The 288,358-nt window shown below is 45.2% G+C and overlaps 1 protein-coding gene across 2 annotated transcripts; it reads right to left on the reverse strand.

Annotated features, from left to right (window-relative positions):
* Positions 1–83,398: 83,398 nt before the first annotated feature.
* On the reverse strand, positions 83,399–197,195 carry CYSTM1 (cysteine rich transmembrane module containing 1). Of its 2 annotated transcripts, none has more exons than XM_077266035.1 (3): positions 197,017–197,195; positions 127,286–127,532; positions 83,399–84,242 (listed from the first exon to the last, which is right to left on the reverse strand). In XM_077266035.1, exons 2-3 carry the CDS (start codon positions 127,524–127,526, stop codon positions 84,136–84,138), a joined length of 348 nt encoding a protein of 115 aa, XP_077122150.1. In that variant the 5' UTR covers positions 127,527–127,532; positions 197,017–197,195; the 3' UTR covers positions 83,399–84,135. The 2 variants fall into 2 exon arrangements, with proteins under 2 accessions (XP_077122150.1, XP_077122151.1); XM_077266036.1 differs by lacking the exon at positions 197,017–197,195 and adding an exon at positions 196,800–196,948.
* Between the last annotated feature and the right edge of the window lie 91,163 nt (positions 197,196–288,358).

The following is a 288,358-nucleotide window of genomic DNA, read 5'->3' on the forward strand; positions in this document are numbered from 1 at the left end:
TAGTTGTTATCTATAAAAGTTTGAAGATTACACCTTCCGTTCTGCCTGTCACAAAAGAGTTACATTTGTCCGCGTTCAGTTTGGCCTGCAGCATCAGGCTTTATCCAGGGGCACCACGAGGAGGAACGGACTCTCCCCCATACACTGCTTTGTCTTCTTCTGCTTAGAATTTAGATAATATCTTTTGCTCTGATATTTAGTGTTATGCTTAATGTTCTTCTGCTCTTTGTTCTGCAGCCTCTTGTTCTTCTGCTTCTCGGTCTCCCATGTCGTCGTCGTCTCCAGGGTCGTCGTCATCTCAGTGGTTGTCGTCTCTGGTGTCGTCGTCATCTTAGGGGTGGTCTTCCGGGGCATCGTCTTTAGGGTTTTGAACTGGAAATGTAGCAGAAGGTACAAGAAGGCTGAGAAAATGCCGAGAAACAGCTGATGGAACTGGAACTCGGATGGCTACCCGAAGGTCCAAGAGCCAATGGAACTACCGAGGACCAGCTGACGTTACTGGAACCCGGTTACTAAACAGGAGGTACCCGTACCTGAAAGCACTACCAAGGACCACCTGACGTTGGTGGAATTCGGATACCCAGAGGGAGGCACCTAAGCCAAAGGCTCTGCCCGGAACCAGCTGATGGTACTGGAACCAGGATGGGGAGCAGAAGGTACAAGAGCAAAAGACACTGCCGAGAACCAGCTGATGGTACTGGAACCCGGATGAGTAGCCAAAGGTCCAAGAGCCAATGGAACTACCGAGGGCCAGCTGACGTTACTGGAACCCGGTTACTAAGCAGGAGGTACCCGTGCCTGAAAGCACTACCAAGGACCACCTGACGTTGGTGGAACTCGGATACCCAGAGGGAGGCACCTAAGCCAAAGGCTCTGCCCGGAACCAGCTGATGGTACTGGAACCAGGATGGGGAGCAGAAGGTACAAGAGCAATAGACACTGCCGAGAACCAGCTGACGGCACTGGAACCCGGATGGGTAGCCGAAGGTCCAAGAGCCAATGGAACTACCGAGGACTAGCTGACGTTACTGGAACCCGGTTACTAAGCAGGAGGTACCCGTGCCTGAAAGCACTACCAAGGACCACCTGACGTTGGTGGAACTCGGATACCCAGAGGGAGGCACCTAAGCCAAAGGCTCTGCCCGGAACCAGCTGACGGTACTGGAACCAGGATGGGGACCTATTCAAGCTTGTCTTCTTAGAGCCCCAACTAGTGGGGTTGGAGCAAAGGGTCAGCAGGGGGAGCAGAGTGTAGGCCGAAGCCTGCACTGGAGGCATTTGGAGGTCTGTTGTGTCTGTGTGGCATTTGCAGGACACGATGCCGGCTACACAGCAGGGGAACAGCTGGCGTTGCTGAACCCCACTGACACATTGGCGGGTGTTTTTCTCTGTGCAGCTAGCACTTCCGGGCGCCAACTGGCGGTGTTAGAGCCCAGGGTCAGCAGGAGGAGAGGGAGCAGAGTGTAGGCCGAAGCCTGCACTGGCGGCAGCTTTGTGTCTGCGTGGCGTTTGCAGGACACGTTGCCGGCTACACAGCAGGGGAACAGCTGGCGTTGCTGACCCCCACTGACACATTGGCGGGTGTTTTTCTCTGTGCAGCTAGCACTTCCGGGCGCCAACTGGCGGTGTTAGAGCCCAGGGACAGCAGGAGGAGAGGGAGCAGAGTGTAGGCCGAAGCCTAATTGAACCAATTTTAAAGGTAACCTTTAACCCCCCCCCTCAGGTGTTACAAACTAGAAGAGCCACACCTTCTGCAGCTGTAATGCTGCACAAGTCAAATGTTGCTCTTTAAGTTTTGAATCTTGCAGACACTGAATGAAACACGTATAACATTTAGCCCCTTATACAGTCAAACTGTCTTGGAGGCGTGACTTTCCTTCTTAATGAGACGCAGCACAGCTGTCAAAAATCCCACCTTGGTGCTGGGCGCAGCCTCCTGAGCGTCGTTATTAGCTGTACAGGAGTCTGCGCTGTCGTGTTATCCCTTGGCCATGCGCTGTTAGCGCTGCCCGTCTTCTGACATCATTTCATGTCGGCCGGTGCGGTTCGCGTTGACCATGAATCCCAGCCCTGCAGTGTCTTTTCCTTAATTCACACTGTGGGGCTGGGATTCATGGCCTTGCGCAGTAAATATGTTCACCTCTCACTCGTGTCCTTACACCTGCTACAGACTGTGCGGCGTCAGCTGATCCCTTATCGCATGCCACGGCCATGAAGCCGTACAGTCTGAAGAAGGCGGAAGGAGATGAGTGACAGGTGAAGATATGCACTGCTCATGCCCGTCAATAACACCCTCGCAGTCAAAATAAATAAGACACTGAGGGGCGTTGTGTCGGGCAGGGCGGCCGCAGAGGCGCAGCCAGCCAAACAATGATGTCAGAAGACGGGCAGCGCTACCAATGGGGTTGCAGTGTGTCATTACAAAGGAAAGTCACACCTCAAAGACGGTTTAATGGTCTTAGTGGACACATTTTAGACGTGTTGCGTTCGGCGTGTGCAAGGAGAGTAACTTAATGAGCCACCTTGTACAAATGCAGCATTACTGCAGTACAAGGTGGCTGTTATACATGCCAATGCCTGTGGGGGGACAGGTTCCCTTCAATTTCAGTTCTTGTGTCTGCGTGGCGTTTGCAGGACACGATGCCGGCTACACAGCAGGGGAACAGCTGGCGTTGCTGTACCCCACTGACACATTGGCTGGTGTTTTTCTCTGTGCAGCTAGCACTTCCGGGCGCCAACTGGCGGTGTTAGAGCCCAGGGACAGCAGGAGGAGAGGGAGCAGAGTGTAGGCCGAAGCCTGCACTGGCGGCAGCTTTGTGTCTGCGTGGCGTTTGCAGGACACGTTGCCGGCTACACAGCAGGGGAACAGCTGGCGTTGCTGAACCCCACTGACACATTGGCGGGTGTTTTTCTCTGTGCAGCTAGCACTTCCGGGCGCCAACTGGCGGTGTTAGAGCCCAGGGACAGCAGGAGGAGAGGGAGCAGAGTGTAGGCCGAAGCCTAATTGAACCAATTTTAAAGGTAACCTTTAACCCCCCCTCAGGTGTTACAAACTAGAAGAGCCACACCTTGTGCAGCTGTAATGCTGCACAAGTCAAATGTTGCTCTTTAAGTTTTGAATCTTGCAGACGCTGAATGAAACACGTATAGCATTTAGCCCCTTATACAGTCAAACTGTCTTGGAGGCGTGACTTTCCTTCTTAATGAGACGCAGCACAGCTGTCAAAAATCCCACCTTGGTGCTGGGCGCAGCCTCCTGAGCGTCGTTATTAGCTGTACAGGAGTCTGCGCTGTCGTGTTATCCCTTGGCCATGCGCTGTTAGCGCTGCCCGTCTTCTGACATCATTTCATGTCGGCCGGTGCGGTTCGCGTTGACCATGAATCCCAGCCCTGCAGTGTCTTTTCCTTAATTCACACTGTGGGGCTGGGATTCATGGCCTTGCGCAGTAAATATGTTCGCCTCTCACTCGTGTTCTTACACCTGCTACAGACTGTGCGGCATCAGCTGATCCCTTATCGCATGCCACGGCCATGAAGCCGTACAGTCTGAAGAAGGCGGAAGGAGATGAGTGACAGGCGAAGATATGCACTGCTCATGCCCGTCAATCACACCCTCGCAGTCAAAATAAATAAGACACCGAGGGGCGTTGTGTCGGGCAGGGCGGTCGCAGAGGCGCAGCCAGCCAAACAATGATGTCAGAAGACGGGCAGCGTTTCCAAGGGGGTTGCAGCGTGTCATTACAAAGGACACATTTTAGACGTGTTGCGTTCGGCGTGTGCAAGGAGAGTAACTTAATGAGCCACCTTGTACAAATGCAGCATTACTGCAGTACAAGGTGGCTGTTATACATGCCAACGCCTGGGGAAGGGGGGACAGGTTCCCTTCAATTTCAGTTCTTGTGTCTGCGTGGCGTTTGCAGGACACGATGCCGGCTACACAGCAGGGGAACAGCTGGCGTTGCTGAACCCCACTGACACATTGGCTGGTGTTTTTCTCTGTGCAGCTAGCACTTCCGGGCGCCAACTGGTGGTGTTAGAGCCCAGGGACAGCAGGAGGAGAGGGAGCAGAGTGTAGGCCGAAGCCTGCACTGGCAGCAGCTTTGTGTCTGCGTGGCGTTTGCAGGACACGTTGCCGGCTACACAGCAGGGGAACAGCTGGCGTTGCTGAACCCCACTGACACATTGGCGAGGTGTTTGGCTCTGTGCAGCCAGCACTTCCGGGCGCCAACTGGCGGTGTTAGAGCCCGGGGTCAGCAGGAGGAGCAGAGTGTAGGCCGAAGCCTGCACTGGAGCAAGTTGAAAGGGAACCTTTAACCCCCACCCCAGGCGTTTGTTGCTGAAAGAGCCATCTTGTACAGCACTAATGATGCAAAAGGAAAAGGTGACTCTTTTAATTATGCTCCTTTCAAAGGCTGAACTAGACACGTATGAAATGTGTCCCCTCACACCGTTAAACCGTCCCGGAGGTGGGACTTTCCTTTGTAATGTGACGCAACACAGCCGTCATTCCTACCCCCTTGGCGCCGTGCGCCGCCTCCTCAGCGTTGTTTGATTCTGTCCCGAAGCCTGAGCTGTTATGTCATCCCTTGGCCAGGCACACTTAGCGCTGCCCGTCTTCTGACATCATTTGGTGTCAGGCTGGCTGCGCCTGTGCGGCCGCGCTGGCCGAGATCCCGCCTCACTGTGTCGTCTAATGTAATCCCACCGCGGGCCTGGGATCCGTGGCCATGCACAGTGCATATCCTCGCCTCTCACTCCCCTCCCTCCGGCTTCTTCAGACTGTGCGGTGTCACGGCCGTGGCATGCTATTAGGGATCAGCTGATGGCGCACAGTCTGAAGAAGGTGGAGGGAGATGAGTGACAGCCTGAGGTGAAGATATGCACTGCGTATGCCCATGAATCCCAGGCCCGCAGTGTGATTAAATCAGAAGACACTGCGAGGCAGGATGTCGGCCAGCGCGGCTGCACAGGCGCAGCCAGCCTGACACCAAATGATGTCAGAAGATGGGCAGCGCTAAGTGTGCCTGGCCAAGGGATAACATAACAGCGCAGGCTCTGGGACAGAATCAAACAACGCTGAGGAGGCGGCGCACGGCGCCAAGGGGGTAGGAATGACGGCTGTGCTGCGTCACATTACAAAGGAAAGTCCCACCTCCGGGACGGTTAAACGGTGTGAGGAGACACAATTCATAAGTGTGTAGTTCAGCCTTTGAAAGGAGCATAATTAAAAGAGCCACCTTTTCCTTCTGCAGCATTACTGCTGCACAAGGTGGCTCTTTCAGTAACAAACGCCTGGGGGGGTGGGGGTGGGTAGGTTCCCTTAAGTTTTAGTTGTGACAGCGTGGCGGTCGCATGACACGTTGCCGGATACACAGCAGGGGAGCAGCAGGCGTTACTGAACCCCACTAACACATTGGCGAGGTGTTTGGCTCTGTGCAAACAGCACTTCCGGGCAGCAACCAGCATTGTTGGAGCCCAGGGACAGCAGGAGGAGCAGATAGGAGGTATTGCAGCACACACAGCAGGGGAGCAGCTGACGTTACTGAACCCCAATAACAGAGGAGCGACTGTTGACTGTGCGGACAGCACTTCCAGGCACCAACTAGCGGGTTGGAGCCCAGGGACAGCAGGAGAAGCAGATAGGAGGTATTGCAGCACACACAGCAGGGGAGCAGCTGACGTTACTGAACCCCAATAACAGAGGAGCGACTGTTGACTGTGCAGACAGCACTTCCAGGCACCAACTAGCGGGTTGGAGCCCAGGGACAGCAGGAGGAGCAGATAGGAGGTATTGCAGCACACACAGCAGGGGAGCAGCTGACGTTACTGAACCCCAATAACAGAGGAGCGACTGTTGACTGTGCAGACAGCACGTCCAGGCACCAACTAGCGGTGTTGGAGCCCAGGGACAGCAGGAGGAGCAGATAGGAGGTATTGCAGCACACACAGCAGGGGAGCAGCTGACGTTACTGAACCCCAATAACAGAGGAGCGACTGTTGACTGTGCGGACAGCACTTCCAGGCACCAACTAGCGGGTTGGAGCCCAGGGACAGCAGGAGGAGCAGATAGGAGGTATTGCAGCACACACAGCAGGGGAGCAGCTGACGTTACTGAACCCCAATAACAGAGGAGCGACTGTTGACTGTGCGGACAGCACTTCCAGGCACCAACTAGCGGTGATGGAGCCCAGGGACAGCAGGAGGAGCAGATAGGAGGTATTGCAGCACACACAGCAGGGGAGCAGCTGACGTTACTGAACCCCAATAACAGAGGAGCGACTGTTGACTGTGCGGACAGCACTTCCAGGCACCAACTAGCAGTGTTGGAGCCCAGGGACAGCAGGAGGAGCAGATAGGAGGTATTGCAGCACACACAGCAGGGGAGCAGCTGACGTTACTGAACCCCAATAACAGAGGAGCGACTGTTGACTGTGCGGACAGCACTTCCAGGCACCAACTAGCGGTGTTGGAGCCCAGGGACAGCAGGAGGAGCAGATAGGAGGTATTGCAGCACACACAGGGGAGCAGCTGATGTTACTGAACCCCAATAACAGAGGAGCGACTGTTGACTGTGCGGACAGCACTTCCAGGCACCAACTAGCGGTGTTGGAGCCCAGGGACAGCAGGAGGAGCAGATAGGAGGTATTGCAGCACACACAGCAGGGGAGCAGCTGACGTTACTGAACCCCAATAACAGAGGAGCGACTGTTGACTGTGCGGACAGCACTTCCAGGCACCAACTAGCGGTGTTGGAGCCCAGGGACAGCAGGAGGAGCAGATAGGAGGTATTGCAGCACACACAGCAGGGGAGCAGCTGACGTTACTGAACCCCAATAACAGAGGAGCGACTGTTGACTGTGCGGACAGCACTTCCAGGCACCAACTAGCGGTGTTGGAGCCCAGGGACAGCAGGAGGAGCAGATAGGAGGTATTGCAGCACACACAGCAGGGGAGCAGCTGACGTTACTGAACCCCAATAACAGAGGAGCGACTGTTGACTGTGCGGACAGCACTTCCAGGCACCAATTAGCGGTGTTGGAGCCCAGGGACAGCAGGAGGAGCAGATAGGAGGTATTGCAGCACACACAGCAGGGGAGCAGCTGACGCTACTGAACCCCAATAACACGGCAGCAAGTGTTAACTGTGCATCCAGCACTTCCAGGCACCAAATAGCGGTGTTGGAGCCCAGGGACAGCAGGAAGAGCAGAGGAACACCGTCTAGGCCGAAGCCTGATTGGAGCAAGTCGAAAGGGAACCTTTAACCTCCCCCAAAAGGCATTTGTAGCTGAAAGAGCCAGCTTTTGCATCACAAAGGATGCCAAAGGAAAAGGTGGCTCTTTTCATTATGCTCCTTGCAAACACAGAACTAAACACTTATAAAATGTGTCCCCTGATACCGTAAGACCGTCCCGGAGGTGGGACTTTCCTTTGTAATGTGAGGCAGCACAGCCGTCATTCCTACCCCCTTGGTGCCATGCGCCGCCTCCTCAGCGTTGTTTGATTCCGTCCCGGAGCCAGTGCTGTTATGTTATCCCTTGGCCAGGCGCACTTAGCGCTGCCCGTCTTCTGACATCATTTGGTGTCAGGCTGGCTGCGCCTGTGCGGCCGCACTGGCCGTGATCCCGCCTCGCAGTGTCGTCTAATGTAATCCCACCGTGGGCCTGGGATCCGTGGCCATGCGCAGTGCATATCCTCGCCTCTCACTCCCCTCCCTCCGGCTTCTTCAGACTGTGCGGTGTCACGGACGTGGCATGCTATTAGGGATCAGCTGACGGCGCACAGTCTGAAGAAGGTGGAGGGAGATGAGTGACAGCCTGAAGTGAAGATATGCACTGCGCATGCCCATGGATCCCAGGCCCGCAGTGTGATTAAATCAGAAGACACTGCGAGGCGGGATCTCGGCCAGCGCGGCCGCACAGGCGCAGCCAGCCTGACACCAAATGATGTCAGAAGATGGGCACCGCAAAGTGTGCCTGGCCAAGGGACAACATAACAGCGCTGGCTCCGGGACAGAATTAAACAATGCGGAGGAGGCGGCGCACGGCGCTAAGGGGGTAGGAATGACGGGTGTGCTGAGTCACATTACAAAGGAAAGTCCCACCTCCGGGATGGTTTTACGGTATCAGTGGACACACTTTAAAAGTGTTAAGTTCTGCGTGTACAAGGAGCTAAACAAAAATAGTTACCTTTTCCTTGTGCAGCATTACTGCTGCACAAGGTGGCTATTTCAGTAACAAATGCCTGGGGGGGACAGGTTCCCTTACATTTCAGTTGTTGTGTCAGCGTGGCGGTCGCAGGACACATTGCCGGCTACACAGCTGGGGATCAGCTGACGTTACTGACACCCAATAACACTGGGTCGTATGTTTTGACTGTGCAGACGGCACTTCTGAGCCTCAACTGGCGGTGTTGGAGCCCAGGAATTACAGTTCAGGTGGTAGAAAGCTGAACACAACAGGAGACCTGGATACTGTAGACAGTCACCCAATTATTTAATCGGGAAGAGGAGTGGCAAATTCCTGCGAGATCCAGGCCTGGTTCATTTTCAGGAAAGTAAGCCGGTCAACGTTATCGGAGGATAGTTGCATGCGACGGTCTGTTAGTACACCACCTGCAGCACTAAAGACACGTTCCGATAATACACTAGCCGCAGGGCAAGCCAGCACCTCCAATGCATACTGGCTTAGCTCTGGCCATGTATCCAGGTTAGAGACCCAAAACTTGAAAGGGGAAGAGCCGTCTGGGAGTACAGCAAGAGGGCAAGACATGTAGTCTGTCACCATCTGACGGAACCGTTGCCTCCTGCTGACTAGAGCCGTCTGTGATGGTGTAGACATTTGTGGCGGGCACACAAAACTGTGCCACAGTTGGGCCATACTGGTCTTGCCTTGGGCAGAGGCACTGCTTCTGCTCCCTCTTTGTGCAGAGCCTCCTCCACTGCCTGGACTGTTGTGAATTCTGCTCTTGGGCTCCCTCCGGTGGTTATAAGTGGTAGTGCTGCTGTCTCTGGATCGCACCATTCATCAGGTGTGTTCACTTTTTGTAATTCGGACTGGGCTATTTAGTCTTGCTTGACCCTTTAGTCAGTGCCAGTTGCCCATTGTTCTTGGAGGATTCACATCCCTGCCTGGTCTCTTCTGCTTTGCTGTTCATTTCAACAAAGATAAGTTCTGGCCTTGATTTTTTGCTGTCCACATGCTGTGGGCCTTATTGTTCAGTTCTTTTCCATGTTTTTGTCTAGTCCAGCTTGGTCTGTATAAGGATGTGTTTAGCCAAGCTGGTATCTTTAGAGATGCAGATATACCCTCCATATCTTTAGTTAGATGTGGAGATTTTGTATTTTCTGTGGTGGATATTTTCTAGTGTTTTAATACTGACCGCATAGTACTCTGTCCTATCCTTTCTATCTAGCTAGAAGTGGCCTCCTTTGCTAAATTCTAATTTCAGTCTGTGTATGTTTTTTCCCTCTCCTCTCACAGTCAATATTTGTGGGGGGCTGTTTATCTTTTGGGGATTTTCTCTGAGGCAAGATAGTTTTCCGTTTCTATCTCTAGGGGTAATTAGTCCTCCGGCTGTGTCGAGATGTCTAGGGAGTGAAAGGTACATTCCACGGCTACTTCTAGTTGCGGTGTTAAGTTCAGGGTCTGCGGTCAGTAAAGGGACCACCTTCTCCAGAGTACGTCCCATGCTGCTCTTAGGCCACTAGTTCATAACAGTACAACTGGCCAAAAATGAGTTAACCGCATCTCAGAAGAAGGGAAAGAAAGTGCTGAGCCATTTTTTTTTCTGTAGTCTGTTGTGTTTTTTTTTTCCTTCCCTCTTTACCTCTGGGTGGCTCAGGAGTTTGGCTCTGGCATGGATGTTCAGGGATTGGCTTCTCGTGTGGATCAACTTGCTGCTAGAGTACAGGGTATTTCCGATTATATCATTCAGACTCCGGTTTTAGAGCCTAAAATTCCAACTCCTGATTTGTTTTTTGGGGACAGGTCAAAATTTTTGAGCTTTAAAAAAAACCTGTAAACTGTTTTTTGCTCTGAAACCCCGTTCCTCTGGTGATTCCATCCAGCAGGTTAAAATTGTTATATCTCTGCTGCGTGGTGACCCCCAGGATTGGGCATTTGCCCTGGAACCTGGGAATCCGGCTTTGCTTAATATAGACACCTTTTTTCAGGCGCTTGGGTTACTGTATGATGAGCCTAATTCAGTGGATCATGCTGAGAAGACCTTGTTGGCCCTGTGTCAGGGTCAAGAAGCGGCAGATACATATTGCCAGAAATTTAGAAAATGGTCTGTGCTGACTAAATGGAATGAGGATGCCTTGGCGGCAATTTTCAGAAAGGATCTTTCTGAATCCGTTAAGGATGTTATGGTGGGGTTTCCCATGCCTGCTGGTCTGAGTGATTCTATGTCTCTTGCCATTCAGATTGATCGGCGCTTGCGTGAGCGCAGAGTTGTGCACACTATGGCATTGTCTTCCGAGCGGAGTCCTGAGCCTATGCAGTGTGATAGGATTGTGTCTAGAGCTGAACGACAAGGATTCAGACGTCAGAATAGGTTGTGTTTTTACTGCGGCGATTCTGCTCATGTTATTTCTGATTGCCCTAAGCGTACCAAGAGAATCGCTAATTCTGTTACCATCAGTACTGTACAACCTAAATTTCTGTTATCTGTGACCCTGATCTGCTCATTATCGTCATTTTCTGTCATGGCATTTGTGGATTCAGGCGCCGCTCTGAACTTAATGGACTTAGAATTTGCCAGACGTTGTGGTTTTCCCTTGCAGCCTTTACAGAGTCCTATTCCTTTGAGGGGCATTGATGCTACACCGTTGGCTAAAAATAAACCTCAGTTTTGGACACAGCTGACCATGTGCATGGCGCCAGACCATCAGGAAGATTATTGTTTTCTGGTGTTGCATAATTTGCATGATGCTATTGTGCTGGGTTTCCCATGGTTACAGATGCATAATCCGGTATTGGGTTGGAAATCTATGTCTGTGACTAGTTGGGGTTGTCAGGGGGTTCATGGTGACGTTCCTTTGATGTCAATTGCCTCCTCCCCCTCTTCTGAAATTCCTGAGTTTTTGTCAGATTTCCAGGATGTATTCAATGAGCCCAAGTCCAGTTCCCTTCCACCGCATAGGGACTGTGATTGTGCTATTGACTTGATTCCAGGCTGTAAGTTTCCCAAGGGCCGACTTTTCAACCTGTCTGTGCCAGAACATACCGCCATGCGGAGCTATGTAAAGGAGTCTTTAGAGAAGGGGCATATTCGGCCATCTTCTTCACCATTGGGAGCAGGTTTTTTTTTGCTGCCAAGAAGGATGGCTCCTTGAGACCCTGTATTGATTATCGCCTCTTGAATAAAATCACGGTCAAATTCCAATACCCTTTGCCTTTGCTTTCTGATCTGTTTGCTAGGATTAAGGGGGCTAGTTGGTTTACTAAGATTGATCTTCGAGGGGCATATAATCTTGTTCGTATTAAGCAGGGTGACGAATGGAAAACTGCGTTTAATACGCCCGAAGGCCATTTTGAATACCTTGTGATGCTATTCGGACTCTCTAATGCTCCATCTGTGTTTCAGTCCTTCATGCATGATATATTTCGGAATTATCTTGATAAATTCATGATTGTATATTTGGATGATATTTTGATTTTTTCAGATGATTGGGAGTCTCATGTGAAACAAGTCAGGATGGTATTTCAGATCCTTCGTGATAATGCCTTGTTTGTGAAGGGGTCTAAGTTCCTCTTTGGAGTACAGAAGATTTCTTTTTTGGGCTTAATTTTTTCTCCCTCATCTATAGAAATGGATCCGGTTAAGGTTCAGGCCATTCATGATTGGATCCAGCCCACATCCGTGAAGAGCCTTCAGAATTTTTTGGGCTTTGCTAAATTTTATCGCCGTTTCATTGCCAACTTCTCCAGTGTGGTTAAACCCCTGACCGATTTGACGAAGAAAGGCGCTGATGTGACGAATTGGTCCTCTGCGGCTGTTTCTGCCTTTCAGGAGCTTAAACGCCGATTTACTTCTGCCCCTGTGTTGCGTCAGCCGGATGTCTCCCTTCCATTTCAGGTTGAGGTTGACGCTTCTGAGATTGGGGCAGGGGCCGTTTTGTCTCAGAGGAATTCTGATGGTTCCTTGATGAAACCGTGTGCCTTCTTTTCTCGAAAATTTTCGCCTGCGGAAAGCAATTATGATGTCGGCAATCGTGAATTGTTGGCTATGAAGTGGGCATTTGAGGAGTGGCGACATTGGCTTGAGGGGGCCAAGCATCGTATTGTGGTCTTAAACGATCATAAGAATCTGATTTACCTCGAGTCCGCCAAACGGCTGAATCCTAGACAGGCCCGATGGTCCCTGTTTTTCTCCCGTTTTGATTTTGTGGTTTCATATCTTCCGGGTTCTAAGAATGTTAAGGCTGATGCCCTCTCTAGGAGCTTTTTGCCTGATTCTCCTGAGGTCCTTGAACCGGTCGGCATTCTGAAAGAGGGGGTGGTCCTTTCTGCCATTTTCCCTGATTTACGACGGGTTCTTCAGGAATTTCAGGCTGACAAACCTGACCGCTGTCCAGTGGGGAAACTGTTTGTTCCTGATAGATGGACTAGTAGAGTGATTTCTGAGGTTCATTGTTCTGTGTTGGCTGGCCATCCTGGTATTTTTGGTACCAGAGATTTGGTTGGTAGGTCCTTTTGGTGGCCTTCTTTGTCGTGTGATGTGCGTTCTTTTGTGCAGTCCTGTGGGACTTGTGCGCGGGCCAAGCCTTGTTGTTCCCGTGTTAGTGGGTTGCTTTTGCCTTTGCCGGTCCCTGAAAGGCCCTGGACGCATATTTCTATGGATTTTATTTCAGATCTTCCGGTTTCCCAGAGGATGTCGGTTATCTGGGTGGTTTGTGACAGGTTCTCTAAGATGGTTCATTTGGTGCCTTTGCCTAAATTGCCTTCCTCTTCTGATTTGGTTCCGTTGTTTTTTCAGCATGTGGTTCATTTGCATGGTATTCCGGAGAATATTGTGTCCGACAGAGGTTCACAGTTTGTTTCTAGGTTTTGGCGGGCCTTTTGTGCTAGGCTGGGCATTGATTTGTCTTTTTCTTCCGCATTTCATCCTCAGACAAATGGCCAGACCGAGCGAACTAATCAGACTTTGGAAACTTATTTGAGATGCTTTGTGTCTGCTGATCAGGATGATTGGGTGGCTTTCTTGCCATTGGCCGAGTTTGCCCTTAATAATCGGGCTAGTTCGGCTACCTTGGTTTCGCCCTTCTTTTGTAATTTTGGTTTTCATCCTCATTTTTCTTCGGGGCAGGTTGAGCCTTCTGATTGTCCTGGTGTGGATTCTGCGGTTGACATGTTCCAGCAGATTTGGGCTCATGTGGTGGACAATTTGGTGTTGTCTCAGGAGGAGGCTCAGCATTTTGCTAACCGTCGTCGGTGTGTTGGTTCCCGGCTTCGGGTTGGGGATTTGGTCTGGTTGTCTTCCCGTCATGTTCCTATGAAGGTTTCTTCCCCTAAGTTTAAGCCTCGGTTTATTGGTCCTTATAGGATTTCTGAGATTATTAATCCGGTGTCTTTTCATTTGGCCCTTCCGGCCTCTTTTGCCATCCATAATGTCTTCCATAGATCTTTATTGCGGAAATATGTGGTGCCCGTTGTTCCCTCTGTTGATCCTCCGGCCCCTGTGTTGGTTGATGGGGAGTTGAAGTATGTGGTTGAGAAGATTTTGGATTCTCGCTTTTCGAGGCGGAGGCTTCAGTACCTTGTCAAATGGAATGGTTATGGCCAGGAGGATTATTCTTGGGTTTTTGCCTCTGATGTCCATGCTGCTGATTTGGTCCATGCCTTTCATCTGGCTCGTCCTGATCGGCCTGGGGGCTCTGGTGAGGGTTCGGTGACCCCTCTTCAAGGGGGGGGTACTGTTGTGAATTCTGCTCTTGGGTTCCCTCCGGTGGTTGTTGGTGGTAGTGCAGTTGTCTCTGGGTTGTAATCCACGGCAGGTGTTTCTGCTGATTGCAGCTCTACTGAGCTATTTAGGTGTGCAGGATCCATTAGTCCTTGCCAGTTGTCCATTGTTCTTGGAGGGTTTGCATCTCTGTCTGGTTCCTCCTGCCCTGCTGTCAATTCAGCTAAGATAAGTGTCTGGTTTTTGTCTCTGCAGCACACATGCTGTGTGCTTTACAATTCAGTGCAATTCATTGTGTTTTTTGTCCAGCTTAGACTGTGTTTGGATTTTTCAGTCATGCTGGATTCTCAGGAGATGCAGATATACATTCTATGTCTTTATTTAGATGTAGAATATTTGTATTATCTGCTGTGGATATTTTTAGGGTTTTAATACTGACTGCTTAGAATTCTGTCCTATCCTTTTCTATTTAGCTAGAAGTGCCTCTTTTGCTAAATCCTGTTTTCTGCCTGCGTGTGTCTTTCCTCTTATACTCACAGTCAATATTTGTGGGGGGCTGCCTATCCTTTGGGGTTCTGCTCTGAGGCAAGATAGAATTCCCATTTCCATCTATAGGGGTATTTAGTCCTCCAGCTGTGTCGAGGTGTCTAGGTCATGTTAGGTACACCCCACGGCTACTTCTAGTTGCGGTGTTAGTTTAGGGTTTGCGGTCAGTACAGGTTCCACCTACTCCAGAGAAAGTCTCATGCGGCTCCAAGGTCACCGGATCATAACAGTAGTCCCCTGAAAGTGCAGACCACCTAATTTTCATCAAAATGAACTAGTCATGGATCTCTAATGACTTTTGCACCCCAGTCGCAGACTGAGCATAATAGGCGATGGTGTCGTTATTAGTGTCATTCATTGATCTCGTGTTATTGCAGTCTGTGACATCTTTGTCATGGCTTCTATGCATGCTGTTGCTATTGCTGCTGTTACAAACAAGTTTTTTAAATGTGGAGAGCCAAAGTTTGGTCTACATCTGGCGGGTTTCAACTCTGTGGAAATTGATGCCACTTTAGTGGTGCGTGACAATAATTCTTTGAAATATGGAGACTCCAAGTTGGGTCTGCATCTTGTGGGTTACCTTTAGTTGAAGGTGAGTCAAAGGTCTATTATACCGTCTCTACTCTGTGAAAATTGATGCCACTTTAGTGATGTCTGACAATAATTTTTTGAAATGTGAGGAATCCAAGTTGGGCCTCCTTCATGTGTGTTGCCTGTAGAAGTAGGGTTCCCAGACAGGTAGGCCTGCACTTATTTTCACTCAACTGCCTGTCTTACTATCCTTACATATTTCTAACAATAGTACTTTATGAAACTGGTATTTGTGCCATCTTAGTGTGGCTGAGAAAAAAAGTGTTGCATGAGGTTTCAGAGCTCCCAGTAAAGAAGAAATAAGGCTTACACTGCTCCCTTAACTTCAGTTCAAAGCTCTAAATGCTGGCCCAGACCCTGATACCACATGCATGGCCCATGGCTGACTACTTCTGTGCCTTTATAAAATGTTCTACTGTGGGTAAATTGATCAGTCAACTGTCTGTATTACTTTCCTTACATTTTTCTACCAATAGTACTCTATGAACCTGATGTTTGTACTATCTGAGTGTGGCTGAGAAGAAAAAAAAAGAATTTGAGCTGTTCCATGAGGTATCAGGGCTCCATACAAAGAATTCTAACACTGCTCCCTTAACCACCAGGTCTTAATTGAAACTTCAATTCAAAGCTCTAAATTCTGGCCCAGACCCTGATATTTCATACATGGCCCATGGCTGACTGCTGCTGTGTCATTAGCAAATTTCTATTGTGGGTCAATTGGTGCCACTTTTTATGGTGTCTGCCCCTAATTTTAGCTGTTTGGGAAAGTTTTTTTCATCCCTTAAGGTGTCGTGTATAAGTTTGGTTTGGCCTACCATTGAATTTAATGGGGTTTGGGAACATTCGTCGAACTGTTCAGCAAACATGTCCGGCAAACTTCAGGACGTTTGGTATAATCAATATTCATACTGCTGTTACCAGCACTTAGGAATATAGTGTGCCGAAGGAATAGTGTAGGAAAGAATAGGGTGAATTGCATGTGCTGTATGCTGCAGCCTGCAACTGATACCAAAACTCCTTCTCAGGGCTCATGATGTTCTTTTTGCTCGTAACCCTGCAAATTGTTCTGAGCAGGGAAATAGTATACACCATTTTTACTCTGGCAGTTGTGTATCAAAAGCATACAGCCAGACATGGTTGGATTTCAACAGCATTGTGATATTGATACTGCAGTCTTATACGTCCATCTGAGGTGTGCAAAGTTGCCTGGCATTGTAATATTGCATTTTTTATGAGCTGAGAAATGTCATATGGCTTTTATCGTGCTAAATTTGGGCCTCAACCCTCCCAAAAAAATTGTTAAAAAAAAATCGCATTGCTTTATTGATATTGCATTCTCATACGTCCATCTGAAGTGGGCTCATTTTGCTAGCATTGTTATGCTGCAATTTTTTTGAATAGTGACATTTATCGTGCTACAGTTGGGCCTCAAAACCCCCTGTAATGCAGCGGTAGGACTATACACAGTGAAACGGCAGTGACCCAAGCAAGTTCAAACAAAACGTTTCTTTATTGTGTTACTTCACACAGTCTATTAGCAATATACATTAAATGGGGGGGCGTTGCTATGTAGCACAAGAGAGAGGACGCATACCGGGAGAGCTCCTAAATCCTGTTATCATCCTGCACTTGGACCCCCCTGATATCGTGACACACTCACTACCGCTGGACCTCCCTGGGCTTCAGGCGACTTTACCGGCTCCTGCGACGTGGCTCAGTGGGGTCAGGAGATGCCAGGGCTGTGGAGAACTAGACTGGCAGCGGGATCCTGGTGAGGAAGCGGCCATTTTCAGGAGGGCCGGCTCTGCTGCTGAGAGACGGCACAACGCTGATTCCCGCTGGAGACTGGACTCCTCGTCCTGTGACGGGTGCTGTGGATCTGCGGTGCACCAGGACCAGGGGAGACTCGAGCCGGGCGGTGCCTGTGTGGAGCGCGGCCATCTCCAGAGCGCGCGCTCTAACAGGTGGAGACGCGACGCCATTAATCAGCCTGCAGCACCACATGGGTGAGTGAACACCCATTCTGAACACGCTGAGGGGACACGCGGAGTGTGCCCTGGAAAATTGGGCCCTGCGCTCCCCTTCCTTCTCCTTAGACACTTGACCGGTCAGTGTTATTACTTTGGAGGGTGCTTCTACACCCCTCCTTCCTGCTGCTGCCACTGCAGGCACAGTTGGTCCTCCCTGGTGCATAATAGTGTGGTGGAGACTCGGGATTGGTGCGCTTGTAGTTCTCGGCACCCCACAGATAAAAACGCTCTGCAGCAGCCCTGCTGGGTCAGTAAGACCTGTAATTACAACTCTGATCTTCTTGCTCACCATGCATCGTCCCAAAGGATCGGATGCGGTGGAGAAATTGAAGGAGTTTGCCAGAGTTGATCCCTCTGATGGCACATGATCTCTTAGAAATAACTCCTCACAAGTACAAAGGAAGAATCGTCTCTCTGATAGTAGTGAGGGGAGTGAACAGGAAGAACTGACCCTTAAACAAGCGTCTGAACAATTAATGCAGGCTATATCTCTAACCAGAACATCCCTTACTGAAAAGATAGAGGATGTACATACTGAGGTGGGACGCCTTCGACAGGATATGCAGGCTATGAAAGGGCGCATTACAGAGGTGGAGACGAGGGTCTCCCATGTAGAGGATACCATCACCCCCATGGAGGCTAAGTTGACAAAAGTGGCTGGTTCTATAAATGCCTGGAAACAAAAAGCAGATGACCTAGAAAATAGACTATGTCGGAATAATATCCGAATTATTGGTCTGCCAGAGCGCTCAGAGGGTCAACAACCTGAGGTGTTCTTGGAGGGGTGGCTTAAATCTTCTCTGGGAGATGAATTTTCTTCAAAATTTGCTGTGGAGAGGGCTCACTGAGTTCCCACGAAATCTCCTCCTCCCGGGGCCCCGCATAGACCTTTCCTGGCACGCATCCTTAATTGCAAAGACAGGGATGCTATCTTACGGCTGGCACGGCAAAAAGGCCCCATTAAATTTAACAACGCTACGATCTCGATTTTTCCGGATTTCTCCATTGAACTTCAGAAGCAACGAGCTAGGTTTATGGAGGTCAAGAAGCAACTCAGAGACAAGAACATTATCTACTCAATGATCTATCCAGTCCGACTCCGAGTTGTTCATAAGGGCTCTTCTGTGTTCTTCACGGATCCAGCGGAGGCAGCCGAATGGTTGCGGTCTCGTGGGGCGTCTAGTGTAAAGGAATCCTAAAATTCATCTAGTCAAGTAGAATTCTACCAATAACTTAATAAGCAGAGCTCTCTCTGGAGATCTCTAGATTACTAACAATACCAGACGCTGAATCAAGCGAGGGTATCCCCTTACTTCTTTGACAATAGGAGCACAGGACGTTGCTCCTATAATATTTGGTTCTTGTTATATTTTTTCTTTTTATTGGGTTTATCTGTTGTTTATGTAGAAGCTTCCTCCAACAGCAATTTCTTCTCTTGTAGACCAACTTTGTTCTTTGCCCGAGTAACAATGCACACCATATTTTGACGAGTAAACATGGGTTCTGAAATAGTATGTATGACCTGGAATGTCCGAGGTATTAAATCCCCATGGAAGAAAATTAAGGTGTTTTCCCAAATTAGACATTATCATCCCCATGTAGTGGCTTTGGTGGAGACGCACCTAACCAGGGATACGGCCCGATGTGTACAGAAACCATGGGTACAATGGTGCATCCACGCGTTCCATACGAGCTACTCGAGGGGGGTGTCCTTATTAATACATAGAGATGTTAGATGGGAGGCCAAGGAGGCCCGTAGGGATTCGGAGGGTCGTTTTGTTTTTGTACATGCGTTGATTAACTCTCGTGAATATGTAATTATATGTGTCTACAATCCTCCCCTGGCTAATACGTCGATCCTCCGGATGGCAATGAGTTTTGTTTTAAACTATCCAGATGCACAAGTCATTTGTATGGGTGACCTTAATTTAGTCATGGATAATAATCTTGATAGATTGAGATTGGATGGTGGGAGATCTGGGGAGCCCCCTCTGCAACTCCGACCCAGCTGGCACTGTTTATGGAGGGTAGTGGATGGTTAGACTTGTGGCAGATCCGTCACCCGGGAATGAGGGGATATACCTGTCATTCATCTACTAAACAGTCGTCCCGCATAGACTATATATTTGGTTCCGGTGGTCTGGCAATGTCGGTGGATAGTGTGGAGCAGGGTAACAGGGGGGTGTCGGATCATAGCCCGATTATACTTAAACTTAAATATGGGCATCCAAATAATAGTGGGGTCTGGAAGTTGAACCCCTTTTGGCTGAAACTAATGGTTTCTAATGACAGAACAGTGGATCAATTAAACTGCTTCATTCTGTCCCACCCTGAACCTCAGAATGTCAATTTACTTTAGGACACCCTCAAAGCATACATAAGGGGATGTTTATCTTCCACAATTTCATATATAAAGAGGGTAACCATGAAAGAGGACGATGAGGTTTAGCGGAGGCTGAAAGATGCAGAGGCCGCATATATATCTAACCAAACTAGTGGCAATAGAACCGAGTGGCTGACCTCCCAAAGGTTATACACTCAGTATATAGACACCAAGTCTAATCGCAAACTATTTTTTACACGTCAGTCGTATTTTGAACTGGGAAACCAAGCAAGTAAATTTTTGGCCTTTCTGGTGCGCCAGCATCATACGTCCAACACAATATTGCAGATTCGTGCACCAGATGGTTTATTGGTATCCACGACTGAAGAAATACTCCACTGTTTTTATGATTATTATGAATTGTTGTATAGGTCCAAAAGCGGCCTCTGTGTCTCGGAATGTATGGATTATCTATCAGATATAATATTTCCCACATTGAGTCGTCCCACTCAGAGAGCCTCTATGGATGCTGAGTTTACATTAGAGGAGGTAGAGCATGCCATAATGGAAATGGCTTCTGGAAAGGCTCCCAGGCCGAATGGGTTTCCCATTGAGTTCTATAAGAAACATCGGGATATACTAGCGCCACTCTTATTGAAGGTATTTCGGGGTATATGGGAGGGAGGATGTATGCCTGAAACTTTCTATGAGGCAAATATCATTATACTGAAAAAGGAAGGGAAGGACCCGCTGGACTGCGGATCCTATCAGCCTATATCTTTAGTGAATGTGGACAACAAAATCTTTACTAAAATTCTTGCCATTAGATTGAATTCCATTATTCTAGACCTTGTTCACCCGGATCAAACTGGCTTCATGCCCGGTAAGAGCACCTCTATTAATATCAGACGAGTCCAGTCGATAATTCAATATAGCTCTTTGATATCAGACAATAACTGGGCATTAGCGTCACTGGGCGCGGCTAAGGCCTTTGATTCCCTTGAGTGGCCCTTCCTGTCAGCATGCTTACAAAGGTATGGTTTTGGGGATACATTTTTAAAATGGATCAATATACTATATATGAAACCTAAAGCCCGTATAATTATAAACAGCTCCATCTCCGAGTCCCTCTCATTATTTAGGGGGACCCGTCAAGGGTGCCCCCTCTCTCCAGCTCTCTTCGCTCTTGCGATAGAGGCATTGGCAATACGTATGAGATCCTCCCCTAACATTAAGGGTATAGAAATAGCAGGTCGGGTGGACACCATCGGCTTATATGCTGATGATATGGTGATATTTATGGATAGGACGGAAGAAACATTACCACAGGTGATTGTCACCATAGACACCTTTAGTAAATACTCCGGTTTGTATATAAATTGGGAAAAATCTGCTTTGATGCATCTTTCTCATACCCCAATGCCGGGCCTTGAGGCCTTGTCTTCGTTGCCTATTGTATCCAGTTTCAAATATCAGGGTGTCTACATGTCCCAACGCAGTAACTTTGACCTCCAACTGTTTATCCACTGTTAGAACTAGTCAAATCCAAATTCGCATCTTGGAGCAAATTCCCGCTGTCTGTTGCTGGCCGTATTAACCTCATTAAAATGATACTGCTCCCTAAACTTAGTTATTGCCTTCAGCATTGCGCAGTACCAATACCCAAATCCTTCTTTAAGAATTTAAACTCTCAAATCGCTTCTTTCGTATGGGGGAAATCTAGACCCAAACTTAGATTGTCTGCTTTGCAGAGACCCAAACAAGAGGGTGGAGCGGCATTGCCGGATTTCTTTTTATATTACCTAGCCGGACGGGCTAAAGCATTAGGCACATGGATGCCCGGTGGTTGTCTCCCCAACTCTGAACATGATCTGCTTCATTCTGCTCGAGTTGAATGTCCATTGAGCCTCTTAGAATTAGAAAAAACAAATGGCACGATCAGTATGGAGACAAATTAAAAAAGTTGTTGGATTTAAAGATGTTATAGCTGAAATGCCCCTATGGAGGAACAATTACTTTCCAGGGCTGCTGGGCCACCCGTCCACTGAATTTTGGACTTTACATGGTGTTCTCTCGGTGGGTGATTTATATGACCAGGTGACCTTTGTATCCTTTGAACAACTACAGAGTAGACATGATATTCCGAGATCCCAGTTTTTTCGCTTCCTACAGCTCAGATCAGCTTTCCAGTCATATATGAGAGGCGTGGGTGTGGGCCGATCTATTTAATCTTTACCTTTGATAGGAATCCTTAAATCGCAGGGACCCCAGGGCCTTATCTCTTCTTTATATACGTATATGCTATCAGTAGGGATTGGACCCGCTATAAGATCCATCAGGGAGAAGTGGGAGGGTCTTGTCCCTGACATACACACAGAAGATTGGGAGGAAATTTTAGAATTTCCACTCAGGGTGTCCCCATCGATTAATAATAGAATGACCCAGTTATATATAATACACCAATCATATTTGACTCCAACACGTCTTTTCAGGATGGGTCGACTTCAATCTTCAGAATGTTTACGTTGTCATTCACCTGATACAGATTTCGTCCATTTGATGTGGAGCTGTCCTATTATCCTTCAGTACTGGAAAGAGGTGACATCACTGTTAACATCCCTATTATTAGTTCCTGTTCACCTCGAGCCACTAATTTGTTTTGTTTGGGGTGTGGGATGAGGAAACCTGGGACCATTATGCTGGGATCTTTTTACTGGAAGCACTTTTTATGGCACGGAAGGTGATAGCAATGCGGTGGATGGGGGGTTCACACCCTTCCCTCGGAGCTTGGGTTGAATTGGTGAATTCAGTCATCCCATATGAACGTACGTTATACCAAAATAGAGGATGTCCAGGTAAATTTGAGAAAATTTGGAATAAGTGGAATTCCTCTCATCTTACTTTATGAACCCATAGTTAATTGATATCAGGGCAAAGAGTTAGATTTCTCAAAACATCACATAGAGGAAGATATATTGCTTACTATCAAGGGGCGGATGGGTAGTTTCTATAGATATAGTTGTAGTTGTAGTTTAAGAACTGTAGATTCTTATTGTTCTGTGTTTCCATTTACATGATTCATATGGTATAAATACTATGTTATACACAAGTGATATCCTTTGGGAAACACATAGATCATAAATACTGTTTTGGACATAGTTTTACTTGATGTTCAATAATACATATAATGTATATGATCCATATTGTATGTAACAATAATGAATACAAATATGTATGTTATATGCCTTTCTTTTACCATTAATAAACGAATTTAAAAAATATATATATATTATATATATATATCTATATATACATTAAATGGCTTCTTAATCCAGGCCAAAGGAAAATGTACAGTACACGGCTTCTTCACACAGTCCATGAGAAATACACAGTAACCGGCTTTACTTTGCAGTCCCTACACTGTGTGCAGAACTATTAGGCAAGTTGTATTTTAGAGGATTATTTTTATTATTGATCAACAACTACCGTATATACTCGAGTATAAGCCGAGATTTTCAGCCCAAATGTTTGGGCTGAAAGTGCCCCTCTCGGCTTATACTCGAGTCACGGTCGGCGAGTGAGGGGGAGAGGGGTCGGCGAGTGAGGGGGAGAGGGCGCTAAGGCATACTTACCTGCTTCCGGGGCTCCTGGCGCTGTCCCTGCAGTCCCACGGTCTCCGGGTGCCGCAGCTCTTCCCCTGTTCAGCGGTCACGTGGGACCGCTCATTAGAGAAATGAATATGGACTCCACCATAGAGGTGGAGCCGCATATTCATTTCTCTAATCAGCGGTAACGGTGACCGCTGATAGAGGAAGAGGCTGCGGCACCGAAGACCAGCTGTCCGGGGGAAGGAGCAGGACGCCGGGAGCAGGTATCTCATAGTCACCTGTCCGCGTTCCACATGCCGGGCGCCGCTCCATCTTCCCGGCGTCTCTCCGCCCTGACTGTGCAGGTCAGAGGGCGCGATGACGCATATAGTGTGTGCGCCGCCCTCTGCCGGATCAGTCAGTGCAGAGAGACGCCGAGACGGGACGCTGAGGAGCTGCAAGCAAGAGAGGTGAGTATGTCATTTTTTTTTTATTGCAGCAGCAGCAGCAGCAATGGCACAGCTTTCTATGGCACAGCTATGGGGCAATAATGAACGGTGCAGAGCACTATATGGCACAGCTATGGGGCAATACTGAACGGTGCAGAGCACTATATGGCACAGCTATGGGGCAATAATGAACGGTGCAGAGCACTATATGGCACAGCAATGGGGCAATAATGAACGGTGCAGAGCACTATATGGCACAGCTATGGGGCAATTATGAACGGTGCAGAGCACTATATGGCACAGCAATGGGGCAATAATGAACGGTGCAGAGCACTATATGGCACAGCTATGGGGCAATAATGAACGGTGCAGAGCACTATATGGCACAGCTATGGGGCAATAATGAACGGTGCAGAGCACTATATGGCACAGCAATGGGGCAATAATGAACGGTGCAGAGCACTACATGGCACAGCAATGGGGCAATAATGAACGGTACAGAGCACTATATGGCACAGCAATGGGGCAATAATGAACGGTGCAGAGCACTATATGGCACAGCTATGGGGCAATAATGAACGGTGCAGAGCACTATATGGCACAGCAATGGGGCAATAATGAACGGTGCAGAGCACTATATGGCACAGCTATGGGGCAATAATGAACGGTGCAGAGCACTATATGGCACAGCAATGGGGCAATAATGAACGGTGCAGAGCACTATATGGCACAGCTATGGGGCAATAATGAACGGTGCAGAGCACTATATGGCACAGCTATGGGGCAATAATGAACGGTGCAGAGCACTATATGGTACAGCAATGGGACAATAATGAACGGTGCAGAGCACTATATGGCACAGCAATGGGGCAATAATGAACGGTGCAGAGCACTATATGGCACAGCTATGGGGCAATAATGAACGGTGCAGAGCACTATATGGCACAGCAATGGGGCAATAATGAACGGTGCAGAGCACTATATGGCACAGCTATGGGGCAATAATGAACGGTGCAGAGCACTATATGGCACAGCTATGGGGCAATAATGAACGGTGCAGTGCACTATATGGTACAGCAATGGGGCAATAATGAACGGTGCAGAGCACTATATGGCACAGCTTTCTATGGTACAGCTATGGGGCAATAATGAACGGTGCAGAGCACTATATGGCACAGCTTTCTATGGTACAGCTATGGGGCAATAATGAACGGTGCAGAGCACTATATGGCACAGCTTTCTATGGTACAGCTATGGGGCAATAATGAACGGTGCAGAGCACTATATGGCACAGCTATGGGGCCATAATGAACGGTATGGAGCATCTATTTTTATTTTTGAAATTCACCGGTAGCTGCTGCATTTTCCACCCTAGGCTTATACTCGAGTCAATACGTTTTCCCAGTTTTTTGTGGCAAAATTAGGGGGGTCGGCTTGTACTCGGGTCGGCTTATACTCGAGTATATACGGTATGTTCTCAATCAACCCAAAAGACTCATAAATATCAAAGCTTAATATTTTTGGAAGTTGGAGTGTGGTTTTTTTAGATTTGTCTTTCTTAAGAGGATATCTGTTTGTGCAGGTAACTACTACTGTGTAGAATTATTAGGCAAATTAATAAAAAACAAATATATTCCCATCTCACTTGTTTATTTTCACCAGGTAAACCAATAAAACTGCACAAAATGTAGAAATAAAAATTTCTGACATGCAAAAACAAAACTCCAAAAAATTACTGACCATTATGATGACACTCAACAGCCTTCCATCCATAGATTCTGTCAGTTGCTTGATCTATTTACGATCAATATTGCATGCAGCAGCCACCACAGCCTCCCAGACACTGTTCCGAGAGGTGTACTGTTTTCCCTCCCTGTAGATCTCACATTTTATGAGGGACCACAGGTTCTCTATGGTGTTCAGATCAGGTGAACAAGGGGGCCATGTCATTATTTTTTCTTCTTTGAGACCTTTACTGGCCAGCCACGCTGTGGAGGCATGTGATGGAGCATTGTCCTGCATGAAAATCATGTTTTTCTTGAACAATACCGACTTCTTCCTGTACCACTGCTTGAAGTTGTCTTCCAGAAACTGGCAGTAGGTCTGGGAGTTGAGCTTCACTCCATCCTCAACACAAAAAGGTCCCACAAGTTCATCTTTGATGATTCCAGCCCATACCAGTACCCCACCTCCACCTTGCTGGCGTCTGAGTCAGAGTGGAGCTCTCTGCCCTTTACTGATCCAGCCTCTGGCCCATCCATCTGGCCCATCAAGAGTCACTCTCATTTCATCAGTCCATAAAACCTTTGAAAAGTCAATCTTAAGATATTTCTTGTCCCAGTCTTGATGTTTTATCTTATCTTATCTGTTTCTTGTTCAAAGGTGGTCGTTTTTCAGCCTTCCTTACCTTGGCCATGTCCCTGAGTATTGCACACCTTGTGCTTTTTGTTACTCCAGTAACGTTGCAGCTCTGAAATATGACAAAACTGGTGGCAAATGGCATCTTGGCAGCTTCATGCTTGGCAATTCAATTCATGGGCAGTTATTTTGCGCCTTTTTTGCCTAACATGCTTCTTGCAACCCTGTTGGCTATTTGCCATGAAACGCTTGATTGTTTGGTGATCATGCTTCAAAAGTTTGGCAATTTCAAGACTGCTGCATCCCTCTGCAAGCCATGTCACAATTTTGGACTTTTCAGAGCCTGTCAAATCTTTCTTCTGAACCATTTTGCCAAAGGAAAGCAAGTTGCCTAATAATTATGCACACCTTATATAGGGTTTTGATGTAATTAGACCCCACCCCTCCTCATTACAGAGATGCACATCACCTGATTTACTTAATTGGTAGTTGGCTCTCAATCCTGAACAGCTTGGAGTAGGACAACATGTATAAAAAGTATCATGTGATCAAAATACAACTTGCCTAATAATTCTGCACACGTGTACACAGGCCAGACTTCCCTTTGTCCAGTTTCCCTGTGGCGATCGCCCGCCGATACCAAGTCTCTTTACTCACACCGTGCACCAAATGCCATCCTCTGGATTGCAGCCTGGCAAACAAGACAGCCTGGGACATAGTGTCAGTTCCTTTTGCCCCTATGTTGCTCCACACACAAAGAGCTCTGCAGACAACTTCTCTGTATGCTTCCAAAACAAAACTGACACACCTCCCCCTCTACTACAGGGCTTTTAATCAGTCCCTGCTTCACTATTCTAATTACAGCCACACCTGTGTCTGCAGCACGCCCTCATGGCCTCACTACGCTTCCATGCACATTGTGGAGAGCACATACAGTGCCCCCTAGCTGTAACAGGGGTCACTGCCTCACACCCCCTCCAAAAAATTGTTTGTTAAAAAAATTTGCATTGCTATATTGATACTGCAGTCTGAAGTGGGCACATTTTGCTAATACTGCAATACTGCAATTTTGTTTGAGCAGTGACATTTTATATGGCATTTATTGTGCCACAGTTGGACCTCAAAACCCCCTAAAAATAGTTTAAAAAAAAATTTCCTTTGCTATATTGATACTGCAGTCTCATACATCCATATGAACATTAGAGAAAAGAAAAGAGTAGACTAGAAATAGTATGCACAACCCTCAAAAAATATATATAGACAATTTATTAATTTCAATAAGCAAAAGCACTTTTATTCAACACCTCAAAAGACACATTTAAAAACATTTAAAAGCAAATATACAAATACCTATACCCACCATATCCCATAATGAATAACAATCCCATAAATGGGGAAACAGTAATATCCTACCCTGGGTCCACCTGATAACATGTGCTATCCTAGTAACGACGTGCCTATACAGGCCACAAAGAGCCAAGCCACCCTATGCCAATATAGGCTGCTGTTTACCATAAGATGATGACAAAGGAACATGTGGGCAATACATGATCCTGTGCAGCGTGACCGCTGTAAATACAACCTGTCCTGCGTTAGTTCAGATCTGTGGAAATGCAGCGATATCCCAGGGCACAGGGCACCACAGGGATTAAGTACACATGAAGCCAAAAGGCAGGGTAGCCTCAAAGATGGCACCCAGGTAGGAAAGGGGGATAAGGTGGGAGCACACCCCACGCGTATCGCTGCCTCTGCAGCTTCGTCAGGGGAAGTGATGCCAAAAAGTGCTATAATCCATGCTTAAATAATGCATCAAATAAAGAAAATTACATACCGGTGTGGAAGAGCGGGAGGAGGGGAGGTGAAAGCCGGAAGCGCAAGCCGCGCCATGATGCCGAAGGCCCGGTGAGGATGGACGGTAATCAAAGAGCGTCTCAACAGGTAACATGCGCATGCGCAAGCCGCGGTATCCGATAGGACCACGTTGCGCACGCGCCGTACCAGCCGGCTGAGGAGACACATAATAGGGCATAAAGCCCTGGATGAAATGAAGGTGGAACGCCGGGCTGAAGCGGCAGAGCCCGCCGAATAAGTACACAAAGGGGCACAGAATGAGAGAAGGACACAGAAAACAAAAATAAATACCAAGTATAAATAAAGATAATACAAATTAATTAATGGGAAAAATAATAATAAAGAAAAATATATAAGGAAAATAAGTGAATAGACCTGAAAAGAAAAGGGATGAATTAAATTTAGAACATTATGGCAGGAAATGGCGGCACAAAGTTACTACCCATAAAATAACGGAAGGTATCATAAACATAAAGACATGTATTAATGATTAGAGGCAGACACATCAGAGGATGTAAGTAGGCCAGGCATATAAGGCCTCTTGGTACACCTAGGATACGTAATATTGTGGTAACCAAGTACTACTGTGTAGAATTATTAGGCAAATTAATAAAAAACAAATATATTCCCATCTCACTTGTTTATTTTCACCAGGTAAACCAATAAAACTGCACAAAATGTAGAAATAAAAATTTCTGACATGCAAAAACAAAACTCCAAAAAATTACTGACCATTATGATGACACTCAACAGCCTTCCATCCATAGATTCTGTCAGTTGCTTGATCTGTTTACGATCAATATTGCATGCAGCAGCCACCACAGCCTCCCAGACACTGTTCCGAGAGGTGTACTGTTTTCCCTCCCTGTAGATCTCACATTTTATGAGGGACCACAGGTTCTCTATGGTGTTCAGATCAGGTGAACAAGGGGGCCATGTCATTATTTTTTCTTCTTTGACACCTTTACTGGCCAGCCACGCTGTGGAGGCATGTGATGGAGCATTGTCCTGCATGAAAATCATGTTTTTCTTGAACAATACCGACTTCTTCCTGTACCACTGCTTGAAGTTGTCTTCCAGAAACTGGCAGTAGGTCTGGGAGTTGAGCTTCACTCCATCCTCAACACAAAAAGGTCCCACAAGTTCATCTTTGATGATTCCAGCCCATACCAGTACCCCACCTCCACCTTGCTGGCGTCTGAGTCAGAGTGGAGCTCTCTGCCCTTTACTGATCCAGCCTCTGGCCCATCCATCTGGCCCATCAAGAGTCACTCTCATTTCATCAGTCCATAAAACCTTTGAAAAGTCAATCTTAAGATATTTCTTGTCCCAGTCTTGATGTTTTATCTTATCTTATCTGTTTCTTGTTCAAAGGTGGTCGTTTTTCAGCCTTCCTTACCTTGGCCATGTCCCTGAGTATTGCACACCTTGTGCTTTTTGTTACTCCAGTAACGTTGCAGCTCTGAAATATGACAAAACTGGTGGCAAATGGCATCTTGGCAGCTTCATGCTTGGCAATTCAATTCATGGGCAGTTATTTTGCGCCTTTTTTGCCTAACATGCTTCTTGCAACCCTGTTGGCTATTTGCCATGAAACGCTTGATTGTTTGGTGATCATGCTTCAAAAGTTTGGCAATTTCAAGACTGCTGCATCCCTCTGCAAGCCATGTCACAATTTTGGACTTTTCAGAGCCTGTCAAATCTTTCTTCTGAACCATTTTGCCAAAGGAAAGCAAGTTGCCTAATAATTATGCACACCTTATATAGGGTTTTGATGTAATTAGACCCCACCCCTCCTCATTACAGAGATGCACATCACCTGATTTACTTAATTGGTAGTTGGCTCTCAATCCTGAACAGCTTTGAGTAGGACAACATGTATAAAAAGTATCATGTGATCAAAATACAACTTGCCTAATAATTCTGCACACGTGTACACAGGCCAGACTTCCCTTTGTCCAGTTTCCCTGGGGCGATCGCCCGCCGATACCAAGTCTCTTTACTCACACCGTGCACCAAATGCCATCCTCTGGATTGCAGCCTGGCAAACAAGACAGCCTGGGACATAGTGTCAGTTCCTTTTGCCCCTATGTTGCTCCACACACAAAGAGCTCTGCAGACAACTTCTCTGTATGCTTCCAAAACAAAACTGACACACCTCCCCCTCTACTACAGGGCTTTTAATCAGTCCCTGCTTCACTATTCTAATTACAGCCACACCTGTGTCTGCAGCACGCCCTCATGGCCTCACTACGCTTCCATGCACATTGTGGAGAGCACATACAGTGCCCCCTAGCTGTAACAGGGGTCACTGCCTCACACCCCCTCCAAAAAATTGTTTGTTAAAAAAATTTGCATTGCTATATTGATACTGCAGTCTGAAGTGGGCACATTTTGCTAATACTGCAATTTTGTTTGAGCAGTGACATTTTATATGGCATTTATTGTGCCACAGGGACCTCAAAACCCCCTAAAAATAGTTTAAAAAAAAATTTCCTTTGCTATATTGATACTGCAGTCTCATACATCCATATGAAGTGGGCGCATTTTGCTGGCATTGTAATACTGCGATTTTTTGGAGCAGTGAAATTTTATATGCCATTTATGGTGCTACAGTTGAGCCTCTACATAATACATTGTGGAGGCACAGAGGTGGCACTATTATTGTGTGGATGCACTGAGGAAGGCACTATTTTTATGCAGAGTGGACATAATTACTTTGCAGTCCTCCATGTAAAATGTTCCTTTATTTCATTTTGTAAAAAAATTGCAGCGAGAGAATGATAGGACATTTCATGGGGCATCGGCCATTTTACCCTGTCTGCACTTCAACAGGTCCTGTGCTTCTTTCTCTTTCTGGACATTTAATTAAAAGCTTTTTACAGTGCGCGACCGAACTCCTTTTTTCGACTGGTGTCTTCATGCAAGGTAATTGCAGTGACAGAAAATAGGGGATTTGGTTGCAGTATTTTCTTTTGTCTTGCAGTAATTACTTTGTGGAACCACAGAGAGGAAACTGTTATTATGTAAAGACATAAAGCAGAATAGATGGCAGGTTCTAAATCCTGAGATTAGAACCTGCCAAAAACAGCGGGTGTTTAAGCTGTATATTGTTAGGCAGAATGGGCAAAAAAAAAAAAAAAGATTTAACTGACTGAAAATGAGATGGCTCTTTCCCCACCTGACCTAAACCTTATTGAAAACTTGTGGGTTATTCTAAATTAGAAGGAAAATAGTAAACCTCTCTAACTAGTATCTGAGAAATTGCCAAAAAGTTGTCAGTCAACAGATTAAGAAACTGACAGACTCAGTCGATGCAAGTGTTATGACTTTTATTGAAAGGGACAAGACCAAACAATTCAAATATTCACAGCAATTGCTTTATTTAGTAACAGATAACATTAAAACAACGAATAGACAAGGACATATTAACTCCGCCCCAAAGCCTGTTTTCACCTTCCTGACCAGGCCAATTTTTACAATTCTGACCACTGTCAATTTATGAGGTCATAACTCTGGAACGCTTGCTTGAATGGATCCCACTGATTCTGAGATTGTTTTCTTGTGACAGATTGTACTTCACGATAGTGGTAAAATTTCTTTGAAATGACTTGCTTTTATTTGTGAAAAAAATGGAAATTTGGCGAAAATTTTGAAAACCATTTTTTTAGGGACCATTTGAAGTGACTTTGAGGGGTCTATATGACAGAAAATACCCAAAAGTGACACCATTCTAAAAACTGCACCCCTCAAGGTGCTCAAAACCACATTCATGAAGTTTATTACCCCTTCAGGTGCTTCACAGGAACTTTTGGAATGTGGAAGGAAAAAATAAACATTTACTTTTCTTTCACAAAAATTTTCCATTAGACCTATTTTTTTTTACTTTCGCAAGGGTAACAGGAGAAAATGGACCATACAACATGTTGTGCAATTTCTCCTGAGCATGCCGATATCACAAATGTGGGGAAATCTACTATTTGGTCACACGGCAGGACTCAGAAGGGAAGGAGCGCCATTTCACTTTTTGAATGTAAAATTTGCTGGCATAATTCGCCATGTCATGTTATGTTTGGAGAGTCCCTGATGTGCCTAAACAATGGAAACCCCGAACAAGTGACACCATTTTGGAAACTAGACCCCTTAGGGAACTTATCTAAATGTGTATTGGAGCACCTTGAACCTCCAGGTGCTTCACAGAAGCACATAAAGAACATTAAGCCGTGAAAATAAAAAAATAAATTAAAAAAAAATAAAAATTTTCCCAAGATAAATCTGTTTTAGCTCCAAACTTTGCTCCATACAATTTGTTGTGCAATTTTTCCTGAGATTGCAGATACCCAATATGTGGAGGAAAAAACTGTTTTGGCGCATGGCAGGACTTGGAATGTAAGGAGCTCAATTTGACTTTTTGAATGTAAAATTTGTTGGAATAATTAGCGGATGCCCCTGATGTGCCTAAACGACGGAAACCCCTCACAAGTGACATCATTTTAGAAACTAGACCCTTTGGGAACTTATGTAGATGTGTATTGAGCACCTTGAACCCCCAGATGCTTCACAGAAGTTTAAAATGATAAGCCGTGAAAATTTTTTAAAAAATCCCGCCAAAATTTTTTTTGTTCCAAATTATGTATTTTCACAAGGGTAAAAGGATAAAATGGACCCCAAAATTTGTTGTGCAATTTCTCCTGAGTTCACCGATAGCCCATATGTTGTCGAAAACTACTTTTGAGGCACAGTGCAAAACTCAGAAGGGAAGAAACCCCATATTACAGTGCAGATTTTGCTGCACTTATTTGAGGATGCCATGTTACATTGGCAGAGCCCCTGAGGTGCCACAATAGCAGAACCCAACATAAGTGACCCCATTTTACAAATTAAACCTCTCAATGAATTCACCTAGGGGTGCAGTGATTATATTGACACCACACGTGTGTCACAGACTTTTATACCATTGAGCAGTGAATATATAATTTACATTTTTACCACCAAGATTGTGTGTTAGCCCCAAATTTAACATTTTCATACGTGGAAATGGGTAAAAATGGCACCAAAATTTGTCTCACAATTTCTACTGAACATGGCAATACCCCGTATGTAAACCTATAAGAACACACTAAGTTGTAGGATAAGGTAAAGATGAGAAAATACAAAACCCATCGAAACTATAAATGTATCCTAAAATCCACAACCAAGCGGTAGAGGTATCAAAAACAATTTTATTAAGTGTCAAATACAAAAAATAGCAATAAATACACGTAGACAAAAGATGATTTAGAAAAAGCAGGGAGAACCACACCAGCATATGAGATGTTAAACTAACTGCTGGATAAAGACACAGGAAATCCAAGCATCCTAGCTACACCAGCACACCGGAATATGCTCATAAATAAGAAATATGAAAAGAATCACAAAAGGGGCCACCCTACAAAAGGGCATCAGGATACAAAGTAATGGTGAATACCATGCCCAGAGAGGTAGCCCAACGGAGTAAAAATATCTCCAAAGAGATGTATAGCTGTATTCAAATCCAGAGCATAAGGATGTAACTGGCACCAGCAAACCCAAGTCCTAGGAGAAATGTATGCATGCTAAAACACCACGCCGGCGTACTGACACCAGCATGTCTCAAGGTAATATTTTAACATCAGTTTTAGCATGCATACATTTCTCCTAGGACTTGGGTTTGCTGGTGCCAGTTACATCCTTATGCTCTGGATTTGAATACAGCTATACATCTCTTTGGAGATATTTTTACTCCGTTGGGCTACCTCTCTGGACATGGTATTCACCATTACTTTGTATCCTGATGCCCTTTTGTAGGGTGGCCCCTTTTGTGATTCTTTTCATATTTCTTATTTATGAGCATATTCCGGTGTGCTGGTGTAGCTAGGATGCTTGGATTTCCTGTGTCTTTATCCAGCAGTTAGTTTAACATCTCATATGCTGGTGTGGTTCTCCCTGCTTTTTCTAAATCATCTTTTGTCTACGTGTATTTATTGTTATTTTTTGTATTTGACACAAATTGTTTTTGATACCTCTACCGCTTGGTTGTGGATTTTAGGATACTCCCGTTGTAGTGACCAGTACGCTGTAGTGACCAGTACGTTATGCCCAGCTCATGCTTCTGGAGACATGCACCCGTAAGTTAGACGCGCTCTCATCACTACAGATATACCAAACACGTGGAAGCTAAATGTGGTTTAGGCACAATGGGGCTCAGAAGGGAGGGGGACATTTGGATTTGGGAGCAGAAAATTTGCTGAATTTCTTTTGGGGGGTCCAGGAGCCATTTCACTTTTCCAGAGCCTTTGTGCTACCAGTAACATGGAAACCCCTATATTTCCGTTAACAGATGACAGACCTGAGTGAGGGCTTGCTTTTTTGTGGATTGAGTTGAAGCTTTTATTGGGAAAATTTTGCATAACATTTATGATCACATTTATTCGACACTGTACGCTGACCACTTACATTGGAGGTTTCATCTAAATCTCAGAGTGACGTGACAGATGAAACCCCCAGTGGATCTATTCACTATAATGAGGCAGCAGAGTTACTCTGGACTCCATCTGGTCTCTGTTCAGCAGTGTCCATCTTTTTAGAAGTGCACAAAACTGTGACCGATGGCACTTATATGCAATCCTAAAAAGACGGACACCGCCGGACCACAGATCCTATGACGTCCACACTGCCCCCATCTGCCTCATTATAGGGAATCTTCCTCCGGGGGTTCCATCTGAATTGCATATTTCAGAGATTTACAAGGAAACTCAGTGTAGAGCGCAGGATAAATGTGCGCTGAGCCTTACTGCGATCTTTGGGAGCTAGAATGAAAAAATCAACAGCATCTAAAGATTGCCAATCCACAGTTGGATTATACTTCACCAACCAAGGCAAACCCAGAACCATTGGAGTGTGGAGACCCTTCAGGACAGAACTAAAGTGACCGTGTCTGCCCTATCGTCCCTATATAGGTTCTGCACCTATTGCGGAGCAGGATACCTAATCAATGCCTGACCCTGGCAATAAACCCTGCACCAGGAAGACTGTTGAGGAGAGCCATAAGATCAAATACTTAATTAACCTCAACGCATAAGACATAAGGTAATTGAGCGAAGCAACCCATAACATGTATTGTTTAACCTTACATAAGTTCTCAGATCAAAGTGGGACATTAAAGATGGCTGCCATTTCCTGTATCAGCACACCATGTGCTGGTATCCAAGATGACGCCCACCCTGATAACCTCATGGATCCACCCACAGTGACGCCCACCCTGATGACCTCATGGACCAACCCACCCTGATGACCTCATGGATCCGCCCATGGACTTGCTCATTGCCCAACCCACTAACCAATGGAATACATCCGATCACTCCCATTTTAGAGCTAACCGAGCCCCCTTACAGGAAATATATAAGCTTGTGTTTTAAGCCAAATAAAGTCCTTCTTGGAGCTGAGCCACAGATTGATCAAAGAAAGTTTACATCCAACTGTGTGGTGTATTTCTTTTGGTGCGCACCTGATCAGAACCCATTAGGCCAGGAGTAGGCAACTAGAGAATTGAACATTTTATTAATTGTTCAACCCAACAAGGACAGGATGTGCGCTAGTCAATCCCCACTACCAGTAAAGACAGACGGGATACACAAACAAGGGGGAACACTTAGCATAAGTAGAGAAAAACACCAGAAAGGAAGATAGCCTTCTGCTTTAGCTCCAAGCCACAACAGGGATCTGGAAATAGAAATATCAACTGCACCTTCCAGCAGCAAGCTGGGAGTTGTATACACCCCGGTCCAGGCGTGTCAACTAGACCCGGGGGAGAATGCCACTGGGTCCTAAAGTCAGAAAGCCCAGTAAGAAGTCTGCAAAGCAAACTGCTGAGACCTTCTGCAGTCAAATGCAGAGCGACAGTCTGCAGCCTCTGACACACCCATGACAGATCTATCCATGAAAATCAGATTCCACTCTAAGGGCTCATTTCCACTTGCGAGAAACACGTCCGTGTCTTGCATGTGGAAACCAAGCTGTGGCGCCGGCACTTTGGAGTGGAGCGTGCAACTCCATGTGTTCCTATGCGGCCGCATGCTCCGCTCCGGAGTGCCGGCGCCACAGCTTGGTTTCCACATGCGAGACACGGACGTGTTTCTCGCATGTGGAAATGAGCCCTAATGGTCTATGTGGGATCCGATTTTTCTCTTGCACCCATAGACTTGAATGCGTGAGTCTCAGCCAAGATTCAGATGAAAATAGTGCATGTAGCATTTTTTTATCTCATGGACATTTGGACAGAGAGAATAATTATTCACCTTGACAGCCCTATTGAATAACAGGGGTCAGTATGTTGCCCGATTAAAAATCAGATAGCACAAGTCCAATTTATACTCTTGTCTGCATGGGTCCGAAAGAAAACTAGCTGTTAGACACTGTTTTTTTTTTTAATGTCAGAAATGTATTTTTTGTACATTTTGGAGTTTATTTGTTACTATTCTTACTGTAACAGATAAAGTTAAACAATTTTGATGGGAAAATTTAGACTTTTAATTTAGTTGCATAATAATTCTGCACACTAATAGTTCTCCAATAATTCTGCACACAGATATTCTCGTAAGAAAGAAAAAACTTCACTTTTACTTTCTTAAATATTCAGGCTTATTAACCTTTTGGATTGACTGACAGCACTGTAGTTGTTCAATAATAAAATGAAAGATCAAAAATACAATCATTGTGCATGCAATCAATTGCTTACATTGGAAAAATGTTTCCTGACACTTCAATAAACCTTCAATTCAATTATACTTGCAATTTTTTGAGTGCTAGGGTTTTTTCTACATTGTAGAGGGTGTGTTGGCGACCATGAAGAAAGAAGGCACACGGAGAAAAGGGACCCATCGTTGTCAGCACTACATTCAGCTGGATGTGTATCCCAAGCCATATATTCAGCTATATAAACCACAGGCAAGCAGCTGACGTCAGCGTGCCCATTACAGGCAGCACATGACGTCAATGCACCACCTCTCACTGGCACCAATTATGTAGGTGAAGAGCAACTGGACAGACATTAATATATGCTAATGGCCAGGATGGGCATTATTACAAGAAGGGGACCAAAATACTTTCTTTCAAGATGGGGTCCAATACAGGGGACATTTTAGTATTGGAGCCAGAATGTGGTCATTATTACTGTATGTGGGCAGATTGGGGATCATTAATTATTCATGGAGGCAATTTGGGGACATAATTACTGTAGGAAGCCAATTGGAGGACATTATTACTGCATGTGGGCCAGAATTCAGGACATTAAAGGGAACCTTACAATATTAGAGATAAACTTGGCACACACGTCGTGAGATGCAGTGAAGATTTAATATAAACAAAGTACATACAGTAGACGTTTCGGTCACTTTCGGACCTTCATCAATGTACTAAACAAAGAAAATAAATACAAATAAATAAAGTATATACAATAGATATTAGATAGTGGGTCGAACAGTAATGTGGTAACTAGTGGTTATAAAAACGGTCTGAATATAGTACATTTGAATAACAAATAATAGCGCACAGTTTTAACCGTATATTCAGACTGTTTTTATAACCATCAGTTACCACATTACTGTTCGACTCACTAATATCTATTGTATATACTTTATTTATTTGTATTTATTTTCTTTGTTTAGTACATTGATGAAGGTCCGAAAGTGACCGAAACGTCTACTGTATGTACTTTGTTTATATTAAATCTTCACTGCATCTCACGACGTGTGTGCCAAGTTTATCTCTAATATTGTACGGTTTGGGCACCTACTTGAGCACCACGACCATAGTAGTGCCTACGGACTTCTAAAATTAAAGGGAACCTGACACCTCAAATTGGCTTGATATTAAAATGATTTGTTACCGGTCCGATGGGCGTCGTATCCTCTTCATTTCTCGACCCCGTCCGTCCCTGTTTTCCGCAATATTCTAGGAAATAAGAGTATGCGTGCGCCATAGTTGGCACGTGCGCCATGCAGTCTTCGGTGGCGTACGCGCAGTATGCTTTGCCCTACTGCGGGCAAAGCCTGAAAGCATTACTGCGCATTCGCCCGCGCACTATGTCCCAGAAGAATTTTGCTTTGTTCCGGGACATAGTGCGCGGGCGCATGCGCAGTAATGCTTTTTGGCTTTGCCCAAGGGCAAAGCATATTGCACGTGCGCCACCGAAGACTGCATGGCGCACGCATACGCTTATTCCATAAAATATTGCAGAAAACAGGGACGGACGGGGTGGAGAAATGAAGAGGATACGCCGCCCATCGGACCGGTAACAAATCATGTTAATATCCCACCAATTTGAGGTGACAGGTTCCCTTTAACCCCTTTACTCTCCAAGGTGGTTTGCACGTTAATGGCCAGTCCAATTTCTACAACTCTGACCCTGGCACTTTATGAGGTCATGACTCTGGAATGCTTCAATGGATCCCACTGATTCTGAAATTGTTTTTTCGTGACATATTGTACTTCATGATAGTGGTAAAATTTCTTAGATAAGACTTTGTGTTTATTTGTGAAAAAAAATGGAAACTTTGTGATTTAGAATTCAAAGTTTGAAAATTGCAACATTTTCCAAGTTTTCACCGAGATATGTCACACAAAATGGTTAATAAATAACATTTCCCACATGTCTACTTTATATCATCACAATTTTTGCACCAACATTTTTTTCTGTTAGGAAGTTATAAGGGTTAAAAGTTGACCAGCGATTTCTCATTTTTACAACAAAATTTACAAAACCATTGCAGACACAATAGCGTGTTAGATCGCAGCATTTTGGGGGTTATAGTGTCAGGAGCGATGTGGGACCACTCCTGGCATTGAGTTCTGGGTGTCAGCTGTCAGAATCAGCTGACATCCAGCGGCGTTTGTCTGCCGTCCCAGGCCACAGGGATGTATGGATGCTTCAAAGTTGTTAAAGGGGTAAGAATATCCATTGAGGTCCAAACATTATTAATTTATGTAACACAATTTAGGATGTTCCAAGTGTATAAAGACACAAAACGTGGATGCTTTCACTATATGGAGGCACAAATTATGTACGTTACTATTGTATTGTTCCCACTGTGTAGGAGACATTAGTGTTGTATTTGGGCACAAAGATGGACATTACTACTGAATGGAGGCCCAAGGGGAATTTTAGTAATGTACAGGGGACACAGAAGCGAACATATGCATTAACATTGTATGGGGGCCACAGACGTGGACATTTCTACTGGAAGGATCTCAAAGAAAGACATCACTATTGTAATACATTTTATTTTTGTGGATACTTTTAAAGCAGGGAGAACAAAAGAGAGGTACTGTCACTGTGCAGGGCACAAGAATAGCACAAGTCCACTTTTATATTTAATTTAGTGCAGTGTATGGGTGGGGGAAAAAAGTGGCGAGGGTTCTCTAGAATCAATCAGTGATAGATTTGTGTGTGCTACTTCCTGTAGAGAGGAATCCTGGCTGGAAGAAGTTACAACAGTCTGCGCCAGATGAATGAGAAAAGCAAAAATAAATTACTTCAATTGGAGGCATTACCGTTAAGTCACAGGATTTACCATAACTATATGCACTTATACGATCTGGACAACTCCTGTATAAAACTGTCACTGGTGGTAACATAAGTGTCAGTACTATTGTTTTCTATAATGATCAGTATGGTAGTATTATTTGGTTTCTATACAGTAGCAATATATGGTATAGTGTGGCAGTACTTGCCCCTTGTATGTGGTTCATTCTTGGTACAATAGTTTTGGCATAGTGGATTTTTTTCAGTAACAACCTTCCCGACCTGTGACACAGCGTATGCATAATGAAAGTCGGTGCCAATCCGACCTGTGACGCATATGCTGTGTCACAAAATGATCGCGTCCCTGCAGATCGGGTGAAAGGGTTAACTCCAATTTCACCCGACCTATAGGGACAAGGGGAGTGGTACTTCAGCCCAGGGGGGGTGGCTTTGCCCCCCCCCCCCCGTGGCTACGATCGCTCTGATTGGCTGTTGAAAGTGAAACAGCCAATCAGAGCAATTTGTAATATTTCACCTATGAAAAGTGGTGAAATATTACAATCCAGCCATGGCTGATGCTGCAATATCATCGGCCATGGCTGGAAACCCTGATCTGCCCCCCGCCACCACCACAGATCTCCTCCCCAGTCCTCTGTTCTGTCCCGTGTTCCCCTCCGTCCTTCTGTCCGCTCCCCTGTCCTCCTGCCTGCTCCCCCGTGCTCCGATGCACCCCCCGTGCTCCGATCCACCCCCCCTCATACTTACCAAGACTCCCGGTGTCCGTCCGTCTTCTCCATGGGCTCCGCCAACTTCCAATTAAGTTCTCCACTAGGGTTAGGGCTAGGGCTAGGGTTAGGGCTAGGGCTAGGGTTAGAATTAGGCTATGTGCACACGGTGCGGATTTGGCTGCGGATCCGCAACGGATTGGCTGCTGTGGATTCGTAGCAATTTTCCATCAGGTATACAGTACCATGTAAACCTATGGAAAACCAAATCCGCTGTGCCCATGGTGCGGAAAATACAGTGCAGAAATGCTGTGTTGTATTTTCCACAGCATGTCAATTCTTTGTGCAGATTCCGCAGCGTTTTACACCTGTTCAATAGGAATCCGCAGCTGAAATCTGCAAAAAAACAATGGAAATCCATGGTAAATCCGCAGGTAAAAGCAGTGCCTTTTACCTGCGGATTTTTCAAAAATGGTGCGGAAAAATCTCACACGAATCCGCAACGTGAGCACATAGCCTTAGGGTTAAGGTTGGAATTAGAGTTAGGGTTGGAATTAGGGCTAGGGTTGGAAATAGGGTTAAGATTAGGCTTGTGGTTAGGGTTATGGTTAGGGTTAGTGGTGTGTTGGGGTTAGGGTTGTGGTTAGGGTTGGGATTAGAGTTGGGATTAGGGATGGTTGGGGTTAGGGTTGTGGTTAGGGGTGTGTTGGGGTTAGGGTTGTGATTACGGTTATGGCTAGAGTTGGGATTAGGGTTAGGGGTGTGTTGGGGTTAGTGTTGGAGTTAGAATTGAGGGGTTTCCACTTTCTAGGCACATCAAGGGTCTCCAAACGCAACATGGCGCCACCATTGATTCCAGCCAATCTTGCATTCAAAAAGTCAAATGGTGCTCCCTCCCTTCCGAGCCCTGACGTACGCCCAAACAGTGGTTTACCCCCACATATGGCACACCAGCATACTCAAGACAAACTGGGCAACAATTATTGGGGTCCAATTTCTCCTGTTACCCTTGCAAAAATAAAAAAATTGCTTGCTAAAACATAATTTTTGGGGAAAGAAAAATTATTTTTTATTTTCACGGCTCTGCGTTATAAACTTCTGTGGAGCACTTGGGGGTTCAAAGTGCTCACCACACATCTAGGTAAGTTTCTTGGGGGGTCTACTTTCCAAAATGGGGTCACTTGTGGGGAGTTTCTACTGTTTAGGCACATCAGGGGCTCTGCAAACGCAACGTGATGCCCGCAGACCATTCCATCAAAGTCTGCATTTCAAAAGTCACTACTTCCCTTCCGAGCCCCGACGTGTGCCCAAAAAGTGGTTCCCCCCCACATATGGGGTATCAGCGTACTCAGGACAAACTGGACAACAACTTTTGGGGTCCAATTTCTCCTGCTACCCTTGTGAAACTAAAAAATTGCTTGCTAAAACATCATTTTTGAGGAAAGAAAAATGATTTCTTATTTTCACGGCTCTGCGTTGTAAACTTCTGTGAAGCACTTGGGGGTTCAAAGTGCTCACCACATATCTAGATAAGTTCCTTGGGGGGTCTAGTTTCCAAAATGGGGTCACTTGTGGGGGGTTTCTACTGTTTAGGCACATCAGGGGCTCTGCAAACGCAATGTGTCGCCCGCAGACCATTCCATCAAAGTCTGCATTTCAAAAGTCACTACTTCCTTTCCGAGTCCCGACGTGTGCCCAAACAATGGTTTACCCCCACATATGGGGTAGTCGTGTACTCAGGACAAACTGTACAAAAACTTTTGGGGTCCAATTTCTCCTGTTTCTCCTGTTAAGAAAAATGATTTTTTATTTTCACAGCTCTGCGTTATAAACTTCTGTGAAGCACTTTGGGGTTTAAAGTGGTCACCGCACATCTAGATTAGTTCCATGGGAGGTCTAGTTTCCAAAATGGGGTCACATGTGGGGGAGCTCCAATGTTTAGGCACACAGGGGCTCTCCAAATGCGACATGGTGTCTGCTAACGATTGGAGCTAATTTTTCATTCAAAAAGTCAAATGGCGCTCCTTCCCTTCCGAGCCCTGCCGTGTGCCCAAACAGTGGTTTACCCCCACATGTGAGGTATCAGTGTACTCAGGAGAAATTGCCCAATAAATTTTAGGATCCATTTTATCCTGTTGCCTATGTGGAAATGAACAAATTGAGGCTAAAATAATTTTTTTTGTGAAAAAAAAAGTACTTTTTAATTTTTACGGATCAATTTGTGAAGCACCTGGGGGTTCAAAGTGCTCACTATGCATCTAGATAAGCTCCTTGGGGGATCTAGTTTCCAAAATAGGGTCACATGTGGGGGAGCTCCAATGTTTAGGCACACAGGGGCTCTCCAAACTCGACATGGTGTTCGCTAACGATTGGAGCTAATTTTTCATTCAAAAGTCAAATGGCGCTCCTTCCCTTCCGAGCCCTGCAGTGTGCACAAAGTGGTTTACCCCCACATGTGAGGTATCGGTGTACTCAGTAGCAATTGCCCAACACATTTAAGATCCATTTTATCCTGTTGCCCATGTGAAAATGAAAAAATTGAGGATAAAAGAATTTTTTTGTGAAAAAAAGTACTTTTTCATTTTTACGGATCAATTTGTGAAGCACCTGGGGGTTCATAGTGCTCACTATGCATCTAGATAAGCTCCTTTGGGGGTCTAGTTTCCAAAACGGGGTCACTTGTGGGGAGCTACAATGTTTAGGCACACATTGGCTCTCCACACGCGACATGGTGTCCGCTAAAGATTGGAGCCAATTTTTCATTGAAAAAGTCAAATGGCGCTCCTTCCCTTCCGAGCCCTGCCGTGCGCCCAAACAGTGGTCCCCCCACATATGGGGTATCGGCATACTCAGGACAAATTGTACAATAACCTTTGGGGTCCAGTTTCTCTTTTTACCCTTGGGAAAATAAAAAAATTGTTGCTAAAAGTTCATTTTTGTGACTAAAAAGTTAAATGTTCATTTTTTCCTTCCATGTTGCTTCTGCTGCTGTGAAGCACCTGAAGGGTTAATAAACTTCTTGAATGTGGTTATGAGTACCGTGAGGGGTGCAGTTTTTATAATGGTGTCACTTTTGGGTATTTTCAGCCACATAGACCTCTCAAATTGACTTCAAATGTGAGGTGGTCACTAAAAAAATGGTTTTGTAAATTTCGTTGTAAAAATGAGAAATCGCTGGTCAAATTTTAACCCTTATAACTTCCTACCCCAAAATTTTTTTTTTCAAAAATTGTGCTGATGTAAAGTAGATATGTGGGTAATGTTATTTATTAACTATTTTGTTGGCAGCCTTCAGCTCCTCTGCATTGTTGGGTCTGGTGTCTCCCATATTCCTCTTGACAATACCCCATTGATTCTCTATGGGGTTAAGGTCAGGCGAGTTTTCTGGCCAATCAAGCACAGTGATACTGTTGTTTTTATACCCAGTATTGATACTTTTGTCAGTGTGGACAGGTGCCAAGTCCTGCTGGAGAATGAAATTTCCATCTCCAAAAAGCTTGTTGGCAGAGGGAAGCATGAAGTGCTGTAAAATTTCCAGGTAGACGGCAGCGCTGAATTTGGTCTTGATAAAACACAGTGGACCTACACCGGCAGATGACATGGCTCCCCAAACGATCACTGATTGTGGAAACTTCACGCTAGACCTCACACAGCTTGGATTGTGTGCCTCTCCACTTTTCCTCCAGACTCTGGGACATTGATTTCCAAATGAAAAGCTAAATTTACTTTCATCTGAAAACAACACCTTAGATCACTGAGCAACAGTCCAGTTCTTTTTCTGCTTGGCCCAGGTAAGACGCTTCTGTCATTGTCTATTGGTCATGAGTGGCTTGACACAAGGAATGCAACACTTTTAGCCCATGTCCTGGAGATGTCTGTGTGGTGACTCTTGAAGCAATGACTCCAGAAGCAGCCCACTCCTTGTGAATCTCCCCTACATTTTTTAATGGCTTTTTCTTAATCCTTTCAAGGCTGCATTTATCCTGATTGCTGGTGACCAGTAGAAGCAACACTGCAGTGCGAAACGGCTGTAGTCCATTCCACTGCTGCACCCATCCTCCCGACACTGATGTTTTAAAGTATTGGAATAAAGAAGTTTTTTTAACCAGTGAGTGCCATCCGTTCCTTTCAATTTTTGTATCCCTTCTGGCTATTTTCTTTGGAGTGGCACCCCAGCTCACGGAGCACTTACTGCTGTATATACGCTAGCAGCATCAGTTCATTCAATTACCTGTGCACTGAGTGGACTTCCCTGCTGTGCGGATTAATACTTTGTTGGACCCGATTGCTTGTGCACCTTTTTCTACCACACTTTCTCCTTCCACTCAACTTTCCATTAATATGCTTGGATACAGCAATCTGTGAGCAGCCAGCGTCTTCAGCAATGACATTTTGCAGCCTACCCTCCTTGTGGAGTGTGTCAATGACTGCCTTCTGGACATCTGTCAAGTCAGCAGTCTTCCCCATGATTGTGGAGCTGACAAACAGACCAAGGGACCTTTTTAAGCACTTAGGAAGCCTTTACAGGTGTTTTTGTTAATGATTCTAATTTACTGACATAATGACTTTTGGGTTCTCATTGGCTGTAAGCCATAAACATCAACATTAACAGAAGTAAACACTTGAAATAGATCACTCTGGCTGTAATAACTCTATATAATATATGAGCAGGGGCGTAACAACCGCGGTCGCAGCTGCGACCGGGCCCGGAGTGCTTAGGGGCCCGCCCAGTAGTGTATCCAGGGGTTTTCAGGGCCAGGGAGCGGGGGCTGTCTAATTATACTCACCTACTCCTGGCGCGGTCCCTGCAGGTCCCTGGCTGCCCGGCGCCCCAGCTTCTTCCTGTACTGAGCGGTCACATGGTACCGCTCATTACAGTAATGAATATGTGGCTCCACCTCCCATAGGGGTGGAGCCGCATATTCATTACTGTAATGAACGGTGACCACTCAGTACAGGAAGCAGCAGCGCCGGGAAACCAGGGACTGCACCGCGCCAGGAGCAGGTGAGTATAATGGTGAGGGGGAGCGCTGCGCGATATTTACCTCTCCTCGTTCCAGCCGCTGCTCTTCTGCAATGACGCTGAGGTCAGAGGGTAAGGTGACGTAGTTAGTGTGCGCCTCTGCCTGAACGTCACTGCGGAGGAGGCGGAAGATGGAGTGGTGGCTGGAATGAGGAGCAGCCTGCAGGTGAATATTGAGGGCCTGAGCGACAGAGGGGTGAGTATGTGTTTTTTTTTTATCGCAGCAACAGCAAATGGGGCAAATATCTGTGTGGAGCATCTTATGGGGCCATAACATTTGTGCAGCATTATATGGGGCAAGTGTCTGTATGGAGCATCTATGGGGCCATAACATTTGTGCAGCACTATATGGGGCAAGTGTCTGTATGGAGCATCTATGGGGCCATAACATTTGTGCAGCATTATATGGGGCAAGTGTCTGTATGGGACATCTATGGGGCCTAACATCTGTGCAGCATTACACTATGTTCCAAATTATTATGCAAATTACATTTTTATCAGATTTTCCTAAATGGTCGGTGCAAATGACAGTCAGTCTAATAAAATTCATCACCCGTTAGATTATACATCGAATTTTATTGAAGAAATCTCCCAATTATAACAGTATAATCTCCAAAATGAATAAAAACTCAAAATGCACTGTTCCAAATTATTATGCACAGTAGAATTTCTAAACATTTGATATGTTTTAAAGAACTGAAAATGCTCATTTGTGGAATTTGCAGCATTAGGAGGTCACATTCACTGAACAAAAAAGCTATTTAACGCCAAAACATCCCAACAGGCCAAGTTACATGTTAACCCCTTCCCGACCTTTGACGCCACATAGGCGTCATGAAAACCCGTGCCAATCCGACCCATGACGCCTATGTGGCGTCATGGAATGATCGCGTCGCTGCAGAGCGGGTGAAAGGGTTAACTCCGATTTCACCCATTCTGCAGGGACAGGGGGAGTGGTAATTCAGCCCAGGGGGGGTGGCTTCACCCCCCGTGGCTACGATCGCTCTGATTGGCTGTTGAAAGTGAAACTGCCAATCAGAGCGATTTGTAATATTTCACCTAAAAAACTGGTGAAATATTACAATCCAGCCATGGCCGATGCTGCAATATCATCGGCCATGGCTGGAAATACTGAAGTGACCCCACCCCACCCCACCGATCGCCCCCCCAAGCCACCGATCTGTCCCGTAGTCCCCTCCGTCCTGTGCTCCGCTCCCCCGTCCTCCTGTCCGCTCCCCCCGTGCTCCTATGTCACCCCCCCGTGCTCTGACGCCCCCCCCCCGTGCCCCGATCTCCCCCCCCTTATACTTACCGAGGCTCCCGGTGCCCGTCCGCCTCCTCCATGGGCGCCGCCATCTTCCAAAATGGCGGGCGCATGCTCAGTGCGCCCGCCGAATCTGCCGGCCGGCAGATTCATTACAAAGTACATTTTGATCGCTGTGGTAGGTTCTATCACAGCGATCAAAATAAAAAAAATGATAAATAAACCCCCCCCTTTATCACGCCCATAGGTAGGGACAATAATAAAATAAAGAAAATATATTTTTTTCTTTTTCCACTAGGGTTAGGGTTAGAACTAGGGTTAGAACTAGGGGTAGGGGTAGGGTTAGGGGTAGGGTTACGGGTAGGGTTAGGGTTAGGGTTATGGCATGTGCACACAGTGCGGATTTGGCCGCGGATCCGCAGCGGATTGGCCGCGGATCCGCAGCGGATTGGCCGCTGCGAATTCGTACCAGTTTTCCATCAGGTTTACAGTACCATGTACACCTATGGAAAACCAAATCCGCTGTGCCCATGGTGCGGAAAATTCCGTGCAGAAACACTGCGTTGTATTTTCCGCAGCATGTCAATTCTTTGTGCGGATTCCGCAGCGTTTTACACCTGTTCCTCAATAGGAATCCGCAGGTGAAATCCGCACAAAAAAACACTGGAAATCTGCTGTAAATCCGCAGGTAAAACGCAGTGCCTTTTACCTGCAGATTTTTCAAAAATCGTGCGGAAAAATCTCACACGAATCCGCAACGTGGGCACATAGCCTTAGGGTTAGTGTTGGAATTAGAGTTAGGATTGGAATTAAAGCTAGGGTTGGAAATAGGGTTAAGATTAGGCTTGTGGTTAGGGTTACGGATAGGGTTAGGGGTGCGTTGGGGTTACAGTTGTGGTTAGGGTTGGGATTAGGGTTAGGGTTGGGATTAGGGTTAGGATTAGGGTTGGAATTAGGGTTACGGGTGTGTTGCGGTTAGGGTTGTGGTTAGGGGTGTGTTGGGGTTAGGGTTGTCATTAGGGTTATGGCTACAGTTGGGATTAGGATTAGGGGTGTGTTGGGGTTAGTGTTGAAGTTAGAATTGAGGGGTTTCCACTGTTTAGGCACATCAGAGGTCTCCAAACGCAACATGGCGCCACCATTGATTCCAGCCAATCTTGCGTTCAAAAAGTCAAATGGTGCTCCCTCCCTTCCAAGCCCCGACGTGCGCCCAAACAGTGGTTTACCCCCACATTTGGGGTACCAGCATACTCAGGACAAACTGGGCAACAACTGTTGGGGTCCAATTTCTCCTGTTACCCTTGCAAAAATAAAAAATTACTTGCTAAAACATAATTTTTGAGGAAAGAACAATTATTTTTTATTTTCACGGCTCTGCGTTATAAACTTCTGTGAAGCACTTGGGAGTTGAAAGTGCTCACCACACATCTAGATAAGTTCCTTGGGGGGTCTAGTTTCCAAAATTGGGTCACTTGTGGGGGGTTTCTACTGTTTAGGCATATCAGGGGCTCTGCAAACGTAACATGATGCCCGCAGACCATTCCATCAAAGTCTGCATTCCAAAACGTCACTACTTCCCTTCTGAGCCCCGGCATGTGCCCAAACAGTGGTTTACCCCCATATATGGGGTATCAGCGTACTCAGGAGAAACTGGACAACAACTTTTGGGTCCAATTTCTCCTGTTACTCTTGCAAAAATAAAAAATTCTGGGCTAAAAAAAATATTTTTGAGGAAAGGAAACACATTTATTATTTTCACGGCTCTGCGTTATAAACTTCTGTGAAGCACTTGGGGGTTCAAAGTGCTCACCACACATCTAGATAAGTTCCCTTGGGGGTCTAGTTTCCAAAATGGAGTCACTTGTGGGGAGTTCCTACTGTTTAGGCACATCAGGGGCTCTGCAAAAGCAACCTGACGCCCGCAGAGCATTCCATCAAAGTCTGCATTTCAAAACGTCACTACTTCCCTTCCGAACCCCGACGTGTGCCAAAACAGTGGTTTACCCCCACATATGGGGTATCATCGTACTCAGGACAAACTGGACAACAACATTTGGGGTCCAATTTCTCCTATTACCCTTGGGAAAATAAAAAATTCTGGGCTAAAAATCATTTTTGGGGAAAGAAAAATTATTTTTTATTTTCACGGCTCTGCGTTATAAACTTCTGTGAAGCACCTGGGGGTTATAAGTGCTCACTATGCATCTAGATAAGTTCCTTGGGGGGTCTAGTTTCCAAAATGGGGTCACTTGTAGGGGATCTCCAATGTTTAGGCACACAGGGGCTCTCCAAACGCGACATGGTGTCCGCTAACGATTGGAGCTAATTTCCATTCAAAAAGTCAAATGGCACGCCTCCCCTTCCGAGCCTTGCCGTGCACCCAAACAGTGGTTTACCCCCACATATGAGGTATCGGCGTACTCAGGAGAAATTGCCCAACAAATTTTAGGATCCATTTTATCCTGTTGCCCATGTGAAAATGAAAGAATTGAGGCTAAAAGAAATTTTGTGTGAAAAAAAAGTACTTTTTCATTTTTGCGGATCAATTTTTGAAGCACCTGGGGGTTTAAAGTGCTCACTATGCCTCTAGATAAGTTCCTTGGGGGGTCTAGTTTCCAAAATGGGGTCACTTGTGGAGGAGCTCCAATGTTTAGGCACACAGGGGCATTCCAAAAGCGACATGGTGTCCGCTAACGATGGAGATAATTTTTCATTCAAAAAGTCAAATGGCGCTCCTTCCCTTCCGAGCCTTACCATGTGCCCAAACAGTGGTTTACCCCCACGTGTGAGGTATCGTTGTACTCAGGAGAAATTGCCCAACAAAATTTAGGATCCATTTTATCCTGTTGCCCATGTGAAAATGAAAAAATTGAGGCTAAAATAATTTTTTGGGGAAAAAAAAGTACTTTTTCATTTTTACGGATCAATTTGTGAAGCACCTGGGGGTTTAAAGTGCTCACTATGCTTCTAGATAAGTTCCTTGGGGGGGTCTAGTTTCCAAAATGGGGTCACTTGTGGGGGAGCTCCAATGTTTAGGCACACGGGGGCTCTCCAAACGCGACATGGTGTCCGCTAAAGATTGGAGCCAATTTTTCATTCAAAAAGTCAAATGGCGCTCCTTCCCTTCCGAGCCCTGCCGTGCGCCCAAACAGTGGTTTACCCCCACATATGAGGTATCACCGTACTCAGGACAAATTGGACAACAACGTCCGTGGTCCAGTTTCTCCTTTTACCCTTGGGAAAATAAAAAAATTGTTGCTAAAAGATCATTTTTGTGACTAAAAAGTTAAATGTTCATTTTTTCCTTCCATGTTGCTTCTGCTGCTGTGAAACACCTGAAGGGTTAATAAACTTCTTGAATGTGGTTTTGAGCACCTTGAGGGGTGCAGTTTTTAGAATGGTGTCACTTTTGGGTATTTTCAGCCATATAGAACCCTCAAAATGACTTCAAATGTGAGGTGGTCCCTAAAAAAAATGGTTTTGTAAATTTTGTTGTAAAAATGAGAAATCACTGGTCAAATTTTAACCCTTATAACTTCCTAGCAAAAAAAAAATTTGTTTCCAAAATTGTGCTGATGTAAAGTAGACATGTGGGAAACGTTATTTATTAACTATTTTGTGTCACATAACTCTCTGGTTTAACAGAATAAAAATTCAAAATGTGAAAATTGCGAAATTTTCAAAATTTTAGCCAAATTTCCATTTTTTTCACAAATAAACTCAGAAATTATCGACCTAAATTTACCACTAACATGAAGCCCAATATGTCACGAAAAAACAATCTCAGAATCGCTAGGATCCGTTGAAGCGTTCCTAAGTTATTACCTCATAAAGGGACACTGGTCAGAATTGCAAAAAACGGCAAGGTCATTAAGGCCAAAATAGGCTGGGTCATGAAGGGGTTAACATAGGACCCTTCTTTGATGTCACCTTCACAATTCTTGCATCCATTGAACTTGTGAGTTTTTGGAGAGTTTCTGCTTGAATTTCTTTGCATGAAGTCAGAATAGCCTCCCAGAGCTGCTGTTTGGATGTGAACTGCCTCCCACACTCAGAAATCTTTTGCTTGATGACCCTCTAAAGGTTCTCTATAGGGTTGAGGTCAGGGGAAGATGGTGGCCACGCCATGAGTTTATCTCCTTTTATGCCCATAGCAGCCAATGACTCAGAGGAATTCTTTGCAGCATGAGATGGTGCATTGTCATGCATGAAGATGGTTTTGCTCCTGAAGGCACGTTTCTCCTTTTTAGACCATAGAAGAAAGTTGTCAGTCAGAAACTCTATGTACTTTGCAGAGGTCATTTTCACACCTTCAGGAACCTTAAAGGGCCTTACCAGCTGTTTCCCATGATTCTGGCCCAAAACATGACTCCTCCACCTCCTCGCTGACGTTGCAGCCTTGTTGGGACATGGTGGCCATCCACTACTCCATCCATCTGGACCATCCAGTGTTGCTCAACACTTATCAGTAAACAAGACTGTTTGGAAATTAGTCTTCATGTATGTGTGGGCCCAATGCAACAGTTTCTGCTTGTGAACACTGTTTAGGAGTGGCCAAATAGTAGGTTTATGCACCACAGCAAGCCTTTGAAGGAGCCTACACCTTGAGGTTCGAGGGACTCCAGAGGCACCAGCAGCTTCAAATATCTGTTTGCTGGTTTGTAATGGCTTTTTAGCAGCTGCTCTCTTAATCCGATGAACTTGCCTGGCAGAAATCTTCCTCATTATGCCTTTATCAGCCAAACACATTTGTGCTCAGATACAGTCACAAATCTCTTAACAGTACGATGATCACGCTTATGTTTTTGGAAAACTTCTAATGTTTTCATCCCTTCACCAAGGCATTGCACTATTTGATGCTTTTCAGCAGCAGAGATATCCTTTTTCTTTCCCATGTTACTTGAAACCTGTGGACTGCTTAATAATGTGGAACATCATTTTTAAGTAGTTTTCCTTTAATTAGAATCACCTGGAAAACCAATTATCACATGTGTTTAAGATTGATTTCAGAGATCCATTGAGCCCTGAGACACAATACCATCCACGAGTTTATTTGAGAAACAAAACAATTAAATATTTATGACACTTAAATCCAATTTGCATAATAATTTGGAACACAGTGTATATGGGGCAAGTGCCTGTATGGAGCATCTATGGGGCCATAACGTTTGTGCAGCATTATATGGGGCAAGTGCCTGTATGGAGCATCTATGGGGCCATAACATTTGTGCAGCATTATATGGGGCAAGTGTCTGTATAGAGCATCTTATGGGGCCATAATTGTTTGTGCAGCACTATATGGCGCAAATATCTTTATGGAGCATCTTATGGGGCCATAATCAACGTTTCTGCAGCACTATATTGGGCAAATGTGTCTACGGAGCATCTTATGGGGCCATTATTAACCTTTATGCAGGATTATATGGGGCTCCCGATTCAATATGGATATTCAAAAACACTTAACTACTGATGTCTCAATTAATTGTATGCAGGACTCTGCTGTGCTGATTGTCATGGTGCTGAATGAGGGGAAGTTTATGTGTGTGGTCAGGAGGGGTTTATAGTGTGGATGTAGCAGAGCCGTGTGTGTACAAGGTGTACAGAGCGGAGCCGTGTATGTGTGTAGTGGAGCAATGTGTACGAGGTGTACGGAGCGGAGTCAGGTGTGTACGAGGTGTATAAAGCTGAGCCGAGTGTGAAAGAGATGAGCGAAGTCATGCACGTATGGGGTGTATGGAGAGGTGCTGCGTGTTTACGAGGTGTATGGAGCGGAGCCGTGTGTGTATGGAGTGTACGAAGCTGAGCGGCGTGTGTACGGAGCGGAGCCGTGTGTGTGAGTTGTACGGAGTGGATCTGCGTGTGTATGAGGTGTACGGAGCAGATCCGCGGGTGTACGGAGCGGAGCCGCGTGTGTACAAGGTGAGCGGAGCAGAGCCGTGTGTGTACGGGGTTCACGGAGCGAAGCCGCGTGTGTACGGGCTGTAAATTTCCGAGTCGGGATGAATGGTACACAGCTGTGGGCAGAGCCCAGCATGTGCACTGTGGGGGAGTATTGGGTGTACTCGCCAGCGTCAGAATGTGCAGTGCGTATGCTCCGGAGCCGAACAGTAAACCCAATACACCCCCACACTGCACAAGTCCAGAAATGACGCACTGCAGCATCATACCAGGAAGAAACAGCACACAGATTTCAAACGCCGGGAGTGCGCTTGGAATTAGAGCAAGGAAGGACATGAACGCCCAGAGTCTGCACTTCCGAAGACATCACCATAATTAGTATAGGGACTTGTTAGTTATAAAATCTTTTTTCTCAGCGATGACAGGGCAGTATTAGGTCAGACTATACAACAAAGCAACAAAACTATAGTGTGCAAAATGAATAGGGAAAATGTGAATTTCGGTGGGAAATATTTTGGCGCGGGGGGGCCCCATTTGAAAGTTCGCATCGGGGCCCCTCACTTTGTAGTTACGCCACTGCATATGAGTTTCACTTTTCGTATTGAAGAACTGAAATAAATTAACTTTTTGATGATATACTAATTTTGTGAGAATCACCTGTATGTAAATCTCACAGAAAACACAGAAATTCTATAATTTTTTATGTTAATTATACATAGATTTTTTTTAATGAAGGGAGTGAACACATATGTCTTTTAAGACCTGAAATGCTACAGGGGCTCCTACACTTGGATCTGGGGGCTCGAGGCTACACTTCTATTACTATATATTGAGAACACCACCAAAAAAGCCCCACGTGCCAATCATTCCTACCACACATTTTAAGGCCGGCGTCACACTGGCGAGTTTTACGGATGTAAGAGCGCAGAAACTACGTCCGTAAAACTCGCATTACATACGGCACAATTATTCTCAATGGGGCTGCTCCTATCAGCCGTATATTACGGTTCAGTATTATACGGCTTTCTACGGCCGTACAAAATCGCAGCATGCTGCGTTTGTCAGCGTATTGCGCAAATAATACGCCAATGAAAGTCTATGGGGGCGAGAAAAATACGGATTCCACACGGACCAGCAGTGTGACCTGCAAGAAATACGCAGCGGTGTTAGTGAAAAGTCGGTAATTCAATTGCCGGCTTTTTCCTTCTCCTTCACAAACCCGACAGGATATGAGACATGGTTTACATACAGTAAACCATCTCATATCCCCATTTTTTTTGCATATTCCACACTACTAATGTTAGTAGTGTGTATGTGCAAAATTTGTGCGCTGTAGCTGCTAAAATAAAGGGTTAAATGGCGGAAAAAATTGGCGTGGGCTCCCGCGCAATTTTCTCCGCCAGAGTGGTAAAGCCAGTGACTGAGGGCAGATATTAATAGCCTAGAGAGGGTCCATGGTTATTGACCCCCCCGTGGCTAAAAACATCTGCCCCCAGCCACCCCAGAAAAGGCACATCTGGAAGATGCGCCTATTCTGGCACTTGGCCACTCTCTTCCCACTCCCTGTAGCGGTGGTGTCACGATTCACTTCGTGACTGTCAAGATCCCTTAGCCGCTGCCCACAATATGTCACGGATTGGGGTGACTTTAGACCAGCAGACTGCTATCACATGTGCAGGGGGCTTATCCTAGTTATCCCTCCACTGCCACAATGTGATGAGAAGAACACACACAAGTTTATTTACCTCTTAGGTTACAGCAGGGGCTTATTTTAGGTATCCCACTGCTCTCCAATATACCATGAACTGCAGGGATTTGTGTATCCCGCTTACAGTTCCCCTTAACACTTGCAGCTCTCTGGCGCCCCCCTTACTCTCAGGTCAGATTAGGTACTGCACCTAGGGTAATTAGTCGCCAGAATGGCTGCCTGCTATGTACTGGCTATTGGGCAGACTGCAGTGACGCGATAACTACTCCCGCTCAGGCAGGAACAATAATTATCAAGCCGCAGTCGCTATAATCACCCAAGAGTCTGCACACGGTATCGCCGCCACCAGCTCCGATTAAACGGTCCGGAGCAACCCAAAACAGTAGCGTAATTCCCTTCAAAGACAGGGTACGTTTTTAGAGCATGGAAACGAACTAGTAATAAATATTATACCCCATAAATGATTTTTAGGCAGTGTTTATAAAATATTTTACAAAGATGTTACAAATGAGACAATTGCAAATATGTACAAGGTAATTATGAAAATAAAAGGATTAAAGGAAGAAAAGATAACACTCACATGTTCTTAGATCATTGCATTGCAGGCAACCACACGTCCCAGCTCATTGGGCGTGCTCAGGTCTCTCCAGGAAAAACTCCAAATCTGCCTCCTGAAAGTCTCCCAGCAACTTAAAACCTGCAGGCTGTGACCTCACAGAAAGGGCTTGGTTTTCCAACTCCTCCTACCTCTTCGGTTTCACTAACTGGGCATTAAATATATCTGATGCCCGTAACTTCGCTCCAGAACCTGTCATAGTCATATCAAACCCAGCATTCATCTCAGATTACCGTGAGCTTTCTAAGGAGATCAAATATGTCCTATTTGGGATGTATATTCACCGAGTAATCCCTATTTCTTTACCTGATGGAGTTAAGAGCTGAGGCTTAGAGTGATGGGTAGGTCTACCGAGTGAGATTCCAAATATGTATTTTCGTGTCCATAACTTAAACGGTTTGCATAATATCTTACCAAAATGGAACAAAGGACTTCCAGGGGTTCTAGAAGTTTCTCTATCAGTTCCTGCTAACACAAATTCCCTTGCAGCTATGCCAGTCGTAAATACCTTCCGTCAATAAAACTCCCCCACAAGGCAAGCTCTGCTACACAGACAGTTAGAACCACAGGGAAGGAAAGAGAACCAGAGAGAGGGGGGGGGTTTAGCCCCCGCATGCTAGCAAGAAAACTAACTTATGATATTTCATACCATATCATGACACCTCCCCCTTTTGGCGTGCGCTACGGTGGCAGAACCTCTCGGTATGCCTCCATGCGCACCTCCGTGGGTTCACCCTGGCGGGAGAGTCCATCTGCATTCCCATGCTCTCTGCCCGCTTTGTGTTTAATGGTGAAGTCAAATTGCTGAAGGGCAAGGCTCCAGCGCAGCAACCTGCCATTGGTTCCACACATGGTGCTTAGCCAGCGCAGAGGGTTGTGGTCGGTCACCACGGTGAAGGTGCGACCGTACAAGTAGGGCTGCAAGCGCTGCAGGGCCCAGACTATGGCCAGGCACTCCTTCTCAATGGTGGAGTAGGCCACTTCCCTCGGCAAAAGTTTCCGGCTCAGGTACAACACGGGGTGCTCTTGGTCCTCCGAGTCCACCTGGCTGAGCACAGCACCAAGGCCAAACTCGCTGGCGTCGGTCTGTACCAAGAATGGTCGACTGCTGTCGACTGCTTTCAACACAGGGGCATTGCACAGTGCGGTTTTCAACGCCTGGAAGGCCCCCTCACAGCCATCTGTCCAGTTGACGATGTGGGGTAGCTTCTTCCTGGTGAGGTCCGTCAAAGGTTTTGCCAGGCTACTATAGTGCTGCACGAAGCGCCTATAGTACCCTGCAGTGCCCAGGAAGGACATCACCTGTTTCTTGTTCCTGGGAGTGGGCCAGTTCACGATCACGCCCACTTTGTCAGGCTCTGGCTTTAGGGTGTTTCCACCTACCCGGTGCCCCAGGTAGTGAACCTCCCTCATGCCCATCTGGCACTTTCCCGGCTTGATAGTCAGTCCTGCTCGGTGAATTCGCCCGAGCACCTCCTCGAGATGCTGCAGGTGTTCATCCCAGGAGGGACTGAGGATGGCAATGTCATCTAAGTACGCCATAGCGTACTTCTCCAGTCCCTGAAGCAGGAGATTGACCATCCGCTGGAAAGTGGCAGGGGCATTCTTCATGCCGAAGGGCATGACCGTGGACTCGTACAGTCCAAAAGGTGTGATAAAGGCGGACTTCTCCTGCGCCTCGGGGCTCAGGGGAATCTGCCAGTATCCGCGACTCAGATCCATTATTGTCAGGTATTCTGCGCCAGCTAACTTCTCAAGCAGCTCCTCGATGCGCGGCATTGGGTGCGCGTCAGAGGCTGTAATGGCGTTGAGCCCCCTGTAGTCCACGCAGAACCGGGTGGTCCGGTCCTTCTTTGGCACGAGAACTACAGGTGAGGCCCACGCGCTCTTTGACCGTCGAATCACCCCCAGCTGTAACATCTCATCAATCTCCTGGCGCATAATCTGCTGCACCTGGTCAGAGATTCGATAGGGTGTTCGCCGTAGTGGGGCGTGATTCCCGGTGTCCACCTCGTGGACCGCTAACTCAGTCCTTCCAGGCCGGTTGGAGAACACGACCCGGAAGGGTTCCAGTGTGGTTTGCAACTGCAACCGCTGTGGTTCATCTAGCAAGGCGCTTACCTCCACATCCTCAATGGACCCACGGGCCTTGGCTTGGGCCAGCATGTCCAGGAGGGTGTCTTCCTCCCCTTCTTCGGGTGCGCTGCAGACCGGTAGGACGAAAGGTTCACGTTCGTGATGAGCCTTCATCATGTTGACGTGAAAGGCCTTTCGCCTACCCCGAATGTGGTCAAGCGTGACCACGTAGGTGACTGGGTTGAGCTGTTGGTGGACGACGTACGGGCCCTCCCAGGCTGCCTGAAGCTTATCCGTTGGTACAGGAACCAGCACCCACACCTTTTGACCCACGTGGTAGGTCCGCTCCCGGGCGTTCTGGTCGTACCAGTGCTTCTGATCAGCCTGAGCCTGCGTCATGTTGTCATGCACCAACTGCGTCAAGGTCTGCATCTTGTCACGGAAGCGCATGACATACTCCACTAGGGACACTTCAGAAGGGTTCGGCTCCTCTTCCCAGGATTCTCTTACCAACCCAAGGGGTCCCCGGACTCGCCTGCCGTACAGGAGCTCGAAGGGGGAGAACCCCGTCGAGGCCTGCGGAACCTCTCTGTAAGCGAATAGCAGGTGTGGGAGGTACCGCTCCCAGTCGGGCCCTTGTGTCTCAACCAGCATGCGTAGCATCTGTTTGAGGGTACCATTGAAACGTTCACACAAGCCATTGGTCTGTGGGTGATACGCACTCGATACCAGGTGCTTCACCTGCATTTTCTTACAGAGAGCCTCCATTAGGTGAGACATAAATTGGGTCCCTCAATCAGTAAGCATTTCCCTGGGAAATCCTACCCGTGAAAAGATGGCCAACAGGGCATCCGCCACCTTATCTGCCCTAGTTGACGACAGAGCTACTGCCTCTGGGTACCGGGTAGCGTAGTCTACCACAGTAAGAATAAATCGCTTTCCAGAGCTGCTGGAGACGGCCAGCGGGCCCACAATGTCCACCGCAATCCTCTGGAAAGGCTCCTCTATCACTGGCAAAGGGATCAGGGGAGCCTTAAGAGCAGGCCCCGCCTTCCCCACTCTTTGACAGGTGACACAGGAGCGGCAGTAGTTTGACACATCTGTCCCCATCTTAGGCCAATAGAAGTGTTGAGACAGCCGGGCCTTAGCTTTGCTGATACCCAAGTGTCCAGCTAGCGGGATCTCATGGGCAATCTGCAACAACTCACCCCGGAATTGCTGTGGGACGACCAGCTGTCTTTCCCTCAACCACTCCTTTTGTGATTCTCCGGGTACTGTCTCCCGGTACAACCTTCCTCCTTCCCAGAACACCTTCTCCTTATCAGTCTCGGAGAAGCGCGTCCCGGCGAGTTGTCTCAAACTCTCTAGGCTCGCATCTGTGTGCAGAGCGGCCTGAAACTCCTGGCTAGGGGAAGCCAAAAGCGACGTCAGGGTCCCTTCCCCACGGGAACCCTCTTGGACCTGCTCTGGGTCCACCTCTGGTTCAGTCACACTGATGACTGAGGAGGGTCCGGAAGGCAGACAGTTATCTGCGTTCCGGGCACTCTGACTGCGGGTGACAGCAGCTACGTAGGCTGTCTCCCCGGGGATTTCTACAGACCCAACAGCCGTCGCTGCTATGGGCTCTACCTCCCCATCCACCCCCATTACCTCAGGAGCATTGCTACTTATGGGCCAGTTACCTTCCTCGGTGGCCCTGGTCAATTGCATGGCATCACCTTGCTCACGGTTCCCATGTATCTCCCCATTTCTTGTAGCACCAACACTTGCCCCTGCTAGGGGTTCCTCAGCCGTCTCACTCCGCAGAGCGACGTGGCTGAGCACTCCTGTACCTATGGACACATCAACTTTCACAGAAACATCATTATCAGATACAGTTGGCACAGGTACAACATTTTCACCATCAATCCTAGGGAAAAAATGGTTAGCAGATGCATCACTACAAGATAAAGCATGGTCAGGTAACACATGCGATTTCCCATCATCATCATCATCATCACCAGGGTTAACTTTACCCTCATTAGTAGATTGGGGAGGAGGGTCATCCACGAAGTATGCAACCAACCTCCCCAAATCAGTCCCCAACAAAACATCAGTGGGCAAATTATCAGACAGCCCCACTTCCTTCACCCTGCTCCCGGCACCCCAATCAATAAAAACCCGGGCCATCGGTAAGGGACAGCTGATGCCCCCAATCCCAGTGACAGTTAGGGTTTTCCCCAGAATGATTTCTTCAGGGGCCGCCAGTTCGGGTCGGATGAGGGTTCGTTCAGCCCCGGTGTCCTTGAGGCCTGTAGCAACACGACCTCCCACAGTGACGGGCTGTACGTTGTCACACACCCTCCCAACCACACCACCCACCAAAAGAACAGCTGCATTAGGCCCTGGGACCTGGGATGAGGGGTTCTTCTGCTTGGCTGGACATTGGTGACTGAGGTGTCCAGTCTGCCTGCAGTGGTAACACTGGCGAAGTTCGGTGGTAGGTCTGGTGCTGTTGGCCACGGGGACAGGACCTCTGGTGTGTTGGCTGGCAGGGGTACTGGCGTTGGCTGCAGGCTTACCCCCTCTCCAGCTGGTGGTGACTGGCTTCCGCACTTCCGATCTACGGTTGGCCTCATAGGCATCGGCAATCTGCGCTGCTTTCGTCACGTCTTTGGGTTCTCTGTCCATCACGAACTGTCGCACCTCAGTTGGGCAAAGACGGAAGAACTGGTCTTTGATCATCAGGTCTCGCAGCTGTGCAAAGGTGGTCACTGACAGTCCTTGGGTCCACTGGTCAAAGTGGGTCCCCAGTCCATGCACCACATCACTGTAACTGTCGTGTGGGCCACGTTGGAGGGTCCGAAACTTTTTGCGGTACACCTCGGGTGTAAGCTGGTACTTAGCTATGAGAGCCTGCTTGATGGCCTCATAGTCACCATCTTGTTCTTGAGGGAGTGCAGCAAACGCCTCCAGAGCTTTTCCTCTCAGCCCTGGTGTCAGGTACCGTGCCCATTCTTGTGTAGGCAGCTGGTACTGTCTGCAGGCTTTCTCAAAGGCCCGCAGAAAAGTGTCCAAGTCCCCATCCTTTTCCATAACAGGAAAGTGGTCGGGCCGGGGCTTTGGTGTCTGAGCGCTGCTGGGCTCACGGCTGGACTGGGACGACCCCTGCATTTGCAGTTGGGCCATCTGCAGCTGGTACTCCCGCTGCGCTTGGGCCTCTCGCTCGGCTCGGGCCTCGGCTCGCTCCTGGTATTGCTGGATCAGCTGCAGACGTCTCTCCAGGTCATCTGCGGAGCATTGTTGCAGAGCCAGCTGCAGGAGGGGGTCTGCACCCCCCTGGTTGCCAGTAGGGCCCGTATTCTGTGGTTGGACCTCGGCTGCAGCACCATGCTCGCTTGTGCCGGCTTCTGCGGCCTCTGGGCTCTGTGGCCTGGCTTGGTCTGCTTCAAATTGCACCAGTTCAGCGACCATTTGAGCCTTGGACTTGTCCTGGGGTTTCAGGCCATGGTACATGCATATCACAGCAAGAGTGTCCCTCTTCTGCTGGGTGTACCAGGCTTCTCCTTTCGTTGCCATGGTTGCCAAATAAAAGATAGGATAGAAAAACGAAGAAAAAGGGAAGGGATAATTACCAGTACACAATTGTCTCACAACTAATAAACACTGAGTTCGTTCTCCAAACTTATTTGCGCAGAGTTCTCGCAAGAACTTTCTGCAAGTTTTTAGTGAGAGGAATGATTGCTCAAACCAAATCACTAATGCTCTAATATCCCACCGCCTTGCCACCAATATGTCACGATTCACTTCGTGACTGTCAAGATCCCTTAGCCGCTGCCCACAATATGTCACGGATTGGGGTGACTTTAGACCAGCAGACTGCTATCACATGTGCAGGGGGCTTATCCTAGTTATTAGTGTTGAGCGATACCGTCCGATACTTGAAAGTATCAGTATCGGAAAGTATCGGCCGATACCGGCAAAGTATCGGATCCAATCCGATACCGATACCCGATACCAATACAAGTCAATGGGACTCAAGTATCGGACGGTATTCCTGATGGTTCCCAGGGTCTGAAGGAGAGGAAACTCTCCTTCAGGCCCTGGGATCCATATAAATGTGTAAAAGAAAGAATTAAAATAAAAAATATCGCTATACTCACCTCTCCGACGCAGCCTGGACCTCAGCGAGGGAACCGGCAGCGTTGTTTGTTTAAAATTCGCGCTTTTACTTGGTTACGTGAAGTCCCGGCTTGTGATTGGTCAGGGCGGCCATGTTGCCGGGACGCGGACCAATCACAGCAAGCCGTGACGAAATTACGTCACGGCTTGCTGTGATTGGTCCGCGTCCCGGCAACATGGCCGCCATTAACCAATCACAAGCCGTGACGTCACGGGAGGCTGGACACGCGCGCTTTTTAAAATGGGCGCGTGTCCAGCCTCCCGTGACGTCCCGGCTTGTGATTGGTTGCGCCGCGGTCAACCAATCACAAGCCGGGAGGCTGGACACGCGCCCATTTTAAAATTTTAAAATGCGCGCGTGTCCAGCCTCCCGGCTTGTGATTGGTTGACCGCGGCGCAACCAATCACAAGCCGGGACGTCACGGGAGGCTGGACACGCGCCCATTTTAAAAAGCGCGCGTGTCCAGCCTCCCGTGACGTCACGGCTTGTGATTGGTTAATGGCGGCCATGTTGCCGGGACGCGGACCAATCACAAAGCCGGGACGTAATTTTAAAATCCTTAAGGACCTGAAATTACGTCACGGCTTGCTTGGTTGCGTCTCCCATGTGACTGCGACGCAACCAATCACAACGCCGGAACGTAATTTTAAAATCCTGAAGGACCTGAAATTACGTCACGGCTTACTGTGATTGGTTGCGTCCCGGTCACATGGGCGGCACGCAACCAATCACAAGCCGGGACTCACGTAAAGGAAAGAAAAGCGCGAATTTTAAACAAAGAACGCTGCCGCTTCCCTCGGTAAGGTGCAGGCTGCGTCGGAGAGGTGAGTATAGCAATATTTTTTATTTTAATTCTCTCTTTTACACATTTTTACATTAATGTTGTTTCGATACCGATACCCGATATCACAAAAATATCGGATCTCGGTATCGGAATTCCGATACTTGCAGTATCGGAATGCTCAACACTACTAGTTATCCCTCCACTGCCACAATGTGATGAGAAGAACACACACAAGTTTATTTACCTCTTAGGTTACAGCAGGGGCTTATTTTAGGTATCCCACTGCTCTCCAATATACCATGAACTGCAGGGATTTGTGTATCCCGCTTACAGTTCCCCTTAACACTTGCAGCTCTCTGGCACCCCCCTTACTCTCAGGTCAGATTAGGTACTGCACCTAGGGTAATTAGTCGCCAGAATGGCTGCCTGCTATGTACTGGCTATTGGGCAGACTGCAGTGACGCGATAACTACTCCCGCTCAGGCAGGAACAATAATTATCAAGCCGCAGTCGCTACAATCACCCAAGAGTCTGCACACGGTATCGCCGCCACCAGCTCCGATTAAACGGTCCGGAGCAACCCAAAACAGTAGCGTAATTCCCTTCAAAGACAGGGTACGTTTTTAGAGCATGGAAACGAACTAGTAATAAATATTATACCCCATAAATGATTTTTAGGCAGTGTTTATAAAATATTTTACAAAGATGTTACAAATGAGACAATTGCAAATATGTACAAGGTAATTATGAAAATAAAAGGATTAAAGGAAGAAAAGATAACACTCACATGTTCTTAGATCATTGCATTGCAGGCAACCACACGTCCCAGCTCATTGGGCGTGCTCAGGTCTGTCCAGGAAAAACTCCAAATCTGCCTCCTGAAAGTCTCCCAGCAACTTAAAACCTGCAGGCTGTGACCTCACAGAAAGGGCTTGGTTTTCCAACTCCTCCTACCTCTTCGGTTTCACTAACTGGGCATTAAATATATCTGATGCCCGTAACTTCGCTCCAGAACCTGTCATAGTCATATCAAACCCAGCATTCATCTCAGATTACCGTGAGCTTTCTAAGGAGATCAAATATGTCCTATTTGGGATGTATATTCACCGAGTAATCCCTATTTCTTTACCTGATGGAGTTAAGAGCTGAGGCTTAGAGTGATGGGTAGGTCTACCGAGTGAGATTCCAAATATGTATTTTCGTGTCCATAACTTAAACGGTTTGCATAATATCTTACCAAAATGGAACAAAGGACTTCCAGGGGTTCTAGAAGTTTCTCTATCAGTTCCTGCTAACACAAATTCCCTTGCAGCTATGCCAGTCGTAAATACCTTCCGTCAATAAAACTCCCCCACAAGGCAAGCTCTGCTACACAGACAGTTAGAACCACAGGGAAGGAAAGAGAACCAGAGAGAGGGGGGGGTTTAGCCCCCGCATGCTAGCAAGAAAACTAACTTATGATATTTCATACCATATCATGACAGGTGGGATATGGGGTAATGAAGGGTTAATGCCACCTTGCTATTGGAAGGTGACATTAAGCCAGATTAATAATGGAGAGGCGTCAATTATGACACCTATCCATTATTAATCCAATTGTAGGAAAGGGTTAAAAAACACAAACACACATGATTAAAAAGGATTTTAATGAAATAAACACAGCGGTTGTTGTAATAATTTATTGTTCTCGCAATCCATCAGGAACACCCTCGCTTGGCAAAATAATAAACGCACAAGATACATACCTTCTGATGTCAGATCACGTCCAAGGAGGTAATCCATCTGAAGGGGTTAACTAATATTACAGGCACGAGCTGCGATAAACCACTCGCTGGTGCCTGTAATCCCCGGGTGCTGAAAGGAAAGCAGGATCTGTACTTACATTGAGTCGCGGTGAGGCGCCCTCTGGTGGATGTTCTCATGAACTGCAGCCTGGGAACTTTTTCCCACGCTCCAGGTCATATGAGGACATCCACCAGGGGGCGCATCACCGCGACTGAAGGAAATGTAGGTCATTGACCTACATTTCATTCATTCGCCGGGGATTACAGGCACGGAGCACAGCTGCATTTAGCAGGGCTCCTGCCTGTAATATTAGTTAACCCCTTCAGATGGATTACCTCGTGGGACGAGACGGTTCACCAGAAGGTATGTATCTTGTGCGTTTATTATTTTTCCAAGCGAGGGTGTTCCTGATGGATTGAGAGAACAATAAATTATTACAACAACCGCTGTGTTTATTTCATTAAACTACTTTTAAATCATGTGTGTGTGTTTTTTTTTTAACCCTTTCCAACAATTGGATTAATAATGGATAGGTGACATAATTGACGCCTCTCCATTATTAATCTGGCTTAATGTCACCTTCCAATAGCAAGGTGGCATTAACCCTTCATTACCCCATATCCCACCGCTACAAGGAGTGGGAAGAGAGTGGCCAAGTGCCAGAATAGGCGCATCTTCCAGATGTGCCTTTTCTGGGGTGGCTGGGGGCAGATGTTTTTAGCCACGGGGGGCCAATAACCATGGACCCTCTCCTGGCTATTAATATCTGCCCTCAGTCACTGGCTTTACCACTCTGGCGGAGAAAATTGCGCGGGAGCCCACGCCAATTTTTTCCGCAATTTAACCCTTTATTTCAGCAGCTACAGCGCTGAAATTTTGCACATACACACTACTAACATTAGTAGTGTGGAATATGCAAAAAAAAGGGGATATGAGATGGTTTACTGTATGTAAACCATGTCTCATATCATGTCGGGTTTGTGCAGGAGAAATGAGAAGCCGGCAATTGAATTACCGGCTTTTAACACATATCGCGCTGAATGAAATCTAAATACAGAATATATATATATATGTGTCTCAATGACATATATATATATATATATACTGTATATATGTTTTCCCGAACATTTGAGCACATAAATCCATTAGATGTCAGTTTTGCAAGCCTGCGCGAAAATCTCGCAGTACGGATGCCATACGGATTACATACGGAGGATGCCATGCGCAAAATACGCTGACACATCCTGACTACGGATCACTATTTTGGGAACATTTCACCGTATTTCGGCCGTAAAATACGGACCGTATTGTCTTACGCCGAGTGTGATGCCGGCCTTACTGTGTCATTTTTTTATGTGGGCTCTTAGAGTAAGAATTGCCACATCTCAGTTGGATCGCACTCAGAAATCCATTTTCCGCATTCAAGTGCCATCTGTGGTTTTTAACCCCTTCATGACCTTGGAATTTTCCTTTTTTCCGTGTTCGTTTTTTGCTCCCCTTCTTCCCAGAGCCATAACTTTTTTATTTTTCCGTCAATATGGCCATGTGAGGGCTTGTTTTTTGCAAAACAAGATGTACTTTTGAACGACATCATTGGTTTTATCAAAAAATAGTAGTAAGGCCGCACCCTAAAATAACAACGTCTCTATGGACATCAGGGCGCACGTCCTCACCAGGGGATCCATCCCAGTGTACGAATCCAAATACAAATAAAGAGAAGGACAGCACCACAGCAAATGTGAAGAAACAGCTCACGTGTTTATTCTGCCTCCTGCAGGACGCAGAATAAACACGTGAGCTGTCCTTCTCTTTATTATCATTGGTTTTATGTTGTGTACTAGAAAACTGGAAAAAAATTCTAAGTGCGGTGAAATTGCAAAAAAAAGTGCAATGCCACACTTGTTTTTTGATTGGCTTTTTTTAATAGGTTCACTAAATGCTAAAACTGACCTGCCATTATGATTCTCCAGGTCAGTACGAGTTCATAGACACCAAACATGTCTTTTTATCTAAGTAGTGAAAAAAAATTCCAAACTTTGCTAAAAAAAAAAAAAAAAAATTGTGCCTTTTTCCGATACCCGTAGCGTCTCCATTTTTCATTGTCTGAGGTCGGTTGGGGACTTATTTTTTGCGTACTGAGCTGGCGTTTTTAATAATAGCATTTTGGTGCAGATACGTTATTTTGATCGCCCGTTATTGCATTTTATTGCAATGTCGCAGCGACCAAAAAAAACGTAATTCTGGCGTTTCTAATTTTTTTCTCGCTATGCCGTTTAGCGATCAGGTTAATCCTTTTTTTTATTGATAGATCGGGCGATTCTGAAAGCGGCGATACCAAATAGGTGTAGGTTTGATTTTTTTTTTTTAATTGACTTATTTTGAATGGGGCGAAAAGGGGGTGATTTAAACTTTTATATATATATATATATTTTTTTTTTTTACTTTTGCCATGCTTCAATAGCCTCCATGGGAGGCTAGAAGCTGGCACCACTCGATCAGCTCTGCTACATAGCAGCGATCATCAGATCGCTGCTATGCAGCAGAAATGCAGGCTTGCTATGAGCGCCGACCACAGGGGGGTGCTCACCGCAGGCCGGCATCAGTAACCATAGAGGTCTCAAGGACCTCTATGGTTACCAATCTGATGCATCGCTGACCCCCGATCATGTGACGGGGGTCGGCGATGCGCTCATTTCCGGCCGCGCAGCTGGAAGCGCTGGTTAAATGCCGCTGTCAGCGTTTGACAGCGGCATTTAACTAGTTAATAGCGGCGGGTGAATTGCAATTTCACCCTCCGCTATTGCGAGCACATGTCAACTGTTCAAAACAGCTGACATGTCCCCGCTTTGATGCGGGCTCACCGCGGAGCCCTGCATCAAAGCGGGGTATCTGACCTCGGACATCGTGGATAGGGTTGAGCGAAACGGATCGTTCATTTTCATAAGTCGCCGACTTTTGGCAAAGTCGGCGTCTCATGAAACCCGACCCCTGTGTGGGGTCGGCCATGCGGTACGCGATCTTGGCGCCAAAGTCGCGTTTCGTATGACGCGTTTAGCGCCATTTTTTCAGCCAATGAAGGAGTGGGGGCAGAGCGATGACATAGGGGTTAGGGGCGCGCACGGCTATCATCATTTTATCGCTTGTGCGCAGTAGGGATTTGCAATGTGTAACACGAGATTTTCTGTGCTGGGTCGGAGGGGGGGGGGGGGAGGGGGAGAGAGAGAGAGAGCGAGAGAGAGAAAAAAAAAATATATATTTTAATCCCCATTGATGTGCATAGGGTTTCGTGTTCCGGCCGATCCTCGACTTTTCCCAGTAATTGGCCGATTTCGCCCGACTCGACTTTTCAAAAAGTCGGGTTTCACGAAACATGACTCGACCCTAAAAAGGTCAAAGTCGCTCAACCCTAATCGTGGAGGCAAGTCCAATTTTGCTCAGAGGGGGTCATATTAAAATCTGCAATGAAAATCTATGGGTCTGTAAAAAAAATAATTTAGACTGCATTTTGATGACATCCAAGTGCAGTCTGATTTTCATAGACTGTCAGAAAGGAGAAAGTGGAGAAACTTTTTTCCTCCACATACATAAAAAAAACTGATAACATTTGGATGGCACTCTGATTAAACTAACTGGTTCGTTTTTGTGATAAGTAAGAAAAACTGAAGTCTGAATAACACCTTAGGGTGGGAAGTGTAGCTAATCAGTCGACACAGGCATTGTATTTGACATATTATGCAGGTATGAATTAGAACTGCCTACATTTATGAATGAAACATTTATGTTCATGAAAGGTATAAAATAAGTGAACACACTGATGTGCCCCTGGAGATTGTTGGAAATCACATGCCCAAGTGTTTCTTCTGTTCTGCCTCAAATTGAATTCCCTGAAACTCTTAGTTAAAGTAGTTTTTACTGTGGAGGCACGATTACTATTTAGAAGCAGGGGGTCACTAATACTATGTGGAGGCACAGAGGGAGCACTATTACAATATGTAGTCCAACGGGGGGGTGGCACATTTCGCATGTGTAAGCTAGAGGGGCCCCATTACTATGTGGAGATGCAAATGAAAAACCATTAAGGCCGGTTTCACACGTCAGTGGCTCCGGTACGTGAGGTGACAGTTTCCTCACGTACCGGAGACACTGACACACGTAGACCCATAAAAATCAATGCATCTGTGCAGATGTCATTGATTTTTTGCGGACCGTGTCTCCGTGTGCCAAACACGGAGACATGTCAGTGTTCGTGGGAGCGCACGTTTTACACGGACCCAATAGAGTCAATGGGTCCGCGTAAAACACGGACCTCACACGGACATTCTCCGTCTGGGGTCCGTGTGCGTGCCGGAGACAGCGCTACAGTAAGCGCTGTCCCCCCCACATGGTGCTGAAGCCGGTATTCATATCTTCCCTGTAGCAGCGTTTGCTATAGAGAAAATATGAAGAATAGTGTTAAAAATAAAGATCCATGTGTCCGCCGCCCCCCCACCCCCTGTGCGCCCCCCCGCTGGTCAGAAAATACTTACCCGCTCCCTCGCTCCTTCCTGGTCTGGCCGCGCCTCCTACTGTATGCGGTCACGTGGGGCCGATCATTTACAATCATGAATAGTCGGCTCCGCCCCTATGGGAGGTGGAGCCACATATTCATGACTGTAAATGATCGGGCCCACGTGACCGCATGCAGGAGAAGCCGCGGCCAGACCAGGAAGGAGCGACAGCCGACGGGGGACCCGGGTAAGTATTTTCTGACCAGCGGGGGGGCGCACAGGGGGTGGGGGGGCGGCGGACACCTAAATCTTTATTTTTAACACTATTCTTCATATTTTCTCTGCAGCAAACGCTACTGCAGAGAGGATATGAATCGCAGCTTCAGCAGCTTCAGCACCATGCAGAGTGGGTACCACACGCTCCGTGTGGTACCCACTCGCCATACGGGCGGCACACGTGTGCCGCACGTATGGCCTCCGTGAGTTCCCAGGCACACGGACACGGATAACTCCGGTACCGATTTATTCCGGTACCGGAATTATCTGGACGTGTGGGACAGCCCCAAGATGTTCAGGTTTCCCTGTTGAGTGCCTCTAACAATTTCCTTTTGGATTCACAGGTTGGACACCTTTATGTTTTAAAGGTTACTGGGCAGGGGCTCTATTAGTATGTTGAGGTACAATGGGAAGGGGGTTTATTATGCAAAAGGGTAACTATTACAATATGGTGCACAGACACGGTACTATTACCATGTGGAGGCAGGGAGACTATATGTATGCAGATATAGAGAGGGGGCATTATGACAAAGTGGAAGCAACGCGAAAGCACCATTCACTTATGGAGATACAATGGAGGGACCATTGTGTTGAGGCACAGATGACTACTATTGCAATGTATAGGTACATAGAGGTGCTATTGCTATATTGACACACAAATATGTCGGCACAGATGGGGCACGTTTATTATGCAAGTATGCCTGGCTCTGAGCCTCTACATAATAGGTTGTGGAGGCATGAGGTGGCACTATTTTTATCAGGATGCAGAGAGAAATGTACTATTTCTATGCAGAGGTGACAATTACTTTGTGGAAGCACATGGGAGGCACTGATATTATCCAAAGGCACAAAGGCACTAGCACAATATTTAGGTGCAGAGGGGCAAATTTGTACAGGGGCGGACAAAAATTAATCGGAATTGCGGGCCGTAAACAGCCGCGGGCCTGAGGTTCCCCATGCCTGGTGTAAATAAACCAGTCAGAAATTTTGTAGCAGGGAACTGCATACGTTCAATTATTCATTAAGCCACTCCTGATGATGGTCATGACAGTGGCTAACAAGTTGTAATGGACATGTATGGTAACAAAGGTCCACAAACTGATAGCTTTCTCTGGGCTTTTGGCAAACTGCGGTGAGTAAAGCAATAGTTTATTTAGGACTTGTGCACTAGGTCAAGCCCTAGAGCAGGGGTCCCCCACCTGTAGCTCGGGAGCCACATGTGGCTCGCGGTCCCATGAATTGTGGCTCGCGGCTGTCTGCCAGCTTGGTGCATTAGCTGCAGGTCTAGCAAATAGATATGAGGAGAAAATCTAAAAATGGTGAACTTTGTGTATAGCCCTGCTCAGAAGAGCAGATCTGATGCACATATACTGGTCTTAGGGGTTTCGAGATAATTACTACCTGTTGGAGAAGGTGTCTGAAGCTGGATGTGACAGTGTGTTGAGAGTGCTGGATGGGGGAATACTGAATAGGAGTATTGTGGGGGCCGCTGAATCTTGTTATACTGCTTTGGGGGGATTTCTGTGGAAAAGCTATGGTTATCATTATACCCGTAATGGGGGCTCTAGTTGCCACTACTGTGAGGGGGAGGGAGCTAGTTGTGGCTCGTAACACTCTAACAGAGCGGAATGTGGCTCTCTAGGTCAAAAAGGTTGAGGACCACTGCCCTAGAGAGTCAGGATTTTGCTTGTTTAGATAGTGGCAGTCGGCCTAGGATTTATTTTGTATGCTTTGTATTTTTTTGTTCTCACTTTCTGACTGTGTGAATGGTGCCTTAGAGTGCCTGAAGCGCCTATCTAGCCCAGGAGACAAAAATCCCGAGAGCTAATTACATAATCCTGTCACAAGGCACAAAAGATGCACTATTGTATATGGAGGCACAGGGGGAGCCACTATTACTGTGTAGAAGCGCAGATGGGGTGCTAATGAGGCATCAAGGAGGTACCATTTCCGTAAAGGCACAGTGAAAGCAATATTACAGTGTAAAAGTACTGAAGGGGCACTATAACTATGTGAAGGCACAGACTGTATATTATTACTGTATGAAGTCACAGAGGGAGGAAGTATTTCTGTATGGAGGTAGAGGGAGGGCACTACTATGTGGAGGCTGCACATAGGGGACATTATTTCTGACTTAAGGCAAAGAGCTATACTATTATTGTGGAGACATCAAAGGGACAAAATTACTTGGTGGAGGCTTAGAGGGGTCATTATTACTATATGGAAGTACAGATGGGACAGTACTACTATGTGGAGACAGTGCAGGAATTAGTAATAGCCTATTTGTGCCTCTAAATATTATGCATAAGTGCAGAGGGTCCCATATTACTTTGTGGAGGTGCGCTTTTACTACATGGATGCACAGATGAGACACTATTACTATGTGGAGGAACAATGAGGCATCCATACCATGGCACAGAGGGAGCATAATTTCTGAACCGAGAAAGAGATAAGGCATTCTTAGTATGTGGAGGCACAGAGGTGTCACTTACTGTCAGGATGTAGTGATGGGGCATTATTTTTATGTGAAGGCAGAAAAAAAGACACCATTACTGCAAGGACATAATAATATTACTGTATGGAGGCAAAAAGAAGTGACCCAATTCTTTGTGGGACACAAAAGGGGATTTGATTACTGTGCGGTGGCACCAGGGCCATTACTGTTTAGGACACTAGGCATGATGATAGAACTAAAAGCACAGTAGAGGTGCTCATTACTTTCAGGCTATGTGCACACGATGCGGATTCGGATGCGGATTTTTCCGCAGCAAATTTGCAAAATCCGCAGTGCAAAACCGCTGCGGTTTTCACTGCGGATTTTTGTGCGGTTTCTTCTGCGGATTCCTCTGCGGGTTTTCAACTGCACTTTCCTATTGGTGCAAGTTGAAATCCGCAGCGGAATCCGCAGAAAGAAGTGACATGCTCCTTTTTTTCCGCAGAGAATCCGCGCAGATTTTTCTGCATCGTGTGCACTGCGGATTTTGTTTTCCATAGGGTTACATTGTACTGTACACCGTATGGAAAACTGCTGCGGATCCGCAGCGTCAAATCCGCTGCGGATCTGCAGCAAAATCTGCAGCGTGTGCACATACCCTAAGGCCATGTTCACACAGTGCGTTTTTTACCGCGGAACCGCAGCGGTTTTGCCGCTGCGGTTCCGCAGCTTTTTTCCATGCAGGGTACAGTACAATGTACCCTATGGAAAACGGGAACCACTGTGCACACGATCCTGAATTTCCAAAAAAAAGCCGCGCTGAATAGCTGCGGGAAAAAAGGAGCATGTCACTTCTTTGTCCGAAACAGCAGCGGTTCTGCACCCATAGACCTCCATTGTGAGGTCAAACCCGCAGTAAAACCCGCAGATCAAAAATATATCTGCGGGTTTTATTGCGGTTTGTGGTGCAGAACCGCTGCAGCAGGAAGTGCGGGGAAGCGGCCGGAAGTGCGTGGGCGGAAGTGCTTGGGCGGAGAGACATGGAGGCGTACCGTCGCATGGGGATCGTGTCGGCCGTTTGATTGATTTGGTATGTGTGTGTGTGTGTGTGTGTGTGTGTGTGTATATATATATATATATATATATATATATATATATATATATATATATATATATATATATATGTGTGTGTGTGTGTGTGTGTGTGTGTGTGTGTGTGTGTGTGTGTGTGTGTGTGTGTGTGTGTGTGTGTGTGTGTGTGTCCCCATGCGACGCTAGTGCCACCATTGTGCTAAGTCGCCGTATGGGACTACTACTCCCATCCGGTATTAGGATGGGAGAGTTGTCCCTGTGTCCGGCGACTTAGCACAGTTGTAAAGTTACACAAAACACCTACACACAATACACATACATGACACAGTACAGTACATACAACACATAACAGAGTATATACTCACCAACAGCACACTTGTAGGCGAAGCCCTCGATCCCCTAGATAAAATCCCAAAATAAATCAAATTCATACTCCCTGTCCGCAGAATCCATAAAACGAGTGTCCCACGCCGATCGGCTGCTCTCCGGCGATACACTGCCAGGAGCGAAGCTCCTAGCAGTGTATCGCGTACTGTTCCGGAGTTCAATGGCTCCGGCGTCTCGGTTAACGGCAGTACAGCTGCGTTGAACTTTCCCACGCAGCACTGCCGTTAAGCGAGAGTGCCGGGGTCAATGACCGCCGGTAAACTCGCTCGCGCATGCGCAGTGACACACCGACAGGAACTATGGCTCCTGTCAGTGTGTTATACGTTATATATATGTGTGATACGTGGCACTGAAATACGTGATACGTGGCACTTAAATACGTGATACGTGGCACTGAAATACGCGATACGTGGCACTGAAATACGTGGCACTGAAATACGTGGCACTGAAATACGTGATACGTGGCACTTAAATACGTGGCAGTTAAATACGTGGCACTGAAATACGTGGCACTTAAATACGTGATACGTGGCACTTAAATACGTGGCACTGAAATACGTGATACGTGGCACTTAAATACGTGGCACTTAGGCTATGTTCACACTTGCGTTGTGCGCCGCAGCGTCGGCGCCGCAACACACAACGCAAACAAAAACGCAGCAAAACGCATTCACAACGCTGCGTTTTGCGCCGCATGCGTCCTTTTTTTTATTGCTTTTGGACGCAACAAAAATGCAACTTGCTGCGTCCTCTGCGCCCGGATGCGTGCGCTGCAGTGACGCATGCGGCGCAAAACGCAAGTGCGACGCATGTCCATGCGCCCCCATGTTAAATATAGGGGCGCATGACGCATGCGGCGATGCTGCGGTGCCCGACGCTGCGGCGCAGACCGCAAATGTGAACGTAGACTTAAATAGCTGGATAGAGCTGGATCCGCGGGCTGTGATCTGGCCTACGCTCAGCACTCTGCGGAGCGCTGTCATTCAAAACACGTCCAACTCATTTTGGTGTTTAGTCCCAAAATGGAGGATGGAAGAAGAAAAGGGTTGGACAAGGAAATGACATCATTTCTTTTTTTTTTTCCCCCCACTGCAGTTAAAGCTTTATTTGTGTCAAACACAGACAATCTGCAGAGAAAACTGCATAAAAAAACGCATCAAAAAACGCATCAAAAACGCACCTGCGTTTTCTGCCAAGAGCTGCGGTTTTAGTCCTCAAAAAAAAAAAAAGGATTGAAATCAGGAACGTGTGAACATACCCTAAGGGTATGTGTCCACGTTCAGGTTTGCATCAGGATTTGGTCAGGATTTTCCATCAGTATTTGTAAGCCAAAACCAGGAGTGGAACAATTAGAGGAAAAGTATAATAGAAACATATGCACCACTTCTGCATTTATCACCCACTCCTGGTTTTGGCTTACAAATTCTGATGAAAAATCCTGACCAAATCCTGATGCAATCCTGAACGTGGACACATACCCTAAAAGTGATGAGCCAAAAATGTCTGTGGATTACATTCTGCAGAGATGATTTGTGGATGGAAAAAGTCGTTATGATGGTGTGAGCCAAATGACCAAATGGAAGCTCGGAAGAAAAGATAAAGTGAATGACTACAGACAGACATCACCTGTAAGTCACTGGATTTTTCTGTACAGCATACATTTATTTTGCCTGCAAAGGTCCTGTGCAGATCTGGTAATTTACCCCTGCATGGTGGTAATATTGGTCTGAGTACAGTAGTTTTCAATATTTTGATATTATTCAGTCATTTTGTAAGGGTAATGTGTGGTCATGGTGAGATGGAATTATTTGTCTCTTGTATAGCAATGGTCTTGGTATACTAGATTTTATTCAGTAAAAGTTTGGTGATAATAGAACAATACGCTATACAGTCAATAAATAATACATTTGTGCCAGTAAATCATTATTTACATTGTATTATCATGCACAAAACTAATCTAAGTTGTCAATGATACATATTTTTAAGCGGTAATTTTATTAAATCAAATTCATTTAAAAACCATACTGCCAATTTTAAGGAAGTGGAACAACCGACATATCACACACCATCACTAGTGTTGATGCACAGCGCCAGATGACAAACAGCTTACTCCCATATTGGGTATTAGTGGGGAGAGTTATTAATCACAATAAATAGGTAAAATGTACACATATTCTAACCCTATATACCACCACTACTTGTCAGTCACATTAGACCATCTCTCCATCTCATAACCCCCATACAGACCACATTAGGCCATAAAAAGTGGGATGGTATAATTACCTTTAATGGATTAAGTCTAAGCTGCTATTGCCACCGGGCTGCGTGCGTCCGCCCCGACGCGCGTTTCGGACTCCTTTCTCAAGGGGCCTACTGTATGCTCAAGTCCCCGTCATTATATATAGCTCCGGGATGCAGCGTGGTACGCCGCAAACCGGATGTACTGTATCCTCCCCCGGATGTGACGCGCACTGTTGCCCGGTCACCAGCGACGCCGGCAGGCGTAGGCCTCATAGCGTGGGCGGAGCCGGGGCGGGCCCCCACCACGTCACCGGATGCCGAGAGCCAGCAAGCGTGGCCAGGAGCGAGCAACATGCACGTGCAGGGGAAGAAACATTGGGACCCAGCATACATATAACAAAACACACTCAAACAACATTTAGATCGCCGTAACTCATATTACTAGATGTCCATCGCCGGGCACCGCTGACATTATAATACACAAACACATATGATACAGATTAAAGATAAAGGTACCAAATAACCTGCTAAATCATTATTACAAACATAACAAACAGATTGACACACAATTATACAGCTGTCAATCTCCAATTAGAATCCATTTCTTGCTTTTTCAATCATTTTTCTTTCATTTTTTCAGATTCATTTTCTGCCACGGCAATTTTCATCAAGTTGACAATCGATGTGAAAAACATAATATCATATGTAAACAATACTCTAAAAGAGAAAATGTAAAAACAATTAAAAACACACAGATGGTGAGAGATACATCTCTAGTAGTGTTGAGCGATACCTTCCGATACTCAAAGGTATCGGATGGTATCGGCCGATATCCGAAAAATATCGGATATCGCCGATACCGATACCCGATACCAATGCAAGTCAATGGGACACAAGTATCGGAAGGTATCCTGGATGGTTCCCAGGGTCTGAAGGAGAGGAAACTCTCCTTCAGGCCCTGGGATCCATATTCATGTAAAAAATAAAGAATTAAAATAAAAAATATGGATATACTCACCCCTCCGGTGGCCCCTGGACCTTACCGATGTAACCGGCAGCCTCCGTTCCTAAGAATGAGGAGTTAAGGACCTTCGATGACGTTGCGGCTTGTGATTGGTCGCGTGACCGCTCATGTGACCGCTCACGCGACCAATCACAAGCCGCGACGTCATCGCAGGTCCTAAACTCACTGCATTCTTAGGAACGGAGGCTGCCGGTTACATCGGTAAGGTCCAGGGGCCGCCGGACGGGTGAGTATATCCATATTTTTTATTTTAATTCTTTATTTTTTACATGAATATGGATCCCAGGGCCTGAAGGAGAGTCTCATCTCCTCCAGACCCTGGGAACCATACACTGGGAACTTCTGATTCCGATATCACAAAAATATCGGAACTCGGTATCGGAATTCCGATACAGCAAATATCGGCCGATACCGATACTTGCGGTATCGGAATGCTCAACACTAATCTCTAGCAATCGATAAGAAATGGGATGGGACTACTAAAATGAAACATAACTAATATTTTCATTGAGTCCAGATGGATATATGGTACCCAAGGTCCATATCCACCTGGACTCAAGTTGGGACAACCTTTTGTTTAAATCACCTCCTCGAATACCAGATCAAGAATATCAATGCCTCGGACTCTAAATAGAGCCCCATCGCAATTGTGATACTGCCTAAAGTGGCGGGGAATCTTTTTAGTGATTGCACATCATCAGCGGTCCCTGCAGCCGCTATGCCTAACACGTGTTCTCTGACACGCACTTAAGTTGCCTACTGGTCATACCAATATAGATCTTACGGCATGGGCAGACACCGTAATAGATCACATCTGCTTATGCAAGTTATCCATTTTTTTTTTATTTTTTTTTATCTTAAACGTCCGAGAGCCATCCTGACTCTCAAAATTATCGCTCCTATCGATATTTGCACAAGCAACCCAGCGACCGCATGAAGAACATCCCTGTCGTGTTGCCATACGATCCAAAAATGTACTCTGGGGCTCACCAGAATAATGGCTGTAAACCAAGTGATCGCGTAGATTTTTTGATCTCCTGGCTGCTATTGCAGCCTTTGCTGGTAAGAATTTAGCAATCACTGGATCAGCCTTCAAAATATGCCACGATTTATCCATGATGTTCCTCATTTGGGTAAACTGTGAGTGGTAATCCGTCACAAATCTAACCATACTCTGGTTTTTGTTGAATTGTTTGGGGCCATATAATAGTGTATTCCTTGACGCATGTTTAGCCCTATTAAAAGCTTTTTTAATCATATGGTTACTATATCCCCGTTCCCGCAGTCGTAATTTTAAGTCTTCCGCCTGAATGAAAAAATCCTCATCTACCGAGCACAATCTACAAAGACGTAGGAATTGCCCGGTAGGGACTGATTGGATCATATGTCCCGGATGGGATGAGGTCGCATGCAGCAGCATGTTAGTGGAGGTTGCTTTGCGAAAAATATTCGTTTGTACTTCTCCCTTTTCGTCCTTCCGTAATAATACATCCAAGAACTCGATGGTCCTCGGATTGTACTTATCCTTGAATAATAATGATTTAAATATAAACATTACGTATGTCATAAAAGCCTCTAGGTCATCCTGCGATCCCTGCCAGATCAACAATATGTCGTCGATGTACCACGTCCATGAAAGGACACAGCACATCGGCGACGATTGATCCGGCAGAGAGGTCTCTCTCCCACAGCCCCAGGAACAGGTTAGAATAAGCAGGGGCAAAAGAAGCCCCCATAGCTGTTCCCTGGAGCCGTAGGAAGAAAGACCCCTTAAAGACAAAAAAGTTATGGGTTAATGTAAACCTGAGTAGTTCAATAATTAATTCCTGGATGTCCATAGGTAAGCTTGACATACTTAGAAATGTCTTAGTGGCTCAGATGCCATCCTCATGCCTAATGCTCGTGTAGAGGGACTTGACATCCCCTGTCACGAGCATCATGTCCTCATCTAGTTGTAAGCCATCCACCCGCTTCAGTAGATCTCCAGTGTCCTTTAAAAATGATGGCAACCCTTCAACTAGTGGCTGTAATTTGGAGTCGATCCACCGATTTACGTGTTCTAGATAATTCCCCCTTCCAGAGATAATCGGGCGTCCAGGGGGAGTCTGCGCGTCCTTATGAATTTTTGGCAACAAATAAAAAGTCGCAATAGTGGGCTCAGATACAATTAGAGCTGTTGCCAACTCCTTGGTTATCACTCCTACCTCCATAGCCTGATTAATAATCAGGTGGAGTTGTGTGGTAAAGGAGGATAATGGGTTGAATGTACGGTAAGTTTCTTGTAACAGATGTTATTGTTGAGTTGTCGAAAAGCCTCTTTCTCATATTTTTTAGGCCAGACAACCACATTACCCCCCTTATCAGCCGGTTTATACACTACATCGGTCAAATTCTGTAGGACGCGCAGACGCCCCCTTTCCTCCCTTGTGAGATTATCTATATCTATATATATATATATACACAACGTGGAATCTCCCTAAATTCTTTAGATACAATCTGCACAAACAGATCTACGTTGGTACACGTTGATAATGGGGGGAATTTTCTAGATTTCTGACGTACTGAAGGTGGAACTTTACCTCCTTCCGGAGTACTTTGCTCGATGGACAATTCCTCCAAGGCGTGCAAGGCTACTTGTTCTTCCTCTGTTGGAAAAAGTTCAGAGAGGTTGCCATCAAAAAAGTGCTTTTTGAAGATCAAAGAGCGGGCAAACAAATGCAAATCCTTGATGGCCAAAAATGCATCGAACGGTGCTGCAGGAGAAACCGACAGGCCCTTCTCAAGAATAGCCAAATCTGTATTAGTGAAGACATGTTTACTTAAATTAATTACCTTATTGGCATACTTAGTGGAGACTGGAGACTGATTTTTACGTCTATACAGATGGTACGAATATTCGCTCTGATCTCGTCTCCCCAATCCGGATCTAGTAATCATAGATGACCCTGAGGCCTCCGATATGTCACTCACAGATGAAATCGATGTTTCAGAAGGGACCCGTCCCAATTGGCGATTCTGAAAATTTGGTTTTAAGCCAAAGATACACTGTCTCATTCTCATAATCGTGTCGATCACGATTCAATTTATTCAGCTGTGTGGACTGAATTTTCTTTACTACCATCTCCAATGCTTTATCAAGCTGACCATGGAACGCATCCAGCCTTTCCGCTGTACCAATAGTTTTCAACTCCTCCATTTTTCTGATGCTCCCATCCAATTGTAGGATTATACTGTTATGCTCACTCAAGATCTGCATCAGTGTCTGCGAACAGCTGCTGCAAGCGTCCTCCCATCGGGACACAAATCCACTATCTTCCACCGGGAACGTGGGGATGACCCTCAGCCCCCTTGGTATCATTTTTCTACTCATATATTTTTCAAGAAATGTGCGGTTCCACCACAGTTTAGTCCGCTTAATAACCATCTGTTGCAAAGTTGAGGTCTAACCTTCCCATCTCCCATCACTCGCCGACTGCACATTTGATCCATCACCCCCAAAAACTTGGTCAATATGCGACAGCCAGTTTTTCTCCCTGGCTTGAAAATCCATGTCAAATACAAAGCCTGTGCAAAACACAGCAAAGATTATCAACCATGGTATAATGTAAATAAGTCCCAATGTTTCTGGTGACGTGGTGGGAGCCCGCCCCGGCTCCGCCCACGCTATGATGCTGACGCCTGCCGGCGTCGCTGGTGACCGGGCAAGTGTGTGTCACATCCGGTTTGTGGCGTACCACGCTGCATCCCGGAGCTATATATAATGACAAGGACTTGAGCATACAGTAGGCCCCTTGAGAAAGGAGTCCGAAACACGCGTCGGGGCGGACACGCAGTCCGGTGGCAATAGCAGCTTAGATGTAATCCATTAAAGGTGATTATACCATCCCACTTTTTATGGCCTAATGTGGTCTGTATGGGGGTTATGAGATGGAGAGATGGTCTAATGTGACTGACAAGTAGTGGTGGTATATAGGGTTAGAATATGTGTACATTTTACCTATTTATTGTGATTAATAACTCTCCTCACTAATACCCAATTTGGGAGTAAGCTGTTTGTCACGTGGCGCTGTGCGTCAACACTAGTGATGGTGTGTGATATGTCGGTTGTTACACTTCCCTAAAATTGGCAGTATGGTTTTTAAATGAATTTGATTTAATAAAATTATGGTTTTTATATAAATATTATTGCTTTTGATCATTGTTTATTTGTGGTTTTATGTAGTAGCTGGTGATGGACTATAGCAATCCTATTGAGAGCATGGTTACAAATTATGACTTATTTACATTATACCATGGTTGACTGTCATATACAGTCATGGCCAAAAGTATTCACACCCCTGCAATTCTGTCAGATAATACTCAGTTTCTTCTTGAAAATGATTGCAAACACAAATTCTTTGGTATTATTATCTTCATTTAATTTGTCTTAAATGAAAAAACACAAAAGAGAATGAAGCAAAAAGCAAAACATTTGATCATTTCACACAAAACTCCAAAAATGGGCCAGACAAAAGTATTGGCACCCTCGGCCTAATACTTGGTTGCACAACCTTTAGCCAAAATAACTGCGACCAACCGCTTCTGGTAACCATCAATGAGTTTCTTACAATGCTCTGCTGGAATTTTAGACCATTCTTCTTTGGCAAACTGCTCCAGGTCCCTGATATTTGAAGGGTGCCTTCTCCAAACTGCCATTTTTAGATCTCTCCACAGGTGTTCTATGGGATTCAGGTGTGGACTCATTGCTGGCCACCTTAGAAGTCTCCCATGCTTTCTCTCAAACCATTTTCTAGTGCTTTTTGAAGTGTGGTTTGGGTCATCGTCCAGCTGGAAGACCCATGACCTCTGAGGGAGACCCAGCTTTCTCACACTGGGCCCTACATTATGCTGCAAAATTTGTTGGTAGTCTTCAGACTTCATAATGCCATGCACACGGTCAAGCAGTCCAGTGCCAGAGGCAGCAAAGCAACCCCAAAACATCAGGGAACCTCCGCCATGTTTGACTGTAGGGACAGTGTTCTTTTCTTTGAATTCCTCTTTTTTTCTCCTGTAAACTCTATGTTGATGCCTTTGCCCAAAAAGCTCTACTTTTGTCTCATCTGACCAGAGAACATTCTTCCAAAACGTTTTAGGCTTTTTCAGGTAAGTTTTGGCAAACTCCAGCCTGGCTTTTTTATGTCGGGGTAAGAAGTGGGGACTTCCTGGGTCTCCTACCATACAGTCCCTTTTCATTCAGACGCCGATGGATAGTAAGGGTTGACACTGTTGTACCCTCGAACTGCAGGGCATCTTGAACTTGTTTGGATGTTAGTCGAGGTTCTTTATCCAACATCCGCACAGTCTTGTGTTAAAATGTCTTGTAAATTTTTCTTTTCCGTCCACATCTAGGGAGGTTAGCCACAGTGCCATGGGCTTTAAACTTCTTCATGACACTGCGCACGGTAGACACAGGAACATTCAGGTCTTTGGAGATGGACTTGTAGCCTTGAGATTGCTCCACACAATTTGGTTTCTCAAGTCCTCAGACAGTTCTTTGGTCTTCTTTCTTTTCTCCATGCTCAATGTGGTGCACACAAGGACAAAGGACAGAGGTTGAGTCAACTTTAATCCATGTCAACTGGCTGCAAGTGTGATTTAGGTATTGCCAACACCTGTTAGGTGCCACAGGTAAGTTACAGATGCTGTTAATTACACAAATTAGAGAAGCATCACATGATTTTTCGAACAGTGCCAATACTTTTGTCCACCCCCTTTAGGTTTGGTGTAGAATTATATCCAATTTGGCCTTAGAAGAATTCTTTTTGTGTTTTTTCATTTAAGACAAATTAAATGAAGATAATAATACCAAAGAATTTGTGTTTGCAATCATTTTCAGGAAGAAACTGAGTATTATCTGACAGAATTGCAGGGGTGTGAATACTTTTGGCCATGACTGTATATGTATTGATATTTTTAAGCGGGTAAGAACACATCTTTTAGACTTTAGGAACATCCAAGACGCTGATGTCAGTGTTGGGGCCAAGGCTCCTAAACTCCCTAGGACACCAATTACTGGACGTCCCTGGTATTCTCCTTATAGGGCATCTGTCAGTAAGAGTAACACTCCTAAGCAGAGTTTCTGGGCATGTAGGCCACAGAAAGATGAATAAAATCATACTTTCAGATCTGCAACCAGATGTCTTATTCCCAAGAAATTGATGTTTCTCTTCATATGTAAATGATCTGTTAAGATATATGGGTCAGACACTGCCTCATTTTAAAGGAAAAGGGGCATTACCAGTGTGAGACATGTAATGATTGCCATTCTGCTCTCCTTTTATATAAAATAAGCTCTGTCTTTGGAAAAAGATATCAGATTGTCGATATCAAGATATTATTTTAGTCAACTTTCTTTGATCTACATGCAGAGGCTGAGGAGGGTTGGTCCTATTGACCAGGGCTGGACTGGGACTAAAATTCAGCCCTGGCATTTGAAGTTACACAGGCCCACTTGTCACATGGTGACTGTATAATATCTTTGTACACTTGTAGGCAGGGCTTGTTTTAGGCAAAGTGGGGCCCTAGGCAAAGTTTAAAATACTTTAACATATTGCAGATCACACAGAAGCATTTCGGTTGTATTTACATGCGCTGAGTTCAGGCCGCTAAATGAGTTTGATCGACAGTACTGAAGTTGTTCAACACTTGTTTCCCATCCTCTTTCCACCAGCTGAGGAATAATGATGGGACAGAACGATCACTAACAGATCACCATACAGTATCATGTTATCAGCAGCACATCTACAGTTTACGCTGGCGATGTGCTGCTGCGAACAATGATTTTTGTTCCAGCAAAAACAATCTGAATATGCAGCATTTTACTTGATTAGTAAAATACACCCCATAGTCCTCTATATATTATAATGTGTACCACAGTCCTCCACATAGTATAATACACTCCATAAAGCCCTCCATATATTAACATACACTGCTCAGTCCTCCATATAGCATAATACACTCCTCATAGTCCTCCATATAGCATAATACACTCAATAATACACTCCTCATAGTGCTCCATATAGTATAATGCACCGCCATAGTCATCCATGTAGTACAATTCACTTTCCATAGTATAATGCACCCCATAGTTCTTCAAATAGTATAACGTAATCCCCATAGTCCTCAATACAGTATAATAGCATAATGCAGCCTCCACCCTACAGAATATAATGCAGCCACTCCATAGAATATAATACAACCCACCTCCCCATAATATATAATGTAGCCCATAGAATATAATGCAGCCCCCATAGTATATAACACAGCCTCCCCATAGAATATAATATACCCCAACAATAGCATATAACAGCCACATAGTATATAACACGGTCTCCCCCATAGAACATAATATACCCCCCATAGTATACAGCACAACCCGCATAGCAGATAACACAGCCCATGTAGCAATATACAGCACAGCCCATGTAGCAGTATACAGCACAGCCCACTTTGCAGTATACAGCACTGCCTACACAGTAGTATACAGCACAGCCCACAAAGTAGTATACTGCACAGCCCACACAGTAGTATACAGCACTCTCCACACAGTAGTATACAGCAGAGACCACATAGTAGTATACAGCACTGCCTACATAGTAGTATACAGCACTGCCTACATAGTAGTATACAGCACTGCCCACATAGTAGTATACAGCAGAGCCCACATCTCTCCTCCCCCCCTAATGGCCCCACAGTCCAGTAAAAAACAAACAAACAAAAAAAAAAACACAAGCTCCTCACCTTTCCTCGTGTCCGCGCTGCCTCCTGCTCCTGTGTCGGCAGCTGCCGCTGCACTGCCTGGGACACAGTGAGTGTGCGCGCACCCGCAGTGTCAGAGGCAGAGCGGGGAATGATGGGAGAGGGAGCGTCAGGTGACGCTCTCTCCTCCATCATTGCATTCAACTGTACTGGCGTCCTAGACGCCGGTATAGTTGAATGCGGCGGCGCTGGGGGAGGAAAGGGTGAGTTGGCGTGCAGCGGCCCACTACTGGCACCGGCCCTTCTGGCATTTGCCAGAACTGCCCGATGGCCAGTCTGACCCTGCTATTGACAGATTACTTTTAAACTGCACAGCTTCTACACCCAATTCAGTCCCGACCTTAACCATTACACTGCACTGATTAATTAGCCCATGAAGTTTGTCGTTTAAGCAAGGCTTCTGGGTATGGAGAAGAAAAAAAAAAAAAAAAAGACACCTAGGATGTATTTTGGAATAAACCTGAATATTTTTATTTTTTCCAACATTAGGCAGGGACATATTTGTAAATGTAAATAGATCATCTTTTGGTACAGTTGTTTTGAATTTCATACAAGAAAAAAAACTGGATTTTCCGTGCAATCATTCTTTAATAGTTGCATAGTAACAATATTGTTTGCCTGAGACACAGGATTTAACACATTTCTACTAAAATTATCTGCATGTGTTAAAAGAATGGAAGAACCCAAGAGGTAAAACTGCATAACAAATATTCATTCTTTGGTGTTCCTTCAATTCTTGTTTCAAGTACCATCCCTCTTGGGCACAACAAGGGGTGTTACAAATGTTTCTTTCATTCACCAGCAATAACATATAAAATGCAAAGCATACATGCAGTAGTATCAAGCCTCTGATCCATCCTTTACTGGTTTACGATGCTGATGTTTGATTCACATACCTTGGTCATTTTGAATAGTAGGCAATACAAGAAACGGATACAGAATCATGAGCTGAAAAAATCCCCAAGACATAACCCCACAGAAAGTGCAATGTTTAATCATCAAGGATCATCATATTGCCCAGGAGATGTGGCAGTTGTGTGCACTTAAAGTCATTATTAATAGTAATAGCAAAATAAATTAGATTTATATAATGCATGTAATTTCTTAACGGATGTATTGGAAAAAAAAGTCAAGATGTAAAACAAAGCATACGATTCTGCGTTCTGGCCTATTCTTTTTTTTATGTTAACATGTCACAAAGGCAGCAACAACAAAGGGCAGTCCAGCAAGCAGTTAAGCAGGCGCCTTCTCCAGAATCGTCCCTTCTTCTCTCTTCAACAACATATACTAAGAAAAGAAAATGAAGCAACAGTTAGTTCAGTTTCTAAAAGCCAGGAAGTTTTAATGTGCCGTATTTAATTTCATTGAGCTGAAGTGTTTCAATTATTTGTAATGACAAGAAAACAAAATCATAATTATAATAATTGCCAAAATAAAATGTAAATTTTCAACAAAAAATTAGCATTATACAAAATGTATATCAAGCACATACATATGCATCCCATCATTTATAATGCATTCCGCAATTTTTGTGCACATGATGCTTTTTTGTCCACGAAAAAAAACGCATCGTGGTAAAAAACGCAGCATGTTCATTAATGTCTAAGGCTAGGTTCGCACTTGCGTACCGGGGCTTTGCGGACGGCTGCGTACTTCCTCCCTCAAGCTCCACCCACTTCAGCACTTCTGCCATTTAGGTCCGCCTACTTCTGCATGCGTCCTGCGTACCAATCTTTAACATTGGGTACGCAGGACATGCGGATGCGTCGTTTTAACACACCCGCCGACTGCACGGGAATGCAACAAAGGAATTATTGTTGGTAAGAGACAGGTTTGCAAGCTCCTATTTTATTATACACTATGTGCAAAGTGCAGTAAAAAAAAATAAAAAAGGTAATATAAAATGTTTTATACGTAAAAGTATATATGTGCCTTCAGTCAGACTGATGATTTACTGTAACCTAACAAAAATAAAACCTAAACAAAACAAATTGGCCAAACACTATATTGTCTCCTAAAGTTAGTACCTATTGCAAGCAAAAGAAAAGAAATATGAGATACAGATGACACTACACATTAGTAAACAATGAGTCTAATTCATCAAGAATTCTGGAGTGGAAATGCTACAAAATATGTTTCCAACTCTAAGTTGCGCAAACATTTTGCAACCTATGACATTTTGACGCGAGTCCTGACCAGCTCTACTATCTTTTAGAAAATTGGGCGCAGCTCAGGTGTATCTAGGTATTGCAAGGCACACCCAACAAATTCATGATCGTAAATTCCACAAAATGGCAGAACTGCTGTTTAACCTGACCAGTAATACGACTTAAAAACAGACCTACGATATAAGAGAACAGCATCTACCAGTGGGTGATAATCCCGGAGTTATCAGCTGTACACTATAGCTGACAACTCACTGCATCAGCCAAAATCAGGGTTGGCACCGACCATGGCCGTTTAACCCCTTAAAGGGAACCTGTCAGCAGGATTGTGCTCAGTAACCTACAGACAGTGTCAGGTCAGTGCTGTTATACTGATGATATCTTGGTTGATAAAATCCGTCTTGTGGTTGTTGCTTAATCTCTATTTTCAGCTTTGAGTTAATGATATACTCGTGCTCCGGGGCGGCCTGTGGGGGTCTTCATGTGGTGCTCTGATTAGTTATTTATACTAAAGCCTGCTGACAGGTCACTGATCACCAAGTGTCCTGCCCCCTATTTTAGAAAATTAATATTATATATACACATATTGAAAAATAAAAAAAACCCTTCTGCAGGAGGGCTCCAGTTGTGGCACCTGCGCTGCAGCATAACCTATGTACTGTGTATAATCGCCAATAGCTGCTATTGCGCAGGCGCCAGCCTGCTAGAGAAGAAAAAAAATCCTCCTCCAAGATGGCGCCGTCATCATATGCCATCAGTAGGAATACCTAGTCAGAGCACCACATGAAGATTCCCCCCCACAGGCCGCCCCGAAGCACGAGCATATCATTAACTCAAAACTGAAAATAAAGATTAAACAGCAACCACAAGATGGATTTCATCACCCAGGTGTCATTTTAATCAGTATAACGGCGCCGACCTGACACTGTCTGTAGGTTACTATGCACAATCCTGGTGACAGGAAATACTGCTGGAAATAGTGACTACAGCATCTAGATCAGTGTTTCCCAAACTCCCGTCCTCATGGACCCCACATGTCATGTTTTCAGGATTTCCATAGTGTTGCACAGGTGAGACAATTCCTGATGCCTTGATGATACTTCCTCTACTTGAGCAATACTAAGGAAATCCTGAAAACATGACTCGTGGGGTCCGAGAGAACTGGAGTTTGGGAAACACTGATCTAGATGGTTAACAGAGTGTGTGGGCTCTCACTTTAACCCCATCAGCACCCTGAGATCTTGATCGTGTGGTCTTGATGTTTGCGATGGCAATTCATGGTCAAATAACGGCCTTAAAAGTCTTCCAGCTACAGTGGCCTATTCAGAAGTTAGAAACATTTAGGTGGAATAAATACATTTTTCATTCCTGTCATGTCACTTTGCACTAATTCCTGAAAAGCACCTGAAGGGTTAATAAACTACCTGAAAGAAATTTTGAATACTTTGAGAGGTGCTGTGTTTAAAATGGTATCACTTTTGCCACTTTTTCCAATACATAGAACCCCCAAAGTCATTTCAAAAACTGAATTGGTCCCTAAAAAAATAAGTTTTGCAAATTTCCTTGTAAAAAATGAAAAATTATTGATACATTTTTAAACATTTTAAAATGTTAAAATAAAACAACATTTTTAAAATAGTGTTGATGTAAAGTAGACATGAGGGAAATGTTATGTATTAATGTTTTTGTGTGGTATGACTATCTGAATTAAAGGGACAATAATTCAAAGTTTGAAAATTGCCACTTACAAACAGCTCATCCTGCAAAAGACAACTCACACGGTTATGGTGGAAGATTAGTAAGAGCCATGTCTCTTGGAATAGAACAATAAAAAAATGCTTTGTTACACTGTTGAGGGTGTTAATGTGATCAGCAAACATGCACATTACACAAGAAAAAAAAAAGAATGAAACACCAAACAAACATGACATCAGTGACCGTTTACATATAGCACAAAGTACTGCATTGACTGCATCTAGTATCCTCCTAACCCCCTGCCTTATACCTGCCTAGTCTTGTTTTGCAACATTCCAACTTTGTATCTAAACTGCTTCCTGCAGTGTTGGGACTTCTGTTTACTGTACCATAAGGCTGCAGGTCATGATAATTGCAGAGAGTTTGTGATTCAGCACCAGATGAATAAAATACATAGGATGCACTACACGCACTTTAAAGAAGAAAATGTCTGAACATACATCATTTCCACATTCCACACAAACCAACTGATCATCCTTGGGTCTATCGAAGCATTTTTTGGAGGATTATCAGGGTAGCTATACCTTCCTCAAGGTAAAAGGCATAGATGAGTTTTTGTCACGATCTTCACTGCTTTGAAGATCCAGTGGAAAAGCCAAACTTCACCTGCCAGAAATGCAAGCTTGTGTCCCTGTTGGAAGGATGATGATGAAATACATCAAGATAAGACTTTGCCCACAAAGAACAATCTTTTAAGCAATAAAGAGTCCTCTTAGATGGAGAAAGAAAAATGTTGTGAAGATTAAACAAAGAGTGGGGGTCATGGGTGATTCTCTATTGAGATGAAGAGAGGCAGCTATCTGCAGACCGAATAGAACCTCAGAGAAAAATGCTATCTTCCAGGTGCAAAAATCAAAGATATGTGACAGGATATCAGGAATCCTCAGGCCTACAGATCATTACCCTAATACATGTTGGGACAAAGGACACTGCAAGAAAGGACCTGGAAACCATCTGAAGTGGCTCTGAAGACTTCGGCAAGGAAGTGAAAGAACTGGGAGCGCAGGTGGTCTTTCTCATCCATTCTCCCAGGATATAGTAATGGAACAAGGAGGTGGAACAAAAAATTCTATAGGTAATAAACTGGCTAAGTCGATGGTGTAGTCAGCAAGGATTTGGATTTCTGTATCGCGGAGCGAATTTCCTATACGATTGACTACTTGCTAGAGATAAGCAGAACCTTACAAATATGGGAAAACACATATTTGAATGTCACTTTGCTACACTCATCAGGAGAGCTTTAAACTAGAACATTGTGGGAAGTGAAGAAAAAGGCCAAGTAATACAGTGAACAAATACTATTGAGAACTATGCTATTAGAAGTGGAAATAAAGAACAACGTAAAAAAAAAAAATCAGAATAATAAGAATATTGGAGAAACTGATCACAAACTAAAGTGTTTTTATACAAATGCACAGAACACGGGCAACAAATAAGGAGAATTGGAACTATTAACACAGGAAAATAAATACAGTTATATGAAAAAGTTTGGGCACCCCTATTAATCTTAAGCTTAATGTTTTATAAAAATTGTTATTTCAGTTTCATATATCTAATAACTATTGGACACAGTGATGTTTCTGCCTTGAAATGAGGTTTATTGTACTAACAGAAAATGTGCAATCTGCATTCAAACAAAATTTGACAGGTGCATAAGTATGGGCACCCTTATCATTTTCTTGTTTTAAATACTCCTACCTACTTTTTACTGACTTAGGCCTGGGTCACACTAGACCGTAATACGGACGAGTGCTATGCGATAAAAAAATCGCATAGCTCTCGGCCCAATGTTAATCTATGGTCCAGCTCCCATCATCCGATATTTTCTCCACCGTATTTCGGATCCGAGGGAACTCGCAGCATGCTGCGATTGTCAGCGTATCTCGGCCGAGACTCGCCAATGCAAGTCTATGGGTGCGAGAAAAAATCGGATTACACACGGAGCATGCGTGTGCATTGCGAGAAATACGCAGCGGTGTTCTATAGAAAAGCCGGTAATTCAATTGCCGGCTTCTCATTTCTCCTTCACAAACCCGACAGGATATGAGACATGGTTTACATACAGTAAACCATCTCATATCCCCCTTTTTTTTGCATATTCCACACTACTAATGTTAGTAGTGTGTATGTGCAAAATTTGGCCGCTGTAGCTGCTCAAATAAAGGGTTAAATGGCGGAAAAAATTGGCGTGGGCTCCCGCGCAATTTTCCCCGTCAGAGTAGTAAAGCCAGTGACTGACGGCAGATATTAATAGCCAGGAGAGGGTCCATGGTTATTGTCCCCCCCGTGGCTACAAACATCTGCCCCCAGCCACCCCAGAAAAGGCACATCTGGAAGATGCGCCTATTCTGGCACTTGGCCACTCTTCCCACTCCCTGTAGCGCTGGGATATGAAGTAATGAAGGGTTAATGCCACCTTGCTATTGTAAGGTGACATTAAGCCAGATTAATAATGGAGAGGCGTCAATTATGACACCTATCCATTATTAATCCAATTGTCTGAAAGGGTTAAAAAAAACACACACATTCAAAATGATTTTAATGAAATAAACACACAGGTTGTTTTATTATTTAATTGTTCTATCAATCCATCAGAACACCCTCGCTTGGCAAAATAATTAACCCACAAGATACATACCTTCCGATGATCTTTCACGTCCGAGGTAATCCATCTGAAGGGGTTAATTATTTTACAGCCATGAGCTGCGCTAAACATTGCTCGTGGTTGTAATCCCCGGGTAATGAAAGGAAATCTGAGTGATCTGTACTTACTTTGAGTTGCGGTGAGGCGCCCTCTGGTGGATGAACTCATATGAACTCGAGCGTGGGAACTTTTCCAAGGCTCCAGTTCATGAGAACATCCACCAGAGGGCGCCTCACCGCAACTCAATGTAAGTACAGATCACTCAGATTTCCTTTCATTACCCGGGGATTACAACCACGAGCAATGTTTAGCGCAGCTCATGGCTGTAAAATAATTAACCCCTTCAGATGGATTACCTCGGACGTGAAAGATCATCGGAAGGTATGTATCTTGTGGGTTAATTATTTTGCCAAGCGAGGGTGTTCTGATGGATTGAGAGAACAATAAAATAATAAAACAACCTGTGTGTTTATTTCATTAAAATCATTTTGAATAATGTGTGTGTGTGTTTTTTAACCCTTTCAGACAATTGGATTAAGAATGGATAGGTGTCATAATTGACGCCTCTCCATTATTAATCTGGCTTAATGTCACCTTACAATAGCAAGGTGGCATTAACCCTTCATTACCCCATATCCCACCTCTACAGGGAGTGGGAAGAGAGTGGCCAAGTGCCAGAATAGGCGCATCTTCCAGATGTGCCTTTTCTGGGGTGGCTGGGGGCAGATGTTTTTAGCCACGGGGGGGCCAATAACCATGGACCCTCTCTAGGCTATTAATATCTGCCCTCAGTCACTGGCTTTACCACTCTGGCGGAGAAAATTGCGCGGGAGCCCACGCCAATTTTTTCCGCCATTTAACCCTTTATTTGAGCAGCTACAGTGGCCAAATTTTGCACATACACACTACTAACATTAGTAGTGTGGAATATGCAAAAAAAAGGGGGATATGAGATGGTTTACTGTATGTAAACCATGTCTCATATCCTGTCGGGTTTAGGCAGGAGAAATGAGGCAATTGAATTACCGGCTTTTCACAGATATCGCGCTGAATGACATATATATATATATATATATATATATATATATATATATATATATATATATATATATATATATATATATATATACACACACACACACACACACACTGTATATATGTTTTCCCGAACATTTGAGCACATAAATCCATTAGATGTCGGTTTTGCAAGCCTGCGAGAAAATATCGGAATACGGATGCCATACGGATGTCACATGGATGTCAAAGGGATCATTTGATGCGAGGAAATCGCATCCTCGCACTGCACACGGATCACTGTTTTGGAAACATTTGTGCGATTCTCGTCCGTGAAAAACGGACCGTTTATTTTTTATACGTTGTGTGTGTCCCCGGCCTTACTAAAGCACTTTTTTTGAGTTTGTAACCTCATTGAGCTTTGAACTTCATAGCCAGGTGTATGCAATCATGAGAAAAGCTACTTAAAGTGGCCACTTGCAAGTTGTTCTCCTGTTTGAATCTCCTCTGAAGAGTGGCATCATGGGCTCCTCAAAACAACTGTCAAATGATCTGAAAACAAAGATTATTCAACATAGTTGTTCAGGGGAGGGATACAAAAAGCGGTCTCAGATTTAACTCAAACTGAAATAGCTGTTGCAAAAAAAACAATTTTTATAAAACATTAAGCTTAAGATTAATAGGGGTGCCCAAACTTTTTCATATAACTATGATTTTATTGGCATCACAAACTTGGTGAGACGATACACATGATTGGAATACAAGGATAGAAGGATACAAATTATTTGAAACAGAAACTTAATAAAAGGGGAGGAGGTGTCGTACTGTATGTTTGAAGCTTAAATCTCTGTGGAGATACCGCTTTTCTGAGACTGGGAGTTGTGTGGAAACGGTTTGGGTAAGAATACAAATAGAATAATGGAAAGGACATCATTGTAGGTGTTTACTACAGGCTACCTGGGCAAGCTGAAGAAATGAATGATCTCTTTATGTATCAGATTGCCAAGTTCTCAAAAAATATGACCGTGATCATGGGAGAAAAATAACAGGTCCAGCAAATTCTTATCCTCTTGTTGACAACTTTATCTTCCTAATGGTAGAGGAGAAAACAAGGGCATCTGCTAATCCTTATTAACAGGGTGGAAATGGTTGAGGTGGTATGGGTGGCTCGGACCCTAAAGCCCCCGTCTCACTAAGCGAGATCGCTGCTGAGTCACAAGTTTTGTGACGCAACAGCGACCTCAGTAGCGATCTCGCTATGTGTGACACGTAGCAGCGACCAGGCCCCTGCTGTGAGATCGCTGGTCGTGTCGGAATGGCCTGGACCTTTTTTTGATCGTTGAGGTCCCGCTGGGTAGCACACATCGCTGTGTTTGACACCTTACCAACGACCTCGTTGACGACTCAGACACTGAATCGTCATAATAGCTCCCATGTGACATCGTTGTACAGGTCGCTGGTGAGATGTCAAACAGTGAGATCGCAGCTGCGATCGTTGGAAGATCTCACTGTTTGACATCTCACCAGCGACCACATAGCGACGCAGCAACGATCCCTGACAGGTCGTATTGTTGTCGGGATCGCTTTAGCGTCGCTAAGTGAGACGGGGCCTTTAGAGGCAGCAGGTGGGAGACCTGTGAAAACTCAGACCTCAAGGTTGGATTTTAGAAAGACAGATTTTAAAAGGGATTTAGAAAGAGCATAGGAGGGATCCCATGGCTGCATGTCCTTTAAGGACAGAAATGTCAAGGAAGGATGGGAAATTTTGAAAAAAAGATTCTCAAAGCACACTCCTTAATCCCTAAAAAACAGAAAAATAGAAAGCATTTAAAGGAAATCAGGATGGATGAACACAATTTAAACACATGCTAAAAAGGAAGAAACATGTTTATCAAATGGAAAGAGGCAGGAATATCTAATTAAGAATATAATGCTGTCTACAGAACCTGCAGGGAACGCATCAGATTATCTAACTCTGATAATCAATTAAGGCTTTCGTGACAAGTCAAAAGCAATAAAAAAGGATTTTGGGTGTATGTCAAAAGAAATGTCAAAGATGCTATAGGATTTTTACAGTATGAAAAGGTTGAAGTGGTAAAAAATGATGTTGAGTAGGCCGAACTCTTAAATTCCTATTTAGCATCTGTTTTCTCTCAGAAAGTAAATGTAACAACTGATCTTCACTGTACTACTGAACGAATAGATGAATCCATGCTATCTATAAACAGAGAGATAGTGAGGGAATACTTAGCTAACATAAATGAATTCCATTCTTTAGGTCCAGATGGATTGCATCCTAAGGTACTGAAGGAGATAGAGAAAATTATTGAACCACTCTCCAAAATCATTGAAATTTTTGGAGAAAAAGAGAAGTCCCAGAAGACTGAAGAAGAGCAAAATGTTGTCCCCATCTTCAAAAAGGTGAAGAAGGTGGACCCAGAGAACAATAGGCCTGCAAGCCTGACTTCTATACCAGGAAAGATTTTTGTACAAATTATTAAACAACATGTATGAAAGTATCTGGATGAGAATTAAGTGATTAACCAGAGCCAGCATGGGTTCGTAACTAATAAGTCATGTCAGACTAACTTAATTTCCTTCTATGACAGAATCACTGACTGGGTGGATCAGGGAAACACAGCACATATAGTATATCTTGACTTCAGGAAAGCATTTGACAAAGTATCTCATACTATCCTTATCGAAAAAATGACCAAGTATGGAATGGACAAGGCAACTGTTAGGTGAATTCATAACTGGCTTAGGCTAGGTTCACATTGCGATAACAGCAGCCCGTTCAACACATGCGTTAGCGGGCTGCTGTTAACGCAAGTGCCGACTGTTCATACCGCTAGTGCAGATAGAGCTAGCAGATGCTCTATCTGCGCTAGCAGTGACGGACCCGGAAACGCTGCATCCCGCGTCCTAGGGCCCATTATGGCCGAGCGCTAGTGATGCGTCCGCCATAGGGCTTAATGGCGGCGTTAACGGACTGCGTTACACCGCATTATGCCGCGGTGTAACGTAGTCTGTCTAACGGACCGCTAAAATGCAGTGTTAACCTGGCCTTAGTCATCGGACCCAAAGAGTGGTCATAAATGGCTGCAAAGCCAGTTGGAAGAATGTGTCATGTGGGGTACCAAAGGGCTCTGTCCTGGCCGCCGTGTTGCTGAACATCGTTAACAATAATTTAGATGAAGGAATTAAGGGTAAACGGATTAAATCTGCTGATGGCACAAAGTGATATAGATGCTTTTGCGCATGCGCCGCCGCCATTTTGCTGTAGATAGATTTTTATTTTCAAAGCCAACACTATAAACTGCAATATTTAAAATAGTAGGCAGGTCACTGAATGATCAGTGACTTCTCAGATAAGCCACAATAACGAAGATGAGGCCAGAGAGCACCAAATAAAGCTCGCCCACAGATCCACGCAGAAGCACTAGAATCTCATTAACTGAAAAGAAAGGCTACACAACCACCACAAGACAGATTTCTTCAACTCTGGTATCATTTTAATCAGTGTAACAGTGACAACCTGACAGTGTCTGTAGATGGCAAAATCATGACGACAGGTTCGCTTTAATAGCAGACCAATATCTCAAGGGTTGTCACACTGTAGATGGATCAGCTTTATTCTTATTTGTACAAGGAAAGACTAGAAGTAATGGGATGAAACATTCTATGATTCTAGGACCCGCTATCGGAGGGGCCTATGAAAGGAGTTGTTCACTGGAGAAGCATATTGGATTCTACAGCTAGCGGCTCGCTTTCTTATGTGGGTGTAAATTACCGGAATGAGTTAATGTATTTTTCTAAGAACAATGTTAAATGTCTTCTTGTATAATCATGTTTATGAGGTTTACATTATTCTTTGTAGAATTCTTCTAAGCCCGGTGTCACACTTGCGTGTGCAATGCGAGAAACTCGCACGAGTCTCTCACATCAATACCCAGCACTGTTGCCGGGTATAGAAATACATGCAGCCGCACACTCCGTTCCTGAGTGCCGGTGGCAGTGCCGGGTATTGAGGCAAGTTTTTCGCATTGCACACGCAAGTGTGACACCGACCTAAGGCTGTGTTCACACGTTGCATTTTGCTACTTTTGTAATGCAAATTAAAAGCTGTTTTTTACAGTACCTTCAAAAGCTTTGAGATGTCAGAAATCTTATACACACATTTTGTTTTTGTCTTTCTGACTGAACTGGAAAACTGCTGCTCTTTTTGAAAACTGCAGCATGTACTTTTCAGCGTTATTGCAGCGTTTTTTCACCAATAAAAAGCAATAAGTGCAAAAAAAGCAGCAAACACGAAGCAAAAACATTGCCATCAGTTACTGTTGCGTTTTTAGTGAAAAGAAGCAGGTACAGCAGGATGTGAAACACATTAATTTTTGTGATTTTCTCAAGTTTAAACCAAAATGTCTTGGTGTCCTCACATGAAAAAGGCAGTTAGAATTAGTACCAGGGGCAGACATACCCCATGTACAGCTGGGCCCCGAAGGTGGAGGGGGGTCCCTGCAGGGAGGCTAAGTCTGAGGGCAATCTGGCTTGTTTACCCTTCCCCGAGGCTCCGGGGGGCCCCTGGCCAGATTGCCCGGCGGGCAGGGAGCAATCGTACAACTCTGCCACCTACAGGAAAAAATGTCAGCGGAGCGGAGCTGCAGGTATCCATCCTCCTTCCTGTCTGATATAGTAGCACAGCTGGATGACATGAGCATTCAGCGCGCTTCTGTGTCAGAAGAAAGCTGCCGGCAACGATGATGCTGTGGGGAACGTGCGGTCAGCGGTGTCGTGTTCGTGTGTGTGTGTGTGTGTGTGTGTGTGTGTGTGTGTGTGTGTGTGTGTGTGTGTGTGTGTGTGTGTGTGTGTGTGTGTGTGTGTGTGTGGTTAACGTGCAGAGAGGTGAGTGGTGTGTGTGTAGGTGGTGGAGAGGGCAATGATGGGGGTGGTGGGGAGGAGGCAATGATGTAGGTGGTGGAATGGGCAATGATGGGGTGGTGGGGAAGAAAGCAATGATAGAGGTGGTGGAAAGGGCAATAATGGAGGTGGTGGGGGAGGAGGCAATAATTGATGTGGAAAGGGCAATGATGGGGTGGAGGGGGAGAACAATGATGGAGGTGGAGGAGGGTAATGATTGCGGTGGTGGAGAGGGCAATGATCGGGGTGGTGGAGAGGGCAATGATCGGGGTAGTGAAGTAGGCAATGAGAGGTGATTGAGAGGGGAATGGCGGAGGAAAGGACAATGGTGAGATGCACAGGGAGGTGGACAATGAAGGATATGCAGGATTGGAATGGGAGGAAGGGGGACGTATAATGGACTTTTGAACAGTAGGAGGACGACATTACATATGTTTGTAAAATGAATTGGATGGTGGAGGAGAGTGCTAAGCTCCTGATAGCATGACCATGAATTGTGAGATGGGGAGGACGCTATTGGGGACTTAAAATTTATTGGGGAGTGAGAGAGGAGGCGATAAGGTGCATAGGACACTTTATAATGAACTGAATGTGGGAGAAGACGCTGTCAGGGACTTGTAATGATTTGGGAGGTGGCGGAGGATGTTCAGTACCTGATAATGTTTTCTCTCATTTCCAAATTCATTATGATGCCATCAAGGACTTATAGTGAATCATGGAGACAGAGGGAAGGGACTAAAGGTTATGTGCACACGTTCAGGATTTGCAGAAGAAATTCTGCTGCATGTCCAAATGTGTTGGCAGGAAGAATGCCAAGTAAAATATTTATTTTTTTTCCACATTTTTGCCATGCTTTTGTCACTTATTTTTCCCCATTAGTATGGGTGAAATATGGTTCAGGAATTGAAATTATACAGATTTTAGCTGCAAATTTGCAAGAAAAAAAAAAAAAGCGGCGTGTGCATGAGACTTCAGGGATCTCATTCACTTCGCTTGTACTGTAAAACCTTGCATATTTTCCGTGTGCACATAGCCTTACAGGTAATTGGAGAGAGTCACAGACGGAATAATATATATTATTGGGCGGCAGAGAATAAAGTTAATGATGGACACAGTGCTGCTTATTACTTTATGTTTTTAATGGTGGGGTACATATCTGTATTCAGGGGGAAACACATAGCAGAGCTTGGAAGAGAAGGAGCACCGTTTGACTTTTTCAATGCAGAATTGAGATCAGACGCCATGTTTGCATTTGGAGAGCCCCTGATGTGCATAACCAGTGGAAACCCCCCACAAGTGACACCATTTTGGAAACTAGACCCCTTAAAGAACTTATCTAGATGTGTGGTGAGCACTTTTAACCCCCAAGTGCTTCACAGAAGTTTATAACAGAGCCGTGAAAAAACAAAATCGTATTTTTTCCACAAAAATGATTTTTGCCCCAAAATTTTTATTTTCATAAGGGTAACAGGAGAAATAAGACCACCAAAGTTGTTACCCAATATGTCTCCGGTACACCGATACCCCAATTGTAGGGGGGAGGGGATCACTATTTGGGCACACATTGGGGCTCAGAAGGGAAGTAGTGACGTTTTAAAATGCAGACTTTTAATGGAATGGTCTGCGGGCGTAAAGTGGCATTTGCAGAGCCCCTGATGTACCTAAACAGTAGAAACCCCCCACAAGTGACCCCATTTTGGAAACTGGACCCCCAAGGAGCTTATCTAGATGTATGTTGAGCACTATGAACCCCCAACTGCTTCACAGAAGTTTATAACGTAGAGGCGTGAAAATAAAAAATCATATTTTTTCCACAAAAATGATTTTCACCCCCAAATTTTTACTTTCAGAAGGGTAACAGGAAAGATTGGACCATGAAAGTTGTTGTGCAATTTGTCCCGAGTACGCCGATACCCCATATGTGGGGGTAAAACACTGTTTGGGTGCATGGCAGAGCTCGGAAGGGAAAGGGCGCCGATTTGGAATGGGGTCACTTGTGTTTTGTTTTTTTTTATACAAAATTCCATTTTGGAAACTAGACCTCTCAAGGAACTTATCTAGATGTGTTGTGTGAACTTTGAACCCCCAAGTGCTTGACAGAAGTTTACAACGCAGAGCCGTGAAAATAAAAAATAATTTTTGCTTTCCACTAAAATGATTTTTTCAGCCCGCAATTTTTTATTTTCACAAGGGTAACAGGAGAAATTGGACGCCAAAAGTTGTTGTCCAATTTGTCCCGAGTATGCTGAAACCTCATATATGGGGGGACCACTGTTTGGGCACACGTCGGGGCTCAGAAGGGAAGTAGTGATGTTTTGGAATGCAGACTTTGATGGAATGGTCTGCGGGCGTCCTGTTGCGTTTGCAGAGCCCTTGATGTGCCTAAACAGTAGAACCCCCCCCCCCCCACAAGTGACCCCACTTTGGAAACTAGACCCCCCCCAAAGGAGCTTATCTAGATGTGTGGTGATCACTTTGAAAGCCCAAGTGCTTCACAGAAGCTTATAACGCAGAGCCGTGAAAATAAAAAATCTTTTATTTTTATTTTTTTCACAAAAATTATTTTTAGCCCTTAATTTTTCTTTTATCTTCCCAAGGGTAACAGGAGAAACTGGACCACAAAAGTTGTTGTCTAATTTGTTCTGAGTACGCTGAAGCCCCATATGTGGGGGTAAACCACTGTTTGGGCGCACGGCAGAGCTCACAAGGGAGGGAGCACCATTTGACTTATTGAACGCAAATATGGCTGGAATCAATAGTGGAGCCATGTCGCGTTTGGAGACCACCTGATGTACCTAAACAGTGGAAAACCCCAATTCTAAGTACAACACACTAACCCTAACCACAACCCTAAACCCGACACACCCCTAACCCTAATCCCAACACACCCCTAACCCCAACCCTAACCATGAGCCTAATCCCAACACACCCCTAACCCTAATCCCAACTCTAACCATAACCCTAATCCCAAACCTAAGGCGCTCTATTCAACATCATCTGATAAGTATCATGTTTCTTAATCTTTGCTGTCATGCTTTGCATATGCATGTAATTTCCAGCTCATTACCAGCACTAATCATTGCCGTTGTCTATGGCCCTATAGTAGAATCCTGATATGGCAATGATTTATGTGATTTATTAAAGTTGACACCTAAGTATCAGTAGGGTCAATTTAGGGTCAGCCGTCGCCGAGTGGGGGCGCCATATCCGCTGACAAGTAGGGTGCCAACCCCCACAGCCAGGCAGGCGAATATCAGCAAGGGACAGCAAGAGTTGTGTCACATTGAGTTTTTTCACTTGCACATTTTTGTTTTGCACCATTGTCTCTGTCCGTGTACTGCACCCTTACAAGCCTGTTCAATAAGGTTTAAATTCTTTACTATATAATTTCCTGTCATGTATAGATGCTGGCCTACATGAGACACTAAAAGTAGGGCTGATTAAAGGAGCTACAGGGCTAGCCGACGGTGAGTGGGGTCGCCATTCTCGTACCTATGTGTAGGGTGCCAACCTCCACTGATAGGTAGGAAGTGATATAGTATTATCAGATACAGGGGTAGCTTTAGAGTGCACGGTTGTGTGTTATTTTTGTGTATAACTGTTTGTGGTTGTTTCATGGTTTTAAGAGTTATATAAATAAACATTGTACTTTATCTTAATTACTAAAAAAACATTGAAGGTCATTTTTGGATTTTCTAATCCCAAACCTAACCCTAATCCCAAAGCTAACCCTAATCCCAAAGCTAACCCTAATCCCAACAATAACCCTAATTTTGGCCCCAACCCTAACCCTAACTTTAGCCCAACTCTAACCCTAATGGGAAAATGGAAATAAATACATTTTCTTTATATTATTATTTTTCCATAACTAAGGGGGTGATAAAGGGGGGGGGGGGGGATTCTTCACTATTTTTTTTTAATTTTGATCACTGTGATAGGGTTTATCACAGTGACCAAAATGAACCAATGGGAAAAATCTTCCTATTGTTTCCGTGTGCTGGCAGATATCGGAGGGCACACTGCGCATGCGCCCACCATTTTCTTACCCGGTGATGAAGATGGCAGCGCCCATGGGGGGAAGCAGGAGGGCCAAGGAGAACCAGGAGGGACCGGGGGTGGATCGGGGACCCCATTTCTCTCTCCTCTGATGTACGATCACTTCAGAGGACAGAGAAATTAAATGGCACATCGGACTTTTTTTTTTTTCTTTGCAGTCGCCGCTAAATGGTTAATAGCGGCGATCGCAAAACAGGGGTCGGTAAAAACCGACTCAAATCATGTTCTCTGGGGTCTCGGCTACCCCCGGCAGCCGAGACCCGGAGAAAATCCAACTCTGGGGGGCGCTATACACTTTTCCCACAAAGCCGTTAATTAAAGGCGCTGTGGTTTAAGTACCATTAACTACCAACGCTAAAAGACGTATCAGGAGTCGTTAAGGGGTTAACAAACGGGGTTTTGGCAAAAACAGATATAAACAAATAATAAAAGAAAGTTACTATTATTATTGCAGTTACAGAAAACTAACTAGGAAGGAGTTTATGGAATGAGATGGTCTATAGTGATTTGTATGTAGTGTAAATACATTTGCATTAATCAATAATTCATTTGCTGATATACATTATTTCACATTACTATATGGTTATTCTACACTCAAGCTTTAATTAGCATCTTAATATATACTTACCTTTTAATGTCTTCACATCCTGTTCCGTCCAGATGTGTCCGGATCCCAGAATTCCAAGCAGCGGAAGTTCACTGACCGCCATATTGGGACACCCAAGTGATGGGTGTCTCAATATGGAAACTGCTGGTGGTACCAGCCTCTTGCGCGGTGCCACCAGCGGAACACCGTTGCACCACAGACAAGGGAGCTAGCACATGGGGTAGACAGGTCAAAGAAGAGAGCGCAGACAGGAGAAGTCAGCACATGGGGAAAGAGAGTGGATAGGTGGGTGAGCACATGGGGGGGGGGAAGAGATTCTCAAAGCTGCAAAGCCTGCCCCCATCGTGACATTACCGCCCTCCCGATGCGATAGCATTAGGCCTCCATCTAGTACTTAATATATCTCAAAAAGCTTCTATCATTTTGGTTAACTTTTTATAGCAGACATGTAAACACCCTTTCATATTTACTTTCACATTAACAAAAAATGGTTTTAAAGGCAATGTTTATTTAAGATTATTGAATGCACGGCATTTTAATGGCATTATTTATAGTACAAAGTAAAGAACAGAACATAATACACAGCATATTCTATTGCAAACACAATCTAGACAGCAGTACTATTTCCTAGCCATTTAAATGTAATCAGAACTCGGAAATGTAATATGGCTCCTTTTTCTTTGGCTGTTTGAATAACCATCAGATGCACCAACATTAACTGTATGTTTGTGGTATCCATGAAATTCCACAGTCACTACGGTATATGTTAAAAATAATTTTTCCATTATTTGAGTGCTTTATACACTAGATCATATCAGTGTATTATTTCAGCACCTGTAGTAATCAACTGCACATTTTTGTGTCTTTGTCTACCGGATCTTGTGGGCCTGTAGCAGTTGCACATTTATTCTCAAGATGACATTATTAGAAGTATTATCTTTTTTACTTTACTAAAATAAGCAAACCCATTCCATTGATCTGGGTATGTATTACCATGTTATTTATTTTTAACCCCTTCACGACATGCACCGTATATGTATGACACTGCGGGAAGTACATATACGGCGCCGATAACTTCGGTCACCGCACTGCAGCCAGGCCGAAAAAGTCTCACGGTGCAGCGCTGAGATCAGGGAGTTCATTGCAGTTCACCGTGAGGGGCCCGGCTGGGAAAGCAACCTCAGTGACCTGCGATAACCCCACTACTAGTCACTGAGGCTGCGCTCACAGCAGCTCTCTTTCTCCAGTGATTTTTAGCCTGTACGGTTGCATCTTGGCACTGTCCAGGTTGAAAACTATTTATACCAGACATGGATTACGGTGGGAGGCAGAACGTCAGACAGGTGAGGGATATGGTTGTTTTTTTATTTATTTTTTTACGAGAGACCATGGCTTCAATGGAATGGGCATTAGGGGAGTATAACGGCGTTTGTTAATTTTAAATAAAAAAGTGTGTGCTTTTTTTTCTAAAATAAAGGATTTTACATTGGTCATTTGTTTATAAGACACCTCTCCATTACTGACCCGTGGGTTTGTAAAAAAAATTAACCAATGTAAAAACCGCGTGGGGACCTCTGTATTCTTGATAACCAGCCTTGCTAACACTGACAGGTGAGGGGTGCAGCTCCCAGCTGTCAGTTTTGCCTGGCTGGTTATCAAAAATGCAGGGGGACCCTCATTTTTTTTTTAAAAATCTTTATAGCGCAAGCACCGGCTGATGAATACTCCCATTATCCGCTCCTGCTCTCTCTGTTAGCAGCGGCAGCAGGCAGATGGAGTACTAGTCCCATCAACCGACGTCTGTGATCGGAGGTAGACTTTTTACCCCCGATCACAGCTGCAGGCTCTTGCTGTCCTATGACAGCGTGGGAGCCGTGGCTCTCTGACCGGCGTTATTAGTCTAAGGGTACCGTCACACATTGAAATTTCCATCGCTACAACGTTACGATTCGTGACGTTCTAGCGATATCGTTACGATATCGCTGTGTCTGACACGCTACTGCGATCAGACACCCTGCTGAGAATCGTACGTCGTAGCAGATCGTTCGGAACTTTCTTTCGTCGCTTGATCACCCGCTGACATCGCTGGATCGTTGTGTGTGACAGCGATCCAGCGATGTCTTCGCTTGTAACCAGGGTAAACATCGGGTAACTAAGCGCAGGGCCGCGCTTAGTAACCCGATGTTTACCCTGGTTACCAGCGTAAACGTAAAAAAACAAACAGTACATACTCACCCGTCGGTGTCCTTCAGGTCCCTTGCCGTCTGCTTCCTGCTCTGAGTGCAGCCGTACGGGTGAGTATGTACTGTTTGTTTTTTTACGTTTACGCTGGTAACCAGGGTAAACATCGGGTTACTAAGCGCGGCCCTGCGCTTAGTTACCCGATGTTTACCCTGGTTACCCGGGGACTTCGGCATCGCTCCAGCGCCGTGATTGCAACGTGTGACCGCAGTCTACGACGCTGGAGCGATGATTATACGACGCTGCGACGTCACGAATCGTGCCGTCGCAGCGATGAAAATTTCAATGTGTGACGGTACCCTTACCGCCGATCAGAGGCAGTGTTTGCCATGCTGTCATGCACATGGCAAACACTAGATGTTTGGGCTCCCTATTCAAGTGACTAAGGTCCGGGTTCAGGTACCCAAAATAAAAACTTATTTAACGGTTTTACTGAACCCACCAGACACAAACATTCAGGGGTTCGCCCATCAGTAATTATAATCATTACTATAACTATGCCTCTAGATAAATTACTTGAGGTGACTAGTTTCCAAAATGGGGTCACTTGTGGGAAATTTCCATTATTAACAGGATTCTTCAGGAAAAAAAGTGGGAGCGAACGACACCGACTGCTGTATATTACGTGAAGATATATAGCTTATTTGATCCTTGTAGAGATCGGAACATTCCGAGGCTCACTGCTGGTATGGACCCGAAGAAGCGCAAGTGCGCGAAACGGCCGTCGTTCAGTTTTTCACCCCCCGCACCCCTCTCCTCACCTGCCGCCGCCGAAATATGTCTGTAACTTGCTAATCGCAAATAAAGGAAAGCAATTCTACTGCTTTGAACGGGTGAGTGCCACTTTCATTCTTATATTGACATTTCCATTATTAAGGCACATCAGCCTCCAAACGCAACATTTCGAATGCAGACCATTTAATTAAACTCTGCACTCCAAATCATCACTCCTACTATTCCGAGCCCAACCATCCAACCGAACAGTTTTCCACCACATATGGGGTAATCGGCCTATTCGAGAAATTGCACAACGATTATTGTCATCCGTTTTATAGAGTTACCCTTGTGGAAATAAAGAAATTAGGGCAAAAAGTACATTTTCGTGAAAAAAATTTGATTTCTTTTATTTTCACAGCTCAAAGTTATAAGTTTCTGTGAAGCACCTGGGAGTTCAAGGTGCTCATCACACATCTAGATAAATTCTTTGGCGGGGGTTCTAGTTTCCAAAATAGGGTTATTGTGGGGGGAATTACACTGTTTAGGCATATCACTCCTTCCCTTCGCCCAAAAATTAGTTTTCCCCCACATACAGGGTATCGGCGTACTCAAGAGAAATTGAACAACAATTATTGAGGTCCATTTTCTCCTGTTAACGTTGTGAATCTAAAATAATTGGGGCTAAAAGAGTAATTAGTCCTACTAGTAATTGTATTTCCAGGAATCCATCATGACCACACACCAGGTGGTAGTCCTTTTCCTGCTCTAGGGAAAGGAAAAACATGAGAGCCTAAAAGCCCCATCCCACAACCTCACCCTCGGTGTTCTTACCAATCACCAGACCAGGATGGATGCAACTTAACATTTGTGCAAGAGAATTCAATAAAATTAACTGCACATAAGTACAAGAAATTCAGGGGGGGGGGGGGGGGATGTAAGGGTGTGGTAATGATGAACAACCCAGAAGTATAATTACCGATAGGACCAATTCTTACTTTCCAGGACGTCCTCCTGATAAAGCACTAGGAGAAATACCAAATTAATGGATATTAGAGTGGGACTACTGCCTTAAGGTCTTTTGTTCCATATGCCATCTGTTGGCCAGATAAAACGTCCAACTTGCAAAGTCTACAAAAAGGTACTTAGGCTAGACCAGGTTGCAGATCTACAAATCTGGTCCACCAAGGTTCCAGCCTGTTCAAACCAAGAAGCGAAGATTGCCCTCATTGAATGCGCCTTGACACCTTCCGGAAATTGTGCTAACGGATAGTCAAGAAAGATGCTCAGTACCGAGATCTGTACCCTTAGCGTACTTGGCTTTTGATCCTTCTCAAAGCCTAGTTGTAATAAATACAAGATTCTAGGGATGTTTGGGCAGGAGTTGACGAATGTTTCCCCGTATCGAGAGCAGAACTTTTTCCACATTTTCATGTAAATAGCTGAAGCCACCGGTTTCCTGCTCGTCTGCATGGTCATGACCACCCAATCTGAGAGACCCTGAGACATTAGAATCCGCCTGTCATGGATCCAAGCTGTTAGATGAAATAGTGCTATATTGTGATGTAGGAGGGGACATTGAGAGAGCTTGTCCATTTCTGGAAGGCTCATGCAGTGCATATAGGGAGGCTGTGTGGGGCTCATGCAGCGCATATAGGTTGCTGCCTTGAGAAAGGTCCACATCCTGGACTGAAACGTCACACATGGGCCAATAAACCACTTTTATTTCTTTCTATTGGAGTCTTGCCTTCATTTTTCTGGATAAGAGATCGATAGAAGGAATGAGATCGATAGAGGGAATGAGATCGATAGAGGGAATGAGATCGATAGAAGGAATGAGATCGATAGAAGGAATGAGATCGATAGAAGGAATGAGATCGATAGAAGGAATGAGATCGATAGAAGGAATGAGATCGATAGAAGGAATGAGATCGATAGAAGGAATGAGATCGATAGAAGGAATGAGATCGATAGTTCTATATATAGATAGATCTATAGATATATCTATTCATATATCTATGGGTAGATATATCTATGGATGGATGTAGATAGATATATGGATAGATATATCTAAGTATCTATAGATATATCTATCTATAAATATATCTATAGATAGATATATCCATATCTATCTCTATATCTCTATAGATATATCCATAGATTATAATAGCAAGGCCGATGTTTATTAATGAACAATATGTTTAATTTTTGAAAAAAAACGGGAAAAAAAATGGCGTGGGCTCCCACGCAATTTTCTGCGCCAGAGGGGGAAAGCCAATGGCCGGGGGCATTATATTTGTAGACTGGGAATGGGGTAATACCCATGGCCCCTTCCCAGGCTATGAATATCAGCCGGCAGCTGTCTGAATAGCCTTTACTGGCCCTATATTTTTTAGCCAGAATGGCTGATATTCATAGCCTAGAGAGGGGCCAAGGATATTGCCCCCCCCACCCCAGCTATAAATACCAGCACCCAGCCGCCCCAGAAATGGTGCATCTGTAAGATGAGCCAATTCCAGCACTTAGCCTCTCTATTCCCACTCCTGTGTAGCGGTGGGATATGGGGTAATAAGGGGTTAATGTCACCTTTGTATTGTAAGGTGACATTAAGCCCGGTTAATAATGGAGAGGCGTCAATAAGACACCTATCCATTATTAATCCTATAGTAGTGAAAGAGTTAAAAAAAGACACAGCCAGAATAAAGTATTTTAATATTCTTAATTTCACCATACTTACAAACACGCATAATTCCTGTGACGCCCTCGATCGCCTGCAAAAAATAATAAACCAACCGTATACTCCCAGTCCAATTAATAACAAGTGTCCCACGATGATCTCCCCTATAGAACAGTGACATCGGGTGATGTCACTGCTCTATAGGGCCTCCCAGTGATTAACTGACAGGAGACAATGGCTCCTGCAGTGCATCACTGAAGAGGTTACTGTAGTTCATTCTCTCGCTTTATGGCAATGTTGCGTGGGAAATTTCCAATGAAGCAGTGCCGCAGGTGAGAGTATGAACTATACTCACAGCAGCGGTATCACTGGAGAGCGGTCGCATCAGCTGATGTGACGGGAGATTGTCGTGGGACACTCATTAATTGGATATCTGCAGATCAGGGATTATATTGTTTGTTTATTATTTTAATATTTTTTACAGGTGATCGATGGCTTCGGGATCAAGGTGATTGGTATGTACTGTATGTATGCACTGTATGTACTGTATGTAGTATGTACTGTATGTGTGTGTATGCTTTTTTTTTGTTTTGTTTTTTACATTCTACACATTAGCCGGATGATGGGACTACTACTGTCCCATCATTGGCTAATGTGTCAGTCACTGTAGCAGGCATAGCCAGATGGGACTTGTAGTCACATCGGACGATGCCCCCCTACACTACATTGCGGATTTGATTCAATTCCGCGCGGAAAAAAATGCTGCGGATCTGCAATTAAATCCGCAACATGTGCACATACCCTAAGAAGTTAATATCCACTTCGGCACCCCAACTTTTCTGACTTGCGTCGGTAGTGACCCGGACACAGGAAAAAAGTATCCAAGGCACCCCTCTCTGGAGATTTCTCAGAGACGTCCACTATGTCAACGACCTTTTCACCTCTGCAGATCTGACCACTTTGTCAGTCCTGAAGGTCGGCTGTCCCAGGCAGTGCTTTCTGCAGAATTCTCGAGTGGGCCAGACCCCATCGTACCTTTGTAATACAGGAGGCTATTAAACCCAATATTCTCATTGCAAGTCTGATTGAGACCTGCTTTTTGCCCTGGAAGGAAGGATCAAACTCTGTTCCTGACTTCATGTGTTATTATTGGCAGAAAGGATGTTCTCAGGTTTGAGTCGAGGAGAACCCTCAGAAACCCTTTTTTTGTTCCTGGGTCAATATTGGATTTCTCCCAATTGACGAACCAACCCAACGTCTTCAAGGTGAGGGTATACACTGTGTTCCAAATTGTTATGCACAAAGAGTTTAGGAGTGATAAGGTTAGAATTTTTTTGTTTGTCATTTAAACTCATTGATGGTGATGTGTGTCAGGGCTCTTTATATCACTGAAAGCAATTGCAGATACCTGTGCAAATTAGTTTGGCAGGTGTGTCCAAATAAAGGCAAGACTACTTAAGAAGGCTGTTCCACATTATTAAGCAGCCTACATTTTTTGCCAAAATGGGAAAGAAAGAGGATGTGTCGGCTGCTGAGAAGCAACAAATTGTGGAGTATTTAGGTCAAGGCATGACTACAATCAACATTGCCAAGACACTTCATCGTGATCATCGCACAATCAAGAAGTATGTAGCTGATTCCCAGCACACACATGTGCGTGCTGATAAGGAAAATTTGAGGACTCTTTCCAACAGGCAATTGCGTAAGGTTAAAAGAGCAGCTGCAAAAATGCGTTGTCAAAGCAGCAGACAATTTTTGAAGCTGCTGGTGCCTCCAGCGTCCCCAGAACAACAAGATGCAGGGTCCTTCAGAGGTTTGCAGCTGTGCGTAAGCCATCCTGTCAACCACCTCTATCCACTGCACACAAGCAGAAACGGCTCCAGTAGGCCAAACAATACATGAAGACTGACTTCCAAACTGTTTTGTTCACCGATGAGTGCCGTGCAATGCTCGATGGTCCAGATGGATGTAGTGGAGGATGGCTGGTTGATGGACACCCCATGAAAACACGGCTAAGGTGCCAACAAGGAGGAGGTGGAGTAATGTTTTGGGCTGGAATCATGGGGAGAGAGATTGTCGGCCCCTTTATGATCCCTGAAGGGGTAAAGATGAACTCCATAATCTATGTGGAGTTTCTAAAACACTTTCTGCCATGGTTCAAGAGGAAGAAGCGTGTTTTCCACAGCAAGATCATTTTCATGCATGATAATGCACCGTCTCATGCTGCAAAAACACATCTGCATCTCTGGCTGCTATGGGCATAAAAGAGGACAAACTTATGGTGTGGCCACCATCTTCCCCTGACCTCAACCCCATTGAGAACCTCTGGAGCATCATCAAAAGGAGTGTATGATGGCGGGAGGCAGTTCACATCTAAGCAACAGCTCTGGGAGGGTATTCTGTCCACATGCAAAACAATTGAAGCAGAAACCATCCAAAAACTGACAAATTCAATGGACGAGAGAGTTCAGAAGCTTCTTTCGAACAAGGGGTCCTATGTGCAAATGTAACATCACCTAGAACAAAGTTTTCACTTGAAAACTGTTTGATTTCATTTTGTAATAAGCTGATAATGCTTATAACTTCACAATTGACCATTTTTTTGTTCAAAAAAAAAAAAAAGGTTGAAAACTCTGCTTTGCATAATAATTTGGAACATCCATTTTGAGTGTTTATTTAAAAAAAAAAAAAAAAGATACCGTTTTCATAGCCAGTTTGTTCCAAAACATTGCAATTATACTAGAATAGTAGATGACTGGAAAATAACAATGACTGCAATTCAGATAGGTAATTTAGAGAAAATATGAGGAAATATTATTTACATAATAATTTGGAACACAGTGTAGTCCTTGAGAAATGGCGGTAGAGTTGCTGCACCAAGACTGCCACTAAATGGAAATCGTCCAAGTATGGGCCGATTATTATCCCTTCCTTCCTCAGAAAGACCACTACTTCTGTAATTAACTTGTGAATATCTGAGGGGCTGAGAATAGGCCGAATGGAAGGCACTGACATTTAAAATTATGAACTACCCCCTGATGTTTTAGCGCAAACCTCAGGGACAGCTGATAAGAAGGATGGATGGCCACATGGTAATAATGATCTTTGAATTCCAAGATGCACATTAACGAATCCCTTCCTATTAAAGGTATTGTGGATCTTATTGTCTTCATTCAGAACTTCCTGTACCTGAACCAATGGTTTAAGGGCTTTAAGCTTATGATGGTACGATATCTCCCGAGAGTTTTTTATTTTTTATAGAAAAGAGACTGGATTAGTGGTATACCTCTGACTGAGGAACAAGGATCATATTAGAGGAAAAAATGCAAAAATAGACCATGACGAGAGATGTAAAGATATAAAATACAAAAATTGTATTTGAAATAATATATAAAAACCATGAAGGAAAAGAACAGCTGAACCAGGTGATGGCGCACGTTACAAAAAGGAGGATGGTAATCACTCCAAATGATGTAGTTAATCTCAATAGAGTAAATATAGGAAAGATTAACACATGCTCAAAAGTAAGGACAAAAGATCAGCATAATCATAAAAGGGTAAAGGTAGAATCGCACCTTTAGTATAGATGTATAAATATAATATGAAAAATACATACACCAAGTGTATATAATAGTAAAGGTGTAAATACACGTTAAATTGGTGTTACTGTAGTATAAGTAAAAAGGTGCAAAAGTGCAAGAGTCAGAAAAGCTGATTAAGCATGTAGGCAAAGCAATGCTGACTAATATGAGATTAGTCTAAGTAAAGTGTATGTGCAAGAAGGCACATGCGCCGAAATGCGCGTAGGGTACCTGGCTGCCCGCTTACACTTTAGGTAAAGATGAGATTCCTTTTATGATTATTGCACATGCACTTTACTAGACTAATCTTATATTAGTCAGCACTTGCTTTGCATACATGATTGATTGGCTTTTCTGACTCTTGCACCTTATTACTTTACGCATACTACAGTAACAATTTAACGTGCATTTACACCTTTACTATTATATACACTTGGTGTGTATGTATTTTTCATATTACATTTATACATCTATACTAAAGGTGCCACTCTACCTTTACCATTTTAGGATTATGCTGATCTTTTGTGCTTACTTTTGAGCATGTGTTAATCTTACCTATATTTTCTCTTTTGAGATTAATTACGGTACATCATTTGGAGTAATTACCATCCTGTAACGTGCGCCATCACCTGGTTCAGCTGTTTTTCCTTCATGGTTTTTAGATATTATCTCAAATAACATTTTTGTATTTTATCTCTTTACATCTCTTGTCATGGTCTATTTTTGCATTTTTTCCTCTAATATGATCCCTAGCCAATCTTGTGCATGACCTTTAAATTTGTCATACCTTACAAATTTGTGTTATTTTGCCAATGACTGAGGAACAGGAATAACTGCCCAGGATGTTACTAGATACCCGATATCCTTTTCGACTCTTTGAAAGGAGTTTGGAGATTGAAGGACAGTTAGGCAAAATTTTTCTTTAGGGAGCTGCATTAATTTCTTATTCATTTATCTTATTTATTGAAAATTCTTATCATTAATTTTCACATAGAGCATACATAATGTTACCATGCAGTATATAGTAGATAATTTTTAAAAGATTGTGACTACATCCGTGGATACAAACAATGATCCAAGTTCACAGAACGGGACAATAATAGATCTAGCAAAAACTAAAGATATTATCAGGTAGGCAGCAATTATGCTGTCAACACATAAGTGCTAGTGTCTCAGATATATAGCAATACAACTCAGTAATATAATCACATTAATGGTGCTAATAAGGTCACCATATACCTCTGTGCAAAAAGTGCAACATGTGAAGTTAAAGAGGGAAATTAGTTACCCATATGTGCAGAAAGTCCCATCTGGATCCTGTTCACGTACCCCAACGCGCGTTTCGCGTGCGATTATTACCGCTTCCTCAGGGGGCGTGGCTTAATAAAGATCTCAGTCCAGTTTAAATAGTGATCACATCCGATCATGTAATAATATAAAAGATGCGAGTGCGCATGCGTGAAACGCAAGCAAGCTTCCTCCCTGCGCTTCAACCCTCAACCCCAGTCAGCAAGTCCCAATCACGTCACGTGGGACTTGCTGACTGGGGTTGAGGGTTGAAGCATAGCTTGCTTTTGGAATGGCTACCTCCTGACAAGGTTTTTAACGAGAAGGCCCATTTAGCAGAATTGGAAAGAACATTGTTCCTGGCAGAGAATCACACTGACTCGGAAGATGCATTTTTACATCGGAAGGGATTCTAGTACAATCTCTTGAGGAGTTTTGGATTTTAATTGGGCACTCATCGATCTATAAACTCATAGACCTAGCCTCCGAGGTGGTGGTTATATTGGCCCCAGTGATAGCAGCTGAGGCTTCCCAGGACCTTCTTAGTAACCCCTCTTCCTTCTGATCCATCGCGTCAGGAAGATAGGAAGAGTTCTCAAAAGGGATTGAAGTTTTCTTTGCCACTCTGGCTATTGGGATGTCAATTTGGGGATTTTCTCCGAAACTTTAACTTCTTCAGGTTCAAATGGGAGACAGGCTTTAAAATCTCTGGGGATAACGAGCCTCTTGTCTGCATCTTCCCATTCTTCCATTATCATGGCTTTAATATGTTTACCGGAAAGACTCCGGTTTCTCAGATTCCTCATCCCTCCAAACATTTCATCTTGTATTGAGTGAGCCACCTGCGTCTTCTCAATCTTCATAGTACTCCGTACGTAATAGCTCTTCGGTATCGTCAGATAAGAAATAATACTTTTTCCTTTCCTCTGGAGGGACCTGAGGTGTATCCTCACCACCCTCCAGACCCTGGTCAGAATAATAATATTCTGACTATATTACTTATTAATAATTATAATAGGAACCTTCCTCTTCATCTGATGACCCTTCCGTTTCCCACCTGATGACTGGACATGACCTGTACTGTCTGAGGGGGAACTAGACTGGAGACTGTGCTTTGTACTTCTTCCCTAATCATAGAGCTCATGTCAGCCATGAATAAGGTCTTGCTCCTTCTTTAGGATCTTCATGATACACTAGGCACACAAGTGTTATGTGTCTCAGCTAGGTTACCCTTACATGTAGCACATCTTTTGTTTCCTGAGAGTAAAGGTACCGTTACACTAAACGACTTACCAACGATCACGACCAGCGATACGACCTGGCCGTGATCGTTGGTAAGTCGTTGTGTGGTCGCTGGGGAGCTGTCACACAGACAGCTCTCTCCAGCAACCAACGATCAGGGGAACGACTTCGGCATCATTGAAACTGTCTTCAACGATGCCGAAGTCCCCCTGCAGCACCCAGGTAACCAGGGTAAACATCGGGTTACTAAGTGCAGGGCCGCGCTTAGTAACCCGATATTTACCCTGGTTACCATTGTAAAAGTAAAAAAAAAAAAAAACAGTACATACTCACATTCTGATGTCTGTCACGTCCCCCGGCGTCCACAGGGTTACGCGCTGCTGCTCAGAGCTTCCTGCACTGAATGTGTCAGTGCCGGCAGTAAAGCAGAGCACAGCGGTGACGTCACCCCTGTGCTCTGCTTTACGGCCGGCGCTGACACAGTCAGTGCAGGAAGCTCTCGGCAGCGCGTAACCCTGTGGACGCCGGGGGACGTGACAGACATCAGAATGTGAGTATGTACTGGTTTTTTTTTTTTTACTTTTACAATGGTAACCAGGGTAAATATCGGGTTACTAAGCGCGGCCCTGCACTTAGTAACCCGATGTTTACCCTGGTTACCTGGGTGCTGCAGGGGGACTTCGGCATCGTTGAAGACAGTTTCAACGATGCCGAAGTCGTTCCCCTGATCGTTGGTTGCTGGAGAGAGCTGTCTGTGTGTTGTAACAAGAACCGCCTCAAGGAAATGCAGAAAAGATACTTTAATGGTCAATAGAACATATTACATCGTATACCAGGAACATATTACATCATATGCTAGGAACGTATTACATATATGCCAGAGTTATATTACATCATGCATATAAATATTACCAGGGAGGGAACTACCAGTGCTGTCAGGATGGACTCCTGGAAACATCATTAACGGTAAGCTTAATACCTATTTTCCAGGACGTCCCTCCTGACAGCACCCTGGAGAGTACCAAAGCACCTCCTCAGGGTGGGATTACCGCTTGGAGAACTTTTCTCCCAAATGCAGTATGTTGACCAGACAAAACATCAAGTTTATAATGTTTACAAAAGGTATTTGCACTAGCCCATGTTGCGGCCTTACAAATCTGCTCTAGAGCGCCTGCCCTCTAGGCCCAAGAAGTAGCTATCCCTCGAGTAGAATGTGCACGGAGACCCTTTGGAGGTGGGATCCCCTCTGACTGGTAGGCCTCAGAGATCACAGACGTGATCCAACGAGCGATAGAGGCCTTTTTACCTTTATTTTTCCCACCAAACAAAATAAACAAATTTGGATCAATGCGCCATGAGTTGGTGGCTGACAGGTAGTCAAGGACCGCCTGTCTGACATCCAGAGAATGCAGAGCTCTCTCTTTAGCATTAGTAGGGTTACTGCAAAAGGATGGTAACATGATTTCCTGATTCCTATTTTTAAGCGTTCCTACTTTTGGAATAAACGAGGGGTCAAGTTTAAGGATTAGGCTTTCATCTCTAATCTGGAGGTACGGGTCCCTAGTGCACAGGGCCTGAATTTCCCCCACCCTTTTAGCTGTGGTAATTGCTACTAAGAATGCTGTTTTACGTGTTAGGACTGAAATGGGCATGTTATCGGCTGAGGCATAAATTATCTTTACAGAGGAATCTGAGGACCAAATTAAGGACCCAAGAAGGCGATAATTGTCTAATGGTGGGGCGCAACCTCTGGGTGGCTCTGATAAATCTAACTATCCACGGATGAGCTGTTAGGGGATAGTCAAAAAAGGAGCCAAGTGCCGAGATCTGCACTTTCAAGGTGCTTGGTTTGAGACCTTTGTCAAACCCAGCCTGCCGCAATCTTGGACCTGCCACCCTCCAGACAGAACTGCCTCCAGATCTTCAGATAAATTGCTGATGTTATAGGTTTCCTACTGGCCTTGATCGTGGCTATTACTTGCTTCGACAGACCTCTTGCCTTCAGGATGTTCCCTTCAGGATCCAGGCTGAGAGATGGAGCTTCTCTGGGTTCGGGTGATAAACAGGGCCCTGGTGAATTACGTCTGCCGTGAGAGGAAGCTCCACTGGGTTCTCGATCGCCAGGTCTACTAGAAGACAGAACCAACTCCTTCTTGGCCAGTATGGAACAACCAAAATAACTCGAGCTTGATCCTCCTTGATCTTCCTGAGAACGGCCGGGATTAGTGCCAGAGGAGGGAATGCATATGAGAGAGGATCCGTCCATTGCTGGCTCAGACCATCTATCCCTTCCAGAAGATCCCGAGGGTTCAGCGAGAAGAATCTTGAGACCTTCAAATTTCTCCTTTTTGCAAATAGATCTATACTGGGAGTTCCCCAGCGAAGACATAAATCCCGGAAGATATCCTGGTTGAGTTCCCACTCTGTTGCAAACACCCTTCTCCTGCTCAAATAGTCCGCTATGACATTCTGGGAGCCTTCTAGGTGAATTGCTGAGATGGAAAGGACCGATCAGCGAAATATTCTCCCCGCCAGCTCCTGAAGCGGATGGTGTCTTGAGCCTCCTTGATGCTTCAGAAAGGAAACCGTTGTCACATTGTCGGACAGTATCCTGACATGGCAATTCTCCAGAGTGTGATGGTTCCTTCTCAAAGCTTCCCACACAGCATACAGCTCTTTGAAGTTGGAGAAGTTGTGAATGACATCTGGAGGCCATCTCCCTTGTAGGATCCTGCCTTTTAAATGAGCTCCCCAGCCCCAGGCGCTGGTGTCTGTAGTAACTACCACGTAGGGAACTACCACATAGCACTCCATTTCTTAGCTTCTCTGGGTCTGTCCACCAGAGGAGAGACCTTCATACTGGATACGATAGCCTTAAAATACTGTCCAGAGAAGACCGACGACGGTCCCACTTGGAAATAATTAATCTTTGCAGTGGTCTTGAATGGAACTGTGCCCATCTTACACACGGTATGCACGCCGTCATTAGGCCTAGCACTCTCATGGCCATCCTTATTGAAACTCTGCATTCTAATAGGAGCCTGATCTGAATTTGTATTGCCTCCAGCTTGGATTCGGGTAGTAGAGATATTCTGTTTGCTGAGTCCAGACACACTCCCAGGAAGATCTTTCTGTGTTCCGGAGTTAGGTCGGATTTCTGCCAGTTTATGATCCATCCCAATTGTTCCATCACAGATATAGTTCGGTTCCTGTGATCCGACAATCTCTGGTGTTCTTGCTACCAGGAGAAAGTCATTGAGATAAGGGACTATTACGATCCCCTGGTTCCTCAGGAAAGCAACGATCTCTGACACCAGCTTTGTAAATACCCGAGGTGCTGAGGCAAGTCCGAACGGAAGGCACTGAAACTGGTAGTGACAGGTCCCAGACGGCAGAACCACCGCAAACCTCTGAAGCCTCTGAGATAGAGGGTGGACGGGGACCTGATAATAGGCACTCTTCAGGTCGAGAGTGCACATCACAGCGTCCTGATCTATGAGGAGGATTGCTGAACGAATGGACTCCATACGAAACCTCTTGTACCTGACCCAGGCATTCAGAGGTTTCAAATTTACTATTGTGCGGGAATCGCCGGATGGTTTCGTTATGGAAAAAAGGGAAGGGAAGAGTAGTGTCCCTGGCCTACTTCTATTGGTGGTACTGGAACTATGACTTTTGAGGAAAGCATCCCCATTAAGTCTGTCATCATGGGAGAGTCTCGCGAAACCACCATAGGAACGATGTATCTGTCTGGTGGAGGGGAGTAGAGCTCGATACTGTAGCCTTACGACACAGTCCGAAGGACCCACTGATTTTGAGTGATTCGGGCCCAATTGTTCGCAAAGTGGCGAAGCCTTCCCCCTATAAGGGTGGCGTCATTGTGACTTAGATTTAGAGGAGGGGCTAAAGAAGAAACTTTTGTTCCTGTTACCCTGGCTACGGGAACCCCTATTAAATCCTCTATTGGATCTACCCCCTCTAAAATCGGACTGTCTCCTGAAGGGAAACCCTCTCCGAAAGGACTGAGACCTCTTAGGCTTGTCCTCCGGAAACCCCTTTTTCTTGTCAGAGGCCGACTCTAGGATAGTATCTAGGGAAGGACCAAATACATTTGCTCCTGAAAAGGGAATTGAACATAATTTGGTCTTGGAAGCATTATCCCCAGACCAAGATCTTAGCCAGACCGCCCTTCTAGCCGCATTGGATAATGAACCATTTCTAGCTGAAAATCTGACTGATTCATCCGTCATATCAGACAGAAAGGCCGTGACAGATCTCATTATAGAGAATTTAGGATTTTGGATCTCGGGTACATAGACCGGGCTACCGAGGTAGCTGCAATGTTGGTCTTAATTAGAGCCGCGGAAGATTCCCAGGCTCTCTTTAGCAGTATGTCAGCTTTCCGATCCATGGGATCGCGCAAGTTTGATGAGTCCTCGAATGGTATAGCTGTCTTTTTGGCAACCATTGCCACCGGAACATCAACTTTGGATATCTCGTCCCATAGTTTTACCTCCTCCGGCTCGAATGGTAGTCGAGTCTTGAAATCCTTAGATAATAGCAGCCGACGTTCTGCCTCCTTCCATTCTTTGAGTACGATGGCTTTAATATGCTCACTAACTGTGAAGACTGTCTGCCGCCGTGACATAAGTCCTCCAAACATCAGGTCCTGCCTGGATTGTGGCTTAGATGTTTCTTCTATCTGCATTGTGCACTGCACAGCCTGCACAAGATCATTCGTATCCTCCGCCTGGAAGAGGTATTTCCTTTAGTGTCCTGGCTGCCTGAAGGAAGCTCTCCCTCTTCCTCTGAGACGAAGTCTTCAGAGTCAGACTTGTCCTCAGAGGTAAACTCCATTTCTTTTAAGTCTCGTTCTCGTCTGGCTCTCTTGCGGCTGGGAATGGGACTGGACTTTTCCACCATGCTAGACAGAGAAGCCAGGACTTCCTCTCGTATTAGGAACCTCATTTCAGACAATAGTGCGGGCTGCTTGTCTCTCATAACCTTGGATGTGCAATCTGCACATAAGGTTTTCCCATGAGTGTCCAGAAGCTTTACGCTACATATAGGGCATCTACTGGATTTTCCAGAAGCCTTGCCGGATTTCTTAGCTGGACCAGGGGGGACAGCGGGGGTTCCCTTATCCTTAAATGACATAAGATAGGGAAAAGTAATGGGGCAAACCTGCTCGTGCGTGCAGATAGGGGAGTTTGCGCTATGCGTACTTACCCCCTCCTCGGCTGGCATGCTTCCTTCCATGATTCCCGAGGTAGCAGGTCCCCGCAGCACACAGCGCCGGACAGAAGCGCTTCAGCCGCTGTGTGATCCACGCTGGAGCGCACACACTTCCCCCGTACATACAGTGTTACCGGAAGTGACGGTAACGGATGCCGCGAAACCGGAAGTGACGCGGTCACTGGGAATTTCCGCCGGAAGACACTGCGCCCGGCACCACGCCGCTCTGCGAACCCATGGAACCGCATCCGCAGCCGAGAGCCTCCCACCGGGAGGAGCGGCTGCCACCAGGAGCTTCGCCACTCCTGGTCTTTGGAGCAGAGGGACCCCCCTCTGGAGGGTTTCTGCCCTGAGCCTCTTGACAGGGGGAAGGATATTGGCAAGCCGCACGATCCCCCTGAGCTCCGGTAAGCTGCGCAGCTTCTCTCGTACGTTCCTTGCAGGGACAGGAAAACACTGAGGTTTGGGGGTGGGACCGGACCTTTTGAACTCTCGTGTGTTTCCTGTCCCAGCAAGGGGAGGAGGATGTCCTCCAGGGTGCTGTCAGGAGGGACGTCCTGGAAAACAGGCTTTTGGGTGAAGTGGTTAAAATAAAACAAAAACTGTAACCATATTGATTGACAGATAAAAAGGTTAACTTTTGGTTCATTTTTACCACACTTTGAAATCCCAAATATCAATCGTGAAATAGTTTTTTGCTTTTTATTTTCCATTCCATCAAACAAAGAATATTTTTTCATATTTTTAAATACAATTAATATGAAAAGATAAAACTTTTCCCACAAAAATCACGCCCCAATATGGATATGTAGATAGAAAAATAGTTATAGCTCTTGGAAAGCAAAGAGTAAAAATAAAAGCAAAAAAAAGAAAGAGACAGATCCTTAAAGGGATAAACAGAAACACACACCGAACATTTATATAGACTGCAGAAGCATTTTTCAGGTCATGCATGTTGTCCTTGGAAAGCCAAGTACAGTTGTGGCCAAAAGTATTGACACCCCTACAATTCTGTCAGATAATACTCAGTTTCTTCCTGAAAATGATTGCAATCACAAATTCTCTGTTATTATTATCTTCATTTAATTTGTCTTAAATGAAAAAACACAAAAGAGAATGAATCAAAAAGCAAAACATTGATCATTTCACACAAAACTCCAAAAATGGGCCAGACAAAAGTATTGGCACCCTCAGCCTAATACTTGGTTGCACAACCTTTAGCCAAAATAACTGCGTCCAACCGCTTCTGCTAACCATCAATGAGTTTCTTACAATGCTCTGCTGGAATTTTAGACCATTCTTCTTTGGCAAACTGCTCCAGGTCCCTGATATTTGAAGGGTGCCTTCTCCAAACTGCCATTTTTAGATCTCTCCACAGGTGTTCTATGGGATTCAGGTCTGGACTCATTGCTGGCCACCTTAGAAGTCTCCAGTGCTTTCTCTCAAACCATTTTTCTAGTGCTTTTTGAAGTGTGTTTTGGGTCATTGTCCTGCTGGAAGACCCATGACCTGTGAGGGAGACCCAGCTTTCTCACACTGGTCCCTACATTATGCTGCAAAATTTGTTGGTAGTCTTCAGACTTCATAAAGCCATGCACACGGTCAAGCAGTCCAGTGCCAGAGGCAGCAAAGCAACCCCAAAACATCAGGGAACCTCCGCCATGTTTGACTGTAGGGACCTTGTTCTTTTCTTTTAATGCCTCTTTTTTTCTCATGTAAACTCTATGTTGATGCCTTTGCCCAAAAAGCTCTACTTTTGTCTCATCTGACCAGAGAACATGCTTCCAAAACATTTTAGGCTTTTTCAGGTAAGTTTTGGCAAACTCCAGCCTGGCTTTTTTATGTCTCGGGGTAAGAAGTGGGGTCTTCCTGGGTCTCCTACCATACAGTCCCTTTTCATTCAGACGCCGACGGATAGTACGGGTTGACACTGTTGTACCCTCGGACTGCAGGGCAGCATGAACTTTTTTGGATTTTAGTCAAGGTTCTTTATCCAACATCCTCACAATCTTGCCTTGAAATCTCTTGTCAATTTTTCTTTTCCGTCCACATCTAGGGAGGTTAGCCACAGTGCCATGGGCTTTAAACTTCTTGATGACACTGCGCACGGTAGACACAGGAACATTCAGGTCTTTGGAGATGGACTTGTAGCCTTGAGATTGCTCATGCTTCCTCACAATTTGGTTTCTCAAGTCCTCAGACAGTTCTTTGGTCTTATTTCCTCTCTCCATGCTCAATGTGGTACACACAAGGACACGGGACAGATTTTTCGAACAGTGCCCATACTTTTGTCCACCCCCTTTTTTATGTTTGGTGTGGAATTATATCCAATTTGGCTTTAGGACAATTCTTTTTGTGTGTTTTCATTTAAGACAAATTAAATGAATAATAATAATAATTTTTATTTATATAGCGCCAACATATTCCGCAGCACTTTACAATTAAGCGGGGACATGTACAAACAAATTTGGTAAGAGTTAAGACAATTTAAACAGTGACATTATGGGTGAGTTCCCTGCTCGCAAGCTTACAATCTACAAGGAAATGGGGGGACGCAATAGGTGAAAAGTGCTTGTTATTTCAGGTCAGGCAATTATAATAAATAGGGATTTTCATACAAAGCTGCATGATCCGGTCATCAGCCCGTGTGTTTAAGTGCAATAGTCAAGTAACAAGTGCAGTTATCATGTGTATGGAGGGTGTGGAAACAGATGAATAGTAGGGTGCAGATTCAGAGTAATATTTGGAAGGAGGGAACAGGGCAAAGTTAGTTTACTGAGTAGTTGATGTGGTAGGCTTATTTGAAAAGATGGGTTTTCAAAGCGCACTTGAATAGGTCGGGGCTAGGTATCAGTCTGATCGTCTGGGGAAGTGCATTCCAGAGAGCTGGCGCAGCACGAGAGAAGTCTTGGAGACGGAGGTGGGAGGTTCGGATTACAGGGGATGTTAGTCTTAGGTCATTTGTAGAATGGAGGGCACGTGTAGGGCGATAGAGATGAGAGAGGAGATATAAGGCGGTGCAGAACTGTGGAGAGCTTTGTGGGTGAGAGAGATGAGTTTATACTGGACCCTGTAGCGAATGGGTAGCCAGTGTAATGACTGACACAAGATGGAGGCATCGGGGAAGCGGCTTGACAGAAATATGACTCTGGCTGCAACATTCAAGATGGATTGAGAGGAGAAAGTTTGGTAAGAGGGAGACCGATCAGAAGAGAGTTGCAATAGTCCAGACGAGAATGAATGAGAGCGACAGTAAGAGTCTTAGCAGTTTCAACGGTGAGAAAAGGTCGGATTCTGGAGATGTTTTTAAGATGCAGGTGACAAGAGCGAGTGAGTGATCGAATATAGGGAGTAAAGGAAAGTTCGGTGTCGAATATGACCCCAAGACAGCGGGCATGCTGTTTGGGAGTTATGGTTGAACCCTCCAAGGTAATTTCGATGTTGGGTAGAGTGAGGTTAGTAGAAGGGAGAAACACAAGAAGTTCCGTTTTGGAGAGATTAAGTTTCAGGTAGAGGGAGGACATGATGTTAGAGACAGCAGACAGACAATCCTTGGTATTTTGAATTAGGGTAGGGGTGATGTCGGGGGAAGACTTGTATAATTGGGTGTCATCAGCATAGAGATGATACTGGAACCCAAATCTGCTGATTGTTTGTCCAATAGGGGCCGTGTAGAGACAGAAGAGGAGGGGGCCTAGGACTGAGCCTTGCGGAACCCCGATAGTAAGGGGACGAGGAGAGGAAGAGGAGCCGGCAAAAGATACAGTGAATGAGCGGTCAGAGAGGTAGGAGGAGAACCAGGAGAGGGCTGTGTCCTTGAGGCCTATAGAGCGGAGCATAGTGAGAAGGAGCTGGTGATCCAGTGTCAAATGCGGCAGAGAGATCCAGGAGAATCAGCAGAGAGCAATGACCTTTGGATTTAGCTGTTATTAGGTCATTAGAGACTTTAGTGAGGGCAGTTTCAGTGGAGTGTAAAGAGCGGAAACCAGATTGTAAGGGGTCAAAAAGAGTTATTCGAGAGATAGCGGATTAGACGGGAGTGGACGAACCGTTCCAGGAGTTTAGAGATGAAGGAAAGGTTAGAGACAGGTCTGTAGTTAGCAGTGCAGTTCTGGTCCAGGGATGGCTTTTTAAGTAAAGGGGTTATGATGGCATGTTTAAATGAGGAGGGAAAGATACCTGAAGAAAGAGAGAGGTTAAATATTTTAGTCAGGTAAGTGGTAACCACTGGTGAGAGACTGCAGGATATGTGAAGGAATGGGGTCACTGTTGCACGTTGTAGGCCGAGCAGAAGCGAGGAGCTTGGAAACTTCTTCTTCTGAAACAGGCTCAAAGATGTCTTGTGAGCTTGAGGTGCGGCAGAGAAGGGGATCCAGGCACTGAGGAGATTGCGCTGAGATATTCTGATGGATGTGGTTGATTTTTTCTAAGAAATAAGTGGCCAGATCCTCACCGCTGAGGTTGGTGATGGGGGCCTGTACTTTAGGTTACAGGAGGGAGTTTAAGGTTTCAAAAAGTCGTTTTGGGTTGTTGGATAGTGAGGTGATGAGGGTGGTGAAGTAGGATTGTTTGGCCAGATGAAGGGCAGAGTTATAGGTTTTGAGCATGAAGATCATAATAACAAAGAATTTGTGTTTGCAATCATTTTCAGGAAGAAACTGAGTATTATCTGACAGAATTGCAGGGGTGTCAATACTTTTGGCCACAACTGTATGACATAGGAAAGGCACTATTACGGGAGATAATTGGGATGCTGTGACTGCCATTATCAGGATCACTGTATCTGACACCAAAGGAGCCACTGCTACGGGGGACATTTAATTCTACTGTTTCATTCTACTTTAGAACAGGATGGGGAAAAAGGTCTTATCTTGGTGGATCAGTGGTTAGCACTGCAGCCTTGAAGCTGGGGTCCTGGGTTCAAATCACACTAAGGACGACATCTGCAAGGACTTAATGGTGCTATATATGTGAGATACATAAAAAAAAAAATAGTACAAAAAAAGGTTGTTGTTTTTTCATTACTGATCTAGAAAAGCAATCCTCTATGGCAGTGTTCCCCAACCCCGGTCCTCAAGAGCGACCAACAGGTCATGTTTTCAGGATTTCCTTAGTATTGCACAAGTGATAATTGCATCACCTGGACAGGCAAGCATTCAATCACCTGTGCAATACTAAGGAAATCCTGAAAACATGACCTGTTGGTGGTTCTTGAGGACCGGAGTTGGGGAACACTGCTCTATGGGGTTTTGCTTATCATACCATTTCTCATATCTTGTGTGTATATCTATAGTCATGTGCACATGAAATAAGTGTAAAAGCGGCCATACAAATGGGAAACATGATGACCGACGCTCATTTGGTATATCATACACAACTTACACACACTTTCAGGAATTTTCCCTTCATACCATGCACTGTCCTCTCTCCCCCACTGCATCTAGCTCACTGACTTTGAACCAGTCACAGAAGATGAAGTAATCAGGCTCCTTGCATCTTCTCGCCACTTGTACCAGTGACCCCATTCCGTCACATCTCCTCCAGTCCTCTTCCGGTATCTTTCCCTCCTCATTTAAGCATGCCATGATACATCTATTACTTAAAAAAAAAAAAATCCCTCGACCAAAACTGTGCTGCTAACTATAGACTTGTCTCTAATCTTCCCTTCATCTCCAAACTCCTCGAACGCCTGGTTCACTCCAGTCTTACCCGCTCTCTCTCAGATAACTCCCTTCTCGACCCTCTTCAATCTGGTTTCTGCTCTTTACACTCTACTGAAACTGCCCTCATTAAAGTTTCTAATGATCTACTAACAGCTAAATCTAATGGTCACTACTCCATGCTAATTCTCTTGGGTCTCTCTGCAGCAATCAACACTGAATCATCAGCTCCTCCTCACTATGCTCGGCTCCATCGACCTTAAGGACACCGTTCTCTACTGGTTCTCCTCCTATCTCTGACCGCTCTTTCACTGTATATTTTGCTGGCTCCCCCTCCTCTCATCTTCCCCTAACTGTTAGGGTTCCTCAAGGATCAGTCCTAGGCCCCCTCCTCTTCTCTTTGTATTCCGCCCCTATTGGACAAACTATCAGTGGATTTGGGTTGCAGTATCATCTCTATGCTGATGACACCTAATAATACACTTCTGCTCCTGATATCACGCCTGCCTTTTTAGAAAACACCAGTGATTGTCTTACCGCTGTCTCTAACATCATGTCCTCCCTCTACCTGAAACTGAACCTGTCAAAAACTGAACTCGTGTTTACTCCCTCTACTAACCTACCTTTGCCCGACATTGCCATTTCCGTGTGTGGTTTCACCATTACTCCCAAGCAACATGCCCGCTGCCTTGGGGTCATACTTGATTCCGAGTATTCATTCACCCCTCACATCCGAGCACTGGCTTGCTCTTGTTGCCTGCACCTCAAAAACATTTCTAGAATTCGACCTTTTCTTACTTTCGACTCTGCAAAACTTTTACAGTTTCTCTTATTCATTCTCGTCTGGACTATTGTAACTCTCTACTAACCGGCCTCCCCCTTACCAAACTCTCCCCTCTCCAATCTGTCTTGAATGCTGCAGCCAAGATCATATTCCTCACTAACCGTTTTTCCGATGCCTCTACCTTGTGCCAGTCATTACACTGGTTACCCATCCACTCCAGAATCCAGTACAAAATTATTACCCTCACCTACAAAGCACTCCATGGCTCAGCTCCACCCTACATCTCCTCCCTGGTCTCAGCCTACCACCCTACCCATGCCCTCCGTTCTGCTAATGACCTGAGGTTAACATCCTCAATGATTAGAACCTCCTACTCCCGTCTCCAAGACTCTTCACGTGCTGCGCCAATTCTTTGGAATGCACTACCCAGGTTAATACGATTAATCCCCAATCCCCACAGTTTTAAGGGTGCCCTAAAAACGCATTTGTTCAGACTGGCCTACCATCTCAATGCATTAACCTAACTGTCCCTGTGTGGCGCATTCAAAAAACTTAAACCATAATCAGGTTCCTCTCATCATGTTCTCATACGCTTTATGCATTTAATAGCCCTCTGTATCTGTACTGTTACATATTTAGGCAGATAACCGGTTTATGCAGCATTACTTGAACGTCCGAACAATGAAAGCAATTGTTACCATCCACCTCTCGTGTCTCCCCTCTTTCCTCAGTTTGTAAGCTTGCGAGCAGGGCCCTCATTCCCCTTGGTATCTGTTTTGATCTGTGGTTATTGTTATGCTGTAATGTCTATTGTCTGTACAAGTCCCCTCTATAATGTAAAGTGCTGCGGAATATGTTGGCGCTATATAAATAAAAATTATTATTATATTATTATTATTTTCTAAAGGGAGAGTGGAAATGACCCTTAAGGCACACATAGCGATTTACCAACAATCACGACCAGCGATACGACCTGGCCGTGATCGTTGGTAAGTCGTTGTGTGGTCGCTGGGGAGCTGTCACACAGACAGCTCTCTCCAGCGACCAACGATCAGGGGAACGACTTCGGCATCGTTGAAACTGTCTTCAACGATGCCGAAGTCCCCCTGCAGCACCCGGGTAACCAGGGTAAACATCGGGTTACTAAGCGCAGGGCCGCGCTTAGTAACCCGATGTTTACCCTGGTTACCAAAAAAAAAACCAGTACATACTCACCATCTGATGTCCGTCAGGTCCCTTGCCATCTGCTTCCTGCTCTGACTGAGTGCCGCCGTACAGTGAGAGCAGAGCGCAGCGGTGACGTCACCGCTGTACTTTCACTTTCACTTTGCGGCGCTCAGTCAGTGTGGGAAGCAGACGGCAAGGGACCTGACGGACATCAGATGGTGAGTATGTACTGTTTTTTTTTTTTTTACATTTACGCTGGTAACCAGGATGTTTACCCTGGTTACCAGTGAAGACATCGCTGGATCGGTGTCACACACACCGATTCAGCGATGTCAGCGGGACCTCAACGACCAAAAAACGGCCCAGGCCATTCCGACACGACCAGCGATCTCACAGCAGGGGCCGGGTCGCTGGTACGTGTCACACATAGCGAGATCGCTACTGAGGTCGCTGTTGCGTCACAAAACTTGTGACTCAGCAGCGATCTCGCTATGTGTGACGGGGCCTTTAATGTCAGGCAGTGCTAAGTGTTAAAATCCACAATCCTTTATCCTTATCTCATCTGACATCATCTATTGGGAGAGTCAGGAAACCCCCTTAAAAATTAGACGGTTGGCCGATCCTGAAAGGATTAGATGACTTCTGTCTGATTTATATGTGAATCTTTAGCCTGGTCCTGACTGTCTATATGAGCATTAGTGAGCCTATTTCGGATCCCTGCACACTTAAGGTACCTTCACACTAAGCGACGCTGCAGCGATACAGGCAACGATGCCGATCGCTGCAGCGTCGCTGTTTAGTCGCTGTGTGGTCGCTGGAGAGCTGTCACAGAGACGGCTCTCCAACGACCAACGATGCCGAAGTCCCCTGGTAATCAGGGTAAACATCGGGTTACTAAGCGCAGGGCCACGCTTAGTAACCCGATGTTTACCCTGGTTACCAGCGTAAATGTAAAAAAAACAAAAAAAACACATACTCACATTCCGCATCCGCTTCCCTGCACTCCTCCTGCATCCTGTGTCTGCACTGTGTGAGCGCCGGCAGTACAGAGCACAGCGGTGATGTCACCGCTGTGCTCTGCTTTTACTTTACGGCCGGCACTCACAGTCAGTGCGGGAAGCAGACGGCGAGGGACGTGTGGCAGACAGCAGAAGGTGAGTATGTACTGTTTGTTTTTTTTACTTTTACAATGGTAAACAGGGTAAATATCGGGTTACTAAGCGCGGCCCTGCGCTTAGTAACCCGATATTTACCCTGGTAACCATTGTAAAACATTGCTGGCATCGTTGCTTTTGCTGTCAAACAACGATACACGCCGATATGACGACCAAATAAAGTTCTGAACTTTCAGCAACGACCAGCGATATCACAGCAGGATCCAGATCGCTGCTGCGTGTCAAACACAACGATATCGCTATCCAGGATGCTGCAACGTCACGGATCGCTATCGTTATCGTTGCAAAGTCGCTTAATGTGAAGGTACCTTTAGGTCCTGCAATCCGAATTGTGGACTGATTAAAGCAACAATCAATGCTACAGCCAAATGAGTAGTGTACTCTTTGGACACCAGTAATTCAGAAATATGCCTCTTAAAGGGAATCTGTCACTCCGTTTTTCAATATGAGGTAAAAATAGTGTTCAATAGGGCCTGAGCTGTGCTGTACAATAGTGCCTTTATTATCCCCTGATTCCCCACCTTTGCTGCCAAAATACCCTAGTAAAGTCACTGTTTTCGGCTGTCAATCACGCAGGTCTGGTCAAATGGGCGTAGTGAAATCGCTGTTTCTCCCCCAGCTCTTGCTTTTTTTCCTGGCGTTGGCGTAGTGTTTCGCGCCTGCGCATTACAGTCTCTTCACTGTAACCTCTGTGCAATACATACTGCGCATGCACAACAGCCGAATGCACTGCGCAACGGCTAAAAAAAGAGCGCAATCTCATATAAGGTAATGCCTGTATATTCTGGGTGGTATTTCCTGATGAAGCCACAGCCAATCAGAGGCGGTTGATCAGCAGCAGCCATTATATTCCGCCTAAGTTGGAACAGCAATTGTTTCTTGTGGCTTGAATGTTATGTGAAGGATGCAACTGCTCCAGTCCGCTGAATAGCTACAGTGGTGTGATGTGCATAGGTGGAAGAGGCCAGCAGACTGGCGGGGCATACAGTGCAGGTTACGTAGGAACTATGCTGATCTGGTAGGTGAATATCGATTTACTTACTCTTACCACCGTCCTGGGCCCAGTCTGAATGGGATTTAAAGTACTGGATAAACTCTTGAAATAATATATCGTATTCTAAAGACACAATAGTTTAACTTGTTTAGGCCATTATTTATTATTTTTAAAACTTGTTTGGTAAAAACTTATTTTGGGCATAAACTGTCACATGGGCACATAAAGTACAGTTCATATTAGAAAGAGAAGCACCAATAAAATGCAGAATTTTCTTGAAAAGAAAAGTATATACTGTACACACAAGGTGACATTTATGAGCCAAGTTAAAAAAGGACGACAGTCAGTATATTGTGTGTTTGTGCTTACTGGCAGAAATACAATTTGGGTGTTGCATTCATTGCTTACATACCTGTATTTTTCGGAGCTTCCACATACACTGGTGCTGGAGGCTGACCACTTTGCCAACCAGGCTGAGGATATCCTTGATAACCTGGCTGTCCTGGCTGATATCCTACAGGCCCTGGCTGATATCCTCCAGGACCAGGTGGGTAACCGGGATATGGAGCTGGGCCACCTTGTGGTTGTCCATACGGTGGATAAGGTCCAGGTTGATTAACCCCTGTGTATGGTGGAGGATTTTCATAATTCATGATGAACTGTAATCCATAAAATTGAAAATTAGAATTTAAAACGTTTTTATGGAATTCTACTTTCAAATAATTGATAACATTTTCCAAAGTGCTAACCAAGGTTAAAAGCGAATCTGTCGGTAAGTTTATGTTAAGTAATCTGAAGACAGCATCAGGTAGGAATTAAAACACAGATTTCAGCAATACCTCTTATCAAGCTAGTGGTTTTGTTTGCTTACAATGATTGTTTTAGCACCGGTAGCTTATCATTGCTGGTTCTACATGTCACCTCCTGTGATAGGAACCTCACTGTCTATAGACATTGTATATACAGAGCCTGGGGTCGGCGGGGTTCGCTTCCTCAGCTCTGCTTCATGCTAAATATCAAATCTCTGATACTGGCTGCACCCAGTAATTTTCATTGGATTCAGCTTCTCTTTGCCTGCATCTGGCTGCTCTCAGATGAGGTAGCAAAAACCTGTTGACAGATTCCCTTTAAAATGAACCTGTCACCCGTTTTGTGACATAGCAGCTAAAAATATCACCTTATTCAGCATCTGCTATGCTTTTCCTAAATCCTTATAGAGGGTGGTTTGGACGTTAATGACCGGGCCAATTTGTAAAATTCTGACCACTGTCCCTTTATGAGGTTATAACTCTGGAACGCTTCAACGGATCCTGATGATTCTGACATTGTTTTCTCATGACATACTGTACTTCATGATAGTCCTAAAATTTCTTTGATATTACCTGCGTTTATTGGTGAAAAAAACTGAAAATTTGGCGAAAATTTTGAATATTTCAAAATATTACAACTTTCAATTTTTATGCCCTTAAATCACAGACATATATCACACAAAATACTTAATAAGTAACATTTCCCACATGTCTACTTTACATCAGCACAAATATGGAACCCAATTTTTTTTTTTCTAGGGAGCTATAAGGGTTAAAAGTTGACCATCAACTTCTCATTTTTACACCACCATTTTATTTCTTTAGGGACCACATCACATTTGAAGTCACTTTGAGAGGTCTATATGATAGAAAATACTCAAGTGTGACAACATTCTAAAAACTGCACCCCTCAAAGTGCTCAAAACCACTTTCAAGAAGTTTATTAACCCTTCAGGTGTTTCACAGGAATTTTTGGAATGTTTGACAAAAAATTAACATTTAACATTTCTTCACAAAAAATTTACTTCAGCTCCAATTGGTTTTATTTTACCAAGGGTAACAGGAGAAATTGGACCCCAAAAGTTGTGCAATTTGTCCTGAGTATGCGGATACCCCATATGTGGGGGTAAACCACTGTTTGGGCGCATGGCAGAGCTCGGAAGAGAAGGAGCGCCATTTGACTTTTCAATGCAAAATTGTCTGGAATTGAGATCGGACGCCATGTCGCGTTTGGAGAGCCTCTGATGTGCCTAAACAGTGGAAACCCCCAATTCTAACTGAAACCCTAACCCAAACACACCCCTAACCCTAATCCCAACCCTAACCATAACCCTAACCACATTTCTAACCCGAACATGCCCCTACCCCTAATCCCAACAACACCCCTAACCCAAATCCCAACCATAACCCTAACCACACCCCTAACCCTAATCCCAACCGTAAATGTTATTCAAATCCTATCCCTAACTTTAGCCCAACCCTAACTATAGCCCCAACCCTAACCCCAACTTTAGCCCCATCCCTAACCCTAACGGGAAAATGGAAATAAATACTTTTTTTAATTTTATTATTTTTCCCTAACTGAAAAGGGGATTTGATGAAAGGGGGTTTGATTTACTATTTAAAGCGTGCTTTTTAGCGGATTTTTATGATTGGCAGCTGTCACACACTAAAAGAAGCTTTTTATTGCAAAAAATTTTTGTATCTCCATATTTTTAGAGCCATAATTTTTCCATATTTTGGTCCACAGAGACATGTGAGGTTTTGTTTTTTGCGGGACGAGTTGATGTTTTTACTGGTACCATATTCGGGCACATGACTTTTTTGATTGCTTTTTACTCCGATTTTTGTGAGGCAGAATGACAGAAAACCAGCAATTCATGAATTTTTTTTTCTTTTTTTTTTTTTTTTTGGGGGGGGGGGGGGGTGGTGTTTATACCGTTCCACGTCTGGTAAAATTGATAAAGCAGTTTTATTTTTCGGGTCAGTACGATTACAGCGATACCTCACTTATATCATTTTTTTATGTTTTGGCGCTTTTATACGATAAAAACTATTTTATATAAAAAATAATTCTTATTATTATAATTATTTTTGCATCGCTTTATTCTGAGGAGTATAACTTATTTATTTTTTCGCTGATGACGCTGTATGGCGGCTCGTTTTTTTGCGGGACAAGATTACGTTTTCAGCGGTACCATGGTTTTTTTTATATCCCTCTTTTTGATCGCGTGTTATTCCACATTTTGTTCGGGGGTATGATAAAGCGTTGTTTTTTGCCTTTTTTTACTTTGTTCACTGAAGGGGCTAACAAGTGGGACAGTTTTATAGGCCAGGTCGTTACGGATGCGGCGATACTAAATATGTGTACTTTGTTTTTTTTATTTAGATAAAGAAATATATTTATTGGAACAATAGATCTTTTTACTATTGATGCTGCATAGGCAGCATCAGGGCCGGACTGGCCATTGGACAATTCTGGCAAATGCCAGAAGGGCCTGTCTGGCTGTGGGCTGCCTTGTCTGCTACATTGTTAACAGAATCGATGTTCTCAGGACACCCAAAGCACAAGGTCACTGACTCCGACACTTACCCCAGCAGGCCACGGGTATCATTTGAAATATTGGTCTTGTAGTAAATCTTTCTTTCCTCCATCCAGGGTAATATTAGTGATATATCCCATCTGGTTCTTGGGGACGGGGACAACATGGGCCTGTGTGATTTCAAATGCCAGGGCTGAATTTCAGCCCCAGTCCGTACCTGGGCAGCATCAATGGTAAAAAGTTGGTCACACTTGTCAAACACTATGTTTGACAAGTGTGACCAACCTGTCAATCAGTTTTGCAAGCGATGCTACAGATCGCTTGGAAAATGCTAGCATTCTGCAAGTTAATTACGCTTGTAAAACTCTAGTGTTTAGCGGGAAAATGCATGCCAATTTCCGCATGCATTTTCCCCATGGCAGGGAGTTCCAGAATTGCCGCGGAAATTTCCGCGGCAATTCCGGACTTGTGCACATAGTCTTAAAGTACCAACAAAGCCTATGAGATTTCAGAAATCTAATTAACACACTTTTTTTGTAATATGTATTTTATGCTGTGCATGGTTTTTTGGATAGAGGTTGTCACTTTCAGGGTTTTTTAGCGTTTTTTGCCCATTGACTTGAATAGGTGGTGAAAAAACGCTGAAAAAAAACACACCAAAAACGCAGGTATCATTTCTTGCAGAGTTTTTTGTGCCAAAACCTCATTCTTTGGAATAGGATTTTTTTTTTAATGCTAAACTTTATTAACATGCACAAAAGAAATCTAGCATGCCAAACCCACAGCAAAAAAAAAAAACCCACAAAAAATGCTGCAAAAAAACAAGGAAAACTTCAATTTTTTGTGCAGCTTCTTTCTTGTCAAGAGATCAGGTTTTGCTGCAGGAAAAAAAAAAATGCTGAAAAAACGCCTAGTGTGAACTTACCCTAAGAATACTGGTGCGATTACAGCCCTTGCACTGTGTAGCAGCGTGATTGCTCGTTGCGGTGCTGCTGCTCAGAGGACTACAACCAAGCAGCTGCAGAAAGAATGTAACACTCACTCCATTTAAACCTTCTATTTGACACCAACAATTATTTGGAAAGTTATATAGCTGTACAATAGCACTATGGCTTTATGCAAGTACCGTATATACTCGAGTATAAGCCGAGAATTTCAGCCCATTTTTTTTAGGCTGAAATTGCCCCTCTCGGCTTATACTCGAGTCATTCCCAGGGGTCGGCAGGGAGGGGGAGCGGCAGCTGTCTAATCATACTCACCTCCTCCCATAGGGGTGGAGCCGCATATTCATTACTTTAATGAGCGGTACCATGTGACCGCTCAACACAGAAAGAAGCTGCCAGTGCCCGGAGAACGAGGGACGTGCAGGGACCACGCCAGGAGCAGGTGAGTATAACAGGGGCATTGCGCGATATTCACCTGTCCACGTTCCACCGCCCGGCTCCGTCTTCCACGTCCTCTGCAGTAATGCTCAGGTCAGAGAGCGCGATGACGCGATTAGTGTGCGCGCCGTCCTCTGCCTTAACTTCAGTGCAGAAGACGCAGTGGCACCTGGCGGTGGAACGGGGAACGGGGACTATAGCAAGTGTCGGGGGCCTGAGCGACGAGAGATGAGTATGTGACTTTTTTTTTTTTTTTTAATCGCAGCAACAGCATATGGGGCAAATGTCTCTATGGAGCATCTTATGGGGCCATAATCAGCATTTGTGCAGCATTGTATGGGGGCAAATGTCTATATGGAGCATCTTATGGGGCCATAATCAGCATTTGTGCAGCATTATATGGGGGATATTTTAATATGGAGCATCTTATGGGGCCCATCATGAACTGTATGGAACATGATATGGGGCTTCTGATTCAATATGGATATTCAAAAAACACAACCTACTGTCTCAATTTTACTTTTATTGGTATCTATTTTTACTTTTGACAATTACCGGTAGCTGCTGCATTTCCCACCCTAGGCTTATACTCCAGTCATTAAGTTTTCCCATTTTTTTGTGGCAAAATTAGGGGTCTCGGCTTATACTCTAGTATATACGGTACCTATATTTCACTTGACAGTTTCCTCTTCAACCCAATAATGACCAAGAATTGTTAATTTATGGCACTTCTCCTAGGCTTTAACCCTGCACCATTGCAAAATTTACCGTACTGGTTTAAGGCTCTTGCAGTGTAGCAGGTCAAGTATTCACCTGGGTCAGACACAGCTGTAGAGCCTGGGGAGAAAACAGAATCGGTTGATTACCACTTCTGTCTTCTCTTCTGCTAACTTCATAGCGCTCAATGAGCACTGTGCACTGAACAGAAGCATCAGCACTGCAGCAGGAGGAGAAGCAGACAATCACGTGATTACCAGTTGTCTGCTCAGCATAGCAGCCCTAGCATACCCAGGTCAACTCTGACAGTCACATGTGGCACTAGTACATAACTGGACTCAATACACAAAGAAAAAAATTGTTCCCCAGAGATCTTTTATAATCTTGTCTAGACAACACATGCAGTAATGTGCATAAGTTTTAGGCAGATGTGAAAAAAAATGGAGCAAAGTAAGAATATTTAAAAAATTAAAGTATTATTATTATTATAAACAAACTAATAATAAACTAAACTAATAATAAACTTAACAAACTTAATAATAACAATAACAACAATAATAACAACAATAATAAACAATAAAACTAGTATTATGTATTTTACGGGATGCTGACACAATAGATCACTTTGGTTCATTTGCCATAACCTCTTGCAACAACTGTGGACAAACCATTAAAAAAAAAAACAAAAAAACAACCTACAGCAGAAATTCTGGAACAATGCCTGTTTACACCTGTCATAACTGGAACTCTATCTGTAGTGCGGTGGTAGCACCCTATGCAATGATGAGGCAGTGACCCAGCAAAGTTCAAAACAAAAACGTCTCTTTAATGTTCAACTCACAAAACACAGCACATGATATCCTCCTGATCACAGCCAGGAAACAGAACAGTCCACCTCCAGATTGCAGCTGGGAACAAGACAGTCCACCTTCATGGCCTGTTACCGTGGGCGACTGCACCGCCGTGTCACTATATACTCCTGGTTGCAGCCGGGAACCATATCCTCCAGTTTACAGTCACCAAACAAGCCAGTCCACCTTTGGACACAAGACAGTCTACCTCCAATTCAGCCACATGGAAAACCCAGCCCGGAATGAAATGGACTGCACCACTACAGTCTTGTAGTCTGTTTCAACACAAATGCCCAGACCAGGTTTTCCCTAAATCTACCTTGGACAAGCAGCATGTCCAAGACCTATACTCACTTTAGTCTGCATTGCAATCACAGCTACGGCGGTGACTGCAATGCACTCTCATGGCCTCAATACACCTCTATGGAAATCCTGGGGGGAACATACAGTGATCCTCACATGTAACACCAGTCACTGCCTCACACAGGCTAGAGGAACGCAAAACACAACCAATATATGGATACCCAAAGGAACCACCAACAGAAAGTAGATATAAAAATGCCTTTATTATATATAATTGGCTGAATAATACAAACAATTGTGCACACAACAGGACTAAAAAATATAAAATATATCTAAGAAGTTAAAAATAAATCAATGGTAGCAGCTGACCCAGTATATATATATATATATATATATATATATATATATATATATATATATATATATATATATATATATATATATATATATATATATATATATAGTAGTGTTTCCCTATTTCAATATGTGTATACAAAAAAGAGAGGGAGGAAAAGGGTTGTTTTCGCATATATATGTACTAGTGCTATACTTCCACAACTGATTGTGAGGGGATTACCTCCTTTGAAGTGCCAATAGTGCAATGTGCAAAAAAGAAGAAAAAACACACAATATACTGAATAATAATTAAAAAAAAAAAGCTTCTGCAGGCAGGTGACAGTGGTATAATCGCATGTTTACTGTGCACTTAATCCCTTTTGCTTATTTAATTGAGAGAGGGAAAAAAAAGTCAGTTTCAAAATGGCGCCCACCGTGCCTGCGCAGTAACAACTATCGGTGTGTAAAAAGATCCGATAGCTGCTATTGCCATCTTGCTGAAGAAAAAAATAAATAAAAGATTTCCTCCTCCAAGGTTGCACCGCACCTGCCTACTGAAGTTTTTTTTTTTAATTTTTTTATTCAGTATGTGCTGGTATTCATTAGGCAAACCAGGGGGCAGGTGATTGAGGTTAGATTCATTCACTTGGCTGTAGTTTGTGTTTTGTGTTGGTTGCAGTTTTGTGTGAGATTCCTTGAGGGTATGTTCTCACGGTCAGTAAACTCTGCGGGTTGGACGCCGTCTACATCCGCAGCGTCCAGATATTACAGCATAGTGAAATCCCATGCCCACTATGCGTGCACCAAGGCATCCGGCTTACCTGCGGAGACAGACATGTGGCGCGTCTTTCCAGATTGCAGCATGTCAATTTATGTAGCGGAGACACTCAGTCTCTGCTGCGTAAATTACCCATAGACTTTCATTAGATGCGATAAAACCACATTATCTTCCTAGCCACATGCGTATTATGTGTGGGAACGCAGCTTACTACTCATGTGTACTAATTTAAATAATGGTGAATCTGTGACCCCCAGATGCAAATTTGGTGCAGATTTCACCTGCGTCAAATCCTGAACAAACACTGAGGCATTCCTGATCGGGTGCACAGGAGCTGCTAAGAACATTCAGGCTAAGCTGCCGTCGAAAAGGGGCGCCATTCCATTATCTTAGGGTGTCAACCTCCGTGATCAGGCAGGGACAGACCAAGGTCAGAGACTGACTTTACTAGTCTAAATAGGGACCGGTCAGGTTCAGGCATTTGTTTCCCTGGTTTGTACGTTAACTGTGATCTAAATATCTGTTTGTGCTTAATATACCGTAATAAAGGGACCGTTAGGCAGGGGATTTAGCTATGTAGGCAAATGCTGGTTCTTGTGACAAGGGGACCAGGCAAGTTCCCTTTAAACCGAGCTACATGGCAGTACACACAATATTATGCCAACAATAAAGGAGAGTAACAAGTTTTTAATGTTGATACAACAGTACTGGCTACATAGTAATGCTCAGACACAGATCAAGATGATTTCACCACATGTACTTCTGACAGTATATAAGTATACTGTGGGATAGGACACTTAGACTCCCATGTACAAAACAAATGTCTGCCACTCAGTTTACTTTTTTTTTCATAATGGATAATTCAAATCTACCATATAATTGTCTAAGGGTCACTTCCATCTTTCTGTTTGTCTTTCTGTCTGTAACGGAAATCCCAAGTCGCTGATTGGTCGCGGCAAAACGGCCAATCAGCGACGGGCACAGTCAGGCGGCGAAATGGCCGCTCCCTACTCTTCTGCCGTCAGTGCCCACTCCATACTCCCCTCCAGTCAGCGCTCATATAGGGTTAATGGCAGCGTTAACGGACCGCGTTATGCCGCGGTGTAACGCACTTCGTTAACGCTATTAACCCTGTGTGACCAACTTTTTACTATTGATGCTGCCTATGCGGCATCAATAGTAAAAAGATCTAATGTTAAAAATAATTTAAAAAAATAAATCATCATATACTCACCATCCGCGGGCCCCCGGATCCAGCCGAGGCCTTTCCAGCTCCTCGCGACACTCTGGTGACCGGTCCATGCATTGCGGTCTCACGAGACCGCTACGTCATCATCTCGCGAGACCGCAATGCACTCTTGGGACAGGAGCGTCGCGAGGAGTATCGGTAAAGGCCTCGGCTGGATCCAGGGGGCCGACGGAGGGTGAGCATACAACTTTTTTTTTATTTATTTATTTATTTTTAACAGGGATATGGTGCCCACAGTGCCATATACTACGTGTCTGTGCCATATACTACGTGTCTGTGCCATATACTACGTGTGTCAGGACTCTGAACATTTTTTACCTTTTGTGCATTACTGCCCTTTTCCAAGATGGCGTCTTTGGTCTCATGTGCACTGTGTCTTCCTGCTATAAAACTCCACCCCAGCCTTCAGTCTGTGCTAGAGTATTCTGCCTTGCATCCAGCTCCTGACCTCTGATCACTCCCTGGCTATACACCTGCTCCTGTGAACCTGTGTGGTGATCCTGCTACTCTGCTCTGAGTTCCTGCTGCATACACAAGTTTCCAGTAATCCTCCATCTGTTGTTAGTAGGGTTGAGCTAAACGGATCGGTCAATTTCATAAGTCGCTGACTTTCGGCAAAGTCGGGTTTCGTGAAACCCGAGCCGATCCCAGTGTGGGATCGGCCATGCGGTCAGTGATCTTCGCGCCAAAGTCGCGTTTCGTATAACGCTTTAACCGCCATTTTTTCAGCCAATGAACGAGTGTGGGCAGCGTGATGACATAGGTCTCGTCTTGCTTTCTGCAGCGTCACAGGGGGTGGGGGTATAAACGCCATCTTACCGTTTTGGATGTAGCGATTTACACAGTCTGAGAAATATAGCAATTAACAAGCCCATTGACTTGCATTGGGTTTCGTGTTTCGGTCGGCCCCCCAACTTTTCACAATAATTGGCCGATTTCACATGATCCGACTTTTGAGAAAGTCGGGTTTCACGAAACCCGACTCGATCCTAAGAAAGTAAAAGTCGCTCAACCCTAGTTGTTAGTGTTTACTTCCATCTGCATTTGCTGGTCATGTAAGCTGTTGCTGCTTTGCAATAACCTGAGACTATTAACCAGGTCTCCCTGGTTGAGCTAAGATATGATTTGAACTGCCTAATAAGCATATCTATCTGTGCCTGGACTAAGACAAGGATTTATTCGTGTCAACTATCCTCAAGAATAACTGTGCTTCATAGACTTTCTGCTTGATTGCATTTTTCTCTGAAGACTGCTAAGTGTTGTGGACTTGAGTTTCTCTCTGCACCTGTTTGAATCACCGTGTGATAATATAGACTTTACCAATTATAAAACTGTGTCCTGTAGTTGTCTTGTTCCACGCAAAGAGTCTCCTGAGTTATCCCCTATAATTATTACGTGTGTGCAATATACTACGTGGGCTGTGTTATACGCTACTTGGCTGTGCTATAATTCTCTGCTGTATCTGTGCATCATGAATCGTGGGATGTGTTAACCCCTTCCCGACCTTTGACGCCACATAGGCGTCATGAAAGTCGGTGCCAATCCGACCTGTGACGCCTATGTGGCATCATGGAATGATCGCGTCCCTGCAGATCGGGTGAAAGGGTTAACTCCAATTTCACCAGATCTGCAGGGACAGGGAGAGTGGTACTTCACCCCAGGGGGGTGGCTTCACCCCCCCCGTGGCTACGATCGCTCTGATTGGCTGTTGAAAGTGAAACAGCCAATCAGAGCGATTTGTAATATTTCACCTATGAAAATGGTGAAATATTACAATCCAGCCATGGCCAATGCTGCAATATCATCGGCCATGGCTGGAAAACCTAATCTGCCCCCCCACCGCCACCGATCGCCTCCCCAGTCCTCCTTTCTGCCCCGTACTGTGGTCCGCTCCCCTCCGTCCTCCTGTCCGCTCCCCCCGTGCTTCGATCCACCCCCCGTGCTCCGATCTCCCCCCCTCATACTTACCGAGCCTCGCGGTGTCAGTCTGTCTTCTTCATGGGCGCCGCAGTCTTCCAAAATGGCGGGCGCATGTGCAGTGCGCCCGCCGAATCTGCCGGCCGGCAGATTCATTCCAGGTACATTTTGATCAGTGTGATAAAACCTATCACAGTGATCAAAATAAAAAAAAATAGTAAATGAACCCCCCTTTTATCGCCCCCATAGGTAGGGACAATAATAAAAATAAAGAAAACATTTTTTTCTTCCCTCACTAGGGTTAGGGTTAGGGATAGGGTTAGAATTAGGGTTAGAACTAGAGTTAGGGTTAGATTAGACTATGTGCACACATGGTGCGGATTTGGCTGTGGATCCGCAGTGGATTGGCCGCTGCGGATTCATAGCAGTTTTCCATCAGGTTTACAGTACCATGTAAACCTACTGAAAACCAAATCCGCTGTGCCCATGGTGCGGAAAAATACAGCTCGGAAACGCTGTGTTGTATTTTCCGCAGCATGTCAATTCTTTGTGCGGATTCTGTTTTACACCTGCTCATCAATAGGAATCCGCAGGTGAAATCCGCACAAAAAAAACACTGGAAATCCACGGTAAATGCGCAGGTAAAACGCAGTGCCTTTTACCTGCGGATTTCTCAAAAGTGGTGCGGAAAAATCTCACACGCATCCGCAATGTGGGCACATAGCCTTAGGGTTAGGGTTGGAATTAGGGCTAGGGTTGGAAATAGGGTTAAGATTAGGCTTGTGGTTAGGGTTAGGGGTGTGTTGGGGTTGGGATTAGGGTTAGGGTTGGGATTAGGGTTAGGGGTGTGTTGGGTTAGGGTTGTGGTTAGGGGTGTGTTGGGGTTAGGGATATATCTAGAGTTGGGATTAGGGTTTGGGGTGTGTTGGCGTTAGTGTTGGAGTTAGAATTGAGGGGTTTCCACTGTTTAGGCACATCAGGGGTCTCCAAATGCAACATGGCGCCACCATTGATTCCAGCCAATCTTGCGTTCAAAAAGTCAAATGGTGCTCCCTCCCTTCCGAGCCCCGACGTGCGCCCAAACAGTGGTTTACCCCCACATATGGGGTACCAGCATACTCGGGACAAACTGGGCAACAATTATTGGGGTCCAATTTCTCCTGTTACCCTTGCGAAACTAAAAAATTGCTTGCTAAAACAATTTTAGAGGAATGAAAAATTATTTATTTTCAAGGCTCTGCGTTAAACTTCTGTGAAGCACTTGGGGGTTCAAAGTGCTCACCACACATCTACACAAGTTCCTTGGGGGGGGGTCTAGTTTCCAAAATGGGGTCACTTGTGGGGGGTTTCTACTGTTTAGGCACATCAGGGGCTCTGCAAACGTAACATGATGCCCGCAGACCATTCCATCAAAGTCTGCATTCCAAAACATCACTACTTCCCTTCCGAGCCCCAGCATGTGCCCAAACAGTGGTTTACCCCCACATATGGGGTATCGGCGTACTCAGGAGAAACTGGACAACAACTCTTGTGGTCAAATTTCTCCTGTTACCCTTGGGAAAATTAAAAAATTCTGGGCTAAAAAAATATTTTGGAGGAAAGAAAACACATTTATTATTTTCACGGCTCTGCGTTATAAACTTCTGTGAAGCACTTGGGTGTTCAAAGTGCTCACCACACATCTAGATTAGTTCCTTAGGAGGTCTAGTTTCCAAAATGGGGTCACTTATGGGGGAGCTCCAATGTTTAGGCACACAGGGGCTCTCCAAATGTGACATGGTTTCCGCTAATAATTGGAGCTAATTTTCCATTCAAAAAGTCAAATGGCGAGCCTTCCCTTCCGAGCCTTGCCGTGCACCCAAACAGTGGTTTACCCCCACATATGAGGTATCAGTGTACTCAGGAGAAATTGACCAACAAATTTTAGGATCCATTTTATCCTGTTGCCCATGTGAAAATGAAAAAATTGAGGCTAAACATTTTTTTGTGAAAAAAAAGTACTTTTTAATTTTTACGGATTCATTTGTGAAGCACCTGAGGGTTTAAAGTGCTCACTATGCATCTAGATAAGTTCCTTGGGTGGTCTAGTTTCCAAAATGGGGTCACTTGTAGGGGAGCTCCAATGTTTAGGCACATGGGGGCTCTCCAAACGCGACATGGTGTCCGCTAAAGATGGGAGCCAATTTTTCATTCAAAAAGTCAAATGGCGCTCCTTCCCTTCCGAGCCCTGCCGTTTGCCCAAACAGTGGTTTACCCCCACATATGAGGTATCAGCAACAAATTGGCGAACAACGTTCGTGGTCCAGTTTCTCCTTTTACCCTTGGGAAAATAAAAAAAAAATGTTGCTAAAAGATCATTTTTGTGACTAAAAAGTTAAAATGTTCATTTTTTCCTTCCTTGCTGTTTCTGCTGCTGTGAAACACCTGAAGGGTTAATAAACTTATTGAATGTGGTTTTGAGCACCTTGAGGGGTGCAGTTTTTAGAATGGTGTCACTTTTGGGTATTTTCAGCCATATAGAACCCTCAAACTGACTTCAAATGTGAGGTGGTCCCTAAAAAAAAATGGTTTTGTAAATTTTGTTGTAAAAATGAGAAATCACTGGTCAAATTTTAACCCTTATAACATCCTAGCAAAAAAAAATGTTGTTTCCAAAATTGTGCTGATGTAAAGTAGACATGTGGGAAATGTTATTTATTAACTATTTTGTGTCACAACTTTCTGGTTTAACAGAATAAAAATTCAAAATGTGAAAATTGCGACATTTTCAAAATTTTCGCCAAATTTCCGTTTTTTTCACAAATAAATTCAGAAATTATCGACCTAAATTTACCACTAACATGAAGCCCAATAGGCCACGAAAAAACAATCTCAGAACCGCTAGGATCCGTTGAAGCGTTCCTGAGTTATTACCCCATAAAGGGACACTGGTCAGAATTGCAAAAAACGGCCAGGTCATTAAGGTCAAAATAGGCTGGGTCATGAAGGGGTTAAAGAGGGGGGCCCAAAGACTTTTTTTCGCCCGGGGCCCTCAAAAACCTGCAGCCGGCCCTGGCTTCACTGATTGGTCACGCTCGGGCGCGAACAATCAGCGACAGGCGAAGTCTGCCCGCGAATTGGCACGGAATTTGAACCACGCTTAGCTAATTGGTTGCAGCCGGCCAGCTGAATCCTGTGTATAAATTGCATTATTCTGAAAACTTCATAAATAAACTACACACATATTCTAGAATACCCGATGCGTTAGAATCGGGCAACCATCTAGTATGGAATAATTATTTAACGTACTTCAAAAAAAAAGGTAAACTGACACATACCAGCCCTAATGCTGGGTTCACATTAGCGTTTCTGTGCGCAGCGCATGGTCCGCATACATCCGCATAAGTCATGAGTACATATCTTTAACATGGTGTACGCAGGGACATGCTTTAACATGCGTTCGCATGTGGATGCGTCGTTTCGCGGTGTGCGGCGATGTCCGGCGAATGCAACATGTTGCATTTTTTGAGGAGTCAAATATTGCGCAGTCTTCTGCATGCGGACAATTGCGGATGAGTGCGTCCAAAAAAAACCATTACTGTCTATGGAAACGCATTGGTACGCAAGGACATGCGTACGCATGCGTACTTTAGACTGCGCATGTCCAGAAAATGATGTCACCACATCCACCATGCGCATAAAAACGCAAACGCATGCTAAAATGCATTTAAACGCATGCACACGCAGTATTTTTGTTTGCGTCATGCGCAAGATGATGCGCAGGCGTAAGCATGCTTTTGCATGCGTTTTGGCATGCGTTTGCGCATGCCAAAGGGTAAGTTAATCTTTCCAGAGCATACAACAAATGAATGGTCACACTAAGTATTTGGTCAGTTTCTTTAAATATGTTTGTAAGCCAAAACCAGGAGTGGAACAAACAGAGGAAAAGTATATTAGAAACACATCACCACTTCTGTATTTATCACCACTCCTGATTTTGGCTTACAAATACTGATGTAAAAAACTGACCAAATACAGATAGCGTGAGCGTAGCCTTAGAGCCAGCTACATAACAATTCTCAAAGTGCTGGGACAAAAGCATTGCCTAAACAATAATATATAATGCTCAGACAATAGTAAGCAACATGGTAGGCACATATCCAGTTAAGCATGAGTGAAACGCGCGTCGGGGTGCAAGGAGACGGCGTGCCACTTGCCATCCACGGATTCAGGTAATATGTACCTTACCATATCTTTCATCTTGCATTGTTAACTGGATATGTGCCTATTTAAGACACACTATCATGGAAAGTTGGGTGCCAGGATGTCTATCTGTAATTGAGCACTACTGCTACTATTCCTGCTAAGGTGGAATCTGGGCACATGAATCTATGTGTAATTAAGCACAGGGCTGATGTGCAACCGGGTACATGAATTCATGTGTAATTGAACATAGGGATGTATTCGAATGGTATTTAGGCTGGAGACTTTAGGGTATGTTTCCACGGTCAGGATTGCATCAGGATTTGACGCAGGTAAAATCTGCACCAAATCTGCACCTGAGGTCACCTGCGTTTTTACATGTGTTTTTTTTTAATGCAGATTTGTGTGTTTTTGTAAGCTAAATAAAGATATACAACAAAAAATGAATTGTGATGTTATTTCTTGTCCAACCTCTTCTTTTACATACTCCATTGAAGAATAAGGTTTACACACACAGATGATACATACATCTAGAGATATATACATACATACATAGATGGATAGATACGTAGATTTGATAGATACAATAGAAAGATATGATAGATGTAACTATAGATACGATGGATAGATCGATACAATGGATAGATCTATCTATAGCTATATCTATCGTATCTATTGATATATCCATCCATCGATATATCCATCTATAGATAGCTAGATAGATATAGCGATATACGATAGATACGATAGGTAGATACGATAAATAGATACAATAGATATATCTATAGATAATACCAAGCCCGATGTTTAGTAATAAACATAATAAAATTGTAATAAAGAGTTAGGCCGGGATCACATATGCGAGAAACTCGGATGAGTCTCGCATCTTAATACCCAGCACAGCTGCCGGCATCGGGACCAGAGTGTGCAGCTGCATGTATTTCTATGCAGCTGAACACTCCGGTCCCGAGTGCCAGCGGCAGTGCCGGATATTGAGGTGAGAGACTTGTGCAATTTTCTCGCAAGTGTGACCCCAGCCTTAAACGCAATGTTTAATTAAAAAATAATAAAAAAATGGCGTAGGGTCCCGCGCAATTTTCTGCGCCAGAGAGGGAAAGCCAGCATTTGGGGGACCGATGTTTGTAACCTGGGAAGGGGTGAATATCCATGGAGCTTCCCAGGCTATGAATATCAGCCCACAGTAGTATATTTAGCTGGCTATTAAAATAGGGGGACCCCCCAAAAAAATGACGTGGGGTCCCCCTATAATTTATAGCCAGAAAGGCTACGCAGACAGCTGCGGGCTGATATTCATAGCCTAGGAAGGGACCATGGATATTGGCCTCCCCGGCTACAAATACCAGCTCCCAGCCACCCCAGAAATGGCGCATCTGTTAGATGTGCCAATTCCAGCGCTTAGCCTCTCTTTTCCCACTGCCCTGTAGCGGTGGCATATGGGGTAATAAGGGGTTAATGTCAACTTTGTAAGGTGACATTAAGCCGGCTTAGTAATGGAGAGGCGTCAATAAGATACCTACCATTACTAATCCTATAGTTGGTAAAGGGTTAATAAAACACACACATGCAGAATAAAGTATTTTAATGAAATAAACCACCACACCACACAGTTTTGACATTTTTATTGTACACTCATTCTTGCGACGCCCTTGTTCTCCTGGAAAAAAATAAAAAATAAACCAACAGTATACTCCCTGTGTCCGACGTAGTCCATTTAATAACGAGTGTCCCACGACGAGTCCAGCTCTGCTACATCTGGATGCCTGACATCCAGACATAGCAGAACTTGTAGATGACCACCGGAGATAACTCTCCAGCGATCACCTACACTGCAGTGTTCTCACAATCAGCTGATTGTGAGAACCAGCCTAGTGACCGGAGATAACGCCCCCGTCACGTGCACGGCAGTTCTTGCGGTAAGCTAAGTTATCGCGAGAACTGCAGTGGACGCGGACTTCCGGCGGTGGGACAGGTAGACCTTATTTAAATTAGGAGACATGCGTAGTAAGCTGCACTTACTACACATGTGACTGCGTTTTACTACACATGTGATCATTAGATGCAGTAAAACTGCATGAAATGATAGTCTATTGCACATTTACTGTGCGGCGACGGAGTGTCGCGCATTGTAAACAGACATGCTGCGTTCTGGAAAGACGCGCCGCATGTCCGTTTACGCTGGTCTGCCGCCTGCGTCTTTTAACGCATAGTGAAGACGGGATTTCATGAAATCCCCTCCACTATGCTGTAACATCTGGACGCTGTGTGTTTGACGCTGCGGCTCTACGCAGCGTCAAACACGCAGCGTTTCCTGACCATGGAAACACACCCTTAATGTGCAATAGGGTACATGAAACTAACAAGCTTGTTGGGTAAGAATTACTGTAGCTCTTCACTATAGCAACCAATACACCTCTGCACTAGCACTTCAGCAAACTTTTGGAGCCATTTGCTACTGTATGGGCATCCTTGCATGCCCCAATATGTACCTTTTATGCTGTCATGGATACATGTATCAGGACTGAAAACCCACCTTTTCAGGAAAGCTTACAGCCTGCACTGATACCACTGCCTCCTCACCACTACCGGAGCTACGCTACGGCCTCACCAACACCAGAGCTGCTGCAACCCCTTCCCCACCATCCTGTAGAATGCAAGTCCACAAGGGCAGAGTCCTCTCCCCGCTGTATCAGTCTGTAATTGTTAGTTTATAGATATCACTTACAGTAAGCAATTTGTATGTAACCCCTTCTCATGTAGAGCACCATGGAATCAATGGTGCTATATAAATAATAAAGACAATACGATACAATACACTTTATTATTTATTGATCCCGAGGGAAATGATGGTATTACAGAAGCGTTACAAACAGCATTCCAAACTTACATACAAATTTGTGTAAATGAAGGTACTATAAATCTTAAATCTCTGATCATTGTCATTAGTGCACCAGCCATAGGTCAATGTCGTCTTTCACCCTTAGGAAATTGTTATATATCCCCATACCAGTAGGCACAAACGATTTCCTGAATTTCTCCTTTTTCAACCTAAGTAGGATTAGACAGCCACTGAATGTGCTCTTCTGCTTTAAGAACAGCTCGTATAGTGGGTGTGTATTATTGTTCATTATAGCCCTACACTTCTTCTGAATCCTAACTTCCACTACCTCCTCAAGAGTCAAGATGGAGGCCAACAGCTGCGCTTGCCTTTTTTATAAGTTTGTTGAGTTTATTAGCATCAGCTACTCGCACGCTACTACCCCAGCAAATGATAGCAAAAAAGATGGTGCTTGCCACAATGGACTGGTAAAACATTTCAAGCATTTTACTGCACACATTGAACGACCTGAGCTTCCGTAGAAAGTACAGTCTGCTCATTCCCTTCTTGTAAACCTTCTCCGTATGACACTTCCAATCGAGTTTGCAGTCAAGGTGAACCCCCAAAATATTTGTAGCTCTCAATCTCCACCTCTTGGCCAGCAATAGTGATCGGTAAGTAATCCTCCTTTTTCCTTGTATATCTCACCACCATCTCCTTGGTTTTCATCACGTTTAGTTCAAGACAGTCTAACACCAATCCACAAAGTCAGAAACCACCCTTCTATATTCCTCTCCCGCCAGTCCCCCACCATGCCCCCTACAATCACTGAGTCATCTGAAAATATTTGGAGGTGACAGATCAGATTTATACTGAAAGTCAGCTGTATACAACGTGAAGAGGAAGGGTGACAGCTCTGTACCCTGGGGGGCTCCAACACTGCCAGATACCACTGCCAGACATTGTGCAATTGTGGAACTATCATCCTTAAGGCCGGGTTCACACTTGCATATGGGGTCTTTGCTGACGGCTGCGTACTTCCTCAGTGAAGCTCCGACCACTTCCGTACTTCTGCTGTTTAGGTCCGCCTACTTCTGCATCTGACAGTGTTTGGATTCCAATAATATCATAGGGGCGGCGGCGGCTCAGTCACCCCTCTGTGTATAGTGAGCGGTGGCTGTAACCGCACCCCCCCGGAGCAGCCGCTGTCAGTCAGTGACAGGACGTGGGTACAGCCGCCGCTCTCCATACACAGAGCGGTGACAATCTGCACCGGCACCTTCCCTATGACTAAGGCCGGCGTCACACTCAGCGTAAGACAATACAGTCCGTTTTTTACGGCCGTAATACGGAGAAATGTTCCCAAAATAGTGATCCGTAGGCAGGGTGTGTCAGCGTATTTTGCGCATGGCATCCTCCGTATGTAATCCGTATGGAATCCGTACTGCGATATTTTCTCGAAGGCTTGCAAAACCGACATCTAATGGATTTATGTGCTCAAATGTTCGGGAAAACATATATATATATATATATATATATATATATATATATATATATATATATATATATATATATATATATATATATATATATATATATATATATATATATATATATATATATATATATATATATATATATATATATATATATATATATATATATATATATTCTGTATTTATGTTTAATTCAGCGCGATATGTTAAAAGCCGGTAATTCAATTGCCGGCTTCTCATTTCTCCTTCACAAACCTGACATGATATGAGACATGGTTTACATACAGTAAACCATCTCATATCCCCTTTTTTTTTGCATATTCCACACTACTAATGTTAGTAGTGTGTATGTGCAAAATTTGGCCGCTGTAGCTGCTAAAATAAAGGGTTAAATGGCGGAAAAAATTGGCGTGGGCTCCCGCGCAATTTTCTCCGCCAGAGTGGTAAAGCCAGTGACTGAGGGCAGATATTAATAGCCTAGAGAGGGTCCATGGTAATTGGCCCCCCCTGGCTACAAACATCTGCCCCCAGCCACCCCAGAAAAGGCACATCTGGAAGATGCGCCTATTCTGGCACTTGGCCACTCTTCCCATTCCCGTGTAGCGGTGGGATATGGGGTAATGAAGGGTTAATGTCACCTTGCTATTGTAAGGTGACATTAAGCCAGATTAATAATGGAGAGGCGTCAATTATGACACCTATCCATTATTAATCCAATTGTCTGAAAGTGTTAAAAAAAACACACACATTATTTAAAAGTATTTTAATGAAATAAACACAGGTTGTTTTAATATTTTATTGCTCTCTCAATCCAGCTGAACACCCTCGCTTGGCAAAATAATAAACCCACAATATACATACCCTCAGATGACCTGTCACGTCCCACGAGGTAATCCATCTGAAGGGGTTAACTCAATTTACAGGCAGGAGCTGTGCTATAGCACTCGCTCGTGCCTGTAATCCCCGGGGAATGAATGAAAGCAGGATGATCTGTACTTACATTGAGTTGCGGTGAGGCGCCCTCTGGTGGATGTCCTCATATGAACTCGAGCGTGGGAACTTTTCCAAGGCTCCAGTTCATGAGTTCATCCACCAGAGGGCGCCTCACCGCAACTCAATGTAAGTACAGATCACTCAGCTTTCATTCATTCCCCAGGGGTTACAGGCACGAGCGAGTGCTTTAGCGCAGCTCCTGCCTGTAAATTGAGTTAACCCCTTCAGATGGATTACCTCGTGGGACGTGACAGGTCATCTGAGGGTATGTATATTGTGGGTTTATTATTTTGCCAAGCGAGGGTGTTCAGCTGGATTGAGAGAGCAATAAAATACTAAAACAACCTGTGTGTTTATTTCATTAAAATACTTTTTAATAATGTGTGTGTGTTTTTTAACCCTTTCAGACAATTGGATTAATAATGGATAGGTGTCATAATTGATGCCTCTCCATTATTAACCTGGCTTAATGTCACCTTACAATAGCAAGGTGGCATTAACCCTTCATTACCCCATATCCCACCGCTACAGGGAGTGGGAAGAGAGTGGCCAAGTGCCAGAATAGGCGCATCTTCCAGATGTGCCTTTTCTGGGGTGGCTGGGGGCAGATGTTTGTAGCCAGGGGGGGCCAATAACCATGGACCCTCTCTAGGCTATTAATATCTGCCCTCAGTCACTGGCTTTACCATTCTGGCGGAGAAAATTGCGCGGGAGCCCACGCCAATTTTTTCCGCAATTTAACCCTTTATTTTCGCAGCTACAGCGCCCACATTTTGCACATACACACTGCTAACATTAGTAGTGTGGAATATGCAAAAAAAAAAGGGGATATGAGATGGTTTACTGTATGTAAACCATGTCTCATATCATGTCGGGTTTAGGCAGGAGAAATGAAAAGCCGGCAATTGAATTACTGGCTTTTCACTAACACCGCTGCGTATTTCTCGCAAGTCACACTGCTTGTCCGTGTGCAATCCGTATTTTTCTCGCCCCCATAGACTTTCATTGACGTATTATTTGCGCAATACGCTGACAAACGCAGCATGCTGCGATTTTGTACGGCTGTAGAAAGCCGTATAATACTGAACCGTAATATACGGCTGATAGGAGCAGCCCCATTGAGAATAATTGTTCCGTTTGTTTGGCGAGTTTTACAGACGTATTTTCTGCGCTCTTACGTCCGTAAAACTCGCTAGTGTGACGCCGGCCTAAGACCCAAACGCTGCCGGTGGGAATAAATTTAAATTAATCAATACGCATGCGTACTTCAGGCTAATCATGTCCAGGAAATGATTTCACCACCTGCAGAATACCAGGTTTATAAAAGGGGTTCTGGACACTGGAACTCCATTACTCTCAAGACTCTGGTTGCGAACACAAGACTCTGGATGCAAGTATAGAAGCTTTGACAATGTCCACCTGTCTGTCTCTCACACTGCAGTCTGTGCGCTGTACTTATGTTTTGCTTTCTGTTCCTTCTAGACTGTTACATTTCCTGTACTGGACTATTCCTTACCTGGAATGCTCCTGCCTGTCCTGGATTACCTGTCGTGGATTGCTCCTGTGGCCCTGTGGAAGTATGAATGTGTGTACTTTTCACTTACTATGTTTCTGTGCCCAGTCTCACACTTTTTTTTCCCCCTTGTAGATTGTGCGGTGCTGCTGTCGCCGAGATGTGCTGCTGTTCTGGTGTTGGGGTGCTGTCACACTTCTGTGCTGCCTGCTGTGCTGTTGGACTGCTGCCTGTAATGTAAGTATTGGCCTTCAAAATTTTTTTTTTTTTTCCTTTGGCTCTTTCAACAAGTAAAACTTTTCTCATCTGCTTTTTTCTGTAGTGTTTCACTTGACTGCTGCCTGCTGTTCCAACATGTCCTCCAGTGAAGACCTGAATGCGTCCCGGAGTGGACATGACACGGATTATGCAATCACATTTGATATACTGACACATCTGTTTTGCTCTAAATGTTGGTATCTTTTTTACAATTAATTTTTTTTCTTCCCCCTTCACAGTGAAGAGAGTAAAATTCAGTTGGCTTTCGATGAAGGATCGCTTCAATAAAGGATATGAGAGAGGAGATTCGGGTTAGAAGTGGTGCTGCTCCAAATATAAATACAATGGTATGTGGTCTTTTCTGAGGCCTGCGGTTGCTTAACGAACGTGAGTATCTTTTCTGTTGCCTTACCATTATATAAACTTTAAAAAAAAAAAAAATGTTTTTCTTTTATTTTCCACACAGAACCTGGAGCAACACAACACAACCTGGATCTTCCTCTGTTGGGAGCAGTCCCTCATCGATCAGCCAACAAACTGTTCCAATCATCCACTAGCGATGGAGCAACCAGGCAGGCTTCACAGGCTGGGGAACAGGCAGCCGTTCCATCAGGTTTTCCCGTCTCCAAGCCCTCTGCCACTGCTTTCGTTGGGACTTCTCATCAGTGGCAGAGGGCTTAAGCTCGGTCTTCCAGGATGGAATGAAGGTGATTGGAGATAGACTATAGACAGAGGGTTCACTCAGGTGAACACACTTTTCCAGGATGTCCACAGACGCCTTGACCGCCTGGAAGCTGACCTTCAGAGACCGGCGCAACATTTTTTTTCAGCAATAGAGTGGGGCGTGTCTGAAAATCTAACACCTGAACGTCATGCAGGCCTGCCAGGCTGCTTACAACCAGGCATTGCAGCAATCCCGAAGCTACCTTGGTTTTTATCACGTTTAGTTCAAGACAGTCTAGCACCAATCCACAAAGTCAGAAACCACCCTTCTATATTCGTCTCCCCCCAGTCCCCCACCATGCCCCCTACAATCACTGAGTCATCTGAGAATTTTTGGAGGTGACAGATCAGATTTATACTGAAAGTCAGCTGTATACAATGTGAAGAGGAAGGGTGACAGCTCTGTACCCTGGGGGGCTCCAACACTGCCAGATACCACTGCCAGACATTGTGCAATTGTGGAACTAGGCCGGATTTTACCAGCAGGCGAACATTTATTTTCCGACACAGCAACAAGGCCAAGCACAGCATCAGTGGGCGAAGATGCCAGCACCGAACTATCCTCCACCGCTGAACATTACGGCTGTTCCCCCAGTTCACAGCTACACCATGCTCCAGAGTGCAGCACCCCTGCAGCATGCAGCATCCACCACGCTCCAGAGTGCAGCACCCCTGCAGCAAGCAGAATCCACCACGCTCCAGAGTGCAGCACCCCTGCAGTAACATATACAGCCCACTATGGACAAAACAAGAGACGGTCTCCCCCACACGCACATAGCAATGTGTCCCATATATCAAGAACAAAGGGGATCGTCTCACTACCTTATAGAAAGGACACTCCCACAGGCATACATAAATCCCAAAAGAAAAAATGGAGTATAAGTCCAGGCCTTTTTGTAAAAAGGATATATCAAATAACTTTTTATTAAGCAATTTACATATACATATAACAACAAAAAATAATGAAAAAGCAATTCAGTAAAGGAACACAATTAGAAACACTGAAAAGACAGTGATATCCCTAAGGTACAACTGCAATAATATAACGTATAAGGTGCAAAAAATAGTGCAAGTCACAGGTTCAGTGTAAGATAGGGGCAACGGGTACCTATAATAAACCCTATAGTAGGGCTGCCATCAGGATAATCAGCGGGTACCGTGCACCAGATACCCCAACCCGCGCCCTCCAATCTTACCCATCATGCAGAGTACCAGGGGTCACCGTCCACGCCCCAACGCACGTTTCGCGTTAGGCTTCGTCAGGGGGCAGTGCTATATAGTGTGTCAGACCAGATTATATAGGGTCAGAAAACCTCCTTCATGTGCCACTGATTACGGCGCATGTCTGACGTCAGTCGCACCGGGAGCTGCATCATCCACCGCGCCCATCACGGCGCCGCGCTCCACACGACGTCGCAGCGACGTCAGTGGAACGCAAACGTCACTAGCGGGCGCCGCGGCGATGCCCCGGAATGGCGACCGCGGCTGACATGCGCACTGTGGATACTCATGGGACGCCTCCCATTATGACGCAATTATGTCACATATCCCACGCCGGCCGCGCCCACATCATGACGCCACCGCGTCCCCCCCGGCGCCGCGCCCACCAAGACGCCTAAGCGACGTGGATGGAACGCCGACGCCGGAGAAAGACACCGAGGCACCACAACAGAACGCGGGCCATATCGTCAGTGCGTACTCAAAGGATAGATGGGGTGCCCTATTTTGTGACGCAATGTGATAATGGTGTCTAGAAACCACTCTCCAATAGGAGTGAATAACCCAGGGAGGGGTAAAGAGTAAACAAAAAATCATCAGATCCAATACTGGAAAAAAGTGAAACAAAATAAAAGAAGTGATGAGACGTGAAACTTCGGGTAAGAGTATACATATCATGTCTCAATATATGCATATAGTAAAACAAATGTGCTCATACAAAATAAAAGCACATATTATATAGTGCTGGTACATAAATGCCAAATATAACAATATAGCAAAGTTTAAAGAGAAAGTGACATAGTGACCCATAATGAAAAGGTGCTTCACATAGTGCAACAATAAACTCATGAATAAACCCCTGTAATTCAACAGAGCAGGGATAAAATGTACTCAGTAAAACCAAATATAAAAGCATGGCTTTCACACCAAAATACAGTGCAATACTTGATAAAACTGTGATAGAGATTAGAACAGTCCTCAAAAATTATGGCGTCCACTGGCGGTATAGCGTCCCCTTGGGATCCAATATTAAGACTTCACTCGATTGTTCTCATCCAGAGGATTCATCATATTCACACCAATTCAATACAAATTAAGAAACTAATAAAAAATGTAAAGAATAAAACAACAATTAATACGACACAACTAACAAACACAGGAAAAATATAAAAACCAAATCTGGAGCAGGCGTACTTATAAAAAGGAACTAAAACTCAGTTGTTCATTCAACCCATGGGGAGACATGGTGTTCAACAGGCTGATCCACTTGCATTCGCATTGAGCCAATTTCTTTTTCAAATCGCCCCCCCTGATGCCAGCACGCACTTTATCAATACCCCAGATCCTAAGACACTTCGGATTGGATTGGTGATGGAGGCGAAAATGTTTTGGTATTGGCTTCAGAGTATCCACATCCTCCACGTCCTTAGCACCAATAATATCTCTTATGTGTTCACGAACACGAATCCGTAGTTCTCTAGATGTTAAACCCACATATATCAACCCGCAGGCACACACCGCATAGTAGACCACGTGGGTCGTGCCGCAGGTGATATGTTCTCTAATTTGATACGTTTTTAGGCCATCAGAGGACGCAAAGGATGTGGATCTCACCAAATTTTTACACGCCAAACATCCACCACATGGGAAAAATCCTTTTCTCTGTGGTCCCGCCCCGAAGGGATCTGGGGTTTTTGCCACATAGTGGCTGTGTACCAGAATATCTGATAAGTTGTTACTCCGGCGTGCTGTCATCAGAGGCTGGTCTGATAAGTGCTTTCGCAACACCGGATCAGTCTGTAAGACAGGCCAGTGTTTTTTAATAATGTCTCTCATCATGGCCCACCTATGATTGTAGGTGGATACAAAGCGGGGTTGACCCTCCCGCCTTTCATTACATTTATCCTTCTTCTTATCCACCAATAGATCATTTCTCTTAGTTCTTTTTGCTCTCATGTACCCTTTTCTGATTGACCGGCCACTGTATCCACGCTCTCTGAACCTCTCCCCAAGGTCCACAGCCTGTTCCTCAAATAAAGCATCAGTGGCACAGATCCTCCGGGCCCGAAGGAACTGGCCTATGGGGATGGCCCCAATCGTGGAGGGCGGATGTGCGGATGTGGAGTGCAGGAGTGCATTCACCGAGGTTTCCTTGCGATACATGTCCGTATAAATTAGGCCATTCTCATTAACTCTTAGAGTAATATCCAGAAAGAAAATTTCACTCTTATGATACGTGTACGTGAGTTTGATGTTGGAGTCATTGTTGTTGAGACCCACCATAAACTGCTGTAGTTCCAGGACAGGGCCCTGCCATATAAATAGCACGTCATCGATGTATCGATACCATCCCAGAATTTGTGGGGACGCCTGTGCACCGTCGCAGAAGAGCTCGCGCTCCCATAGCCCCAAAAATAAATTAGCATACGACGGCGCACAGGCCGCCCCCATGGCAGTGCCCTGTCGCTGGAGAAAAAAACGATCTTTAAAAACAAAAAAGTTGTGGGTCAACACAAATTCCAATAGCTCCAACACCAACTCACGGAGATCCGCCTCCAAATTGCTCGACTCCAAGAAAAACCTCGCTGCCCTCATGCCATCCACATGCCGTATGCTGGTATAAAGTGATTCCACATCCGCTGTCACTAGGACCATGTCACTCTCCACGACGAGACCATCAACCCGTTTAAGGACGTCCGTAGTGTCCCTGACATAGGAGGGCAGAGTTTCAACCTGTGGTCTAAGATAGTATTCAATAAATTTACATGTCATGTCACACAACCCTCCTATGCCAGAGACAATAGGACGCCCCGGAGGAGAGGTAGGATCTTTATGGACCTTGGGGAGAAGATAGAACGTGGGTATCACTGGACATTGTGGCAGCAGACCCCCCAGAGCCTTTTTGGTAATAATCCCTCTCTCAAATGCCATTTCAACAATGGCTTGCAGTTGACTTTGAAACTTGAGGAGGGGACTCTGTGTCAGCTGGGTGTAAGTATCTTTATTTCTCAATTGCCTAAAGGCCTCTTTTTCATACTTCTCCACAGGCCAGATGACCACGTTACCCCCCTTGTCCGCAGGCTTGATAACAACATCATCCCACATTTTGATTTCTTGTAGAGACTGTCTTTGTACAATACTCAAATTATCCTGTTTTTTATGATTACCAATCCTCTTGAAATCCTCCGTAACCAGTTTCGTGAAGATCTCAACCTGTGGGCATAGGGACAAGGAGGGGAACGTCGTACATCTGGCCGATACAAAAGGTGGAGAAGTACTCACCTTTTGTATCGGCCAGATGTACGACGTTCCCCTCCTTGTCCCTATGCCCACAGGTTGAGATCTTCACGAAACTGGTTACGGAGGATTTCAAGAGGATTGGTAATCATAAAAAACAGGATAATTTGAGTATTGTACAAAGACAGTCTCTACAAGAAATCAAAATGTGGGATGATGTTGTTATCAAGCCTGCGGACAAGGGGGGTAACGTGGTCATCTGGCCTGTGGAGAAGTATGAAAAAGAGGCCTTTAGGCAATTGAGAAATAAAGATACTTACACCCAGCTGACACAGAGTCCCCTCCTCAAGTTTCAAAGTCAACTGCAAGCCATTGTTGAAATGGCATTTGAGAGAGGGATTATTACCAAAAAGGCTCTGGGGGGTCTGCTGCCACAATGTCCAGTGATACCCACGTTCTATCTTCTCCCCAAGGTCCATAAAGATCCTACCTCTCCTCCGGGGCGTCCTATTGTCTCTGGCATAGGAGGGTTGTGTGACATGACATGTAAATTTATTGAATACTATCTTAGACCACAGGTTGAAACTCTGCCCTCCTATGTCAGGGACACTACGGACGTCCTTAAACGGGTTGATGGTCTCGTCGTGGAGAGTGACATGGTCCTAGTGACAGCGGATGTGGAATCACTTTATACCAGCATACGGCATGTGGATGGCATGAGGGCAGCGAGGTTTTTCTTGGAGTCGAGCAATTTGGAGGCGGATCTCCGTGAGTTGGTGTTGGAGCTATTGGAATTTGTGTTGACCCACAACTTTTTTGTTTTTAAAGATCGTTTTTTTCTCCAGCGACAGGGCACTGCCATGGGGGCGGCCTGTGCGCCGTCGTATGCTAATTTATTTTTGGGGCTATGGGAGCGCGAGCTCTTCTGCGACGGTGCACAGGCGTCCCCACAAATTCTGGGATGGTATCGATACATCGATGACGTGCTATTTATATGGCAGGGCCCTGTCCTGGAACTACAGCAGTTTATGGTGGGTCTCAACAACAATGACTCCAACATCAAACTCACGTACACGTATCATAAGAGTGAAATTTTCTTTCTGGATATTACTCTAAGAGTTAATGAGAATGGCCTAATTTATACGGACATGTATCGCAAGGAAACCTCGGTGAATGCACTCCTGCACTCCACATCCGCACATCCGCCCTCCACGATTGGGGCCATCCCCATAGGCCAGTTCCTTCGGGCCCGGAGGATCTGTGCCACTGATGCTTTATTTGAGGAACAGGCTGTGGACCTTGGGGAGAGGTTCAGAGAGCGTGGATACAGTGGCCGGTCAATCAGAAAAGGGTACATGAGAGCAAAAAGAACTAAGAGAAATGATCTATTGGTGGATAAGAAGAAGGATAAATGTAATGAAAGGCGGGAGGGTCAACCCCGCTTTGTATCCACCTACAATCATAGGTGGGCCATGATGAGAGACATTATTAAAAAACACTGGCCTGTCTTACAGACTGATCCGGTGTTGCGAAAGCACTTATCAGACCAGCCTCTGATGACAGCACGCCGGAGTAACAACTTATCAGATATTCTGGTACACAGCCACTATGTGGCAAAAACCCCAGATCCCTTCGGGGCGGGACCACAGAGAAAAGGATTTTTCCCATGTGGTGGATGTTTGGCGTGTAAAAATTTGGTGAGATCCACATCCTTTGCGTCCTCTGATGGCCTAAAAACGTATCAAATTAGAGAACATATCACCTGCGGCACGACCCACGTGGTCTACTATGCGGTGTGTGCCTGCGGGTTGATATATGTGGGTTTAACATCTAGAGAACTACGGATTCGTGTTCGTGAACACATAAGAGATATTATTGGTGCTAAGGACGTGGAGGATGTGGATACTCTGAAGCCAATACCAAAACATTTTCGCCTCCATCACCAATCCAATCCGAAGTGTCTTAGGATCTGGGGTATTGATAAAGTGCGTGCTGGCATCAGGGGGGGCGATTTGAAAAAGAAATTGGCTCAATGCGAATGCAAGTGGATCAGCCTGTTGAACACCATGTCTCCCCATGGGTTGAATGAACAACTGAGTTTTAGTTCCTTTTTATAAGTACGCCTGCTCCAGATTTGGTTTTTATATTTTTCCTGTGTTTGTTAGTTGTGTCGTATTAATTGTTGTTTTATTCTTTACATTTTTTATTAGTTTCTTAATTTGTATTGAATTGGTGTGAATATGATGAATCCTCTGGATGAGAACAATCGAGTGAAGTCTTAATATTGGATCCCAAGGGGACGCTATACCGCCAGTGGACGCCATAATTTTTGAGGACTGTTCTAATCTCTATCACAGTTTTATCAAGTATTGCACTGTATTTTGGTGTGAAAGCCATGCTTTTATATTTGGTTTTACTGAGTACATTTTATCCCTGCTCTGTTGAATTACAGGGGTTTATTCATGAGTTTATTGTTGCACTATGTGAAGCACCTTTTCATTATGGGTCACTATGTCACTTTCTCTTTAAACTTTGCTATATTGTTATATTTGGCATTTATGTACCAGCACTATATAATATGTGCTTTTATTTTGTATGAGCACATTTGTTTTACTATATGCATATATTGAGACATGATATGTATACTCTTACCCGAAGTTTCACGTCTCATCACTTCTTTTATTTTGTTTCACTTTTTTCCAGTATTGGATCTGATGATTTTTTGTTTACTCTTTACCCCTCCCTGGGTTATTCACTCCTATTGGAGAGTGGTTTCTAGACACCATTATCACATTGCGTCACAAAATATGGCACCCCATCTATCCTTTGAGTACGCACTGACGATATGGCCCGCGTTCTGTTGTGGTGCCTCGGTGTCTTTCTCCGGCGTCGGCGTTCCATCCACGTCGCTTAGGCGTCTTGGTGGGCGCGGCGCCGGGGGGGACGCGGTGGCGTCATGATGTGGGCGCGGCCGGCGTGGGATATGTGACATCATTGCGTCATAATGGGAGGCGTCCCATGAGTATCCACAGTGCGCATGTCAGCCGCGGTCGCCATTCCGGGGCATCGCCGCGGCGCCCGCTAGTGACGTTTGCGTTCCACTGACGTCGCTGCGACGTCGTGTGGAGCGCGGCGCCGTGATGGGCGCGGTGGATGATGCAGCTCCCGGTGCGACTGACGTCAGACATGCGCCGTAATCAGTGGCACATGAAGGAGGTTTTCTGACCCTATATAATCTGGTCTGACACACTATATAGCACTGCCCCCTGACGAAGCCTAACGCGAAACGTGCGTTGGGGCGTGGACGGTGACCCCTGGTACTCTGCATGATGGGTAAGATTGGAGGGCGCGGGTTGGGGTATCTGGTGCACGGTACCCGCTGATTATCCTGATGGCAGCCCTACTATAGGGTTTATTATAGGTACCCGTTGCCCCTATCTTACACTGAACCTGTGACTTGCACTATTTTTTGCACCTTATACGTTATATTATTGCAGTTGTACCTTAGGGATATCACTGTCTTTTCAGTGTTTCTAATTGTGTTCCTTTACTGAATTGCTTTTTCATTATTTTTTGTTGTTATATGTATATGTAAATTGCTTAATAAAAAGTTATTTGATATATCCTTTTTACAAAAAGGCCTGGACTTATACTCCATTTTTTCTTTTGGGATTTATGTACCCCTGCAGTAAGCAGCATCCATCACGCTGCCGTGTGCATCACCCCTGCAGCATCCACCACCATGCTACAGAGGCCACCAATCCCACTCGGCCAACCAAGAATCGCAGAGCTACCTACAAAAAAACAGACTACCACTAGTGCCTCTGCGCCGCACAGGAAAAAGATGACACGGAGCCAAAAATGTTGGCCAAAAGTGGACCCACCACCTCCACCCTCACCTCCCAATGTGTCTATGTTGTCAAATCTGTCACTACCTTCCCTTGGTTCTCTCCCTTCCAATTTGACTATCCATTCCCACGATTCAACTCCTAATGTGTTGTCTACTCCCAATGTGTCCAGTCCCATCCAGGAGCCAATACTGCAATTAATTGCCCCTTCCCCTGTAGCCCCTTCATAATCGAATGCTACCCAATCATCACAGCTCAACACCCCCAAGGTCCACAATATCTCACAGTCAGACAGACCCCGAACATAAAACCAATTGTTGTTTAATGCAAAATAAACAGTTGATTATGGTTATGGTAAATAATTTTTTTTTTATTTTGTTTGCACAATCCCTGTGTTTTCGTTGTCTCTTTATGTGAAAACACACTTGTCTATTGTATTGTTGAGTGAAGTAACGGGTGTTTAACTGGAGGTGTTTTAGTAGTAATAGTAATAGTAGTCAGCAAACATTACAGGTACACTTACTTACCCCTTCATGCCGCGGCCCCTTTTCGTTTTTGTGTTTTAGTTTTTCGCTCCCCTCCTTCCCAGAGCCATATTTTTTTTTATTTTTCCATCAATATGGCCATGTGAGGGCTTGTTTTTTGCGGGACGAGTTGTACTTTTGAAAGTCATCATTGGTTTTACCATGTCTTGTACTAGAAAATGGGAAAAAAATTCCAAGTGTGGTGAAATTGCAAAAAAAGTGCAATCCCACATTTGTTTTTTGTTTGGCTTTTTTGCTAGGTTCACTAAATGCTAAAACTGACCAGATATTATGATTCTCCATTACGAGTTCATAGACACCAAACATGTCTAGGTTATTTTTTATCTAAGTGGTGAAAAAAAATTTCAAACTTTGCTAAAAAAAAAAAAATTATGCGTGAGGGCTTATTTTTTGCGTGCCGAGCTGACGTTTTTAGTGATACCATATTTGTGCAGATACCTTCTTTTGATCGCCCATTATTGCATTTTAATGCAATTTCGCGGCGACAAAAAAAAACGTAATTCTGGCGTTTCAAATTTTTTTCTCGCTACGCTGTTTAGCGATCAGGTTAATGCTTTTTTTTTTTTTTATTGATAGATCGGGCGATTCTGAACGCGGTGATACCAAATATGTGTAGATTTGATTTTTTTTTTGTTTTATTTTGGATGGGGCGAAAGGGGGGGGCGATTTAAACTTTTCTTATTTTTTTCATATTTTTAAAAACATTTTTTTTTTTAACTTTTGCTATGCTTCAATAGCCTCCATGGGAGGCTAGAAGCTGGCACCACTCGATCGGCTCTGCTACATAGCAGCGATCTGATGTTCGCTGCTATGTAGCAGAAATGCAGGTGTGCTGTGAGCGCCGACCACAGGGGGACGCTCACAGCAGGCCGGCATTAGTAACCATAGAGGTCTTAAGGACCTCTATGGTTACCATCCTGATCGCGATTTCACCCGCCGCTATTGCGCGCACATGTCAGCTGTACAAAACAGCGGACATGTCGCGACTTTGATGTGGGCTCACTGCCGGAGCCCACATCAAAGGGGGAGAGACGACATGCGCAGTAATAGTACGGCGCATGTCGTGAAGGGGTTAAACCATATCATCTTGCCATGCAATATCAAAAACAAAGTAAGCAGCAAACTTATCGCTCATCTGAGCAACTTCCACTGTAGTCCTCAGATCACGATAATCCTGCAAAAGTGCTAGCAACAGGTTTGTCAAGTTCTAATTGTTGTCGATCTTTTGCCAGGATGTAATTGTGCATAACACACGCTTTGATAACATCATCAATTTTCTCAGTTTTTAGATTGATTGGTGTTCCCAAAATGCACCATTTAGATACCAGCAAACCAAAGGCACACTCCACAGTTCTTCGTGCCCTTGTCAGTCAGTAGTTAAAAATAATTTTGGTGTGATTCAAGCCCCGACTCGAGTACAGTTTTATGAGGTTGGCACACATTTGAAACGCCTCATCCCCAGCCACAACAAACGGCATTGGCGGTCCTTCAGTGTTCCGAAGAGGTTGTGGCGGTGGAAAATTTAAATTATTACCATACAAACGTGTTTATTTTTCAAAATTACGTACCACAGGGTCATCAACAGACGTTCCACAGCAGGAATTGCTCGACGTAGTTGTGTGTCCTGCCTGGTGATGGATCCTCGGACACGTTGCAACAAGTCATTGAAGCTCTGTTCCAACATCCTCATGTAGTCAGAAAACTTCTCAGAGTTATTATTATTTATTGTTATAGCGCCATTTATTCCATGGCGCTTTACATGTGAGGAGGGGTATACATAATAAAAACAAGTACAATAATCTTAAACAATACAAGTCATAACTGGTACAGGAGGAGTGAGGACCCTGCCCGCGAAGGCTCACAATCTACAAGGGATGGGTGAGAATACAGTAGGTGAGGATAGAGCTGGTCATGCAGCGGTTTGGTCGATCGGTGGTTACTGCAGGTTGTAGGCTTGTCGGAAGAGGTGGGTCAGAGTTTTCACACAGCTCAGTGTACGAGTAGTAGGCTCCACGGCTCTCGGATTTCAACAATGGGGTGTTGCCAGTAGCGACGACGGCGTCTTCTCCGTCTTGCTCTGCTTTCTTCTTCACAAGCCACAGCAAAGGCAAAAGAAAATTTCAATTCCAAATCCAGATTACGATAGTAGCTCTCCATACCAAGATCCATCTTGCAGCTGGATATAGCAGCAAAAGATGAGGATTTCATCTGTGTAGGGTATATATACAGAATCCCCATGAGACATGCCCATTGTGTGCGGCTTTTGTCAAGGAAATTCTCCTGAAAAAGCATTTGCTGCATAACAAAATTCATAGAAATTTCAAACGCATGCGCATTAACACAAAAACGCATGCACACGCAGCGTTTTTTTGGCGTCATGCGTAAGCTGATGCAGATAAAAAAAATGCAAGGTAACCATGCATTTGAATGCCTTTTGGCATGCATTTGCGCATGCAGATGATACGCTGTGGACAGATACGCAAATGTGTACTTAGCCTTACTTCTCTGTCCATATTGAAAGCACGTGAACACATTACAGTGTATGCACTTATAAAGATGGGTTGCAGGAATAGCTGTCCAATTAACAGATATTTTAAGAGGTGTAGGGGCACTTTTACTCCCAGTAATAAGATACAACTTAATAAGTAGCAGATTAGTTATCACATAATGAGAGTTTTAGGCTGTGTGCACACGTTCCGGATTTTTTGCATTTTTTAATTGTTTTCGCTATAAAAACGAGATAAAACCGCGAAAAAAATGCTCACATTAAGCATCCTATTAAAAGAATGCAATCTGCATTTTGTATGCACATGCTGTGTTTTTTTTCCTGAGCGGAAACGCATTCCAGAAAAAAAAAGGCAGCATGTTCATTAATTTGCGGAATCGCGGGGATTCCGCACACATAGGAATGCATTGATCCGCTTACTTCCCGCATGGGGCTATGCCCACCATGCAGGAAGTAAGCGGATCATGTGCGGATGGTACCCAGGGTGGAGGAGAGGAGACTCTTCTCCAGGCCCTGGGAACCATATAATTGTTAAAAAAAATAATTAAAATAAAAAATAGTGATATACTCACCTTCCGATGGCCCCCGGAGTCCTCCCACCTCTCAGCAGTGCACGCGGCGGCTTCCGTTCCCAGGGATGCTGTGTGCGAAGGACCTGGGATGACGTCGCGGTTACGTGCACTGCTGAGATCGGGGGCCATCGGACGGTGAGAATAAACATTTTTTATTACTATTTTTAACATTAGATCTTTTTACTATTAATGCTGCAAACACTATGTTTGACAAGTTTGACCAAACTGTCAGTTTTCCAAGCAATGCTACAGATCGCTTGGAAAACGCTAGCATTCTGCAAGCTAATTACGCTTGCAAAGCGCTAGTGTTTAGCGGGAATACGCATGCCAATTCCGCATGCGATATACCCGCGGCAGGAGTTGCGGAATTGCCGTGGAAATTTCCGCAGCAATTCTACAGCGTGTGCACTTAGCCTTAGGCTACTTTCACACTAGCGTTTTTTTCAATACGTCGCAATGCGTCGTTTTGGCTAAAAAACGCATCCTGCAAAAGTGCTTGCAGGATGCGTTTTTTAGCCCATTGACTAACATTAGCGACGCATTTGCAACGCATTGACAAATGTCGCAACAGTCGTGCGACGGTTGCGCCGTGTTGTGGCGGACCGTCGGCTGCAAAAAACATTGCTTGTAACGTTTTTTGCGGCCGACGGACCGCCATTTCCGACCGCGCATGCGCGGCCGGAACTCCGCCCCCACCTCCCCGCACCTCACAATGGGGCAGCGGATGCACTGGAAAAATGCATCCGCTGCCCTCGTTGTGCGGCGTATACAACGCAGGGCCGAGTACGACGCTAGTGTGAAAGTAGCCTAAAGGCCCCGTCTCACTAAGCGATTTACCAACGATCACGACCAGCGATATGACCTGGCCGTGATCGTTGGTAAGTCGCTGTGTGGTCGCTGGGGAGCTGTCACACAGACCGCTCTCCCCAGCGACCAACGATCAGGGGAACGACTTCGGCATCGTTGAAACTGTCTTCAACGATGCCGAAGTCCCCCTGCAGCACCCGGGTAACCAGGGTAAACATCGGGTTACTAAGCGCAGGGCCGCGCTTAGTAACCCGATGTTTACCCTGGTTACCAAAAAAAACAAACACTACATACTCGCCTTTCGGTGTCCAGGTCCCTTGCCGTCTGCTTCCTGGTCTGACTGAGCCGCCGTACAGTGAGAGCAGAGCGCAGCGGTGACGTCACTGCTGCGCTCTCACTTCTCACTGTACGGCCGGGAGTCAGTGAGAGCAGGAAGCAGACGGCAAGGGACACCGAAAGGCGAGTATGTAGTGTTTGTTTTTTTTGGTAACCAGGGTAAACATCGGGTTACTAAGCGCGGCCCTGCGCTTAGTAACCCGATGTTTACCCTGGTTACCAGTGAAGACATCGCTGGATCGGTGTCACACACACCGATTCAGCGATGTCAGCGGGGCCTCAACGACCAAAAAAAGGTCCAGGCCATTCTGACACGACCAGCGATCTCACAGCAGGGTCCTGATCGCTGGTACGTGTCACACATAGCGAGATCGCTATGGAGGTCGCTGTTGCGTCACAAAACTTGTGACTCAGCAGCGATCTCGCTAGCGATCTCGCTATGTGAGACGGGGCCTTTAAGGAGCACTTTCTTATCAGTCACATGCAGATAACACAGCCTTATAATGATATCACACATCAATGAGTCACCTGCTCAATACTGGGTTTAGCACTGTTTTACTTAGGCAAATAGTGATCATAGAATGAGGCCAGCAGTTAATGATTACATTACATGGCTATGGAAAATATATTCCAACAATAAACACATGCATTACACTTTTAATTCCTGTTTAGGCCAAACTTAAAAAAATCCTCAAAACATCTGTTTCTGAAGTTGTATTCCAGCTTCATCAACACTCAGAAATGTCAGTGCTCACTATAATGGTTTACTGGAGATTTGTCATCAGACTTCGTTGCACTATGTAAGAGTAGCATTGTGCGGGTGACAAATCCGCTCTTCTCTTAAAGTGAACCTATTAGCAGGATTGTACTCAGTAACCTACAGTGTCAGGTTGGTGCAGTTATACTGTTTAAAAGAATACCTGGGTTGATGAAATCTGTCTTCTGGTTGTTGTTTAATCTTTATTTGAAGTTTTCAGTTAATGAGATTCTCATGCTTTGGGGAGGCCTGTGAGGGGGTGGGGCTGTGGAGGGGCTTTATGTGGTGCTCTGCTTACATATTCATCTGTATGGCTTATTAGGTCACTTATTCTTCACAGACCGCACCCTATTTTACATACTGCACAGAATATTGTTTGGGAAAAAAAAAAAAAAAAAAAAAGTTACTAGTAACGGGATTTCCCAGAGCCCTTGACAGCACCACGGAGAGAGGATCTGCCCTTCAGGGACAGGAAACCTACAGATAAAAAGTGTGGTACCTCTCCCTCGCATTAGTTGGTTTTCAGAGCATAGGAGGACCTCGAGGTTATTGTCAAAAGATTAAACATTTTTATCATACTACTTATAAGAAACACTCCATGTCTTTACATAAATCACACCACAAACAGTGAAAGCGTGCTCACCCACACGTGACGGAAGAGAATATAAAAGGTGCCGTCATGGGCTCTGAGAAATCCCATTACCAGTAAGTAACTACGTCTTTCTCCTTCCCCCATGTCAGCACCACGGAGAGAATTACAGAGAATTGTATCATTAGGAAGAGACCACTGCCTGTAGAACCCTTCTCCCAAAGGTTAGGTCAGAAGAAGAAGGAACAGGTGATTGGCCTCGGGGAGACCAAAACATCCAACACCGCGGAGACACCATCACGTGTTTCTCAACGCAGTGATCCAGAACACTGCCCCCATCCCTTATGGGAAATATGCAAATGCATGTAGGATAGCTGCGGAGACACCATCACGTGTTTCTCAACGCAAGCAGTGAATAGCCAGACCTTTCGCCGGGAAGGAACAACCACGGGAAGGGCAGCATCCAATAAAGGAAAACATCCAATACAGGAAAACCACCTATGCCAAGCATGGTATCCATCCACAGACAGCTGTTTCGGGGTGTTTGCCCCTCATCAGGGTGGAGTAGGAATCTGGCTATTAGGAGCAGTGCCTAGTAAAAGGCTGTGAAGGAACAGAGGATTGGCCTCGGGGAGACCAAAACATCCAACACCGCGGAGACACCATCACGTGTTTCTCAACGCAGTGATCCAGAACACTGCCCCCATCCCTTATGGGAAATATGCAAATGCATGTAGGATAGCTGCGGAGACACCATCACGTGTTTCTCAACGCAAGCAGTGAATAGCCAGACCTTTCCCCGGGAAGGAACAACCACGGGAAGGGCAGCATCCAATAAAGGAAAATCATCTGTTCCTTCACAGCCTTTTACTAGGCACTGCTCCTAATAGCCAGATTCCTACTCCACACTGATGAGGGGCAAACACCCCGAAACAGCTGTCTGTGGATGGATACCATGCTTGGCATAGGTGGTTTTCCTGTATTGGATGTTTTCCTTTATTGGATGCTGCCCTTTCCGTGGTTGTTCCTTCCCGGGGAAAGGTTTGGCTATTCACTGCTTGCGTTGAGAAACACGTGATGGTGTCTCCGCAGCTATCCTACAGGTCAGAAGAAGAGGCTAGTGTTTGAAAAAGGTAAAAGGTGATGACCAAGTGGAAGACTTACAGATCTGCTCTATTGATACCTCCAACCTTTCTGCCCAGAAGGTTGCCACTGCCCTCATGAAATGAGCTCTCAGACCTTCCAGGGCAACATTCTCACTAGAAGAGTAGGCCAATGACATTGCATCTCTTATCCATCTTGCCAAGGTACTGGAGGCCTTGAGTCCCTTCCTAGGCCCCTGAAAGCATATAAACAGAGATCCATCCTTCCTACACCCCTGGGTGGACGCTAGGTACTGAGCCAAACATCTTTTTACGTCTAAGGTGTGGAATTTCTATTCTTTTGTACTATTGGGGTTGGAAGAAAAGGAAGGAAGGACTACCTCTTGGGACCTGTGGAAACAAGATGCTACCTTTTGCAGGTAAGCAGGGTCAAGTTTTAAAATAACCCTGTATTCTAGAACTTTAGTGAAGGGAGGGCCTGCAGATAAGGCCTGTATGTGTCTCTCTCTCCGGGCTGATGTTAGAGCCACTAGAAGGACCGTTTTAAGAGACAGAAGCTTGAGTGGGGCTGAATCTAAGGGTTCAAAGGAAGGACCCGTTAGGGCTGATAGGACTAAGTTTAGATCTCATGGCGGCAATTTTTGCCTGATAATGGGTCTAGATCTTGAGGAGGATGTAATAAATCTTGCTACCCATGGATTGCCTGCTATGTTGTGATTAAATAAGGCCTCCAGAGCTGCTACCTGAACCTTTAGGGTGCTAGTAGCCAGGCCTCGTTCCAACCCCTTTTGCAGAAATTCCAGGATTGCCGTAATTGAGACTCCATCCAGGATTCTCACCCATAAAGGGAAAATAGGAATTTCTTCCAAGTTTTACCGTAGGCTCTAGTGGTGACAATTTTCCTACTCTTAAGTAGGGTGGAAACCAAGTTTGGCGACAAACCTCTATCCCTCAAAATCGCCCTTTCAAATTCCCTGATGTTAAATGTAAGTTCACTGCCTGAGGGTGAAACACCGGTCCCGGAGAAAGACGGTCCGGGATTTCCAGGTATACCCAAGGATCAGTGATAGATATCATCCTCAGCCAGGAGAACCAAGTTCTTCTTGGCTGAAAGTGGGCTATCAGTATCACTCTTGCCCTGTCCTCCCTGATCTTTCTTAGAACCGCTGGGATGAGGATGACCAGGGGGAAGGCATAGGCCAAGCTCTGATTCCATGGAATCATAAAGGCATCTAGAGCCTGAGGGTTCCCTCTGGGATCTAGGGAGCAAAAGGAGTCTAGCTTTGTGTTGGTCGATATTGGCAAAGATCTATGACCGGGAGACCCCACAGTTCCACAATTTGTTTGAAAATGGACTCCTTTAGCACCCACTCGCACTGTCTCAACTAAGTGCGGCTCAAAAAGTCAGCCTTGCGATTTTCTACCCCCCCCCCCCCCCCGAATGTGGAGTGTCATCAGGGATAGGAGATTGCTTTCCACCAACCTGAAAATCTGAGCTGTTGTGTTCATCAAGGCCCGTGACCACCACCACCTGTTCTCTGAAAATATTTGCACATGATGACCCCGAAGGGTATCAAAGAACTTTAACAGGGCATAACTTACTGCCAATAGCTCCTTTTGGCTTGAGGATACCTCGAATTCCTGCCTCGTCCAGACCCCCTAAGTAACCTTGTTGTCAAGGAGAGCTCCCCACCCAGTGGGGTTTGCATCCGTGGTAACTATTTGGGACACTTTGGTCTCCCAAGAGACCTTGAACATTACCATCAAGCCGGCCGATAAGGGTGGGGCAATTGTCGTTCAGAATACAGCTGATTATTCGGCTGAAATACTGAGACAATTATCAGACACTACTACATACCAGAAAATCCCTTCCGATCCGACCCCTAATATCAGATCCCAAATTAACAAGATACTCCACAAATACCAAACTCTCAAAATCTTAGACCCTAAAACTAGCCTTTTTCTCACCAATCCGCATCTGGTTACTCCAGTCATTTATACACTACCAAAAATCCACAAGTCACTCCTCAACCCACCGGGCCGACCCATAGTTGCTTCAACCGACTCTATACTGGCCCCCATCTCAATCTATTTGGAGAAAATTCTCACTCCCCTCACTAAAAATATGAGATCTTTCATTCTTGACACTGGGCACTTCCTTCAAATCTTAAAGCAATTTGCCATCACCCAGCCTGAATGTCTTCTCGTCATGTTTGACGTCAAAAGCCTTTATACCTCGATTAGGCATGATCTAGGTCTAGCAGCGGTTGGGGATCTCCTTGAGCAATCTTCATTCTCATACCACTCCAAACAGCTATGTCTTGATCTTTTGTCCTTGGTCCTATGCAATAATTTTTTTCTTTTTGGCGATCACTTCTATCTCCAGACCCAAGGTACCGCCATGGGTGCCAACGTGGCTCCAGCATACGCCAACACCTATATGGATGCCTTTGAACAAAAAACTATGTCTACAATAACCCTTTGTTTCAGTCCCATAATCTCTGTTGGCTTCGTTACATAGATGATGTCTTTTGTCTATGGACAGGCCCACAGGATTCCCTCATCACCTTTACTGACCATCTCAACTCTGTCCGTGCTGAACTCCAATTCACATTGAACTTCAGTACATCTCAAATTTCATTTTTAGACACTCTTGTCATCAGAAATCCCGACGGAGGTCTCAGCACTGACCTTTTCTCAAAACCCACCGATACCAACAGCCTTCTGCATTATCACAGTTGCCATCCGGCCTCCACCAAGAATAGCCTGCCCCGGTCACAGTTTAAACGAGTGGTACGCATTGTTTTTAATCCAGACTTACTACCCACCCGTCTTGACGACATGTCCCGTAAGTTCATAGCAAGACATTACCCCAGCAATCTACTTGTCAGAGAAAAGACGTTAGCTCTCAATCCATCTCACAATGTTGTGAATTTGCTTTTTGCTCCCTCTAGTGGTTACTAGTTTTTTGACTCTGGTTTTTCTGTCATTCCTTTTATCCGCACCTGGGTCGTTAGTTAGGGGTGTTGCTATATAAGCTCCCTGGACCTTCAGTTCTATGCCTGGCAACGTAGTTATCAGAGCTAGTCTGCTGTGCTCTTGTCTACTGATCCTGGTTCCAGTTATATCAGCTAAGTCTGCCTTTTGCTTTTTGCTATTTGTTTTGGTTTTGTATTTTTGTCCAGCTTATTCCAAATCTATATCCTGACCTTTGCTGGAAGCTCTAGGGGGCTGGTGTTCTCCCCCCGGACCGTTAGACGGTTCGGGGGTTCTTGAATTTCCAGTGTGGATTTTGATAGGGTTTTTGTTGACCATATAAGTTACCTTTCTTTATTCTGCTATCAGTAAGCGGGCCTCTCTGTGCTAAACCTGGTTCATTTCTGTGTTTGTCATTTCCTCTTACCTCACCGTTATTATTTGTGGGGGGCTTCTATCCAGCTTTGGGGTCCCCTTCTCTGGAGGCAAGAAAGGTCTTTGTTTTCCTCTACTAGGGGTAGCTAGATTCTCCGGCTGGCGCGTGTCATCTAGAATCAACGTAGGAATGATTCCCGGCTACTGCTAGTGTTGGCGTTAGGAGTAGATATATGGTCAACCCAGTTACCACTGCCCTATGAGCTGGATTTTTGTATTCTGCAGACTTCCACGTTCCTCTGAGACCCTCGCCATTGGGGTCATAACAGTTTGCCAGGCCAGTATTAAATGTTTAATGCATTGCAGAAGAGGGATTATAAGAAAGAAGATTCTGAGTTTTTTTTTTTTTTTTTTTTCTTCTTCCCCTTTACCTCAGAGTGGCTATGCTTGCTGCAGACATGAATGTCCAGACCTTGATTACAAGTGTGGACCAGCTGGCTACTCGTGTGCAGGGCATACAAGACTATGTTATCAGAAATCCTAGGTCAGAACCTAAAATACCGATTCCTGAACTGTTTTCCGGAGACAGGTTTAAGTTTAGGAATTTCATGAATAATTGTAAATTGTTTTTGTCCCTGAGACCCTGTTCATCTGGAGACTCTGCTCAGCAAGTAAAAATTGTTATTTCGTTCTTACGGGGCGACCCTCAGGATTGGGCTTTTTCGCTGGCGCCAGGAGATCCGGCATTGGCTGATATTGATGCGTTTTTTCTGGCGCTCGGTTTACTTTATGAGGAACCCAATCTTGAGATTCAGGCAGAAAAGGCCTTGCTGGCTATGTCTCAGGGGCAGGACGAGGCTGAAGTGTATTGCCAAAAATTTCGGAAATGGTCCGTGCTGACACATTGGAACGAGTGTGCACTGGCCGCTAATTTTAGAAATGGCCTTTCTGAAGCCATTAAGAATGTTATGGTGGGTTTTCCCATTCCCACAGGTCTGAATGATACTATGGCACTGGCTATTCAAATTGACCGGCGGTTGCGGGAACGCAAAACCGCAAATTCCCTCATGGTGTTGTCTGAACAGACACCTAATTCGGTGCAATGTGATAGAAAAACCGCAAATTCCCTCATGGTGTTGTCTGAACAGACACCTGATTTAATGCAATGTGATAGAATCCTGACTAGAAATGAGCGGAAAATTCATAGACGCCGGAATGGCTTGTGCGACTACTGTGGTGATTCTACACATGTTATCTCAGCATGCTCTAAACGTATAGCTAAGGTTGTTAGTCCTGTCACCGTTGGTAATTTGCAACCTAAATTTATTCTGTCTGTAACTTTGATTTGCTCACTGTCGTCTTATCCTGTCATGGCGTTTGTAGATTCAGGTGCTGCCCTGAGTCTTATGGATCTGTCATTTGCTAAGCGCTGTGGTTTTACTCTTGAACCATTAGTAAATCCTATTCCTCTTAGGGGTATTGATGCTACGCCATTGGCAGCAAATAAACCGCAGTATTGGACACAGGTTACCATGTGCATGACTCCTGAACACCGCGAGGTGATACGTTTCCTGGTTTTACATAAAATGCATGATTTGGTTGTTTTAGGGCTGCCATGGTTACAGACCCATAATCCAGTCCTGGACTGGAAGGCTATGTCAGTCTCAAGTTGGGGCTGTCGTGGTATTCATGGGGATTCCCTGCCTGTGTCTATTGCTTCTTCTACGCCTTCGGAAGTTCCTGAGTATTTGTCTGATTATCAGGATGTCTTCAGTGAGTCTGAGTCCAGTGCACTGCCTCCTCATAGGGACTGTGACTGTGCTATAGATTTGATCCCAGGCAGTAAATTTCCTAAGGGAAGACTGTTTAATCTGTCGGTACCTGAACATACCGCTATGCGTTCATATATCAAGGAGTCTCTGGAGAAAGGACATATTCGTCCGTCTTCTTCCCCTCTAGGTGCGGGATTCTTTTTTGTGGCAAAAAAGGACGGATCTTTGAGGCCTTGTATTGATTATCGGCTTTTAAATAAGATCACTGTCAAATTTCAGTATCCTTTACCGCTGTTGTCTGACTTGTTTGCCCGGATTAAAGGTGCCAAGTGGTTCACCAAGATAGACCTTCGTGGTGCGTACAACCTTGTGCGCATTAAGCAAGGTGATGAATGGAAAACCGCATTCAATACGCCCGAAGGTCATTTTGAGTACTTGGTGATGCCTTTTGGGCTCTCCAATGCGCCTTCAGTTTTTCAGTCCTTTATGCATGACATTTTCCGGAAGTATCTGGATAAATTTTTGATTGTTTATCTGGATGATATTTTGGTTTTTTCTGAGAATTGGGATTCGCATGTGGAGCAGGTCAGGTTGGTCTTTAAAATTTTGCGTGAAAATTCGTTATTTGTCAAGGGCTCAAAATGTCTCTTTGGTGTACAGAAGGTTCCCTTTTTGGGGTTCATTTTTTCCCCTTCTGCTGTGGAGATGGACCCAGTCAAGGTCCGAGCTATTCTTGATTGGACTCAGCCCTCGTCAGTTAAGAGTCTTCAGAAGTTCTTGGGTTTCGCTAACTTCTACCGTCGTTTTATCGCTAATTTTTCTAGCATTGTGAAACCTTTGACGGATATGACCAAGAAGGGCTCCGATGTAGCTAACTGGGCTCCTGCTGCCGTGGAGGCTTTCCAGGAGTTGAAACGCCGGTTTACTTCGGCGCCTGTTTTGTGCCAGCCCGATGTCTCACTTCCCTTTCAGGTTGAGGTGGATGCTTCAGAGATTGGAGCAGGGGCCGTTTTGTCGCAGAGAGGCCCTGGTTGCTCTGTTATGAAACCTTGTGCCTTTTTCTCTAGGAAGTTTTCGCCTGCCGAGCGAAATTATGATGTGGGCAATCGGGAGTTGTTGGCCATGAAATGGGCATTTGAGGAGTGGCGTCATTGGCTCGAGGGTGCTAAGCATCGTGTGGTGGTCTTGACTGATCACAAAAATCTGATGTATCTCGAGTCTGCTAAACGCCTTAATCCGAGACAGGCCCGCTGGTCATTGTTTTTCTCCCGCTTTGATTTTGTTGTCTCGTATTTACCAGGTTCAAAGAATGTGAAGGCCGATGCTCTTTCTAGGAGCTTTGTGCCTGATGCTCCTGAAGTCGCTGATCCTGTTGGTATTCTTAAAGATGGAGTTATCTTGTCAGCTATTTCTCCGGATCTGCGACGTGTGTTGCAGAGATTTCAGGCTGATAGGCCTGAGTCTTGTCCACCTGACAGACTGTTTGTCCCGGATAAGTGGACTAGCAGAGTCATTTCCGAGGTTCATTCCTCGGTGTTGGCAGGTCACCCGGGAATTTTTGGCACCAGAGATCTGGTGGCCAGGTCCTTTTGGTGGCCTTCCTTGTCAAGGGATGTGCGGTCATTTGTGCAGTCCTGTGGGACTTGTGCTCGAGCCAAGCCTTGCTGTTCTCGTGCCAGCGGTTTGCTCTTGCCCTTGCCTGTCCCGAAGAGACCTTGGACACATATCTCCATGGATTTCATTTCTGATCTTCCGCTATCTCAGGGCATGTCCGTTATCTGGGTGATATGTGATCGCTTCTCCAAGATGGTCCATTTGGTTCCTTTGCCTAAGCTGCCTTCCTCTTCCGATCTGGTTCCTGTGTTTTTCCAGAACGTGGTTCGTTTGCACGGCATCCCTGAGAATATTGTGTCAGACAGAGGATCCCAGTTCGTTTCCAGGTTCTGGCGATCCTTTTGTAGTAGGATGGGCATTGATTTGTCGTTTTCGTCTGCTTTCCATCCTCAGACTAATGGACAGACGGAGCGAACCAATCAGACTTTGGAGGCTTATTTGAGGTGTTTTGTCTCTGCTGATCAGGACGATTGGGTGACATTCTTGCCGTTGGCTGAGTTTGCCCTTAATAATCGGGCTAGTTCCGCCACCTTGGTTTCGCCTTTTTTCTGCAACTCTGGTTTCCATCCTCGCTTTTCTTCGGGTCATGTGGAGCCTTCTGACTGTCCTGGGGTGGATTCTGTGGTGGATAGGTTGCAGCGGATCTGGAATCATGTGGTGGACAACTTGAAGTTGTCACAGGAGAGGGCTCAGCGCTTTGCCAACCGCCGCCGCGGTGTGGGTCCCCGACTACGCGTTGGGGATTTGGTATGGCTTTCTTCCCGCTTTGTTCCTATGAAGGTCTCCTCTCCCAAATTTAAACCTCGTTTTATTGGGCCTTACAAGATATTGGAAACCCTTAATCCTGTATCTTTTCGTCTGGATCTTCCTGTGTCGTTTGCTATTCACAATGTATTTCATAGGTCCTTGTTGCGGCGGTACATTGTGCCTGTAGTTCCTTCTGCTGAGCCTCCTGCTCCGGTGTTGGTTGAGGGCGAGTTGGAGTACGTGGTGGAGAAGATCTTGGATTCTCGCCTCTCCAGGCGGAGGCTTCAGTACCTGGTCAAGTGGAAGGGCTATGGTCAGGAGGATAATTCCTGGGTGCTCGCCTCTGATGTTCATGCGGCCGATTTAGTTCGTGCCTTTCATGCCGCTCATCCTGATCGCCCTGGTGGTCGTGGTGAGGGTTCGGTGACCCCTCACTAAGGGGGGGGTACTGTTGTGAATTTGCTTTTTGCTCCCTCTAGTGGTTACTAGTTTTTTGACTCTGGTTTTTCTGTCATTCCTTTTATCCGCACCTGGGTCGTTAGTTAGGGGTGTTGCTATATAAGCTCCCTGGACCTTCAGTTCTATGCCTGGCAACGTAGTTATCAGAGCTAGTCTGCTGTGCTCTTGTCTACTGATCCTGGTTCCAGTTATATCAGCTAAGTCTGCCTTTTGCTTTTTGCTATTTGTTTTGGTTTTGTATTTTTGTCCAGCTTATTCCAAATCTATATCCTGACCTTTGCTGGAAGCTCTAGGGGGCTGGTGTTCTCCCCCCGGACCGTTAGACGGTTCGGGGGTTCTTGAATTTCCAGTGTGGATTTTGATAGGGTTTTTGTTGACCATATAAGTTACCTTTCTTTATTCTGCTATCAGTAAGCGGGCCTCTCTGTGCTAAACCTGGTTCATTTCTGTGTTTGTCATTTCCTCTTACCTCACCGTTATTATTTGTGGGGGGCTTCTATCCAGCTTTGGGGTCCCCTTCTCTGGAGGCAAGAAAGGTCTTTGTTTTCCTCTACTAGGGGTAGCTAGATTCTCCGGCTGGCGCGTGTCATCTAGAATCAACGTAGGAATGATCCCCGGCTACTGCTAGTGTTGGCGTTAGGAGTAGATATATGGTCAACCCAGTTACCACTGCCCTATGAGCTGGATTTTTGTATTCTGCAGACTTCCACGTTCCTCTGAGACCCTCGCCATTGGGGTCATAACACCCAACTTCATAACATCAACTAAACCAGAACGAGTTCCCTTTGTTCATACTCACCACCCGGTTATGCCCATAATATACAACACCATCCGCAAACACTGGTCTCTACTGCACAACGCATACCCGCACATAGAAGCATTCCGGATACCGCCTCTTATGTGTAAACGTAGACCAAACAACATTAGGGACCGAGTTGTCAAGGCAGACCTCGGCAGCTCTTCTAGGATACCACGCCAAACCTTTTTGGGCACCGAAAGGCGCGGCACATATCCTTGTCTAAACTGCGCTTGTTGCTCAAATGTAGTAAAGTCTAGCACTATCACCCATCCACATTCCGGCAAACAAATCCCAATCAAGGGTTTCTTCACTTGCGAGTCTAACAACGTAGTCTACGCCGTGAAATGCCCATGTGGGCTTCTCTACGTGAGTGAAACGACGCAACATATCCGCAAACGTATATCTAGCCACAAGTCCACCATAAGGTGCAAGAAAACCTGGCTCCCCCTCCCATACCATTTTACAACGGCCAACCATTCAGTGTCCCAGTTACGCTCTCAGGTGCTTGAACAGGTTGAGCGTCCCAGACGAGGTGGGAACCACATAAAATTACTACGTCAACGTGAATCCTATTGGATTTTTACCTTACAGACACTAATGCCTAAAGGTCTCAATAGGGAACTTGATTTGATTTGACTAATATTTCTGTTCCAGGTGGCCATGTGACCTCCCGCTGAGTCGTATGTCACTGCATATTATGTTACATATGGTATTACACATATTGTATGATTCCAGTCATATTCTTGTTTCAACTCCCTTTGTGTAGGTGGAAGCATACTGACCTTCTCTATTTTCAATTTACTAACCTATCCTCCCACTTGCAGGTAGCCTGAGTACCGTTATCCATTACGCTCCACTGGGGTAAGTACCCAGATCAAGTATTTTGTATTTTTTATTTTTATTTTTATTTCTATATGTTTTACTTTATTTCAGTTTTTCTTTCAACATCCCATTGTTCCTATTTATTTTTATTCTTTATTTTTTATTTTATTTCCTATTTTTTACTTTTTACATCCTCTTTTCTCGCATTTTCACACTAATATTTTTATTTTTTTTTTTTTTTTTTTATATATTTTTTTATTTTCTATTTATTTCACTTATTTTTCTCCCCTCTCAGGTTTTCCTTATTCTAGTTTTATTCTTTAATATACTGTTATACCGTCGGTATTTTTATTTTCATTTTTTCACTTATCCATTTCGTTTTTATTTTACAACCCCCATTTTTCTATTTTTTCACATATATAGATAATTTCTCCAACTTTGGTTCCATTTCCATCTTTTCATTTTACAGTCACTCTGACTTGTTCCGTTATTATTATTTTTATTACCTCTCTCTCCTTTTCCTTATATCATGCTCCCTTTCTTGTTCCTTCTCTTATATTCTCCCAATCCCTTTTCACTTCCGGCTCCTTCCCCAGTTGCCCTACGCTCTTGGCTCTAACACAGCTGAGCCACCGCTGCTATGTACACGCACCGCGGCGCCTACCCACATTGCGCATGCGCGCTACGCATTGTCCCCACGCTCCAACACAGCCGTGCCACCGCTGCTATGCGCAGTCGCACACACTTACAATGCGCAGGCACCCTGCGCTCCACTCTTGCGTTCCACCCTGGCTCCCCGCACACTACGCAGGTGCCAGGTTCCCTGCGCTTCCATCTCCTCTCTCTCCCCGCCCTACCTCATTTCCTGCCCCGGGGCCTATATCTTTCACAGTCACCACACATGGGCCACACCACCGCCGATCCTCCTGACATAGGACCCACAAGGTAGGGTACATACTGGTACGTACCATTGTACCCTTTCCAGCACTTTCATCTTATAAGCCCTGTTTTCTCAGTTTTTACAGGGACCCCATTCCCTATCCGTGCAGATCAGGATATATCCAGTTTCCTTACAGTGGTATGTTGCGCTGTGTTCCCATTACTTCTCCTCGCCCCTTGTCTGCCTTTTTTTGGGCTATTTTTGCTGTTATGCTCTGTCTGCCTCTTTACTCTAACCTCTGTCCCTCTCTGCACTTTATCTTTAACGTCTTTTTCCACCCCTCTCAGGAGCCGACATGTCCTCCTTGACATTAGCTCACCTCCCCTGCTCGCTTTCTTTAAGGTCAGTTTTGCTCAACACTTTGCATGCCATAACAACTGTTGTTCCTTTTTTATGCATTAACCGTATCAAATTTATCATGTCTTCTCATGTGGTAACTGCATCATGTTGGTCATGTGTTTGATATCAGCTAGGCACCACCGTCCACTTCCTCCGCCCTCGCCTCCTTGCTCTGTGGCTGTTCATTTGTATTTTTGATAACATTTCTTAGGGCAATTATTGTAAATTTTTGCATATATTATATGGTGATATTGTATATAGTAATTTGTATATGGGTTCCCCCTCTATTTTTATATGCTGCCTACTTTTGTATGCTGCCCCTTTTTTGGTACTCTTCACATTCTCTTGCTTTATATGTCTAAGTTGTATATGTATAATTTTGTTTTATGTTACACATGATTTCTAATATTATGTTTTTCTGCATTTTTTCAGTGAGGTTTGACAAAGGCCCATATAAGGGTCGAAACGTTACCTCAGCAACTGATTATACCACTGTGGTGTTCCTATTAAATTTTTCACATTTATGATGCAAATATACAAATTGAGTGCGGTTGCTTTCTTCTATTTTGAATGGTCTGGACCATATTTGGGAAGCCTGAAGTTGGACAACCACCTGATCATCTGGCTGACAGGGCTATATGATCCATCCTCTATGGTATTCACATGACATGAACTTGGGAACTGAGACAAGACAATCAGCAAAAAGTTTCAGCTTTCATTGACCATTTAACCCATTTGATTTGTGGTCAATATTGACTGCGACATCTAAAAATGTGACAGAGAAAGGAGGGTTGTCTGTTAATCCGTCACACCCGTAAAATGTGAACATGCAGTGCCAATGGGTTTAGACATGGCATTGGAATCCTAACAATGGCCTCCAGGTTAATCATGTATAGAAGTCCATCATAAACTGCTTCTGGCTGCCTGTCAGTGGAGGAGCATAATAGGCTGAGCAAACTTACAATTACTTATTTTGCCTTTCTACCCAGCTAATTCTTCTTTTCTCTGCTCTATACAAAAACAGGAAGTCTCATTCCCCTCCTCAACTCCTGACCCAGCTTCTCTGCTCCTCTCCCTGCCAGGGACTTTTGCAGTGACTTATGACTCATACAGGGAAAAGTTTACCTACTGTTTCTACATAGAGATTAAAAGGAGTCAGCTTTTTTTATCAAGAGGTCTTAGACCTAATGGAAAAAATAATTAATAGGTGGGCTGAAATGCAAAATGAGCGATTGTAGGTACACAATGCTATATAATGAGGATTGCAATATATTAAGAGAATACAAATTTTGGATTTTGATGGGAGTGCTGCTTTAATGTAATTACAGCAATTTACAAGTGTATATTTGTTTCATTTCGCTACAAATTGCTGAGCAGTTTCATCTGTTGCATTGCACATATGGGAGGGATTACTTTCTACATAAGGTATTAGTTGAGCATTTATCCCATCTGTCAAAAGCGGTTTTCAATTAGCACAATATAACTTAAACTTAACTTCCCTTAAAATTTTTAGGCATAAGCCCAAGGCTGTAGAATTCCCCTTGGTGATGACAAATGGGCTTTCAAAATGTTTTCAAAATTAGTGCTAAGCATAGTCTATACAGCAGTAATGCCTTTAAAATTCATATATTCAATGTATGCATATACTGCATATTAGTGAAAGCTCAGAAAGCAGTTGCATCAGTTTGTAAATAGTAAGTATAAGTATTGTATAAACCAGTGGTCCACAACCTTTCTAATTTAGAGCTCAATGGGACTCAATGAGAGTCACTAGCTACACCCAGAGCCACCAGAGCAGTGACAACCAGTTCTTGTATCTACCCTCCCCCACAGTAGTGATACCCTGAGCTCCCATTACCAGTAGGGTTGAGCGAAACGGATCGTTCATTTTCATAAGTCGCCGACTTTTAGCAAAGTCGGCGTCTCATGAAACCGAGCCGATCCCTGTGTGGGGTCTGCCATGCGGTACGCGACTTTCGCGCCAAAGTCGCGTTTCAATGACGCTAAAAGCGCCATTTCTCAGCCAATGAAGGTGGACGCAGAGTGTGGGCAGCGTGATGACATAGATCTCAGTCCCCACCATCTTAGAGAAGGGCATTGCAGTGATTGGCTTGCTTTCTGCGGCGTCACAGGGGCTATAAAGGGGCGTTCCCGCCGACCGCCATCTTACTGCTGCTGATCTGAGCGTAGGGAGAGGTTGCTGCCGCTTCGTCAGAAGCAGGGATAGTGATAGGCATGGTACATAAAGCTACAAACCGCTTGTGCTGTAGCGATTTCCACTGTCCAACACCACCTTTTGATTGCAGGGACAGTGGAAGCTACATTTTTTTTTCCTCAGCGCTGTAGCTCATTGAGCTGCACTAGAAGGCTCCCTGACCCTGATAGCTGCGTTGCTGTGCCTATGTGTACGCCGCTGTGCAAACCAACTGCTTTTTTCAAAGCACAAATCCTGTTTTTCCTTCCTTTCTGCACAGCTATCTTGTGTGTTTGTCCACACTTTTGTGTGCAGCAGTCCTTTTTATAGCTGCCTGCCATACTTTTCTGAGATAACTGCAGGGAGATAAATATTGGCAAGTCTGCCTCCGTGCCATTGCTGTGTGTGGCATCTGTCTGTCATTGTGTGGCACCGAAAACACTGTGTAATGCTTGGCCATTTTTTTTTGGGGGGGGGGGTACATTCTCCCTTTTCCCCCCCAAAAAAATTAGTGGGAGATAAATATTGGCAAGTCTGCCTCCGCGCCATTGCTGTGTGTGGCATCTGTCTCTCATTGTGTGGCACCGAAAACACTGTGTAATACTTGGCCATTTTTTTTTTTTTTTTTTTTTTTTTTTAGGGGTAAATTCTCCCAGAAAAAAAAAAAAAAAAATAGTGGGAGATTAAGATTGGCATTTCTGCTTGAGTGCTGGTCCTGTGTGTGCGCCATCTGTCTCAAATTATTGGGGCACAGAAAACCTAGTGTGTAACATTGGGCCTGATTTTCCTTTCAGTGTCAGGCACCTATAAAGGTATATATAAATCCTACAGAAGTTTGAGTTCACCTGATAAGTTGTTTTACAGTAACAAATAGCGTTACTTTGGTTACGTTTTGCAAACAATGAGGAAGTCTAGTGGAAGAGATCGTGGCCGTGGACGGTCATTGTCAGCTGGTAATGATGGTAGTGGTGGTGGAGCATCAGGTGGTTGTGGTAAAAGCAGTACAGCACCTAAGTCTCGAGTTGAGCCAGGTTCGTTGTCTGGCTACACAAGGCCTCGAACGCTCTCTTTTCTGGGAGTAGGAAAACCACTTTTGAAGCCGGAGCAGGAGGAACAAGTATTGGCTTTCATTGCTGACTCTGCCTCTAACTCTTTCGCCTCCTCCTCGGAAAGTGCCAAATGTCAGAGCAGTGCATCGTCAGTGGATGCTCCCGGTCAGGAACAAGTCGCTTCCTTGTGTCCTTCACTAAAAACAACAGTGAAGGATGCGTCAGTCGACAACAGGTTACTCCATGGAGCTCTTTACACATACTGTTCCTGGGTTACACAGTGAAACAGTTAACAGGCTATGCCCATTAGAAGTTGAATCGGACATGGAGTGCACAGATGCACAGCCACAGCCAGATTACTATGCTGTTCCTTTGACTCAGACCAGAACATTGCCCTCGCAGTGTACTGAGGCAGAATCAAAACCAGCGGAGACTATGGTGCTCTGTCACGAACGCAATACCACTGGCTTACACGGTGACACAGACGAAGTTGCACACAACATAGAAGAGGAGGTCATAGATGACCCAGTTGTGGACCCCGATTGGCAGCCATTGGGGGAACAGGGTGCAGGCGGCAGTAGTTCTGAAGCGGAGGAGGAGGAGCCGCAGCAGGCATCAACATCACAACAGGTTCCATCTACCGGGCCCGTATCTGGCCAAAAACGCGTGGCAAAACCAAAACCAGTTGGAGGACAGCGTGGCCATCCGGTTAAAGAAGCTCAGTCTGCAATGCCTGAAAAGGTATCCGATAGTAGAAAGAGTGCAGTCTGGCATTTTTTTAAACAACATCCAAATGATCAGCGCAAAGTCATCTGTCAAAAATGTTCAACTACCTTAAGCAGAGGTCAGAATCTTAAAAGTCTAAATACAAGTTGCATGCATAGACATTTATCCACCATGCATTTGCAAGCCTGGACTAACTACCAAACGTCCCTAAAGGTTGCAGCACCCTCGGCCAATGAAGCTAGTCAGCAACGCTACATCCCTTCCCTCCCTGTAAGCCGACCATTTCCCACACCACCTTCAGTATCTGTGCAGCTTTCGTCGCCAGGCCAAAGCAGTCAGGGAATCACCAGGTTAGTAGTAGGAAACACTGCATGTAGGGCACCGGCAAGAATACCATCTCCAACCCTCTCTCACTCACTCATGTCCACCGGCACCACCGCTAGTTCCACGATCTCCAGTCCAGCTCACCCTACATGAGACTCGTTAGGAAAAGGAAGTACTCATCCTTGCATCCGCGTACACAGGGTTTGAATGCCCACATTGCTAGACTAATCTCATTAGAGATGATGCCCTACCGGTTAGTTGAAAGCGAAGCTTTCAAAGCGCTGATGGACTACGCTGTACCACGCTACGAGCTACCCAGTCGGCACTTCTTTTCTAGAAAAGCCATCCCAGCCCTCCAACAGCATGTTAAAGACCGCATCGTCCATGCACTCAGGCAGTCTGTGACTACAAAGGTGCACCTGACAACAGATGCATGGACCAGTAGGCATGGCCAGGGACGTTACGTGTCCATCACGGCACACTGGGTGAATGTGGTGGATGCAGGCTCCACAGGGGACAGCAATATTGGGACAGTTCTGCCTAGCCCACGGTCAAGGAAAGAGTTGGCTGTAGGCGTTCGCCCCCCTCCTCCTCTTCCTCCTGCAGAAGCGAGAGCTCGTCCACAGACCGCAGTCGCACATCCACTCCATCCGCAGCTGCCACTGTTGCACACCAGGTGTGCCATTATGGGACAGCTAGTGGCACGCGTCAGCAGGCTGTATTGGCAATGAAGTGTTTGGGCGACAACAGACACACCGCGGAAGTTCTGTCCGAGTTCTTGCAGAAAGAAACTCAGTCATGGCTGGGCACTGTACATCTTGAGGCAGGCAAGGTAGTGAGTGATAACGGAAGGAATTTCATGGCTGCCATAGCCCTTTCCCAACTGAAACACATTCCTTGCCTGGCTCACACCTTAAACATGGTGGTGCAGTGCTTCCTGAAAAGTTATCCGGGGTTACCCGACCTGCTCCTCAAAGTGCGCAGACTTTGCTCGCATATCCGCCGTTCGCCTGTACACTCCAGCCGTATGCAGAACTATCAGCGTTCTTTGAACCTTTCTCAGCATCGCCTAATCATCGACGTTGCAACAAGGTGGAACTCCACACTGCACATGCTTCAGAGTGTGCGAACAGAGGCGTGCTGTTATGTATTTGTGGGAGGATACACGGGCAGGCAGTTGGATGGCAGACATGGAGTTGTCAGGTGTGCAGTGGTCGAAGCTACAAGACCTGTGTCAAGTCCTTCAGTGTTTTGAGGAATGCACACGGCTGGTTAGTGCAGACAACGCCATAATAAGCATGAGCATCCCCCTAATGCGTCTGCTGATGCAAAGTTTGACGCACATAAAGGAGCAGGCGTCTGCAGCCGAGGAAGAGGAAAGCCTTGATGACAGTCAGCCATTGTCTGGTCAGGGCAGTGTAGAGGATGCGGTAGCGGGCGAAGAGGAGGAGGAGGACGAGGAGGATGATGGGGATGAGTACTTTTTTACTGAGGAAGCTTCTCCTGGGCCAACAGAAATTAGTGGCGTTGCAAGGCCGGGTTCTGTTTTTGTAAGGGAGACAAGTGACGTAGATTTGCCTGTAACTGCCCCTCAAACCAGCACAACCGCAGATTTGCCAACTGGAACTTTGGCCCACATGGCGGATTATGCCTTACGTATCCTCAAAAAGGACCCACGCATTATTAAAATGATGAGCGATGACGATTACTGGTTGGCCTGCATCCTTGACCCTCGCTATAAAGGCAAATTGCAAAATATTATGCCACATGAGAACCTCGAACAAATATTAGCAACCAAACAAGCTACTCTTGTAGACCGTTTGATTCAGGCATTCCCAGCACACAGCGCCGGTGATGGTTCTCACACGAGCTGCAGGGGGCTACAGGGCAGAGGTGTTAGAGGTGCACAGATCAGAAGTGGCGTTGGACAGAGGGGTATTCTGACCAGGTTGTGGAGTGATTTCGCAATGACCGCAGACAGGACAGGTACTGCAGCATCTATTCAAAGTGACAGGAGACAACATTTGTCCAGTATGGTTACTAACTATTTTTCAGCCCTTATTGATGTTCTCCCTCAACCGTCATTCCCATTTGATTACTGGGCATCCAAATTAGACACCTGGCCTGAATTGGCAGAATATGCGTTGCAGGAGCTTGCTTGCACAGCAGCTAGTGTGCTATCAGAAAGAGTATTCAGTGCTGCTGGTTCAATATTAATATTAACCGAAAAAAGGACTCGTCTGGCTACCCAAAATATGGATGATCTCACCTTCATTAAAATGAACCACTCCTGGATTTCAAATTATTTTGCCCCACCTTTCCCGGCTGACACCTAGCTTTCCTATAAAAAGGTCTTGCTTGTGGACTGGTCTTATTGAGTGTTAAAATCTCTTAATTTGCAGCAGCTGTTTGACCAGCATACGACATGTTTACACATCCCCCAATGGGAAAACTCCCCCCACGGGGCTGTTGTCTCACTCTCGACACTTGGCGCAAGCACCCGTTACAGTGCTGTTTGTCAGAAGAGGTGGGTGTGCTCGCTTTTGGTCGACGGCACTGCCACTGGGTCCCTCATAGTACAATGTAGTGTCTCTGGCGGTGGTGGTGCGCACCCAACGTCAGACACACTGTTGTAACATGAGGGGCCCTGGGGCGGTACCGCCGGCCACAAGAGAGTTCCCCCCCCCAGCTCAAACTGTGCTCTACCACGTGCCAAATTATCTCGCACAGCTCCACCAATGTTTAGTCTATGCGCTGACATCATTCAATGCCTGGCACTGACAATCAATACCAATTTGTTGACATCTAGGATGATAGTTACAGTAGTCTGGGTCAGTGTCCTATATTGACACCAGTAAATACTAATTTACTGCCAAATTACTTTGTCATAAACTCTGCAGATGAGCCCACCCCTGTACCTAAGCATGCCACCCTTTTTTTTTATTTATAGTTGTTTTGCGAGACATTAACATCTATTTATTTTTTGGGAGTACTCACTGTGTCAGACACTTCTTGCAATACTCCTCCACTGACCACAATGCTGCCTGCCTGTGTATCCATGTAACCGATTTAAAACTGCCATGCCTGCCTATTGTTTGTTATTTTAGGCCTTTGATAGCCTGTCTGCAGCCCCTACCTGCAATACTCCTCCACTGACCACAATGCTGCCTGCCTGTGTATCCATGTAACCGATTTAAAACTGCCATGCCTGCCTATTGTTTGTTATTTTAGGCCTTTGTTAGTCTGTCTGCGGCCCCTACTTGCAATACTCCTCCACTGACCACAATGCTGCCTGCCTGTGTATCCATGTAACCGATTTAAAACTGCCATGCCTGCCTATTGTTTGTTATTTTAGGCCTTTGTTAGCCTGTCTGCGGCCCCTACTCGCAATACTCCTCCACTGACCACACCAATGCTGCCCGTGTACCCCTGGAACCTATTTAAAAGTTCATAGAGCCTAGTTATATATTTTATTTACTATTAATAAGGCCATGATGGACTACGCTGTACCACGCTACAAGCTAACCAGTCGACACTTCTTTTGCGATTAAAGCCATCCCAACCCTCCACCAGCATGTAAAAGACCGCATTGTCCATGCACTCTGGCAATCTGTGAGTACAAAGGTGCACCTGACAACAGACGCATGGACCTGTAGGCATGGCCACGGAAGATTACGTGTCCATTAAGGCGCAATGGGTTAATGTGGTGGATGCATGGTCCACAGGGGACAGCCTACTAAGTCAGTCCGCAGTCCCTAATTCAAATTGTCCTCCACTGTCTAAATCGGAGCTTCCACCTTCTGGCTTTCGGCCTATAGTATCAGATATTAAACTGCATTTGGCCTTCAACTTTGGTTACGGCCTACTAACGGTGTCTGCCCCTGCCTGGTGTTTGTCCTCAACTGAATAAAGCGGAGCTTCAACCTTCTGGCTCTCATTAAGTGCTGTGTTTTTAAAAATTGGTGTTTAGGGCCTACTAACGGTGTCTGCCCCTCCCTGGTGTTTGCCCTCAACTGAATAAAGCTGAGCTTCAGTCTTAGGCTTTTGGCCTAAAGTATCAGATATTAAACTGCATTTGGCCTATTAGTGTGCTTGGGCCCTTAAAACAGTGTCTGCTGCTCCTGGGTTCGCTACTCCACTGAACAAAGCAATGCCGCCTGTTTAGTCCTGTTACCAATTTTGAACTGCATTTAGCCTACTTTATTCTTTGGCCCTATATCTGTTTCCTCCTCATCCTGCCCATTGCCCAGCCACTGCTAGAGGAGTCTGCTGGTACATTGACCTAGACCACTACATTCCCCTTGCACTCTACACAGCCAGAATCTGACCCTGCTGAAAGTAAGGTTCCCATTCCCGCATGTTATACCACCTTACACAGGGACAAAGAGGAAGGTGCAGATGAAAGTGCAGGTTCCTTCATCAGGTGGGGGGGGCATACTCGTAGGCGACGTCACTGGCACAGGGCCCCTCAGAATACGCAAAAGTGTCGCTGCTGGTGGGAGGCGCCCCCGCCGTGCAAACACACCGCTGTACTTTGAGGGGCCCTGTGCCAGTGCCAATGCGAACAAGTGTGTCCCCCTGCTTGCTCAGGATCACAGCACTTGCAACGTTGAAATACTTACCTCTCCCTGCTCCACCGCCGTGACGTAGTCCACGATTCCTGGGCCCACTAAAACCTTGAACCAGCCCTACCCCCCACAACTTTTGCCAAATGACCCCCAAGTTCCATTGAACAACTATTATTATAAAGTTAATTAAGATTGACAAGCTTCAGAAACAAGAATGTATGTTTTTGGCATTAAAATGGGCACTGTAGGTGTTTTCCTGGCCTCCACTCACTGCCGACTATGCTTCCCCATTGACTTGCATTGGGTTTCGTGTTTCGGTCGATCCCCGACTTTTAGCGATAATCGGCCGACTGCACTCGACTCGATCTTTAAAAAATGAAAGTCGCTCAACCCTAATTACCAGTATAATGTCAGCCATCGTATTATCCACCACATCAAAACCCTGTCATGGGCAGGCCGATCTCCAGAACTGAACCCCATTGAAAACCTCTGGAATGTAATCAAGAGGATGATGGATAGTCACAAGCCATCAAAGAAGAACTGCTTACATTTTTGTTCCAGAAGCAGTGAGAAAGACTGGTGGAAAGCATGCCAAGACGCATGAAAGCTGTGATTTAAAATCATGGTTATTCCACAAAATATTGATTTCTGAACTCTTCCTGAGTTAAAACATTAGTATTGTTGTCACTCAGTAAGAAAACAGCTGACCGCACCATCCAATTTCATGCTCCATGAACACACCGGCTTTCAGCAGACGCTGGCCAGCTGATCTCAGGTGCTAAGCCCAGAAGACATGCTGATGTAAATCATTTAAAGGGCCACTGTCACCCCCTCCAGCCGTTATAAACTAAAAGAGCCACCTTGTGCAGCAGTAATGCTGCAGTCTAACAAGGAGGCTCTTTTAGTTTTTGATTCATTTATTACCTCAATAAAGCGTTTTAAAAATTGGCCACACATACCAGATATTGTACCGGGAGGCGGTCCGAATCGTCCTCTATCAATCTCCCAACTGCCGTCACTCTTCTCTTCAGGGCCGATGGTACCCGCCCCCTTCGCGTTGTTGCTTCTTAAATCCGGCACCTGCGCTGTGCGTGCCTGCCTGGGGCCTGCGGTGTTCTTTGTCAGTCACATCTCAGATGCCGGGTGCCTGACTGCGCCTGTGCGGGCAGTGCGGCCGCCCAGTTACTGAATCCCTGCCCCGCACTGTGTTATTCATTATGCACAGTGCGGGGCTGGCATTCCTGGGCATGAGCACTGCGCTGTTCAGGCGCTCCCCCATCTCTGACGCTCCCTCGCCTTCCCAGGAACCCCAGCCCCGCACTGTGCATAATGAATAACACAGTGCGGGGCGGGGATTCAGTAACAGGGCGCAGTCAGGCACCCGGCATCTGAGATGTGACTGACAAAGAACACTGCGCAGGCCCCAGGCAGGCACGCACAGCGCAGGCACCGGATTTAAGAAGCAACAACGCGAAGGGGGCGGGTACCATCGGCCCTGAAGAGAAGAGTGACGGCAGTTGGGGGATTCATACAGGACGCTTCGGACCGCCTCCTGGTACAATATCTGGTATTTGTGGCCAATTTTTAAAACGCTTTATTGAGGTAATAAATGAATCAAAAACTAAAAGAGCCACCTTGTTAGACTGCAGCATTACTGCTGCACAAGGTGGCTCTTTTAGTTTATAACGGCTGGAGGGGGTGACAGTGGCCCTTTAAGGAAGAAAGTGGCAGCATTCACTGATCTTCAAAGCAGGTAAATCTTTAATGCATTAAAATCTTCACGGCTCGTGGGTGCACATACAATGGAGTGTACATCTTTAACGGGCTTGTTAGTATTGTTGTATCTAAATGATTATTAACTTGTTTTCTTTGCATTTGAGGTCTGAAAGCACTTTTTGCTTTTTTTTTAACATTTTTTTTTTAAATTTATTGCTCAGAAAATGGGAGACATGTCAGAAGTATATAGAATAAAAGAACAATTTACATTTTACTCAAAAATATACCTATAAAGAGAAAAATCAGACAAAGTGGTCTCTTAATCCAGCACTCTCATCACATTATTACATCCACCAACAAGCACTCTAAGGCTGTGTGCACACGTAGCAGATTTTTTGCGTTTTTTTCGCGGTTTTTCGCTATAAAACCGCGAAAAAAACGCTAACATTAAGCATCCTATGTAACAGAATGCAATCCGCATTTTTTGTGCACATGCTGCATTTTTTTCCTGAGCGGAATCGTAATCCAGAAAAAAACGCAGCATGTTCATTAAAATTGCGGAATCGCGGCGATTCTGCACACATAGGAGTGCATTGATCTGCTTACTTCCCGCACGGGGCTGTACACACCATGCGGGAAGTAAGCAGATCAAGTGCGGTTGGTACCCAGGGTGGAGGAGAGGAGACTCTCCTCCACGGACTGGGCACCATATAAGTGGTAAAAAAAAAAAAGAATTAAAATAAAAAATAGCGATATACTCGCCCTCTGGCGGCCCGACCTTCTCAGCGGCTTCCGAGGTGTGTGTGAAGGACCTGCGATGACGTCGCGGTCACATGACCCGCGGTCACGTGACCGCTACGTCAATGGAAGGTCCTGAACACACAGCATTAGGAACGGACGCCGCTGAGGTGAGTATAACCTTTTTTTTGTTTGTTTTTTTAATTATTTTTAACATTCTATCTTTTACTATAGATGCAGCCTATGCAGCATCTATAGTAAAAAGTTGGTCACACTTGTCAAACACTGTTTGACAAGTGTGACCAACCTGTCAAACAGTTTTCCAAGCGATGCTACAGATCGCTTGGAAAAAGCTAGCATTCTGCAAGCTAATTATGCTTGCAAAACGCTAGTTTTCTGCGGGTATATGCATGCAAATTCTGCATGCGATATACCCGCGGCAGGAGGCGCAGAATTGCCGCGGAAATTTCCACGGCAATTCTGCTACGTGTGAACTCAGCCTAACTGGCAGAATCATCCCATCTCCAGCTTTAACATTCATTAACACCTAACAACCAGTATGTGCATATTCAAATCTGAACTTCTGTGATAAGCTACTCACAAAAGTCACCATCTGGAGACCTGATCTTCATCTAAACCTGGTACTAATGCACCAAACTGTCAGACAACCCCGAGGAACACATCATGAACCCTAGAGCCACATATCAAGGACCTGAGAGCCCCTTTAAATTTTTCACTTTTTTGTTTCATTGCAGCCATTTGGTAAATTCAAGAAAGTTATTTTTTTCTCATTAATGTACACTCTGCACACCCCATCTTGACTGAAAAAAAATGCAGAAATGTAAAAAAATTTTGCAAATTTATTAAAAAAGAAAAATCTAAATATCACATAGTCATAAGTATTCAGACCCTTTGCTCAGACACTCATATTTAAGTCACATGCTGTCCATTTCACATGTACAGTGTGAAAATGGATCCAGCTCACACACCAGGGTGTTGATAAAAATCTTTCATTCAGTGTTCAAGAACTTTATTGTTTGAAACATTTAAATTTGCAATATTGTCTGAGACATCCTAATGTTGTACCATTTTAAAAAGAATTCTTCCAAATAAAGCTGAATGAAAGATTTTTATCAACGCCCTGGTGTGTGAGCTGGATCCATTTTCACACTGTTCAAGTTGCCGAGTGCTGTGCAGCTGCAGCAGGATTCTGGTGCTCCCATCCTGGACTGGAATTACGCCTCAGGGGTGAGCTGATTTTTCCCTTATTCACACTCATTGTACATGTACACATTGTACAGCCATACAGCCATGAGTCTTCTTGGGAATGATGCAACAAGTTTTTCACACCATTCTTCCTTGCAGATCCTCTCCAGTTCTGTCAGGTAGGATGGTGAATGTTGGTGGACAGCCATTTTCAGGTCTCTCCAGAGATGCTCAATAGGGTTTAGGTCAGGGCTCTGGCTGGGCCAGTCAAGAATGGTCACGCCACCTTCACAAAATGCAGCCCCTTAGTGCTGCTGAAGGTGGCTCTTACTTAAAAACGCCCTGGAGGGGTGAAAAGTTCCCTTTAAATTAAAAACAATAGCAAACTAAAAATATATTTAATATGGTGTAACCCCTTTAATCAAAATGCAGCAAACTGCAGGTTATGTCAAATTTTCACAATTTTTTTCGATATAATTCTCTGCCCATTCCACCTGCATTTGGTCTGTGAGTGAACCTGCCACCTGTATTAAATCTGTTTGAAAGGTAGGCAGGAGGCTTGGAAATCACAGACAGGGAAGAGAAGACCCCCCCCTCCCCCCCCGGATACAGTTCGGCTCCTGTGCACCAAAATTTAATTAGCAGAAAGCTTCAAATGGTGATTAAAGAAGAACCAACCACAAAGTTTACTTCACCAAAGATATCAATCTAATCTGCAATACAGCACCATTACAGCCATAGCTTTACTCTACATAGTGAAATCATGCTGACATGTACTCTTTAATATAACATAAAAATTGCCCAGAAAAAAAAAAATAGAAAAAAAAAAAAATACTTAAAAGCAGTTATGTTACACAGTTATGAAAGAGTTGTTATGTGGACTGGTGGGAGCCTCACACTGATCGATTCAGAGTATGTGGTTCTGAAATTCACCTATCACAATGGGGTGTTGGCCATCACATTTATGCCACAACTCAATAAAAAAATGAATACAGCACTAGCGCTTCCTTATTCTGACTGGGTATCTAAGAGTCCAGTTCTTGGGATTGGGGGAAGCAATCATACCCTCACCCATCAGAAAGTTATAATCTAGCCTTTGAATAGCTGGTAACAGGTTGTTTCCATCATTAAAGGGTTATTCTCAAGTTGTCTCTTCTGCAGCTCAGAGCTATGAAGTCTCCTCACTTCTTGGTTTCTAGCAGGGTGCACTCTCTTCTAGTGACAGATTTGGTTAACAGTAGAACTGTAGTATAAGTAGAACTATAAAACTCAGTGCAAGTTCTGCAATAACACATTTAGTTTCAGTGGTTTGTTCTGGAGTGAGTGTACTGCTATCACTATATTTGCACACAGATAACAGGGCATTTGAACAAGCACATGAGATGCTGGGTGTCAGTGATTGTGATTCTACAGAATTGATAAGAGCAAGATATAATAGCAGCTAGCTGGGGAACTGAGGTAATTGGAAGGTGAGTGTCTGTGGTATAGAAATCAATTGGCTTGAGAGAAATGCCAGGGATGTAAGGCGTTAATTCCTCTCCTGGAATGTAACTTCTGCACATGTTCCCAGGTTCTGGGTATGCACTAGTGGTGGAACTCCAAGGAAACCAGATGTACATTATGTAAGATAAAAACTCATTGCAGGAGAAAGGCAGCAAATACATAAACTAAGTCCACTGCAAACTTGCTTATTTTAATGCTGTTTAATTAAAGCACTTTAATAACTAGAGAATACTCCTAATTTACAGCGAACCCGTGAGCAGGATTGTGCCGAGTAACCTACAAAGAGTGTCAGGTCAGCACCATTATACTGATTACAATGATACCTTTGTGATGAAATCAGTCTTGTGGTTGTTGCTTAACCTTTACTTTCAGCTTTTAGTTAATTACATGCTTGTGCTCTGGGGCGGCCTGTGGGGGTCTTTATGTGGTATTCTGCTTAGATATTCATCTGTATGGCTTCAGTCAGGTCACTGATCCCTCAGTGACCTGCCCCCTATTTTACATAATGCATATACTATTGTGAGGTTCAACTTCATCAAATTAGTGCTGGAGCCTGTCCTGTAGCATTATACAGTGCCTAATATGCATATATGCTTTATTCCTATACTATCGTGGGGTAGAAAAAACAAAAAAATATCTTCAAAATGGCGGCTGCACAGTAGCATCTATCGCGTTGCAATAGAATGTCATTTGGGTTAAGAAAAAAATTTTTGGGCTCCATCAAAGTGGCGCTGGCAGTGCCTGTGCAGTAACATCTACCACCAATAGATGCTGCTGTGCAGGCGCCGCCACTATTTTGGAGACAATTTTTTTCCTCTAGCAAAAATGGCATCAGCGCCTGTGCAGTAGCATCTATTGCATTCTGATAGATGCTACTCAGATGCCGCCACCATTTTGATGAAGCAAAAAAAAAAAGAATTTCCGGCAAAATGGCACTGACAGCGACACTTGTACAGTAGCATCTATCGTAACTGCGCTGGCCCATTTTGATTACAATGTTATTTTCTATTTTTTCCTTAACCCCACAATAGTACAGTATATGCATTATATAAAATAGGGGGCAGGTCACTGAGGGATCAGTGACCTGCCATAAGGATGAATATATAATCAGAGCACCACATGAAGGGTATGTGCACACGGTGCGGATTTGCCTGCGGATCCGCAGCAGTTTTCCATCAGGTTTACAGGCACATGTAAACCTATAGAAAACTAAATCCGCTGTGCCCATGGTGCGGAAAATACCACGCAGAAACGCTGTATTTTCCACAGCATGTCAATCCTTTGTGCAGATTCCGCAGCGTTTTACACCTGCTACTGTATAGGAACCCGCAGGTATAAAACCGCAGGTGAAATCCGCACAAAAAAACGCAGGAAATCTTCACACGAATCTGCAACGTGTGCACATAGCCAACAACCCCCTCACAGGCCGCCCCGGAGCACAAGAATCTCATTAACTGAAAACTAAAACTAAAGTTTAAACAACAATCACAAGAAGGATTTCATCAACCCAGGTATCATTTTAATGCGTATAACGGCACCAACCTGACACTGTGCGTAGGTTACTGTGAACAATCCTGCGGACAGGTTCTCTTTAAGTCCCAGATATTACACTGGAGCATGTTGAACAATATACATATGCAAGGAGGTGGTGGGGACCCTCGGTTGCTCCCTCTCTTTTCCTGTATGTGGTCCCCCATGTGATGCCCCGCCTGTGAGTTATGCATAAATGTGTATTGTAATGTATTATTCACTGTATGAATTATGGTTATGTTGTCCTGTGTTTGTCTTATCCTCATGTTCTACTATTGTATAATGTAATGTATGTAACTTAGGGACAGTAAGGGGTTAAATTAAGGGGGCTGGGTCAGCAGCCTCTAAAAGGAACAGGAAGTCCCTGTCTAGAGAGCAGAGCCTGGCCAGGCTAAGGCAGGTTGTGCTCCCCTGCTGGAAGCATAACGTACCCCCTGGAAGGAACAGAGCTGCGAGTGGACTGTCGGGCAGCAGGTTCAAGGACTGTGTATGCCCCACAAGAGACTTTTGGCTCCGGAGAGCCTACTGGGATTTATTGCCTGGTCTGCTGCAGCCATTGCTGGACATAGGGACAGCTTAGGAATTGTACCCCTTTCTCTTCATCACCTTTATTAAATATAAGTTGCCACTGTTGGGCCCTACAAGGTGTGACATGTGGTGGATCCGTTCCAGCATGGAGAGGAGTCAGATGTCTGAGATAATCTACTGTGGCCTGGGACTGGGCCTAGAACTGAGTTTTCATGTGCAAGGGGCCGGGTGCTCACTGTCACCTAGTGAACTCGCCCAAGACTACCACCCCGTGCCACCTTGTTACACATGTATAAAAAAAATATTCCCTGCGTGGCCAGCTAGTAATAGTGTCACACACTGAACAAATGTATACTGAACAAGAACAGGTGTACGAACAGCAAGAAAAGTATGACGAATGAGCACTACTGTGATGCCAAGAAGATTGCTAGAAGTATCGAGTGGGGATTTTATAACTTTAAACTCTTAATGACAGCAAACACACCTTTCTACTAACTTGCGGAATTTAAAAAAAAGTGCCACCCCCATTGGTGAAAATGCTGTGGGCATCAGCTGCACACCATTGCTGACATGATGCAGAGTTGGAAGTGATAACAGTGCTTAACCCGCTAAAGGCTGCTGTCAATAGCAACAGTGGCATCTAGATGGTGAACACAGCGTGCTCTTTAACCCAGCACGCTGATATCGCGATTGAGTTGTCCCAATGGTTGGTATGGCAATTCTAGGTCAAATAACGGCTTCAGGGTCTGCCAGCTAATACACTATGTTCCAAATTATTATGCAAATGACATTTTTCTCTGATTTTCCTAAATGGTCGGTGCAAATGACAGTCAGTCTAATAAAAGTCATCACCCGTTAGATTATACATTGAATTTTATTGAAGAAACCTCCCAATGATAACAGTATAATCTCCAAAATGAATAAAAACTTAAAACGCACTGTTCCAAATTATTACGCACAGTAGAATTTCTAAACATTTGATATGTTTTAAAGAACTAAAAATGCTCATTTGTGGAATTTGCAGCATTAGGAGGTCACATTCACTGAGCAAAAAAGCTATTTAACTCCAAAACCACTTAACGGGCCAAGTTACACGTTACCATAGGAACCTTCTTTGAGATCACCTTCACAATTCCTGCATCCATTGAGTTTCTGCTTGTATTTCTTTGCATGAAGTCAGAATAGCCTCCCAGAGCTGCTGTTTGGATGTGAACTGCCCCCCACCCTCATAGATCTTTTGCTTGATGATTCTCCAAAGGTTCTCTATAGGGTTGAGGTCAGGGGGAGATGGTGGCCGCACCATGAGTTTATCTCCTTTTATGCCCATAGCAGCCAATGACTCAGAGGTATTCTTTGCAGCATGAGATGGTGTATTGTCAGCATGAAGATGATTTTGCTCCTAAAGGCACGTTTCTGCTTTTTATACCATGGAGGAAAGTTGTCAGTCAGAAACTCTATATACTTTGCAGAGGTCATTTTCACACCTTCAGGAACCTTAAAGGGCCCCACCAGCTGTTTCTCCATGATTCTGGCCCAAAACATGACTCCTCCACCTCCTTGCTGACATTGCAGCCTTGTTGGGACATGGTGGCCATCCACCAATCATCCACTACTCCATCCATCTGGACCATCCAGGGTTGCTCAACACTTATCAGTAAACAAGAATACAAGAATGTTTGGAAATTAGTCTTCATGTATGTGTGGGCCCAATGCAACCATTTCTGCTTGTGAACACTGTTTAAGGGTGGCCGAATAGTAGGTTTATGCACCACAGCAAGCCTTTGAAGGATCCTACACCTTGAGGTTTGAGGGACTCCAGAGGCACCAGCAGCTTCAAATAACTGTTTGCTGGTTTGTAATGGCTTTTTAGCAGCTGCTCTCTTAATCCAATGAACTTGCCTGGCAGAAATCTTCCTCATTAAGCCTTTATCAGCACAAACACATTTGTGCTCAGATACAGCCACAAATCTCTTAACAGTACGATGATCACGCTTAAGTTTTTGGAAAATTTCTAATGTTTTCATCCCTTCACCAAGGCATTGCACTATTTGATGCTTTTCAGCAGCAGAGAGGACCTTTTTCTTTCCCATGTTACTTGAAAACTGTGACCTGCTTAATAATGTGGAACATCATTTTTAAGTAGTTTTCCTTTAATTAGAATCACCTGGAAAACTAATTATCCAATGTATTTAAGATTGATTTCAGTGATCCATTGAGCCCTGAGACACAATACCATCCACAAGTTTATTTGAAAAACAAAACAATTAAATCTTTATCACACTTAAATCCAATTTGCATAATAATTTGGAACACAGTGTAATGCTAGTTAGGATGTTAGCAACATTTTAGTGGAATAAATATTTTTAATTCTATTTATTCCACGTGAAGCACCTGAATGGTTAAGCTACCTCATAGCAGTTTTAAAGGGAACCGGTCACCCCAAAAATCAAAGATGAGCTGCGGCCACCGGCATCAGGGGCTTATCTACAGCATTCTGTAATGCTGTAGATAAGCCCCGATGTATCCTGAAAGATGAGAAAAAGAGGTTAGATTATACTCACCCAGGGGCGGTCCCGCTGCGGTCTGCGTCCGATGGGCATCGCAGTCCGGTCCGGGGCCTCCTATCTTCTTACGATGATGTCCTCCTCTTGTCTTCATGCCGCAGCTCCGGAGCAGGCATACTTTGTCTGCCCTGTTGAGGGCAGAGCAAAGTACTGCAGTGTGCTGGGCCTATCTGACCTTTCCCGGCGCCTGCGCACTGCAGTACTTTGCTCTGCCCTCAACAGGGCAAAGTACGCCTGCGCCGGAGCTGCGGCGTGAAGACAAGAGGAGGACATCATCGTAAGAAGATAGGAGGCCCAGGACCGGACCGCGACGCCCATCGGACCCGGACCGCAGCGGGACCGCCCCTGGGTGAGTATAATCTAACCTCTTTTTCTCATCTTTCAGGATACATTGGGGGCTTATCTACAGCATCACAGAATGCTGTAGATAAGCCCCCGATGCCGGTGGCCGCAGCTCATCTTCGATTTTTGGGGTGACAGGTTCCCTTCAAATACTTTGTGAGGTGCTATTTTTAAAATGGTATTAATTTTGATGTCCAATATAAAAGGCACCTCACAGTCACATCAAATATGAATAGGTCCCTAAAGAAATATATCCTTTGTAACCTTCCTTGGAAACAAAGTGAAAATAAACCTTTGAACATAGTACCAAAATAAAATGACATTCGAAAAATTGTGCAGACATAAAGTAGATGTATGGGCAATGTTATTTATTAACATTTTGGATAGCATAGATGTCAGGTGTAAAGCACCACTCTGGCATTTTTTTTTTTACGTTCGCATCGTAGTGGTGTCACTAATGTATGGTATGTTCATTTCCTGTAGTAGGACACTTACCAGTCTTTGTCTTCTGCTGTTCTCAGCGCCGCTCCGGGCGGGCCAGAAGTCACTACTCAATGTAAGTCTATGAGAGCCATAATGAGGCCCTCATAGACTTACACTGTGAGCTAGTGACGCTTACCTCGGACTCCCAGTCACAAGATGGCGGAACAGGCCTGAAGTGCCGCCGGGAAGAACAGACGACTGCGGCTGGTATTTTACTAAGGGCAGGGAACAGACATTACTGACACTACTCAGTGGGTTAAACAAAATAATAATACACCAGAGTGGTGCTTTAAAAACATAAGCAAAGTCAGAAAATTGTAGTATTTTTAAAAATTTGTCAAGTTTCCAAATATTTTCAGAAATCCAAAACCTATTGACCTAAATGTAGCACTAACAAAGTACAATGTGTTATGAAAACAGAAGCACTGCGATGTGAGGAAACATTGCAGAGTTATCACTACATAAAGTGACATGGTAGACTGAATAATGGGTCTAGTCGCCCTTCTGTAAGTAGGAGCCTCTGTAAATATAGGCGCCATGGAGTGCTGTGCCAGGGTTTGTTAGGCTTTGTGCCCATGATCTGAAGGTAGCAGCATTTTGGATGTGGGGTATTTTCGCTGCCATCTATTGAACGCGGATAAATCCGCATTTGTTCACTGAACCGTGCTTATTTACCGCGTCCAGTACATTGTATTGTGGACATATCTGTTGCGGACACTAGCGTCTCCGCCAGAGAAACTGATATGCTGTGGTCCTGAAAGCCTGCCCCATGTCAGTGTCTACGGGTGATCCACAGGTGTCTGAGGACGCACAGTGGACATGGGATGTTTAGAAATCCCATCTACTCTGCTGTCACATCTGGCCGCTGCGGGATTGACACTGCATAAACACAGAGTAAATCCTGATCGAGGGCACGTACAGCGTATAGCGATAGGGCATCTGATCACCAATATTAGACGTGACTACAGCAATGCCCAATGCTCTGCGTGGATAAGCCCGTCAGTGGGGGGTCTCCTCGCCCGTCAGCGGGGGGTCTCCTCGCCCGTCAGTGGACATGTGGCAGATTTGCCTCCAATCATAGAATCATCATAGTTGAAACTTGTTGTCATGATCAACATTTACTAAAACCCGATTCCCCCAATAGGTCAGCTGTCACCACAGAAACCTGCGGAACGTCCCGACTGTATTCCCGGGGCAGCGCCTGTTACCTGCGCTATCGGCCGGACGGCGGCTTCTCCCACAGCACAGCTCTGTTCCGAGGAGGCTGCAGACTTCACACCCGCACAGCAGCAGCAGATGCACCGGACGGGCTGCCGCCCTCGCCCCTAATAACACGGTGTAGTCTCTCGTCCACTCCCTGCCATGTCCCCACACCCTGCTCCACGGCACGCACACCAACAAGGAAAGCTTGTGTGAGCACATTACCCGTGCACATAGGCTCCGCCGCCGCCGCAGTCAGTCCGCCCGCCCGCCGTCCGCTGGGTGCTGGAGAAGGTGCTGATCACTTGTGAGAGTTTGGCAGCAGTTCACGTTGCGTGACGTCGTCGCTAAGGTGTGGACGCAGAGGTGCCGGAGCCGGCGATTGGTTCCGCCTGTTATCTGAGGAGTGAGGAGAGCTTGTTTGCTCTGGAAATAGGCGGGGCGGAGCAGGAGCGGCCGGGCGCTCCCACTGCCAGGTCTGCTGGTGCTGGATCAGCCCGTTGCTCTGGTGACTGTGCTCCGTACATTGTGCATGCTGACATGTCCCTGAGGTGTTTGGTGACGTAGAGAAATCAGCCCTGAGCAAGGTGCGGCTAATGGGACACAATGTTGGTGACGATGAGGAGCTCACGCGTAGTAGGCTACTTTCACACTTCCGACTTTTTAGATCCATCTCAATGCGTCGTTTTGGGAAAAAAACGCATCCTGCAAATGTGCCCGCAGGATGCGTTTTTTTCCCATAGACTTGTTTTGCCGACGGATCGCGACGTATGGTCGTGCACTGGATGCGTCGGTATTTGGTGGATCGTTGCAGCGAAAAAACGTTCAAGGGAACGTTTTTTTCGTACGTCGTGTCCTGCATTTTAAACTGCGCATGCCCGGCCGTAACTCCACTCCCTCCTCCCTGGGAGTTTACTATGCTCAGCGGACGCGTTGAAACACTGCGTCCTCTGCCCACGTTGTGCAGAAAATCACCACTGTCTGTCGGTACGTTGCGCCGACACATTATCACGGCCCTGTACCGACAGAAGTGTGAAAGAAGCCTTATACAAAGCTCCTATTCATAACATGAGCGGTAGAGATGAGCTGTAGTGCGGGGGTGAGGTGTACTCGGAGCATTCTGGGGTGAGGTGTACTCGGATCATTCTGGGGTGAGCTATACTCGGAGCATGCTGGGGTGAGGTGTACTCAGAGCATGCTGGGGTGAGGCGTACTCGGATCATTCTGGGGTGAGGCGTGCTCGGAGCATGCTGGCGTGAGGCGTACTCGGATCATTCTGGGGTTAGGTGTACTCGGAGCATGCTGGGGTGAGGCATACTCGTATCATTCTTGGGTGAGGTGTACTCGGAGCATGCTGGGGTGAGGCGTTGTCGGAGCATGCTGGGGTGAGGCGTTGTCGGAGCATGCTGGGGTGAGGCGTTGTCGGAGCATGCTGGGGTGAGGCGTACTCGGAGCATGCTGGGGTGAGGCGTACTCGGAGCATGCTGGGGTGAGGCGTACTCGGATCATTCTGGGGTGAGGCGTACTCGGAGCATGCTGGGGTGAGGCGTACTCGGATCATTCTGGGGTTAGGTGTACTCGGAGCATGCTGGGGTGAGGTGTACTCGGAGCATTCTGGGGTGAGGTGTACTCGGAGCATGCTGGGGTGAGGTGTACTCAGAGCATGCTGGGGTGAGGCGTACTCGGATCATTCTGGGGTGAGGCGTGCTCGGAGCATGCTGGGGTGAGGCGTACTCGGATCATTCTGGGGTGAGGCGTACTCGGAGCATGCTGGGGTGAGGCGTTGTCGGAGTATGCTGGGGTGAGGCGTTCTCGCAGCATGCTGGGGTAAGGTGTTCTCGCAGCATGCTGGGGTGAGACTTTGTCGGAGCATGCTGGGGGTGAGGCGTTCTCGGAGCATGCTGGGGGTGAGGCGTTCTCGGAGCATGCTGGGGTGAGGCGTTCTCGGAGCATGCTGGGGTGCTGAGAGTGATTTCTGGGTGACTATTCTCCAGTCATGCTGAGATTGCCTAACAAACAGCAAATCCCTTTATGTGTTGAGGCTGTTCAAAAGCCACTAGACATACAGCTGCGGGGGACTTGAATATAGATTTCGACCACGCGGAAGACACTTGGCACCAGGGGCGGACTCTGACAGCTTGGGCCCCTCCTCCTTTTATGGCGATAAAGCTATATATATATTTATTTATATTCACACAGCCACGCACACATACGTGTATATTAGTAATGAGCCAGTGTGCTCGTTACTCGGGTTTTCTGAGCATGCTCTGGTGTTCTCCGAGTATCTTGGCTCGTAGATTATGTTTGACTCCCCACAGCTGCATGATTTGCGGCTGCTAGCCTGAATACATGTGGGGATTCCCTAACAAATAGGCAATATCTGCTTGTGTTCAGGTTGTCTAACAGCCGCAAATCATGCAGCTGCGGGGACAGAAACATAATCTACGAGCAAGCCCAAGATACTCGGAGACCACCCAAGCATGCTCGGAAAACTCCAGTAACGAGCACACTCACTCATCACTAGTGTATGTATATATTACATAGTCTCCTTTATGATGTATATTGCCGTCTCTTATTACACAGTGCCCTCTCTTGTTATATACAGCTCCGTCCCTTACATGTCGGATTATGTAGAGCCCCCTGTCTTTATTACATACCGTCCTGTCTTGTTAGATATATAATGCAATGACGGCTGATGGAGCATGGGAAAGCTTCTTTTGTAATGGAGGATCTGATGGACTGTCACCGCTATGCTCCATCAGCAGTCATTTTATACCTAACAGGAGAGGGGACTATGTAATAAAAGATGGCGCTGTGAATAACAAAAATAAGAATAAACTATGTAAGAGACAGCCATATGCATAACAGCAGAGGAAACTATAAAATGAGGGACAACACCATATAACTAGAGAGGATTGCACATAATAAGGGACGGTGTTATACATAATAAAGGAGGAAACTGTAACTAAGGACGTTTTATACATAGTGAGTACACTATATACTAAGGGACTAAATATGAGCGAATATGTTTGGAAAACGATTGTCAAACATAAATTCAGCACGAATATGGTACATTCGGATTGGTGATCGGTAACATGAGCATTTTTCTTAAAATCAGAAAAAGTCGGTAACATTCGGTAAAAGTGCAGGAAAATAATTGAGTTGCAACTAAAGTATTTAAAGTAGATGATAGATAAATAGAATAAAAACCGTCAATTCTCGTGCCGCGTACAGTATAATCACTGCGTGACAGGATGGAATAGATATATACACATAGAATACATAGATGTCAGTGATACACACATACAGTATATACAAGTGTTTATATAGTACATAGAAGAAAAGCCAGCAATTCATGTGCGGTGTACTGTAAAATCACTTCAGGCGCTGACAGGATAGAAGAGATGGATTAGATACAGTAAATACATATAGAATAGATATAGCTGTCAGTAACATACAATTAGTACAGTATGTGTGCAGCTTACTGTACATGTATTTAATTAGTAAAACATTTTTTGAAAAAAATGGCGTAGGCTTGACCGCATAATTTTTGTAACTAGCAGAGGGAAAGCCGACGGCTGGGGGCTGATGTTTATAGCCTGGGTAGGGGGTAATATCCATGGAACTTCCCAGGCTATTAATATCAGCTCACAGCTGTATGCATAGCCTTTACTGGCTATTAAAATGGGGGACCCTAAAAAAAAAATGACATAGGGTCCCCCTATAATTAATAACCAGCAAAGGCTATGCAGACAGCTGCTGGCTAATATTAGTAGCCTAAAAACATCTGGTCACAGCCACCCAGTAAAGGTGCATCTCTATGATGCACCAATTCTCGCACTTAGCCTTGCTCTTCCCACTTTCCTGGTAGCGGTGGCAAGTGGGGTGATAGTTGGGGGTTTGATGTCACCTTTGTATTGTCAGGTGACATCAAGCCCCAAGGTTAGTAATGGAAAGGCGTCAATAAGATGCCCCCATTACTAACCCCATAGTCATATTGTTTAAAAACACAGACACCAGAAAAGTCTTTTAATTGAAAGAAAGACTCAAACTCCTTTAATAATCTTAATGAAACCATACTTACGACCTCGCACATTCCCCCGATGCCCTCATCATCTGTAAAAGAGGGGAAAAAAAACAACAGTGTCTGTCTGTGAACTGCTATTCCCTTTTTGAGGGCAAAGCGAGCGTGAGAAAGTTCTGCTTGCGGTGCCGTCTGACAGGTTATGCGAGTTCACAGCCAATGAACTCCCTTCCTCTTTCTGATGTCAGCACGAGCGTCGTGGGAAAATTTTCCATCGTGCTTGCGCTGACTGGGATAGGTGAAGTGAGTTCATTGGCTGTGAACTCGCAGGACTTGTCAGACAGCACAGCGAGCAGGAGAACTTTCTTACGCTCGCGGTGCCTTCAGACAGGAAATAGCAGTTCACAGGCAGACACTGAGCACACGGTGCTCAGTGTCTACTGGATGACAGGCTGCATGGCAGCATCATGCAACCATGCAGCCTGCCATCTAGATGTAGCAGAGCTAGACCCGTCGTGGGACAAAAGCATCTCTGTAGAAAGGTGAGGAATATTGTGGGGGGGTTTTACCTCTTTTGCAGATGACAAGGGCATGGGGGGAATGGGCGAGGTCGTAAGTGTGGTTTAATTAAGAACTATTAAATGAGTCTGCACCTTTACTGGGGCGGCTGAGAGCAGATGTTTTTAGCCTGGGGGCCAGTATCCATGGCCCCTTCCTAGGCTAATAATATCAGCCCTCAGCTGTCTGCATAGCCTTTGCTGGTTATTACTTACAGGGGAACCCCACGTCATTTTTTTTAGGGTCCCCTATTTTAATAGCCAGTAAAGGCTAAGTATACATAATAGCCTGGGAATCTCCATGGGTAGTACCCCCTTCCCAGGCTATGAACATAGGCCCCCAGCCGTCGGCTTTCCCTTTGCTGGTTACGAGCCCACCCCATTTTTTTCAGAAAAATAACACTGATCAACACAAAAAAAATCAGCAAAGGTAATATGTCTGTTTTGTGGAGTTTGATGTGCTGATTCCAAAAATATGCTTAGTTTTGCTCTATCACATAAAGTTTCTGAGATAGAAGATATATATTTGTTATTATGTTATTTCTGCATTTTCAATGTATGTGGTTTTTCCTATGGTATTCCCATTTCTTTGCTTGTCTTATGTAATTGTGAATTTTCTGACAGGGACAACATCAGTAAAGGATTTAGTGAGTTTTATGGGAAGGAGTATTGACAGTGCAGTCAACCAATGACTGCTTCTCAGAAAGTCATATGTTATGGGGAGGAGCTAACTGTTATGAGGCGGTAAGATTTGAGTCAGTCAGAAAAGGATGGTGATGGCAGCAAGGACTCTACAAGGATCTAAGCTCTGCCACAGGGAGATAGAAGGAAAGCCAGCGGACAGCCGCCATTGTGAGAGGATTTTTCACTGCATTTCTGGGAGGGCAAGTCGCATCAGAGGAAAGAAAGCAGCTCAGCCACAGAGATGTAACTGAGTGAGGGTCTCCACAGAGAGAGAACCTGAAAGCAGCCAATATCACACTGAGAAATTGCCTGTCTGAAAATGTTCATCTGCAAGGAGTAGGCTGACCCATTTACCTCACAAGTGTATATATTTATCTACCAGATTACCTCCAGTAAAATCAGTTCTAAATACAAGCTGCCACTGTCGTCCCTGGGGAAATATCTACATATAGTCAGTCGGCTCATCGCATTTGTGTTTTTAGTTTGTCACCACCAATGAACTGAACTTACTCTACTATTTGATCTGATTTAACCCCTTAAGCCCCGAGGGTGGTTTGCACGTTAATGACCAGGCCAATTTTTACAATTCTGACCACTGTCCCTTTATGAGGTTATAACTCTGGAACGCTTCAACGGATCTTGGCGATTCTGACATTGTTTTCTCGTGACATATTGTACTTCATGATAGTGGTAAAATTTCTTCGATATAACTTGCGTTTATTTGTGAAAAAAACGAATATTTGGCGAAAATTTTGAAAATTTCGCAATTTTCCAACTTTGAATTTTTATGCCCTTAAATCACAGACATATGTCACACAAAATACTTAATAAATAACATTTCCCACATGTCTACTTTACATCAGCACAATTTTGGAACCAAAATTTTTTTTTGTGACGGAGTTATAAGGGTTAAAAGTTGACCAGCAATTTCTCATTTTTACAACACCATTTTTTTTTAGGGACCACATCTCATTTGAAGTCATTTTGACGGGTCTATATGATAGAAAATACCCAAGTGTGACACCATTCTAAAAACTGCACCCCTCAAGGTACTCAAAACCACTTTCAAGAAGTTTATTAACCCTTCAGGTGTTTCACAGGAATTTTTGGAATGTTTAAATAAAAATGAACATTTAACTTTTTTTTCACACAAAATTTATTTCAGCTCCAATTTGTTTTATTTTACCAAGGGTAACAGGAGAAAATAGACCCCAAAAGTTGTTGTACAATTTGTCCTGAGTATGATACCCCATATGTGGGGGTAAACCACAGTTTGGGCGCATGGCAGAGCTTGGAAGCAAAGGAGCGCCATTTGACTTTTCAATGCAAAATTGACTGGAATTGAGATGGGACGCCATGTTGCATTTAGAGAGCCCTTGATGTGCCTAAACATTGAAACCCCTAACAAGTGACACCATTTTGGAAAGTGGACCCCCTAAGGAACTTATCTAGATGTGTGGTGAGCACTTTGACCCAACAAGTGCTTTACAGAAGTTTATAATGCAGAGCCGTAAAAATAAAAAATCATATTTTTTCACAAAAATGATCTTTTCACCCCCAATTTTTTATTTTCCCAAGGGTAAGAGAAGAAATTGGACCCCAAAAATTGTTGTGCAATTTGTCCTGAGTACACTGATACCCCATATGTGGGTGTAAACCATTGTTTGGGCGCAGGGCAGAGCTCGGAAGGGAAGGAGCGCCATTTGACTTTTCAATGCAAAATTGACTGGAATTGAGATGGGACGCCATGTTGCGTTTGGAGAGCCCCTAATGTGCCTAAACATTGAAACCCCCCACGAGTGACACCATTTTGGAAAGTAGACCCCTTAAGGAACTTATCTAGATGTGTGTTGAGCACTTTGACCCAACAAGTGCTTCACAGAAGTTTATAATGCAGAGCCGTAAAAATAAAAAATCATATTTTTTCACAAAAATGATCTTTTCACCCCCATTTTTTTATTTCCCCAAGGGTAAGAGAAGAAATTAGACCACAAAAGTTGTTGTGCAATTTGTCCTGAGTACGACGATACCCCATATGTGGGTGTAAACCATTGTTTGGGCGCATAGCAGAGCTCAGAAGGGAAGAAGCGCTATTTTACTTTTCAATGCAAAATTGACTGGAATTAAGATGGGATGCCATGTTGCGTTTGGAGAGCCCCTGATGTGCCTAAACATTAAACCCCCCCACAATTGACACCATTTTGGAAAGTAGACCCCCTAAGGAACTTATCTAGATGTGTTTTGAGAGCTTTGAACCCCCAAGTGTTTCACTACAGTTTATAACGCAGAGCCGTGAAAATAAAAAATATTTTTTTTTTTCACAAAAATGATTTTTTAGCCCCCAGTTTTGTATTTTCACAAGGGTATCAGGATAAATTGGACCCCAAAAGTTGTTGTCCAATTTGTCTGGAGTACGCTGATACCCCATTTGTGGGGGGGGGACCACTGTTTGGGCGCATGACAGAGCTCGGAAGGGAAGGAGCGCCATTTGGAATGCAGACTTAAATGGATTGGTCTGCAGGCGTCACGTTGCATTTGCAGAGCCCCTGATGTACCCAAACAGTACAAACCCCCCACAAGTGACCCCATATTGGAAACTAGACCCCCCAAGGAACTTATCTAGATGTGTTGTGAGAACTTTGAACCCCCAAGTGTTTCACTACAGTTTATAACGCAGAGCCGTGAAAATAATTTTTTTTTTTTTTTCACAAAAATGAAATTTAGCCCCCAGTTTTGTATTTTCACAAGGGTATCAGGATAAATTGGACCCTAAAAGTTGTTGTCCAATTTGTCCTGAGTACGCTGATACCCCCTATGTGGGGGGGAACCACTGTTTGGGCGCATGACAGAGCTCGGAAGGGAAGGAGCGCCATTTGGAATGCAGACTTAAATGGATTGGTCTGCAGGCGTCACGTTGCATTTGCAGAGCCCCTGATGTACCCAAACAGTACAAACCCCCCACAAGTGACCCCATATTGGAAACTAGACCCCCCAAGGAACTTATCTAGATGTGTTGTGAGAACTTTGAACCCCCAAGTGTTTCACTACAGTTTATAACGCAGAGCCGTGAAAATAAAAATTATTTTTTTTTTTCACAAAAATGATTTTTTAGCCCCCAGTTTTGTATTTTCACAAGGGTATCAGGATAAATTGGACCCTAAAAGTTGTTGTCCAATTTGTCCTGAGTACGCTGATACCCCCTATGTGGGGGGGAACCACTGTTTGGGCGCATGACAGAGCTCGGAAGGGAAGGAGCGCCATTTGGAATGCAGACTTAAATGGATTGGTCTGCAGGCGTCACGTTGCATTTGCAGAGCCCCTGATGTACCCAAATAGTACAAACCCCCCACAAGTGATCCCATATTGGAAACTAGACCTCCCAAGGAACTTATCTAGATGTGTTGTGAGAACTTTGAACCCCCAAGTGTTTCACTACAGTTTACAACGCAGAGCCGTGAAAATAAAACATATTTTTTTTCCCACAAAAATGATTTTTAGCCCCCCAAATTTTTATTTTCCCAAGGATAACAAGAGAACTTGGACCCCAGAAGTTGTTGTTCAATTTGTCCCTAGTACGCTGATACCCCATACGTTGGGGTAAACCCCTTTTTGGACGCACGGGAGAGCTCGGAAGGGAAAGAGCACTGTTTTACTTTTTCAACGCAGAATTGGCTGGAATTGAGATTGGACGCCATGTCGCGTTTGGAGAGCCCCTGATGTGCCTGAACAGTGGAAACCCCCCAATTCTACCTGAAACCCTACCCCTAACCTCACCCCTAACCGTTTACTGAACATTTTCTGACAGTCATAAGTGCCACGTATATAAGTGCCACGTATATAAGTGCCACGTATTTAAGAGCCACGTATTTAAGTGCCACGTATTTAAGTGCCACGTATTTAAGTGCCACGTATTTAAGTGCCACGTATTTCAGTGCCACGATATTTCAGTGCCACGTATTTCAGTGCCACGTATTTCAGTGCCACGTATTTCAGGCACTGAAAAATACGTGGCACGTAAATACTTCAGTGCCACGATATTTCAGTGCCACGATATTTCAGTGCCACGATATTTCAGTGCCACGTATTTCAGTGCCACGTATTTCAGGCACTGAAAAATACGTGGCACGTAAATACGTGGCACGTAAATACATGGCACTGAAATACGTGGCACTTAAATACGTGGCACTTAAATACGTGGCACTTAAATACGTGGCACTTATATACGTGGCCACTGAAATATCGTGGCACTTATATACGTATATACGTATATAAACGTATATTTCAGTGCCACGTATTTCAGGTTAGGGGTAGGGTTAGGGGTAGGGTTAGGGTTTTTTGTTTTTTTCTTGTTTTCTTGTGTTTTTCTATAAAAACGCATGCGTTTTACCGCGTTTACATGCATTTTTTCACACATGCGGTTTTTTTAAAAAACGCATGCAGATAAAAACGCAAGTGTGAAACCAGACTAAAAGACGCTTTTTATAGCAAAAAAGTTTTTGCGTCTCCACATTTTGAGACCTATAATTTTTCCACATTTTGGTCCACAGAGTCATGTGAGGTCTTGTTTTTTGCGGGACGAGTTGACGTTTTTATTGGTAACATTTTCGGACACGTGACCATTTTTTATCACTTTTTATTCCGATTTTTGTGAGGCAGAATAACCAAAAACCAGCTATTCATGAATTTCTTTTGGGAGAGGCGTTTATACCGTTCTGCGCTTGGTAAAATTGATAAAGCAGTTTTATTCGTCGGGTCAGTACGATTACAGCGATACCTCATTTATATCATTTTTTTATGTTTTGACGCTTTTATACGATAAAAACTATTTTATAGAAAAAAATAATTATTTTGGCATCGCTTTATTCTGAGGACTATAACTTTTTTATTTTTTTGCTGATGATGCTGTATGGCGGCTCGTTTTTTGCGGGACAAGATGACGTTTTCAGCGGTAACATGGTTATTTATATCCGTCTTTTTGATCGCGTGTTATTCCACTTTTTGTTCGGCGGTATGGTAATAAAGCGTTGTTTTTTGCCTCGTTTTTTTTTTTTTTTCTTACGGTGTTTACTGAAGGGGTTAACTAGTGGGCCAGTTTTATAGGTTGGGTCGTTATGGACGCGGCGATACTAAATATGTGTACTTTTATTGTTTTTGTTTGTTTTTTTTAGATAAAGAAATGTATTTATGGGAATAATATTTTTTTTATTATTATTATTTATTTAGGAATTTTTTTTTTTTTTTTTTACACATGTGGAAATTTTTTTTTTACTTTTTTACTTTGTCCCAGGGGGGGACATCACAGATCGCAGATCTGATAGTGTGCACAGCACTCTATCAGATCGGCGATCATACTTTCATCGGAGCAGGCTGCAGCTTTCATCTGCAGCCTGCTCCGACCCGGAAGTGCTCCCTGCAGGACCCGGATACAGCCCCTCGGCCATTTTGGATCCGGGGCCTGCAGGGAGAAGACGTTCGGTACGAGGTGAGTACATCACCTTGTACCGATCGTCTCAGGGAAGCACGCAGGGAGCCCCCTCCCTGCGCGATGCTTCCCTGTACCGCCGGTACACCGCGATCATGTTTGATCGCGGTGTGCCGGGGGTTAATATGCCGGGGGCGGTCCGTGACCGCTCCTGGCACATAGTGCCGGATGTCAGCTGCGATATGCAGCCGACACCCGGCCGCGATCGGCCGCGCTCCCCCCGTGAGCGCGGCCGATCGCGTATGACGTACTATCCCGTCACCGGGAATTAAGGCCCACCCCACCTCGACGGTATAGTACGTCATACGGGCTTAAGGGGTTAAAGGAGAAAAATGCCCCGACGGTGTATCAATCATCCAAACAGATTCTGCTATGTGTGTGGTTCTTTTACACCAAAAGGCCAAGTACCTTCAATCACTCATGATATTAAAAATATGTACCAGATGTACTTTAAGTGTCCACTTTGTGATCAAGACAAAAGCTGGGCCCCTCATGATATGCTCAAGTTGTTCAAATGGTCTTCGTGACTGGTTGAATATGAGGAAAGTGGCAATGCCATTTGCTGTTCCCATGATTTGGAGAGAACCCAAAAATCATAGTGCTTCTTTTGTTTTGTCAAACTGAAGGGTTTGCTACAAAGAAGAAACATAAGATTAATTACCCTGAACTTGAATCTGCGATTAGGCCAGTTCCACATGATGGTACCTTGCCAGTTCCTGTACCACACCGTTGTCCTGATTGGATGAAAATTAAGTAGAATATGAAGACTATGGAGCTGAAGCTGCTGGCGAAGACATAGATACCTCAAGTCAAGATGAGTATGTACCTGATGGAGCAGCTAGAACGCTTTACTCAACATAAATTTAATGATCTCATCAGAGACCTTTCATTATCAAAAGATAAAGCTGAACTTCTTGCATCTAGGTTGAAACAGAAGAATCTTCTTCATGATGATGTCAAAGTGTGTTGTTACCGAAACAGAAGTAACACTTTATCACAATTTTCCCTTCCCCCATGACGGCACACCTGAGAGAGGGGATTCACCCAGTCAGGACAGGAAACCCTACTGAAAATAAAAGGGCGGTACCTCTCTGTCGCTTCAGTTGGGTTTCCTGTCCTGACAGGGACCCTTGTGCTGAACATGGTGGTGATTCCACTTACCCAGGTCCCGTCCCGGCGTGGAAGAACAGGCAGCGCCTGTGCGTCGGAGTTCGGGTCCTGGATGCGCCGTCCGCAGGTCCTCCGGGTCGCTGCGTCCGAGCGGGCGTTTGTGCAGCATGGTTGGAGGACCGGGTTCCTTCCATGGCTGCCACGCCGCCCTCCCCTCTCTGCCAGCATCCAGGTGCGGCGGCCGCTTCCGGGTCGCTCGTCTGATGTCACGCGCAAGGCACGCTGTGGCGGGCGCCGGATCCAAGATGGCAGCGCCCATGAAGAAACGCCAGCCGGTGGAAGGGGACTCCGGCGGCATGGCAGAGAAGGGGAGGGGCCACTATTGGGCACCGGAGGAGGCGGGGAGTGCAGTGGTCCCCCCATAAAAGGGTGCTGGACCACAGAAGACGCGCTCATGTCCAAAACTTCACCATGGAAGTGGGACAACAGGAGCAGCAGCAGCAGCCGCCTTCACAGCAGCAGCAGCAGCAGGAGCTCTCACCAGATGCCTTGCCGAGCCACCAGCAAACCAGGAGCAGCTGCTCAAGTGGTAGGAACAGCGGTCGTTCTGTCCGGCAAGATTCGTCGGCGTCCAGGAGGGACGCTTCACGTGCATCTGTCCAGCCTCCAAAATCGGTACCCTTGATTGTCGGTGGTGGTGAGTGATCTACGTGAATGTAACCCTTATGGTAACAGGGTCCATTTTTTCTGTTTTGATCACTAGGGGTCCAGGAAAGCTAGCTGTAAAACAAAGAACCGAGAGTGTGCCCTTTGTAAAGACCCGCTTGCAGTTCAGTGGCAGAAGGATCTCTGTGCTAACTGCATTAGTAAAACCATACAAGAAGAGACCCCTAATTTCGCCACTAGCCTTAAAGCCATAATACAGGCTGAAATAAAAGACTCCTTGAAATTGGCCCTTAACGAACCGAGAAGGAGAAGCCGTAAGGCATCTACAGAGTCAGATGCCTCTCAGAGACAGGGGAGTCATAAAACATCCCGATCTCCCTCTACCTCCTCGGCCTCTGTCCAGTCTTCAGATTCCTCCTCAGACAGTGATTCAGGAGGTCGCCCATGTTTTCCAACTGAGGACGTAGACAAATTAGTTAAAGCAGTTAGGTCTGCAATGGGTCTTAAAGAGGAGAAGACACCTAGGTCACTAGAAGATGTCATGTTTGGTGGTTTAGAAGAAAGGAGGAAACGTACGTTTCCGGTTAATGCGAAAATAAAAGCATTAATTGAGAAAGAGTGGAAAAAACCTGAAAAAATGGGTTCTTTACCCTCTGCATCCAAAAGGAGATATCCCTTTGAGGATAAAGACTCTGAACCATGGGAAAAGATCCCAAAAATTGACGGAGCAGTAGCCAAATGTTTAAAAAGATCATCCCTTCCATTAGAAGATTCGGGTGTTCTTAAAGACCCGCTTGATAAAAAAGCAGATGGTTTTCTGAGACATATCTGGGAAGCCTCAGTGGGGGGCCTGAAGCCAGCAATTGCTGGAACATGTACGGCCCGTGCTCTAATGGTCTGGCTACAGCAGATAGAGGATCAGCTAAGGGACAAAGTACCCAGAACCGACATCCTTGCAAATATATCTTTGGTGCAAGGAGCAGCAGCTTTCTTGGCAGTCTCTTCTGCAGATTCCGCAAGACTAACGGCCAGAGCAGCGGGCTTGTCTAATGCGGCAAGAAGAGCCCTTTGGCTCAAAGGTTGTCCGGGGGATTTGCCATCTAAACACAAGCTGTGCTCCATTCCATGTGACGGCCAACTTCTCTTTGGGAAAAAACTAGAAGAGATCCTGGAACATGCAGGAGATAAAAAGAAAGTTTTTCCCAATATCCCTAAAGATTCCAAAAGAACTTTTTTTCGGAGGTGAAGATATAATAGAGGTCACCCCCCAGGGGAGAGAAAAAACTGGGACTTTAAGGATAAGAGAGGATCGGGCTATATGTTTAAAGGGCCCTCTACATCGGCAAAAAAATCCCCCCAATGACATTACGCCAGAAGTGGGAGGAAGACTCTCCCTCTTCTTTCCGGCCTGGGTAAATATCTCCCCCAGTACCTGGGTCATAAATATTATCAAAGACGGCCTCAAAATAAAATTCATCTGTCCACCCAGACGAAACTTTATAATAACTCCCCGAAGAAAGTCCCAGCAGGAACAATCTGCCCTAGAAACCGAGGTCTTGGGACTTATCCACAAAAAGGTTCTTCAGGAGGTCCCGGTTCAGGAGGAAGGAGACGGGTTTTACTCCCCCCTCTTCTTAATCCAAAAACCGGATGGTTCTTGGAGAACTATTATAAACCTAAGAAAACTCAACCAATCTATAGAGAACTACTCTTTCAAGATGGAGTCTATAAATACGACCATAAAACTTCTCTTCCAATACTGCTTCATGGCAGTAATAGACTTGAAAGATGCATATTACCATATACCAATACATCAGGAATATCAGAAATACTTGAGAGTAGCTCTCTATATTCAGAATCAGGTAAAGCATTATCAATACACAGCCCTTCCGTTCGGCCTGTCTACAGCTCCCAGGGTTTTCACCAAAGTAATGGTGTAAGTAATGTCATACCTCCGGTCCCGGGATGTAGTCATTGTCCCATATCTGGACGATTTCCTTGTAATAGGGAGGTCAGAGCCCCACTGCACTCATCAAGTATCAGTGGTAACATCAACTCTAATGGAGCTGGGCTGGTTAATAAATATCCCCAAGTCAAGACTGCTGCCTGTAAAATTACAGTCCTTCCTGGGGTTAATACTGGACTCTGAACGTCAGCTCTGCCTCCTTCCAGAAAACAAAGTAGACAAGATAATAAACCTGGCCAGTACAGCAATACGTCAGCCAACAATGACTCTGAGAAAGGCGATGTCCCTACTAGGCTCGTTAACATCGTGTATTCCGGCGGTAGGATGGGCACAATTCCACCTGACAACTACAGTGGGAAGTTCTCTCAGCTCAAAGACTGTTAAGAGGGCATTTAGAAGGAAATCTATGTCTCTCCCTGGGCGTAAGGGATTCCCTAGTTTGGTGGACGGTGAAAGACCACCTGACAATGGGGGTCCGGTGGCAAAATCCAGTCATAGACATCATCACGACCGACGCAAGCGGTACAGGTTGGGGGGCTCATCTGAGGTCTCACTCTGTACAAGGAACCTGGTCCATACGAGAGAAAAACTATGGGTCAAACGAAAAAGAGCTATGGGCAGTGGAGAAAGCCCTAAGACATTTTCTTCCTTTACTCCGGGGTCGCCATATGTTATGACCTGGTGGTTAAGGAGCAACATGGGACAAGCTCTGAGGAGGTGGTATCTGTACTGACCGCAGTTCCTAATCCTAACACCAACACTAGAAGTAGCCGTGGGATGTTCCTGTCACTCCCTAGACACCTCATCACAGCCTGAGAACTAACTACCCCTACAGATGGAAACAGAAAGCTATCTTGCCTCAGAGAAAACCCCAAAGGAAAGATAGCCCCCCACAAATATTGACTGTGAGTGGAGAGGGAAATGACATACACAGAATGAAAACAAGATTTAGCAAAGGAGGCCAATTCTAACTAAATAGACAGGATAGAAAAGGATACTGTGCGGTCAGTATTAAAAGCTAAAAATCCACGCAGAGTTTACAAAAAATCTCCACACCGACTCACGGTGTGGAGGGGCAAATCTGCTTCCCCAGAGCTTCCAGCTAAGCTGAATATATCATACAGACAAGCTGGACAAGAAAAAACACAACATGAGCTGAACGATTAAGTGCACAGCAAGTGGACAACCAAAAGAAAAGCAATGACTTATCTTTGCTGAAATGGACAGGCTATCAGAGAAATCCAAGGAGAGATCTGAATCCAACCAAGAAACATTGACAGCTGGCACTGGCTGAAGACTAGAGCCAGGCTAAATAGCAGAGCCAAGAGAGACGATCAGTGGAAGCAGCTGCAATGCTAAACCCAAGGAGCAGCAGTTCCACTCAAAACCACCGGAGGGAGCCCAAGGGCAGAACTCACAAAAGTGCCATTTACAACCACCGGAGGGAGCCCAAGAATGGAATTCAAAACAGTACCCCGCCTTGAGGAGGGGTCACCGAACCCCCACCAGAGCCCCCAGGCCGATCAGGATGAGCCAAGCGAAAAGCACGAACCAAATCGGCAGCATGGACATCGGAGGCAACAACCCAAGAATTATCCTCCTGGCCGTAACCCTTCCACTTGACCAGACACTGAAGCTTCCGCCTCGAAAAACGAGAATCCAATATCTTCTCCACCACATATTCCAACTCCCCCTCAACCAATACCGGAGCAGGAGGATCAACAGAGGGAACCACGGGCACCACATATCTCCACAACAAAGATCTATGGAAAACATTATGGATGGAAAAAGAAGCTGGAAGGGCCAAACGAAAAGATACCGGATTGATAATTTCAGAAATCTTATAAGGATCAATAAAGCGAGGCTTGAACTTAGGGGAAGAAACCTTCATAGGAACATGACGAGAAGATAACCAGACTAAATCCCCAACACGAAGCCGGGGACCAACACACCGACGACGGTTAGCAAAACGTTGAGCCTTTTCCTGAGACAACGTCAAATTGTCCACCACATGAGTCCATATCTGCTGTAACCTGTCCACCACAGAATCCACACCAGGACAGTCAGAAGGCTCAACCTGCCCTGAAGAAAAACGAGGATGAAAACCAAAATTACAAAAAACCAAGGTAGCCGAACTAGCCCGATTATTAAGGGCAAACTCGGCCAACGGCAAGAAGGTCACCCAATCATCCTGATCAGCAGACACAAAGCATCTCAAATAGGTTTCCAAGGTCTGATTGGTTCGCTCAGTTTGGCCATTTGTCTGAGGATGAAATGCTGAAGAAAAAGACAAATCAATGCCCATTCTAGCACAAAAGGACTGCCAAAACCTAGAAACAAACTGGGAACCTCTGTCAGACACAATATTCTCCGGAATGCCATGCAAACGAACCACATGCTGAAAAAACAATGGAACCAAATCAGAGGAGGAAGGCAACTTAGGCAAAGGTACCAAATGGACCATCTTAGAAAACCGGTCACAAACCACCCAGATAACAGACATCTTCTGGGAAACAGGAAGATCCGAAATAAAATCCATGGAAATATGCGTCCAGGGCCTCTCAGGGACCGGCAAAGGCAAAAGCAAAAGCAACCCACTAGCACGGGAACAGCAAGGCTTGGCCCGGGCACAAGTCCCACAGGACTGCACAAAAGAACGCACATCCCGCGACAAGGAAGGCCACCAAAAGGACCTAGCAACCAAATCTCTGGTACCAAAAATCCCAGGATGACCAGCCAACACCGAACAATGAACCTCAGAAATGACCTTTCTAGTCCATCTATCAGGAACAAACAGTTTCCCCACTGGACAGCGGTCAGGTTTATCAGCCTGAAACTCCCGAAGCACCCGCCGTAAATCAGGGGAGATGGCAGAAAGAATCACCCCCTCCTTGAGAATACCAACCGGCTCAAGGACTCCCGGAGAGTCAGACAAAAAACTCCTAGAGAGGGCATCAGCCTTCACATTCTTAGATCCCGGAAGATACGAGACCACAAAATCAAAACGGGAGAAAAACAGGGACCATCGAGCTTGTCTAGGGCTTGGCAGACTCGAGGTAAATCAGATTCTTATGATCGGTCAAGACCACAACGCGATGCTTGGCTCCCTCAAGCCAATGTCGCCACTCCTCAAATGCCCACTTCATAGCCAACAACTCCCGATTGCCGACATCATATTTACGCTCAGCAGGCGAAAACTTTCTGGAGAAGAAGGCACACGGTTTCATCAAAGAACCATCAGAACTTCTCTGAGACAAAACAGCCCCTGCCCCAATCTCAGACGCGTCAACCTCAGCCTGAAAAGGAGGAGAAACATCCGGCTGACGCAATACAGGGGCAGAAGTAAAACGACGTTTAAGTTCCTGAAAGGCCTCAACAGCCGCAGAGGACCAATTCATCACATCAGCGCCTTTCTTCGTCAAATCGGTCAGGGGCTTAACCACACTGGAAAAGTTAGCAATGAAACGGCGATAAAAATTAGCAAAGCCCAAAAATTTCTGAAGGCTCTTCACAGATGTGGGTTGAATCCAATCATGAATGGCCTGGACCTTAACAGGATCCATTTCTATAGCCGAGGGAGAAAAAATGAAACCCAAAAAAGAAACCTTCTGAACTCCAAAAAGGCACTTAGACCCCTTCACAAACAAAGCATTAGCACGAAGGATCTGAAATACCATCCTGACCTGTTTCACATGAGACTCCCAATCATCGGAAAAAAACAAAATATCATCCAAATATACAATCATGAATTTATCAAGATAATTCTGGAAGATATCATGCATAAAGGACTGACACACAGATGGAGCATTAGAGAGCTCGCATGGCATCACAAGGTATTCAAAATGGCCTTCGGGCGTATTAAATGCTGTTTTCCATTCGTCACCCTGTTTAATACGAACAAGATTATACGCCCCTCGAAGGTCAATCTTAGTAAACCAACTAGCCCCCTTAATCCGAGCAAACAAATCAGAAAGCAAAGGTAAAGGGTATTGGAATTTGACCGTGATCTTATTGAGAAGGCGATAATCTATACAGGGTCTCAAGGAGCCATCCTTCTTGGCAACAAAGAAGAATCCAGCTCCCAACGGTGATGAAGACGGGCGAATATGCCCCTTCTCCAAAGACTCCTTTACATAACTCCGCATGGCTGCATGCTCTGGCACAGACAGATTGAAAAGTCGACCCTTAGGGAACTTACAGCCAGGAATCAAGTTAATAGCACAATCGCAGTCCCTATGAGGAGGAAGGGAGCTGGACTTGGGCTCATCAAATACATCCTGGAAATCCGACAAAAACTCAGGAACTTCAGAAAAGGGGGAAGAGGAAGTTGACATTAAAGGAACATCACTATGTATCCCTTGACAACCCCAATTAGTCACAGACATAGATTTCCAATCCAGCACCGGATTATGCACCTGTAACCATGGAAAACCCAGCACAACAACATCATGCAAATTATGCAGCACCAGAAAACGACAATCTTCCTGATGTGCTGGAGCCATGTACATGGTCAACTGTGTCCAGTACTGAGGTTTATTCTTGGCCAATGGTGTAGCATCAATCCCCCTTAAGGGAATAGGGCTCTGCAAAGGCTGCAAGGAAAAACCACAGCGTCTGGCGAACTCTAAGTCCATTAAGTTCAGGGCAGCGCCTGAATCCACAAATGCCATAACAGAAAAGGACGATAATGAGCAAATCAGGGTAACAGACAAGAGAAATTTAGGCTGTACAGTACTAATGGTAACAGACCTAGCGACCCTCTTAGTACGCTTAGGGCACTCAGAAATAGCATGAGCAGAATCACCACAGTAAAAACAAAGCCTATTCTGACGTCTGAATTCCTGCCGTTCTGCTCTAGTCAAAATCCTATCACATTGCATAGGCTCAGGACTCTGCTCAGAGGACACTGCCATATAGTGCACCACCTTGCGCTCGCGCAGGCGCTGATCAATCTGAATGGCCAGAGACATTGATTCGTTCAAACCAGCAGGCGTGGGGAACCCCACCATAACATCTTTAACCCCTTCACCCCCGGAGCTTTTTCCGTTTTTCCGTTTTCGTTTTTCGCTCCCCTCCTTCCCAGAGCCATAACTTTTTTATTTTTCCGTCAATTTGGCCATGTGAGGGCTTATTTTTTGCGGGACGAGTTGTACTTTTGAACGACATCATTGGTTTTAGCATGTCGTGTACTAGAAAACGGGAAAAAAATTCCAAGTGCAGTGAAATTGCAAAAAAAGTGCAATCCCACACTTGTTTTTTGCTTGCCTATTTTGCTAGGTTCACTAAATGCTAAAACTGACCTGCCATTATGATTCTCCAGGTCACTACGAGTTCATAGACACCTAACATGACTAGGTTATTTTTCACCTAAGTGGTGAAAAAAAATTCCAAACTTTGCAAAAAACAAAACAAAATTGCGCCATTTTCCGATACTCGTAGCGTCTCCATTTTTCGTGATCTGGGGTCAGGTGAGGGCTTATTTTTTGCGTGCCGAGCTGGCATTTTTAATGATAGCATTTTGGTGTAGATACGTTCTTTTGATCGCCCGTTATTGCATTTTAATGCAATGTCGTGGCGACCAAAAAAACGTAAATCTGGCGTTTCGAATTTTTTTCTCATTACGCCATTTAGCGATCAGGTTAATGCTTTTTTTTAATTGATAGATCGGGCGATTCTGAACGCGGCGATACCAAATATGTGTAGGTTTTTTTTTTTTTTAATTGATTTATTTTGATTGGGGCGAAAGGGGGGTGATTTAAACTTTTATGTTTTTTTTATTTTTTTCACATTTTTAAAAACTTTTTTTTTTTACTTTTGCCATGCTTCTATAGCCTCCATGGGAGGCTAGAAGCAGGCACAGCCCGATCGGCTCTGCTATGCAGCAGTGATCATAAGATCGCTGCTACACAGCAGATTTGCAGGTGTGCTGTGAGCGCCGACCACAGGGGGGCGCTCACAGCCACCGGCAATCAGTAACCATAGAGGTCTCAAGGACCTCTATGGTTACAATGGAGGAGCATCGCCGACCCCCGATCATGTGACAGGGGTCGGCGATGCGCTCATATCCGGCCGCACGGCCGGATGCGGTAGTTAAATGCCGCTGTCTGCGTTTGACAGCGGCATTTAACTAGTTAATAGCGGCGGGTGATCGCGATTTCACCCGCCGCTATTGGGCGCACATGTCAGCTGTAAAAAACAGCTGACATGTCGCGACTTTGATGTGCGCTCACCGCCGGAGCGCACATCAAAGCGGGGGTCCCGACATGTGACGTACTATACCGTCACATGTCGGGAAGGGGTTAAGGGCTTCAGAAAGACCCTTTCTGAAAATTGCTGCCAGGGCATACTCATTCCATTTTGTGAGCACAGACCACTTTCTAAATTTCTGGCAGTATACTTCTGCCACTTCCTGACCCTGACACAGAGACAGCAAGGTTTTTTCTGCCTGATCCACAGAATTAGGTTCGTCATACAGCAATCCGAGCGCTTGAAAAAATGCGTCTACATTGAGTAATGCAGGATCCCCTGACTCAAGGGAGAATGCCCAGTCCTGAGGGTCTCCATGCAGCAGAGAAATGACAATCTTCACCTGCTGAATGGGGTCACCAGAGGAACGGGGTCTCAAAGCAAAAAACAATCTGCAGTTATTTTTAAAGTTCAAAAATTTGGATCTATCCCCAAAAAACAAATCAGGAGTAGGAATTCTAAGCTCTAAAACAGGAGTCTGAATGATATAATCTGAAATACCCTGTACTCTAGCAGCAAGATGATCCACACGAGACATCAATCCCTGAATATCCATGCTAGCACCTAACCACCGAGCCACCCAGAGGTAAGGGGGAAAAAAAAGACAAAACAGGCTGCAAAGAAAAAAAAAAAAAATGGCTCAGAACTTTTTTTTTCCCTCTTTTGAGATGCATTCAACACATTGTTGGCCAGCTGTACTGTTATGACCTGGTGGTTAAGGAGCAACATGGGACGAGCTCTGAGGAGGTGGTATCTGTACTGACCGCAGTTCCTAATCCTAACACCAACACTAGAAGTAGCCGTGGGATGTTCCTGTCACTCCCTAGACACCTCGTCACAGCCTGAGAACTAACTACCCCTACAGATGGAAACAGAAAGCTATCTTGCCTCAGAGAAAACCCCAAAGGAAAGATAGCCCCCCACAAATATTGACTGTGAGTGGAGAGGGAAATGACATACAACAGAATGAAAACAAGATTTAGCAAAGGAGGCCAATTCTAACTAAATAGGATAGAAAAGGATACTGTGCGGTCAGTATTAAAAGCTAAAAATCCACGCAGAGTTTACAAAAAATGTCCACACCGGCTCACGGTGTGGAGGGGCAAATCTGCTTCCCCAGAGCTTCCAGCTAAGCTGAATATATCATACAGACAAGCTGGACAAGAAAAAACACAACATGAGCTGAACGATTAAGTGCACAGCAAGTGGACAACCAAAAGAAAAGCAATGACTTATCTTTGCTGAAATGGACAGGCTATCAGAGAAATCCAAGGAGAGATCTGAATCCAACCAAGAAACATTGACAGCTGGCACTGGCTGAAGACTAGAGCCAGGCTAAATAGCAGAGCCAGGAGAGACGATCAGTGGAAGCAGCTGCAATGCTAAACCCAAGGAGCAGCAGTTCCACTCAAAACCACCGGAGGGAGCCCAAGGGCAGAACTCACAAAAGTGCCATTTACAACCACCGGAGGGAGCCCAAGAATGGAATTCACAACAGCCATACTTGAATCCTGACGGACAATCGAGCAGTGGTGGCGTATGTCAATCATCGGGGGGGACGAGGTCCAAAGGCCTCATGCAAGCATCAAATCTACTCTTTCAACTAGCAGAACAACACCTGTCATCTCTGTCGGCGTTGCACATCAAAGGCATAGAGAACACTCAAGCTGACTTCCTGAGTCGCAGAGGCTTAAGGCAGGGGGAATGGTCCCTAAACGCCCAGATATTTCAACAAATAGTCCAAGCCTGGAGCACACCAGAAATAGACTTGTTTGTCAACTCTCACAACAGAAAAGTCAGAAAGTTCTGCTCCTTGAATCCAAGGGAACATCCCTTCGCAGTAGATGCCCTACTGATACCCTGGAAGTTCTCTCTGGCCTACGCATTCCCCCCGATAGTAATGATTCCAGCTGTGATCCGGAAGATCAGAGAGGATCAGGCAAAAATCATCTTCATAGCTCCATTTTGGCCAAGGAGACCATGGTTCTCCCTTCTAAGGCAGATGTCGGTAACAGACCCATGGATTCTGCCAGAGCTCCCGGACCTGCTAACCCAGGGCCCAGTGACCCACTCTCAGGTGAAGGGCTTCCATCTCGCAGCCTGGAATTTGAGAGGGCATTACTAAGTCGCCAAGGATTCTCACCAGGGTTAATCTCCACCCTGTTGAAAAGCAGAAAACCCATAACCTCTAGGATCTATGGTAGGACATGGAAAAAATTTCTTAACTTCCTGGGTGAACCATTGGGGGAGGTGGCTCCAGTAGGTCCTATCCTAGAATTTCTGCAAGCAGGATTACATCTTGGGTTAGCAACCAGCACCCTTAAAGTTCAGGTTTCAGCCTTGGGGGCCCTATATAACTGTAATCTTGCCTCAAATAGATGGGTTTCACGATTCATAAAATCTTGTAGTAGATCTCGGCCGGTTTTTATCCCAAAAATCCCTCCTTGGGATCTAAACTTGGTCTTAGAAGCCCTAACTAAACAGCCTTTTGAGCCTTTGCAGGAGTTATCACCTAAGTTACTTACCCTTAAAACAGTTTTACTAGTAGCCTTAACATCGGCACGCAGGGTAAGTGATTTACAGGCCCTGTCAATATGCCCTCCTTATACTCAGGTTTTTGATGACAGGATTGTTCTAAGACCAGACCCGGCTTATCTCCCCGAGGTGGTTCAAAAGTTCCATAGGAGTCAAGAGATTACTTTACCATCATTCTGTAGTAATCCTAAAAATCCAGGGGAACAAAAGTTCCACATGTTAGATGTGAGAAGATCTATGTTACAATACATATCTATGACTAGTCAGTGGAGGAAAGACCAAACCCTATTCGTAGCCTTTCAGGGTAGCAAAAGAGGGTGTGGGGTAGCTAAAAGTACTATTGCTAGATGGATTAGGGAGGCCATTAGTTTATCCTACTCTGCGGGTGGCACTCCGGTTCCTGAAGGCATCAAGGCTCACTCCACCAGAGCCGTGGCTACCTCCTGGGCAGAAAAGGCTGAGGTATCAATTGATCAAATTTGCAAGGCCGCTACCTGGTCCTCACCCTCAACTTTTTTCAAGCACTACCGGCTAGATCTTTCTTCCTCTGCTGACCTAACCTTTGGTAGAAGGGTGCTACAAGCGGTGGTCCCTCCCTAAGGTTTCATTCTACAAAAGTCTCTCAGGTGTGCCGTCATGGGGGAAGGGAAAACACCAAGGTTACTTACTGGTAGCCGGTTTTTCCGGAACCCATGACGGCACCCGTATTTTCCCCCCCTTTATAACCCTTTCGGTGTGCACTATTGTTTTGGGTGTGTTTAGTTAATATAATGTAGTGTTGGATTGCCATGTGTACTAACCAGGGGGGCCTCTCATGCTCTGAAAACCAACTGAAGCGACAGAGAGGTACCGCCCTTTTATTTTCAGTAGGGTTTCCTGTCCTGACTGGGCGGATCCCCTCTCTCAGGTGTGCCGTCATGGGTTCCGGAAAAAACGGCTACCAGTAAGTAACCTTGGTGTTTTTCACAGTTGATGGACCAATAGTGTACTGTAACAATTTGAATAGCCTCTTTGAAGAACTGAATCAAGAGTATTTTGTTGCAGATTGGTGATTGTTTATTGCCTCATCCCAGAGAAGTTTGAAAGCAGTGTTGCTTCACAATGGAAATATGAAACCTTTAATCCCTATTGCTCACTCATGTCATCTAAAGGAAAGTTATGAAAAACTGTCAGTTTTGGATGCTATACAATATAAGCATCATCAATGGAATATCTGTGGAGATTTGAAAGTGATTGGTCTGCTAATGGGAATGCAAGGAGGTTTCACAAAATATTGTTGGTTCTTGTGTTTATGGGACAGTAGAAGTACAGTAGAGCATTATGTTCATCGTGATTGGGGACAGAGAAACATCTATGCTTCAGGTAGAGACAATGTTCAGCATAATCCTTCCTCCTCTACATATAAAGTTGGGATTGATTAAAAACTTTGTGAAAGCCATGGCAAAAACAAATTCACAAAGGTTCCAGTACATTTCACAGAAATTCTCCAGCATTTCATCAGCAAAACTGAAGGAAGGGGTATTTGTTGGTCCTCAGATCAGAGAGCTTATGAGAGATGATGTGTTTGAAGGATCTCTAAATGATAAGGAATTGAGATCTTGAAAAAACTTCAAGTGGATCTGTGAAAACTTCTTAGGAGAAAAAAATCTCCAGAATATGTTGAAGGTGTTGAGGAACTGCTAAATGCATACCAGTGTCTTGGATGTCACATGTCTCTGAAAATGCAGTTTTTGCATTCACATTTATATTTCTTCCCTGTAAATCTTGAATGTAAGCGATGAACAAGGCGAGCGGTTTCACCAGGACATTAAAGTAATGGAACACCGTTACCAGTGTTTTTAAAATGACTCAATGATGGCAGATTACTGTTGGATCTTATATGGGGACAACCCTGAAAAGCGACAGTCTAATGTGAAGAACTTTTAATTTCTGCTCATATTTTGGTTTCTATTTTTCATGTGAAATTATTTTGGTTCCGTAAAAACTGTTTTGTATGGTGAAGCATTTTTTTCTGATATGTAGATTACTATTTTTTGTAGACCTGTGTAATCTTTTATTTTTTAACCCCTTCCCGACCTTTGACGCAGCGTATGCGTCATGAAAACCTGTGCCAAAGGGTTAACTGTAATTTCACCCGGCCTGCAGGGGGGGAGTGGTACTTGAGCCCAGGGCGGGTGGCTTGGCCCCCCCGTGGCTACGATCGCTCTGATTGGCTGTTGAAAGTGACGTTTCACTTTCACTTTCAATCAGAGCGATAGTAATATTTCACCAATGAAAATTGGTGAAATATTACAATCCAGCCATGGCCGATGCTGCAATAGCATCAGCCATGGCTGGAGATCGCGATCAGCCCCCCCCACCACCACCGATCTCCTCCCCTCCGGTCCTCCGTCCTGTCATATAGTGTCCTCCTGTCCGCTCCCCCCCGCTGTCCGATCACCCCCCCCCCCGCTGTCCGATCACCCCCCCACTTCATACTTACCGACCTGTGTCCCTCCCGGTGTCCGTCCGTCTGTTCGATGGGCACCGCCATCTTCCAAAATGGCGGGCGCATGAGCAGTGCGCCCGCCGAATCTGCCGGCCGGCAGATTCGTTACAGGTACATTTTGATCGAAATAAAAAAATAATAAATAAACCCCCCCTTTATCACCCCCATAGGTAGGGACAATAATAAAATAAAGATTTTATTTTTTTTTTCTTTGCAGGGTTAGGGTTAGAGTTAGGGTTAGGGTTTTAGGGTTAGGGTTAGGGTTTTAGGGTTAGGGTTTTAGGGTTAGGGTTAGGGTTGGTTCACACTGCGTCTAAGCAGTCCGTTTGACGGACTACGTTACACCGCGGCATAAACGCGGTATAACGTAGTCCGTTACGGCTGCCATTGACAGCAATGTCGGACGCATCACAAGCGCACGCCCACAATGGCTGTGCGCTAGGGATGTGCCGTCATTGAGTGACGGACCCGGAGACGCGGACTGCAGCGTTTCCGGGTCCGTCACTGCTAGCGCAGATAGAGCTAGGAGATGCTCTATCTGCGCTAGCGCGATGCAAACGTCGGCACTTGCGCTAGCAGCAGCTCGTTAGCGTATGTGCTGAACGGGCTGCTGCTAGCGCAGTGTGAACCTTGGGTTAGGGTTACGGCTAGAATTAGGGTTAGAACTAGGGTTAGGGTTAGAATTAGGCTATGTGCACACGGTGCGGATTTGGCTGCGGATCCGCAGCGGATTGGCCGCTGCGAATTCGTAGCAGTTTTCCATCAGGTTTACAGTACCATGTAAACCTATGGAAAACCAAATTCGCTGTACCCATGGTGCGGAAAATACCACGCGGAAATGTCAATTCTTTGTGCGGATTCCACAGCGTTTTACAGCTGTTCCTCAATAGGAATCCACAGGTGAAATCCGCACAAAAAACACTGGAAATTCGCGGTAAATCCGCAGGTAAAATGCAGTGCCTTTTACCTGCGTATTTTTCAAAAATGGTGCGGAAAAATCTCACACGAATCCGCAACGTGGGCACATAGCCTTAGGGTTAGGGTTGGAATTAGGGCTAGGGTTGGAAATAGGGTTAAGATTAGGCTGTGGTTAGGGTTATGGTTAGGGTTAGGGGTGTGTTGGGGTTAGGTTTTGGATTAGGGTTGGGATTAGGGGTGTGTTGGGGTTAGGGGTGTGTTGGGGTTAGGGTTGTGATTAGGGTTATGGCTAGAGTTGGGATTAGGGTTAGGGGTGTGTTGGGGTTAGTGTTGGAGTTAGAATTGAGGGGTTTCCACGGTTTAGGCACATCAGGGGTCTCCAAACGCAACATGGCGCCACCATTGATTTTAGTCAATCTTGCATTCAAAAAGTCAAATGGTGCTCCCTCCCTTCCGAGCCCCAACGTGCACCCAAACAGTGGTTTACCCCCACATATGGGGTACCAGCATACTCGGGACAAACTGGGCAACAATTATTGGGGTACATTTTCTCCTGTTACCCTTGTGAAAATAAAAAATTGCTTGCTAAAACTTAATTTTTGAGGAAAGAAAAATGATTTTTTATTTTCAAGGCTCTGCGTTGTAAACTTCTGTGAAGCACTTGGGGGTTCAATGTGCTCATCACATATCTAGATAAGTTCCTTGGGGGTTTAGTTTCCAAAATGTGGTCATTTGTGGGGGGTTTCTACTGTTTAGGCACATCAGGGGCTCTGCAAACGCAACGTGACGCCCGCAGACCATTCCATCAAAGTCTGCATTTCAAAAGTCACTACTTCCCTTCCGAGCCCCGACGTGTGCCCAAACAGTGGTTTACCCCCACATATGGGGTATCAGTGTACTCAGGACAAACTCGGCAACAACTATTGGCATCCAATTTCTCTGGTTCCCCTTGTGAAAATAAAAAATTGCTTGCTAAAACATCATTTTTGAGGAAAGAAACATGATTTTTTATTTTCACGGCTCTGCGTTGTAAACTTCTGTGAAGCACTTGGGGGTTCAAAGTGCTCACCACATATCTAGATAAGTTCCTTGGGGGGTCTAGTTTCCAATGTGGGGTCACTTGTGGGGGATTTCTACTGTTTAGGCACATCAGGGGCTCTGCAAACGCAACGTGACGCCCGCAGACCATTCCATCAAAGTCTGCATTTCAAAAGTCACTACTTCCCTTCCGAGCCCTGACGTGTGCCCAAACAGAGGTTCCCCCCCACATATGGGGTACCAGCGTACTCAGGACAAACTGGACAACAACTATTGAGGTCCAATTTCTCCTTTTACCCTTGAGAAAATAAAAAATTGTGGGCTAAAAAATAATTTTTGAGGAAAGAAAAATGATTTTTTATTTTCCCGGCTCTGCGTTATAAACTTCTGTGAAGCACTTGAGGGTTTAAAGTGGTCACCGCACACTGAGATTAGTTCCTTGGGAGGTCTAGTTTCCAAAATGGGGTCACATGTGGGGAAGCTCCAATGTTTAGGCACACAGGGGCTCTCCAAACGCGACATGGTGTCTGCTAACGATTGAAGCTAATTTTTCATTCAAAAAGTCAAATGGCGCTCCTTCCATTCCGAGCCCTGCCATGTGCCCAAACAGTGGTTTACCCCCACATGTGAGGTATCAGTGTACTCAGGAGAAATTGTCCAATACATTTTGGGATCCATTTTATCTTGTTGCCCATGTAGAAATGAACAAATTGAGGCTAAAAGAAATTTTTTGTGAAAAAAAAGTACTTTTTCATTTTTACGGATCAATTTGTGAAGCACCTGGGGGTTCAAAGTGCTCACTATGCATCTAGATAAGTTCCTTGGGGGGGTCTAGTTTCCAAAATGGGGTCACATGTGGGGAAGCTCCAATGTTTAGGCACACAGGGGCTCTCCAAATGCGACATGGTGTCCGCTAATGATTGGAGCTAATTTTTCATTCAAAAGTCAAATGGCGCTCCTTCCCTTCCGAGCCTTGCCGTGTGCACAAACAGTGGTTTGTGACCACATATGAGGTATCGATGTACTCAGGACAAATTGCCCAACACATTTTAGGATCAATTTTATCCTGTCACCCATGTGAAAATGAAAAAATTGAGGCTAAAAGAAATTTTTTGGGAAAAAAAAAGTACTTTTTCATTTTGAGGGATCAATTTGTGAAGCACCGGGGGGTTCAAAGTGCTCACTATGCATCTAGATAAGCTCATTGGGGGGTCTAGTTTCCAAAATGGGGTCACATGTGGGGAAGCTCCAATGTTTAGGCACACAGGGGCTCTCCAAGCGCGACATGGTGTCCGCTAATGATTGGAGCTAATTTTTCATTCAAAAGTCAAATGGCGCTCCTTCCCTTCCGAGCCTTGCCGTGTGCACAAACAGTGGTTTGTGACCACATATGAGGTATCGATGTACTCAGGACAAATTTCCCAACACATCTTAGGATCAATTTTATCCTGTTACCCATGTGAAAATGAAAAAATTGAGGCTAAAAGAAATTTTTTGGGAAAAAAAAGTACTTTTTCATTTTGAGGGATCAATTTGTGAAGCACCGGGGGGTTCAAAGTGCTCACTATGCATCTAGATAAGCTCATTGGGGGGTCTAGTTTCCAAAATGGGGTCAATTGTGGGGGAGCTCCAATGTTTAGGCACACAGGGGCTCTCCAAACGCGACATGGTGTCCACTAAAGATTGGAGCCAATTTTTCATTGAAAAAGTCAAATGGCGCTCCTTCCCTTCCGAGCTCTGTCGTGCGCCCAAACAGTGGTTCCCCCCTACATATGGGGTATCGGTGTACTCAGGACAAATTGTACAATAACTTTTGGTGTCCAGTTTCTCTTTTTACCCTTGGGAAAATAAAAAAATTGTTGCTAAAACATCATTTTTGTGACTAAAAAGTTAAATGTTCATTTTTTCCTTCCATGTTCCTTCTGCTGCTGTGAAGCACCTGAAGGGTTAATAAACTTCTTGAATGTGGTTTTGAGTACCTTGAGGGGTGCAGCTTTTAGAATGGTGTCACTTTTGGGTATTTTCAGCCATATAGACCCCTCAAACTGACTTCAAATGTGAGGTGGTCCCTAAAATAAATGGTTTTGTAAATTTTGCTGTAAAAATGAGAAATCGCTGGTCAAATTTTAATCCTTATAACTTCCTAGCAAAAAAAAAATTTATTTCCAAAATTGTGCTTATGTAAAGTAGACCTGTGGGTAATGTTATTTATTAACTATTTTGTGTCACATAACTCTCTCGTTTAACAGAATAAAAATTCAAAATTTGAAAATTGCAAAATTATCGACCTAAATTTACCACTAACATGAAGCCCAATATGTCACGAAAAAACAGTCTCAGAACCGCTAGGATTCGTTGAAGCGTTCCTGAGTTATTACCTCATAAAGGGACACTGGTCAGAATTGCAAAAAATGGCCAGGTCATTAAGGTCAAAATAAGCTGGGTCATAAAGGGGTTAAATACATGTACAGTAAGCTGCACACACTGCACTAATTGTACTTGTCACATACATTTGTATATCTACCTATTCTATTTGTATTTACTGTATGTAATCCATCTCTTTTATCCTGTCGGCTCCTGCAATGAGTTTACAGTACAGGCAGATGAATTGCTGGCTTTTCTTCTATCTATGTAATATATCTACATATATACAGTGGGTACAGAAGGTATTCAGACCCCTTTACATTTTTCACTCTTTGTTTCATTGCAACCATTTGATACAAAAAAGTTCACTTTTTTCACATTAATGTACACTCTGCTCCCCATCTTGACTGAAAAAAAACAGAAATGTAGAAATTTTTGCAAATTTAATGAAAAAGAAAAACTGAAATATCACATGGTCATAAGTATTCAGTCCCTTTGCTCAGACACTCATATTTAAGTCACATGCTGTCTATTTCCTTGTAATTCTCCTTGAGATAGTTCTACTCCTTCATTGGAGTCCAGTTGTGTTTAATTAAACTGCTAGGGCTTCATTTGAAAAGGCACACACCTGTCTATATAAGATCTCACCGTTCACAATGTATGTCAGACCAAATGAGAATCATGAGGTCAAAGAAACTGGCCAAGGAACTCAAAGACAGAATTGTGGCAAGGCACAGATCTGACCAAGGTTACAACAGAATTTCTGCAGTACTCAAGGTTCCTAAGAGCATATTGGCCTTAATAATCTTAAAATTGAAAAAGTTTGGGACCACCAGAAGTCTTCCTAGACCTGGCTGTCCAGCCAAACAGAGCAATCGTGGGAGAAGAGCCTTGATGAGAGAGGTAAAGAAGAACCCCAAGATCACTGTGGCTGAGCTCCAGAGATGCAGTAGAGAGATGGGAGAAAGGTCCACAAAGTCAACTATCACTGCAGCCCTCCACCAGTTGGACCTTTATGGCAGAGTGGTCTGACGGAAGACTCTCCTCAGTGCAAGACATATGAAAGCCTGCATAGAGTTTGCTAAAAACACATGAAGGACTCCCAGACTATGACAAATAGAATTCTCTAGTCTGATGAGAGGAAAATAGACCTTTTTGGTGATAATTCTAAGTGGTATGTGTGGAGAAAACCAGGCACTGCTCATCACCTGTGCAATACAATCCCAACAGTGAAACGTGGTGGCAGCATCATGTTATGGGGGTGTTTTTCACCTGCAGGGTCAGGATCACTGGTTGTCATTGAAGGAAACATGAATGCGGCTAAGTACAGAGATATCCTGGATGAAAACCTCTTCCAGAGTGCTCTGTACCTCAGACTTGGTCGAAGGTTCACCTTCCAACAAGACAATGACCCTAAGCACACAGCTAAAATAACAAAGGAGTGGCTTCGGAACAACTCTGTGATCATTCTTGACTGGCCCAGCCAGAGCCCTGACCTAAACCCAATTGAGCATCTCTGGAGAGACCTGAAAATGGCTGTCCACCAACGTTCACTATCCTGTTGTGAATTTGCTTTTTGCTCCCTCTAGTGGTTACTAGTTTTTTGACTCTGGTTTTTCTGTCATTCCTTTTATCCGCACCTGGGTCGTTAGTTAGGGGTGTTGCTATATTAGCTCCCTGGACCTTCAGTTCTATGCCTGGCAACGTAGTTATCAGAGCTAGTCTGCTGTGCTCTTGTCTACTGATCCTGGTTCCAGTTATATCAGCTAAGTCTGCCTTTTGCTTTTTGCTATTTGTTTTGGTTTTGTATTTTTGTCCAGCTTGTTCCAAATCTATATCCTGACCTTTGCTGGAAGCTCTAGGGGGCTGGTGTTCTCCCCCCGGACCGTTAGACGGTTCGGGGGTTCTTGGATTTCCAGTGTGGATTTTGATAGGGTTTTTGTTGACCATATAAGTTACCTTTCTTTATTCTGCTATCAGTAAGCGGGCCTCTCTGTGCTAAACCTGGTTCATTTCTGTGTTTGTCATTTCCTCTTACCTCACCGTTATTATTTGTGGGGGGCTTCTATCCAGCTTTGGGGTCCCCTTCTCTGGAGGCAAGAAAGGTCTTTTGTTTTCCTCTACTAGGGGTAGCTAGATTCTCCGGCTGGAGCGTGTCATCTAGAATCAACGTAGGAATGATCCCCGGCTACTTCTAGTGTTGGCGTTAGGAGTAGATATATGGTCAACCCAGTTACCACTGCCCTATGAGCTGGATTTTGTATTCTGCAGACTTCCACGTTCCTCTGAGACCCTCGCCATTGGGGTCATAACACTATCCAACCTGACGGAACTGGAGAGGATCTGCAAGCAAGAATGGCAGAGGATCCCCAAATCCAGGTGTGAAAAACTTGTTGCATCATTCCCAAGAAGACTCATGGCTGTACTAGCTCAAAAGGGTACTTCTACTCCATACTGAGCAAACGGTCTGAATACTTATGACCATGTGATATTTCAGTTTTTATTTTCTAATACATTTGCAAAAATTACTACATTTATGTTTTTTTCAGTCAAGATTGGGTGCAGAGTGTACATTAATGAGAATGAGAGTACATTAATGAGAAAAAATCAACTTTTTTGAATTGACCTAATGGCTGCAATGAAACAAAGAGTGAAAAATTTAAAGGGATCTGAATACTTTCCTTACCCACTGTATGTGTGTCTGCCACTGACATCTACAGTGGGGGAAATTAGTATATGATACTTGCTGATTTTGTAAGTTTTACCCACTGACAAAGACATGAACAGTCTATAATTTTAAAGGTAGGTTAATGTTAACATTGAGAGATAGAATATAAAAAATAAAATAAAGAAAATCACATTGTATAAATTATATACATTTATTTGCATTTTGCAGTGAGAAATAAGTCTTTGATCCCCTACCAACCATTAAGAGTTCTGGCTCCTACAGACCAGATAGATGCTCCTAATCAACTCGTTAGGCCTCTTTCACACTTCAGTTGTTTGGCGTCAGTCACTTCCGACATAGTGACGGATCGACGGATCTGTCACAATTGTTGAGAAAACGGTTCCAACGGATCAGTTTTTTTGACGGATCCGTTACTTGGGGGCTGTCTGGGAAAAGTATCTACTTTTTGGAGCATGCGCAATTGAAAAAATGGATTGGGGCGACGGATCCGCCGAAATGACGGTCGCGACGGATCCGTCGCCCATAGGCGGCCATTCTATGGAATGACGGACGCGATGGATCCGCCGCGAACCGTCATTTCGGCGTTGACAAAAAACGTTTCAATGTCCGTCTATGTCTAGACAACGTCCGCCAAATGACGGATGGAACTGACGACCATCCGTCACAATCCGTCGCCAATGCAAGTCTATGGGAAAATAACGGATCCGCCAAACAACTGAAGTGTGAAAGAGGCCTTACCTGCATTAAAGACAGCTGTTTTAAATAGTCACCTTTATAAAAGACTACTGTCCACAGACTCAATCAGACTCTAAATTCTACAACATGGGCAAGACCAAATAGCTTCATAAGGAGGGCAGGATCTAGATCATAGACATGCACAAAGCTGGAATGGGCTACAAAACCATAAGTAAGATTCTGGATGAGAAGGAGACAATTGGTGCAATAGTAAGAAAATGGAAGAAATACAAAATGACTGTCAATCGACATCGATCTGGGGCACCATGCAAACTCTCACCTTTTGGAGTATCCTTGATCATGAGGAAGATGAGATCAGCCTAGAACTACATGGGGGAACTTGTTAATGATCTTAAGGCAGCTGGGAGCACGGTCACGAAGAAAATCATTGGTAGCACATTACGCCATAAAGGTTTCAAATCCTGCAGTGCCCGCAAGGTCCCTCTGCTCAAGAAGGCACATGTGCAGGCCTGTCTGAAGTTTGCCAATGAACACCTGGATGATTCTGTGAGTGATTGGGAGAAGGTTCTGTGATCAGATGAGACAAAAATTGAGGTATTTGGCATTAACCCAACTCACCATGTTTGGAGAAAGAGAAATGCGGCCTATGACCCAAAGAACACCATCCCCACTGTCAAGCATGGTGGTGGAAACATGTTTTGGGGGTTTTTCTCTGCTAAGGGCACTACCTCCTTCCCTCAGCCAGGACATTAAAAATGGGTACTGGCTGGGTCTTCCAGCAAGACAAAGACCCAAAATATACAGCCAAGGCAACAAAGGAGTGGCTCAAAAAGAAGCACATTTAGGACATGGAGTGGCCTAGCCAGTCTCCAGACCTTAAAACCATAGAAAACTTATGGAGGGAGTTGAATCTCCGAGTTGCCAAGCGACAGCCTCAAAATATTAATGATTTAGAGATGATCTGCAAAGGGGAGTGGATCAAAATTCCTCCTGACATGTGAGCAAACCTCATCATCAACTATAAAAAAGGCTGACAGCTGTGCTTGCCAACAAGGGTTTTGCAACCAAGTATTAAGTCTTGTTTGCCAGAGGGATCAAATACTACTTACTCACTGCAAAATACAAATACATTTATATAATGTGTGTCACAATCTCTACTCTGTTCCTGTCTTATGTTACTTTGTGTAGGGGATGTGCTGGGTTTGTGCTGCATCATCTGTTCACTTTCCTTGATTAGTCTTCTACTTAAGCATGCTACCTTCTTCACTCTGTGTCAATCGTACACTTGCTGCTGCCTGTGTAAGTCTGATCTCTCTGTGCTCTGCACCTGATCCAGCCTGACTTTATTCCCTTCCTGGACTTGACTCTTTGCTTGTGACCTAACTTCTCTTTTGCCTTCTCCCTGTAAACTATATTTGCCTTTCTGGTTTTCCTGACTCCGGCTAGTGAATTGGATTTCGTCTCTGACTACCCCCATTGTACAGATCCACTTCCTGTACCTGACTTCAGATAGTTTGACCTCCCTTTACTTATCCAGTAACTAGCATTATGTTACTATTTGTTATTGTAGTCTTTCGCTCCATTTTTGGGACATATTATTACTATAGTGACTTGCGTCACAATGTGATTTTCTGGATTTTATTTTTGATATTCTATCAATGTTAAAATTAACCTACCCTTAAAATTATAGACTGTTCATGTCAAAATCAGCAAGGGATCAAATAATTATTTTCCCCACTGTATATAGTTGTGCTCAAAAGTTTACATACTCCAGCAGAATTTTTGCTTTCTTGGCCTTTTTTCAGAGAATATGAATGATAACACCAAAACTTTTTCTCCACTCATGCTTACTGGTTGGGTGAAGCCATTTATTGTCAAACTATTGTGTTTTCTCTTTTTAAATCGTAAAGACAACCCAAAACATCCAAATGACCATGATCAAAAGTTCACATACCCTGGTGATTTTGGCTTGATAACATGCACAGAAGTTGACACAAATGGCTACTAAAGGTAACATCCTCACCTGTGACCTGTTTGCTTGTAATCAGTGTGTGTGCATAAAAGCTGAGTGAGTTTCTGGGATCCAGACAGACTCTTGCATCTTTCATCCAGCCACTGACATTTCTGGATTGTGAGTCATGGTGAAAGCAATTGTCAACAGATCTACGGGAAAAGGTAGTTGAACTGGATAAAACAGGGAAGGGATACAAAAAGATATCCAAGGAATTGATAATGCCAATCAGCAGCATTCAAATTGATTAACAAATGGAAAATCGGGCTCTGTAAAAACAAAGCCACAGTCAGGTAGACCAACAAAAACGCCATCCACAACTGCCAGGAAATTGTTCGGGATGCAAAGAAAAACCCACAAATAACAGCTGAAATACAGGACTCTCTGAAAACTAGCGGTGTGGCTGTTTCAAGATGCACAATAAGGAGGTACTTGAAGAAAAATGGTCTGCATGGTCAAGTCGCCAGAAGAAAGCCATTACTGCACAACTGCCATAAAGTATCTTGCCTACAGTACAGAAAACAGCACAGAGACAAGCCTCAAAACTTCTGGAACAAGGTAATTTAGAGTGATGAGACCAAAATACGTTACATTTGGAGAGAGGTCAACAAGGCCTATGATGAAAGGAACACCATTCCTACAGTAAAGCACGGAGGTGGATCGCTGATGTTTTGGGGATGTGTGAGCTACAAAGGCACAGGAAACTTGGTCAAAGTTTAGGGAAAGATGAATGCAGCATGTTATCAGCAAATACTGGAGGCAAATTTGCACTCACCAGCCCGAAAGCTATGCATGGGACGTACTTGGACGTTCCAACATAACAACGATCCAAAACACAAGGGCAAGTCGACCTGTCATTGGCTACAGCAAAACAAAGTGAAGGTTCTGGAATGGCCATCTCAGTCTCCTGACCTCTATATCATTGAACCACTCTGGAGAAATTTGAAGCCTGCAGTTCATGCTAGACAGCCCAGAAATTTACAGGAACTGGAGGCTTTTTGCCAAGAAGAGTGGGCAGCTTTACCAACTGAGAAAATAAAGAACCTCATCCACAACTACCACAAAATACTTCAAGCTGTCATTGATGTTAGAGGGGGCAATACACAGAAATAAGAAATGGGGTATGTGAACTTTTTATCAGGGTCATTTGGATGTTTTGGGTTGACATTATGATTTAAAAAGAGAAAACACAGTAGTTTTACAATAAATGGCTTCAAAATAAATGGCTTCAACCACTAACCATAAGTGGAGAAAAAGTTTTGGTGCTATCATTCATAGTCTCTGAAAAAAGGCTGAGAAAGCAAAAATTCTGTAAACTTTTGAGGACAACTATATATACACTGCTCCAAAAAAAAGGGAACACTTAAACAGAATATAACTCCAAGTAAATCAAACGTCTGTGAAACCAAACTGTCCACTTAGGAAGCAACACTGTTTGACAATCAATATCATATGCTGTTGTGCAAATGGAATAGACAACAGATGGACATTATTGGCAATTATCAAGACATGCTCAATAAAGGAGAGGTTCTGCAGGTGGGGACCACAGACCACATCTCAGTACCAATGCTTTCTGGCTGATGTTTTGGTCACTTTTGAATGTTGGTTGTGCTTTTACGCTCATGGTAGCATGAGACGGACTCTACAACCCACACAAGTGGCTCAGGTAGTGCAGCTCATCCAGGATGGCACATCAATGCGAGCTGTGGCAAGAAGGTTTGCTGTGTCTGTCAGCGTAGTGTCCTCAGACTGGAGCTGCTGCAAGGAGAAAGACCAGTACACCAGGAGACGTGGAGGGGGCCGTAGGAGGGCAACAACCCAGCAGCAGGATCGCTACCTCAGCCTTTGTGCAAGGAGCACTGCCAGAGCCCTGCAAAATTACCTCCAGCTGGCCACAAATGTGCATGTGTCTGCACAAATGGTTAGAAACTGACTCCATGAGGATGGTCTGAGTGCCTGACTTCCACAGATGGGGGTTGTGCTCACAGCCCAACACCATGCAGGACGCTTGGCATTTGCCACAGAACACCAGGATTGGCAAATTCACCACTGGCCCCCTGTGCTCTTCAAACGAAAGCAGGTTCACACTGAGCACATGTGACAGATGTGAGAGAGCCTGGAGATGCTGTGGAGAGCGATCTGCTGCCTGCAGCATCCTTCAGCATTACCGGTTTGGCAGTGGGTCAGTAATGGTGTTAGCGATGGCATTTCTTTGGAGGGCCTCACAACCCTCCATATGCTCGCCTGAGATAGCCTGATTGCCATTAGGTACCGAGATGAGATCCTCAGACCCCTGGTGAGAATATATGCTGGTGCAGTTGGCCCTGGGTTCCTCCTAATGCAGGACAATGCCAGACCTCATGGGGCTGGAGTGTGTCAGCAGTTCCTGCAAGATGAAGGCATTAAAGCTATGGACTGGCCTACCCATTCCCCATACCTGAATCCGATTGAACACATCTGGAACATCATGTCTTGCACCATCCACCAACACCACGCCATCCACTGTTGCACCACAGACTGTCCAGGAGTTGGCGGATGCTTTAGTCCAGGTCTGGGAGGAGAACCCTCTGGAGACTATCCGCCGCCTCATCAGGAGCATGCCCAGGTGTTGTAGGGAGGTCATACAGGCACGTGGAGGCCACACACACTACTGAGCATCGTTTTCTTGTCTTGAGGCATTTCCACAGAAGTTGGATCAGACTGTAACTTCATTTTCCACTTTGATTTTGAGCATCATTCCAACTACAGACCTCCGTGGGATATTTAATGTGATTTACGTTTATCATTTTAGGTTTTATTGTTCTCAACACGTTCCACTATGTAATGATTAAAGATTTACAACTGGAATTTTCATTCAGTGATATCTAGAATGTGGGATTTTAGTGTTCCCTTTATTTTTTTGAGCAGTGTGTGTGTGTATGTATATGTACAGTACAGAACAAAAGTTTGGACACACCTTCTCATTTAAAGATTTTTCTGTATTTCCATGACTATGAAAATTGTACATTCACACTGAAGGCATCAAAACTATGAATTAACACATGTGGAATTATATACTTAACAAAAAAGTGTGAAACAACTGAAATTATGTCTTATATTCTAGGTTCTTCAAAGTAGCCACCTTTTGCTTTGATGACTGCTTTGCACACTCTTGGCATTCTCTTGATGAGCTTCAAGAGGTAGTCACCGGGAATGGTTTTCACTTCACAGGTGTGCCCTGTCAGGTTTAATAAGTGGGATTTCTTGCCTTATAAATGGGGTTGGGACCATCAGTTATGTTGTGCAGAAGTCTGGTGGATACACAGCTGATAGTCCTACTGAATAGACTGTTAGAATTTGTATTATGGCAAGACAAAAGCAGCTAAGTAAAGAAAAACGAGTGGCCATCATTACTTTAAGAAATGAAGGTCAGTCAGTCCGAAAAATTGGGAAAACTTTGAAAGTGCAGTGGCAAAAACCATCAAGCGCTACAAAGAAACTGGCCCACATGAGGACCGCCCCAGGAAAGGAAGACCAAGAGTCACCTCTGCTTCTGAGGATAACTTTATCCGAGTCACCAGCCTCAGAAATCGCAGGTTAACAGCAGCTCAGATTAGAGACCAGGTCAATGCCACACAGAGTTCTAGCAGCAGACACATCTCTACAACAAGTGTTAAGAGGAGACTTTGTGCAGCAGGCCTTCATGGTAAAATAGCTGCTAGGAAACCACTGCTAAGGACAGGCAACAAGCAGAAGAGACTTGTTTGGGCTAAAGAACACAAGGAATGGACATTAGACCAGTGGAAATCTGTGCTTTGGTCTGATGAGTCCAAATTTGAGATATTTGGTTCCAAGCACCGTGTCTTTGTGCGACGCAGAAAAGGTGAACGGATGGACGCTACATGCCTGGTTCCCACCGTGAAGCATGGAGGAGGAGGTGTGATGGTGTGGGGGTGCTTTGCTGGTGACACTGTTGGGGATTTATTCAAAATTGAAGGCATACTGAACCAGCATGGCTACCACAGCATCTTGCAGCGGCATGCTATTCCATCCGGTTCACGTTTAGTTGGATCATTTATTTTTAAACAGGACAATGACCCCACACACACCTCCAGGCTGTGTAAGGGCTATTTGACCAAGAAGGAGAGTGATGGGGTGCTACACCAGATGACCTGGCCTCCATAGTCACCAGACCTGAACCCAACTGAGATGGTTTGGGGTGAGCTGGACCGCAGAGTGAAGGCAAAAGGGCCAACAAGTGCTGGAAGACCATTCCCGGTGACTACCTCTTGAAGCTCATCAAGAGAATGCCAAGAGTGTGCAAAGCAGAATCAAAGCAAAAGGTGGCTACTTTGAAGAACTTAGAATATAAGACATAATTTCAGTTGTTTCACACTTTTTTGTTAAGTATATAGTTCCACATGTGTTAATTCATAGTTTTGATGCCTTCAGTGTGAATGTACAATTTTCATAGTCATGAAAATACAGAAAAATCTTTAAATTAGAAGGTGTGTCCAAACTTTTGGTCTGTACTGTATATACATGTACAGCTCTGGCAAAAATTAAGAGACCACTTAAAAATGTTATGTTCAGTTTGTCTGATTTTTCTCTTTATAGGTATATTTTTGAGTAAAATGTTAATTTTTCATTTATTCTGTAAGCTTCTGACAACATGTCTCCGAATTTACCAGCAATACATTTTGTATTTTTTTTCTGACAAAGAAAAATGTTCAAAATTAAAAACAAACAAAGTGTTTTCAGACCTCAAATAATGCAAAGAAAACAAGTTCATAATCATTTAGAAACAACAATACTTATTTGAAATGTCTTGTATGAATCTATAAGGAATTCTTGTATGAAAATCTATTGTTTTCATTCTCCTTTTTTTTCCCTATTCCTGTTTCCTATCCCCCTTTTTTTCTCTCCTTTATCTTCATAAGATTTAAAACCAATAAAGTTTATTGGAAAAGAAACAACAATACTAATGTTTTAACTCAGGAAGAGTTCAGAAATCAATATTTTGTGGAATAGTCATGATTTTTAATCACGGCTCTCATGTGTCTTGGCATTCTTTCAAGCAGTCTTTCACACTGCTTCTGGTGCAAATATATATATATATATATTCTATTCTAACCTGTTGGTGTGATTTTACTGTGCACTGCACATGAATTGCCAGCTTTTCAAGGGACATCGGTGCATAAAAATCAGATAGCATGGTCCGAGTGCTGTGTGATTTTTTTCTCGCACCCATAGGCTTGCATTGGCGAGTCTCAGCTGAGTCTTGGTGACACAGATGTGAGCTGCCCCATAGATTAACACTGGGCCGAGTGCTATGTGATGTTTTCTCACATAGCACTCGCCTGTATTCTATGGTATTGTGACGCCGGCCTTCATCAGCCGCTCCTGTGCTGCAAATAATTTAAAAAAAGCCTGAGTGGGTTCTCCTGTATTTTTGATAACCAGCCAGGCTGAACTCACAGCTGGGAGCTGCAACCCTCAGCTGTCAGCTTCAGCAGACATGGATTACAGCGTGGGACAGAACCACCGACCGGTGAGAGATCTTGTTGTTTTTTATTTTAGTTTTATTACAGGAGAACAAGGGCTTTGGTGGAATTAGGCATTGGGTGAGTATAACTGTGTTTGCTATTTTTGAATAAAATGGAAAACTGTTTTGTTTTATTTCTAATAAAAGGCTTTATTCTGGCTCTGTCTTTATTTACCATACAACTATAGGATTAATAGATAAAATATATAAAACAAGTTGCACTCTGTAGTGCTAAAGCACGTCAATGTGAAATATATGAAATATGACTAGCAATACGGCTTCTCATTACTAGGAAAAAATGAGACGCTTAGCACATAATTTGGCCAATTCATGCATGCCCATCAACCAACGTCAATTTTTGTTTTGTTTATTGTACGCCTCCTGATGAAGTTGCCACGAAACATGTGTTGGGGCAGCAGGGCTCACTACAGCAATATATCAGTTAGGCTTCTTTCACACTAGCGTCGGGCTCGGCCCATCGCGGTGCGTCGGGCCGAGGTCCCCGACGCTAGCGTTGTCTCCGCCGCACAACGGGTGCAGCGGATGCATTTTTCCAGCGCATCCGCTGCCCCATTGTGAGGTGCGGGGAGGTGGGGGCGGAGTTCCGGCCGCGCATGCGCGGTCGGAAAAAACGGACCGTCGGGAGCAAAAAACGTTACATGTAACGTTTTTTGGTCCCGACGGTCCACCACAGCACGGCGCAACCGTCGCACGACGGTTGCGACATGTGGCAATGCGTCGCTAATGTTAGTCAATGCTGAAAAAAAAAAGCACTTTTGCAGGATGCGTTTTTTCGGCAAAACGACGCATTTGCGACGTATTGCAGTTAACGCTAGTGTGAAAGTAGCCTAAGTTTATCCTCTTACTCTACTTTCCTTAAAGTGCCAGTACAGATTAATCTTAGGAGTAGCCGCCTATTCAGCACCCTGTTATTGTTAATTGTGGCACTTTGTTGTTGAGAAATTAAGTACTATGTGCAGTATTACTTTCCTTTGATCCCTGCACCACTGCTAGGCAGCCGCTGTGTTTTTTTAAATTGTGATATTGTACATATTCAAATGTGTAACAAAGAAATGTTTTAAGGCTGATATATGTGGTTTTACCCTTATTTTTGGTACAATAATATAAGGAGTTAACCCAGTTTTTGATTTAACATGGGTATTCAGTGAATCATTTGTGCTGTGTATGTTCGGCTATATTCGGCGATTAAATCGGCGAATATTGCAAATTCATCTATCGTGAGCCAAACCGAATATTGAAATATTCGCTCATCTCTATAATAGACTGTACTATACATAAGTGAGTACATTATATACTAAGGGACTGTGCTATACACAATAAGTGAGTACACTATATACTTAAGGAACTGTGCTATACACAATAAGGCTACATACCTGTATCCATGTGCAGTGTCGGTGTGCTGCCCACTTTTACAGACGCATTCAGCATGTCCTATTCTGATCCTGAATATTGGATCAGAACAGAAAATTCTCTGACCCTCAAGGGTCTTATTCTCAGATCCATGATTTTCATGTATGTGTGAATGGACCTATAAAACTCTGAGTCCGTGTGCCATCTGATAAAAAAATCCTGGAAGCACAACGGAAATTTCACACAAATGTAAGAATGTAGAATAATGGATTTTACAAAAAAACGTTATCACTACAAATCACACAGTGCAGATACAGATTAATATTTACATCCAGGCTCTTACCGCTGACGTCTTGTCTAATTAGAGCTGTTTTCTGCTGTTTCTTCTCCATTTGGTCTTCCCAACCATGATAACCTCATACCCATTCATCCAGCCCCCACTCCCCTGGTCTCCTACCTGGAACACTATGGAACGCACGCTCCATCTGCAACAAACTGTTGTTTATCCATGACCTCTTCATCACCAACAAGCTCTCCTTTCTGGGCAATACTGAAACCTGGCTCACCCCTCTGACTCGGCCTCTCCAGCTGCACTTTCCTATGGCGGATTACATCTCTCTCACTCCTCGCCCAGCAACAAATGTGGCGGAGGAGTTTGCTTGCTCCTGTCCGAAACCTGCTCCTTTACTCCATTTCCGCTACCACCCTCCGCTACTCTTCCCTCGTTTGAGGTGCACTCCTTCCGCATCTATTCCCCCTCCAACCTTCAGCTGGCTGTCATATACCGCCCCCCCAGAACTAGCCATCTACACCTTTCTTGACCACTTCACCACCTGGCTACTTCATTTCCTCTGTGCTGACATCCCCACTATCATCATGGGTGACTTCAATATCCCCATTGACACTTCCACCTCAGCTGCCTCTAAACGTTTATCACTCACTGCCTCCTTCAGCCTCACTCAATGGTCCTCTGCGGCCACTCACAAAGATGGTCACACACAGGACCTTATCTTTACCTGCTTCTGTTCCCTTACTAACCTCACTAACTCACCCCTCCCTCTGTCTGACCACAACCTACTGACATTCTCTTCCCTCTCCTCACCTAGTGTGCAACCCCCACTCCACAAACTCACTCACCCTCGCAGAAATCTCAAACACCTCAATTTACAATCTCTCTCTGAGTCCCTTCTCTCTCTTACAGACATAGCTTTCCTTCATGACACAGATGCTGCTGTCACTTTTTATAACACCACAAGAACAGCAACCATCGATTCGTCCGCCCCCCTCATGCATAGCAAAACTCATACAATCAACAGGCAGCCCTGGCTGACCAGCCTGACCAAAGAACTGAGATGGGCTTTCAGGGTCGCTGAGTGGAGATGGAAGGGATCCCGCTCTGCCAACCACTTCATTGCATACAAGCAGTCCCTCGCCAGCTTCAAATTCACGCTCACTGCCGCAAAAAAACTTCTCATGTCTCATATCCTCCCTATCTCACAACCTTAAACAGCTTTTCAACACTTTCAATTCTCTACTCCGTCCCCCAGCACCTCCTCCCTCTCCTCTCATTTCTGCTGAAGACTTTGCCTCTTTCTTTAAACAGAAGATTGATGCGATCAGAGAAATCTTTGGCCTGCAGCCCCCAATGCCCCTCTTAGCGGCACAACCCTGTTCCTCCAAAACCAGCTTCTCCACCATGACAGATCAGCTCTCCACCCTCTTGTCAAGATGACATCTCACCACTTGCATGCTTGACCCGCTCCCATCCCACCACATCCCTAACCTCACCACAGTCTTCATCCCAACCCTAACACACCTCTTCAACCTCTCACTCACAACTGGTGTCTTCCACTCATCCTTCAAGCATGCCTCGATCACACCCATCGTCAAAATGCCCTCCCTCGACCCAGCCTCTGCGTCTAGCTATCGCCCAATCTCTCTTCTCCCTATGCCTCAAAACTACTGGAACAGCATGTCCATCTTGAACTGTCCTCCTACCTCTCCTCCTGCTCCCTCTTTGACCGGTTACAATCTGACTTCCAATCCCATCACTCAACTGAAACCGACCTAACTAAAGCCACCAATGACCTACTAACCGCCAAGAGCAAGCGACACTACTCTGTCCTCCTCCTGGACCTGTCTTCTGCCTTTGACACTGTGGACCACTCCCTCCTGCTACAGATTCTCTCATCTCTTGGCATCACAGACTTGGCCCTATCCTGGATCTTGTCATATCTAACAGACCGAACATTCAGTGTCTTCCTCTCCCACACCTCCTCCTCACCTCACCCCTTGTCTGTCGGTGTTCCTCAAGGCTCAGTTCTAGGACTCCTACTCTTCTCCATCTACACCTTCGGCCTGGGACAGCACATAGAATCCCACTGTTTGCAGTATCATCTCTACGCCAATGACACACAGATCTATCTATCCGGACCTGACCTTACTTCCTTACCAAAATCCCACACTGTCTGCTATCTCAGCCTTCTTTTCTGCTCACTTTCTAAAACTGAACATGGACAAAACAGAATTCATCATCTTTCCCCCATTTCACTTTACCCCTCCACCAGACCTATCCATCAATGTCAATGGCTGCTCACTTTCCACAGTCCCACACGCCCGATGCCTCGAGGTGATCCTCGACTCTGGCTTCTCTTTCAAGATGCATATCAAAGCCCTTGCCTCCTCCTGCCATCTCAAACGCAAAAATATTTTCTGGATCCACGCATTCCTTGACCACGAAACCACAAAAACACACCCTTATCTCCCGCCTTGACTACTGCAACCTCCTACTCTCTGGCATCCCTTCTAGCCTCTGTGGCACCACTCCAATCCATCCTACACTCTGCTGTCCGACTAATCTACCTGTCTCCCCGCTATACCCCAGCTTCTCCCCTATGCCAAGCCTTTCACTAGAGACTCCAGAGACTCCAGTTCAAAACCCTTAATATGACATACAAAGCCATCCACAACCTGTCTCCTCCATACATCTGTGACATAGTCTCCCAGTACTTACCTACATGCAACCTTCGATCCTCACAAGATCTCCTTATCTACTCCCCTCTTATCTCTTCCCACAACCGCATCCAAGACTTCTCCCGTGCTTCCCCCATACTCTGGAACTCTCTACCCCAACACATCAGACTCTCGCCTACCACGGAAACCTTCAAAAAGACAGCCTGCAGTGATCCTCAACCTACTGAACTGCTACACAACCAGCTCTGCCCTCTCCTAATGTATCCTCACCCATCCCCTGTAGACTGTGAGCCCTCGCGGGCAGGGTCCTCTCTCCTTCTGTACCTGTTAGTGCCTTGTTTTTGCTCATGTTTATTGTATTTGTCTATATTTGCCCCTTTTCACATGTAAAGCGCCATGGAATAAATGGCGCTATTAAAAAAGGATAATAATATATCTGGTCGGACCTTCATGTCGACATCTCCCAGCCACGACTCTTCTTGTCACGATGATCGTTGCAGCCCTGAAAATAAAAAGTTCACATACATTGCATACGTACATGTATCTCCCCCTGAACACAGATATGTACCCCATTAAAAATATAAAGTGATAAGCAGCACTGTTTCCCTCATTAACCCCTTTCTGCCATCAGATGTACCATTCCATCCATGTGACCTCGGCCTTAATTCCCATGGACGGAATAGTATGTCATTACCGATCGGCTGCGCACACGGGGGTGTCACGGACCGCTCCCTGCACTTTAGCCCCCGGAATACTGCGATTGAACATAATCGCAGCATTCCGGAGCCAGCACAGGGGCTGACAGCCCCTCTGCCTTTGGATTGGAGACCCGGCGGCATGACGCGGGGTCCCGATCGCTACCATGGATATCCGATGTCGTCATGACGACATCCAGGTCTCCAGAGCTGAGAAACTTCCTGTCAAGCGCAGTGAATGTCAGGAAGTCCCTAAGGTTAGTGTACAGAAACTGCAGCACTGACAGCTTCTATAGCATGCAGATCAGCATGCAAAAAATGATTGTCCCATAGTGGGACACAGTGTAAAAATTAGAATGAATAAAAAAAAATGTTTTTAAATAATTGTAAACATATTTAAAAAAAATTATAAAAGCAATCAATATATATATTCTATCAATAAATATTTGAATGAAAAAAAATCTAAACAATAAAAGTACACATCTTTGGTAGCCCCACGTCCATAATGACCCGCCCTATAAAACTGTCCCATTAGTTAACCCCTTTAGTGAACACCATAAAAAAAGGCAAAAAAACATGCTTTATCATCATACCGCTGAACAAAAAGTGGAATAACGCAATCAAAAAGACAGATATAAATAAACATGGTACCACTGAATACGTCATCGTGTCCCGCAAAAAAACAAGCTGCCATACAGCTCCATCACCAGAAAAATAAAAAAGTTATAGCTCTCAGAATAAAGCAATGCAAAAATAATTATTTTTTATATAAAAGTTTTTATTGTATAAAAGCGCCAAAACATAAAAAAAATATAAATGAGGTATTGCTGTAATCGTACTAACCCGAAGAATAAAAGTACCTTATCAATTTTACCACATGCGGAATGGTTGAAACGCCGCCCCCCCAAAAGAAATTAACGAATTGCTGGTTTTTGTTCATTCTGCCTCCCAAAAATCAGAATAAAAAGCGAACAAAAAATGTCATGTGCCCGAAAATGGTACCAATAAAAACGTCAACTTGTCCCACAAAAAACAAGACCGCACATGACTCGGTGGGCCAAAATATGTAAAAATTATAGCTATCAAAATATGTTGATGCAAAAACTATTTTTCGCAATAAAAAGCGTCTTTTAGTGTGTGACAGCAGCCAAACATAAAAACCCGCTATAACGCCTCTTTCACATGTCCTGATATTTCCGGTACCGGAGATGTCAGTGTCCGTGTGTGTAATACTTGCGGCACATATGTGCCGCATCAGTACCACTCGGACGGGCGCCAGGGAAGAAGCGTTACAGTAAGCGCTGTTCCCCATTGCCGGGTGCTAAACACGCCTCTCATCATTATCCCCTGCTCTGCCAACGATCGGCGCGAGCAGAGGAGAATGATGAGAGTTACATTTAAGTAATAAAAGAGACAGCAGGCGGCCGCTGATGGAACTATTACTCCCATCAGCCTACCCCTGCTGCTGCTAATAAGTGACAATAATAATACTACAATATCCAGACTCATAGTGTGACCTGTGTAAATCACTTGGTCACTGCGTGTAACTCCATAACTAATGATGCAAAACACTGGATAATCCTATGAGTTTTGAAAAAATATAGAAAACTTTATTATCACAATACAAAAAGGTTAAAAAACACAAACATGAGTAAAAAAGATGTGTTATATATAAGGCACCAAAAATTGTGGCACTCATTACAAAATATGCATTATATATATCATATGAAATATCTCGTAGGTGGTGAGGAAAATCCCGTCCTTTAAATTAACCCCTAACATGTCCCTATGTAGAGTTAATCAAGGCTATTTCATTCACTAAAAATCAATTGTGGCCACTTGGGGAAATGTTCCCATATGTATGCACCTGCTCTTTAAGGCATTAAACCATTTTAAATACGCCCGGCATGGTGGACACAAGGGGGAGAAAAGGGGAGGAAGAGAAGGCTCTCACCATGTGCTGAAGTTCCCATTGAACGCACCCAGATGTGTGTTTCGCCGCTGTCAGCCTCGCTTTCTCAAGGGGAAGTGTGGCTTGAGTCTCCTACAGGACCTTAAATATCCGTGGATGCTGGTCACATGGGCATCACATGACCCAGCCCTCTCCTGGCTGAGTGGATGTGGCGCATGCTCACGCCGCCGCCCGCGCCGAACCACCGCTGCCCGGACGCATCCAGCCGCACACATGAGTGAGCACCCACGGGTCCCAGTCGCGTATCAGCAGAACAATGCAAGACAACGGGGGGCAACCGCGAGCAGCCAGCGCTCGCACCACAGCCACGACGGGCACATGTTATATACAGTCAAGTGATATATGTACCAAAGGCAAATGACATATATAGACCAAATGAGAGGATAATAAAGCACTTTAAAAATTATATTCAGTCCATAATCCCAGATAAGAAATAGTTGCAAGACATCAATCTTCACATGATCATTATAGATGACTGGATCAGGAATGGAACCCATGATGAGTAGAATGATCCCATAAGGACCTGTACATAACATATCATATGGACAAAAAATTGAAAACTAAACGCACACAAGACAGTTAAAAATACAAAGAGAAAGGGCATTAAAGGTCCTAAATGTTTGAAATATTTACATCACAAGAAGGGGCCAAAATTCAGGGACTCATTGAGGCCAGCAGGTTTCATAGTCCCCAAAGTCACGATCCATTTTTACTCCCGCTGTGCTAGGAGTTTTTTAATGTTTCCCCACTAATTTCTACATATACCACATCAATTCCCCTAACCTTGACTTCCATGGGGTTACAATTGTGGACCATCCTAAAGTGTCTAGGAATGGTCTTAAGAGTTGACACATCCTCCTCTGTCCTAGCTGCACCAATGTCCCGCACATGTTCTCTTACACACACTATCAGTTCGCATGATGTTAAACCTATATATATATAAGGGGGCAGCTACATGTTGCATAGTAAATCACATTACTTGTGTTACAAGCGATATATTCCCTAATTTCAAATTCTTTTTTACTATCTGCTGAACAGAAAGATGATGTGCGAAGGACATTGGCGTAAGCTAAGCAGTAGCCACACTTAAAAGAGCCCCTGACTGGTTTTGTTATGCCATAATGGATTCACGTTAGGTGCCACATAATGGCTTTTTATTAGCAAATCCCTGAGGTTTTTGGATCTGCGAGGGGTCATTGACGGCTGATCTGTAAGGAAAGGTCCCAGGGAGGTTTCGGCACTGGAAACGGGCCATTGTTTGGTTAAGATGGCCCGCATGCTATCCCATTCATGGTTGAATTCGGAAATGAACCATATGGTCTCGTCTTTCTTCTCTCTTTTGGTACTACAATATAACAGCGCATCCCGAGACACTGAGTTAGCCCTATTGTATCCATATTTGACACATCTCTTGCTGTAACCACATTGTCTACATCTTTCCCTTACATCCAGGGCCTGTGTCTCAAAATTCTGATTTGTTGAGCAGATCTGCCTCACCCTCATGAACTGTCCAATCGGGACGGCCCTGATAGGGGTATGGCTGTGTGCAGACTTGGCATATATTAAAGCATTTACCGATGTTGTTTTAGGAAAAACATCAGTCTGGATAGATAGAGATGAATCCACCTCCAAACTGATGTCTAAAAAATCAATTTTAATGGATCATGCCTATAAGTTAGTCTAATATTCAAAGCGTTAGTGTTCAATACAGCCATGAAATCCTCCAACTGCTGCACTGTCCCTTGCCAAAATATCATCAATATAGCGTAACCAGCACAGCCCACCCCCGAATCACCAAACACCAACCTTTCCCAGAACCCTAGAAAAAGGTTGGTGTAAGCGGGTGCACAGGCCGCACCCATGGCTGCGTTGCGCTTCTGATGGTAAAACTGATCTTTGAAAGTAAAAAAATTATGCGTCAGGACAAAGTGCAGCACTTCGAGGATGAACTCACAGAGAGGGCCATCCAGGTTGGAGGCCTCAAGGAGGAAGCGGACCACTCGCAAACCATCTAAATGATTTATGCAGGTATACATATAGTGTCTCGACGTCCGCCGTTACCAAAAGTGTCCCTGTGTCAACAAAGGCGCCGTCAACCCTCGCAATGACATCCATTGTGTCTTTTACATAAGAAGGTAAGGTTTCTACCAGTTTCTTCAAATAATGATCAATAAACTTACATATGGGATCACATAGACCACCTATCCTGGACACAATCGGACGTCCCGGTGGAATGACGGCATCCTTGTGCACCTTAGGAAGTAAATAAAAGGTTGGTAATTTGGGGACTACCACAGTCAGACCCTCCAGAACTTGCTTATTAATAATCCCTAAATCAAAAGCTTTTAGAAGGATTTTTTGGAGCTGTGCTGAGAAAGAGGCCATCGGATTATGGCTTAACTTAGTATATACTTCATTATCTCATAGCTGGTGTAATGCCTCCCGTTCGTATTTAACAATTGGTCATACTACAATGTCCCCCCTTGTCAGCTGCCTTAAACACAACATCATCCAAAGATTGTAATTGGCGGATACCTTCCCTTTGCTTAAAAGTAAGACTATCGAAACGGAGGTGTGTAGATAACTTTTTGAGGTCTTCTGACACTAATTTAGTGAATACCTCCACCGCTGGGCATAATTACAAGGGGGGAAACTTCGTTGATCTGGGAAGAATAGATTTAGGAAAACCACCTTTGTTGGTTGGGATTTGTTCCTCAAGCAATTCCTCCAATATCCGAATGGTATCTCTTTCAGCAGCACTCCAATTCTTCCGTTCATTTTCTCCCTTACAGTGTAGTTTTTTCAGGATTAATTTACATGAAAACAAGTAGAGGTCTTTTAACGCTGTGAAGTAATTAAAGCCATTAGTTGGAGAGAAAGACAAACCCTTAAGGTACCTTCACAACTAAGCGACTTTACAACGATAACGATAGCGATCCGTGACGTTGCAGCGTCCTGGATAGCGATATCGTTGTGTTTGACACGCAGCAGCGATCAGGATCCCGCTGTGAGATCGCTGGTCGTTGCTGAAAGTCCAGAACTTTATTTCGTCGCTGGATCTCCCGCTGACATTGCTGAATCGGTGTGTGTGACACCGATCCAGCGATGTCTTCACTGGTAACCAGGGTAAACATCGGGTTACTAAGCGCAGGGCCGCGCTTAGTAACCCGATGTTTACCCTGGTTACCATTGTAAAAGTAAAAAAAAAAAACACATACTCACATTCCGGTGCCCGGCGTCCGCTTCCCTGCACTCCTCCTGCATCCTGTGTAAGTGCCGGCCGTAAAGCAGAGCGGTGACGTCACCGCTCTGCTCTGTGGGAGATGCCGGAAATGTTCGGCGCTGACACAGGATGCAGGAGGAGTGCAGGGAAGCGGACACCGGGCACCGGAATGTGAGTATGTGGTTTTTTTTTTTACTTTTACAATGGTAACCATGGTAAACATCGGGTTACTAAGCGCGGCCCTGCGCTTAGTAACCCGATGTTTACCCTGGTTACCAGGGGACTTCGGCATCGTTGGTCGCTGGAGAGCTGTCTGTGTGACAGCTCTCCAGCGACCACACAACGACTAAACAGCGACGCTGCAGCGATCGCCATCGTTGTCTGTATCGCTGCAGCGTCGCTTAGTGTGAAGGTACCTTAACTCAGTACCTCTAATTGCGTATCAGTCAACACATGATCGGATAGGTTTATTACCTGCAGCCCTCCCTGGGACTTAGTTTCCAATTGTTTCCCAGCTATTCCTTTTTTAGCATTTTTTCTAGTGTTTATTTTTTACCACTCATTGAGGCACCATCATTGTCTGTCTCTACTTGGTTCTTTTTAACAGACTGGTGATCCTCAGATCTAATTGATCTTACAGACAAAGACCGTGACCGTTACTGAGATTCATTTCTATAAAAAGGGCATGATCTTTCATTTAAGTTTCTCCATTTTTCCGTCCTATTTAGTTGTTTATCATTCATATCCCGTTGGAATTTTTTTAATTTTGTTTGTTGTATTTCTTCAGCCCATTTTTGCGCTTCATCCTCAATCTCGGTGTTAAATTTCTTTAAAGGGAACCTGTCACCCCCAAAATCGAAGGTGAGCTAAGCCCACCAACATCAGGGGCTTATCTACAGCATTCTGGAATGCTGTAGATAAGCCCCCCGATGTATCCTGAAAGATGAGAAAAAGAGGTTAGATTATACTCACCCAGGGATGGTCCCGGTACGATGGGCGTCGTGGTCCGGTCCGGGGCCTCCCATCTTCTTACGATGATGTCCTCTTCTAACACGACGTCATCGTAAAAAAGATGGGAGGCCCCGGGACACCTATCGGACCAGATCACAGCGGGACCGCCCCTGGGTGTGTATAATCTAACCTCTTATTCCTCATCTTTCAGGATACATCGGGGGCTTATCTACAGCATTCCAGAATGCTGTAGATAAGCCCCTGATGCTGGTGGGCTTAGCTCACCTTCGATTTTGAGAGTGAGAGGTTCCCTTTAACACCTCATTAGACATATCTTTTTTAATAGCATTTTGTAAGCCTTCCATTTCCCCTTAAATCGTTCTCAGGGAATCTGCATTCATCTCCTTTACGATTTCCATGAAGCCAAAGAGCAGGTATTAGCATAACTCTCCCATCTTGTAATAATTATAGGGGATAACTCAGGAGACTCTTTGCATGGAAAAAGACAACTACAGGACACAGTTTTATAAGCGGTAAACTCTATATTATCACACGGTGATTCAAACAGGTGCAGAGAGAAACACAAGTCCACAACACTTGGTGTAAATATTAAACGCAGCTTAGCAGTCTATAGGGAACTTCAGAGGAAAATGCAATCATGCAGAAAGTCTATGAAGCACAGTTATTCTTGAGGATACTTGACATGAATAAGTCCTTGTTTTAGTACAAACACAGATAGATATGCTTATAAGGCAGTTCAAATAATATCTTAGCACAACCAGGGAGGCCTGGGAAAAAGTCTCAGGTTTAAGCAGAGCAGCAACAGCTTACATGTCCAGCAGATGCAGATGGAAACAAACACAAGCAGCCAGATGGAGGATTACTGGAAACCCATGTATGCAGCAGAAACTCAGAGCTGAGTAGCAGGATCTCCACACAGGTTCACAGGTGCAGGTGCAAAGCCAGGGAGTCATCAGGAGCTGGATGCAAGGCAGAATACTCTAGCACAGACTGAAGGCTGGGGTGGAGTTTTACAGCAGGAAGACAGTGCACATGAGACCAAAGACGCCATCTTGGAAAAGGGCAGTAATGCACAAAATGTTAACAAAATGTTCAGAGTCCTGACACATCTGTCCCGAATCCCAGGATTTTCCACAGGGAAAGAAGGAAAAACCTGCACCCTTAATCCCCTAGGGATCAGCCCCTTCTGTAAATACTTGTCTAAAAAGGCATGGTTCCACCATATTTTCGTCCTTTTTCTCAAAAGATCTTTAAACTTTGCGGTCATCTCCAATAACCCTTTATTATTACCTGCCGCATTTGTATCATTGGTGTCTTTGAACACATCATCTATTTGTGAGAGCCTTGCGTCGTCACAGGCTCTGAAGTCCATAATAGTAACGCTGAAACCTACTGTGAAAACACAAAGACCAATAATAATACCACAAAATCCAGACTCATAGTGTGACCTGTGTGAATCACTTGGTCACTACATGTAACTCCATAACTAATGATGCAAAACACTGGAGAATCACATAGGAGTTTTGAAAAAATATAGAAAACTTTATTATCACAATACAAAAAGGTAAAAAAACACAGACATGAGTAAAAAGATGTGTTATATATAAGACACCAAAAATTGTGGCATTCATAATGCATATTTTGTACTATCGTATGGAATATCTCGTAGCTGGAGAGGAAAATCTCCTTTAAATTATCCCCTATCATGTCCCTATGTAGAGTATATCAAGGCCATTTCATTCACTAAAAAATCAATTGTGGCCACCTGGAGAAATGTTCCCATATGTATCCACCTGTGCCCGGCATGGTGGACATAAGGGGGAGAAAAGAGGAGGAAGAAAAGGCTCTCACAATGTGCTGATGGGCCCACTGAACGCACCCCGATGTGCGTTTTGCCGCTGTCAGCCTCGCTTTCTCAAGGGGAGGTGTGGCTTGAGTCTCCTACAGGACCGTAAATATCCGTGGATACCGGTCACATGGGCATCACATGACCCAGCCCTCTCCTGGCTGTGTGGATGTGGCCCATGTGCATGCTGCCACCCGCGCCGAACCACCGCTGCCCAGATGCATCCAGCCGCACACACGAGTGAGCACCCACGGGTCCCAGTCGCGTGTCAGCAGAACAGTGCCGGACAATGGGGGGTAGCCGCAGCCATGGCAGGCACACGTTATATACAGTCAAGTGATATATGTACAAAAGGCAAATGACATATATAGACCAAATTAGAGGATAATAAAGCACTTTAAAGATTATATTCAATTCATAATCCCAGATAAGAAATAGTTGCTAGATCCTCTTCTAATAACATCAATCTTCACATGCTCTTCATAGATGACTAGATCAGGAATGGAACCCCTGCTGAGTAGAAAGATCCCATAAGGACCTGTACATAACATATCATATGGACAAAAAATTAAAAACCAAACGCACACAAGACAGTTAAAAATACAAAGAGAGAGAGAGGGCATTAAGGGTTCTAAATGTTTGAAATGTTTACATCACAAGAAGGGGCCAAAATTCAGGGACTCATTGTGGCCAGCAGGTTTCATAGTCCCCAAAGTTACGATCCATTTTAATTCCCGCTGTGCTAGGAGTTTTTAAATGTTTCCCCCCTAATTCCTTCGTGTACCACATCAATTCCCCTAACCTTGATTTCCATGGGGTACAATTGTGTATCATCCTAAAGTGTCTAGGAATGGTCTTAAGAGTCGACACATCCTCCACTGTCCTAGCTGCACCAAAGTCCCGCACATGTTGTCTTACACGCACTCTCAGTTCGCATAATGTTAAACCTATATATATCAGGGGGCAGCTACATGTTGCATAGTAAATCACGTTACTTGTGTTACAAGAGATATATTCCCTAATTTCAAATTCTTTTTTACTATCTGCCGAACAGAAAGATGATGTGCGAAAGACATCATAACAGTGACAGCAGGAGCTGCTGATGGGAGTATTCATCTGCAGCTCCTGCTCTGTAAATAAATACAATAATTTTAAAAAAAAATGACGTGGGTTCCCCCCTATTTTTGATAAACTGCCAGACAAAACTCACAGCTGGGGGCTGCAACCCTCAGCTGTCTGCTTCCGCAAATTTGGTTATCAAGAATAGAGGGGTTTAAATTATTTAAATAAATACTTTTAAAATAGGCGTGGGGTCCCCCCCATTTTTGACAACCAGACTTGCTAGAGGTCACAGCTGGGGGCTGGTGTTCTCAGGCTGGTAAGGGGCCATGGATATTGACCCCCTCAGCCTAAAAATAGCAGCCTGCAGCTGCCCAGAAAAGGTAGATCTATCATATGCGGCAATTCTGGCACTTTGCCCGGCTCTTCCCACTTGCCCTGTAGCGCTGGCAAGTGGGGTAATAGTTGTGGGTTTGATGTCACCGGTGACATCAAGCCCACAGCTTAGTAATGAAGAAGCGTCTTTAAGACGCCTATCCATTACTAATACTATAGTTGTAATGTTAAATAAAGACACAGCCAGAATAAAGTCTTTTATTTGAAAAAAATGACAGACACCTTTTATTATTCTTAATTAAACCATACTTACTGCAACTTCTAATCCAAGCAAAGCCCTCGATCTCCTGTAATAAAAGTAAAATAAAAAAACAACAATATACCCATACCTGTCCATTGTTCTGTCCCACGCTGTAATCCATATCTAGGGGATATACAGTTTTCAACCTGGACGGTGCACAGATGCATCTGATCCAGCTGAAAACCATTGGTGAATGAGGAGATGCTGGGAGCGGAGTTTCAGTTACCAGCGGTGATGTCTTAGAGGTTACTCCTGGTCACTGAGCTCCGTTCCCAGCCGGGCTGAACAGACTACAGGGCAAGTGGAAAGAGCAAGGCAAAGTGCCAGAATTGGTACATCTAGTAGATGTGCCTTTTCTGGGCAGCTGTGGGCTGCTATTTTTAGGCTGGGAGGGTCAATATCCATGGCCCCTTACCAGCCTGAGAATACCAGCCCCCAGCTGTGAGCTTTAGCAAGGCTGGTTGTCAAAAATAGGGGGGACCCCACGCCGTTTTTTTTAATTATTTAAATAAAAAATGGCATGAAGACCCCTCTATTCTTGACATCCAACCTTGTTGAAGCTGACAGCTGAGGGTTGCAGCCCCCAGCTGTGAGGTTTGTCTGGCTGGTTATCAAAAATAGGAAGGAGCGGCAGATGAATACTCCCATCCACCGCTCTTGCTGTCACTGTATTAGCGGCAGCAAGGGTAGGCTGATGGGAGTAATAGTCCCATCAGCTGCCACCTGCTGTGTTTTTTTATAACTTAATTGTAACTCTCATCATTCTCACCTGCTCACGCCGATCGCCAGCAGAGCAGGGAAGAATGAGGAGGGCTGTGTTCAGCACCCGGCGACGGGGAACAGCGCTTACTGTAACACTTCTTCCCCGGCCCTGATGCGTGTCACATGGATGACATCATGTGTGTTATGTGTATGCACGTGTGCGGGACGTTTTATGGCCTGTGCTGACATTAATGGACATGTCAGCGTGTTTTGCCCACGGACACACGGTCCGTGGAAACACACTGACATGTGCACAGACCCATTCACTTGAATAGGCAAATAGCGCTCCGTTCCTCCCGAGTCTTTCCGCATGGCTAAGTTGCACTGTACAGCCACATATGGGGTATTGAACATTTAGCAGAAATTCTGGGACAAATTTTGTTGCCATTTTTAGCCACTTCTTGTGTGTAAAATCTTTGGCTAAAACAAAATTTTGGTGGTAAAAATGTAGTTATCTTGTCCTCACTGCCCAATGGTATAAAATTCTGTGACACATCTGCAGCGCCCCAGAGTCCTGGTCGTTGCAGTACTGTGGCTCCGCCACTATGGGGAGCTATGGTGCGTCTGATGGCACTGAAGGAGTTCATCTGATCAGGTATCACAGACACCAATACATTTCACAGCCGGGCCTCCGGGGGGAGCTAAGGGTTCTATTCACTAGGCCACTCCCCACCATAGTGGGTAAACTGGGGGTCAGGCAGGAAGTTAGATCAGAAAGCTGACTGGGTTGGAACCAGGCAACACCTTGTGGCAGAGAGTGTTGTGGGGGAAGATACAGTAGGGTCTCTGTCAGGGGTGGGATCCTGACAGAGGCTTGGCAACTTGAACGAACGTAACGGGACCGTGCCTGCTCAGGATAGCGGCGGTGCCCAAGGAAGGATTAGAAGCGAGATAGATTGTGCTGAGTGAGAAACGAGATCACGCAAAAGGAGAAATACCAGTAGGAGTCGTGCTGTAAGACCGAAGCAACATCCTACTGAGGCGCACTACCGGTGGCCGGAACGCCGAGGGAGTATCATAACATTCAGCTTCAAGCAATACTCCAAACAGCGGCAGGACAGTCGGTCTAAGGCGGGCTGTCTAACTTAAATCACCTATGCAGTCTTGGGGGGCAACTTGTGGAGAGGGGCGACTCTAGGGTCCCGGAAGAGCTCCGAGCCTACCCGTCAAACGGGTGCCGTCCCAACCAGAACACCAGGGAGGGACGGAGGATTAGCAGAACATCATCTAATCGAGTTGTGAGGGAACTTAAGAAACAGACACAACAGTTGTGGGGACTTTCTGTAAGCACAGCAGGGAAGGACCACAACACCTAGCGCTAGAAGGAAGGCACAGATTTCCACCTGCTAAGAGAACTCTGGAGGTGCCATTGGGCCGGCCGGACTTGCGCAGCCTGGTGAACCGTATTCTGGACTGAGGACCCAGAGACCTTCAGTAAAGAGGTAAAGAGACTGCAACCTGGTGTCCTCGTTATTTGTTGCACCGCACCACCACCACCATCCGTCACATCATTCACTGCGCGCCCCTCGGCAGGGTCACGGACCGGGCCTAGCCACCGTGACAACCCCAGAGCAGAGACTCAGAGGCCCGGTACCGGGTACCCCTCGGCCCTGCGGCAGTGGGGGCGCTACAAAACTTGGCGTCACGAACAGGATCTACTTAAGCCTGAAGAATCAGGTCATGTGTGCCTTGGAACTGTGATTTGTTGGGCTTGGACTGTACTTTATTGAAAAGACTGTGCTGTGCCATTTACCGCCAAAATCCGCCGCCATTATAACGCTGAGGAGAGCGCAGGAGAAGAAGAGGGGCGTGGAGTGGGCGTAGGCAAGCTGGAGAGCGCGAACAACAATGGCCGCTCAGTCTAAATATTTCTGTGTCCTGAGGACGTGTCCATCAACAGCTGAGGTCCGCCTCCTGATCCTGTTTGGAGGGTGGAGACCATGGAGACGGGGCCGCCCACGAAAGAGACCGCGGGAAGAGGACACTGGAGAAGGAGAAAAGATGGCGACACCGGGAACACCGCGTGGGACTGACCCGATCCAGCCTGAGGCTGCGCCACTCGACACAGCCCCGGATGCGCCAACGTTGCGGGGACTGACCCTCACGGAGCCACCGATGGGCCGACCCCCCTTGCCACCGTCTGAGGAGTGTGTAGCTGCAGCCGAGGCCCGCCGGATAGCACGCCGCTTGGAGGCTGGTGCCCGCGTGCTCGCTCAGCTGGGCCAGCCCACGGAGGTCCGTTTGTCTCCGGTGTCCCCTGCTCCTCCCAACCCGGCCGCGGCTGAAAGTGCGCTGCAGACGCAGGGCCTGAAGATCATGCCAGAGGCCGAACACCTGCGGCGCTTGGTGGCTGCATGGCGAGACCGACCACAACCGGCAACCCAGGTTGATCTGACCTACGTCGCAGAGGTCCCATCGTCCCACTGGGGTGTAGTGGTCTCCTTCAACCCCCGACATGGAAGAGGGGTTATACAGGAGATCGGGGAGCCGCTACAAGTCCACGTGGACCGGGAGGAGGTAGAGCCCTGCGGAGGAAGGTTCGCTCGCGACCTGGAGCCAGATGATGCTGTAACTTACACCAGGTGGAGGAGGGCAACAGGCGAAGCTGGCTGGATGGCGCGGGGCGTCCAGCGGTGCGTCGCACTCCAAGCCACTGCCGGAGCATCAGAGGATGAACCTCCTGCTGCAGAAGCCACAGAACCTGTCCCTGCGGAGCGGCGGGGAACCCGGACCCACCATGTACCTTGGGGGTGTATAGGTTTTACTTAAAAAAGGACTCTTTGTGAAGATACCACACTGGAACCTTTGCCGAGTACGGACTGGTAGCTTGAGAAGACGTGCTACCTCATAGAGACTTGGTCCCCTCTTAAAGGGGACGTTCATGTGTTGTACTTAAATGGTGATATTGCTTTAAAGGCTAAGAGATAGCAATAATGTTTGATGAAAGAAAGCGATGATAATGTTTATATGAGAAAGTTATATGTATCTAACTAGTTAATTGTAAAGAAATGCTGATGAGGTTCTCCGAAAGAAAGTGAAAGATAGAAGAAGGATGCAGTGGGCCCGTAGGGGTAGACGTGGTGTCCAGCATGCATGTTAGTGAGAAAGATAATGAGAAGGTTTAATGTTCGATAAAATAAACTGTTTTTGATAATGTTGATAGATAGTGGGGATAGAAGGTGAACCCTGAGTCCTCGGAGGAGTCATGAAAAATGGCTCGGTGCTCTTAAACTGAAAGTAATGTTATGTTCTATACTGTGTATAGTAGTTGAAAAGGCAGTAGGCCCGGGCTGAACGGGGCGGTCCTGCATAGAAGGGAGAGGCAGTAGGTCTGGTGCCGTTAGGACAGGCGGTCCTGCAGATTTAAAGTAGGAGAATGAAAAAGTTAAATTGCCTTATAATGTGATTATAAGAAGGTCTTTAGTGGATTCAGAGTGTATGTCCTTAAAGGCAATGTTAAATTATTGTTCAACAATTTTGCACTTAGTAGAATACCCGGTTGGGTAAAAGGAAAGTTAATTATAGCATGTTGCTATGATATCTAACCATGTTTGTAACGTTCAAGTGTCCTCACCTCCCATAAAGGGAAGCTCTGTTTAAGTATACTTATTGTTATTGCACTCAACAAAACTGTATGTCTTTTTGCTAACTTGTATTGTTGTTTTCTTCTCAGTCCCGGAGTACTGTGTTTAACCAGGGGGGAGTGCAGCGCCCCAGAGTCCTGGTCGTTGCAGTACTGTGGCTCCGCCACTATGGGGAGCTATGGTGCGTCTGATGGCACTGAAGGAGTTCATCTGATCAGGTATCACAGACACCAATACATTTCACAGCCGGGCCTCCGGGGGGAGCTAAGGGTTCTATTCACTAGGCCACTCCCCACCATAGTGGGTAAACTGGGGGTCAGGCAGGAAGTTAGATCAGAAAGCTGACTGGGTTGGAACCAGGCAACACCTTGTGGCAGAGGGTGTTGTGGGGGAAGATACAGTAGGGTCTCTGTCAGGGGTGGGATCCTGACAGAGGCTTGGCAACTTGAACGAACGTAACGGGACCGTGCCTGCTCAGGATAGCGGCGGTGCCCAAGGAAGCATTAGAAGCGAGATAGATTGTGCTGAGTGAGAAACGAGATCACGCAAAAGGAGAAATACCAGTAGGAGTCGTGCTGTAAGACCGAAGCAACATCCTACTGAGGCGCACTACCGGTGGCCGGAACGCCGAGGGAGTATCATAACATTCAGCTTCAAGCAATACTCCAAACAGCGGCAGGACAGTCAGTCTAAGGCGGGCTGTCTAACTTAAATCACCTATGCAGTCTTGGGGGGCAACTTGTGGAGAGGGGCGACTCTAGGGTCCCGGAAGAGCTCCAAGCCTACCCGTCAAACGGGTGCCGTCCCAACCAGAACACCAGGGAGGGACGGAGGATTAGCAGAACATCATCTAATTGAGTTGTGAGGGAACTTAAGAAACAGACACAACAGTTGTGGGGACTTTCTGTAAGCACAGCAGGGAAGGACCACAACACCTAGCGCTAGAAGGAAGGCACAGATTTCCACCTGCTAAGAGAACTCTGGAGGTGCCATTGGGCCGGCCGGACTTGCGCAGCCTGGTGAACCGTATTCTGGACTGAGGACCCAGAGACCTTCAGTAAAGAGGTAAAGAGACTGCAACCTGGTGTCCTCGTTATTTGTTGCACCGCACCACCACCACCATCCGTCACATCATTCACTGCGCGCCCCTCGGCAGGGTCACGGACCGGGCCTAGCCACCGTGACAACCCCAGAGCAGAGACTCAGAGGCCCGATACCGGGTACCCCTCGGCCCTGCGGCAGTGGGGGCGCTACACATCCATGGTGTCAATATGATCACTGCACTCCTAGATGAATTCATTGAGAGGTGTAGTTTATAAAATGGGGTCACTTATGGGGGGTTCTGCTGTTTTGGCACCTCATGGGCTCTCCCAGTGGGTCATGGCACCTGCAAAGCATAACAGTAAAATCTGGCGCTCCTTCCCTTCTGAGCTCTGCCATGCGCCCAAACAGTGGTTTATCCCCACATGTGGGGAATCAGCGTACTCAGGACAAATTGCACAATAACTTTTGTGGTCCAATTTCATCTGTTACCCTTGGGAAAATAAAAAATTGGGGGCAAAAAGATCATTTTTGTGAAAAGAATGATTTTTTAAAATTTTACGGCTCTACATAATAAACATTTGTGAACCACTTGGGGGTTTAAAGTGCCCACCACACATCTAGATAAGTTCCTTAGGGGGTCTAGTTTCCAAAATAGTGTCATTTGTGGGGGGTTTCCACTGTTTAGGCACATCAGGGGCTCTCCAAACATGACATGGTGACCGATCTTAATTCCAGCCAATTTTGTGTTGAAAAAGTAAAACGGCGCTCTTCCGAGCTCTGCCATGTGCCCAAACAGTGGTTTACCCCCACATATCAGGTATCAGCATACTCAGGACCAATTGCACAACAACTTTTGAGGTCCAATTTCTCCTGTTACCCTTGGGAAAATAAAAAATTGGGTGTGAAAAGATAATTTTTGTGAAAAAAATATGAATTTTTATTTTTATGGCTCTACGTTATAAACGTCTGTGAAGCTCTTGGGGGTTCAAAGTACTCACCACACATCTAGATAAGTTCCTTAGGGGGTCTAGTTTTAAAAATGGAGTCAATGGGGGGTTCCACTCTTTAGGCACATCAGGGGCTCTCCAAAGGCGACATGGCGTCCGATCTCAATTCCAGCCAATTTTGCATTGAAAAGTCAAATGGCGCTCCTTCCCTTCCGAGCTCTGCCATGTTCCCAAACAGTAGTTTACCTGCACATATTGGGTATCAGGGTACTCAGGACAAATTGCACAACTACTTTTGTGCTCCAATTTCTACCCTTGGGAAAATAAAAAAATTTTGGTCTGAATTATTTTTTTTGTGAAAAAAAGTAAATGTTCGTTTTTTTTAAACATTTAAAAAATTTCTGTGAAGCACCTGAAGGGCTAATAAATATCTTGAATGCGGTTTTGAGCACCTTGAGGGGTTCAGTTTTTAGAATGGTGTCACTTTGGGGTATTTTCTATCATATAGACCCCCCAAAGTGACTTCAAAGATGTGGTGGTCCCTAAAAGAAAATGATGTTGTAAAAATGAGAAATTGCTGTGTAAAGGGAACCTGTCACCCCCAAATCGCAGGTGAGCTAAGTCCACTGGCATCAGGGGTTTATCTACAGCATTCTATAATGCTGTAGATAAGCCCCCGATGTATCCTGAAAGATGAGAAAAAGAGGTTAGATTATACTCACCCAGGGGCGTCGCGTTCCGGTCCAGGGCCTCCCATCTTCTTACGATGACGTCCTCTTCTTGTCTTCACGCTGCGGGTCCGGCGCAGGCGTACTTTGCCTTGTTGAGGGCAGAGCAAAGTACTGCAGTGTGCAGGCGCCGGGAAAGGTCAGAGAGGCCTTATAAATATAAATATAAATTATTCACTCTGTGACTCTCCCCAATTACCTGTAAGGCTATGTGCACACGGAATATGTGCAAAGTTTTACAGTACAGGAAAAGTGAATGAGATCCCTGAAGTCTCTTGCACAGGCTGCTTATTTTTTCCTTGCAGATTTGCATCAGATTAAAATCTCCCTAATGTCAATTCTTGCAGCGTATTTCACCTGTACTAATGGGGAAAAATATATAACAAAAGCATGGCAAGATGTGGAAAAAAATAAATGTATTTTATGTAACTTTCTTCCTGCCAACACTTTAGGATATGCAGCAGAATTTTCTCCTGCAAATCCTGAATGTGTGCACATTGCTTTAGTCCCTGTCCTGTGTCCCCATCATTCACTATAAGTACTTGATAGCGTCAAAATGAATTTGGAAGTATTAGGTACTGAGCATCCTCCGCCACCTCCCAATTTATGACAAGTCCCTGACAGCATCTTCTCCTACCTTTCAGTTCATCATAAAGGATTCTATGCACCTTATTGCCTCCTCTCTCAATCCTCAATAAATTTTAAGTCCCAGATAGCATCACAATGAATTGTGAGATGGGGGAGGACACTATCAGGGGCTTAACACCCTCCTCCAGCACCCATTTAATTTTACATCTATATCTAACATCCTCCTCCCCCTCTTTGCAAGTCCATTATAAGTACTTCTTCCTCCCATCCCAATCTCCCACATCCCTCATTGTCTTTCCCACGCATCCCATCATTGACCTCTCCTCCACCTCCATCATTGCCCTCTCCATCATTGCCTTCACCACCCCCATGATTTTCCTCTCCACCCCCATCATTGCCTTCTCCCCCACCTCAATCATTGCCCTCTCCACCAACCCAATCATTGCCCTCTGCACCAACTCCATCATTACCTTCACCACCTCCATCACTGCCTTCTCCCGCTCCACGCTCATCATTGTCTTCTCCACCACCTCCATCATTACCTTCTCCACCACCACCTCCATCATTGCCTTCTCCCCACCACTATTTTTGCCCTTCCCACCACCTTCATCATTGCCATCATCCCCACTACCCCATCATTGCCCTTTCCACCACCTCTATCATTGCTTTCTCCCCCACACCCCCATGATTGACCTCTCCATCACTTTCTTCATTGCCTTCTCCCCACCACCATCATTGCCCTTTCCACAACCTCCATCATTGCCTTCATCCCCATCATTGCCCTTTCCACCACCTCCATCATTGCCTTCTCCTCCACCACCCCATCATTGCACTTTCCACCACCTCTATCATTGCATTCTCCCTCACCACTCCCATCATTGCCCTCTCCATCACTTCCACCATTGCCTTCTCCCCCACCAGCCTCATCATTGCCCTTTCCACCACCTCTATCATTGCTTTCTCCCCCACCACCCCCAGCATTGCCCTTTCCACCACCTCCATCATTACCTTCTCCCCACCACGCCATCATTGCCCTTTCCACCGTGTATATCATTGCTTTCTCTTGCACCACCCCCACCATTGCCCTTTCCTCCACCTCCATCATTGCCTTCTCCCCACCACCCACATCACTGCCCTTTCAACCACCTCTATCACTGCTTTCTCCCTATTATCCCCATCATTTCCCTCCACCACACACACACCACCACTCACCTCTCCGCACGTATCCGACAGTCGCAGTATCTTTTTTGCCAGCAGCTTTCTTTCTGACACAGCCGCAGGTGTTTTCCATAATTAGATCACTGCAGAAAGATGTGGAAGGTCTGCAAAAGAAGTTTGGAAGCATTGAACACAATCAACAAGTGTTTGGACAAACTTTGCAGGACTTAAGCACCCACATGGCAGCCCAGGAAAACAAACTTGCTGGCATAGAGTCCCAGTATGGACGGGCTTTTCAGGACATAGGCACGCAAATAGCTGCACAAGCGACTTTACCCTCTGGGCAACTGTCACCAGCTAACCCACCTAAGTTGCCCCCATTCAGATTTAATGGTGATCGCGACAAATTTAGTGGTTTTTTGAATCAATGTATGCTATATTTTGATGTGCATGCTGACCATTTTCCTACTGATAGATCCAAAGTATTGTGTGTAATAATGCTGCTGACCGCACAAGCGCTCGCCTGGGCGAATCCAATGATTGAGTCTCGTGACCCACGGTTAAATAACTTGGATGATTTCTTGTCCGCTATGGCATTAATGTTTGATGATCCTAATAGCCGTACAACCGCTGAATCTGCTTTATTGTCTTTACGCCAGGCTAAACGTTCTGTTATTGAGTATGCCACTGAATTCAGGAGATTAGCTGTAGATACCAATTGGGACAGCTATGCACAATTGCCTATTTTTAAAAGGGGTCTGTCTAGTATTGTAAAAGATGAACTAGCTCGCTCTGAGTCACCACAAGAGCTAGAGACATTTATACAGCATTGTGTGCACATAGACATTCGCCTTATTGAGAGTAGGCAGGAGAAGTTTTCTGCATATAACCATATTTCTAACTTTTCCCTTCCTTCCAAAGAGCCTGCAGGTAAAACCTCTCATGAGGTGGAGGAGGTGCCCATGCAAATTGATTCCGTTCAGAGGTGCGAGATTAATGAGCGCCGGGAGCATCACCTTCGTGAAAGTGTATGTTTCTACTGCGGTCAGTCTGACCACTTTTTAATCAACTGTCCCAAGTGTCCCAAGCGGCCTAACAAGGTGCTAGAAGCGGTAGGAGAATATGACAACTGTGATGATAAATCTGACATCTCTGAATGTAGCCTGCCTTTAAACGCTGTATTCCATTCACTTTCTATGACTTCACCCCCCAAGGAGCTGAAGGAGAAGAACTCTCACTGTTCTCTCCCTATTAAGATCCTGTGTTCAGGACAGTGGATTTTCAGTGCAGCTATGATTGACTCTGGTGCAGGTGGCAATTTCATGGATATCGCATTTGCCAAGGAACATGGTATTGAAATTCAGCAAAGAGCCTCTCCAATTACCATGGAAACAGTGGATGGGTCACCTTTAATCTCTGGGCCTGTGAATCAGGAGACCGTACCCCTTGAAATTTTGTTGGAGCCTAATCATCAGGAGCGACTTTCTTTCTTGCTAATTTCTTCTCATTTTCCTGTGATTTTAGGCATTCCTTGGTTGCGTTCTCAGAACCCAATTATCAACTGGGAGACCAAGGAGATTATCTTTCCAACAAGGAGCAACTCAGCGTTAACAGAAGCTGGCCCTGAGTCCACGGCTACGGAACCACATGTACAGATATTTACTTTACCTTCAGCATATAAAGAGTTCTCTGACATCTGTGACAAGAAGAATGCAGATCAGCTTCCTCCAGACAGGCATTATTACTGTCCTATTGAGCTGCTTCCTGGGGCAGCTATTCCTTTTGGTAACGTATACCCTTTCGCGGCACCTAAGCTTCAAGCCTTAAAGGAATATATTGATGAAAATCTGGCCAAAGGCTTCATATGTCCTTTTTCCTCACCAGCAGGGGCACCTATATTTTTGTAAAAAAAGAAGGATGGGACCCTGAGACCCTGTGTTGACTATCGGGAACTTAATAAGGTAACCATACGAAACCGTTACCCTTTGCCTCTGATTCCCGAATTACTGGAAAGAGTCCGCCATGCTAAGGTGTTCTCTAAACTAGATCTTTGTGGGGCTTATAATTTGGTGCGTATTCGTCCAGGGGATGAGTGGAAGACAGCATTCAGATGCCGGTATGGACACTTTGAATCTCTTGTGATGCCCTTCGGGCTTTGTAACGCCCCTGCAACGTTTCAACACCTTGCTAATGACATTTTCAGAGATTTTTTGGACCAGTTTTGTCATGATCTCTGCAGGCAGAGATCATAGCAAGCCTATAGAGGGACAAGCTCTCGGAAGATGGAACTATACTGACCATGAACTAAGCCTGCCGCGCAACTAGAAATAGCCAGGTAGCATTTCCTATTTATAGCTAGATGCCCAGCTCTGGCCTAAGACCTAAATAGCTAGCAGAGGGAAATATAAGACCTGGCTCACCTCTAGAGAAATATTCCCAAGAAGACAGTAGCCCCCCACATATAATGACGGTGAGTTCAGATGAAACAACAAACGCAGCAGGAAAATAGTCTTAGCAAATTTGAGGTCCGCTTACTAGATAGCAGAAGACAGATAGTATACTTTCATGGTCAGCAGAAAAACACTAACAAAACACCATCCAGAGATTACCTTAAACTCTGGCATTAACTCATAACGCCAGAGTAGCAATCCCTGATCAACGAGAGCTTTCCAGACACAGTAACAAAACTTCAGCTGTGAACTGGAACAAATAGGCAAAACAAAACATGGACTAAAGTCCAACTTATCTAGCAGTTGTCTAGAAGCAGGAACAAGCACTGAGAGGCATCAGATAACATTGTTGACCGGCAAGAAACCACCAGAGAAATGAGCTTAAATAGCGACACCCACTACTGATGGAACCAGGTGAAACAGGAAAGAGGATGACAAGTCCAATTCCACAAGCGGCCACCGGGGGAGCCCAGAATCCAAATTCACAACAGTACCCCCCCCTCAAGGAGGGGGCACCGAACCCTCACCAGATCCACCAGGGCGACCAGGATGAGCCCTATGGAAGGCACGAACAAGATCAGAAGCATGAACATCAGATGCATTGACCCAAGAATTATCCTCCTGGCCGTAACCCTTCCAGTTGACCAGATACTGGAGTCTCCGTCTGGAAACACGAGAGTCCAAAATCTTCTCCACAACGTACTCCAACTCACCCTCAACCAACACCGGAGCAGGAGGCTCAACTGAAGGTACAACAGGTACCTCATACCTGCGCAACAACGACCGATGAAAAACGTTATGAATGGAAAAGGACGCAGGGAGGTCCAAACGGAAAGAAACAGGATTAAGAATCTCCAATATTCTATAAGGGCCGATGAACCGAGGTTTAAACTTAGGAGAAGAGACCCTCATAGGGACAAAACGAGAAGACAACCACACCAAATCTCCAACACAAAGCCGAGAACCAACACGACGATGACGGTTGGCAAAACGCTGAGTCTTCTCCTGGGACAACTTCAAATTGTCCATAACCTGCCCCCAGATGTGATGCAATCTCTCCACCACCGCATCCACTCCAGGACAATCCGAGGATTCCACCTGACCGGAGGAAAATCGAGGGTGAAACCCCGAATTACAGAAAAACGGGGACACCAAGGTGGAAGAGCTGGCCCGATTATTGAGGGCGAACTCTGCCAATGGCAAAAAAGCAACCCAATCATCCTGGTCAGCAGAGACAAAACACCTCAGATATGTCTCCAGGGTCTGATTAGTCCGCTCGGTCTGGCCATTAGTCTGAGGGTGAAAAGCAGATGAAAAAGACAAATCTATGCCCATCCTAGCACAGAATGCCCGCCAAAATCTAGACACAAATTGGGTACCTCTGTCAGAAACAATATTCTCAGGAATACCGTGCAATCGAACAACATTCTGAAAAAACAGAGGAACCAACTCAGAAGAAGAAGGCAACTTGGGCAGAGGAACCAAATGGACCATTTTAGAGAAACGGTCACAGACCACCCAGATGACAGACATCTTCTGGGAAACAGGCAGATCTGAAATAAAATCCATCGAGATGTGTGTCCAAGGCCTCTTAGGAATAGGCAAGGGCAACAGCAGTCCGCTAGCCCGAGAACTACAAGACTTGGCCCGAGCACAAACGTCACATGACTGCACAAAGACTCGCACATCTCGTGACAGGGAAGGCCACCAGAAGGATCTTGCCACCAAATCCCTGGTACCAAAAATTCCGGGATGACCTGCCAATGCAGAAGAATGTACCTCAGAGATGACTCTGCTGGTCCAATCATCCGGAACAAACAGTCTATCAGGCGGACAACGATCCGGTCTATCCGCCTGAAACTCTTGCAAGGACCGCCGCAGATCAGGAGAAACGGCCGACAAAATTACTCCCTCCCTAAGGATACCTGTGGGTTCAGAATTACCAGGAGAGTCCGGGTCAAAACTCCTAGAAAGGGCATCTGCCTTAACATTCTTAGAACCCGGTAGGTATGACACCACAAAATTAAAGCGAGAAAAAAATAAAGACCAGCGCGCCTGTCTAGGATTCAGGCGTCTGGCAGTCTCAAGATAAATTAAATTTTTGTGGTCAGTCAATACCACCACCTGATGCCTAGCCCCCTCGAGCCAATGGCGCCACTCCTCAAACGCCCACTTCATGGCCAAAAGCTCCCGATTCCCAACATCATAATTCCGCTCTGCGGGCGAAAATTTGCGAGAAAAGAAGGCACAAGGCCTAATGACGGAGCAGTCGGAACCTTTCTGCGACAACACTGCCCCAGCTCCGATCTCCGAAGCGTCAACCTCAACCTGAAAAGGCAGATTCACATCAGGCTGACGCAACACAGGGGCAGAGGCAAAACGGCGCTTAAGCTCCTGAAAGGCCTCTACAGCATGAGGGGACCAATTAGCAACATCAGCGCCTTGTCTGGTCAAATCAGTCAGTGGTTTAACGACATCCGAAAAACCAGCAATAAATCGGCGGTAAAAGTTGGCAAAGCCCAAAAATCTCTGAAGACCCTTAAGAGAGGAGGGCTGAGTCCAGTCACAAATAGCTTGCACCTTGACGGGATCCATCTCAATGGAAGAGGGAGAAAAAATATACCCCAAAAAGGAAATTTTCTGGACCCCAAAAACGCACTTAGACCCCTTCACACATAAAGAATTAGACCGCAGAACCTGAAAAACTCTCCTGACCTGCTGGACATGAGAGTCCCAGTCATCAGAAAAAATCAGAATATCATCCAGATATATTATCATAAATTTATCCAGAAAATCGCGGAAAATATCATGCATAAAAGACTGGAAAACTGAAGGGGCATTAGAAAGACCAAAAGGCATGACCAAATACTCAAAGTGGCCCTCGGGCGTATTAAATGCGGTCTTCCACTCATCCCCCTGTCTGATCCGCACCAAATTATACGCCCCACGAAGATCAATTTTAGAGAACCACTTAGCACCCTCTATACGAGCAAACAAATCAGTAAGCAATGGCAATGGGTATTGATACTTAACAGTGATCTTATTCAGAAGCCGATAATCAATACATGGTCTCAAAGAGCCGTCTTTTTTTGAGACAAAGAAAAACCCAGCTCCCAAGGGAGAAGAAGATGGACGAATATGTCCCTTTTCCAAAGACTCCTTTATATATTCCCGCATAGCAGCATGTTCCGGCACAGACAGATTAAACAAACGACCCTTTGGATATTTACAACCCGGTATCAAATCTATGGCACAATCGCACTCACGGTGCGGAGGTAACGACCCAAGCTTGGGTTCGTCAAAGACGTCTTGATAATCAGAGAGGAACTCCGGGACTTCAGAGGGAATGGACGACGAAATAGAAACCAAAGGTAAGTCCCCATGAATACCCTTACATCCCCAGCTCAACACAGACATTGCTCTCCAGTCCAAGACTGGGTTGTGAGACTGCAACCATGGCAATCCCAGTACCAAATCGTCATGTAAATTATACAGCACCAGGAAACGAATAATCTCCTGGTGATCCGGATTGATACGCATGGTTACTTGTGTCCAGTATTGTGGTTTATTATTAGCCAATGGGGTGGAGTCAATCCCCTTCAGAGGAATAAGAGTCTCCAAAGGCTCTAAATCAAAACCACAACGATTGGCAAAGGACCAATCCATAAGACTCAGAGCGGCGCCAGAGTCAACATAGGCGTCCGTGGCAATGGATGACAAAGAGCAAATCAGGGTTACAGACAAAATAAACTTAGACTGAATGGTGCCAATGGAAACAGACTTATCAAGCTTCTTTGTACGCCTAGAGCATGCTGATATAACATGAGTAGAATCCCCACAATAGAAACACAATCCATTCTTCCGTCTAAAATTCTGTCGCTCGCTCCTGGACAGAATTCTATCACACTGCATACTTTCTGGCGTCTTTTCCATAGACACCGCCAGATGGTGCACCGGTTTGCGCTCCCGCAGACGCCTATCAATCTGAATAGCCATTGTCATGGACTCATTCAGACCTGCAGGCACAGGGAACCCCACCATAACATCCTTAACGGCATCAGAGAGACCTTCTCTGAAAGTTGCCGCCAAGGCGCACTCATTCCACTGAGTAAGCACAGACCATTTACGGAATTTTTGGCAGAAAACTTCAGCTTCGTCTTGCCCCTGAGATAGTGCCATCAAAGTTTTTTCTGCCTGAAGTTCCAAATGAGGTTCCTCATAAAGCAAGCCCAAGGCCAGAAAAAACGCATCCACATCGCGTAACGCAGGATCCCCTGCTGGCAATGAGAAGGCCCAATCTTGAGGGTCACCCCTGAGCAAGGAAATCACAATCCTAACCTGCTGAGCAGGGTCTCCAGCTGAACGAGACTTCAGGGACAAATAAAGCTTACAATTATTTCGGAAATTCTGGAAGCTAGCTCTATTCCCTGTGAAGAACTCCGGCAAAGGAATTCTCGGCTCAGATACCGGAGCATGTACCACAAAATCTTGTAAATTTTGTACTGTCGTGATGAGATTATTCAAACCCGCAGTTACACTCTGGAGATCCATTATTGTCAGGTGCACACAGAGCCATACAGAGATTAGGAGGAGAGAGAGAAAAAAAAACTGCAGCAAGGCAGACTGGAGGAAAAAAAAAAAAAAAAAAAAATTCCAGCAGACTTCTTATAACTCTCCTTTCTCAACCTGGGTCTTTAACACTTTATTGGCCGGTCAAACTGTCGTGATCTCTGCAGGCAGAGATCATAGCAAGCCTATAGAGGGACAAGCTCTCGGAAGATGGAACTATACTGACCATGAACTAAGCCTGCCGCGCAACTAGAAATAGCCAGGTAGCATTTCCTATTTATAGCTAGATGCCCAGCTCTGGCCTAAGACCTAAATAGCTAGCAGAGGGAAATATAAGACCTGGCTCACCTCTAGAGAAATATTCCCAAGAAGACAGTAGCCCCCCACATATAATGACGGTGAGTTCAGATGAAACAACAAACGCAGCAGGAAAATAGTCTTAGCAAATTTGAGGTCCGCTTACTAGATAGCAGAAGACAGATAGTATACTTTCATGGTCAGCAGAAAAACACTAACAAAACACCATCCAGAGATTACCTTAAACTCTGGCATTAACTCATAACGCCAGAGTAGCAATCCCTGATCAACGAGAGCTTTCCAGACACAGTAACAAAACTTCAGCTGTGAACTGGAACAAATAGGCAAAACAAAACATGGACTAAAGTCCAACTTATCTAGCAGTTGTCTAGAAGCAGGAACAAGCACTGAGAGGCATCAGATAACATTGTTGACCGGCAAGAAACCACCAGAGAAATGAGCTTAAATAGCGACACCCACTACTGATGGAACCAGGTGAAACAGGAAAGAGGATGACAAGTCCAATTCCACAAGCGGCCACCGGGGGAGCCCAGAATCCAAATTCACAACACAGTTTGTGGTGATCTATTTAGACGATATACTAATCTTTTCTGACTCTCTACAGGAACATGAACATGTCAAAACTGTTTTAAGATGTCTGAAAGAGAACCATCTGTATATTAAGCCGGAGAAATGCGAGTTCCATTGTTCTGAGATACAGTTCTTAGGATATATCATCTCTCCCCAGGGGCTGAACATGGAATCTGGTAAGATTCAGGCTATCCTTGACTGGCCGGTACCCAAGAACGTTAAGGAAGTCCAACGTTTTATTGGTTTTGCAAATTTCTACAGACGCTTCATTCGAAATTTTTCTGATATTGTCCATCCCATTACTTCCTTGACAAAGAAGGAAAAGCCCTTTAAGTGGTCATCACAGGCTCAAGAAGCTTTTGATCGGCTTAAGATCTGTTTCACCTCAGCACCGCTGTTGATACACCCAGATCCAACACTTTCTTTCATTATGGAGGTGGACACTTCTGATAATGCTTTGGGGGCTATTCTCTCCCAAAGAACTAGAGAGAAGGGTCTGCTACATCCTTGTGCTTTCTTTTCCCGTAGACTAACCTCAGCAGAGAAGAATTATGACGTGGGAGACAAGGAATTGCTGCCTATTATTGCGGCTTTCAAAGAATGGAGGCATCATCTGCAAGGAGCTGCACAACAGATCATAGTGCTAACTGACCATCGCAATTTAGAGTTCCTTAGATCCGCTAGATGTCTTTCTCCTCGTCAGGCTCGTTGGAACTTATTTTTAAATCAATTTAACTTTGTTATCTCGTACCGTCCAGGTTCTCGTAATGGGAAGGCTGATGCTTTATCCTGAATCCATGCTGCGGATTCCGTACCTGGAGCCCCGTCCAAGACCATTCTATCTGATGCCAATTTCATCAGAGTTATCCACGATCAGGACTTGTGGAAGGAGTGCAGGGAGGCTTATGACGGTGATGTATTTCTGGCCAACCCACCTGTGGATATTAATCTTTAAGGGTGGCATGTGGTTCAGAGATCGACGTATCTACATCCCTGAGGTCGTCCGTCTGCAGATCCTCAAGTTGGTACATGACTCCAAGTTGGCTGGTCACAGGGGGGTACAGAAGACACAAGAGTTTCTGAGCCGATTTTTCTGGTGGCCAACTTGCCTGAAGGATACCAAGGACTATGTTCTCTCTTGCGAGGTATGTGCTCGTTACAAGACTCCTCATGTGACACCTACGGGTCTTCTACAACCATTACCTGTTCCGTCCCGCCCTTGGGGGTCTATATCAATGGACTTTATTGTGGAGCTGCCTACATCGGAGGGCATGAATACAATCATGGTGGTAGTTGATCGCCTGACTAAAGCTGCTCATTTTGTTCCGTGCACCGGCCTCCCTTCAGCTAAAGATACAGTGAACTTGGTTATACAGAATGTCTTTTGGTTGCATGGGGTTCCGGATGAGATCATCTCTGACCGTGGAGTACAGTTCACTTCAAGATTCTGGAAGGGGTTTTGCTCTGCACTCAAAATTAATGTCTGTCTCTCTTCCACTTACCATCCCCAAACAAATGGTCAGACTGAGCGGACCAACCAGACGCTGGAACAATATCTAAGATGCTATGTCAGCCATCTCCAGGATGACTGGTTGGAGTTGCTGCCGTTTTTTAACGCCAAATTTGAATATAACAGTTCTCAGAGCGCCTCCACTAAATTTACACCTTTCTTTGCCAATCTGGGTTATCATCCGTGTATCTTACCTAGGTCTCCAATTAATTCTCCGGTTCCGGCAGTGGAGGAAAGGCTGACTGCGATGAGGCAAAATCTGGAGGTTCTGAAGGAATCCCTGACCACAGCTCAAGAACGTTATAAGAGATCGGCTGATAGATTCCGTAATCCTGCACCCATGTTCAAGGTAGGAGATTCCGTGTGGTTAGCAACTAAGAATCTGAAGTTAAGCGTTCCTTCACAAAAACTTGGACAGAAATTCATTGGCCCTTTCAAGATCAACGGTATGTTGTGCCACCTCCGCAGCATGTGGTGATTGATGGGCAAGAACAATTTGTGGTGGAGGAAATTATTGATTCCAGGATTTGCAGGAATCGGCTCCAATATCTGATAAGATGGCAGGGATATCCCCCTGAGGAAGACTCTTGGGAACCTGTGGAAAACATCAATGCCCAACAGAAGATTTCTCGTTTTCATCAGAGATTCCCTGAGAAACCAGGTCCAGGATCGTCCTGAGGCCGCTTCTAAGGAGGGAGTAATGTCAGGACTCTGAACATTTTTATTACCTTTTGTGCATTACTGCCCTTTTCCAAGATGGCGTCTTTGGTCTCATGTGCACTGTGTCTTCCTGCTATAAAACTCCACCCCAGCCTTCAGTCTGTGCTAGAGTATTCTGCCTTGCATCCAGCTCCTGACTCTGGTGACTCCCTGGCTATATACCTGCTCCTGTGAACCTGTGTGGAGATCCTGCTACTCTGCTCTGAGTTCCTGCTGCATACACCAGTTTCCAGTAATCCTCCTTCATCTGCTGCTCGTGTTTACTTCCATCTGCATTTGCTGGACATGTAAGCTGTTGCTGCTCTGCTTAAACCTGAGACTATTACCCAGGCCTCCCTGGTTGTGCCAAGATATTATTTGAACTGCCTTATAAGCATATCTATCTGTGTTTGGACTAAAACAAGGACTTATTCGTGTCAAGTATCCTCAAGAATAACTGTGCTTCATAGACTTTCTGCATGATTGCATTTTCCTCTGAAGTTCCCTATAGACTGCTAAGCTGCGTTTAATATTTACACCAAGTGTTGTGGACTTGAGTTTCTCTCTGCACCTGTTTGAATCACCGTGTGATAATATAGACTTTACCACTTATAAAACTGTGTCCTGTAGTTGTCTTGTTCCACGCAAAGAGTCTCCTGATTTATCCCCTATAATTATTACAGCGGTATGTCCGCCCCTGCTCAGCACCCAAGCATGCTCGGGTAACATCTCATACCAGCACGTCCGCTCTTCACTAGTGAGGGTATTCTTCCACTCATGTTTGCCAAATGACATTAAAGCCATGTGCACATGTTGAGTATTTGTTGAGTTTTTACCTCAGTATTTGTAAGCCAAAACCAGGAGTGGTGATAAATACAGAAGTGGTGATGGGTTTCTATCATACTTTTCCTCTGACTGTCCCACTCCTGATTTTGCCTTACAAATTCTGATGTAAAAAACTCACCAAATACTGATTGTGTGAACATGGCCTTATAGTTAGTTATACATGCATAAATTGCATAAGGGCTCGCTCCCACTTGCTGATTAAAAATCGCATTGCATTCATATCAATTTAATCCTGTGCTTCTGTTCTCAATGGCATTCTTTTTCCTGCTTCAATCGGATTGAGATCAGGTGGGAAAAAAAACACAGCATGCTGCAATTGCATGTGAAATTCGGATAGCACGCATCCATAAGTCTATGAATGTGGGTGAAACATTGCACTGCACTCATATATCATCGGAGGGCAGTGCAATTCCTGCAACGCCAGCAACAGAGGAGACGGAGAAATTAATTTCTCCGTCTAGTCAGCCTCTGTGCTATGATTCTCAGATGCAAGAAGATCGGAGGACTGATACTCGGCTCACTCTCGCAGCAAAGCTCGAGCCGAGTGTCATTCGCATATTGCATCCGATGCTCTAGTTGGACCCCGTCCTAAGACTGCGGCTGCACGGAGATTGTGGCAGTGCTGTTCAGCGGTTTTTTATCATATTGTTTCAGAATGAGAAAAAAAATCTGCATCCTGCGATTTGCAGCACATATAGGATGGTTCATACTCATTCAAGTCTATGGGTGTGTGGAAATCATCCGTAGAATGACGTCCAGCTATACACAGGGTCTAACAGGCTGTGTCAGTGAAGAACTGACAGGTCTCATGCACTGCAGTACAATGCACATGGCCAGCAGTCAAAGTGAAAAATATTCTTGTCCCACAGTGTAACTAAGTGAAAAAGTGAAATAAATTGTGTAACAAAAAAAGAGTACATTACAAGTCCTGTTTACACAGGACAATGTGCTTCTACTGCTGTACTGTAATCTCCTTTACTGTCTGTAGAACCGTAATCTACAACTATATGCTCACTAAATAAAAGAAGTCACTATAAAAAGACCGATATTACCACTATTTAGTACCAGTTTAGTGGTGCAATTCAGTCACTCTGTAGTGCTACAGTAGATAGTATATAGAGGCATATTATTGGTACTATCGTTATTTGTATAGAGTGTTTTGTTCCGTAGAAGTAAGGTATTAATATTTGATCACTATATAGTGGTGATGGTGTGGTGTTACTATTTAGGCCTAGTTTAATAATATTATTTGCAGTGATTGTTATTTGTATGGTGTGTTTTGTTTGGAACAGTATGAAGGTACTGTGCTCCACAGGAGGAGGGAAACATCAGTGGAAATTAATTGCTAGAGGAACCTACTGGAATTTCCAGTTTTGCATCTTCGAAAGCAGTCCCCAGACTGATACTAAGCCAACACATGTTTAAGTGTGCTTTAAAAACACATATCTTTAAACAAGCCTATCACTTCAGCTTACTAACCTAACTCTCCCTCTTCCCTCCTAAATATTATTCAGAAGCTGCTACCTCTAATTTGTCTGTCTCCACACCCTCCATGCACATTATGACTGCACTTGATAATTGCACTTACATACTGGCTGGTGACCGGATCATGCAGCTTTGTATAAAAATCCCTATTTATTTTTAATGCTGGACCTGAAATAACAAGCATTTTTACCTATTGTGCCCCCCCCCCCCATTTCCTTGTAGATTGTAAGCTTGTGAGCAGGGCCCTCACTCCTAATGCAACTTTTTAACCCCTTCACCCCGAAGCCTGGACCCTTTTTTCAATTCTCAACCAGGCCTACGATAATGAGAATAGTACTCTCATTAGCCGATGCCTGTGACCAGCGGTTACCTTTTTCCTGCTGATCACAGCTGCTTGCTCACATGCTGTTATCTGTGTGACAGTGTGGGAACCGCAGTGCTCTGGCCGGCGGTTACGAATTTACCACCTATCAGAGCCAGTGTTTCTCGCACTATCACACAGATGATTTGAATGGAATCCGGTTCGGGTTCGAGTGTGGGTACTGTTCTGGTACCCAAGCCAAACTTTTTTTTTTAACCCTGCTGTTCTGTTTAGATTTCACATAAAAAAATTGTACCAAATAAAGTAAACAAAAATTTAAAAAAAAAAAAATTCCCACAGAGAGTACCCCCCTAATGACAAAAAGTCAGGGACCCTCAAGTCTCAGAATCACACGCTGAATTTTTATAACATTATAGAATTTCAAAAACGGTCATTTTTGACCAACAGAACAGCATTAATGTTCAACCAAATCCGAAGGCCCTTAACATCCACGGGTAGGCCCGTGTTTCAACCCATATCTGTGGGAGTACTTTACCAAAAGAGACAGTGTGGATTCTTCAACCCATGTGTGTCGGAGTATTTGCCAAAAGCTTTGGTGTATACTTTTACCCATATCTGTGGGAGTACATTGCCAAAAGCCACTGTGTCTACTTTCTAACCCCTTTCCGACATTGGGAGTAAATGTACACCGATGTTGGACACCCTCCCTTTGATGTGGGCTCCGGCTCTGAGCCCACATCTTTCCTGCACATGTCAGCTGTTTTGATCAGCTGACATGTGCCGTTAACAGCCGCTGGAGGAATCGAGATCCTCGCGCAACTGTTAACCCAGAGTTTGGCAGCTTTTAATGTGGCAATCGCGCCAGAAATCCGCCCATCTGTGTCCCCCGTCACGTGATTGCGGGTCACCGATGGGTTGACATGACAACCAGAGGTCTCCTGCAGACCTCTATGGTTGTCACTGCCCGCTTGCTATGAGCACCGCCCAGTGGTCGGCGCTTGTAAAAGGAAGGGGCTTCCTCCACAAAATATTAAACCTTATGGTTACCAAAGGAGGATTTCTCCTTACACCTCTCTTGAGGTCCAATATCAACTATTATCGCCAAACTTGACTATTAATAATTAATATCAACTAAATACCACAACGTTATCTTTACCTTATACTATACACTAACTGTTATCTATTCCTTATACTATATACTAACTGAGACAAAACCGTGTAGCAGTAAAGGATATTTATTACACACACACAAGTCTGCAGGTTATAACATACATATTTATTTATACCCAAGCTGGCGACTATAAATATATATATATATATATATATATATATATATATATATATATATATATATATACACAATATATGGATGTAGAACTCTAATACTGTAATCTCACTACAGTATACAATAATATAACAATATCACACAGTAAAAACCCACCCTGAATTACCTGTCTAAATTACCCAAGTCACACATACAATATCAGCCCTCCCACCTATGTCTCAGCTAACCCTGAGGCCTAATATACTCAGCCATGTGTGTAAGTCCATCCTTGTCCCAGGAATCCAGCAAGGCAAGAGCGTGAGAACCACCTGGTCTTATCCCTTATATGTAACCAACTAAGGCCGGTTTCACACGTCAGTGGCTCCGGTACGTGAGGTGACAGTTTCCTCACGTACCGGAGACACTGACACACGTAGACCCATAAAAATCAATGCATCTGTGCAGATGTCATTGATTTTTTGCGGACCGTGTCTCCGTGTGCCAAACACGGAGACATGTCAGTGTTCGTGGGAGCGCACGTTTTACACGGACCCAATAGAGTCAATGGGTCCGCGTAAAACACGGACCTCACACGGACATTCTCCGTCTGGGGTCCGTGTGCGTGCAGGAGACAGCGCTACAGTAAGCGCTGTCCCCCCCACATGGTGCTGAAGCCGGTATTCATATCTTCCCTGTAGCAGCGTTTGCTATAGAGAAAATATGAATAATAGTGTTAAAAATAAAGATCCATGTGTCCGCCGCCCCCCCACCCCCTGTGCGCCCCCCCGCTGGTCAGAAAATACTTACCCGCTCCCTCGCTCCTTCCTGGTCTGGCCGCGCCTCCTACTGTATGCGGTCACGTGGGGCCGATCATTTACAATCATGAATAGTCGGCTCCGCCCCTATGGGAGGTGGAGCCACATATTCATGACTGTAAATGATCGGCCCCACGTGACCGCATGCAGGAGAAGCCGCGGCCAGACCAGGAAGCAGCGAGGGAGGCGGGTAAGTATTTTCTGACCAGCGGGGGGGGGCGCACAGGGGGTGGGGGGGCGCACAGGGGGTGGGGGGGCGCCGGACACATGGATCTTTATATTAAACACTATTCTTCATATTTTCTCTACAGCAAACGTTGCTGCAGGGATGATATGAATCGCAGCTTCAGCACCATGCAGAGTGGGTACCACACGCTCCGTGTGGTACCCACTCGCCATACGGGCGGCACACGTGTGCCGCACGTATGGCCTCCGTGAGTTCCCAGGCACACGGACACGGATAACTCCGGTACCGATTTATTCCGGTACCGGAATTATCTGGACGTGTGGGACAGCCCTAAAAGAGGTGTGTCCAGCCCCAGGTGTGGGGGATGAGATCATGATCTATTGTCCACTAAAGGTACCTCACACTCAGCAACTTTACAACGAGAACGACAACGATCCGTGACGTTGCAGCGTCCTGGTTAGCGATCTCGTTGTGTTTGACACGCAGCAGCGATCCAGATCCCGCTGTGAAATCGCTGGTCGGAGCTAGAAGTCCAGAACTTTATTTGGTCGTCAGATCGGCGTGTATCGTCGTGTGTGACAGCAAAAGCAACGATGCCAGCAATGTTTTACATGGAGCTAACGACCTGTGAGAACGATAAATGAGTCACCGTTACGTCACAGGATCGCTCCTGCATCGTTCTGGAGCTGCTGTGTTTGACATCTCTACAGCGACCTAAACAGCGACGCTGCAGCGATTGGCTCATTGTCTATATCGCTGCAGCGTCGCTGAGTGTGACGGTACCTTAACCCCTTCAGGACCCAGCCTATTTTGGCCTTAATGACCTTGCCGTTTTTTGCAATTCTGACCAGTGTCCCTTTATGAGGTAATAACTCAGGAACGCTTCAACGGATCCTAGCGATTCTGAGATTGTTTTTTCGTGACATATTGGGCTTCATGTTAGTGGTAAATTTAGGTCGATAATTTCTGAGTTTATTTGTGAAAAAAACGGAAATTTGAAAATTTCGCATTTTGAATTTTTATTCTGTTAAACCAGAGAGTTATGTGACACAAAATAGTTAATAAATAACGTTTCCCACATGTCTACTTTACATCAGCACAATTTTGGAAACAAATTTTTTTTTTGCTAGGAAGTTATAAGGGTTAAAATTTGACCAGTGATTTCTCATTTTTTCAACAAAATTTACAAAACCATTTTTTTTAGGGACCACCTCACATTTGAAGTCATTTTGAGGGTTCTATATGGCTGAAAATACCCAAAAGTGACACCATTCTAAAAACTGCACCCCTCAAGGTGCTCAAAACCACATTCAAGAAGTTTATTAACCCTTCAGGTGTTTCACAGCAGCAGAAGCAACATGGAAGTAAAAAATGAACATTTAACTTTTTAGTCACAAAAATGATCTTTTAGCAACAATTTTTTTATTTTCCCAAGGGTAAAAGGAGAAACTGGACCACGGACGTTGTTGTCCAATTTGTCCTGAGTACGCTGATACCTCATATGTGGGGGTAAACCACTGTTTGGGCGCACGGCAGGGCTCGGAAGGGAAGGAGCGCCATTTGACTTTTTGAATGAAAAATTGGCTCCAATCTTTAGCGGACACCATGTCGCGTTTGGAGAGCCCCCGTGTGCCTAAACATTGGAGCTCCCCCACAAGTGACCCCATTTTGGAAACTAGACCCCCCAAGGAACTTATCTAGAAGCATAGTGAGCACTTTAAACCCCCAGGTGCTTCACAAATTGATCCGTAAAAATGAAAAAGTACTTTTTTTTCACAAAAAAATTATTTTAGCCTCAATTTTTTCATTTGCACATGGGCAACAGGATAAAATGGATCCTAAATTTTGTTGGGAAATTTCTCCTGAGTACACCAATACCTCACATGTGGGGGTAAACCACTGTTTGGGCACATGGTAAGGCTCGGAAGGGAAGGAGCGCCATTTGACTTTTTGAATGAAAAATTATCTCCATCGTTAGCGGACACCATGTCGCGTTTGGAAAGCCCCTGTGTGCCTAAACATTGGAGCTCCTCCACAAGTGACCCCATTTTGGAAACTAGACCCCCCAAGAAACTCATCTAGAGGCATAGTGAGCACTTTAAACCCCCAGGTGCTTCACAAATTGATCCGCAAAAATGAAAAAGTACTTTTTTTTCACACAAAATTCCTTTTAGCCTCAATTCTTTCATTTTCACATGGGCAACAGGATAAAATGGATCCTAAAATTTGTTGGGCAATTTCTCCTGAGTACGCCGATACCTCAAATGTGGGGGTAAACCACTGTTTGGGTGCACGACAAGGCTCGGAAGGGGAGGCGTGCCATTTGACTTTTTGAATGGAAAATTAGCTCCAATCGTTAGCGGACACCATGTCGCGTTTGGAGAGCCCCTGTGTGCCTAAACATTGGAGCTCCCCTACAAGTGACCTCATTTTGGAAACTAGACCCCCCAAGGAACTTATCTAGATGCATAGTGAGCACTTATAACCCCCAGGTGCTTCACAGAAGTTTATAACGCAGAGCCGTGAAAATAAAAAAATAATTTTTCTTTCCTCAAAAATGATTTTTAGCCCAGAATTTTTTATTTTCCCAAGGGTAATAAGAGAAATTGGACCCCAAATGTTGTTGTCCAGTTTGTCCTGAGTACGATGATACCCCATATGTGGGGGTAAACCACTGTTTGGGCGCACGGCAGGGCTCGGAAGGGAAGGCACGCCATTTGGCTTTTTGAATGGAAAATTAGCTGCCAATCCGCTGCGGATCCGCGGCCAATCCGCTGCGGATCCGCGGCCAATCCGCTGCGGATCCGCTGCCAATCCGCTGCGGATCCGCAGCCAAATCCGCACTGTGTGCACATGCCATAACCCTACCCCTAACCCTAACCCTACCCGTAACCCTAACCCTACCCCTACCCCTAACCCTACCCCTAGTGCTAACCCTAACCCTAGTGGAAAAAGAAAAAAAAATATTTTCTTTATTGTATTATTGTCCCTACCTATGGGGGTGATAAAGGGGGGGGTTTATTTATTATTTTTTTATTTTGATCGCTGCGATAGAACCTACCACAGCGATCAAAATGTACTTGTAATGAATCTGCCAGCTGGCAGATTCGGCGGGCGCACTGCGCATGTGCCCGCCATTTTCCAAGATGGCGGCGCCCATGGAGAAGATGGCCGGACACCGGGAGGGACATCGAAGCTAGGTAAGTATGGGGGGGTGGGATCGGAACACGGGAGGGGCATCGGAGGACCGGGGGAGCGGACAAGAGGACCGGGGGAGCGGACAGGAGGGAGGAGGGGAGCGGACAGGAGATCGGGGCAGAAAGGACGACTGGGGGGGGCGATCGGTGGTGGTGGGGGGGGCAGATCGGGGTCTCCAGCCATGGCAGATGCTATTGCAGCATCGGCCATGGCTGGATTGTAATATTTCACCATTTTCATAGGTGAAATATTACACATCGCTCTGATTGGCTGTTTCACTTTCAACAGCCAATCAGAGCGATCGTAGCCACGGGGGGGTGAAGCCACCCCCCCTGGGCTGAAGTACCACTCCCCCTGTCTCTGCAGATCGGGTGAAAATGGAGTTAACCCTTTCACCCGATCTGCAGGGACGCGATCTTTCCATGACGCCACATAGGCGTCACAGGTCGGATTGGCACCGACTTTCATGACGCCTACGTGGCGTCAAAGGTCGGGAAGGGGTTAAGATACATCCCCTCAGTCTTAAATGATACTTGTTTTTCTAACTCATGGCAGCTTTGTTTTACAGCAGGCTGGAAGGGGGGGCTTTGCTCCATGTGGCATACATGTACAGTTCAGACCAAAAGTTTGGACACACCTTCTCATTTAAAGATTTTTCTGTATTTTCATGACTATGAAAATTGTATATTCACACTGAAGGCATCAAAACTATGAATTAACACATGTGGAATTATGCACTTAACAAAAAAGTGTGAAACAACTGAAATTATGTCTTATATTCTAGGTTCTTCAAAGTAGCCACCTTTTGCTTTGATGACTGCTTGCGCACTCTTGGCATTCTCTTGATGAGCTTCATGAGGTAGTCACCGGGAATGGTCTTCCAACAATCTTGAAGGAGTTCTCAGAGATGCTTAACACTTGTTGGCCCTTTTGCCTTCACTCTGTGGTGCAGCTCACCCTAAACCATCTCGATTGGGTTCAGGTCTGGTGACTGTGGAGGCCAGGTCATCTGGCGTAGCATCCCATCACTCTCCTTCTTGGTCAAATAGCCCTTACACAGCCTGGAGGTGTGTTTGGGTTCATTGTCCTGTTGAAAAATAATTGATGGTCCAATTAAATGCAAACTGGATGGAATAGCATGCCGCTGCAAGATGCTGTGGTAGCCATGCTGGTTCAGTATGCCTTCAATTTTGAATAAATCCCCAGCAGTGTCACCAGCAAAGCACCACCACACCATCACACCTCCTCCTCCATGCTTCAAAGTGGGAACCAGGCATGTAGAGTCCATCTGTTCACCTTTTCTGCGTCGCACACACACACGGTGGTTGGAACCAAAGATCTCAAGGTTGGACTCATCAAACCAAAGCACAGATTTCCACTGGTCTAATGTCCATTCCTTGTGTTCTTTAGCCCAAACAAGTTTCTTCTGCTTGTTGCCTGTCCTTAGCAGTGGTTTCCTAGCAGTTATTTTACCATGAAGGCCTGCTGCACAAAGTCTCCTCTTAACAGTTGTTGTAGAGATGTGTCTGCTGCTAGAACTCTGTGTTTCATTGACCTGGTCTCTAATCTGAGCTGCTGTTAACCTGCGATTTCTGAGGCTGGTGACTCAGATAAACTTATCCTCAGAAGCAGAGGTGACTCTTGGTCTTCCTTTCCTGGAGCGGTCCTCATGTGAGCCAGTTTCTTTCTAGCGCTTGTTGGTTTTTGCCACTGCACTTGGGGACACTTTCAAAGTTTTCCCAAGTTTTCGGACTGGCTGTCCTTCATTTCCTAAAGTAATGATGGCCACTCGTTTTTCTTTACTAAGCTGCTTTTTTCTTGCCATAATACAAATTCTAACAGTCTATTCAGTAGGACTATCAGCTGTGTATCTGATGGTCCCAACCGCATTTATAAGGGAAGAAATCCCACTTATTAATCCTGACAGGGCACACCTGTGTAGTGAAAACCATTCCCAGTGACTACCTCTTGAAGCTCATCAAGAGAATGCCAAGAGTGTGCAAAGCAGTCATCAAAGCAAAAGGTGGCTACTTTGAAGAACCTAGAATATAAGACATAATTTCAGTTGTTTCACACTTTTTTGTTAAGTATATAATTCCACATGTGTTAATTCATAGTTTTGATGCCTTCAGTGTGAATATACAATTTTCATAGTCATGAAAATACAGAAAAAACTTTAAATGAGAAGATGTTTCCAAACTTTTGGTCTGTACTGTATATATAAATGTGTATATGCATAATACATGCACTAAACACATCTCTATATAGAGATATACATTTTGGGGCATTTCCATTCTTCTACATTCCCCCTGTTGTCGAGAACACGACAATGACATTTGAGGGAAGTGTTGTGCTGGGATTTATTTGCCTATTTAACCCCCTAATATAAATTGTGACAATTCAGGATGGAATGAAGTATAATACTGCACTTAGGTACCTAGACATCATCCAGATGAGCATCAGCTCTTCCCTGCCATTCGCCGTAACCCACATCTCTATCCACAGAGTACACTTTCTTCTTCTTTCTTTAGTCTTTTGTTATCAAAGTCTTTTTGCTGTCTTTTCTCTGTGGTCATTACCAGTCTTCAGGTGTAGGCCTATCCCAATGTCATCTTTCTCCAGTTGTGACCGGTGAGACTCTGGAACGGCTTCACCCTCACAGTCCAGAGGTCAGTCAATATTATCCTGTGTGCACCCGTCACCCTGCCAGACTTCACGTTACTCTCCTATAGCTTGATTCAGCAGGATTTTGAGTATGTATGGCAAGATGAGACTGCTGGATGTCACAGTTTTTTTGGTTTTTTTTCACGGACTGAGGCACTGGAAATGACTGGACTCAGGCACTTGAAACGACTTTCATCAGACATGCATCAGACACGACTTCCATCAGGCTCTTCTGTAATCTTGATTGAAGATTGTTGATGAGGTTCCACCTTGGACAGATGCACAGATCTTTACTAGGCAGGTCAGAATTTCTTAAGTAGGGAGTGATGTCACAATACCTAAGTGGACCGCGGGAAAATAACACCGTCTAATTCTAACCGACATTCAATCCATCCCTTACGAACTTCACCATTGCTAGGGTTAAAGTGGCAAATACCTTAGATGAGGGGTCCTGTCCCTAGGGAACCTTACTCTTTTCCCAATTCACACCCCATTCACACAAAATACATATTACAATTCCATAATGCAAATGGAGACTTAAGCTCTACTGGCTGTAAAGGCATGGACACCTTCACATGAACACACTTACTGAGTATGTCCATGTACAGGTAGTCCTGCACTTCCACCTAAAGTGTCTATATGCACACATATGGAATTTACTACACAGTAACACGACAATGAATAAAACATCATTATTATATACAATATATATTGGATTCGGGGTAAAGGACTGGATTTTTCTTATGTCCTTAACCCCCTTCACCGGCTGAGTTAATGGTGCTCAGCCTGACTTCCCAGCAGTTAAGTGTCCAGTCTTTTGTCCTCCTGCAGATCATAAACAGTCCAATATATATAAAATAATGACCAGGAGGAAAATGACAGGACGAAGTGGCGTTGGGTTTTATTACAGTCTCCTCCTCATGGCTGAAATCTGAGAGGAGATGTTTCAGCTCGGTACCAAACGTAAGAGGGGTGTTCTGGAGTCTCTCAGGGGCACCTGGGCAAAGGTCAAGACTTCTTCTCTGGAGTGATAGGTGCTCTTCTACATAGATACCTAAAATGGGACAAAAGGAACAAAACGCTCTGGGAGATCTCCCAGTGCAGTTAATAAACATCCTTAGTTGATGCTTCCCTGTCCCCCAAAACTCACTCATTCTTTATACTTTTACTTCAGGGTGACCTCCCCCTGTTAACCTTTTTTGAGCTGCTGTCACGGGGAGACTAGGTGGGCAAGAGCTACTAACCCTGGCCCCTGCAATTTCCCTCAGACTAGGGAAATCCTGACTGACCCTGTACCTAGAGTTTACACTGATGGTGTGCATGTCTAGGCCTCGACCCTCGCCCTGTCTCCTGTTTCAACCCTAGGCTGAAACCACCGCACACCACCCAGTGAAAAGATCATACACCAATTCCCACAGTTAGAACATACAAGGATAACGGAAAATATACACCACGCCGCAGTCACTCAGGAATACACTATAAATGCGCAGGGCAAAATAAATACAAATATAGGAAGGAGTAAATAAGACAAAGGGAAATACACCACCAGCAACGATACTCCAACTACTAGCTCACCACTCCAGACCGAGATAACAACGAACAAGACAGAAGCTATAATTGGCGACGCCCAATGTTCAGGAGAACCATTTAAAGGCAATGGGCATGGCCCAGCTTCCAATCCGAGCATCAGGTAAATTAACCCCGGACCAGCTAGATAAAATCTAGCCGACGCCAATGAGCACATAGTGGTCAAAAGCGGAATTACCGCCGTCTGTCGAACGACCTGGTCTGAACAGCGTCCGACATGACAGTACCCCGCCTTCTACGAGGGACCCCAGGGCCCTCACGGCTTATAGGACCCGGCTTGTCCGGATGGGGATGGTGAAAAAACCTGACCAGCCGATCCGCATGAATGTCCGAGGCTGGTACCCAGGACCTCTCCTCAGGCCCATAACCATGCCAGTGTACCAAGTACTGTAAAGTGCGGCGCACTACACGAGAGTCAACCACCTTGGAGACTTCAAATTCCAAATTACCATCCACCAAGACTGGAGGTGGCATAGGCGCCACGCCCACAGAACCCACCACCTTCTTTAAAAGAGACCTGTGGAACACGTTGTGTATCTTATACACCGTAGGAAGCTCCAATCGGTACTCTACTGTGTTAATGACGGCGGTGACCCTAAATGGACCAATAAACCGTGGACCCAATTTAACCCCTTCCCGACCTTTGACGCATACGCTGCGTCATGTAAGTCTGTGCCTTCCCGACCTATGACGCAGCGTATGCGTCATGGAGGGATCGCGTCCCTGCAGATCGGGTGAAAGGGTTAACTCCGATTTTACCCGATCTGCAGAGACAGGGGGAGTGGTGCTTCAGCCCAGGGGGGGTGGCTTCACCCCCCCGTGGCTGCGATCGCTCTGATTGGCTGTTGAAAGTGAAACTGCCAATCAGAGCGATTTGTAATATTTCACCTAAAAAACTGGTGAAATATTACAATCCAGCCATGGCCGATGCTGCAATATCATCGGCCATGGCTGGAAATACTTAAGTGGACCCCCCCCACCCCACCGATCGCCCCCCCAGTCCTCCGGTCCCCTCCGTCCGCCTGCCGGCTCCCCCGTCCTCCTGTCCGCTCCCTCCTTGTGTGAATAAAGCCCCCCTGTGCTCCGATCCCCCCCCCTGTGCTCCGATCCCCCCCCCTGTGCTCCGATCACCCCCCCCACCACCCCTTCATACTTACCGATCCTCCCGGTGTCCGGCCGTCTCCTCGCTGGGCGCCGCCATCTTGGAAAATGACGGGCGCATGCTCAGTGCGCCCGCCGAATCTGCCAGTCGGCAGATTCCTTACAGGTACATTTTGATCGCTGTGGTAGGTTCTATCACAGCGATCAAAATAAAAAAAATAATAAATAACCCCCCCCCCCTTTATCACCCCCATAGGGACAATAATAAAATAAAGAATTTTTTTTTTTTCTTTTTCCACTAGGGTTAGAACTAGGGTTAGAACTAGGGGTAGGGTTAGGGGTAGGGTTAGGGTTACGGGTAGGGTTAGGGGTAGGGTTATGGCATGTGCACACAGAGCGGATCGGCCGCGGATCGGCAGCGGATCCGCAGCGGATCAGCCGCGGATCCGCAGCGGATCGGCAGCGGATACGCAGCGGATCCGCAGCGGATCGGCAGCGGATCCGCAGCGGATCGGCAGCGGATACGCCGCGGATCGGCAGCGGATCCGCAGCGGATACGCAGCGGATACGCAGCGGATACGCAGCGGATTGGCCGCTGCGAATTCGAAGCAGTTTTCCATCAGGTTTACAGTACCATGTACACCTAAGGAAAACCAAATCCGCTGTGCCCATGGTGCGGAAAATTCCGTGCAGAAACGCTGCGTTGTATTTTCCGCAGCATGTCAATTCTTTGTGCGGATTCCGCAGCGTTTTACACCTGTTCCTCAATAGGAATCCGCAGGTGAAATCCGCACAAAAAAACACTGGAAATCCGCTGTAAATCCGTAGGTAAAACGCAGTGCCTTTTACCTGCGGATTTTTCAAAAATGGTGCGGAAAAATCTCACACGAATCCGCAAAGTGGGCACATAGCCTTAGGGTTAGGGTTGGAATTAGAGTTAGGGTACCGTCTCACAGTGGCACTTTGGTCGCTACGACGGTACGATCCGTGACGTTCCAGCGATATCCGTACGATATCGCTGTGTCTGACACGCAGCAGCGATCAGGGACCCTACTGAGAATCGTACGTCGTAGCAGATCGTTTGGAACTTTCTTTCGTCGCTGGATCTCCCGCTGTCATCGCTGGATCGTTGTGTGTGACAGCGATCCAGCGATGCGTTCACTTGTAACCAGGGTAAACATCGGGTTACTAAGCGCAGGGCCGCGCTTAGTAACCCGATGTTTACCGTGGTTACCAGCGTAAAAGTAAAAAAAAACAAAAAACGTACATACTCACATTTCGGTGTTCTTCAGGTCCCTTGCCGTCTGCTTCCCGCTCTGACTGTCTGCCGGCCGGAAAGTGAGAGCACAGCACAGCAGTGACGTCACCGCTGCGCTCTGCTCTCACTGTATGGCGGCACTCAGTCAGAGCGGGAAGCAGACGGCAAGGGACCTGAAGGACACCGAAATGTGAGTATGTACGTTTTTTTTTTTTTACTTTTACGCTGGTAACCACGGTAAACATCGGGTTACTAAGCGCGGCCCTGCGCTTAGTAATCCGATGTTTACCCTGGTTACCTGGGACCTTGGCATCGTTGGTCGCTGGAGAGCGGTCTGTGTGACAGCTCCCCAGCGACCACACAATGACTTTCCAACGATCACGGCCAGGTCGTATCGCTGGTCGTGATCTTTGGTAAATCGTTATGTGAGACGGTACCCTTAGGGTTGGAATTAGGGCTAGGGTTGGAAATAGGGTTAAGATTAGGCTTGTGGTTAGGGTTAAGGATAGGGTTAGGGTTGTGTTGGGGTTACAGTTGTGGGTAGGGTTGGGATTAGGGTTAGGATTAGGGTTGGATTTAGGGTTACGGGTGTGTTGGGGTTAGGGTTGTGGTTAGGGGTGTGTTGGGGTTAGGGTTGTGATTATGGTTATGGCTACAGTTGGGATTAGGGTTAGGGGAGTGTTGGGGTTAGTGTTGAAGTTAGAATTGAGGGGTTTCCACTGTTTAGGCACATCAGGGGTCTCCAAATGCAACATGGCGCCACCATTGATTCCAGCCAATCTTGCGTTCAAAAAGTCAAATGGTGCGCCCTCCCTTCCAAGCCCCGACGTGCGCCCAAACAGTGGTTTACCCCCACATATGGGATACCAGCGTACTCAGGACAAACTGGGCAACAACTATTGGGGTCCAATTTCTCCTGTTACCCTTGCAAAAAAAAAAAATTACTTGCTAAAACATAATTTTGAGGAAAGAACAATTATTTTTTATTTTCACGGCTCTACGTTATAAACTTATGTGAAACACTTGGGGGTTGAAAGTGCTCACCACACATCTAGATAAGATGCTTTTGGGGTCTAGTTTCCAAAATGGGGTCACTTGTGGGGTGTTTCTACTGTTTAGGCACATCAGGGGCTCTGCAAATGCAACGTGACGCCCGCAGACCATTCCATCAAAGTCTGCATTTCAAATGTCACTACTTCCCTTCCGATCCCTGACGTGCGCCCAAACAGTGGTTTACCCCCACATATGAGGTATCAGCGTACTCACAACAAACTGGGCAACAAATATTGGGGTCCAATTTCTCCTGTTACCCTTGTGAAAATAAACAATTGCTTGCTAAAACATCTTTTTTGAGGAAAGAAAAATTATTTTTTATTTTCACGGCTCTGCGTTGTAAACTTCTGTGAAGCACTTGGGGGTTGAACGTGCTCACCACACATCAAGATAAGTTCCTTGGGGGGTCTAGTTTCCAAAATGGGGTCACTTGTGGGGGGTTTCTACTGTTTAGGCACATCAGGGCCTCTGCAAACGTAACATGATTCCCGCAGACCATTCCATCAAAGTCTGCATTCCAAATCGTCACTACTTCCCTTCCGAGCCCCGCCATGTGCCCAAACAGTGGTTTACCCCCACATATGGGGTATTAGCGTACTCAGGAGAAACTGGACAACAACTTTTAGGGTCAAATTTTTCCTGTTACCCTTGGGAAAATTAAAAAATTCTTGGCTAAAAAAATATTTTTGAGGAAAGAAAACACATTTTTTATTTTCACGGCTCTGCGTTATAAACTTCTGTGAAGCACTTGGGGGTTCAAAGTGCTCACCACACATCTAGATAAGTTCCCTTGTGGGTCTAGTTTCCAAAGTGGGGTCAATTGTGGGGAGTTCCTACTGTTTAGGCACATCAGGGGCTCTGCAAATGCAACGTGACGCCCGCAGAGCATTCCATTAAAGTATGCATTTCAAAACGTCACTACTTCCCTTCCGCTCCCCGACGTGTGCCAAAACAGTGGTTTACCCCCACATATGGGGTATCAGCGTACTCAGGAGAAACTGCACAACAACTTTTGGGGTCAAATTTCTCCTGTTACCCTTGGGAAAATAAAAAATTGTGGGTTAAAAAATCATTTTTGAGGAAAGAAAAATATTTTTTTTTTTTCATGGCTCTG

This window comes from Ranitomeya variabilis, chromosome 5 (genome assembly GCF_051348905.1).
Source record: "Ranitomeya variabilis isolate aRanVar5 chromosome 5, aRanVar5.hap1, whole genome shotgun sequence".
NCBI lineage: Eukaryota > Metazoa > Chordata > Amphibia > Anura > Dendrobatidae > Ranitomeya > Ranitomeya variabilis.

What these genes read in the sequence shown, in the direction of transcription:
- CYSTM1 (XM_077266035.1), bottom strand. Translation starts at nt 127,526, where the DNA reads ATGAATTATGAAAATCCTCCACCATACACAGGGGTTAATCAACCTGGA. An exon ending in GGAAGCTCCGAAAAATACAG is followed by an intron (nt 84,243 to 127,285) that starts GTATGTAAGCAA and finishes TTCTTTTCTTAG; the next exon opens with TATATGTTGTTGAAGAGAGA.